Here is a 229,599-nt window from a genome sequence, read left to right as displayed (position 1 = left end):
AAAAAAAATAAAAAATAAAAAATTGAATATAATGAATAATACACACATATGCTATTTAGCATAAAAATATTCATCTGATATTATGTTATCCAGAATTTACTTTTCTACTTAATGCTGTTGTTCAAAGAAAGAGAAGACTTAGTGGCAGTTAATTGTAATTGATAGGACTAATTAATCTTTTTTATGATTCCAGATGTTCAAAGAATGTTCAGACTACTGCACAATTGCACTCATCTCACACACTAGTAAAGTAATGCTCAAAATTCTCCAAGCCAGCCTTCAACAGTACCTGAACCATGAACTTTCAGATGTTCAAGCTGGATTTAGAAAAGGCAGAAGAACCAGAGGTCAAATTGCCAACATCCATTGGATCATAGAAAAGGCAAGAGAATTCCAGAAAAACATCTAGTTCTTATATTGTCAAAGCCTTTGACTGTGTAGATCACAACAACCTGGAAAATTCTTCAAGAGATGGGAATACCAGACCACTTTACCTGCCTCCTGAGAAATCTATATATAGGTCAAGAAGCAACAGTTAGAACCAGATATGGAACAACAGACTGGTTCCAAATTGGACAAGGAATATGTCAAGGCTGTATATTGTCACCCTGCTTATTTAACTTATATGCAGAGTACATCATGCAAAGTGCCGAACTGGATGAAGCATAAGCTGGAATCAAGATTGCTAGTAGAAATATCAATAACCTTGGATACGCAAATGACACCACCCTTACAGCAGAAAGTGAGGAAGAACTAAAGAGCCTCTTGATGAAAGTGAAAGAGAGTGAAAAAGCTGGCTTAAAACTCAACATTCAAAAAAGGAAGACCATGGCATCTGTTCCCATCACTTCATGGCAAATAGATGGGGAAACAATGGAAACAATGACAGACTTTATTTTCTTGGGTTCCAAAATTACTGCGAATGATGTCTGCAGCCATGAGATTAAAAGATACTTGCTCCTTGGAAGAAAAGCTATGACCAACCTAGACAGCATATTAAAATGCAGAGACACTACTTTGCCAACAAAGGTCTGTCTAGTCAAGGCTATGGTTTTTCCAGTAGTCATGTATGGATGTGAGTGAAGAAGGAATTCATAGGGCCTGGACTCCATCTCAGGCCTGTCCATGCTGACCATGCTCGGCCACCTCTCCAATGGACTCTGAACTCTGTGTTTAGTGTCTATGGAAATGACAACAGAAGGATAAGACCCCCTCCGGACAGGGGAATCTTGAAGATCATATCCAGGTTACTCATCGCCTAAGAGAACACATACACTAATCACCCCTTCCTCCGGACAGGCCATCAGTTTTTCTGTGCCTGTTGGAGTGTAACCTTGTGCTTATTGATTATTGGCTAATTGTTTAACTGTCTGAGCACATGGCACATGAGTGATGGGGTTATTGGAATTGTATTTACCCTTCCTTAGTTTATGTAAGTCTCAAGGAATTTGGGGTGGTGGGTTTGGATACATACACACGGGGTATAAAAGATTTTCACAAATGCTGGTCGGGGTCCTTGGCTAAGAGGAGACTCTGCCTTGGGCCTACCGGTATAAGACACTGCACTCCACTATCTGCATTGTCCTTCCGAGTGAGTTTGTTTCCGGAATGCGTGGCTACAACATGAGAGTTGGACTATACAGAAAGCTGAGCACTGAAGAACTGATGCTTTTGAACTGTGGTATCGGAGAAGACTCTTGAGAGTCTCTTGGACTGCAAGGAGATCAAACCATCAATCCTAAAAGAAATCAGTCCTGAATATTCATTGGAAGGACTGATACTGAAGCTGAAACTCCAATACTTTGGCCAACTGATGCGGAAAAACTGACTCCTTTGAAAAGACCCTGATGCTGGGAAAGATTGAAGGCAGGAGGAGAAGGGAATGACAGAGGAGGAGGTGGTTGGATGACATCATCGACTCGATGGACATGAGTTTGAGCAAGCTCTGGGAGTTGATGACAGACAGGGAAGCCTGGTGTGCTGCAGTCCAAAGAGTCCGGACTTTTGGGGTCGCAAGGAATTGGACACGACTGAGCAACAGAACTGATGATTCCATATACCTGATAAAGAAGAAAAATACGGATTGTGTGAAATTTCCCTTTAAGTCTTCCTTTGGGTCATATGTATATGTATAGTTTTAAAATTCCATTTGCATTTTTTAAAGTGAACTCTCTACATTGTATTTGGATGTTTTTCTCCTGGGGTACCAGGTTATGGATTTTGATCTCAACACCTCTGATGCTTGCTCGGTATTTCTCTCCAACTCCAACCCACTGGCTGAAATGTAGAGTGGGAAATGGGAAATGAGAAGACACACTTATATGTCAGTGCCTCAGCTGTCTATCCAACACCATGCTGTTCATCCTGGGGTAAGGGAAAACAATAGATAGCTTTGCTTATGTGGTATTTTATTCACAAGACAAGTCATCTTTAGGTTGTGGATTCCTTCTTTCATCTGGTGTAGTTGCTTATTTATTGGCAAAAACAACTTTTTATTCAGACTGTTTCCAAGATGATAGGCAGAAACACCTTCAGTTCAGTTCAGTTCAATTCAGTCACTCAGTCATGTCCGACTCTTTGCAACCCCATGGACTGCAGCACACCAGGCCTCCCTGCCCATCACCAACTCCCAGAGTTTACTCAAACTCATGTCCATTGAGTCGGTGATGCCATCCAACCATCTCATCCTCTGTCATCCGCTTCTCCTGCCTTCAATCTTTCCCAGCATCAGGGTCTTTTCAAATGAGTCAGCTCTTTGCATCAGGTGGCCAAAATATTGGAGTTTCAGCTTCAGCATCAGACCTTCCAATGAACACCCAGGGCTGATCTCCTTTAGGATGAACTGGTTGGATCTCCTTGCAGTCCAAGGGACTCTCAAGAGTCTTCTCCAACATCCCAGTTCAAAAGCAACAATTCTTTGGCGCTCAGCTTTCTTTATAGTCCAACTCTCACATGCATACATGACCACTGGAAAAACCATAGCCTTGACTAGACAGACCTTTGTTGGCAAAGTAAAACCTTAGTTTTAGACATAAGTGGCCCATAGAATTGTATGCTTTTATCTTAAACCTGTTCAAGCCAGGAGCTTAAAATGAGCATTTTAGATGTACAGGAAAGAACCCTTCCTTGTCCCGGCCCAGAGCTCCCAGTTCAGACCAGGGCTTTCCTCCCCCGCCCCCCTCCCCCCGGAAGAACCCGCTCCAACTCCGCAGGAACGAGCAGTTTCTTTAGGGACCTGAAGCAAAGCGCTCAGAGTTAGGATCACACTCCCTTCTAGTGTAAATCTGTGCTGCACCATCCACCTTCCTCTCTCCACCATTCTGGTGTGGGAATCACTGCGGGCCTAAAATCTCAGCAATTGGTCCCTATCCCAAGTAAATCCAGACACTCCTGTTACAGGTCGGATAGCTTTTCCTTTGAGTTTGAAATTGCTCAGAAACTTCAAAGTTCCCTTGCAATTTTCTGACTTCATTCTGTGTAAACACTGCCTTTCTCATTTTCCTGCTTTAAATTCTTTACTACCTCTGCCTCCCCCTGTAAAGTCCTCTTGCAAAGGGTGGATATGAGGCAGTAGGTAGATGGGCATCCCCCCATCCCAAGGTGAGCAGTTGAAAATTCATTTCCCGTGCACCAGTACTCCAAGATGAGAACAGCAGGACAGTTGAGAGAGAGGAGGCTGGGACCTGCCCAGATAGAAGGTAAGCGACCACATATTTCTCATTCTCGATGTCAAGGAGACTTCCTGACTAGAAAGTTCCTCGGAGGTTAAAAGGGGAATGATGCCAAGCTACCTATAGGCCTCTCTGCTGGAATCCATCTTGGCTGAGAGATGCCTGCGAATGTGAAGGAAGACCTTGAGATACACCAAATAAGGACTCTGAAGCAGGCAAATCAAAATGATTGGCCAAAGGAAAACTGGAAGAAATGCCCCATAATAGTGATTTAAACTACCACAAGGGTGTGACTCTCTCTGAGCCCACTGTGTGTCTATCCACATGTACTGTACTCTTTCCTCCTAGTAAACACTGTTTCACTGCTTTCCCTCTTTGTGGGAATTCTTTCCTGCAAAGCCAAAGGGCCAGGGCCTTGTCACCAGCCACTGGTCTAGTGGCCAGGATTCAGCTCTGTCATTCCATGACCTCAGGAGCTGAAACCCTGCTCCAAGCCTCTGCAGGCTGAGACCACCTGAGATCAGATTCACCCCTCAGCCTTGCTATCTTGGCCCCTGGAGGGCAGTGCCGGCCGCCCAGCTCCCAGGGAGACTGCATCCTCTCCCCGGTCCTGGGATTCTAAAGAGCCCACCCCTCACCCGTGACTCCCCCTCCGTGCCCCGTGTCGTCCTGTCGTCCTCTGGCGGGTCCTTCTGCTCCACAGACCCCTCTTTGTAGTCAGCCCTTCCCCTCACCCCTTGGAGGGTTTACGACCAAGGTAATCTAATCGTGCAGGATTTTTCCTTGTTGAACCATCCCAGAGCTGTGAGTTTTCTGGTATCTCAGGTAAAAGATCTGCCCTCAGACCTCTTCTATGCCTGATGCTGGCGAGTGTCCTCCCCCAGGTAGATTCAGTAATGTAAAAGTAAGCTGGTGCCATACATCCAGGATTTGTAGGGTTTCTTTCCTGTGCAGACAAAGGTTATGCTGAGGTTGGAAGCCGCCTCACACACACTGCACTCTCCGGTCTGTCTCTCCTATGGCTGGTTCCTCTGGTGCTCTTCCAGGCGTGAGCTTTACCTGAAGCTTTTCCCACGTTCTCCACAAGAACCGGGGTTTCTCCTCAGTGTCGTCACCTGGTGGTGATGAGGGTACTGAACTCTGTATGAAGCTTTTCCCACTGTAACTACGTTTTGTGCTTTTTTTTTTTTTTTTTTTTTAAGTGTGGATTCTCTGATGCACCTTCTGGGTGGTGCATGAAAGGTTTTCTGATAGTCAAGGCAGTGATGTGGCATCTCCCTCATGTGGGGCACAGCGAGGCATGCCCAGGACTAAAGCTATTCTTGCCCACTTGGAGTGTCTCCTGGCTGTGGACTCCCAGGTCTGCTCTGGCTAGAGCTTTCCTCACATCCCTTACACTGGTAGGGCTTCTGGCTTGTGTCTTCTGATGGCACAGGGGCTCTGCCAGAACTCTTCCAATTCTCCCCTCTGTCGTTTATGAAGACAACAGAAATATTGTTTCTGGGTTATTTTCCCAGGACTCCCTAAGCATTTCCTCATTGCCTGAATTTTCACAGCCTTGCCCATTATCATTGGCATGCTGTTTGGTTTCTCCTAATAATGTCCTGGGAGTTTCACTTTCCCCCCACCACTTTCTGTCTTGAAGCCTTTTCATTCTTTTTTTCTTTCATCTTAGAATCTAAAGGAAAAACTAAGAAGTAAAGGTGTTAGTTTTGAAATGGGATTTGCCACTGGAGGCGGGGATGGTTGGAACAATTACATTAGGCTAGGCTGAAGCACAGTATGTCTGAATACAGGACTTTAGAGAGGTCAAAGGCAAAGACAGCAGAAGGGATGCTTGAGGGACTCTGTCTAAACAACCCATAAGTGAAGTCTTTTCATAGGCCATGTTCAGATGGCCGGTTCCGAATGTTCACTTTACAGTCTGTCTGTATTCAGCTCTTCTATTAAGCCTTATTTGGTTACTTCTGCCTCCCTCTGCTCTACAATCCCTCACTTAGTTGAAATCACTGACTTATAACCCTTCCTCTCTTTCTTCCTTTCCTACTTCTTTCACAGACACATGTGGAGCACTTCCTAATATGTGAGGCACTCTTCTAGGTGCGTTTCACAGATATGTGTGAAATATATATGAAGGTCTGTTAGACGTTCTGCCGTCACTCACCTGTAACTCCATCTCTCATATCAAAAATCCTCCATTTCAGGACCTCTAAGCCAGGGCCAGGCACCTCACCACCACTTCTGCGTGAGTCCAGGTTGGGTGCATGTGAGGCAGGTCTGGCCGCGCTTGGGCAGCGTTTAGCAGCGATTCCTGCCTCGAGGCCCCGGGGCAGGGCAGCGGGCAGTGGGAGGGAAGAGCGCCGGCACGTGTGTTTACTGGACGCCCTGTCCCCATTTGCATTTACCAGACTTGACTGGGATCTTGAGGTAAAGTCGGCAGACCTCTCTGTTAGGTCCCTGGGGGTGGGTGTCCGTTTTGACAATGGACTTAAGTATGCCCTTTATAGCTTTTTTTCCCCTAGTGAAACATTCAATCCAAACTAATACATTGCATTTTATTGTCATGTCTCTTTCATCTCCTTTAACCATTTACAAAGATCATCTCAAAATGCATCATAGACCTAAATGTAAAATCTAAAACTTCTATAAAACAGCTGGATGAAAACAGAAATTTGTGACTGTGGATTAGGCAAAGATTTCTTAGGCAGAACACACAAAGAATGAACCATATAAAAAAAAAACTTGATAACTGAAGTTGATCAAAATTTTAAAATTTTGCTCTTCAAACACTGTTAAGAAAATGAAGAGAAGCCACAGACTGGGAGAAAACATTTGTAAAACACGGGTGTGATCATTTGTATACAGAATATCTAAAAATAATTCTTATTCATGAATAAGACACTTGAGTTTTGAAAATGTGCAACAGATTTGAACTTCACCAAAGGAAGATATGGACAGCCATAAACATGTGAAAAGATGCTCAAATGATTATCCATTAGGGAAATGGAAATTAATGCCATAATGAGATACTATTAAACTTAATACGATAGCTAAAATAAAAACCTGACAATACAAAATGCTGACTCAGATATAGAGGAACTATAAATTTCACACATAGCTGGAGGAAATGCATAAAATTAAATGTATATTTATATGAGCCAATAATCCCACTGCTAGCTGTTACCAAAGAAATATATGTCCATACAAATTCCTGTATACAAATATTTATAGCAGCTTTGTTCATAATAGTAAAAAAATTAAAAAAACGAAATGTCTATCAACTGAAGAACTGAAAAACTAATTGATACACATCCGTACAATGGAACATTATTCACTATTAAACTACTGATACATATGATAATATGGACAGATTGCAAAAGCATTATGCTAAGAGAAAAAAGCCAAATACATGACATTGTGGAAAAGACAAAACCATCAGTAGTACAAGAGAAGGACTGACAACAAAGCCATGAAAGATCTTTTGGGGATGAAGGATATGTTTTATATCTTGATTGTAGGGGTGATTTCACAGTTGTATACCTCTGTCAAGACTCAACCATACACCAAACCATACACCATAAGGGGTGAATATTACCAGAAGTAAATCAAATCTCAATAAAGCTGAATTTTTTTAAACAGAAAATAATAGCAAAAATGAACAGAAACTGTGACTTCCCTGGTTGTTCAGTGGTTAAGAATCTGCCTTGTAATGCAGGAGACCTGCGTTTGATCCCTGGTTAGGGAACTACAACCCCACAATCTCTATGGCACTGCCAAAAAAACCCCCCCCATGCAGCCAACAAACAAAAAACAGGCAAGGAAGAGCACATAGGCACATAGATGGCGAGAAACTGAACCTGAAAGGGGCTTTGCCTACAAGAAGCAAGGCAGCAGCAGTAGACAAGGTGACAGACTGGAGTATAAAACTAAGAGTGTTAAGAGCACTATTTTAAAAAATTGATGGTAATTCATAGAAATATATTTTACATCATTATCCTGCATATGCATATATTCATGTAACAAACAAATGTCAAAAAGCAATATTTAACTATACAGGAAAATGAAACCTAGTAAATTCTAATCATCATCTTATTAATACTTAAATACAATACACAAAGAATACCTATGAAAGTACAAAAACCTGAGTTCATAAAGATTGTATTTAATGTGATGGGTGTGCTTGCCTGTTCATCAGTTCGTTCCAGTCAGGCACACACGAAGATAAGGCCACACTCATGTCAGGTGCGCTATTAAGCTTGTTTCTTTTTTTTGTTTTTAATCCTGTCAAGATCAAAAATCCTAGTTCACACAAATAGGTAGATGTGAATGGTAATAACAGCAATATACTCTTTCTACTTAGCAGTGGAAATTCCTCTTTAATCTTAATCCAGAATGCTGCTAAACTTAATGTCTTATAATAATTCCTCAGCGTGAATGACGAACTGAGCTGCAATAATTCATTCTCTTCTTCAGGCACCAAGTTTAAGTCAATGATCGATTCTGGGGTTTGAAAAGCAAATGGATCTTTTATCCAGATATTGTCCTTTAATGATGCAAATTTCTCATCTGGAAAGTAATGATGAAAGGTTTGAGACAAAGAAGTGAGATGTATTAATATCTCTGCTTTTATTTCCTTTAAGCATTCTTCATTAATAATGTTCTCTTCAATGTGTTGCAACAATGTAGGGAACATATAGTAGCTAGGATGATTACTTTTAAGTCTAGTTTGCCACAACAATAACATCTTTTGGAATCCTCAAATGTGTTCAAGATATTGAAATATATCATTGTTTTTCCCTTGTAGTTTCAAACTTAATTCATTTAAAATGCCAAAAATATCACTTAAATATGCCAATTTTGTTACCCAAACATCATCTTCAAAAATATGTGCCAAATTAGATTGCTTTTCAATGAGAAAGATGTAAATCTCATGCCTGAGTTCATATACTCTGCTCAATACCTTTCCTTGAGACAACCAACGAACTTCTGTATGAAGCAGTAAGTGGGTGTGGGTCTTGCCGATCTCTCAACAAAATATTTCAAGAAGTCGGCTATTCAATGAGCTTCCTTTACTAAAATTAATAATTTTCACTGCATTTTTCAATACGCCCATTAGGCTTGGCGGAATTTCTTTGGATACCAAAGCTTCTCTGTGAATAAAACAATGATTCCGAAGAGCGTTGTTGCGGGTGGCTTCTAACAATTTTTCAAGAAGTCTGCTATGTTTCCCAGTCATATTTGCTGCTCCATCACTTGAGATTCCTTTACAGTTTCTCCAGTTTAATTTATATTGACCAACAATGCACTTTTCTAATTCAGTGAATACATCTAATCCGGTTACCTGTGAACTTAAATTTAAACAGCACAACAGATCTTCTATAAAATCTTGCCACACATATCTGACATACACCAAGAGTGTGGGACCACTTGCAGTACCAGTGCTCTCATCAAGTTGGATTGCAAAATTGATACCAGACTGTAGCCGTGTCATAAGCATTGTTTCTAAATGTTTTGCAATAGTACAGATTCGACGAGATATTGTATTATCGCTAAGAGGTATAGTTCTTAATTTGTCAGCTGATTTATCATCAAAGATGGTACGTACCATATCCACACATGCTGGGAGAATAATTTTTTCAACAGCTGTGTGAGCCATTTTCTCTTTTGCTACTCGATACGCCACTAAATATGATGATAACAAGGCTCTCTCATTCATAGTTGTGGAACGACTAGGAAATTGGGGTGATAACTCTATGTTACTTCTTTCTGTTGGAAAATGGTCTTCTTCATCGTCTTCCCCTTCCTCCTCCACTTTTACTATCACTATGCCTTCCATGTCTCGGGTAGCCTGAGGAGACAAATCTGCAGCTTTCCTGGATTCAGCAGTCATTGTTCCGGTTCAAAGAACTGGCTCATTAATCCAAACAGGGTCTGTCTGCAGGACTTCCCTTTTTGTCCTATATGTTTTATGAGCTCCGTTTTTGGTATCCTGCAGGGTTGAAAAATTTAGTAGCAGTATTAAAAGGTAATATTGTATTGCTATGGGGCTTACACCTCATCCGTGAAGACAGTTCATGAAATCCAATGGTGTGACATGTCAATGCTGAATAACTGTCATTCATGTCAGCTGTGTACCAGGCAGTTTCGGTACCTTGCATACATAGCTCATTTAATTCTCATGGAAACCTAATGAAGCACACAGTTACTATTCCTATTTTAAAAGCTAAGAAAGATTAAATAATGTGTCTAACAACATAGTGTAGTGGGTCCAGTACTCAAACCCAAGTCTGAAGCTCAGGCTCCTAACTATGCTGCTATACTGCCATCTAGTCAGTCTTACAAAGTGATCGCCGAAGTTTGGTGTTCAAGACCACCACTGGAGCACCGAGGAAAAAAACAAAAATATTTATTTTTAAAGAAGTATCAAAACCCATTTAAGCTTTCCTGATAGTCATCTTATAGCATTTATATTTTCTGTCATCATTCGTGTTGCTGCTCTTCATCTTCCAACTATTATATTTTCTTTGTTCACTTTCTTTCAGTTTTAGTGATCTATCATCTGAAAAATCTTATTTCAGGTATTTTAAGATCAAGGGAAAGAAATCTTGGTTTTTGAGATAGGATCAAAGATTTAAAAGTGGGGTATGTGGAATAACACATTCCTAGAGGCCTTCCCTCCCAGTGAATCAAAATGAAGACTATAAGCAAGGGAAACTCAAAAGATACAGGGCTGAGATCAGGACCTGGTCAGGCCTTCCTGGAGTGTTTTCTTGCTTATATTCTAGGCAAGAAGCAGTAGAAAGACTGGGCTTTATTTTGCATTTCTTCAAGTTGCCCTTAACATAGTTACTTGCAACCAGGAGATATTTTTTAAAATACTTGTTTAAATGAATATAATGTCAACATTTTTTGCCCATTTGTAGAATGTTCAACAAATTCATTATAGGCACGGCATTTCAATACTTGGAAGGGCTTGTCATTTAGAAATTAAGAGATTCCATTATATTGTCAGGTTATTTACGAAATACCTGAGTAAGAACAGGAGGAATGTTAACAGCAGCACAGGTTTAAAATAGAAAAATAAATTATGTGTCCATGGTAAGTTATTTATGTCTCCCACCACAGTGTGTAACCAACTTGTTTCTCCAAAAATATTAAGGTTTCAGTGATTTGCTTACCATGCATTCTCCATAACTTATTTATCGATTGCAAATGATCTGTTTAGCACAGGCCTGTATAAGTGTTTTCTTTGGGCCTCTGCCACTTAACAGTGTCTCTCATTAGTAACAGTGACTTTGTGCATAGTGGCGGTGCTTCAGGAAATGGAGATGGGGCATTAGGTTTGGTCAAGCTGGATTTTTCAGTTAATTTCCCTTTATCAATGAATGTCCAATTGGGTGGGCCCTTGGAGACAGTTTATTTTACTTAGGATCAATTCCAGGCTTTGTGTTTGTCGAAGAGCATCCTGCAAAACAGTGGCAGAGAGAGGCTGGTGGTGACCAGTCTTCAAGTGACCCAACGCATTTTCCACTGCACCACCACAAACTCTCTTCACTGCTCAGCCCTCCAGGTCAAGCACATTTTCCTCCCACAATTGAAAAATTCACCTGGTGTTCTATCAGAAATCACTCCTTTAAAAAACCCTTCAGAAACTGAAAGGAAGAGCGTGAAGTGTATGTAACCTTTTCCTGTTGCACTCGAATCACTTTATTCACTAGGCGTCAAACATTCTTTAATCACCGCCATTCACGGTGGTGGATTTGAGGGTGAGCGTATGATCTGTAAACACAAGGCTTAACAAACTTGTCCGCTAAACAACAAAACAAAATGTGGATCTTGGTAGCCTCTGGGGTCTTCCTCATTTTACATCTGGAGATTACCAGGAAAAAAAAGCCCTCACCAGAAGGAAAGGAAATGGGGTAGGCCCGGGAGCACAGAAATTAGATTAGAGTCATTGGTCCCCGACCCCTTGGGGGTGAAAACCAAGGACGAGGATGGGGCACGCAGGCTGCCGCCTCTCGGACCCAGAGGTATCTCATCCCAATCCAGAAACCAAGGATCCGCGGCTGTCTCTGCAGGGAGACGGCGCTTTCTGCGGCGGAGGCTGGGACCAAGGACAGGGACACGACCCTCCACCCCGTTCGGAGACGGGCGTGGTGAGCGGGATCGCGGAACACGGTTTTACACGTCCACCTGCGTCCCCGCCCCTCCGCCCCGGCCGGACCCGCGTCTCACCGTGAACCCCGGAGAAACCTGGGGTGCTGGGATAGAAAAGGGAGGTGACTCTGGGGATCAAAGGGCAGTGGGCCTGTTCCCCGTTTCTCTGTTCGCCAGAACCCAGAGTGTCACAAAAACCGGACGTGCGTCAACACCCGCCTTCCGGGTCTGCGCTGCGCCTTGCGGGGTGCGGGGGTGGTCCTCGCTAGGAAAGCCGGAGGACTTTGGTTCGTGCTCCCCAATTCATGGTTCGGGCTTCGGGGATGTCTTTTCTTAGCTCAGCTTCTTCCGGTGGGGAAAACGGGGGTTAAATTTCACTCTGTACTTCCTGTTCAGGAACTTACACAATTCTACTTTTTCTTATTGATGGCAGGTATCGTAATAATTCTAGGTATTATCAAACAATAATAGTGATTGTGTGTCTGTGTCTATGGCAGAGGAACTGAGGCAAAAATGTAGATAGAAGATCAAAGTGAAGTTAAGGATGCACTGTGGTTTCACAAAACCAAAGTGGTTGCCTCTCTGGGTACCCTGATTGGGTATTGCTGCTTGAATGGTCGTGTGGCAAAAGGTTGCTTGCCAGAGCAGTAAACAAAAGAAGTTGTGGCCAGCAAACCTGCAGCCACAGCAGCGACCCCAACTTCACCCTGAGGGGATTTGGGATCGGCAAAAAGTTAAGGTGGCCTCGGAAAGTTAAGGTGCATATCAAAGTAGTGATTTCAAGGAGCCCAGACTCCTGCATCTTCTCACATATAGAAGGGCACTAAAATCATTAATGTGAGATGTCTGGTTTTCTTTAATTAACAGTAGTCTTTTGATGTTCTGGCTACCTGATTTTTGTTGCAAAGTCCTACATAATCTGGCTTCTTGCTAACATCTTTAGAGCAGTCCCTCAGTCACCTGAGAGGCTGTTTTCCAGGCTTTAGGTTCCCAGTTTTGTCCATCAAATGAAACATAAATCTCAACTTTTAAGTTGTGCATTTTTTTTCCAGTCAATGGTATTTTCAAATATTTGTTCATTGGGGAGCAATTTTTCTTTCCAATACTAAATAGTTATAAGATTCTGAGCTTGGCTAATGTATCCAGGGAGTTTTCTGAGTGATAATAGTGGAATTACAATTTGAGGCATTTTGGCTGTCAAATGCAATCACAGTAATTACACCTTTTACTATTCACCTTATACTATTTTTATTTGGCTGCTCCAAATTTTAGTTGCAGCTCTTGGGATCTTTAGTTGTGCCATTTGAACTTTTGGCTGTGGTATGTGAGCTCTAGTTCCGTGACCAGGAATCAAACCCAGGCATCCTGCATTGGAAGCGAGGAGTCTTAACCACTGGACCACTAGGGAAGTCCCTAAGTGCTAGTATTTTGTAACACGCATCCCATTATGAACCCTGTAACTGATAGGCCTGTGTAGAACACTGATTACCTCACTTTTCTCCACACCTAAGACCCCTGCTTCTTTATCCCATAAAAATCTCACACCCCTCACCTACAGGGAAGTAGATCTGAGATTTGTTCTCCTATGTCCTCACTCAGCTGTCTTGTGAATAAACTCTCTGCTGCAAATCTCACTTTCTCAGTGTTTGACTTGTTGCCCATTGGGCAAACGACCTAGTTCTTACTAAGCTGTTAATGACAAGCAGGAAGTAATGTGTCATCTATTGTCTCAGGGATCTCAATAGGAACAACAGACATCAACAGGAGGTATAGTTCTGTTCAACACACAAAAAGTTTTCAACTGGAGCTGTCCAACAAGCAATTGACTAAGCAGTGTTTTTTTTTTTTTTAAAAACAGCGAATTTCCTATCTGTGAAGCTGACTTCATTGTGACAAATACTGTAGGCCAGAAAGACTATGTCATAGAAAGAAGTTGTTTTAGATCCCTGAGATACTCAGGTGGAAAGGAAGGGAAGGCATATGAGTTTCCCAGAGGCTCATGTAGTTTGAAAAAGCACGGAGACTGTCACACTTGATTTTTCTTATTTTTAATTGGAAATGTCAAACAGCATTAAATGGTAATATTTGATTTGTGAGTCTAAACAAAGGAAAAGTATCTAAAGTCCCTTTCAAATCACTGTTTATTTTCTTTAGGAAATTTGCCAGTTCCCGGAGGACCTAGCTCAACCACAGGACATCACATTCCCTAAGGATCCAGGAGATCACAATGACCCAAGGGCTTTTGTGCCAGCCCTGGGACTGCCTGTTCACATGCTCCTGCTCTATCCATCCTTGCTTCTGCACAGCCCTTTCCATCAGGAACACAACACTTTTCCAGTCTCTCTCTCCCACTCCAGCTTGCTCAGTGCCCCTACCTTCCCCCAAGAATCGTGTTATGTTTCAATCCTAGGATTTTCTGAGGTCCTCACATTACCGAAGCGCCTTCAACACTGGCTTTAATCAGAGTGGTTTGTACCCTTGAGCTAGTTCCCGACCCGCTGATTCATGGAAGTCGGACCACTAGGTCGGCCATTCGTCCTCATTCCTCCTACCCACCCACCCCCAAACGAAGGGCCACCACCCTGCGATGAGTCTTGAGTGTTGGCTGGAGCCAGGGATGGGCCAGCGGGGGCGCCTTCCCAAATCCGGGTCGGCTGCGATCACTATCGGTGTATTGGCGATAGTGGCCAGTCAGGGTCAGCAGGAGGGTGAGACCGGCGGCAGGACATGGTAAAAGCCTCGGAAACGAGCCTCGGTTTCCTAGGGCCCTCATCCGGGGCCCTCATCCGGGGCCCTCATCCGGGGCCCTCATCCGGGGCCCGCCCTGCCCCCGCCGTCGGGCTCCGCCTCCGGAAGTGCCAGTGAGAAGCGCAGCCTCCGAGCGGTCTAGAGAGACCCCTCAAAACCCTGGGGCGGCTTGGAGAGCACGGGTGTCCGCGACGCGATAGCCGCCCGGCCAGCCCCTCCACCCTGGTGAGTCCCCAGAAGCCGTCCTGAGGTCGCGTTGGGTCGGCGCCTTGTTTAGCCTCCTGGGGAGGAGCAGGAGTCTCCTGGCTCCGGCTGATGGCGGTTCCCGTCCCCAGAAGCGCGCAGGGCCGGGGTGCGACAACCCGTTTCTCTTCAGTCAGGGTTCGCCCCGACGCCCGGCTGACGGAGGGCCCGGCCATCAGGACCCAGTGATCGTGGCCTGCTGTGAGATGGGTTTCCGGGGCCCGTTTCGCCCTTTGGGGACCGTTTCTTGACAGCAGAGAAGTGGGAGGAGGGTAGCGCCGGGCGAGGCCTCCTGAGGGCAGGGCGTGAGGGCCCTTTCTGAGGGTGTGGAAGGGGGACGGGGCCCTACTGCGTCCTTGGGTGTGAAGGACAACCAGTCCGACCTGTTTGAGTCTCAGCCCTTCCCTGGGTTACTGTCAGGGTCGTGGGAAGAGGCCTGCCCACCTAGTCTGAGTTATCAAAGGTTCTGACCCCTAAAGTGGAATTTAGTCTTCAGTCAGGGCTTCTCTTGTGGCTCAGCTGGTAAAGAATCCGCCTGCAATGCGGGAGACTTGGGTTCAGTCCCTGGGTTGGGAAGATCCCCTGGAGAAGGGAAAGGCTACCCACTCCTGTGTTCTGGCCTGGAGAATCCCATTGTAGTCCACGGGGTCGCAAAGAGTCGGACACGACTGAGCGACTTTCACTCACTCACTCACTCAGGGCCACTCAGTAATTCAGAATGGGCTGACAGTGTTTACCAAGTAATTCCTTAGGGTCCTGCTTTAAAAAATAACGAGTAATAATGTATTTCTCTAGAATTAATGTGTTTCTCTAGGTACACACTTGATCCTTGAAAGAAGTTTGTAAATTTCAGGTATTTTGAATTTCCATAGAAATCTCTACGCTATTAAGTTGTCTTGTCTTTATTTTAAAAAATTCCACAAGTTCAGAATTAGTGGAGTTCAAAGAAACCTGCAAACTTGGACGATATGACACGGTTCTTAAATATCTGAAAGTGAATGATGTCAACTTTTTTTCCTGCTCTATATTTAGGTGGTTAATTGTTATTAACTATTTTCACTGTGTCTGCAGTGTCTAAGATACTTTGTTAAGTCCTGAGGGTGTCAAATGATGGGCTATTTTAACTTGTTATAATAAATTTCTCCTCATTTCACTCCACAGTGATGGTCATTGTCCTCCAGAACAGGGATGGAGGAGATATCAGCCCAGGAAGCAGCAGAATCTCCAGTGGTCCAGTTTCAGTCCTTGGAGACCAACTCTGACAGTCTGTCCCCAGAGCCTCGGTTCTTGCAGGACACCGACATGGAACAGGGACTCACTGGGGGTAAGGCAGAGAGAATACTTCCATCCAGGAGAATGGGAGTGTAGAGGGGCTCCTGGGCCTGGGATGAGAGAGGCCAGGGGCTTCAGTGAGAGGATGGCCCCTAGAGGGAGGTCTAGAAGGGAGGGACGGATGTGGCTCAATTCAGTCCTGATCGGGGCCCCTCTGTGGAGGTCAGCCTGTCTTTCTTTAATAGGCAGGGTGGTCTTCACTCACTCTATTTAGGCTTTTTTCTTTCATATAATTTTCACTTTATCCCAGGTACCACATTCAGAATAAGTTAGAAGAAATGCTGCTTTTGCCGCCCCTCACAGTCCTTGCCTCGCTTTCACTTCCTCTTAGGTTTAGGGTCTGTCTCTACCCCTGTTCCTTTAACTTAGTTTCTTCCCTCCTTGACCTTTAGTGCTTTGCCAGCTGCCATTATGTTGCAACTGCAGTGTTTTTGACTGCTCTAATTTTGATCAAGAAAGCAACCATTTAATTCCTTGGTTAAGCCCAGGGCTTGGAGCAATGTATACATATCACATACAGACTGTAAAATAACATTTTTATGTGTTACAGAGATAGATTGATCTGTCTTGTACTCCCTTTGTTTTGTATGAAGTTTGTCTGAGATTCACTTGTGGCCAGCTGCAGTGCCTGAAGTAACCTGTGTGTCAGGAACACCAACGGAATGCCATGGTCTTTTGAGTGCTGTGGGGCATTGTTCGAGTGTAGAAAGGATTATGAGGAAACAGATGACCATTCCTTATTCTTGGGGGCTTTACACACTGATTGCAGAGACGGTGCTCATTCTCAAAAAGTTTACAGAGCAGTGTCTGGGAGAGGGTCAGAAGTCTACTAAATAACCATGGCCTTGGATGAATCACTGCAAACCTTTATGCTTGGCTTTGCTCATCTGCAAAACAGGTAACGATGCTCACTTTTTTGACATGACATTTATGTCATGACATGGAGATATAGTGCAATATGAGATTTCATAATAAAATCCTGAATCATGGGTCTAAACATGTGGAAGGAGGGTGTGCAGGTGTTGAAATGGTGCAGGGCGAACTCAATATCCGATAAACATGCGTTGGTTTTACTGTAATGTCAATGTGAAGAAGGGTCCCACTGACTCTCTTTTGTGAGGGCGCCTGGGAAGGGCTGCCCTCACTCTTGGCTCCTTTCTCCTCCCTCAGCTCCACCTGTTCCCCAGGTGTCTTCTCTTCCCCACGAGGGAAGCCCAGGAGACCAGGCAGCTGCGCTCATGACAGCCAGGTACCAGGTGAGCTGAGGAACCCTCTGCTTTTCCTCAGGGACTGTTGCTGCTGATTGAGTGTGGCCCTGTTCCTCATCCCACCCATAAGCCTTGCCTGGAGATCTTTTTTTAGTAGCAGATCCCAGGTTGGGTGCTTGTCATCCTCAGAGACCTGGACTTGACAGAAGCCACCTTTCCGTCTCCCCAATACCACCAGAAAACACTGTTCCTTTATCCTTGGTGCTATCGTGGGTGCTTATTAGATGTTAAAGGGTTGTGGAACCTATTCCCAAGATGCTCCTCTGTTCTCCCTCCTTTCCAACGTAAATGCACACTGCAGACCCTCTGTGTCATCTTTGTTCTCTGGCCGTGATGCTGTGGTGGCCGCCTTCGCCAGAGCAGCCAGGCTGTGTTATTTCAGGAATTTGTGACATTCGAGGATGTGGCTGTGCACCTTACTCGAGAGGAATGGGGATGCCTGGACCCTGTTCAGAGGGCTCTCTACAGAGAAGTGATGTTAGAGAATTATGGGAACCTGGTTTCACTGGGTAAGGATTGCCTTTCTTATTATTCAGTTTACCTATTAGGGTTTCCTTATTTCCTTGTTTTTGAGTAGGTGTGAGGTCTCTGAGTGTGACTCAATTTCCAGGTCTTAGAACCTCTTGAGTCCTCAATCTTTAAGGTCATCTCCTCTGGGAGTGGGTTTCCTTTGGGTATGTCAAGAGGAGAGATTCTACTCCTTATCCTCAGTTAATGTTTCCTGCTTTTGTGGGGCATCTGTTCCCTGTTACTAAAGGGAAACTTGCTGGTGCTTTGCAAGTTCTCAATTTCCCTATCTTTCCCTTTTTTATGAGAGGGACTCTAGGGCCTCCTAACCCACAACCAGACACTTTTCTTCCTGGTAATTCAGTGCCCCTGTATCTGAGAGTTTCCCATTTTTCTTGAAAGAAGAAATGCCTTTTTTTTTTTAAAGATAGGCTAAAATCTTTGTTGAGTAATCCCTCATCTCTTAAGATCCCTAAATTCATCTGCAAGCAGGCAGAATTTCAGAGACTTGATCTCAAGGCATGACTCACTGCCAGTACATTTCAGTGAGTCACCCCGACAGTAATCCTGCTTCACCCGAGCAGTAGCAGTCTCACACTTAGACCGAGTCTCTCCTTTGTCATTTGGATGGTGCAGTTGGCAGCTGAGATGAGGCAACTTGTAGTGCTCTAGAGAAGCATCAGGGGGAGCTGCCAGCACCCGCCTTGGTGTGAACATTGCTCCTTTTCCTCTTTCTTTTTTGGCCTGTCTCTGCTGCTCTTTGTTACGTATGTACTTAATCACACTTTTTCTTTTCTTTCTCTTTTTTTCTTTTTTGCTTTGCCTGTGCTGGTGGCATCCAGGGTGTTGTTTTGTCTCCTTGATTAATTCTTGTCTGTGGGGAGGCAGCCTGCCCACTGGGAAGGTTTGTAGTGTGTTTTCCATTCCTGGCTCTTTGATCTTTGTAGGCATACTTCTCCGCCTTCCCACCACCCGGATTCATAGTGTGAATTCCTGCCCGGCCCTGAGTCATACCCGGGCAAGTGCTTTCTCTGGAGAAACACTTGCCATCCTTTCAGCAGGAATCTCCAGGAGATGGCCCAGGTGTCGGCTTCCCATCGATAGTGCTCGTCCCCGCTCGGAAACTCCTTTTCCACAATTGTGAGATCTTACACTTGATTGATGGAGTAGATGTTTCCCAGGAGGCTACCACTGTGTAAAATTGCAGCTCCTCAAATGACCTTTGATAAATTTCCAAGGGCCAAGGATGCCCTCCATTGCAACCAGAATTTTGAACCTTGAATTTTGAGTTCATTCAGAAGCCATGGTTGGTGGTCATCGACTTGTGTTCTCAGAAACCACAGAGTTCGACTCCAGCTCTTCAGTTATGACCTTTCCATGTTATACTGTGGAACACATGCTGTGTGCCCCTCCTTTTCCATAGTGAACACAAACTGCCCCATCTGTTGCCTGAATCTCCTGAGACCCCTGGGCCTTCCTCATGTTTAACATTCTAGTCTTTTCCTTCCTTTAAATCCCTGTGACCCGCTCCAGGGTCCTGTTTCGTCTCCTTTATTCTTTACGGTGTTGTATAGATTGATGCATTTATATAATCTTCCTGGATCCAGTGTTCCTTAGCTCTTCCTTGATGGAGGGGAAATGGGAGGGCAAAAGAATTCAGTTTATTTCAGGCTATTAAATCCAATGTATATTTAACAACTTGTAAATTACAAAGTGATATGTAATTGTAAATTACTGTTAATTTTACCTAATAATTACATAATTTCCAACAGTTTACCTGTCTACTTTTTGAAGTAAAGCATCTTCTTAGCACTTTATTCAGCCTAATAACACAGCTTACTATTAGGCTGAATTTGATCCCATTTCCTCTGTCATCTCTGCACATGTACAGGACACGTTTGTACACTCACACACGCTGGGCACAATGACATACAAGAAACCCTACTACTCAACTTGCTTTTTGACCAAGTGCCTCTCCATAGTAATTATTTTTGACAGTCTTTGGGAAGTCATTTTCATATTTGGGGGTTCAGCAAACTACACCTGTAGTTAGTTTAATGTTTGGCATTGTAAAATAAGCACTTTATAACTGAGCCTCTGACTTAGCAGCTGTAGGTTCCAATTCATATCTTTTTCCCATGACAGTACCTCTGAGCTGTATTTGTCACAGGTATCAGAGCCTTGGTCTTTTGGTTAAGTGCTTCCACTACATAGTAATAAATATACAGAGTAGGGACAGAATAATAAAATATTCGTTACTTCACCTTAAAAAGAAGCATATACTATTGACAGTGAGTGAATTACTGGCTTGGGAGTCATGCTTAAAGGGAAATTATCTGTGACTTAGTGCTGGAGATTAAGATCAGGAAAAAGACCTGGATTGTCTTTCACATGGGGCAGTGTGCAGATGCCTTCTTAGATGACAGCATTAGAAACCTGCTTATCAAAACTGCTGGGTGATGAGTGAGTTGGTAAATCAGGAATGTTTGGCACATAGCCCTTCCTTTTTGAAGTCAGTGTCATGAGGAGAGAAATGATTTTGTGTAGAATGTTTCTCACTGCCACAGCTATTAATTGATACTAGGTACTTTATGTATCTCTCACTTAATCCTTACTGTAACTCTTTCAGCAGATGGTATTCTGTTTTATACCTGAGGTGATTGAGGCTAAGAGAAGTTCAAGTGATCCACGCAGGGTCAAAGCTAGGTTAGGGGCTCAGATATGACTCTGAAGCCCATGCTTTTTCACTGTTTTATACCTTAGGACAGTCAGTTCAACCACATGTGGTGTTTTGTATATTTTTATGGCTCAGTATTCTGATGATAATTTAAAGTAGGCACAATAAATTGGACAGATAGGCGTGAGTTTATACATTTTGGGAGCAGAAAGGGCATGCATTCAAGAAAAAGTAAAATTGTTAAAGGATACATTCCATCCTAAATAGATATCTACACAAGAATGGAGAGATTTTGTGTCTTTGTTAAGGATCAGGAAGAGAAGCATGAAACTTTCAGATGGCTAAAATCTTAGCATAACACGGGTACAGGCAACAAACAATGAGGTGAATTTTAAATGTTATTTTTAAAGATCAGGTGAAGTTAAAAACTAGAAAACTGTCAAGGTTGCAGTTTAAAAAATCAAAATGTTTTAATAAAAAATAATTTTAGGAAAAATTTAAAGCAAATGCATATTTTGAAAGCATAGATTTTTGACTTAAATCTAGGAAAAAAGCATTCAGGCCAGTGGTAAGAAAACCTGCTTTAGTGCTCTCTGTGACTCTTATAGATTGGAAAGAATATTAACTGTGAGGTCCGTTTACCTGTGATGGAGCAGATTATTTAAATAGATTATAATGATTTTTTTCATCTATAAAACATGAAAAATAATGTCTGCTTTCTGAGTTGTGCCAAGGATTGAATTAGTTTATGTATGTAAGTCCAGGGCTAGTGGTAGTTACTTAATTTTTTTTTTTTTTTTGGAAAGGACAGTAAGAGAATGAGCTATGGATCAGATTTCTTAATAGAAACAAATTTCAGGAGAGTGTTCAAATTATTTCATTATAATGGAATTTTCTCAAATTGAATATTGCTCAGACTATGCTCAGTGGTTTGGATTTTTATTATACAGAGATTTTCATTTCTTTGACACTAAATGTTCTCTTACATCCCTTTTAGTTAAGAGTCATGGTTCTCAGTCTGCTGGAGCCTGACTCTGCATGTATCGTTCTAACTGCGGGTCCTCTGTCCTCCTCACTGTTTCCACCTTCTGCTCCCTTGTCACTGTGTTGGCCTTCTGTTCTCTCTCTGTGCGTATTTAGAGGAAGGGGTAGATAACTAGCAGATTATTTAAAGGCCAGTTTCTGAAATAAGAGTGTCTGAGCCCTAGCTTCGCTAGTTATCATGACCTTGGGTGAGTTACTTAACCTCTCTGAATCTTAGTTTTCCCATTTGTAAAATTGGCACAGTAATAGTTCCTATCTCTTGAAGGTGTGGTGAGTATTGAGTGAGTGAAAGTTTATAAGGTTCTTGGAATGACACTTTGCACCTACCAAAGCTTAGTGAATCTTAGCTTAATATTTTGATAATACAAGTGACTTTTAACTTTAAGCCTGTATGTTGAATCCTGTTCTCTCTTCTAAATTGCAGTCTTGTATCTCTCACTGCTAGGCATTCTCTCTTATACCTTCCTACATAAAGGTGTTTACTTTAAACATATGTCTAAAATCAAACCCCTAATCCCACATGAAGACGATCTTTTTCATTGTGCGTATGTGATTTAAGTGTAGATACAGAGTAAAGAGGGGCTTCCCTGGTGGCTCTAATGGTAAAGAATCTGCCTGCAATGCAGGAGACCTGGATTTGATCCCTGCATCAGGAAGATCCCGTGGAGAAGGAAATGGCAACCCACTCCAGTACTCTTGCCTGTAGCCCTGGTGGGCTACAGTCCATGGGGTCGCAAAGAGTCAAACACAACTAAGCAACTAAAGCTTTCACATTTCACTTCAAGGAGTAAGTAATGAAAATTAATTTTGATTATCAAATACTTAGAAATATCTTAATAAATATCTATTAAAAGTTGCCAATTGTGTTATCAGAATTTTGAGCAGGGTAGTTGCCTTTTCGTGCCCCCCCCCTTTTTTTAAACTTGAAAAAACTATTAGATTTGACATAAAGGATCTTAACTAAATTAATAAGTGTCCAGAAAGAGAATTGACTCTATTTATGCCTAAGAGAATTCAGAAACACAGTAAATGCCTTTCTTATATCTATTCTGGTGTCCCTGCTCATAGACTCTCACATGGAATCTCATAGGACAGCTATTGGTTTATCATAGTTTTCAGGCCCACCACCCTTTTTAAAACCTTGATTATCTGTTGACACTTAGGCACAAAATTAGCAGTCAGTGAGTAGCTCTTAAGTAAATGAGTCAAAAGAAGTGCACGATACAATGTACATGGTCCCTGCTATCAAAGTTTATAAATCAAATAGGAATGATAATACCAAGAAACAGTTTTTAAAAGTCTATAAAACTCCATTATATAAAGATGTGTCAGGATAGGAGGGGGCTTCCCCGGTAGCTCAACTGGTAAAGAATCTGCCTGTAAGGCAGGAGACCCTGGTTTGATTCCTGGGTCGGGAAGTTCCCCTGGAGAAGGGATAGGCTACCCACTCCAGTATTCTTGCTTGGAGAATCCCCATGGACAGAGGAGCCTGGCGGGCTACAGTCCGTGGGGTCTCAAAGGATCGGACACAACTGAGCGACTAAGCACAGCACAGCACAGGATAGGAACAAATAATACTTTCTGTAGACATTCAGTAAGTGAAGAGAAAGGCTTTTGGAGATGAGGGGCTTGAGTGAGACCTTGCATGTGTGCTACTAGAAGCTTTGTGGGCTGAGTACATGTAAAAACTGCCCCTTTGATACTGTATTAGTTCTCCCCTCAGAAGCAGACTGCCTCTTGCTTTTGCTTTAAAAGAGACTAGATCTTAGCAGTCCATTATGCAAGCCAGAGAAAGACTATTTTATGTGAAAATGCACTTTCATTGCACTTTCCTCACTACATAATATTATAGTAAGTTGTTCTGTCTCTGCAATTAGAGTGTAAGGTCCTTGAGAGGATGGACTGTATCTGCTTGGGCTCTTATTTCCTACAAACTTTGCATATAGGAGGCACCCCATAAACATTTGTTGAACAAGAATTCTCCTAAGGGGTAAGGATGTGTCATATTATTACTTGTTTCCTCATATGCCCTAAAATGAATTATTTCCTGAAATTGATCCTTGCAGTATTTATTCAGTCTTCACTGAGTTTGTTGCTACAATTTAGCTCACCAGACAACAGGTGCCTGAGAATTGACCTTCCTGTAGTCCAGCAGTCATATTTCGACAACCTTCAGTTTGACCAGGTCTAATACTTATAGATCGGGTCTGACACAAAGATTGATCTATAAGCAATAGGTAAAGAGTAAGAATGATAATTTATGTGAAGACAGGTGCACACTCATGCACAAATTCCCTGGTCTGAATATGTTTAAATGAATATTTTTAACTGAGTATGTTTAAATGCTCCTTAGCTTGCCCCTTAGCATACCTCTTTCTAGAGCACAAACATGCATTCTGTGTTGAAGGTCTTTGGCTTTCTCACTTTCCAGGCCTTCCTAATGTCTTCTAAGAATTTACTCTCTCTCCATTAACCACTAATTAAGAGAAAAATGTAGTATCTGGGGATAAATTGCCACATCCCATTTCCTTCTCTGTGAGCAGGATTTCCACTTTTCAAGCCTGATGGGATCTCCCAGCTGGAACAAGATCTACAAGTCTTTGATCTGGAAACTAAGAATAGAGAAGTCTTAAGAGATGACTACTCAGGTGAGTAGGCAGAATCAATCAGATGAACTAGTTGGGAAGTAGAGTCTAGTTGTTGAGCCAAGCTGTAGCTGCTTTGGAAGTCAGTGAAGAGCTCTGTCTATATCCCTGAACAAAGAGCTCTTTCCTTTCCCCTTTTTTATTGATGAACTCTTTACAGTTATTTTGTTCCTTATCCATAAGATGTAGTAGGTCCCTATTCAAGTTACTTATCTATAATTCTGTTGAACTAGTTCCCTGTTGTCTCTGTTGAAACACATTAATTGGTTATCTCCTTACTTTGCTGAACCTGCCCTCTCTTTCTGTCACACCCTGAACCACTTGGATCCTGCCTCACTGCTCCTATTCATGCCCGTACATCTGCTGTTGAGATTTTGTGCCTGTGTTTCAAAGTAAATAAATTTCTCTTACCCTGGTAGACTGTAGATTATTTAGTTTTCTCCTCTAAGTTTTCTTTTTCTAAGCACAGGGTACAGATTATATTTGCATTTTCTATTTATATATTGAATCAGATGGAGAGACCAGAGAAGAGAACAAGCTGTTGATTCCTAAGCAGAAAATTCCAGAAGAAGTACATTCATACAGAGTGAGAGTAGGAAGATTCAAAAAGGATATTGCCCAAGTTCCTGAGACTAGAGAAGTGTATAAGCCTGAGGACAGATTAGAAAGGCTTCAGGAAATTCTAAGAAAATTTCTCTTCCTCGAGAGAGAGTTTAGGCAAATAACAATCAGTAAGAAAACCTTCACCAGTGAGAAGAACAGTGAATGTAATGAACTTGAAAAAAGCTTCAGTCTGGATTCTACTCTTGATACAGATCAGAGAGTTCTTAGAATACAGAATGTTGATGACATTGATAAGTATGATGTGAGCCTCAACCAGCATTCAGCTGGTAAACAGGAACACATAAATCTAACGCAGGATTTTCACAGTAATGATTATAAAGACAGTTTAATGGAACTCTCCCACCTTAGTAACTGTGAGAGCATTCCTACCACTGAGAAATCTTACAAATGTGATGCATGTGAGAAAATCTTCCATCAGAGCTCAGCCCTTTCTAGACATCAGAGAATTCATACTAGAGAGAAACCCTACAAATGTAAAGAATGTGAAAAATCTTTCAGTCAGAGTTCAAGTCTCAGTCGACATAAAAGAATACACACTAGAGAAAAACCCTATAAATGTGAAGCATCTGATAAATCCTGTGAGGCGTCTGACAAATCTTGTAATCAGAGCTCAGACATACTTCAGCATAAGAGGGTTCACACTAGAGCAAAATCTTATAAATGTAGCAATTGTGAAAGGGTCTTCAGTCGTAGTGTACACCTCACTCAACATCAGAGAGTTCATAGAGAGATGCCTTGTAAGTGTACTCTGTGTGGCAGTGATTTCTGTCACACCTCACACCTAGCTGAACATCAGAAGGTCCATGATGAAGAGAAGTGCTATGAATACAATAACTGTGGGTTGACCTTTATTAAACATCAAGGAATTCGTCCCAGAGAAAAGCCCTATACGTGTAATGAATGTGGAAAAGACTTCAGATTGAATTCTCATCTTATTCAGCATCAAAGAATTCACACAGAGAAACCGCATGAATCTAGTGAAAGTGGAAAAGCTTTCAATCAAACCGCATGCCTTATTCAGCATCACAAAGTTCATAGGAAAGAGAAATCCTATGAGTGTAATGATTATGAGGATAATTTCAGCCATAGCTCAGATCTTGTCCTGCAACAGGAAGTCCTCACCAGAGAAAAAGCCTTTGATTGTGATGCATGGGAAAAGAGCCTCAGTCAGAGAGCGCACCTTGTCCACCATCAAGGAATTCATACCAAAGAGAAACCTTATGAATGTAATGAACGTGGGGAGACATTTAATCAAGTTCAGGCCTCATTCAACATATGAGATGTCACACCAGGGAGACATCACGTGTGTCCTGAATGTGGTAAAGCCTTCAATCCCAGCTCAACCTTCATTCAGCATCGAGGAATTCATACCAGAGAGAAACCTGAATGTGACAAACTTTGGAAAGTTATTAGTGTTGCACTCTTGACACCTGCAAACCCATACCAATGAGAAAACCTACAAATACATTGAATGTGATAGATGCTTCACGCTATTTTCGTACCTTAGTATCATTGGAGAATTCATACTGGAATAAAATTCCATTGCTATAATGAATGTGAAAAAGCCTTCAGTCAAAGAAACTACCTTGTTGAGCATCAAATTCATTTCATGCTGAATACCTATGAATGTAATAAATGTGTATGTGTGGGAGGATTCAGCCATATTTCCATCCCTCATTCAGCAGCAAAGAATCCATACCCAAGGGAAGTCCTTTGGGTATAGGAAATGTGACAAGTCTTTCAGTAGGAGTTCAAGTCCTTTTTCATCATCAGAATGTCCACACCAGACTGGAGTCTGATATAATGCAAGTGGAAACATTTAGCACCATATTCAGCTTTATTCAATATCAAAATATTGAAGGGAAAATTATTATTAGTGTATAAAATAGTTAATACATAGTCCCAGTCTTTTTCCCTGCAGAAGACTCTAGTCAGAGGAGTGATTTGGTGAATGCAGTGCTGTTTTCTCATGGCATTCTTTTATTTAATAGGTGTTATACTTTATTTTTGGAACTTTATTTTATAAATATACTTTATTTTATAAATATACTTTATTTATGGAACTCAAGCTATTTTTATTTTAATGTGGCCTATAAACATTTTTATTTTTCCTGAAATTGGTTTTTATTGCCCAATAAATGCTTCCCTGATCCATTAATACACCAACGTTAAAACAATAACTTCTGGAAAGTTTCTCTCATTTAGCTTTTTCTACTGTTCTCAGCCAAAGTTCTCTCCAAAACAGACTCTTAGGCCTGCTCTTTTCCAAGGATCCTATCCCTTTCCAGCCACAGCATTTGGGTTCCTGTTGGTTTCTCCATTCTCTTAAGCACCTTCAATGATGGTTTCCTAGTTCTAAGCTTTAAGCCAGTGCATCCCTACTTACTTTTTGGATGTCTTCTTTCCAAAGCAAAATATCTTTAAAAGAAATGGGTTTTCACACTCTTGTCTGTTCATGAGTATGAAGGATTCTGTTTCCCCTGAGCCTGTGGCAAGAAGCTAAACATTTTCAAGTGACGCCCAAGTTCTTAGCTGTGTTAGCATTTACAGCCTTCTGAGAGAGATGAGAAAGACAGTAGAAGCTGACAATACTGGTGGTAGCCTAGCTATATTCAGTGTCTATTCTGCATGTCTAAGTTCAGGATGATTTATGTCCATTAAAGGCCAGCAGAACACTCAAGTCTGCCTTTGATAGGGCAAAACATAAAGAACGTATGTTAAGAGATCAGAAATCTTCATAAAGGAATACTGCCTTCCTTCAGATATTGCGGTTTTTGTGTAGCATCTCGAGAGTATTTCAAGAATGGCAGAAAAGCCTGTAAACATTTAACTGTGTTACAGTTGCTTCATTATCTGTTTGGAATTGTTTACATATCATATATATATATATATGTATATGTATATATATATATATATATATTGCATTTTACAGGAGTCTACAGGCCATATAAAAACCTTTTTCTTTTGATTGATGAAACTGATCACAGACGTTGGCTCCACAGATCAGGGTCACTGTCATAACAGTTAGCAAGAGTTCATGATTCTTCAGATAATGTCAAAGTATTTGATTGTATTTTCCCATCTTAAGCATCATAACATTTTATGAATAAGGCAAGGGTTATATAAAACTCTAGTTGTTGTTCCAGCGATTGAGTTCACCTGTTAAAATACTTACTAGGGATCCTCAACAAGTAATACAAAAATGCATTGCTTACTTTGTAAGCCTCTTCTGCCTAATAAGCTTTAGGGTAGTTCTACCACCGTATTTTACCTTTTAGCCATCAGCAAGCATAGGATCTCATCTGGACAAGATAGGGACCAAAATGAATTGATCTAAATGTAAAAGTATATGAAAAAAAATGCATGTTTTTTTTCTTTCCTATCTATTAACATGTATACCCTACTAATAGAGACCACCAGTAGTCACCTCTGGTGATGATGAAACAGCAGGTTGAGTAATCTCAAATAGCAGGAAATGTAAAAATCACATGTTATGTGTTTGGTTTAGGAATGTGCTTTTTGTACTTCCACTTGAATAAAGGTGTGTTTGATACTCTGAGAATCTGTTTCAAATAAAATCTGAAGTCCTCAGCCCAAAGTACTTGGGAATCTTAGAATCACCTTCCTGTCTGCAACTCAGTTCTTTCCAGAAAGCTGACTCACAGCAGGAGTAGGTCACTGCTTCCTGCAGGTACAGTGCTTGGTCCTCCACAGAACTCTGGAATAAAGTCTGAATGTTTACAACTTTAAAGGGTTACTTGACTGGGATGCTGTTGGCACATGAAGTAAATGGGTTGAGTAGAGTTAGGCAGAATGTGTTTTTTCAATAAAACATTTCAAAAAATGAGAAACCAGATCAGCACAACATTGTAAATCAACTCAACTTCAATAAAAAATTCTTTTAAAATGAGAAATCAAAATAATCCTTGAGGACAAGTAACTTGTCCATTTAAGCTTGTTGATATTTAATTGGTCCAATATAATATGTGCTCTTAGTCTTTTTAGTCTTGAAGACAGGGAAGGAAGAGAAGAAATCTAATAGTTGGGACACCTAATTTTGTCTCTTCACCTGCTTGTGTACACGTCTATGTATATATGCACATATTTGAATAATCCTCACAACTCTTTAAGGGAAGAAACTGTTTAACAGAGACACTGAAGTATAGAGAGTTTGAGAAAAACTTATAAGATCACACAGCAAGCTCAAAGTCAGGGATGTTTGACTCTAAAGCTTTCCATCATTTTGATGTTGGTGTCTGACATATGAACTCGGAGAAGAGACATTTTCTTTGATAGCTCTTCATTCCCTGTTACATACTTAATTTACCATCAGTTGTCAGCTGATCCTAAATGCTCCCAGAGCTCTCCAGGAAGCTGGGAGAAAATACCCCAGTATCTTCTGGAAGCTAGGTAGAACCATCCCTCTCTCACCCACCCCCAATCTTTGTTTGTTTGTTTGTTTTCACCCCCAATCTTTAAAGCAGGTTTAGACGGTTTTGACAAAGTCAGGCCATGGGTTAGATCTCCCAAATTCCCATCTCCTGCTAAGACATCCCCAGTGCCATCAGTAGGTTTATATTTACACTTCTTTGTGCCCCAAATGCACTCCCTTTTTTCTGCTAACTAGAACTTACTGATGGATACATATCCTTACCAAAGTTTGTTACCACCTCTGGTTATATTCAGGGGTGGAGCAAAGTGAGCAGTGGGAACATCAAATTTGAGTCCTAGGTTTTCGGCTTGAGTAAGAGTAGTTAGAGGTAGACTGGAGAGATGGAGAGCACTGAGTGTTTTAAGAAATCCTGCAGAGGAAGTGTGGCATTTTCAAGGCGGTAATAAATGAGCTGTTTGGAGAATGCCTCACCCTAGGAGATATTACATGGGTAACTGAGAATTTAAGAATGAAGTTCAAAGGAAGCCCCTAGCATGTTATCTCAGAAACTGGAATTTCTCACATTCAAAAATATAACCTGGTATGTCCTTTCATTCATTCAGTCATATAGTTGCCAGACAGTATGTTTAGTGCCAGCCAATGGATACAGTTAACCTAATCAAATGAATTAATCCATTGAGTAAAAAAGAGTAGTCAAAGCAATGAGTTTGGAATTAGGCATACCTATGTTTGAACTTTATTAGCTATGACTTTGGACATTTTCCCTAGCCTTCCTAGTTTTGGCTATACAATGTGGTGAATAATAGCATGAATGTTAAATGAGGTAATGTAAAAGCTACTGGTCGTATAGTAAGTGCCCAAAAGTTAGTGTAAATAATATCAAACCCACCATATTAGAGTAGAGATACTTAGCAGAAAATCTAAAAACAAGGGAATGAATGAGCAAGTATTTACCAGTGCAGGACTAGCATTGTCCAGGGAGGGACACCCTGAGCTTCAGTTCAGTTCAGCTCAGTCGTTGAGTCGTGTCTGATTTTGTGACCCATGGACTGCAGCACGCCAGGCTTCCCTGTCCATCACCAACTCCCGGAGTTTACTCAAACTCATGTCCGTTGAATCAGTGATGCCATCCAACCATATCATCCTTTGTTGTCCCCTTCTCCCACCTTCAATCTTTTCCAGCATCAGGGTCTTTTCTAGTGAGTCACTTCTTCACATCAGGTGGCCAAAGTATTGGAGTTTGAGCTTCAGCATTAGTCCTTCCAATGAATATTCAGGACTAATTTCCGTTAGGATGGACTGGTTGGATCTCCTTGCAGTCCAAGGGACTCTCAAGAGTCTTCAACACCACAGTTCAAAAGCATCAATTCTTCGGCGCTCAGCTTTGGAGAACTTAATATAACTAGAGAAATCATTAGGCACTGTGGGCTGTGTGTGGTAGGAGATGCCTTCTAATGGGCAATTCCTGCTGGAGTCTGCAAACAGTGATGTGTCTCTAATATTTGTATCATATGGCATTATGTCTTACACTCCTTTCAAGATTTGAGTGCATGAAGGAGCCAGTGTTAAATCTGTTGATTAAAAAGATGTACAACATAAGAGTTGTGAGTTAAGTTTTATTTGGGGCAAAATGCTGATTGCAGCCGGGGAGATACGACCTCAGATAGCTCTGAGAGACTGCTCCAAAGAAGTGGGGGTAGGTCAATATATAAGATTTTGGTGAAGGGTGTGCGTGTGAGTGTGTGTGTGTGTGTGTGTGAGTTGCTCAGTTGTGTCTGACTCTTTGCGACCCCACAGATTGGGGTCCCACAGGCTCCTCCGTCCATGGGATTTTCCAGGCAAGAAGACTGGAGTGAGTTGCCATTCCCTTCTCCAGGGGGATTTCAATGCAATGAAGCACTCATTTTATAAAAGGGTTTCTGCTAGTCAGGAGGAGCTGATATCATCATTGAAAGGATTTAGTGCTTTTCTAGCTATGAGGAGATGCAAGGATTGGGATCATGAAATCAGTTCCTAAAAATATCTGTCTAAAGACCTGTTATACCAGTAGAGTGCTTCACTTTGCACCCTGTATTCCCTTCAGGGAACGTTGAAGGTCAGCAACTGCAGCAGCACTGGCAGATGGGAAATCGCCTTGCTGTTCAGTCACTGGCAAATGCTCTTGACAAGTCCCAATTTGTAGTTGACAAATCCAACAATGGTTTCAAATAGATGGTGCTCTGTACAAATCAAAGGGAAAATATTTATTTTAGAATTATTTTGCTGCCTCATCCCATTCACTTCAAGAAAATGGTTACCCTCTTAAGTTTGTCTTTCATCCATGTTTATAAATTTTACAACTCTGGGCGTAATTACAAGTTTTTCGATTCAGCAGTTTCTCATGTTACAATACTCCGCCCACTCTTCCTTCATTTTTCTTTCCTGGGTGTGGTTAGCCTCCAGGCTCTGGTTTGAACAGGCCAGGGTTTGAATCCTGCCTCTAGTTCGCTCACTAACTGCCACTTCTGGCACGTAGGATAGTAAAAATACCACCTTCATGGGATTGTGAAGGTTAATGGGATGTCCGTTTCAGTGCTCCACAATTGGTAGCTGTCGTTTTTTAGTTTACCACGAGAATCCTTGATCATGAACAACTCATTGCCTTAACCTTTTCTCCTGCTTCAGCATATGAGATGTGCCTCTGCAAACCAGTACTCCAGGTGCAGTAGGCGTTTGGATCTTGACCCTGTATCTAAGGCTTTTCTTCCTCTTTCACCCGTTTCCTCCTCTTCATGTGCTCCAGGCAAAACAGGGAGGCTGGGTTGAAGCCACAACGGGCTGGTCGGAGGGAGTACATAACAGGTTCGAGGCCCGCAGGGTCATCGTGGCCTGTGATCTGAAAGAAGGGGTGTGGAGATGGGTGGAGCAGAGCGGAGGAGGGTGCACACGGGAGTGAGAAAGAAGGAACAACTAATTTAGGTCCTAAGTCCACTTGGGCAATGAGCGTCAAAAAGAGATATCTCTTCCATCCTTCTTCAATCTGTCCTCGGGAAGGAGGACAAACGCCTAAGGAAGCCCCCACACGACTCCTCTGAGCCCAACCCCGCAGGGGGCCCTTAGGGAACTCGAGATCGAGATTAGACCTCCGAGCTGCCTAGATGGCCCCGGAAGTGCGCGTCGAGGAACCCGCGTTTCCGGTCTCCCTGGAGGCCGTGGTGGCGGCCGCTGCTGTTCTCGGCCAGCTGAGGGCGTGAGTGTCCGGGCTGGGCCCGGCCGGCTGTCCGCGGGGCGGCGGAAGAGGGTCGGGCGGGGGGGAACCCCAGTGGGACCGGAGTGGGGCGTGCTGCCGGCCGGGCGCTCCCCGCGGCGGGGCCCAGCCTGCCTGCTGGGAGGACAGGGCTCCTCCGACCGACCCCCGGCGGGGAGCCTCTTGGGAAGCGGCACCTACTGTTTCCCCTACATCTGTCCCCTCTCGCTCTCTGTCCTGAAGTGGCTGCCTCCCCCCTGTGTCGGGTTCTGAAGACTTTTTAGAGAAGACCTTGGCCTTGGAGCGGCACCGGGGTGCCGGTGGAGCGGCACTCCAGCCCATGGAGAAGACGCCCGAGCAGATGTCCCTGGATTCCCCGTGTCCATCCCCCGAGCAGGAGCCTCGAAAGACCACGGGTGAGGAGCTGACCTAGCTGCTTTCTTTTTCTAAAGTTTGTCCTTTCCATTGAGGGCCTCAGATCAAATGGACATGCTTAACCGTGCACTTAGAATTATCCTGGTGCGAGACACTGATTTTTTTTTTTTGTTTTAACCTAAAGCTCTGTTACATGTAAATGAAGCCTATCACATGTAAATGAAGTAAATATTTCTTCTCTTACTGTGGAGCAGACCTGCAGCAGCACTGTCCATGGCCCTAAGTCTTTCGGATCTGTCATTCCAGCACCTGTTAACTTGCTTGGCCTTTGAGAGGCTAAGTGAACTGTTGTGTAGATAAGTGAATGAACCCAGCCAAGTGTGTCCTGTATCCCGGGTACCAGGAAAAGACTGGGTTTCTCTTGGCAAACTGTCTTTCATCATTAGGAAAGATACATTTTCCACCCGGGATATAAACTTCAAGAGAGTGCCCTGACTGTGAAGTACGGTAGACAGGCCAGCCACCGGCTGATGGAAAAGGAGATTAAACTGTAGACATCAGCATTTAAATTTCAATCTGCCATCCCCCCCATTATCTGGTGTGTGTGTGTGTGTGTGTGTGTGTGTGTGTGTGTGTGTGTGTGTGTGTGTGTGTGTGTGTGTGTGTGTGTGTGTGTAGCACGTGCATGTGCGTGCTGTCATGTCTGACTCTTTGTGACCTCATGGACTAGCCTGCCAGGCTCCTGTCCATGGAATTTTCCAGGTAAGAGTAATGGAATGGGTTGCCATTTCTTTTTCCAGGGGATCTTCCTGACCCAGGGATCAAACCCAGGTTTCTTGTGTCTCTTACATTGGCAGGCGGGTTCTTTACACCTGGGAAGCTGTATCTGGTATATGCTTGGCCTTTTAAAAAAAAGTGGATTTCGATTATTTAATTGAGGGACAAGGGCTTAGATAATCCACAGCATGGATTTTGAGAAGTTTATGTTTGGGAGACTTTATTTTACATGTTTAGCCTCTGATTCTGTTTTAGGCTAATTTTTAACTCAAGTATTTATTGAATTGTTATTATAAGGTACTGAGACTAAGTTTGAAGAAAACCTAACCCCTGCCACCAGCTTAGAGTTGAGTTGAAATAGTTATCTATGAGAGATTATGGGATAACAAACAGTGTGGAAGTTCACAAGAGGAGAGCTTTGTCAACTGAATATTGGCCCTGGAGGCCTTAGAAAGTCATATGTTTGGCCTTGAAAGAATTTAGAGTAAGAAAAGAATCAGGTTTTAGGTCAGAAGGGATAGGCTTTTACCATAGGCTCCTCACTGGTCATCTTTCTAAGGTCAAGTGCCTTATTTACCTTCCTAAAATACTCACTTATTTATGTTAGTTTACAGTGCCTACTGTATACAGTCTATTCTCTATAACCTGGCATTCGGGTCCTGGCATTCAGGGTCCTCTGCAGCGTGATCTGAACCCAGCTTTAAACGTTGTCTCCGTGTTTCCCCATACAGGCTCAGCCAGACTGGTGTGTCTGCACAAGGAGAAGCCAAAAACACTCTGCTTCACCCGCTATTGTGCCTTTGTGTCCTTTTTCTGCATCACTGTTGCCTACATCCTCTACCTCCCCAAACCACACACATCCCAGCATCCCATGCATGACACCTTAGTGCAGGGCAGACGCCTCCCTCAAGCTCCGGAAACAGACTGGTGGCTGCCAGGAAGGAAACACACACATGCTAGAGATGTTTACATGGAAGCCTTGGTGGCTGATGCAGCAATAGAGGTGTAATCACCTTAGTTCCCTTTGCTCTCATACCTCTTAAACCTGCACCACTTGCTGTTATCTTTGTAACTGCCATTCACTTAGCTCAGGGCATCGCTTTTACTCCATTGAAACCGATTATATCCAGGTTGCCAGTAGCTTAACAAATGAATCCATTGGACACTTTTTTTTCCTTCAGCCCAAATTTTTTTTTGACCCCTTAGTATTTTTATTGACATGATTGCTCTTCTTTGAAACTCTTGTTCTTTGGTTTAGGAAGCACCATTTTCTCCTGATTCTATCTCTTGCCTTCTCAGGGTCTTTCCCACTCCTGTTTGTCCACCTGTTTCTTTTTTTGTTTTTGGTCACACCATGCAGGTTGTGGGCTCTTAGTTCCCCGACCAGGGATTGAACCTGGCCCCTCGGCAGTGACACCACCTGTAGCAGGTAGAGGTAGGAAGTTGAATGGAGAAGGAACTGTGTGGGGAGATAAATGTTCAGGGAACAGTTTGGAATAATTGGAGCACAGAGTAGACTGATGGAGGATGACTGTAAAGGCAGAGTGGTGTAAGATCGTGGAAGATGGACACCAGGCCAAAGAGTTTAGATTTTGTTTGGCAGAAATTGAAGCACATAAACTTTGCTTAACAGGAGGCTAGCAGAGGAGCGTTGCAGATCAAGGAAGAGATTCTGGTCTGTTTAGTGTGAGAGGTGATTAGAATCTGACTTGAGCATATTCGCAGTAATAACAGGAAGGCAGGGGCAAAAACTCAAGCAGTACGTCATAGGTAGAAGCAACAGTATTTGTTTACTGAGTGAGTGTGGAGTAGAGAAGAGAGTCGGTGGTCACTGTCGCCTCCTCCCTTTTTTTTTTTTTTTTATTTTGAAAAATGTTAAAGCTACAGGAGAGTTGAAGAATATTATACCAAGTACTCACACACCAGAAGTGTATGTGCCAGTTTGGGACAATCGATCTCAAGAGACTGGTATGACAGCTGCCACTTGGAAATCTTGTTTTTAATTATTGGAGATGCTGTAGCTGGTTGACGAATACCGCCCATTTCACCGCCCATCTCAGCAGATGGTAACACCATCCCTCCAGCTACTCAATCCAGAGGGAAACCCCTGTTTCTTTCATACCTGTATCCATCAGTCAGGAATCCCATCCGTGTGGCTGTCAGCATTTCTCCCCAGAGTCCAAGTACTTCTTACCACCTCCTCTGCCGCCAACTTGGTTCATGTCACCACCGTCTCTCACCTGGACTGTTGCCACAGCCTGGTTGGTCGTCCTGTCTCTACACTTGCCTCCCCACAGTCTTTCCTCAGCATTGGCAGCCAGCATGATCCTGTTGAAGTGTCAGATCTTGTCTTCTGGTCAGAACCCTTCAGTGGCTTCCCATCTCTCTCAGTGAAAAACCTCTTTACAAACCTGTGGCCACAGTGGCCTGTGTTCTCCGATCCTCTTTTATGTCTCTGACCTCATTTCTCATTCCTCTCTCTCTCGCTCATTCTGTTCCAGTCACACTTGCCTCCATGAATACCCGGTGCCTTTGCAGTTGCTGTTTCTTCTATTTGTAATCCTCTTTCTCAGAAATCCTTATCTCCTTCAAGTCCTTGCTTAAATGTCGTTTTCTTAGTCTTCCTTTGATCATGGTATTTAAAATTGCATCCCCTTTGCCCACTCTCCCAGGCACTCTAATCCTTGTTCCTTGCTTTTTTGCTTTTATAGCATCTTTATAGTCTTCTAATGGTATGTAATTTGCAGTTTGTTGTCCATCTCCCTTAGTAAAATGGAAGAGGATTTTTTTGTTTTGCTTATTGACAGATCTCTGAGTCTGGAACTGTACCTGGCATGTTGTTGGTGTTCAATAAAATGTTCTGAGTGACTGTTATGTGACTTGAGGAATATTTCAAGGATCACCTTCAGCTTCATGGAGGAGGTGATGTTGATCAGGGCCTGAGAGCAGTGAGGTTGACATTCTCAACCATGTTGGGCAGTGGGCCAAGAAAAAGGCACCTTGTCTAGAACGTCACAGCCATCACATGTTGTGATGAGAGTGGTTCAACAGATAGTAAAGAGGCTTCGTGTGGGAGAAGATCAGAATGAGGCTGGAAAAACAGGCAGAGGCCAGATCAGGAAGATGGAGAAGAAATCTAAGTCTCTCTTTGCTCCCTCGGAGCTTGCAGTCTAACAGGTAAGTAAACACATGTGCAAGGGGACGTACAAACAGTAAACCAGCAATCCATTCCCACCTGTTAGAATAACTGTTATCAAAAAGACAAGAAATAACAAATGTTGATGAGGATGTGGCAAAAAGGGAACCCTCCTGTACTGTTGGTGGGAATGTAAATTGGTGTAGCCAATATGGAAAATGTTATGGAGGTTTCTCATAAAATTAAATATGGAACTACCATATGATCCAGTGATTCTACTTCTGGGTATTTATTCGGAGGAAATGAAATCATTACCATGAAAAGATATCTGCACCCCCAAGTTCATTGCAGCATTATTTACAGTAGCCAAGACATGGAACAACCTAAGTGTCCATCAGGGGACAAATGGATGAAAACATATTCTTTCTTTATACACAGTGGGACATTATCCAGCCATAAGAAAGATGAAAATAATGCCCTTGTAACAGAATGGATGGGCCTGGAGGGCATTATGCTAAGTGAAATAAGTCAGAGAAGGACAAACACTGCATTACCTCACTTGTGTATGGAATCTGAAAACTCCAAACTCATGCATACAGAGAACACATTGGTATTGCCGAAAGTGGGGTGTGGGGAGTGGGAGAACTTGATGAAGGGCATCAAAAGTAGAAACTTAACAGCTATGAGGTAAGTCAGTCCCAGGAAGCTAAGTTACAACATGGTGACTACAGTTAGCAATATTATATTGTATATTTTTGAGAGTTGCTTATAGAGTAGATCTTAAAAGTTCCCATCACACACACAAAAAATTAAAACCAATATCCCAATGGAATGTATAGAAGAGGACATATCTGGAGGTGGATAACAAACATAAATATGGTTCTCTGATATCAGATAATTATTAATGACCATTCCCTCCTAAAATCTGGGCTGCATGTGTTTTACTTTCATTGCTGATGGAAATGATACTACATTGGATATTCCTCAGCACCCCCTTCTTCCAGAAAGATTAAGCAGAGGGCCTTCTTTCTGTAACATAACTGCACTACAGTCAGTCATATTTAATAAGTAAAACTTAGGAGGAGAAACATATAGTAAACAGATGTTTTTCCATTGTCTCCCTTAGATAGAATTAGGCTGCAGAGTTGGTTTTTGTTGGTTCTCTTAGAAATAGATATAAAAGAGATACGGAATAGAGCTGAAATAGATATGGAAATATTTCTTGCTACCTCATGCTTTATATTTTAAGCATTTCCTCCTATTCTCCCCCTCTCTTTATCAAATCCTCTCAGTCGGCACCATTTCTTAAAAGGTTCCTCTAAGGTCTGAGTATGTCACATTTGTGAGTGAGCATGTGAACATCTGTATGTGGAGAGAGACAGCAGGAGTGAGGAAGGTGCTGGCGTCTGGTTATGGGAAGTATCTCCTGTTACCATGGTGACAACCCACGTGGCCAGGGTACCATGTGGACAGAACCTTTGTGTGAAGTTCTCTTTGATTTATCTGCTCGGTCCCTGCCTCTCTCCATTCAGAACCCCCAGCATCACCCTTCCTGTGTTCTGAGAAAAATCTCACTTTACTCAAACTCTGTTTTCCTATTCTGCTAATTCCAGTGTACTCGTCTGATGAGGTACTTCATATAAATCCTCACTTTAGTTTACTCACCACTATCTCCAAATCTGCTCAGCCTGTATCAGTTTTTTACCCTGTGTTTCAAGGCCATTTTTCATACTTTTTTGAACCAAATACCCCGGAATACTTTAATCATCCAGTTTCCCACCGGGAGTTTTTACTGTTACATATACCTTTTTTGTATTTTCTGTCAGATGGTGAGACCTGGACTGAGGATCAATTAATTATAAAGCAGAAAAGTCTTGAAGTAGGGACACGACCACATGAAGGAGATGAATGTGAACAAAACAAACATGAGGGACCCTATGAATATGGACGAAACTTCAGTAATATGTCAGACTTCATCCAGCAGTCATATGTTCTTATTGAAGAGAAATCTCAAATGTGCAACGTTTGTGGGAAATTATTCAGGCGGAATGCATACCTTACTCAGCATAAGAAAATCCACATGCAAGAGAAGGCTTACAAGTGTCATGAATGTGGAAAAGCCTTTGGCCATAGTTCAAATCTGTCTCAGCATCAAAGAATTCATACCGAGGAGAAACCCTATGAATGTGATGAGTGTGGGAGGGCCTTCCGGCGCAGCTCACACCTCGTCCAGCATCAGGTCACCCACACGGGAGAGGTGTCTTACGTGTGTAACGAGTGCGGAAAAGCCTTTGGCCGGAGCTCAAGTCTCCTCCGACATCAAAGAATCCACTCTAGGGAGAAACCCTATGACTGTACCGAATGCGGGAAGGCCTTCAGCCAGAGCTCACATCTAACAGCACATCAGCGAGTTCACACCAAAGAGAGACCCTACGAGTGCAGCGACTGTGGGAAGGCTTACAGTCGGAACTCACACCTTGTTGAACATCAGAGGGTCCATACAGGAGAGACTCCTTATGGCTGTAATGAGTGTGGGAAATCTTTCAGTAGGAGTTCACTCTTTTTCAAACATCACAGGATTCACACTGGAGAAAGACCCTATGAGTGCAGTGAATGTGGGAAGGCCTTTAGTTGCAACTCCTACCTCATTCAGCACCAGAAGACTCACAGTGGAGTAAAATCTTCTAAACATAAAGAATGTGGGAAAACCTTCAAGCACAATTCATACCTTATTCATCACCTGGGAACCCATACAAGAGAGAAACTATAAATGAAGTGAATGCGGTAAAGCCTTTTGTCGGAGTTCAGCTCCGACATCAGAGAACATCAGAGAACTTGCACTGGGGAGAAACCTTTGTAGTGAAGGTGGACCGTCTTCAGTCATAGTTCACCTCTTACTAAGACCTGAGAAGCCACACAGTAGACAGATCTCTCATGCATTCAGTGCATGAGAACCTTTGGACAGAGTTCCCGCCTTACTCATCATTGGCCAGTTCACACTGGGGGAATGGTGGGTATGGGAGAGCCTTGCTGTGTGTCAGAAGGGGGTGCGAAAGGGGTAGCGTAACACCATGGAGGGGTGACTGAAATGGAACCTTTAGTTTGCACTACTTTTTATTTGATCTTGAGGATCCACATCAGAGGGAGATTTCATGGTTTGTTTTTAAAATCTCTACAGTCATCCTCTGAAAATGGGATGAGTTAGGTCCACTCCAGGGAAGAACAAATCAGGGGAATTCAGACTCATGGATCAGGAAAGCAGCAGGATGACCCTTGAACCCAATAGTTTCCTTCTATCTCACCTGTCCTGTTGGTTGTCACTGTACATGGAAGTGGCTCTTGGGTTTTCTGGGGCCACCATTTTCGCTCCTCAGTATCCTGCAGACTACTGAATCTCTTTTTGTTTTATAAGTCATAGAAGCTTTAAATAAATGGGCCAGTTTTCTAAGCCAAATAATTTCTCAGTATCACATGTCATGGGCTTTGCTATGTGCAGAATCCAGGAGACAACCGCATGTGTCAGACTTCCCCTTTCTTCTGTTTTTCAGTCTGTCTGGGCTCTAGGGGAGATTCTTGGGACAGTTATAGGGCAGAAGAGAGGCAGCAGTGATTTTGTAGCTCACATGTGATGTTGTTGCTGATCTGTTGACTCACCTCACTGGGGCTGGACCTGAAACTAGTCTGCCTTCCCCTGGATTCTTCTTTGCCTTTATTGGGTCAGGGGTGTGAGTGTGTGTGTGTCTGTGTGTGTCTCATCATGGTTTTCCTTCTCTGATTGAATTCTAGTCGTACACATGCTTTGCTCTCATACCCTTAAATTTTTTTTCCCACCAGTTGCTGTTATCTTTGTAACTGCCATCCACTTAGCACAGGGCACTGCTTCTGCTCCATCGAAACTGATTATATCCAGGTTGCCAGTGGCTTAGCTAATGAATCCATTGGCCACTTTCCTTCAGCCTTGGGTTTTTTGACCCAGGCTCGATGGAAGGAGTGGTAGGAGGGACCTTTGCACTGGGAGTGGAACCAGCTGTTGGGTGGGGGCCCTATGAGCCTGCTTATTGATAGGTTCTGGTCGTGTTATATGCAGTAAAACTTCGGTTTGGGTAACTTGGGTTTTCCCTTTAGAGCCTGGGACCTGGGAAACACAGAACCCAGGGGAGTCAGAGCTCTGAAGTTTCTAGCTCCAGCTCATGGGCTCTCCACCGACTCTTCCAGCCGACAGTTCCCTCCTTCCTTGTCTGTCTCTCTACTCTGGACCTGGGAAAGCACGAAAATGCTTCCTGAGGACACGATACTTACATACACTTCCTAAATTTCTGATACTTATGTACACTTTCTTATGTACACTTATGTACTTATGTACACTTTCTCAATTTCTGATCCTGGGAGGGGCTGGCTTGGCAGCCCCTTGAATACAGCCTTGGGCCCCCCCATAGAGGCATTTCCTATGCTCTGGTTGAAGAGGTAAGAAGAGTCTTTGGGCAAAGGGAGATAGGAGGAGGAGGAAGACAAATTTCCACAGTGGCACCCAGAAGTGACTGCTTTCATCCCCACAAAAGCCCATCACAGCCCTCAGCTTGAAATCAACAAGACCCTTCTCATCCCAGCTCTGCCCACCGACTTCTCCAGCCCTCTGTGGCCACCCCTTCTGCCAGTCATTCTGAAATTCAGGGGCACAGTATTTTTCAAATGTAGGTCAAGAGCCACTCAGGCAGGGGTGGGGCCATAAAATTAATTTATTGTAATGAGTTGCGACCAGCAAAGGGTTAAAAAAAAAAAAAAAGTAGGCAGAATTAGAATTGACTAGAAAACATCCATCATAAAGGTAAGTCAGACTTTTGTCCTGTTTGTGCACAATGGTGCATATGTACAAAGTACAACGTACAGTTGTTCTCGCTGGAGAGCAGGTAAAAATCTCTGCACATTGCAGTCCCTGTTTGGGCATAAGATTCTGTCTAGAAGGGCCTCCTTGGCACGTCTTCCCTTGGACTGAATTGTTCTCACTCTGCATTTCCCACAGCGTGCTCTACTACTTTGTGCACTGGTCACACTTTTAGAAAATGATTTATCAGTTGCCTGTTGGTGCTTAGCTGCAAGCTTGGTGAGGGCAGGGACTGTGTGCGCCTCCCCTGACATCTGTCATTAGAGAAGGCACTTGTGTTGAGTGGCTGAACGATAAACCCAGGTCCAGGTTCTGGCTGTGTGTGTTCTCAGACAAGGTCTCTTTGTTTTATCTGACTTTTTATCTGATTTACATACAGGAAACTTGAAAGAGTAGACTAATGAACACCCTATATATCCTCCACTTAGATAAACAGTATCACCATTTTTCCATATTTGCTTTCTATTTATGTGTTTCCCCACCCCCTGAATCATTTGAAAGTAAGTTTCACCCTGAGTATTGGGTTGGCCAAAAGTTTGTTCAAATTTTCCTGTAACAGTAAAATCTGAACGAACTTTGTGGCCAACCCAATACTATGGCATGCTTTTCCTAAGAGTCAGATCATTCTTGTACGTAATCACAAGACTATTAACATACCTAAGAAAAAGAATTAAATTCCATAATACCATCTAAAATGCAGTCTGTATTTAGATTTTCCTTGGTTGTCCCAAGAATGTGTTTTATAGCTAGATTATTTCAAATCAGAAAAAAAAAATCAGGAGTCACATTACATTTGGCTTTATATCTCTTTAGATTCTTTTAATCTAGAAGAGTCCCACCGTTTTTTTTTTTTTTTTAAATGACTGACTTCTGGAGGAGTCAAGAACAGTTATCTTTTATAACTTTCCATGAAATTGATTTCCTTGTTTTCCTGAGGTGGCGTTAGCTTCCTCCTTACCCCCCTGTATTTTCTCTCAACTGGAACGAGGTCTAGAGGCCTGATGATCCACTTCTGGCAAGAGCACCTCACAGGCGATGCCTCCTTCATATTGCTGTCACCTCAAGAGGCACATGACATGAGATTACTCTACCCCAACTAATACTGTTTGTTTACCGGCTTAAGGGAAGGACTGCCAGATCTCTTCTGTATAAAGATACGTGTTTCTTTTGCAATTTTTTTTGTTTATTGGCTTAAGGGAGTGACTGCCAGATCTCTTCTGTATAAAGATATGTGTTTCTTTTGCAATTAGTAATTTGTAAGGAGAATAAGCTTTAGCACCATGTGAAGAATCTGTTCCTCCACAGCCTAATGTTTTTAGTAATTGTCCATGATTTTTTAGCAACCATTCATGTGATAGTTTGGACATGTTCTTAACCAGGGGCTCAGTTTTTCCATCTGTCGCCTGGGCATAATCATACCAGTGATTTGGATTTGCTGTATGATGACATTTAAAAGTGTGACAGGGTGTGTATGAAGATGCTGTTACAGTCTGCCATAATTTCTCCCTTCTTCTGAGAACACCGTCCCTCTTCCTTTTTAGAACGTTCTTTCGCTACTCCAGATAAGTGGTCTGATATGATCTCTAGTGGCCTTGGCCTGCAACTGCTTGGAGCGAGGCTTGGGTGCCCGGCCAGATTGCAGTAGCACCATATCCTAGCCACTAGACCAGTGGTCAGTGACAAGGGCCCTGACCCTTTGGCTTTGCAGAAAAGAATTCCCACAAAGACAGAAAATAGTGAAACAGTACTAAAGAGGGGAAAAAAATACAGTACATGTTGATAGACTCAGGGAGAGAGAGAGAGTCAATGAGTGGCCCCCTTGTGGCAGTTGGAATTACTTTTATGGGGCATTTCTTCCGGTTTTCCTTTAGCCAATCATTTTGATTTGCGTGGTCCATATTTGGTACATCTCAGGATCCTCCCATGTGTGCACACGCATCTCTTAGCCAAGATGGATTTTACTGAAAAGGCATATGGATAGGGAACATCCCTTGGTATCACTTCCCTTTGGCCTCCAAGGAGCCTTTTCTGTGCATGTGTGGTCAGGGAGGTCTTCTGACTTCAAGAAAAGAAATGTGTCGTCTGGGCAGGGCCCAGCCTCCTCCCTTACATATCCTGCTATTCTTGTCCTGGAGTTTCGGTCCATTAGGAATGAATCTCTAAATCGCTTTACCCTGGGGGTCCCATCTGCCTCCTTCCTCAAAACCTTCAACTTCTTAGATTATCCTACCTGCTTGGCCTCTGTGGGGCACAGCTGACGCATCTTCTTCGGCCAGAGTGGAATGAGCTTGTGACCAGAGCTGAGTCAGTCAGAATCCCTGGGGAACTGGGAACCAAGTAGGGGTGGGAATAGGGTGAAGAAAACATTCTTTTTCCTGAGGGTGACTAAAAGTGAGGCTGTGAGTCTGGAAGTTGACTATTTCCCCTGCCACCTGGAGAAGAACAGCCTCTGGGGTGGAGGGATCAAAAGCCATCTCTGAGAGCAGGGCAGAGAGGTCTCCCTGGCCTGGCTCCAGGCCTTCCCAACTGTACTCTGCCTTGCCCCAGCTAAGCCAAGAAAGACCTGTCTTGCCTGAGGCCTTACAAACTGGGGTCTGAACCTTATGACAGACAGAATACTGATTATACAATGAGTCCCTCACATGATGTATGTTAGACGCTTCAGTCATGCCTGACTGCGACCCCATGGACTGTAGCCCGCCAGGCTCGTCTGTCCATGGGGTTCCCCAGACAAGAATACTGGAGTGCCGTTTCCTTCTCCAGGGGATCTTCCCCACCCAGGGATCAAACCTGGGTCTCCCACTTTGCAGGCGGATTCTTTACCATATGAACCACCAGGGAAGCTCTGTTTCACATGATAGATAATCACCTCTCACATGTTAGGTGATTCAATAAATTAATGGTTCATCAGCTCTCATCCTTTCCTGTTGTCTTTGAATATGTGCCTGCTAGTGGAGAGGTGTGTTGAGGTGCCAGACACGATCCTGGTTCTTAAACATCTTAATGAGTTACAAATGCCTTTCCTTGGTGAGCTTAGTCTCAAAGCACGGGGAGCTGGTGACTTATCCAGCTCCAAGTGTGGCCCCTCTTGCCACACAGACCAGCCCCCCGGCTCAACCACCAGGGCTAGGAGCTAGAATGCCTCTTCTTGGAAGTGCCTGTTTAAAACCAGCCCGCCTGGAGAAGGAAATGGCAACCCACCCCAGTATTCTTGCCTGGAGAATCCCATAGACAGAGGAGCTCAGTGGGCTGCAATCCTTGGGGTTGCAAAGAGTTGGACATGAGTGAGTGACTGAGCATACAATATGAAGCTCAAACAAGGAAACTGACTTGTCCAAGGTCAAAAACAAAACAAAACAAAACAAAAACAAAAACCAGCCCGCCTTGGAAGAGGGGTAGACAGCCTTTTTAGCGGAGGGCAGAGGACTGTGCGGGCCAGGGCGGGGTGGGGGTTTAGGGGGTGTGCCTGAGTGCATGCGCAGGGCAAGGGAGGGGAAAAGACTGGGAATGGGGGGGATGGGGGGGTGAGCGCGAGGTCCGCAGTGCGTCTCCCAGCCTCTCCCAGCCAGCCCGCTGAAGAAGTCACTATGATCATGCCCTTTTCACAGATGAGGAAACTGATGCCCAGGAAGAAGAAGTAACTTCCCCAAGGGCACCCTGCTGGTGATGGCAGAGCTGGCATTCGAATCCGGTGAACTTCAGGGTGCACCCACCCCCACCCCATTCTGCGTATCGGTGAGCAAAGCCTGGACCGCAACCGCCCGGGAGGCCAGGTTCCTGCAGCCGTGGGGCCCTGAGGGCTTCGGCTCGGTGGGCTCTGTGGGGAGACCAAGCATCCTCTCGCTGGCCTGAGGGGCGTGGGCAGCAAAGGAGGGTCTTGCTGGCTGTGCCAGCAGCGGAGGCGGGTGTAGGGACTGGAGACCGGTGGGGAGGGGCGAGTGGAGGTGGAGCCTCGGGTTGGGAGGGGAAGGGCGTGGAGGAGGCCCCCCAAGCCAAATATTACCCTTCTGTTGGGAGCCGTGGGGCTGAATCTGGGGCCCAATGGCCAGGTCAGGACCCATCTATGGGTCTGGATAATGTCACTGGGGCTTGGGGGCCACTAAGGACTGAGGAGGGTCGTCCGTGGGAAGGAACCCCTCACCCAGCCTAAGTCACTTTCAGCCCAAATGACCTCAAATTACTGGCTGGTGGGACAAGTGGGGAGTGAGGCTCTCGGGGGCCCAGACAGTTCCCTTCCCGGTTCCAGCCTGGGATACACTTACCTGGGCTGCGCAGCACCTGGGCCGGTGACAGGGCTGCACTGGGGCTGGGTACCGGGGCTGGGCGCTGGCGCGCAGGGAGACAGTCTCTGCCCACAGGGAGACAGACTCTGCCCGCGGGAACCAGGCCTGGCGGGGCACGCAGCTCTTCCAGTCATTGGCCCTTTTCAAAATAATTGAAACGTCAGTGAGAGTAGAGGATAGTAAGTTCATTTTGTTTTGAGTTCTTGGCAAAGTAAAATGTTGGCAACCCTCTATTCCCGCCCCCCTTCTGTCTCCCTCTCCTGTACTTTTGGGAATCCCAAACCCAATTGCCGGCCAGTGGTGACTGGTGAAGAGCTGAGGAGACGGGGTGGCCGTTCAGGGTTGTGGTCCCTGTGTCCACTCTGACTGACTGTGGCATCCTGGACCAGTCTGTTCTCCTTTCCAGATGTTTCTTCATCAGTACAAAAGGATCTGCAAATCCCCCTTTATAGTAACATGTCCGTGGTCCTTTGAGTCTGGCTTATACCAGTGTGTCCCAGATTGTATATGTCCCTGGTGCCCAGTTGTCCAGAGCCAGCACCGAGGGCAGCTCCATGCAGAGGCTAGCTTAGCCTTGAAGAAAGGCCTGCAGGGTCCTCCTCTCTGGAGAGCAGCTGGGGCGGGCCAGGGGACAGCTTGGAGTCACCGCAGGCAAGGAGGGGAAAGCACTGTACTGCCTGACAAGTTTACGTGTCTCTTCTCCCCAGTAGTTACCCAGAGCCTGCGAGTTCCTGTCTTTTTTTCATCCCCGATTCTCCCCGTTGGCCTAAGCTGGGCATGGGGCGCCCAGTAAGTACACAGTTCACTTTTATGGAGTGAATGGATAATGGCTGGTGGCTGGGAGAGTCCAGGGAGTAGAAAGGACCAAGTTGAGGTTTGCAGAAGATGTGGGATTTAAAAGGCTTAAAGGGGAAGAGACCTGCTTGCCCTCAGGAAAGAAACCCCGGCTGGAGATGCTTGGGGTGACTGTGGTGTTCCAGGCGTGGAGAGAGTCATGGCGGGTGCGGGGGCAGGAGGGTGGGTGCTTTAGAGGCTTTATGGGAGAATCTGACAAGGTGAGGACGGTTGATGAGGTGAAAGTGTGGGGGAAACAGGGGAGCCAGCACGAACTCCAGACTAGAGTGTGGGTGACGGAGCAGGTGATTGAAATGGGGGGGCACTGAGGTCAGTTTAGACAAGTTGAGGTGCAGAGGGGTGGGGGTTGGGGACAGGAAGGGACCCAGAGCATCAGTTGAAAATGTCCAGGGTACTCCATTCCCTGCAGAGCACGGGATCAAGATGCGGCCACGACTCCTACCTGGAGAGCTTTGGAGCCAGGACTCAACTCTCTCTGGTCCACTGACTTCATCCTCTGAGAGTGAAGGAAACCAAGGCCCTGAAGTTCGGGTGGCTTATCAGTACTGCCCAGAGGGTGGAGAGATCTCAAAGGGTAGCTTTGTAGAGACGGCAGGATAAATTTTTCAGGTGGGGAGAAGAAAAACTGGGGAATGACAGAAAGAGGAGAGTGCTTTAGAAATTTCCCAAGCGCTCTGACAGCAGTCAAAGAGGAACAGTTGTTAACTCTTCTATAAGCAGTGGATTTCCTCTGCCCTCCGGCTAGTTCTTTTGTTGTGATCAGGTGATCTCAAAGCCTCAGAGATGCTCCTTGCGCCCGGCTGCAGTGAGGGGTCCCGCATGGGGGCCTCGGAGGGGCCCCAGTGCCTGGGCATATGGGGGCTGAGAGGAAAGGGAAGTCCTTCACTTGCTGTGTGCAGCTGGGAAGCTTGGTGCTGCCAGGCACAGTCTGCTGAGGCAGCGGAAGCAAGGGCTGTTGTCTGGGGGTGTCCCTGTCTCCCTTGTCCTGTCCTTCTGACCTCCGGATGCCACCTTCCTGCACTGCCACATGGCTATGATCATCGGGGGCCATCCGGACAGGGCCCACCCTCGCTGCTGCACCCAGGCTTCCAACGACCCTCCTCTCCTCCCCCTCCTTGGCCCTCTCCACCTCATTCCTCAGGGCTGCCAGGCTCGGTGAAGGCAGAGAGGAGGCTGACTAGGTGAATCTTTAACCAAGCACCTGGGCCCTAAGCACTGTGCTTGACACTTTGTTCGCAGCATGTTACTTGGTCCGCCCAAGAACCTCAATGGGCAAGTGTTATCTCCTCCCTTTTCCAAATGGGGAACCCAAGGTCCTGAGAGTGAGTTCCCCAAGGCTACCCAGCCAGCAAGTGATAAAGCTGGGACACAGTCACGGCTTCTACAACCAAATCCAGCCAGTGCTTACCTTCCATATCACAGATGTTCCTTCTAGGAAGACATCCTTGATGACAGCTGGTGGTGATAGAGAAGTTATGAGGGATCCTTAACTGAGGGGCTCAACCTCCAAGCCTAGAGGGAGCCTAGGGCTTCAGGAGGGTCTATGAAATTCTAAAACTATTTTTAAAAGTTTCTGTGTGCATATTTTCTGCTCATTTTTCAGCAGATGACCAGGTGGACCCCTGTCCATCTAAACCCCAGGTCCTGAGGCAAGAGGGCCAGTCCCTGAGTAAAGGCACTCCAGGCCCTGGTTTTAATACCTGCCCGGTCCTCATCCTGAAATCTCCAAGGGCAGACAGCAGCTAACAGCTGACTGGAGAGGCTCTGTGGCCAGTTGTGGGGGGTGGGGTGTGGGGGGCGGGGGCTGTTAAACAGAACTGAAAGATTAGAACTTTAGAGCTGGGAGAGGTGGAAATTTTACCAAGGTGGAAATCGAGGCTCAAAGAAGGGACCCCACACATTCAAGATCGCCCAGTGAGTTAGTGAGAGAAAATGTTTTCTGTGTTGGTTAGGCCAGCTGAAGGTCTGTAAGGTTAATCAAAGCAAAGCAAACATTTCCTGAGTCCCACGTCTGCTGACATGTCTGCGGGCATCATCTCCATCAGCTGGTGCCGCGTGGGACTCCCTCACTGTTCCTCTCCCAGGTGATGCTGACGATAGAGGACAGAGACGTGAAGGGCTTCACCTGGGCCATAGCCCCTGCCTTGACTTCCCTGGGCTACCTGCTTATCCTGCTGGTCTCCATCTTCCCCTTCTGGGTGCGGCTGGTGAATGAGGAGTCCCAGGAAGTGTTCTTCAGTGGCCTGTTTGAGAACTGCTTCCATATCAAGTGCTGGAAGCCTCGACCCTTATCCAGTATGGAGGGCTGAAGGCGGGGATCGGGGAGAGGGAAGCGGGGCCAGCTTGGGGTTTGGGGGGTGACAGAGGACTGCTGGGGGCAGATAGAACAGAACTGACCACGACTGAAAGGACATTTTCTCTCAGTCTCTTGGGGTTAGACGAAAGTAGGCAGCCAGGAAGGTGTTAATGACGTGTGGCCTACCCGTGGCGGGGTCGGAACTTTGGTCCCAGGCCACGCTTCGGCACCTGAGGCTGGTGGGCCTGCGCCCTCTGGGCCGAGTGCGGGGGGGCCAGCCCGCTCTCCCTCCTGCCCTCCCCTGCAGTTTACGTCATCCTCGGCCGAGTCTCCCTGCTGTCCGCCGTCGTCTTGTCTTTCCTCACCACTTTCATCATGGTGTCCTTTGCATCTCAGCTCTTTCCGAGGACGCGGAAGCACAATTTTGTGTCAGCCTTCATCAGTTTCCTCACAGGTGGGGAGCACCAGGTGGGCCCCAGCCTTGGGGAGGGGTCCAAAGATGGGGGGTGGTCTCCGAGGTCAGGAGAGGGGCTTTCTAGCCCCCTCATCTGTTTTCATCTCTGTGAAGTTGCCCAGGGCACAGCCACCCCCTCCTTGGGGCTCCTCCTACCTGCGCTTGCAGAGGGCACATCCCTCATCACCTTGGCTTGGTGACATCTCTCTGGGGGTCTTTCCCATCATCTCTGTCCTAGCAGCTGTCCTGGAACCTGGTACAGAGTTACAGTATAATTGAAATATAGGCTGTAAACCAAATACAAATGTTTCTTGGATGAACGAATGGAAGAGACCATCTCTGCCCTCTAGAACCTTCTAACTTTAATAGGCTGACCAAGGCCCTGCCCTGGGAAGCTCCCATCAGATGGAGGAGGTGGAACGCTCACAGTGAGAAAACCAGGTTGAGTGTCACCCAAAGCATCACACCCAGGGGCCCATCTGGAGTCAGCCCAGGGCACAGGCACAGAGGGTGCCTGGGAAAGGGGTTTCTGGGAGGCGAGGCACACGGGCTTTGCAAAAAGTTAGGAAGGAGGGTGAGACAGGTGTGTGGGGTGGAGGTTGTTGGTTCTGAAAGGGGAAGGGGCCTGGGCAGGAGAAAGGAGCCTCACGCAGGTGCAGGAAGGCTGGAGCGGGGGCAGGAGGAGACCAAGGGGGCCTGCCTGTGATCCCGCAGGGGCCTGTGCCTTCCTGGCCTTGTTGCTGCACGCCCTGGAGATCCAGAGTCTGCGGATGAAGCCCAGCCCCCCGCAGTTCTCCATACAGTGGCCTTACTACGTCCTGGGCTTCAGCATCCTTCTGTTCATGGTGGCTGGTGAGTGAGCTGGGGCTGGCGCCCTCTCCCCTCCCTCTGTCTGGATTCAGGAGCTGTGGGTGCTCTAGAGCTGTGCTGCGCGAAACCCTAGTCACATGTGGCTGTTGCCGCTGTTGAGTCACTCAGTCGAGTCTGACTCTTTGCGACCCCACGGACCGTAGCCCACCAGGCTCCTCTGTCCATGGGATTTGCCAGACAAGGATACTGGAGCGGGTTGCCATTTCCTTTGCCAGGGGATCTTCCCCACCCAGGGATCAGACCTGGGTCTCCTGCATTGCAGGCAGGTTCTTTACCAGGGAAGCCCCCACCTGTGCCTATGTAACTTTAATTAATTAACACTGAAATAAAGTTAGAAATTGAGTTCCTCGGTCACACTGTCTACACCTCACATACTCAAAAACCACATAGTCATGTGCCTAGTGGTGTCCACATTGGACAGTGCAGATGCAGTGGTTCTGCTGGACGGCACTGCTCTAGGGCCTGCCTCAACTCTGTCCTCCACCCTCACCCTCCCCACTCCCGTCTTCCTTGACTTTAGAGCCAAACTTGCACGTTTCATATGCTCCCTTACACCATCCTGGTTCCTAAGGCTTTCTATCCCTATCTTTCTAGCTTGAAACCTGTGATCTTATTCCTCACCTGAATCCCTTTTTCTTTACCTATCATCATCATCTAAGTTCTTCATCCCATCTAATTTTGTCCCTACTCCTCATCCTCTTCCCACAATATTAACCTGACCCATGATCATAACCTATTTAGACTAGATTTTATTACACCTTGAATATATAACAAAGGATATATCTGTAAGATAAAAGTAATTATAAACTGTACACCTGTATTTACAGCATATATTTAAGAACTAGCCATCTTTTGTCAAGTCCATTGTTTAGAAGTTACACCCTTATTTTATGTACCGCTGAGAAAGAAAAGATTGATGCCAAATATAATTCTAAGGTGCTCATAGCTTGTAAGGCACATCTTTATTTCAAGATGTTAAAATGTGGGGAAAATGGGCTTGTTAAAATTAATGAAACATGTCAGAATATTAAGTATTTTTGAAGCTCTTCCCCCTAACATGTGGCTCTTCCTTCTCTCACCTTCTCTATCCTCAGGAATCAATTATTTTGAAGTTTACGCCACTTATGTTTACTACATGGTTATATATCCTTAAACAATGTATTATTTAGTTTTGCATACTTTAAAACTTAATATGAGTATTATGATACTGTATTTTTTCTTCTGGAATTTGCTATCTTTGATCGATATTATAATCTCGAGATTCCTCCATATTACTATGAGGAACTAAGCTTCATTTATTTTTACTACCTTGAGTATTTAATTGTGTAACTAAGCTTTCCAGTAGAAGGAGCATGGTATTTTTCTATGGGAGAATTTTTAAGATAATTATGCAGTTTCTTTAATGATTCTATGACTATTCAGGTATTTTATTTCTTCTTGAGTCAGTTTTGCCAAGTTATATATTTCTTTATACATTTTATCTAAGTTTTAAATTTTATTGACAAAAATATTTTAAAAATTTGTTCAGCATCTGTAGTTGTGTACTTTTTCATACCTGATTTTTCTGTTTTTTTCATTACTAAGTTTGTCAAGGGTTTATCAGTTGTTTTAGTCTTTTCAAAGAATCAGCTTTTTAGCTTTCTTGAAACAAACCTTCTTGCTTGTTTTCTACCTAATTAGTTTTTGCCTCTTATTTTGAACGTCCCTCCCCACTACTTAATTTTTTTGTGTGTTTATTTTTCTGTTCCTTTTTCAACTTCCTAAATCAGGATCTAAGCTCATGGATTATTTCTTCTTTGCTAAGTAGGCATTTAAAGCTTTAATCCCCATCTAAGAATTGCATCTTTATTTGCAGCTCTCATTTTGATATGTGATATTTTTTGTTGTTCAATTTCAAATGTTTTCTTGTTCCCCTTATTACTTCTTTCATCCGTGCATTATTTTAAAGTATACAATTTGGTGAATGAGTTGAAGCTGAGGAGTGGTATCTTTCAGCATTTCTAGAACATTTTTTATCTCCTCCCTAATATCTTTTTTCCCCCTTTTTGTCCTTTGTGGAACCCCCAGGAAGACTTCTGTTAGACCTTAATACTCTATCCTGCATGTCTGTCAGTTTCTCTTTCATATTTTCTGTCTTTGTCTTTCTGGGCTGCATTCTGAATAATGTATCTAACTACACCTTCAGTTTTATCCATTCACTTTTTAGCTGTGTCTGAGCTATTTAACCTAGCCTTTAAATTTTTATTTCAATTAATCTATGTTATAACTAGACGTTGTATTTTCCTGTAAATCACATTTTATACTTTTTCCTTATGTTTTAAATCTCTTTTCCAAATATATTTTTATTATACATGTTAAACATACTTACTTTATATTCTGTATCTTATAAGTTTTAAAGTTGAATTACTTGCCTCTGTTTCTACAAGCTCTTGCTTGTGGTGCCTTGTTCATTGCTATGTTCTGTGGGTTTTGACTGTGAACTCATTTTCCTTGAAATTTTTTTTTGGAAGATCTTTGAGGCCTGTATTTAAAGTGTTTCCTTAAAAAAGGATTTGCATTTGCTTCTGCCTGGTGCCTGGGTGCACAACAACTACCCTAGGATCCCAATCAAAATACTTAGGTACTATGAGTCTAGTTGCAGACCCACATAATAGCTAGCCTGTGCTTGTGAATTCTGAGTCCATGCAGGCAACTTTGAAGTTCCAATTTCATGTGGTTGACTCTTACTAAATCCCCTCATTGCACACAGGACCTGGGCTTTCCTTTTTATTTTCTATGTCCTGAATGGCCAACTGAATGGAAACTCAGGGTCACCTGGGTTGAATAGATGTCTCCAAGGTGAAGGCTAATTGTGTGTTTGCTTAACTCTCTAGATTCCTGAGATCATTATGGTTTTGGCTTCTGAAAATGTCTTATTACTCTGATGCCAGCTTGATGATGTATTTATAAATAGGTTTTTGAAGAAATGTTTAGAAGTTTTGTTTAGTGGGAGAGTATCTCATTGACTGTAAAGCTGGAAATAGAAGCTGTGTTTTATCTCAGTCTCAGCTGTGATGCAGCATTTCTTATCCAGTCAGGATATCTCCATTTGCTCCTTACTAGTCACTCTCCCTTCCTTCCTTCCAGCAAGATTCAAAACCTACTGAGAATTTTGAATGGGTTGGGCATGAAGAGGCCTGGACTTTGTGTTTGACCTTCCTCTCTGAAACCTGGTTTTCTTACCTATTAATGGTTAGACAATTGCTCAGATGACTTCCAGCACTGGCCACGGTTCCTTGAGTTTATCCATCTATTTATATGCTTTGTCCATCAATGTACTGTTTTGCCTTATATTTATGTAAAACTCTAAATTGGAGGGCAGGTGCAGACCAGAGGAATCAGGTCAGAGGAGGGAATTTCCAACCTCTGGGGCACTGAGCTTGATACACGTTTTCTCTCTCCTGACTCAAACTTTTGCTGTGACCCAGGTGCCATCTGCCTCATCCACGAAATAGCCTGCCCTAGATGCCATTTGTTGCCCATTTCCCAGAGTACTGAGGACACCCAAGAGATCTCATACCTGGAAAACCTGGATAGTCTGGGAGGAGAACTGAGCTCCACACAGAAGGAGACGCTGCTGAAGGAAGAAACCATTATCTAAACCCAGTCTGTGCCCTGCCCTTCGTCAAGCAGTGCAATTGCACACGTGTCAGTGTGTGTGGCTCCTCAGTCTCCACCAGTCTCTGCTGTTTTTGATGAGGCTCTTGAGTGTCAAGTCAACCCCTCCCTTCCCCCTACTCACAGTGATTCTATCCTGTGTGTGTTTGATATTTGTTAAACGTTTTTTGAATTCTTCCTGAGCTTTCTGAGTGATTTTTTTTTGACAAGTGTTTTTAATAAAAAGAGGACTACTGTCTGTTAATCCATACCTCAGAAAACACACAAGGGAATTCCTGGCAGCCCAGTGGTTAAAACTCCACACTTCTACTGCAAGGGACACGGGTTCCATCCCTCGTCGGGGAACTAAGATCCTGAGTGCTGTTCGGTGTGGCCAAAAAACAAACAAAACACCAGCTTGCAGCCTAGAGGGCAGGAGGGGAGGGAAGAGTATCAGGAAATGACCAAGTGATACGAGGTTTTGTAAAATAAAAACTGAACAGAGTATAACCACAGCAGAAGGTGTTTGAGATAGTGATATTACAAAGGGTTCCCAGACAAAAACTGTGACTCAGTACAGGGAAATTTTCTCATGTTTGTGTTGGAGGGAAGGGCTGGGAGTGGTAATAGGTGGAAGCTTCCCTGACACTGAGCTCCCAGGTCTGGGAGTCTGAGCCTAACAAGTCTATGCCTTGGGAAAGAATAGCTAGGTTAGCCAACTCACACATGGGTACTGAGCCTCTCACTAGAGCCAGAGGGCTCCTGTAGGCACCTTTAAAGTTGCCCCTTAACAGTCTTGAGGTGCTTTCATACTGGGGAGCACTCTGCCTCCCAGCTAGGCTGGTTATAGCTCGGGAGTACACATGCCTTGGCCTTCTCAGAGGGTGCTAATGGTAAAGAATCCATCCCTGAGTGGGGACCATCCCTAGGAGGAGGAAACGGCAACCCATTCCAGTATTCTAGACTGGAGAACTCCAGGGACAGAGGAGCCTGGAGGCCTACAGTCCATGGGATCGCAAAAAGTCCGACATGACTGAGCAACTAACACTTTCACTGGCTTCCGGTTGCCTCCAGGTCATCCATCACCCTAAGTAATTAGCTCAGCTCACCTGCTCTAGTGGTCGTGAGGGTGCGGGGAAGCCACAAACCCCCACCACTCGCTGGGTTCCTCATTGTGCTCCTTATGCTGGGGCCACCTGACCTCACTTTTGCGTCCACCCAGCAAATCTGAGAAACCTGTGTGCAGGTCAGGAAGCAACAGTTAGAACTGGACATGGAACAACAGGCTGGTTCCAAATAGGAAAAGGAATATGTCAAGCCTGTATATTGTCACCATGCTTATTTAACTTACACGCAGAGTACATCATGAGAAACGCTGGGTTGGAAGAAGCACAAGCTGGAATCAAGATTGCCGGGAGAAATATCAATAACCTCAGATATGCAGATGACACCACCCTTATGGCAGAAAGTGAAGAAGAACTAAAGAGCCTCTTGATGAAAGTGAAAAAGGAGAGTGAAAAGGTTGGCTTAAAGCTCAACATTCAGAAAACTAAGATCATGGCATCTGGTGCCATCACCTCATGGGAAATAGATGGGGAAACAGTGGCTGACTTTATTTTTTGGGCTCCAAAATCACTGCAGATGGTGACTGCAGCCATGAAATTAAAAGACGCTTGCTCCTTGGAAGGAAAGTTATGACCAACCTAGACAGCATATTAAAAAGCAGAGACATTACTTTGCCAACAAAGGTTTGTCTAGTCAAAGCTATGGTTTTTCCAGTAGTCATGTATGGATGTGAGAGTTGGACTATAAAGAAAGCTGATCGCTGAAGAATTGATGCTTTTGAACTGTGGTGTTGGGGAAGCTCTTGACAGTCCCTTGGACTGCAAGGAGATCCAACTAGGCCATCCCAAAGGAGATCAGTCCTGGGTGTTCATTGTGAGGACTGATGTTGAAGCTAAACTCCAGTACTTTGGCCACCTGATGCGAAGAGCTGACTCATTTGAAAAGACCCTGATGCTGGGAGGGATTGGGGGCAGGAGGAGAAGGGGACGACAGAGGATGAGATGGTTGGATGGCATCACCAACTCAATGGACATGAGTTTGGGTAAACTCCGTGAGTTGGTGATGGACAGGGAGGCCTGGCGCGCTGTGGTTCATGGGGTCGCAGAGTCGGACACGACTGAGGGACTGAACTGAACTGAACTGAACTGAACTGAAGCAAATCTGAGCTCAGGTGCCGGCTCCTCCAGGAACCCTTCCCTGACTAGCCCCTACCCAACGCCCCCACACAGTACCCAGGGTACTCTTATGCGTACTCACAATACCCGGTGCTCCCCTCCGTCACCCTCTGACCCTAAGCCTCGCACAAAGCACCGGAGGATGCAGTAAACATGTGTTGACAGACTGGGCTCTAATCTAAAGTCCCATGAGGGAGGCGCTTTATCTCGCGATGTGTCTGGAGAAGCGTCCTTCCCATAAAGGAGCGCAGATGCAAAGGCACGCAGGCGCTAAGGGCCTGGCGACGGTGGGCCTGAACGGAGGCAGGTGGGTGGAGCCTCTCCGGCGCGCGCTCCCGAAAGGTCCCCGGGGAAGGGGGAATCAACGAGACGCACCGGCCTCCGAGAGTCCTAGAGAGGAAACGGAAGGGGCCCCTCCTTAACGCACCTGTCTGACCACGTCCGTCGCCCATTTCCGGCTTGCGGCGGGCTGGGGCAAGCTTACCTCAGGTGTGGGGCTGTGAGGGGAGGCGCGTTTGAGTGGCGGGGCCGAGGTGGCTGGGACCCGGGTTCCGTGCTGTGGGGCTGCTGCGGGCGTCGGCGGTTGCGGCGAGGCTGACGCTGAGGGCGGCGCGTCTCCCCGGAGCTGCCTCCCGCAGCACCGAGGCCTTGCCGGTCGGGATCCCGGGGGAGCCGCACGGCGCTTGGCTCAGGTAGGAGCGAGGTTGGTCGCGCCCGGCCTGGGTTGGCTTAACGGGGGAGGTCTCCAGAACCCGGATATCGTGAGCCGAAGCAGAACACTCTGAAAAGTGAAAAGTGGTCATTTTAGAAGGAGAAGCTCATTCAAAGAATAACAAAGTGACGCCTTCTATTTGTCAGGTGAAGTAAAAGATGAGTGAGTGAGGGCTTTTTTTCTTTTTTTCCTCCTTCTCGGCCGGTCAGTACGGCATCTTAGTTCCCAGACCAGGGATAGAACCCGTGCCCCCTGCAGTGGAAGCTCAGTCGCTAACCGCTGAACCGCCAGGGAATTCCCCAGAATGAGGCCATTTCTTTCTTTTTTTTTTTTTGACACTTGGTAACAACAATCTTTAAATATAATTTTATCTACACAGTACTTTACTGTTTAAACAGAATACTGAAAATATAGTCCAACATCCCAGTTTTAAGTGCAGTAATCAGAGCTACCATTGTATTTAGGAAATGAGAGTGAAAGTGAAAAGTCGCTCAGTCGTGTCTGACTCTGGGACCCCATGGACTGTAGCCCACCAGGCTCCTCCATCCATGGAATTTTCTAGGCAAGAATACTGGAGTGGGTTGCCAGGACATTTCTTTACTGAAGGGAATCTTGTAGTTGGAGACACACGGATAAGTATTCGCACTATAATGTGGTAAATGCAATCGTGGGGTGAACAAATTCAGTAGCTAGAAAGTCAGGAAACAGAAATCTCAGTTGATGCAGCAGAGAAAACAAATAGAGTGAAAATGTAAATACATTTGAGAAGGATAGATAGATACACACTCAGTAGAATATTAAGCAGACGCCTGGAAAATATTAATGCCTACTGCCATTCGCTTATTCTCTGCTACATTTAAAGCGATTTTTCCTTCTTCCCCCTACCCAAGTTTACAGGTCTCTTCTTTCTCATGAGTACTCGAAGTTGCATAAACCTTTCTCTCTCTCTCTCTTTTTTTTTTTTGACTTCCCATGTTTCTTATCTATACTCTTGTGTTTGGGGAGGCTGACCTCAGTCATCTGTTTAGCCTCTTATGTTTTCAGTTTTTTCAGTACTCAACTCACTAGGATGGTTGTCTGTATTAAATGAGAGTGTGTGCTCACATGGTTTCTAAATGGTAAAGCCTACATAAGTTGGAACTCTTTTGATCAATTATAGTAATGTATGTATGTATATCATTTTGTTGTTTTCTTTAGATTGAGCACACTGTCACATTCTAGCCACCAACAAGGCTATTCATTTTACCTGCAAAATGCCTTGACTGCTGCTTTGCCACCGCCCTGATCTAAGTCTCTGTTTTCTGCTTGGACTAGGGTAAGTGCAGCTTTCCTTCTTGACCCTTCATATCTATACTCTGCTGACACTTCGCAGGCAGAGTGACCTTTGAAGAACATATATCTCCCCACTAAAATAAGGAATAAGAGTGAAGTCCATAATTCTTACTGCATGGCCAGGCCCTGGGTAATCTGTTTTCCTCCTTCCCCTGTGTTCTGTCCCTCTGTTACTCTACTGAAGCCACATTGCACTTTGGTTTGTTTGCAGACTGCCCGTAATGTCTAGCCCCCAAAGCTTTTGCCTGGAAAGTTCTTTGAATGATTGGCTCACTCTCATTCATTTGTTGGGTCTCATCTTAAATGTCATTTCTTTAGAAAAGCCTTTTCCAAGTTGATTGTCCCCATTAACACCCTCCTTATTTCCTTTTTAGAACTAATTCTCATTTATAATTTAAATTTATTTGTTTACATTTTTTTCCCTTCTTCTGCACCAGTTTGTGAGTTTCAAAGGGCAGGCACTTTGTCTGTCTTGTTCTCGCTTGTGTTCCTAGCTTCTGTGGGCCAGTCATAGATATATATTGAATATATATTTTCTTTGATTTTGGAAGAGTGGGCCCTGGTGACTAGTTATAACACATCTTCATTTAATGATTATAGTATTATCCTCTTCATGAAATTCTAAGCTATTTGTGGGTATAAGCTAAGTCCTGTATGCTTTCTCTTTACCCTCCACACATGAGTGGTTAGCAAATACTGAGTTGAATTGACATGACTCAGGATATATGTCTAGTCTTTTGAAAATGTCTCGTTATCCTGTTTTCCAGTGGAATGTTTATTGATGTAGAGGCAGAACTGGGATGTCCAGAGCTTCTTGGTGTCTTATTTATGCTGTCCTGTTGTCTGTCTGGTCTTCCCTACAGACTTACAGTCTTCTGGGAAGGGGTGCGAAGATGCTTATAGAGCGTCCAGGGATGGCAGAAGAGCCTCAGCAGCAAATGGGTGGCCCTGTGGTAAAACTGGAGAAAGAGCTGCCGTGGGGCAGGACGAGGGAGGACCCCAGCCCAGAGACTTTTCGCCTGCGGTTTCGGCAGTTCCGCTACCAGGAGGCGGCCGGGCCCCAGGAAGCCCTCAGGGAGCTCCAGGAGCTCTGTCGCCAGTGGCTGCGGCCCGAGCTGCACACCAAGGAGCAGATCCTGGAGCTGCTAGTGCTGGAGCAGTTCCTGACCATCCTGCCACGGGAGTTCTACGCCTGGATTTGGGAGCATGGCCCTGAGAGCGGCAAGGCCCTGGTGGCCATGGTGGAGGACTTCACACAGAGAGCCCTGGAGGCCAAGGCGGTGGGTGAGAAGGGGGTTCTGGGTCTTGCTTTGTTGATGTGGAAGGGAAGCTGTAAAGAATCGAGGGGTTTGATGAAGCAGTGGGAGTGGGTGATGTGCATGCAGAGTCTCTTTTCTCTGCTCCTGGGCCACTAGAAGTACTTTTTGAGGGTAGAGGAGTTTTCAGCAAGGAAAGCCATTCCCAGGGAAGATGCAGGGCTGGTGTAAGGGCCGGTAGCTTCTTTTCTGGTCATCAGGGCAGGGGTTTGGCCATATTTCCTTTGTGAGCCTTGGGTCCAAGAAGGCAGTGGTGGACCTCCCAGTGGTTAAGACTGGCTTCTAATGCAGAGGGCACCGGATTCAATCCCTGGTTAGGGAACTAAGATCCCACATGCTGTGTGGCATGGCCAAAAATTGGAAAAAAAAAAAGAAGGCAGTTATGATGGATTTCAAAGGTCCAGGGGTCTCCTTCCTCTTTGGGCGGAGACGTATGTGGGCTTGCAGGGAATTCTACTTGGTGGACAGTTTTTCTCAGGAGCACTGTCTGTAGCAGTGCTGTTTCCACGTCTGAGACATTGGCTCAGATGACTCACATAATGAGTGACTTTGCACCTCAGAGGCTTGCCTGGGTCTCTGGTCATGTCTCTGTCCCTCTCTGGTACCGTTTCCTGCTGGCTGTCTAGGAAAGAGAGGGCAGGCCCGAACATTACTTACTGTGTTGCTTGCAGGTAACAACCTTCCTTCAGTTTATTCTCCCTTTTCCCACAGCAGTCACCCTGACTTCCTGTGTTGTCTAAGAGAGTTGTTTTGTCTTTAGTAGAAGCTTAAAAATGGACCAGGAAAGGCCTGTTTTTGTGGGTTTTGGTTTTCCTTGCTATCTGTAGAACAATTTTTTCCCTCACTAATTCACTGCACAGTCTAGACCTTGTATTTTTTGTTTTCAGCATCTTTAACTGAGGAAAGTTATTTTCTAATGCGTGTTTTGGGCTGAAGTTCTCAATGAAATGATACTGTCTCTCTGTGATGTTGTTCATGGTGGAATGTGATCAGTACTGAGGTGAGCTGAAGGAACTCTTGTCAAATGGCATGGATACAGACAAGTATCTGATCTCAGAACCTGATGAAGGCAGTTTAGCTTCCTTTTCACCTTTTCACTGCTGTGCTCGGGAAGAGCTGAGCCAGCTTGTCCGTTCCCCAGCAGCTGGAATGGCTTTCATGACAGACTTAATGCAGGCCTCATTCTAACAGGTGTTGGGGACTCTTCTTAGGTTCCGTGCCACGTGCAGGGACAGCGGGAGGAGACAGCACTTTGCAGAGACCCCTGGGAACCAAGTGTCCACCTGGGGCCCGTGGAGGTCAAGCCTGAGTGGGGGATGCCCCACGGGGAAGGCTTCCAAGGCCTTGACCGAGGCGCTGAGGAGCAGCTCAGCCAGGACCCTGGAGAGGGGACGCAGGCCTTCCAGGAGCAGGGTAAGATGCAAGCAATAAGAAGATAGGGTGCAGAAAACTGCTTTGTACCTTGCGTTCCCCTTTCCTTATCCCTCAGCTGACAAACCAAGGCACCTGCAGGTGCAGTTCTGCGTTTCCCTGACTTCCTCCTTGACTTCAGTAGGAAACAGATGCAGTGAAGCTGTTTTCTATAGCTCGATCTCTCAATATCTGCCAGGGCTATCTGGGATCACGCTATCCTGTCATTTCTTCTCCTTCCCCTCACATCCTTAATATGGAGAGCACCAGGGCGTATGTAGCTGACATGTAGGGATTTTTTTTTTTAAGTGGGTGGATAAACCAAATCCCTGAAAGTAACAGGTGACTTTACTCTGTTGCTGAATCTCAAAGGGGTTATTGTGAGCCTGTGACTTGGGAGCATGAACGGTCCTGAAGGGCCGTGTGTATTGGGTTGGGCCCTTCTTCCCATCTGAGAACAGAGTGGGGTACACCCATGCCCGGCCTGTCTGGAGTCTCCTTATAGTTCCCGGGGTTCTGTGTGTCATGCAGCAGAGCCTGTGGCTGAGCTGCTGCAGGACAGTGCTAATTCTTCTCCTGTTTTCCTTTCCTGCTCAGCTCTGCCAGTCCTTCAGGCTGGTGCTGGCCTCCCTGCAGTGAGCACCAGAGACCAGGAGGTGGCAGCTAGCTTCCTGACGGCTGGATCCCAGGTAAGCTGTGCCTGCCCATCAGGGATCACGAGGTTGCTTTGAATGAGGTGCACCTTCCTCAAGAGTTTTCCGCACAGCAGAGCACTGTGCACAGAGTTGAGTGATTCTTCCTTTCTCGTCCTGATGGACGTTTTCTCCACTTGACTATCATCAGTTATTAATTTGGATAGAGCCTTATGCCTTAGGGTCTAGGCATGAAGCTCAGTCCATTATTTGTATTACTGTTTAATTTCTTTTTTTTTTTCTCAGTCAACTCAGTATTACTCTTGTAACTGTGGTGTTATTCAGTCACTCAGTCATGTCCAACTCTTTTGCAGCCCCATGAACTGTAGCTTACCAGGCTCCTCTGTTGGAATTTTCCAGACAAGAATACTGAATACTGGAGTGGGTTGCCACGCCTTCCTCCAGGGGATCTTCCCAACCCAGGGATCGAACCCATGTCTCCTGCATTGGCAGGCAGATTCTTTACCTCTCGGGACAAGGGAAGCCCAGTTGTGAGGAGGAAGCCATTACTGGTGGAAACCCCACAGGCATGATCTAGGCTATGGTGGGCGGCCAGGAGATCAGTAGCCCTTTGTGGATAGCCTTTATGGATCTGTCTGTGGCTGCTCTTTTCCTGTGGACCCCTTCCTCCCTCCCAAGTCAGCAGGAGTGTTGCTGACTCAGAGGTGGGGGTGCCCAGCAGTGCCAAGTGGCATGGTCTCTGGCCCCTCCAAAGACTGCACCAGTTTTGGCCTTGTTAGCACTTCTCAGCCTGCCACAGATGGGGATCCTTAGAGCACAGGTGGGCAGTCCTGTCATGGTGTGAGTGTCTCCCATGGCATGCCCAGTGTTCTCAGGGAGGTGGGGAGTGTCTAGTCTGACAGCTTTTTGAAAGGGACATCAAGTCTTAAAAGTGAAGAATTCCTAGTAGAAGGAAAGTTATCATTTGGCAGAAAAGAAGTGACTCAAGTTTGATCTCATTAAAGCAGTATTTCGGCAAGGTTTGGTGCCTGTGCTGTTTCCTGCTTCTGTTTTCCAAGGACATTTAGAGGAGAGGAAGAAAGACATCAGCATTTTTTTTTTTTCAATTAAGTTAAACTCTCTTCTCCTGCCACAAGTATTCTTCTTTACCATGTCATGACAGCAGCATATTCATTTTTACATGGCGTTGTTCTTAAGACAGGGCCTGCCCAAGTGTTTGCTTATCTCTGAGGGAAAATTGATTCTACATGAGGGAATAAATAGCAGCCCCCATCTCCCTCCAATATGAGGATGTAGTGGAGGTGATTGAGTAGTGGAAACTGGAGTAGTGGTTATTGGGTACCAGCAAAGCGGCTGCAGCAAAGACTCAATACAGTGCCTCAGACAAGTCCATCACTTCTCTGTCATTAAACTGTCGCGAGGGAGGCACTTCCAGTCCCATTTTGGAGCCATCTGGAACCCTGGTTCCTCCGTCTTCTCGCTCTGTTCTCCCCTGGAGTGTGGCCCCCTGTGTGTCTGCTCTTTAGCTGCTCCTGCCTTGGGATTATTTCTTTATCCTTAGCCATCTCCTGTGCTTTTTCAGGGGTTGGGCCCATTTAAAGACATGGCCCTGGCTTTCCCTGAGGAGGAGTGGAGGCATGTAACCCCAGCCCAGATAGACTGCTTTGGGGAGTATGTGGAACCCCAGGACTGCGGGGTCTCACCTCAAGGTAAGACATCAGAAATGCTCGATGTCTCCTCCGTATTTTGTCAAATCAGGAAGCATTAAGTGTCCTTTTCCCTTTTCTCTTTTAATGGCCTTACCTGAAAGGACTTTCCTGTTTAAGTGTGACTTGTCATTTCCCTCTTTCTTGGCTTCTTTGCTCCCTAGTATCTGTCTCCTCTCTTCTCTTCCCCTTCCTCTTGACCTTATGTAACCAATTATTCTGTTAATTTAGAGTAAAAGAGGGAACAAAGGAAGGACCTGTGGAAGGGCATTCCATTCCTAATAAATGTGCTGATGTCGAGGTGGCCTGGTACAGACAGCTGCCTTCACTGGCCCATCCAGCAGTCATGAAACATCTTCCTTGAGTCAGTCCCGGTGCCAGGCTCCTGGACACCCAGAGTAATAAACCAGGGTGAGGTGGAGGGCACAGTGTGAGCAGGGACAGTGAGCTGAGGGAGGATGTGGAAAAATGCTGGAACAGGTCTGTGATCCTGGGGAAGCTGAACATCTCGACGACTGTAGAGTAGCATGTGCAGCAAGGTCATGTGTAAGTAAGTGTGGAATAAACAGTGCTAATTGAATGCATGTGCTGATGAGACCCACAGCAGGGGAGAAATCAAGGTATGTTCCTTAGAGGATGGCATTGAGTCAGATTTTGAAAAGCACAGGGTGACTTAGCAGGAAATTAAGAGGGAGGGCCTTGTAATTTAGCACATGGTTCCGTAAGAAGGCAGGGAGATGGTCTGACCTTGGGCTGCTGTCACAAAATACCACCAAGTGGGTGGCTTTAACAACAGACACTTAATATCTCCTAGTTCCGGAGGCTGGGAAGTCCCGGATCCAATTGCTGGCACATTTGTTGTCTGGCAAGGGCCTCTCTTCCTGGTTCACGGGCAGTCGCCTTCTTGCCAGCTCCTCATGTGGCAGAGGGAGGGAGAGAGAGATCTCATGTCTCTTCCTCCTTTTTTTATAAGGCCATTAATCCATCACGAGGGCTCCCACTCACATGACCCCTGTGTGTAGAGAGCCAGCCCTGGCTTCTGCTCTTCTGGGACATGGTCCCATCCTGGGGGCTCCACCCCCAGACCCTCACCTAATCAGGGTCCAAAGGCCCTACCGCCTAACAGCGGCCCCAGGGGTCTGAGAATTTCTGCCTGTGAATTTTGGAGGGAACCCAAACATTCAGTCCATAACAGGTGGAAAGAAGTAAAGGAATGTCTGGTTTTAGAGTCAGAGCAAGTGAAATGCACAGAGGTCATTGGTAGTTGTTAATGGGACACGTTAGAAGCCAAGTTCTGACTAGAAGTTTCCCTTCAGATCCTCTTCAGCGTTGGTCTGTATCTCCTTTGTCCTGTAGGCCTGGGGAGCAAGGACAAGGAGGCAAAGACCCAGCTGGCAGACCCCAAGGGGCAGCTCGCTTGTGGGCCGGCAGAGCGGTGTGGGGAGCCCGCTCTCCAGGGCCCGGAGCTGGGAAGACCATGCGAACAGGAGGCCAGGAGCCCGCTGGGAAACGCGCCTGGGCCGCTCCCGCCCCAGCACAGCATCACCCCGCTGCCTGATGACCTCCAGACCCACAGCTCCTTCTGGAAGCCTTTCCAGTGCCCTGAGTGTGGGAAGGGCTTCAGTCGGAGCTCCAACCTGGTCCGACACCAGCGGACGCACGAGGAGGAGAAGTCGTACAGCTGCGGGGAGTGCGGCAAGGGCTTTGCGCTGCGCGAGTACCTGCTGAAGCACCAGCGGACGCACCTGGGCCGGCGGCCGCACGTGTGCGGTGAGTGCTGGAAGACCTTCAGCCAACGCCACCACCTCGCGGTCCACCAGCGCAGCCACACAGGCGAGAAGCCATTCCAGTGCGCGGACTGCTGGAGGAGCTTCAGCCGCCGGCAGCACCTGCAGGTGCACCGCCGGACACACACCGGTGAGAAGCCGTACACCTGCGAGTGTGGCAAGCGCTTCAGCAGGAACGCCAACCTGGCGGTGCACCGGCGGACCCACACCGGCGAGAAGCCCTATGGCTGCCAGGTGTGCGGGAAGCGCTTCAGCAAGGGGGAGCGGCTGGTCCGGCACCAGAGGATCCACACCGGGGAGAAGCCGTACTGCTGTCCGGCCTGTGGCCGCAGCTTTAACCAGCGCTCCATCCTCAACCGGCACCAGAAGACGCAGCACCGCCAGGAGCCCCCGGGGCAATGAGGGCGCCTGGCCCGGATGCCCCTCTTTGGCTCACGGAGAAGTCGGGACCTTCCGGGACCTCGTGGGAGGAAGTACCCACTGTACTCCCTGAAGGGCTGCGGGTGTCAGGAGTGTTGGGTGTGGAGAGCCGCTTTGACCCTTTTTCTTTCCCCTCGTTTCAGACGCTGGGTGAGGGAGAGGCCTGCTTTAGTTGAGATGCCACATCTCTCACCCAACTGGTGCTAGCACTTCTTAACCTTCTTTCCAGGAAGTGATGGCCCAAGTTTCAGTTCAGGTTGAGGTTTTTCTCCGTCCATGGATGTTCACGTCCACCTCCTGAGCAAATCTGATCTTCATGGTGAAATCTTCTCACCTGTCAGCAGCTTGAACCTCATTTTCCAGAAGGCTGTGTCCCTGCAAGATCATTAGCTCAGACTCTGATTCCCTCTCTCCCCCCAGTTCTCTTTCACTTAACAAATATTTATTGAACACCTACCGTGTGTCTGGCACTGGGAGTCCAGTGACCAGACAGCTGAGACCTCAGTGCCCCAGAGTGTGGGATCAGGCTCTGGAAGCAGACTTGTTAATAAAGCAGAGCACCCTGAGTTACATTCCTGGTGAGTACTGAATGAGAGGAAGTTCTCCGCTCCATCTGCCCAGTTCCTGATCTCTCTCTCCCCAGCTGGGTCGCTTAGGCATCCACCTTTATTTTACTGTCTCTGTGGCCCCTTCCTCTCTGTGACCTACTGTCATTAGTAGTTTCTCCCATTCCATTGTTCCTTGAACAAAAACAGCTGTCCACACATCTGTTAGGAAATTAATATTTTGCTTTTGGTCACTGTCTAAACAGTATTTTTTAAAAAAAATCCAGTTCGGAATGAAGTTCTAATTAAATGAGTCCGAAAGATGAACTGGTATTAATACTCTACGTTTGATGGCACTTTACAGCATATAAAATGCACTTCCCTGTTTTCTCAGTTGACTCATTCCACAAATATTTATTGAGGCCTGACAGTGTGCCAGGGACTCTTCTGGGTGCTTGAGGTAGGTTAGTAAATAAAATGGGGGGAGTCCCTGTCCTTGGGGAGCTTACATGTTAGTGAATGTATTTGATCTTCAGAATCACCTGAGGTGGAACCTGTGGATACTCCCAGATACCCTCTGGACCTGGGCATCTGGGCCTGTGCCTCCGTCCTGTCAGCTCTGGCCCTGCAGTGCATTCACCACCACCTACCTCTTGTTTCTGAATCATCTCTGTCCTCGGTGCATCTTGGTCCTTGTCATCTGAGAGGTGCTTGGGATCCTCAGGCCACCTGGAGATGATGAGACGGTAGCTGGCTGTTTTTATATGAATGCTAATTTAGAAAAAACAAAGATGTTTTTAGGAATTAAATACATTTTTTTAAAAATAAGAAGATGCATTACCTGTAACTGTGTTTAAGCTCTCATATTATTTTGCCATCGTTAAAGGGTTTCCTTTTACTTGGACTTTCTGGAAACTGCCTAACTAGCCTGGACCATGCTGCAGTGCCTTCGGACGCCACTGCCGAGTGAGTTAGTCTTCCGATGGGACTGTAAGTTAGTTGTCTTTGGACTGTGTCCTGTGTTTGCAAGATGTGATTTGTCTCATGGTGCCTCTTAATACTATCTTCTTTCACTGGGGTTCCCCCCACCCCATTTTCCATTGTAAATGGGATATTGATAAATGGTAATGACTTTAATACAGAGAGTTGCATTACTCACTCTGATTTGAAACACTTTATTTTATCACTCATTTGGCAGGTAACCGTGGTGTTTACATTTGATTCAGCAGAAGACCTCCTGGCCCTTCAGTTGTCCCCGTGAGGCTGTGAGTACTGTGAGACGTCCACTTTCTGAGATGCTGGACTGCTATTTCCCAGCACCGTTGAGTCCAGATGCAGAGTCAGCTCTCTTCTGCCCCACGCCTCAGACAAGCCAGGCAAGGCGCATAGCCACCTGGAGTCCAAACCCAATGATAGGCTTCCCTCAGCCTCTGGCTTCTAGTCTATAGGACATAGGGGCTGACCTGACCCGAGTTTGGTCTTTTCTAAGAGGTGTGTAGGGGGCCTGGGGCCAGCATGGGGTTGCAGTTGCTCATCAGTGGCCTTCTGTTTACCTGAATTAAATGGTAGATTCTCTGAGCATAAACTGGGTTTTCAGCCAGTTGGGCTCTCAGAAGGGAGCTTCTGTAAGAGTCAGAACTTGCTGTCTTCCCGCATGGGCTCCCTTGTTTGCTTTGAGACCAAAGCTTACTGACAGTTCCTCCAAAGAGTCCCCAAAGGAAAATTTTCCCATAGAGTTGTATTAACCTTATTTTTGATAGCTGTTCAAATGCCAAATACTGTTTTCTGTATTTTTCTTAGGAATTTTTTTAGAATAGAGAAGTTCAAACATATAAATGAATCCTCATGTATTCATCATTTAGCTTTAACCATTTGTTTCTGCATAGCCAATCTTGTTACATTTCTGCCCCATCCTCCTCTTCATCTTCCTCCCCAGCTGAGGTATTTTGAAGCAAATCTCAAATGTTGTTTATAGATATTTCACTGTATACTGCTAAATGTTAAGGCTTCTTTAAGAAGAAAAATAACCACATTGCTATTATCATACCTAAAAAATTAAATAGTTCCTTAATTTCCAATTAATGCACTTAAAAAAGAAACCACATGATTGTTAAAAAGCTCTTTTAAGATCAAAGTAAGATCCATAAATTGTAATTTGTTGCTTGTCTTCTAAGTCTGATATGTCTTTTCCCCCTTGATATATGTTTTTCTTTTTTATTTGGCTATGCTGCATGGCTTGTGCGATCTTAATTCCTCAACCAGAGATTGAACCCATGCCCCCTACAGTGGAAGCACAGAGCCCTCACCACTGGACCACCAGGGAAGTCCCTTCCCCTTAAAATTTATTCGTTAAAACAACTGGATTATTTGTCCTGTGGACTTTCTCACATTCTGAATTTTATTGCTTGCACACTCATGGCATAGTTAAATATAGTTCTCTGCCATCTGATTAACTGAAAACTTCAGGTGTAGAGGGCTAGTCGGGTTCATGTTTCACATTCTGGCAAGAACATACTACAGATGGTGGCTTGTCAGGTTGTTTGTCGTTATATAATGTTAAGAACCTAAATGTGAAGTCGAGTGGGCCTTAGGAAGCATCACTATGAACAAAACTAGTGGAGGTGATAGAATTCCAGTTGATCTATTTCAAATCCTAAAAGGTGATGCTGTGAAAGTGCTGCACTCAATATGCCAACAAATTTAGAAAAAGCAGCAGTGGCCACAGGACTGGAAAAGGTCAGTTTTCATTCCAATCCCAAAGAAAGGCAATGCCAAAGAATGCTCAAACTACCGCACAGTTGCACTCATCTCACATGCTGGTAAAGTAATACTGAAAATTCTCCAAGCCAGGCTTCAGCAATACGTGAACCGTGAACCTCCAGATGTTCAAGCTGGTTTTAGAAAAGGCAGAGGAACCAGAGATCAAATTGCCAACATCCGCTGGATCATCAAAAAAGCTAGAGAGTTTCAGAAAAACATCTATTTATGCTTTATTGACTATGCCAAAGCCTTTGACTGTGTGGATCACCACAAACTGTGGAAAATTCTGAAAGAGATGGGAATACCAGACCACTTGACCCGCCTCTTGAGAAACCTGTGTGCAGGTCAGGAAGCAACAGTTAGAACTGGACATGGAACAACAGACTGGTTCCAAATAGGAAAAGGAGTATGTCAAGGCTGTATATTGTCACCCTGCTTATTTAACTTATATGCAGAGTACATCATGAGAAACACTGGGCTGGAGGAAGCACAAACTGGAATCAAGATTGCCGGGAGAAATATCAATAACCTCAGATAGGCAGATGATACCACTATATGGCAGAAAGTGAAGAACTAAAGAGCCTCTTGATGAAAGAGGAGAGTGAAAAAGTTGGCTTAAAGCTCAACATTCAGAAAACTAAGATCAAGGCATCTGGTTCCATCACTTCATGGCAAATAGATGGAGAAACAGTGGCTGAATTTATTTTTTTTGTCTCCAAAATCATTGCAGATGGTGACTGCAGCCATGAAATTAAAAGATGCTTACTTCTTGGAAGAAAAGTTATGACCAACCTAGACAGCCTATTAAAAAACAAAGACATTACCAACAAAGATCCGTCTAGTCAAGGCTATGGTTTTTCCAGTAGTCATGTATGGATGTGATAGTTGTACTATAAAGAAAGCTGATCACTGAAGAATTGATGTTTTTGAACTGTGGTGTTGGAGAAGATTCTTGAGAGTTCCTTGGAGAGCAAAGAGATCCAACCAGTCAATCCTAAAGGAAATCAGTCCTGAATATTCATTGGAAGGACTGATGTTGAAGCTGAAACTCCAATACTTTGGCCACCTGATGTGAAGAGCTGACTCATTTGCAAAGACCCTGATGCTGGGAAATATTGAAGGTAGGAAGAGAAGGGGACAACGGGATGAGGTGGTTGGATGGCATCACCAACTCAATGGATATGAGTTGGGGTAAACTCTAGGAGTTGGTGATGGACAGGGAGGCCTGGCATGGTGTATTCCATGGGGTCACAAAGAGTTGGATATGACGGAGTGACTGAACTGAACTGAAGAGCCTAATTGCATTTATTTTGCTAATTGTATAAAAGAATCTTCATTTTTTTTAGCTGGGATGCCTCACAGCTATATCTGTGAACTCATACAGTTCACAGAAGGGAAATACTGGATTCTTCTTTCCCTTATTTACCTGTCTTCACAATAATAATCTAGTGGCTTTTCTTCTAAACTGATCACCATGAAAGTGGTCAGTTATTATTTTTTTAATAAAAAATGCATTCTTGAATTTAAACCAGTCCACCACAGTTGTTGATGCTCAAATAATTTCAGTTCTGACAAGTGGGAGCCTCTTCACATTGGCTCCTGATTCTATATAACACTGATCACCTTTGATGGTTTCTTTGCTGTCACATGACAGGGTGGTACAAGCTCATCTTGTTCATTTCAAGCCCCCCTTGAGAGTAAAGGGAAGTGCTTTTAATTATGTCAGGACAGTGGGGTAAACTGGGACTCCAGGGCAAACAGGGACACTTGGTCACTTTATATTTAGCCCTCATTGTGTGTGACAGGGTGTCTGTAGTTCCCTCACGCTGGGCTAAGGCTGTGCGCTTTCAGGGCCTAGCTGTGTGTGCCATGCTGGCTGTGGTGGTGAGAAAGGCCGCTGTTCCAAAGGGGTATGACCTTTGTAAGAGAAACCCCTTTTTATTCCCTGGGCGTTAACAGACCGAATAGCTTTCTGCCTAAGGTCTGTCCTGGAGAGCTAATGCATTAAAAAAAAATGCTTCTCAAAATGTATGCCAGGGTGAATGTTGTCTGCAGGCTGATTAAGTGTGCTAGAGAAAAGTAGGAATACCTTTGTTTCTTAAAAAATAAGCTGGTTTCTCATCCCATCACCTTCACCCTGCAACATAAGTTGTCTGGATCCACTTCTGAGACGGGGAAAGGAGCTGTCAAAACATGTCTCCTTGCTCTTGTAAACTTTGCCTGAGTTTCTCAACCTTGGCACTGTTCTCACTGTGTGCCAGGCACTTCTTTCTCTTGGAGGCTGCCCTGGCTTTCTTGTGGGTCTTAGGCTGTTTAGCAGGATCTTTGTTCTCAGTCTATTAGATGACAGTTGTGACAACTAAAGATGTTTCCAGGCCTTCCCAAATGTCCCCTGGAGGCAAAATTGATCTTGGCTGAGAACCTCTGCCCTTAGGGTTCAGGGTAAGTGCTGGAGCAATTTCGATGGCTTAGCTATTGGAAGAAAAGACTGGGCTTCTAAGGCCTGGACCTTAAAGACCCCTGGCCTAATTTCTAGAAAACAAAGGAGCTACTAGAGATCATGTGGGTTAAGTGCAGTGTTGCCAGGCAGAGCCAAGAGCTGCTGAAGCTGAGTCTCAGGGTGGGTGCTGGGATCTGTCACAGGCAGCTTGGCTGGTGGCTTTGGGTTCCTTTCAGGCAGGTACCTGCTGTGAAGCCTCCACACAGCAGTGAGCTGGGCCTGAACTCACCGTCCCCAGTGAATACAGGTGCATGTTGGGGGCCATGCAAGCACGATGCAGCCAGTGCCAACATTTTTGCCTCCATAATAAGGTCTTTAGGGCCCACAGTAGACAAAAATATTTGAATGGATGAAAGCCCTGGATTTCTACCTTTTTCATGGCTAGAAGTCTCTCGAGTGTGCCTTAGGAGGGAAGAGCACTGAAGCACAGAGCCTCTCAGTGGCTCCCAGCCTGGCAGTCATCTGTAACTGCTGCATGCCATCGCCAGGGACATCCTGTTCAGTTAGCAGTTCTATAGATCAGAGTAGCTCACTTGGGCTTCTTACAATTTCATATCCATTTCTTGCCTTTTCTTTTTCTTTATTGGCTCAGTGAAGGGCATATTTCTAGAGACTGGTCTTGTGCAACCCATTCCCAGGGTTGATACCTTTCAATAAAAAACTGCAGTAAGCATTTGTTCTGAAGTAGGGAGGGTAGGCTGTCATCTTCCTTGTGTTTGTCTCCGGGAACTTAAACTGCTGGGAGTGTGAGGGTGGAAGGGCTGGGTGATGCTGGTGTTGCACCCTGAGAAGCAGAGGGACTGAGGAGATGAAAGAGCACAGAGGGGCCAGTAAAAGGGCTGTCTTCACTGCCGCATGCACTAGTCACAGCTCATGGTCTCCGTGGCCAGAGGTCAGGAAACACGGCAGATGCAAGAGTTGGCTTCATATTTCCCCTTCCTACTTAAAAACTGTGTTTATTGAGAAGGTGGTGTATGAGCTTTTAGACAAAGCCTGGGAAAAGGGATGGTAGAAGTCTGTATTTGCCTTCTGGAGTCCCACCCCTGGGAGCTATTTGAGTCTTACACCATTTCCATGTCTGTGAAAAATTTGAGAAAACCCCATCTCTATCATCTGGATGTTTCATGGACTTCTGTAGAAGGGCTCAGCAGATTCTCTGAACAGGAAGAAGCAGAATGGACGATGAACAGTTTATTGTTGAGAACCAGTCTTCCGTCTAGGTATTCCTAGCCTTCAGTTTTAGGAATTCCTGCCACCTGAACTAAGGTGCTGTGAGAAGAATGGAAAAACCAAGAGTTAAAACAGTGTGGTGGTAGCACAGATATACCAATGGAGTGGAATACAGATTCAGAAACAGACCCATCTCTCTATGGAAACCTAGCATATAATAAAGATGGTGTTGCATGGAAAAATTAACAAATTTGAATTCACAAAAAAGATGAAAGTGACTCTGGAACATATGAAAAGAAGTTCACCTTCACTCATGAAATAAATACCAAGTAAAGCTACACTGAGATATTATTTCTTGTCCTATAGATTCAAAAGCTGACTACATGTGATTGATGAGTTTGTGGGAAAAAAGGAATTCTTACACACCGCTGACAGAATGCAAAATGATACAACTTTATGTGAGGGGAATTTAGCACTGCTATATCTAACAAAGTTACATGAGAATTTATTCTGAAGACACAAGAAGATACATATGCACAAGATAATTCATTGCAGTGTTCTTTGTAGCTCCCTGGTCAATCCCACGTGGTACTGGTCACATCTCTATGTTGAAGTGCTTTATATTTCAGGAAATTCCTGGAGCAGTGGGGCAGGTAACTCGATCATGTGGTATTTGACTCTAGAAGTTCACTTTCTCATAGAATAATGGCATCTGATTAAAAAAATTCAATGTAGGGGATCTAGAGGTGACCAGGTCCACTGTCTGAACATCCCTTGCCTTCCATGGTACCACAGGGGATACTGCTCCTCTGCGTGGCACTCAGCTCTCAATTAGATCAGCTCACTCAGCTTGCTATTTTCAGCTTGGGTAGTGGAAGGGTGGACACGTTCCTGCCACACTCAGTGCTCAAGGTGAAAGCTATCCTTAGGATATTCAGGATAGAGATTTTTATCCTTCATGCTCTTAAACTAGTTAAACAAGGAGGCAGTTAGAGGTAATTCTAATGCCTTGGCAGCCTATATGAGCAAACCCAAACCTAAGCCTGTGAACGCCTCAAGGTTAAAAAAATCAAAAAGGATGGCCAATCACAAACAGCCAACTTGACTTCCTGCATAAAGCAGCCTTAAACTACAGCCTCTCAGTTTACTCACTTCTCTTCCTTGTCTTCACTGTAGACGTCTTGCTCCTGCCTCCTGTGTCTGGAATGATTTTGGCTCAAATAAACTGACATTTTACTATGCCTCCTTTTTTTTATCATTTAACAATGCTTTTCAGCAGAGACTCTCCAAGTGTCCTCTGAAAACCCCTGACATCACAGACGCCTGGGGACATTGTTTGAAATGTACTTGGGGATGGAACAATTTTCCACTGGTACCTTCCTTTTACGCAACTCCTCAGGTGGTAATATGCATGTCTGTTTTGAGAGATCTTGCTCCATCATCATGTGGGACACTGGCTGCACCAGAGCACTTGTTGAAATATTTGAATAAATCCCGAAGTTTCACCAGCCCAAAGCAGATGTAAGATGGTCCTACAAATGAATAGTAAGTCATGATCTTCTTAGTGAAGTGCTGTTATGATTCTCAGCTGGTAGCCATAACGCAGGAACCTCTTAAACAACAAGGATAGTTACCCACTGTGAGCTGAGGGAGTGTTGTATGACTTGGAAAATGTGACATAGGAGATATTTTTTATTCTAATTCTCAGAGATGCTTCCACTTTCCCTCATAACACTATTTTAAAAATGTAGATAATAGAAGATTTTTTGGGGGGAGGAGGGAATCAGAAATTCATTTATTGCTATGTCTCAGTACAATGCCCAGCTTAAGAAAAGTGCTGGGCATTGTACCACAAAACAAAGATTTGTTCAATGCATCCATTTCTCTTGGTGCAGTCACCTAGTATCTGCTTCTCTGCCTGCTGCTACTTCCCTCATTTTCTCAGTTGCTCTCACTCTCCTTCACTTTCACATCCCACGATGGGGGAGGCAGGTGAAGCACTTTGCTTAGGGCATCTAGGGAGCGCAGCTCTACAAAAAATGCTTGAGTTCTGTTATAACAGAAGGAGGTTGTACTCATCTGTAACCACGTGCCAGGTTGGATGTGGAGAGTCCAGCAAAGCCAGTGTGATAGTTCTCGGAGAGTTGAGTGTAGCAGATGATTCCAGAACTCTGACGAAACCCCATCTATACATTATTCTGAGGGCCCAGTCACCACCAGAAATATGAGATAACAAATAAATGATTAAGCCACTGAGTTGACGGTTATGAAACAATAGTAACTGAAGCACAGCCTGCCCACAGGAGCACTCCTGGTCTATGTCTGGTGCCTGATCTGGGTTTATTTTACTTTATAACACTCACAACTCTGACATGTTGAATGTTTCTTTTTTTTTCCCTTAATTTCTTTTTTTTTTTGCTTCCTTAATCCCTGGAGCTGCTGCAAGAAAGAGGAAACTTTGTTTTGTTTGCTAATATCTCTCTGGGATAAGGTATCTGGGACATGATTTCCCTTGAACTCAAATTACCTTTGTTGAACAGATGCAGTACCTGGGGCCCCTGGTGTGGGGAAGGCACCCACTGTGAGCAGAGGGAGTGTTGTATGACTTGGAAAATGTGACATAGGGGATATTTTTTATTCTAATTCTCGGAGATGCTTCTACTTTCCCTCATAACACTATTTTAAAAATGTAGATAACAACTATTTTTTTTCCCCTTAATCATTTTGTTTTAAAAATATAAATGAACCTTCTGGTATTGTCACAGGATTGGGTTTATGCTACCAAATCTGTAAGGGTGGCTGAGCTTCTGAACATCTTGTAGTTGACCTGTGTGCAGGTTCTTCCATCCCATTTACCCCTCAGCAAGCAGCCTCCTGGCCAGGACATGAGCCAGGCTGACAAGGTGTTTGTTGGAGGAGAGGCCTCAGAGCAGGAAGCATCCTCACAGCCCACTGATGAGCAAGGTCAGTTTAAGGTCTTTCAAATGTATTCACTGCCTGCCCCCCTTTAAAATCTTTTTCTTTCTTTTTTTTTAACCTTGAGACCAAACTGTTGTATTATTCACCATTATAGCAAATGCATACGAAGACCTCTTCATGCTGACGTCAGCTTTTCGTGACAGCACGAGGTGATAGAGAGATTTTGTTACTGTTATTGTGGTTCTATGATCAGAGACCCAGGAAAGCTGAAATCCAATCATTCCAACTCCTGAGACTCAGGATCCCACGGAAACAATATGTTCAAGGAACAATAGCAAACTGAGCCAAAGTTCAACTGTTGGTGTGTGAGTTATACCCAGTAACCTCTGTCATGGGCTCACTGGTTAAAGGTGAGCTGGGAAGTAGCCTAGGCCTACATTGCTTTCCCACTAAGCTCCAGATGAATTAAGGACCTGTGTACTCAGTCATGGTGTTGGGGGCAGGGGGAGGGAGGGAGGGAGGAAGAGGTGACTGGACCCCAGTGAGGACTCGGGCCAGACACACGGATAGAAGAGGACTAATCAAGGGGCCAGGCTGGGAGGAAGGGAGCTTCATCCCTGAATGATGACCCTTAAGGGCACACTGCCCCTCATAAAATATGGGCCAGTGAACTCCTTGGGCTCTGGCCAACCAGGTTGCTAACTCTTTTTCCTTGTCTGGGGTTGGGGAAATTTAAAGGTATTGGTTAAGGCAAAATCATGGGGAGAAAGACCATAAGTATTTTTTCTGCATGTCTGCTGTTAATTTAAAAACATTGAGATTTAAGAAAGGAAAAACTTGACTCCAGCAATTCTGTTTGTAGTAGAGTTGAGGGGAGCCCGGCACAAAGTTGAAGTATGTAAAACAGCATGACAGAGGCTGTAGTAGAATTCAAATTCTGTGGAGTTTCAGAGGAGAAAAAATTTCCTTTTGACTGAGGAGACTTGAGGTGGCTTCATGAAGGGCATGGTATTTTATCTGAGCCTTGAGGGACAACTGGAATTTTGATGGATAGAAATGGGCAGATGGGGCAGCTGGAGAAGAATGAGGAGGGACAAAAAGAGCATGGTGTGTTGGCTGGAATGATGAGTGTCAGATGAGCTGGAGTTAAATAGCTGGTAATTGGAGGGGCCAGAACCGGATGCCAGTTGTGATGACTTTCTGTGCAATGCTCTCCCCAGCTCTGCCACACCCATCACAGCCTAGGATATTATCCTGCTGGACAGAAAACCACATACAACTTCTTCAGCCATGAACCCATTACATGAGGCCTTTTCCCTTTGTCTCTTTCTCCAACTCAGCTTGTAGAGAAGCATCTTCAGAAGGATTATCTTGGCCCCTCCCTTTTACATGCTTCACACCCAGAGAACCAACTCTAAGTCCAGCCTCCTCTCTTTCCCAAGAGACGAGGAAGCACGTAAGTGGGGCAGTATAGGGCCTTCATAGGTGTTCAGCTGAGACAGTCACTCTAGGCATTCCCAATACAAGTAGGTAGAGCTGTGGAACTCCAGCCAGCAGGACCCGGGCTGAGAGTGGACAGCTTCAAGAGGACTCTGAAGCCTGTCTCCAAAGCCAGGTTCAGCCCAGAGTGTGGTGGTGGTGGTTGGGAAGTGGGGGTACAGCAGAGGAGTTTGGAAGTTGGGTTGCTTGAGGGTTAAAGATCTGAGCCTCTGTAGGGGTGCGTGGGGGCTCTCAAAGGGCATCTCCTTGGCACAGGCTGTCAGCACAGGTTGTGTGTGTGTGTGAGTCGCTCAGTCGTGTCTGACTCTTTGTGACCCCATGGACTATAGCCCTCCAGGCTCTTCTGTCCATGAGATTCTCCAGGCAAGAAAACTGGAGTGGGTTGCCATTCCCTTCACCAGGGGATCTTCCCAGCCCAGGGATTGAACCTGGGTCTTCCACATCACTGACGGGTTCCTTAACGCCTGAGCCACCAGGGAAGCCCACCAGCACAGGTCACAGATGGCTATGAACTCACTGTTCTCATGTGAACTCTCTCCAGGAGGTCTGCAGATAGAGCTACTTTATACCTGTTTATGTGGTTTTGTCTTTATGGGAGAGTTTATTCCCCTCTTGGTAGTCTAGGCTGACTGCCTAGGGGTCAAGATATTTTGGACCTGCAGATTACTTATGGAGCAATGAAAGGCTTTGCTGGCCACAGTGACAACACAGGACAGTGAGGTCTGCTCCTCCCACCCTCTGTGTGTTGAGCCTGTCCCTGGGGTTCATCCCCCTTCCCAGCACAGAGGCCCCGAAGGGGAGCTCTGCTATCATAGGCCATGGAGTGCAGCCTTTACACTGACCAGTTTCCACAGAGCTCCCTTCATGTCCTTGTTCCTCAGGCAGTAGATAAAGGGATTCAGCGTGGGGGTGACCACCATGTACATTACTGAAGCCAGTGAATCCTTGTCAGCCGAGTGGGAGGGTGAGGGACTCAGGTAGACCCCTGTGATGGTCCCATAGAAGAGGATGACCACAGCAAGGTGGGAGCCACAGGTAGAGAATGCCTTCTGTTTTCCCCGGGCAGATGGGACCCTGAGCACAGCAGACACAATGTGGATGTAGGAGACGAGGATGCTGAGGAAGGGGATGAGGACGATCGGGCCCCCCGCTAGCAGAATCATGAGTTGATTGGGCAGGGTGTTGGAGCAGGAGAGCTGGAGCAGGGGAACAAGGTCACAGAAGAAGTAAGGGATGACGTTGCTGGCACAGAAGTCCAGCCGGGCCATGAGGAGGGTGTGCAGCAGGGAGTGGAGGTTGGCAATGAGCCAGGCGCTCCCGAGCATCAGGGCACAGGCTGGCAGACTCATCGTCGTGGAGTAGTGCAGGGGCTGGCATATCGCCACGTAGCGGTCATAAGCCATGGCCGTCAGGAGGAAGTTGTCCATGTTAGCAAGCAAAATGCAGAAGTAGATCTGGGCTAGGCAGCCACCGTAGGAAATGGACCGGGTTTGTGTCTGGATGTTTGCAAGCATCTTGGGGACTGTGGCGGAGATGAAGCAGACATCCACCAGGGAGAGGCTGCTGAGAAAGAAGTACATGGGCGTGTGGAGGCGGGAGTCCGAGCCAATAGCCAGGACGATGAGCAGGTTCCCGGCCACCCCAACCAGGTACATGAGAAGGAAGAGCCCGAAGATCAGCTCCTGCCTCTCAGGCTGGCTGGAGAGACCAAGGAGGATGAACTGGGAGGCGCTCGTGTGGTTTCCCGTCTCCATGGTTGGCTGGTCCTGCTGGGAGATCCAGACCAGGCACGGGCTTTAGAGGATAGTGGTGTCTCCTTCCTTCCTCCATACACCCCCTCAGCTCACATCTCTGTGTTCATCTGGTAGAAACCCGAAAGAAGGCTCTCTGCCTATCAAAGGAGAAGCTTCAACCAGGAAGTCCTGTGGCCCCAGCAGACTGAAAAGTCAGGGTTTTAACTATTTTGCCACCCAAATGCTACTGACCCTGAGCCCCACAAAGCCACATGTGCCATATCTCCAAGGAGAAGGCTTGTGTGGTAGCAACAACAACGGGGATACTTTAGGTGTGTTAGCCCCCAGATTTCCATCATACTCTCGTTCTTTGTTGTGATGATGTCTCAGTATTAAGTACAGAGCTATAGGAATGTAATTTCCTCTTAATCCCAATAGGATTGCCACCTGAAGGCCCTTTCTGTACAGAATTCTAGAACCACAATGGCACATACATGGAACTGCAGGATAATATTTGTAAACATCTTCCTTCTCCACAAACCTTCTTCCCCACCAGTAGTTTATCACCCCTTGCTCCCCCACCCACGGGGAGCCCAGGACTCAGGTGCCCTGGCTGCCACTCATCACTGGTTCTGGGCCACCTTGGTCCTGGTGATGATGCTGGGGATGGAGTTGGCCAGGGCACACCTGGACGGAAGAGCCTGCTGACTGGGACAGCTCAGCCCGCCCTTCCATCAGGGCTGACCCAGGAAGGGCCTTACCTCTGGAGGGTGAGAGCCGCCCCTGCTGAAAACAAAGAGGAACTGCGAGTGTGATGTTGCCCAAAGTAACAGAATGGGCAGCAGGGCAGCAACTCAGAGTTGGAATTCATTGCAAGCATAGCTGAAGTTTCATTAGTTACAAATGAATTTTCAGTGCTTCACAAGACATAGTTGGGATTTGCGTCCTATAGAAGGTAAGGCATAAAGAGGGAGGGTGAGAAAGAAGCATTTGGAGTTAACTGCGCTGCTTGGGGATGAATAGCTGACAGGGGAAATCAGTCTGGAAAAGCTATGGGAATGGGTATGGCCCACCTGGGACCTGGGCAGGGAGTGAAAAGGGGCTCATGGTCTTGGGAGGCTTTTTCTGTGCCACCATTTTGTTGGAGCAAAGTAGCTTCTCTGCTCCACTGGGCAGTATCCAGTGAGGATGGAGATTTCAGCTCGTGCAGGACCCAGCCCACAGACTCTTGGCCTGTGTTGAGAGTTATGCTTTAGTATAGAAAAGAAATGGCTCCTTTGGAAGTAATATTTTACTGATGCTTTTTTTTTTTTTAATTAAGGATTCAAGTATTTGACAACCCACAGGCAAAAATCTTTGGTAAAGGACAGCCATAAGATAGAAGCCTAAGAGGCTAAGAGAAAAGAAATCTGTTCAGTGAAAAGTAAAAATGAAAGGAAGCATGTATTTAATATGGTTTAGATCCTCATTTGACCAGTGCTGATTAAAACAGCTCTTTACTGGGTGATGTGAGCGATGAGAAAACAGTGGACATTGAGAAAAAAGGACTTTGTTCTTGCTCCCAAGAAGCTTCTAGTCAAACGGAAAGGTGACAGCCCTTAGACTAGGGAGCTGACATTTATCAGCACTTACTGTGTGTCATATACAGGGCTAAGCATGGGTATGTGGGTGCATGTATTTAATCCTCACAATGTGTATAAAGTAGGCATTATTATTCTTATTTTACAGATGAGTAAACCGAGGCTGAGAGGGTTTGAATAATTTCCCCCAAAGACATCAGGATTTGATTCCAGGTCAGTCTGATTTCAAAGCAGTGCTTTGATTTTCTCAAAAAGACTGAAGAAGTGCTACCGGGTAAACTTAAACTTGGGGCATTCTTGTCAGTGGATCAGGGAATCCTGGGGTGACCAGCCCGGGGACAGGAGAAGGGAGTGTGGGGCAGGAGGGATAGAACAGGGACATGGTAAAGAAAGTTGTCTGTACTGGGAAGAGACGGCTTGTTCGTGTAGAGTGTGAATGGGAGCTGTGGCGCAGTGACCAAAGCTCTGTCCTTTCTTGACTAACATTCTTTTCAAACCAAGAAGTCTCCATCCTGTCTTTCCTTCCCATCCTCCCACTTCCCCAGAGATATGGGAGAAGAACATTTTCCTGTTACTATTTCCCACTGGTTAGGAACATAGTCTTTCCAAGTACTCCTATTTTAAGAATTGTTTTTGCTGTTTAGTTGCTAAGTGTGTCCGACTCTTCTGCAACCCTGTGGATTGTAGCCCACTAGACTCCTCAGTCCATGAGATTTTTCCAGGCAAGAGTACTGGAGTGGGTTGCCATTTCCTTCTCCAGGGGATCTTCCCAACCCGGGGACCGAACCCGCATCCCCTGCATTGGCAGGGGGGTTCTTTACCACTGAGCCACCAGGGAAGTCATTTTAAGAATACCAAAACTCAAAAAGTCTAACTCAAAACAGAAAAGATTCCCCCCATCCCCTCACTGCTTCTGAACCATTTCTGCAGACATCCCCCAGTTTGAAAAATCCACCCTTGTCCTCACATTCCCCGCCAGCTGTCAACTCATTTCTCTATCCTTCCTTTTCCACAAAAGTTCTCAGAATGTTCTCCAGTTCCCCCTTCCCATTCTCTCATAAAGCCCCCTTTCCAGGCCTCTCCACCAATCCCTGAGGTGTCCCTTGTCAAGGCTGCCGTTGCTCCATCTGCGGTTAGCGCTCAGGCTCCATCTCCTGAGACCCAACAAGCTGGAGCTGGCACTGTTGGTCACTTCCTCCTTTGGGAAGCACATTTTTCACTTGGCTTTGAAGCAGTTTCATCTGGGCATCTCCTCCCTCACTGGCTACTCACTTGCTCCTCCTCTGACCTCCAGCTGTGTGGATGTCCCTTCAGCAGCTCCAGCCCCACCTCTCCTCTGTTTACACTCGTTTGTAGGTGGCTTCATTCGACCTGGAGTGTCATCAGCCCCAAAGCTTTACATACCAGCCAGACTTCTCTCCAGTTTGGGATTTTCCCCTTGAACTTTGAACTTACTTAGGCTCAACTTCCTGCATTCTGTATACATTTAGGTCTGACAGGTGTCTTAGACTTGACTTGTCTAAAACCATGTTGCTGATCTTTTCCTCAAAACTGCTGCTTCCTCAGTCCCATCTTATTCTTCTAACTGCTCAAGCCAAAACTTTAATACCATCCTTAACACCTCTTATTAAATAATCAATCACTGTCCTCATCCAATATATTGTCATTTCTACCTTTGAACTGTAACCAGGTGGGACCACTTTTTCTCTGTGACCACTGCTGCCTTTGTGGCCCAAGCAAACTTTTTTTTCAATTCAGGTTATTCAGTAGTTTCTTAACCAGGCTCACTGTTTCTGTCCTCATCCGATCCTCAGCTGTCTGTTTCTACATGGCATCCAGGGTGAATGGTAAGAAATATAAGTTAGATGTTACTCCTCTGCTCAAAGTCCTCCAGTGGCTCCTCATCTCATTTAAAACTCAAAGTCCTTGCCATGTCCTTTTCAACTGTGGGCTAATACATCTTGTCAAATAAAACAATAGATGACTACTTACATATGTTTGAAATATCCCCAAAGATGCAAAATGAATTAGAGAACATGAATATGAAGCCAATAGAGATAGAAACATAAAGTTATTAAATAGTTTCTAAGGGGGCATCTGATTCCAATGTCTTCAAATCTTCTAAGAACCAATAATTAATTCAGTAATAAAAAATTTAAAAATAGAGAAAATCATAGCATGTTAATCTGGAATATTTGCTAAAAGAGGGTGTTGTGAGGATTAAATGAGAGAATACCTATAATTTGTAGAGAATAGTGCATTGTACATAGTAAGCAATTAACCTGGCTATTACTATTATTGTTGTTATTCAGTTCACTTTTAGAGGCAAGTATTTTAAATTCAGGCTAAACAATGACAATGAAAGAAATATTTTAGACCAATTTTGTTCATAGATATAAATACCCCAAATAAAATATCTGCGAATTAAGAAAATGACACATTGAGTTAACTGTTAAACTCAAGGAAATCCATTAACCTAATTCATCATTAACCAAATATCAAAATAATGTAATTAGACTTGGATAAAGTATCTAGATAAACTTATCATTGCTTTATAGATTAAAGCTCTGAAAACATTAGGAGTGTTTGTCTTAATATGTAAACTATGTATTCAATATCTTGTTTATGGAAGACTTAAACCTTTTCCCTCAAAAGAACAAGATATGAATGCTCTCTGTTATCATTCCTTATGTAACATTTCACTAGAAATGCTGGTATTGGTTATCCTAGAAGAAAAAAAGGAGAAAAAACATAACTTTTTTGCATAATATCTCATAACTAAAGTCTTAAATCAAGTCATTGCTAAAAATAAGCCACCAAAAAAGCAATGAAAAAGGTGATTTCATTCCCACCAATAATAAAATTGATATTTTGGGTTTTTAATTCAACTTGAAAAATAAAATATTTGCTCAAAGAAAGTTGTAATGGCTAAAGTAAAGATATATATATGATACAAATAGATTTTAATGGAAAGGTTTAGGTATATTTAGGTGATCATGCTTTCCGAGTAAGTATATGGATATGTTATTATTAGTAATAAATTAATAATAAATATATTCTATAGAGCAGGCACTGTAGTAACTACTTAAATTTTAGCTTTTAAATTCTACCCCAAACTATAGATTGGTATTGTTATCTGACTTACAGAGGTTTACAGAAACTAAGTAAATGTAGTAAACATAGGCATTTTACATTTGGAACTATATAGCAGGAAACAAATCCTATGGAAAAATAAGGTAATTTGTTCAGATATTTGTTGAAACATTCTTATATTTAAAAAAAGATTGAGACAATCAAATACTCAATAAGAGAATAGCTTTGCAGCTATGATTTATCAGTGCAGTGGAATATTATACGGATATTAAACGTGAAAGCATGTGTTCATTTCTGGATATTATTTGTCTATGATACAGACTTTGAAAGCAGAACATAAGATAGCATGTACCTACAGATAACGTCTATGTCAGAATATTTGTACATCTGCCAGCAAAAAAAAGATGTTAATTTAGAGGTTTATAGGAACGGTTTGAGGTTTAATTTCTACTAGTTTCTTCCTTGCTAAGTTGCTTACATTCAATGTGATGTGAAATAGGTCATTGTGGGCAGACACCTGCTTTGCTCCTGAGTCTGTCTTAATACCAGCAAATGTTTTCAGATGTCTCTGTCAAGGATAAGCATTAGAAACAGATAGAATTAATAGACAGGACTCCACAATAGGGAATCAGGGCAGGGGCTGAGTGAGGTTGTCTAGAAATTGAATCCTGTGTGGTTTTAGAAATTCTGTACTCTGATTGCTTCTCTGTAAAGTGATGGGGTTGGATTCCTAGATGGTTTCCAAGGCATTCTACAGGTCTCCTGTCCTGCTTATCTTTGAGAAGTGGAGGCGATGTCTTTGGGCTTATACATTTTGGAGCATTGAGAGAGGAATGTCTCCTCTTGTGCCCACATTGGCACTGACCTGTCCAGTTGTTCTGACTTCTGCCAAACCAACTTGAGGAATGTGCCTCTTCCTGACTTGCTGTTCTTCCTTAAGGAGGGACAGACAGCTCAGAAGCAACCGAAAGCCAGAGACACAACCTTGAGCCCCATGGAAAGCAGTGTGAGGAGTACATCTGTGCCTGGAAGGCACGGTGAGCAAGGAGGCTTCATTCCCTGATTCTTGGGCTTCAAAGAGGTGTGTGGGCCTCACACTCAGATTATCTGCTGAGCTACTCTTGGCCTCCAGAGAGTAGTACCCAGTGGGCATTGTTAAAGACAAATGATCAGTAATTACCTTGGGTCTGGCTGGGCCCAGTTCTCCTGGGCTCCACATCATCTCCTTAGGGCTTCTCTACTGGAAAGTTACTGCTTTAAGTGGTTTAATTTGTAACTTTTGTCTACAGAGGATATCTTAATATTTTCTTACGTTTTATCTTCAACCCAGGGAATTGATCTTGTTTATTCAGTCAGATCAGAACTCCACTGTTCATGTAGTCATCATTTTTAAAAAAACTCTGATTTTTAAAAATTGAAATATAGTTGATTTACAATGTTGTGTTAGTTTCAGGTATACAGTGGTGTTAGTTTCAGGTGTATATAAATTTATATATATAAACATAATGCTGTTGCATACTTAATAGATAATAGTATAATTTAAAATAACTTTTATGTGCACTGGAAAATAAAAAAATTTGTGTGACTTGCTTTATTGTGGTGATCTGATACTGAACATGCAACATTTCTGAGGTATACTTGTGTGTGTTTGTATTTAATAATAGCCATCCTAATGAATGTGAGGTGATGCCTCACTATGGTTTTGATTTGCACTTCCTTAATGATTAGTGCTGTTGAGCATTTTTTTTCATATTTGAATAAACAAATGGCATGGCCATTTGTATATCTTTGGAGAAATGCCTATCCAACTTCTTTGCCAATTTTTAAACAAAATAATTTTTTAAAAATTGTTAAGTTGTAGGAGTTCTTTATGTATTCTGGATATTAACCCCTTATAAGATATGATGTGTAAATATTTTCTCCCATTTCATAGGTTGCTTTTTCTCTCTGTTGATTGTGTCTTCTGGTGCTTAGACATTTTTAATTTTGATGATCAGGTTATCTATTTTTTCTTTTGTTTCCTGTGCTTTTGGTGTCATATCCAAGAAATTATTCCCAAATCCAGTGTTTGAGGTTTTACCACTATTTTTTCTTCTAAGTGTTTTATAGCTTTAGGTCTTACATTTGGGTCTTTAATGCATTTTTAGTTAATTTTTGTATGTGGTATAAGATAAGGGTCCCACTTCGTTCTTTTGCATGTGGCTATTCACATTTCCCAGCACAGTCTGTTGAAAAGACTGTTATTTCCCCCATTGAATGGTCTTGGCACTCTTGTCAAAAATCACGTAGCTATTTTTATGAGAGTTTACCTCTGGGCTCTCTATTCTGTTTCATTAGTCTATATGTCTGTCTTTATACCAGTGGCACACTGTTTTGATTACTGTAGCTTTGTGATAAGTTTCAAAATCAGAAAGTGTGAGACCTTCAGCTTTGTTCTTCAAGATTGTCTTGGCTACTCAGAGTCCTCAAGATTCCATATAAATTTAAGGATGGATTTTTCTATTTCTAGAAAAAAAACTTGCTGTTTGGAATTTGACAGAAATTGCATTAAATCTGTAGATTCCTTTGGGTAGTATTGACATCTTAACAATAATAATTCTTCCAATCATGACCATGGGGTACCTTTACATTATTGGTATCTTTAATTTCTTTTATCAAATTTTTATAGCTTTCAGGCCACAAGTCTTTTGCCTCCTTGGTTAAATTTATTTCTAGATATTTTATTATTTTTGATGCTATTGTAAATTGAATTGTTTTAAAGATTTCCTTTCCATACTCTTCATTGTTAATTTATAGAAACACAACCAATTTTTATATCCTGCAACTTTGCTGAATTTTATTAAACATTTTTGTGTTTGGAATCTTTAGGATTTACAACATATAAAATCTTTTTATCTGTGAACAGAGATAATTTTACTTCTTTTCAATTTGAATGCCTTTTTTTTTCCTTGACTAATTGCTCTGGCTTGGATATTCTAGTATTATGTTGAACAGAAGTGGTGAAGGCCCTTGTCTTGTTTCTGATCTTAGAGGTAAAGCATTTAGCTTTTGACCATTAAGTATAATGTTAACTGTGGGCTTTTCATGTGGCCTTTATTACGTTGAATTAGTTTCCTTCTATTTCTACTTTGTTTTTATTTATATCATGAATAGATGTTAATTTTGTAAAAATAATTGTGCATCAATTAAGATGATCAAGTCATTTTTCCCCCTCTTCATCCTGTTTGTGTTTATTGCATTGATGTTTGTATGTTGAACTAGCCTTGCATTCCAGAAATAAATCCTACTTGGTCATGGTATATGATCCTTATAATGTTCTTTTGAATTCTGTTTGTAAATATTTTGTTGAGAATTTTTGCATCATTGTTCATTAGCTACATTGGTTTATAGTTTTCTTTTTTATAGTGTCTTTGTCTGGTTTTGGTATCAGGGTAATGCTGGCATCATAAAAATGAATTTGAAAGTCTTCTTTCTTCTTTGATTTTTTGGATGAGTTTGAAGAAGATTGCCGTTAATTCTTTAAATGTTCACCAGTGAAGCCATCTGGCTCTGGAGTTATCTTTTCTGAGAGATTTTTTGATTACTGATTCACTCTCTTTACTAGTTATAGATATGTTCAGATTTTCAACTTCTTTATGATTCAGTCTTGTTGTATGTTGTACTACTTGTACCTTCAGTAGGTTGTATGTTTCCAGGATATAAGTTGCCATTCTTACTCTCTTTTGTTTATAATTGAATATCTTTTTCTAACCTTTCACTTTCAGCCTGTGCATGTCATCAGATCTAAAACAAATCTCTTATAGATACAATATCATTGGATTCTATTTGTTTTACCCATTCTGACAATATTTGTCTTTTGATTGGGTAGTTTAATCCATTTATATTCATATTTAAAGTAATTACTAATAGGGAAGGACTTGTTATTACCATTTTGTTATTTGTCTTCTGTATGTCTCATATCTGTTTTGCTCCTCATTTCCTCCCTTACTGCCTGCCTTTGTGTTTCATTGATTTTTTTTTTTTTTTTGTAATGACATGTGTTGATTTCCTTCTCATTTCCTATTGTGTGTATACTGTAGATATTTTCTTTGTGGTTACCATGGGGATTACATAAAGCATCCTAAAGTTATAATGACCTATTTTAAACTTAATTTTACTTGCACAGAAACTCTACTTCTTTACAACTCTACACTCTCCCAATTTGTGTTACTGTTGTCATAAATTACATCTTTATGTATTGTGTACCCATTAATATATAGGTATAGTTATTTTTATGCATTTGTCTTTTAAATTATATAGTAGAATAAAAAGTGAAGTTAGAAATTGGTTACAGCAACACAGGTTTTTACATTTGTATATTTACCTTTACTGTAGAACTATTTATTTTCGTATGGTTTTGCATTACTGTATAGGAAAAAAAAGCTGATTCCATTTCTACTAACCTATCAGAGACTCAGAGCTCTAGCCTCTCTGCTTTCTCAGTGTACATGTTTTCTGCTTTATTTTACTAACACTATGGTATGCCTGTGTGTGTGAGTGATTGAAAGCCTATGGGTGAAGCATGTGGACCAAACTTTCCTTCCTCGGTCAGCTTTTCCTGGTCTCTTTGACCATTCCATAACTGCTTGAGGAATTAGAATTACTAACCTAATCTGTCGGATCATAGACTTTTGAGGGACTTGTAATCTACCCACCAGGCTTCCCTGGTGCCTCAGAAGGCAAAGCGTCTGCCTGCAATGCAGGAGACCTGGGTTCGATCCCTGGTTCGGGAAGATCCCTTGGAGGAGGAAATGGCAATCCACTCCAGTGTTCTTGCCTGGAGGGTCCCATGGATGGAGGGTCCTGGCAGGGCTACAGTCCACGGGGTTGCAAAGAGTCGGACACGACTGAGCAACTAACACTATCAGAGACTAAGGGTCTCCTTTTTGAGAGGTATTTGAAAATTTCTGGCTTCTGTTACTGCTAAAGTAACTTCATAAGCCCTAAATTGTTGATTAAAGTCCCCCAAATAAATTAATGAGTATGAGCCTAGTCAATATACAGATTTTTTTTTTTTTTTTGTGAATATACTTTCTGGGCAGGCAGGTAACAAACTTTTAGATTGTCTTTCAATGTGTATATTCTGAGAGAATTGAAATTGTCAAAGAAGTCTTGACTTTTAGTGTCAGGCACCAAAGTTGTCCCATAATGGTGTGTTCCTGGGGTAAGCTGAGTTCATATTCTCAATTTTTCTGAACTGGTCTGATTATAATCTGAACTTTATAAGGTTCATGTGCCACACTGAGTTTGTTGTTTAATATTCAACAAGGATTATGCCATCAAAGTAGTGCTGTAGGGAAATAACAGTTGTGTGTTGTCATTGGTGTGACTTCATTGGTGTTGCAACACATTCTATCTGGCTACTGATCTCAGTCCCCACCCCTGCCTTCTGTCTTGGTCTTCTAGATCTGCAGCCTTGGAAGTTTTGAAATTTAGCTCATGGAACCCTATTACCTGGACACTGAGAATGTATAGTACCACCTCCGTATGTGACAGGAAGTGGATTACAGATTGGAGTGGGACCTTGGGGTCTGGACTCTCGTGATGACTTCCTCCCAGCAACACGTTCTAATCATTCCTTCCTTTCTTCTGTAATCGCATGTCTGGTCAGATTCAGCTGATTCCTGCTTCCCACTTGTTGCCTTCTCCAGTTCTCCCTTCCATAGGTCACTCTGTGGCCCTTGACTACATTCATAGAAGGAATGCTTAGCCTCAGTTTACAAAGTTGTTCTCAGTGAAGCTGATGGAAGGCCTGGGTCTTGTCCACTTGGCATCATCATCTTCTGACATCTGTATTCCATCTTTATAGGTGGTCCTTGCTTGAAAAGAGCTGATCCAGAAGGTCAGATGATCTTGCAGTGCTCACTCAAGCTGCTGGCCTAGTTCTTTTCTGCTCCATTTTTTTTAATCCCTTAAATATGTCCTTGGTCCCAACCCAACAATCCCACATCTTGTCTCCATGCAGAGAATTTGTCTTCCAGGGCTGTGCTGGACTCCATGGTGGAAGCTGCAGGCACTTGAGAGTGGCTCGTGGAAGGCTCAAGCAGTAGGTGAAGCCAGCATCAGTGTTTGGAGGATAGGAGGGAATGGCTGAGCATTAGAAGGCCCTCATTACTGTTCAGTTGGATCAGCATGTCTTCCTAAGGTCTCTTGTCAGGCATGGCACTTGATGATGAAGAAATAAAAACAGACTTACTTCTGTGTATGGAGCAAATCTGTCAGCACCATTTTTCCAACAGCATTTGCTCACTGTGTGTCTCTGTGTGTCACATTTTGGTAATTCTTGCAATATTTCAAACCCTCCAACAGCAAAAAGATTATAACATGCCAAGAGCTCAGATGGTGGTTAGCAATTTTAGTAATAAAATGTTTAAAAATTAAAATATGCACACTGTTTTTTAAAGATATAATGCTATTACACACTTAGCTGATTACAGCAGAGTGTAAGCATAACTTATATGCTCTGGGAAGCCAAACCATTTGTGTGACTTGCTTTATTGCAATACCTACTTATGGCAGTGGTCAGACGCTGAACCTGTAATATCTCTGAAGTATGACTATTTTATACTTGCATTCCTACTTTTCTTGGGTCATTCCTTTATCCTCTCAAAATGCTTCTTGGGATCACCCTTTAAATTAACTATTTGCATCCAAATATTTACCCCAGGTCTGTTTGGGGGGAAATTAAAACTAAGAGCCTTATTATGTCCCTGATGTTTTTACATCTATTTTCTTAAAACCTTTCTTACTTTTCACACAAGCTGTGGAATATGCATCGAATCCTTTTTAGAGAGGAGGATGCTGAGGTTCAGAGAAGTTACAGATTCCCCAAGGTCACATAGCTAATAAGGATAGAACCAGGGTTTGAAACTATGTCTGTGTGACTCCAAAGCCTGTCTCATTTCTACCATTTCTACTGCTTCAGGGGAACACCCCTGCATCAGGGTCAACAGACCTAAAGACCCAACAGACCTAAAGACCCAACAGACCTGGATTCAGTTCTTCCTCCATGTCAGTGTGTGAGCTTGGGCAGACCCCTAGATTCTTGTCTAAATCTTATTTACATATTTAACCAGCTTATCCCCCTGGAACTGGACAGGATCAGACCTCTCTTTGGAATATGCAGGGAGTGGGCAGAGTGGAATGGGGGGCTGGCTGGGAGCTGCCCAGGTATTCAGGTGAAAGATTAAGGAAGTGGAAGTGGTTCAGAGCAGACACAGCAGAAATGCATTTTGTGGGAGGATTAGACAGGCCTTGAGGGTGGACTGGAGTGAGGATGAGTGAGAGAGAAACTTGGGTCCTGGCCTGAGCAGCCTGTTTTCACAGTGGCTTTCCTCCTGGCCTGTGCCGCACATACTTGTACGTTCAGGGACTCGGGTCTGACCTCTTTGGGGCTCCATTTTGAGAGGTAAAAGCCCAGAAAAGCTGAATTAGAGGCCAGCCATGGGAACTGAATTGACTGCTTCATGCCTTAAAGCGCTTAGTCAGTGGCTTCTCAGTCTTGGTCAGGTGTCTCAAGCTCTTTAAGTTCAGTCTTGGTGATTTTGTCACCCTTTCCGGGATCCTCCAAGATGATATCCAGTGTATAGGAAGTGGTTGGGATTAATGAGAATAAGAAAGTGGGCCTCACAGGCCTCTGTGGTCAGGGGTGAGGTTTACTCAAGCTCTGCCCTGTGGCTTCCACCCTGGATGGAGGGTCCTACAGGGAAGGCGGGACATCTCGGTGGGGGAGAAGGCTGTTATGCAGGGTGAGCCCTGGCTGCATTCACACGTCTGGAGTGTGACCCTGCACACAGAACCTAGTCTGCAGAAAGCCCAGGGGACTCCCTCCCCTGCTTGCCACCAGGAACCTTTTGCTCCAAGTGGGTGACAGGACCCCGAAAATCCACCCAAGGAGAAGGGACTGTATTAGCTCCCCAGGGCTGCTACAATGATTCACGGCAGACTGGGTACCTTAAACCACTGAAATGTATCCTGTCACAATTCTGGAGGCTGGAAGTACAAGATTAAGGTGTCAGCAGGGTTGGTTCCTTCAGTCTTCTTGCTGTGTCTTCACATGGTCTCCCCTTTGTGTTTGTCTGTCCTGGTTTTCTCATCTTGTAAAGACACCAGTCATACTGAGTTAGTACTCACCCATATGAGCTGGTTAAGCCTTAATTTCCTCTTTAAAGGCACTACCTCCAGTTCTGAGGTTTTGGGGGTTAAGAGCTCAACCTATACATTTGGAGGAGACAATTCAGCCCATAACAGGATCCCAGGAGAGATCCCATGAGCCTGCACATGGCTGTCTCAGGAGGGTGAAGGGGACCTGTAGCAGTGGACAGGCACTGTCATGAAGGCTGAGTGGGTGGAACATGGAGTTGGGATGCAGGTGCCAGTGGAAAGGGCCCAGAGGTCAGCAGAGGTGACTCCAAGACCTGACAGAACCAGATCTGTGACCTTAATCATTAAGCTGTGCTGGTTCCAAACAGCTTAGTCTCTCTCATTAGTCTCCCTGCTGGGATGGGCCACCCAAAGGTCAGGGGGGCTTGGAGGCTAATGTTTGGCCCCATTGGTGTCCTTTTAGGGCCCAGCTCACTGCTGAGCGTGTTGCAGGCCCTCTGCCAAAACATCTCCTGGTTGTTTATGAAATACCCAGTGGGTGCCCATGGGCACTGCTTTGGGGATTTCCCAATATTTCCTATCAGGAGGTTCATCTGAACCTCAAATATGCCTGGAAGGTCAGCAGGGGGCTCTTGTCTTGGCTTCTGTTTGGATTTACAAAGATTTGCTGGGCCTGCTCTGGGTCAGACATGAAATGCTCCCAGTCTGGTGGGGAAACCTCAGACCTATGAATAGACTGAATCAATATGATGGGAGGTTGGACCTGGTGCTTTGGGGGCAAGAGACAAAGTGCTTAGTCCAAAAGGGATTTGGAAGGAGGTGACACCTGAGCTGAAGCTTTTTAAAATTTATTTATTTATTTTAAAAATTTATCTTTTATTGAAGGATAATTGCTTTACAGAATTTTGCTGTTTTCTGTCAAACCTCGACATGAATCAGCCATAGATATACATATATCCTCTCTCTTTTGAAACTCCCTCCCATCTCCCTCCCCATCCCACCCCTCTAGGTTGATTCAGAGCCCCTGTTTGAATTTCCTGAGCCATACAGCAAATTCCTGTTGGCTATCTGTTTTACAGATGGTAATATAAGTTTCCATGTTACTCCTTCCATACATCTCACCCTCTTCTCCCCTCTCCCCATGTCCATAAGTCTATTCTCTATGTCCGTTTCTCCACTGTTGCCCTGTAAATAAATTCTTCAGTACCATTTTTCTAGATTCCATATGTATATGTTAGAATACAGTATTTCTCTTTCTCTTTCTGACTCACTTCACTCTGTATAATAGGTTCTAGGTTCATTCACCTCATTAGAACTGACTCAAATGTGTTCCTTTATATGACTGAGTAATATTTCACTGTGTATATGTACCACAGCTTCTTTATCCATTCATCTGTCAGTGGACATCTAGGTTGCTTCCGCCTTCTAGCTATTGTTAATAGTGCTTCAGTGAACAATGGGATACATGTTTCTCTTTTAGTTTTGGTTTCCTCAGGGTATATGCCTAGGAGTGGGATTGCTGGGTCATATGGTGGTTTTATTTCTAGTTTTTTAAGGAACCTCCATACCATCTTCCATAGTGGCTGTATCAATTATATTCCCATCAACAGTGCAAGAGCATTCCCTTTTCTCCATACCCTCTCCAGCATTTATTGTTTGTAGACTTTTTGATGAGGGGCATTCTGACTGGTGTGAGGTGATACCTCATTGTAGTTTTGATTTGCATTTCTGTAATAATGAGTGACATTGAGCATCTTTTCATGTGTTTGTTAGCCATCTGTGTCTTCTTTGGAGGAATGTCTGTTTAGGTCTTTCCCCCACTTTTTGATTGGGTTGTTTATTTTTCTGGTATTGAGTTGTATGAGCTGCTTGTATATTTTGGAAATTAATCCTTTGACAGTTGTTTCATTTGCTATTATTTTCTCCCATGCTGAGGGTTGTCTTTTCACCTTGCTTACAGTTACCTTTGTTGTGCAAAAGCTTTTAAGTTTAATCAGGTCTCACTTGTTTACTTTTGTTTTTATTTCCATTACTCTAGGAGGTGAATCATAGAGGATCTTGCTTTGATTTATGTCATCGAGTGTCCTGCCTTTGTTTTCCTCTAAGAATTTTATAGTTTCTGGTCTTACATTTAGGTCTTTAATCCATTTTGAGTTTATCTTTGTGTATGGTGTTAGGAAGTGTTCTAATTTCATTCTTTTACATGTAGCTGTCCAGTTTTCCCAGCACCATTTATTGAAGAGGCTGTCTTTGCCCTATTGTATATTCTTGCCTCCTTTGTCAAAAATAAGGTACCCATAGGTGCATGGTTTATTTCTGTGCTTTCTATCTTGTTCCATTGGTCTGTATTTCTGTTTTTGTGCCAGTACTATACTGTCTTGATGACTGTAGCTTTGTAGTATAATCTGAAGTCAGAAAGGTTGATTCCTCCAGCTCCTTTCTTATCAAGACTGCTTTGGGTATTCGGGGTCTTTTGTGTTTCCATATGAACTGTGAAATTTTTTGTTCTAGTTATGTGAAAAATCCCATTGATAATTTGATAGGGATCATGTTAAATCTGTAGATTGCATTTGGTAGTATAGTCATTTTCACAATATTGATTCTTCCTACCCAGGAACATGGAATATCTCTCCATCTGTTTATGTCATTTTTTGTTTCTTTCATTAGTGTCTTATAATTTTCTGTGTACAGTTCTTTTGTCTCCTTAGGTAAGTTTATTCCTAGATATTTAATTCTTTTTGTTGCAATGGGGAATGAGATTGATCCCTTAATTTCTCTTTCTGATTTTTCATTGTTAGTATATGGAAGTGTAAGTGATTTCTGTGTATTGATTTTGTATCCTGTAACTGCTAAGTTCACTGAGTATATGGAAGTGTAAGTGATTTCTGTGTATTGATTTTGTATCCTGTAACTGCTAAGTTCACTGATTAGCTCTAGTAATTTTCTGATACTATCTTTAGGGTTTTCTATGTACAGTATCATGTCATCTGCAAACAGTGAGAGCTTTACTTATTCTTTTCCAATCTGGATTCCTTTTATTTCTTTTTCTTCTCTGATTGCTGTAGGTAGGACTTCCAGAATAATGTTGAATAATAGTGGTGAAAGTGGACACCCAGCTCAATTCCAGAAAAATAAATGAGCCAATCAAAAAATGGGCCAAAGAGCTAAACACACATTTCTCCAAAGAAGACATACAGATGGCTAACAAACACATGAAAAGATGCTCAACATCACTCATTATCAGAGAAATGCAAATCAAAACCACAATGAGGTACCATTACACACCAGTCAGGATGGCTGCTATCCAAGTCTACAAGCAATAAATGCTAGAGAGGGTGTGGAGAAAAGGGAACCCTCTTACACTGTTGGTGGGAATGCAAACTAGTACAGCCACTATGGAGAACAATGTGGAGATTCCTTAAAAAACTGGAAATAGAACTGCCATATGACCCAGCAATACCATTCCTGGGCATACACACCAAGGAAACTAGATCTGAAAGAGACACGTGCACCCCAATGTTCATCACAGCACTGTTTATAATAGCCAGGACATGGAAGCAACCTAGATGCCCATCAGCAGATGAATGGATGAGGAAGCTGTGGTACATATACACCATGGAATATTACTCAGCCATTAAAAAGAATTCATTTGAATCAGTTTTAATGAGATGGATGAAACTGGAGCCCATTATACAGAGTGAAGTAAGCCAGAAAGATAAAGACCAATACAGTATACTAATGCATATATATGGAATTTAAAAAGATGGTAACGATAACCCAATATGCAAAACAGAAAAAGAGACACAGATGTACAGAACAGACTTTGGGACTCTGTGGGAGAAGGCGAGGGTGGGATGTTCTGAGAGAATAGCATTGAAACAAGTATACTATCAAGGGTGAAACAGACCACCAGCCCAGGTTGGATGCATGAGACAAGTGCTCAGGGCTGGTGCACTGGGAAGACCCAGAGGGGATGGGATGGGGAGGGAGGTGGGAGGGGGGATTGGGATGGGGAACACATGTAAATCCATGACTGATTCATGTCAATGTATGGCAAAAACCACTACAATACTGTAAAGTAATTAACCTCCAACTAATAAAAATAAATGGAAAAAAAAAAACAAAACGCTAGAGAGATATATGAAATAGGAAAAAAAAAAAAAAAAAAGAATCATCTGGCTGGACTTCCTAGGTGGCCCAGTGGTTAAGAAACCTGTCTACCAGTGCAGGGGACACAGGTTTGATCCCTGGTCCAGGAAGATCCTGTATGACATGGGTCAGCTAAGTCCATGCACCACATCTACCGAGTCTGCATGCTCTAGAGCCAAAGCTTTGCAACAAGAAAGCCACTGCAATGAGAAGCCTGAGCACCAAAAATGCTAGAGAGTAGCCCCACTCACTGCAACTGGAGAAAGCCCACGTGCAGCAACAAAGACCCAGTGCAGCCAAAACAAACAAACAAACAAATATTAAAAAAGAAAGAAAGAGAAAGAAAGTGGACACTCTAGTCTTGTTCCTGATCTTAGGGGGAATGCTTTCAGTTTTTCACCATTGAGAATAATGTTTGCTGTAGGCTTGTCATATATGACCTTTACTCTGCTGAGGCAGGTTCCTTCTGTGCTCATTTTTTAAAGAGTTTTAATCATAAATGGGTGCTGAATTTTGTCAAAGGATTTTTCTGCATCTATTGAGATTATCATATGGTTTTTATCTTTCAATTTGTTAATATGGTGAATCACATTGATTATTTTCCATATATTGTAGAATCCTTGCATCCCTGAAATAAACCCAACTTGATCATGGTGTATGAGCTTTTTGATGTGTTGCTGAATTCTGTTTGCTAAAATTTTGTTGAAGATTTTTCCATCTATATTCATCAATGATATTGGCCTGTAGTTTTCTTTTTGTGTGTTGCCTTTGTCTGGTTTTGGTGTCAGGGTGATAGTGGCCTCATAGAAAGAATTTGGAAGTGTTCCTTCCTCTGCAATTTTTTGAAAGAGTTTTAGAAGGATAGGCATTATCCCTTCTCTAAATGTTTGATAGAGTTCTCCTGGTCCTGGAGAGTTCATCTGGTCCTGGGCTTTTGTTTTTTGGGAGATTCTTCGTCACAGCTTCAATTTCAGTGGTTGTAATTGGGTTGTTCATCATTTCTATTTCTTCCTGGTTCTGTCTTGGAAGATTGAACTTTTCTAAGAATCTGTCCATTTCTCCCAGGTTATCTATTTTATTGCCACATAGTTGTTCATAGTAGTCTCTTATAATCCTTTGTATTTCTGCATTGTTTGTTGTAACCTCTCCTTTTTCATTTCTAATTTTCTTGATTTGATTCTTCTATCTTTTATTCTTTTTAAAAAATTTTTAATTTATTTATTTTAATTGGAGGCTATTTACTTTACAATATTGTAGTGGTTTTGTCATACATTGACATGAATCAGCCATGGGTGTACATGTGTTCCCCATCCTGAACCCTCCTACTACCTGCCTCCCCATCCCATCAGTCTGGTTCATCCCAGTGCACCAGCCCTGAGCACTTGTCTCATGCATCCCACCTGGACTGGCGATCTGTTTCACACTTGATAATATACATGTTTTGATGCTGTTCTCTCAGATCATCCCACCGTCACCTTCTCCCGTAGAGTCCAAAAGTTTGTTCTATACATCTGTGTCTCTTTTTCTGTCTTACATATAGGGTTATCGTTAACATCTTTCTAAATTCCGTATATATGCGTTAGTATACTGCTGGGGTTCAGCCCCAGCAGGATCCACGGGAACCCTCAGGATGAATGGCGTCAGCGAGTGAGAGAGAGAGAGAGAGAGAGAGAGAGAGAGAGAGAGGAGAGACCAGACCAGGATGTGCAGCAGAGTCTGGCAGTGTTTTATTTTTCACTGCAGCCTTTATACCCTGAGTTGGTACATTTCAAAGGGGGAGATAAGCACACAGACTTAGTTTAACATTACATCAGCTTGTCCTTCACGAAACCAGGTGTCCTCTGCATACTTTGTTGTTTATGAGAGTCTTTTCCCATAGATTTTTTGTACATTATCTTCTGGCCTTGAGCTTAGCAGAAAACAGAAAAGTGGCAATCTCATGGTACAGCAGCGTAGTAGAAATACAATCCTGTTAACACAAAGGTTAGTCTTTTTGCAGAAGTTCTCAGCTAAATTTATCTAAAAAGTTCAGCACACAAAGACTCTGCAGCTCCGGTGAGGCAGCCCCTGTTTAGCACTTCTGGTTAAAATGAACAATTATCCTATTGTTTTTACACTAGGGCTAAACTCTTATTTTTCTAGATCTTTAACTACATTAACAATAGTTTCCACTGCAGAACCTCAGCACACTAACAGCAATTAAACATTGATCCAATAACCACTTTTAAAAGAATATTTTTTGTGTTCTCTAATAGGGCCTCCTCACCCCCTGAAGGGCTCTGTGCCTATTAGGACCTTTTTTTATGGTTAATCTCTATGTATAATATCTTTTGGCCTTCAGGCCTGTTGACAATTTATGGCTTGCACCTGCTGTAACTTTAAGCAACTTCAATAGCCGACCGTGTCTGTTTTGTGGTTAATCTATTTTCTTTCTATTAGGCTTCATCTCCATGGGAACTAGATAGGATTACATTATTAAGGAACAGAAATGCAGAGGATTGCACAAACAGCAGATATGGCACAAAACAGGCTTTTAATCTAAAAGTTAATTACCTGCAAGAAGTCACCAGCTAATCTCTATCTAAAGTGTTTTTTATTAGGCACATTTGTGGCTATTTTATTTGTGGAGCCTTTTTCACCCTGCGGAGGGACCTATGCTTAATAGTTTCTTTTGTTAGTGTACTGTGCTTAGGATGTCTAGAACAATCATGAGCATATTTTGCAATGAGAGCACACATTTATCAAACAAGCCAGAATGCCAACAAAAGGGTTTGAATTGAAGCATTTCCTTCATCCCTGGCCCCTTCATAGGGTACCAGCGTCCAGGAGATGTATTAATTAGGGTTTTAAGTTGGTCTTTATTCAGTGAAAGAGGAGCAGGAGAACTCTCGGCAGGCAACACAAGAATCTGCATCAGGGCGAACAAGAACAACAGCAGAAAAGGGGTGAGGATACCGGGTGGGGTAGAGGCCGAGGCCAACCTGGAGGGTCCCTTGTATCCTGAACGGCCTTGTATATCAGGTATTTTCTTCATGACCTTGTCATGGGTGGGATCTCCCATAATGGCTCCCGGCAGTATACTGTATTGGTGTTTTTCTTTCTGGCTTACTTCATTCTGTATAATGGGCTCCAGTTTGATCCACCTCATTAGAACTGATTCAAATGAATTCTCTTTAATGGCTGAGTAATAGTCCATTGTGTATATGCACCATAGCTTTCTCATCCATTTGCTGATGGGCATCTAGGTTGCTTCCATGTCCTGGCTATTATAAACAGTGCTGTGATGAACGTTGGGGTCCACGTATCTCTTTCAGATCTGGTTTCCTCGGTGTGTATGCCCAGAAGTGGGATTGCTGGGTCATATGGCAGTTCTAAGTCCAGTGTTTTAAGAAATCTCCACATTGTTCTCCATAGCGGCTGTACTAGTTTGCATTCCCACCAACAGTGTAAGAGGGTTCCCTTTTCTCCACACCCTCTCCAGCATTTATTGCTTGTAGACTTTTGGATAGCAGCCATTCTGACCAGCGTGAGATGGTACCTCACTGTGGTTTTGATTTGCATTTCTCTGATAATGAGTGATGTTGAGCATCTTTTCATTTGTTTGTTAATCATCTGTATGTCTTCTTTGGAGAAATGTGTGTTTAGTTCTTTGACCCATTTTTTGATTGGGTCATTTATTTTTCTGGAATTGAGCTGCAGGAGTTGCTTGTATATTTTTGAGATTAATTCTTTGTCAGTTGCCTCGTTTGCTATTATTTTCTCCCATTCTGAAGGGGCTGTCTTTTCACCTTGCTTATAGTTTCCTTCACTGTGCAAAAGCTTTTAAGTTTAAATACGTCCCATTTGTTTATTTTTGCTTTTATTTCCAATATTCTGGGAGGTGGGTCATAGAGGATCCTGCTATGATTTATATTGGAGAGTGTTTGCCTGTGTTTTCCTCTAGGAATTTTATAGTTTCTGGTCTTATGTTTAGATCTTTAATCCATTTTGAGTTTATTTTTGTGTATGGTTTTAGAAAGTGTTCTAGTTTCATTCTTTTACAAGTGGTTGACCAGTTTTCCCAGCACCACTTGTTAAAGAGATTGTCTTTTCCCCATTGTATATTCTTGCCTCCTTTGTCAAAGATAAGGTGTCCATAGCTGTGTGGATTTATCTCTGGGCTTTCTGTTTTGTTCCATTGATCTATATTTTTGTCTTTGTGCCAGTACCATACTGTTTTGATGACTGCAGCTTTGTAGTATAGTCTGAAGTCAGGCAGGTTGATTCCTCCAGTTCCAGTCTTCTTTCTCAAGATTGTTTTGGCTATTCGAGGTTTTCTGTATCTCCATACAAATTGTGAAATTATTTGTTCTAGTTCTGTGAAAAATACCATTGGTAGCTTGATAGGGATTGCATTGAACCTATAGATTGCCGGGAGTCAACACATATGATTCCACCCATGACAAGGTCACGAGGAGAAAACCTGACAGGCAAGGCAGATCAGGTTTTCAGGGATTCCGAAAAGCTGCCCCCAGCACTCACTTTAAAGATGGTATCTGTCTTTCTGATGTTTGCTTCAATAGACTACTCCCTAATTTCTGTGAGATAGGCAGAAGGCCTTCCCCGATCTCTTCCCAAATAAGAATCAATTTAGAAATTTAATCAGTAAGTTTCCCTGGTGGTGGTATTTTATGAGATTATCCAGGGTGAAAGGAGTGTTTTAACTTAAACTCCTTTGCTGGTATTTTAGCTTGTTTAGCAAATGCATTTATGCCCTTGGTACTAATATCATGATTGCTTATAATACCTTAATCATAAAATAGCATCAAGAACCTGATTATATAAAAGCTCTAATAGACATAGAGCCCTTTGGGGAGTGAGGAAGCGCTATTAGAAAACACAAGAAAAATTATTCTAAAAGTGGTTATTGGGTTAACATTTGCTTGCTGTATTTTTGCTCTTAATGTGCTAAGGTTGTGTTATGGAAACCATTGTTAATATAGTTATAGATCTAGAGAAACAAGAGCTTAACCCTAGTGTGGTAACAATGAGATGGTTGTTAATTGTCAGCCAGGAGTGCTAGGCAGAAGCTGCCTCACCAAAGTCGCAGAGTCAGTGTGGGGTAAACTTCTTAGATAAACGCAACTGACAGCTTCTGCAGAAGGATTAATTTTTGTGTTAACAAGGTTATACTTCTACTCTGTTCTGTTGCCCTATGAGACTGCTACCTTTCAGTTAAGGTCACCATAGAAACAGAAAATAGGTTTACATTCACCTGACTTGCATAAAATGTTAATAGGCCCCAAGGCCAGAAGATAATGTACAAGACCCTCATAAACAAAGAAGTATGCAGAAAACACCCTGGTTTCGTGAAAGACAAGCTGATGTAATGTTAAACTATCTTCCCCTTAGAAATGTACTAACTTAGGGTATAAAAGCGACGGTAAAAAATAAAGCATTGCCAGACCCTGCCAGACCCTGCCAGACTCTGCTGCACCCCCCGTCTGGTCACTCTCTCTCTCCCTCGCAGACTTGGCCCTATCAAGGCTGGTCTCACGTGTCTTCTCTCACCAACGCCGTTCATCCCGAGGGTACCCCCTGGATCCTGCTGGGGCTGGACCCCGGCAATAGATTGCTTTGGGTGGTATACTCATTTTCACTTTATTGATTCTTCTAACCCATGGTATAGAATTCTTCTGTACCATGAACATGGTATATTTCTCCAGTTATTTGAAGAAATTTCTTTGATTTCTTTCATCATTGTTTTATAGTTTTCTATATATACGTGTTTCATTTCTTTAGGTAGATATATTCCTAAGTATTTTATTCTTTTCATTGCAATGGTGAATGGAATTGTTTCCTTAATTTCTCTTTCTGTTCTCTCATTGTTAGTGTATAGGAATGCAAGGGATTTCTGTGTGTTAATTTTGTATCCTCCAACTTTACTATATTCATTGATTAGCTCTAGTAATTTTCTGGTAGAGTCTTTAGGGTTTTCTATGTACAGGATCATGTCATCTGCAAACAGTGTGAGTTTTACTTCTTCTTTTCCAATCTGGATTCCTTTTATTTCATTTTCCTTCTCTGATTGCTGTGGCCAAAACTTCCAAAACTATGTTGAATAGTAGTGGTGAGAGTGGGCACCCTTGTCTTGTTCCTGACTTTAGGGAAATGCTTTCAATTTTTCACCACTGAGGATAATGTTTGCTGTGGGTTTGTCATATATAGCTTTTATTATGTTGAGGTATGTTCCTTCTATTCCTGCTTTCTGGAGAGTTTTTTTTTTATCACAAATGAATGTTAAATTTTGTCAAAGGCTTTCTCTGCATCTATTGAGAAAATCATACGGTTTTTATCTTTCAATTTGTTAATGTGGTGTATCACATTGATTGATTTCCAATTGTTGAAGAATCCTTGCATCCCTGGGATAAAGTCCACTTGGTCATGATGTATGATCTTTTAAATATGTTGTTGGATTCTGTTTGCTAGAATTTTGTTAAGGATTTTTGCATCTATGTTCATCAGTGATATTGACCTGTAGTTTTCTTTTTTTTGTGGCATCTTTGGTTTTGGTATTAGGGTGATGGTGGTCTCATAGAATGAGTTTTGGAAGTTTGCCTTCCTCTGCAATTTTCTGTAAGAGTTTGAGTAGGGTAGATGTTAGCTCTTCTCTAAATTTTTGATAGAATTCAGCTGTGAAGCCGTCTGGTCCTGGGCTTTTGTCTGTTGGAAGATTTCTGATTAGAGTTTTGATTTCTGTGCTTGTGATGGGTCTGTTAAGATTTTCTATTTCTTCCTGGTTCAGTTTTGGAAAGTTATACTTTTCTAAGAATTTGTCCATTGTTTCCAAGTTGCCCATTTTATTGGCATATACTTGCTGATAGTAGTCTCTTATGGTCCTTTGTATTTCTGTGTTGTCTGTTGTGATTTCTCCATTTTCATTTCTAATTTTGTGGATTTGATTCTTCTCCCTTTGTTTCTTGATAAGTCTGGCTAATGGTTTGTCAATTTTATTTATCTTCTCAAGGAACCAACTTTTACCTTTGTTGATTTTTGCTATGGTCTCTTTTGTTTCTTTTGCATTTATTTCTGCCCTAATTTTTAAGATTTCTTTTCTTCTACTAACCCTGGGGTTCTTAATTTCTTCCTTGTCTAGTTGCTTTAGGTGTAGAGTTAGGTTATTTATTTGACTTTTTTTTTTGTTTCTTGAGGTATGCCTGTTTTGCTATGAACCTTCTGCTTAGCACTGCTTTTACAATGTCCCATAGGTTTTGAGTTGTTTTGTTTTCATTTTCATTAGTTTCTATGCATATTTTGATTTCTTTTTTTTCTTTTTTTTTTAACTTTTTTCCTGTGATATGTTGGTTATTCAGAAGCGTGTTGTTCAGCCTCCATATGTTGGAATTTTTAATAGGTTTTCTCCTGTAATTGACATCTAATCTTACTTCATTGTGGTCAGAAAAGATGCTTGGAATGATTTCAGTTTTTTTGAATTTACCAAGGCTAGATTTATGGCCCAGGATGTGATTTATCCTGGAGAAGGTTCCATGTGCACTTGAGAAAAAGTGAAATTCATTGTTTTGGGGGTGAAATGTCCTATAGATATCAATTACGTCTAACTGGTCCATCGTATCATTTAAAGTTTGTGTTTTCTTGTTAATTTTCTGTTTAGTTTTTCTATCCATAGGTGTGAGTGGGGTATTAAAGTCTCCCAGTATTATTGTGTTATTGTTAATTTCCCCTTTCATACTTGTTAGCATTTGCCTTACATATTGTGGTGCTCCTATATTGGGTGCATATATATTTATAATTGTTATATCTTCTTCTTGGATTTATCCTTTGATCATTATATAGTATCTTTCTTTGTCTCTTTTCACAGTTATTATTTTATTTTATTATTTTTTTTCTAAAAATATTTTAATGAAAAAGTTCTTTCTGTAAACATTTCATTATACTACAAATAAAACATTTGAATCCATTACAGACCACCTCTTAAAGTCTTATAAACCAGAGTAAAACATTGAGATTTAAAAGAAATCTTGAATACTTGAAATAGGCTAACAATCCTTATGTTACCCCTGCACATTAGCATGCTTACTCACTACTTTGTGACAATTACTGGAATTCCAAGAGATACTGGCATTAGAAATATTTCAAATTGTGACTTACATAATAAGAACCCTTAAAACCAATTTCATTTCAACTGTTCAGTTCAACAAATGGTCCTTTTTACCAAATTTTCTTCTTTAGGACATCAGTGTAAATTTTTTTTTTTTTTTGAAGAAATGTAGTGTGGGAAGCTGTAACCTAGGAGTTTTGACAAAAGGTTTGCCTTGACCATCTCTTGTGTTACTTGTTTACTGGTGTTACGAGTTAAGAGCATTGTATTTTTCAGAAATGACAGTGGAACTACATTTAAATAAAATCACTTTATTTCATAAAATCGATGGACTGGAAAAGAACAATGCCTTGCCTTTAAAAAGAAAATGTTTCATTATCTTAGGAAATTTGTGTCATTAAAAACCATGTTGTAAAGAAAAATTATTAAAAAGGCTATTTACCTTATTTAACACTTCTATGATGTGTAGAAACTCAGCCCTGATTTAGTCCGAGACCCACCCAGCCATTCTCTGAAAATAAATCTGTGGCAAACTAACTACTCTTGTTTATATATAAGAACTTGACTTATAATTTAGAAGCCAGTTTTATTTTAACCGTCCATCCCCTCCCACTAGTGTTATTTTAAAAAGTGAATTAACACCAAACCTCAAATTTTAACAAGCCCTTTTGGGGCAGCAATAATAGCCCTTATGAACAATCAGCATCTGACTTTGTGTAGCAATGCAGTGATTATTTTTTAACTATTCTTTGGGAAAGGTTGTCTTTTAGAAAGGAGCTTTAGTTTACATAGGGCCCCACTACTTCTGGTTAACGGGTCAACAACAAAACCAAAAGAGAACCAAAAGTTTATCCTGTTAGTCCAAGTAATTCCCTGAAGTCATATGCAAGAGAACTTACTTATGTATGAGGCCACTTGAATGAAGACCATTTTTAGATCTGTATGATCTGACAGTTTTGAAAGTTCATTCCAGATGTTTTTTTTTTTTTTCCCCTAGAATGAGGATTGAAGTGTAATGCTTCTGTTACAAGTCATGCTTGTTACAAAAATTCTTTAAAAAATCTGGTCACTCTTGCCAAAAATTGACTTTATACTAAAGACACCAACAATGAATTGTTCATATCTGACTCAAGATCAACACCCATGGTTTTTGCAGAGAAAATCTTAAAACCGTTTAAAATGTGCTGGATGTGATTCTTCAAGACAAAGCTTTCAGCTGAACAAGTTTGCCAATGTATCTAATAGTTTTAAAATATGTACTGTAAACTTATGGGGAAACAAATGGTGTCATCGGGCTTTACTTCACAGTTGTTATTTTAAAGTCTATTTTATTTGATATGAGTATTGCTACTCCTGCTTTCTTTTGGTCTCCATTTGTGTGGAATATCTTTTTCCAGCCCTTCACTGTCAGTCTGTATGTGTCCCTTGTTTTGAGGTGGGTCTCTTTTAGACAGCATATACAGGGGTCTTGTTTTTGTATCCATTCAGCCAGTCTTTGTTTTTTGGTTGGAGCATTCAACCTATTTACATTTAAGGTAATTATTGATAAGTATGACTCTGTTGCCATTTACTTTGTTGTTTTGGGTTTGAGTTTATACACCTTTTCTGTGTTTCCTGTCTAGAGAAGATCCTTTAGCATTTGTTGGAGAGCTGGTTTGGTGGTGCTGAATTCTCTCAGCTTTTGCTTGTCTGTAAAGCTTTTTGTTTCTCCTTCATATTTGAATGAGATCCTTGCTGGGTACAGTAATTCGGGTTGTAGGTTTTTCTCTTTCATCACTTTAAGTATGTCCTGCCATTCGCTCTGGCCTGAAGAGTTTCTATTGAAAGATCAGCTGTTATCCTTATGGGAATCCCCTTGTGTATTATTTGTTGTTTTTCCCTTACTGCTTTTAATGTTTGTTCTTTGTATTTGATCTTTGTTAATTTGATTAATATGTTTTGGGGTGTTTCACCTTGGGTTTATCCTGTTTGGGACTCTCTGGGTTTCTTGGACTTGGGTGACTATTTCCTTCCACATTTAAGGGAAGTTTTCAGCTATTATCTTCTCAAGTATTTTCTCATGGCCTTTCTTTTTGTCTTCTTCTGGGACTCCTATGATTCGAATGTTGGGGTGTTTAACATTGTCCCAGAGGTCTCTGAGGTTGTCCTGATTTCTTTTTTCTTTCTTTTTTCCTCTCTGCTTCATTTATTTCTACCATTCTATCTTCTACCTCACTTATCCTATCTTCTGCCTCTGTTATTCTACTGTTGGTTCCTTCCAGAGTGTTTTTGATCTCATTGATTGTATTATTCATTATTGATTGACTCTTTTTTATTTCTTCTAGGTCCTTGTTAAACATTTCTTGCATCTTCTCAATCTTTGTCTCCAGTCTGTTTATCTCTAACTCCATTTTGTTTTCAAGATTTTGGGTCATCTTTACTATCATTATTCTGAATTCTTTTGCAGGTAGACTCCGTATCTCTTCCTCTTTTGTTTGGTTTGGTGGGCATTTATCATTTTCCGTTACCTGCTGGGTATTTCCCTGCATTTTCATCTTGTTTAGCTTGCTGTGTTTGGGGTGGCCTTTCTGTATTCTGGCAGTTTGTGGTTCCTCTTTATTGTGGAGGTTCCTCACTGTGGGTGGGGTTGGACGGCTGGCCTGTCAAGGTTTACTGGTTAGGGAAGCTTGCATTGGAGTTCTGGTGGGTGGAGCTGGATTTCTTCTCTCTGAAGTGCAATGCAGTGTCCAGTCGTGAGTTTTGAGATGTCTATGGGTTTGGTGTGACTTTGGACAGCCTATATGTTGAAGCTCAGGGCTATGTTCCTGCATTGCTGGAGAATTTGTGTGGTACGTCTTGCTCTGGAATTTGTTGGCTCTTGGGTGGTGCTTGGTTGGTGTAGGTATGGAGCCTTTTGGAAGAGCTCTTATTGATTAATGTTTCCTGGAGTCAGGAGTTCTCTGGTGTTCTCAGGTTTTGGACTTAAGCCTCCTGCCTCTGGTTTTCAGTCTTATTCTTCCAGTTGCCTCAGAACTTCTCCATCTATATAGCACTGATGATAAAATATCTAGGTTAATGATGACAGGCTTCTCCACAGTGAGGGACACCCAGAGAGGTGCACTGAGTTACACCAAGAAGAGAAGAGAGAGGAAGGAGACAGAGGTGACCAGGAGGAGAAAAGGAATCAAAAGGAGAGAGACAGATCCAGCCAGTAATCAGTTCCATAAGTGTTCTCTACAGCTTGGAACACACGAAGAGACTCACAGAGTTGGGTAGAGAAGAGAAGAGGGAGGGAGGAGATAGAGGTGACCTGGTGGAGAAAAAGGAGAGTCAAAAGGGGGAGAGAGCAATCAAGCCAGTAATCACACTCCCAAGTAAAAATGGGTACTGAAGATTTGGTTCTTAAAGGTACAAAATTGATAACAAATAGCAAAAAGCAAAGATTAAAAATTTAGAGTAGAGGTTAGACTCTCAAAAATACAATATTAAACAAAACAATATGAAGTCACAAAAATTATAAAATATATATATGAAGTTTGCTTTAAAAATAGGGTCTTTTTTTTTCTTGCAAGGTAATAGTAGGTTATAAAAATGAAAAAGGATAATAGAGGACTTAAAAATAAATTTTTTTAATTTAAAAAATGATAATAGTAAAAATATATCTAGGAATTTCTCTGGAGCTGTTACAGACAGTGTGAGGTCAGTTCAGTTTCAGATAATTCCTTGATACGTCTTATACTTCTCAAGATCTATAGGCCCCTTCCAGTGTAGTCAGTGCTAACTACAGGGTTTTAATCTGTTGCACCTGCCACTTCCAAAGCGGTTCCCTCTGTTTCTTTTAGCTTCTTCTGTTTGCTGGTGTCTTCAGTGTCTAATTTCCGTCCTGACACAAGGGGGCAAAGATGGTCACTTAATTAGGGTCTGTTTTTCAGTCGTGCTGTGGGGAGGGAGGAACACTGCAAACAAATGTCACTGGCGTGTGTGGGGAGTGCGTGCAGTGTCTCAGCTGCACTGGGTTTGCCCCTGCTCACGGCGCGTGCGCTTTCCCCCGTCTACACTGCTCAGGCTCTAGTTTCCTCTGCTGGGGAGCTGTCTGAGGCGGGCCCTGGGTCGCGTGCACTTCCCAGGTCTAAGCCACTCGGGTTTAGGTTCTTGGGTACTCAAAAAGGTGCAGACTCTGTTGGGCCTTCGTTTTGTGCCCTTCTCAGGTCCAAGCAGCTCAGGCGACCAGGTGCTTGGTGAGCGCAGTCTCCCCAGGTGGGGAGTGTGTCTTATCACCTCCCTGGTCCCAGCCATTTGGTTTCCTGGGTGGCTGCGGGTGCACCCGTCTCAGGTGTGCCGTGTGTCTCTTCTGGGGAGCTGATCTCAGGCTGTGACCCTCCCGGTGGATGTCGACCGTCCAGAATCCCAAGAAGTCTTGGTTAGCAACTGGAAGCCTGCTCGCAGTTTGGTACAGGATGCCTCTCTGGGGCCAAGATTGCCCCTTTCTGGCTCTGGCTGCACCCCGCCTGCCTCCCTGTCTCTGGCACGGGACGGGCCAGTCCACAGCCAGCTAGCTCTCCTCTGGTATTGGCTCAGTCCTTTGTTCTGTGAGTGGGCCTGGCAGTGCCTAAGTTAGGGCTTTTCGTGGGATAGTTCTCTCTCTCTCTCTTTTTTCTTTTTTTCTCTTTCTCTGGCTATCCCACAGTTTGGGTTGCTATCTCATGTTAGTTCCCTCAGATTGCCCTCAGGGCATTCAGGCCCAGTCCTTACCCTAAGCAATGCAGCCCACGCCTCCCTGTTCAACCTCCCACTTGCTGGTGGCAGATGCGAGCACTGGGAGTTGCTATTAGGCACCTAATCTGTGGGTTTTATTTATTTATTTATTTATCCTCCTGGTTATATTGCCCTCTGAGATTCCAAAACTCCCCACAGACCCACTGGTGAGAGTGTTTCCTGGTGTTTGGAAACTTCTCCTCTTTTAAGACGCCCTTCCCAGGACAGATCTCCGTCCCTACCTCTTTTGTCTCTCTTTTTATCTTTTATCTTTTGTCCTATTTCCTTTTGAAGACAATGGGCTGCCTTTCCGGGTGCCTGATGTCACCTGCCAGCATTCAGAAGTTGTTTTGTGGAATTTGCTCAGTGTTCAAATGTTCTTTCGATGAATTTGTGGGGGAGAAAGTGGTCTCCCTGTCCTATTCCTCTGCCATCTTAGGACCGCCCCCTCTCTCTTTTCTTCTTGATGAGTCTGGCTAAGGGTTTGTCAGTTTTGTTTATGTTCTCAAAGAACCAGCCTTTAGTTTTATTAATATTTACTATTGTTTCTTTCACTTCTTTTTCATTTATTTCTGCTTGGATATTTATGATTTCTTTCCTTCCACTAATTTTGGTCTTTTTTTTTCTTCTTCTTTCTCCAGTTGCTTTAGGTGTAAAGTTAGGTTGTCTATTTGATGTTTTTCTTGTTTCTTGAGGTAGGATTGTATTGCTATAAACTTCCCGCTTAGTACTGCTTTTGTTGCATCCCATAGGTTTTGAGTTGTTGTGTTTTCATTGTCATTTGTTTCTATAAATTTTTTTATTTTCCTTGTGGGGGAGAAAGTGGTCTCCCCTTCCTATTCCTCCACCATCCTATGACTGCCCTCCAATGTCTCTGTTTTTTAATACATTGTCTAGGGTTGTCATAGCTCTTCTTCCAAGGAGCAATCATCTTTTAATTTCATGTCTGCAGTCATCATCTGTAGTGATTTGGAGTCCAAGAAAATAAAGTCTGTCACTGTTGACATTGTTTCCCTATCTATTAATATACAATGTTATGTTAGTTTCAGGCTTACAGAAAATGAACAGGTGGTTGCCACAGGGGAGGAGGATTGAGGGACAAACAAAATAGGTGAAAGGAACTAAGAGGTACAAACTTCGATAAATGTTATATTAGTTTCAGGTATACAATATAGTGATTCCATATTGTAATACATTACAATTTTATCACCTCAGTAAGACCAGCAAGTGTCACCATATACATTTGTGACTGTACTATTGACTATATTCCCTACGTGAACATTACATCCCAGTGATTTATGTATTTTCTATCTGAAAGTTTGTACCTCTTAATTCTCTTTACCTATTTGGTTTGTGAATATTCATTAGAAGGACTGATGCTGAAGCTGAAGCTCCAATACTTTGGCCATCTGATTCACTGAGCCGACTAATTAGAAAAGACCCTAATGTTGGGAAAGACTGAAGACAGGAGGAGAAGGGGATGACAGAGGATGAGATGGTTGGATGGCATCACTAACTCCATGGACATGAGTTTGACAAGCTCTGGGAGATGGTGAAGGACAGGGGAGCATGGCGTGCTGCAGTCTATAGGTTTGCAAAGCATCAGACATGACTGAGTGACTGAACAACAACAAATAAATGAAATTATACCATAATTTTTTTTCTGTTTGACTTATTTCACTTAGTTTAATACCCCAGGTCAATATTTAAAAACCAGACATGTGATTAAAAAGTGGGCTGAAAACCTAACTAGACGTTTTTAAAATGACATACAGATGGCAACAGGCACATGAAAATGTGCTCAGCATCACTCATCATCAGGAAATGCAAGTCAAACCCTAATGAGATACCACCTCACAACCATCCAAATGACAAATTATCAAGAAGACAAGAAACAAATGTGGGCAATGATGTGGAGAAGACGGAATTCTCCTGCACTGTTGCTGGGAATGTAACTTGGTGCAGCTACAGTAGAAGACAGCATGGAGATTCCTCAAAAAGCTGAAAGAGAGCTACCATAAAATCCAGAAGTTCCACCTCTGGTCATTTATCTCAAGAAAGGGCTACTTTGAATATATAAGTGTTTATGTGTGTGTGTGTGTATGTGTGTGTGTGTGTGTGTGTGTGTGTGTATCCCTATGCTCATTGCAGCACTGTTTACAATAACCAAGATATGAAAGTGACCTAAACGTCCAACATGGGTCTTGAATTGCTCCCCACAGTGTTTGGGTTTAATTCTGTGGATGATGGAAGTGTTGGAGAGATTTGAGTAACAGAGGAGTGATGCGTGACTCATGTTTTACCAGGCTCTGTCTGGTGGCAGAGTAGAGACTAGGAAAGGCCAGACCCTCCTCAGAGAGGTTATGGCCCTGATTAGGAGAGATGGCCAACACTTTGCACCTCTTTTGCAGCTAATCTGTGATGCTCATCAATTCCCTCATTTTACACCTCCTGTGTCATTAATTCCCTTCCTCATGGTCTTCTGAAACTTGCCCCCCTCCTCTGATTCCTCTTTCACTCCTTGGCTTCATTCATCTTTTATTTCCCACTTTCTTGTAAACCCAAGTGATTCTGACTGTGACATGTCAGAACTATTTGTAGCATCCTTTATCTGCTGATGGGCTTCCCTGGTGGCTCAGAGGTTAAAGCATTTGCCGGCATCTGCCTGCAATGGGGGAGATCTGGGTTCGATCCCCGGGTTGGGAAGATCCCCTGGAGAAGGAAATGGCACCCCACTCCAGTATTCTTGCCTGGAGAATCCCATGGACGGAGGAGCCTGGTGGGCTACAGTCCACGGGGTCACAAAGAGTCGGACACAACTGAGCGACTTCACTTTCATGTTATCTGCTGACACTATGAGTTCATAAATACATAAAGTTTAGTCACATGCTCTCTTTTTGTGGCCACAAACAGCCTTAGCACTTACAACAAGAGTAGAAGCATGATGGATTGTGTGGAAGGAGATATTTATCCCAGAAGAGGTTGACACAAACAGCCAGGTTATTTCAGGAAGCCTCTTGGAATCCAGCCAAGTATGATACTGGAAAAATGTAGAATTACGAGATCTAGCTCCATGCCCTGCATTCATGTTTGGGCAAGATTCTTCCCCACCCTAAGCTTCTGTTTTTGTTTTTTTTTTTAATTTATTTATTTTTTTCATTTATTTTCATTAGTTGGAGGCCAATCACTTTACAATACTGTAGTGGGTTTTGTCATACATTGACATGAATCAGCCATGGAGTTACATGTATTCCCCATCCCGATCCCCCCTCCCACCTCCCTCTCCACCCGATCCCTCTGGGTCTTCCCAGTGCACCAGGCCCGAGCACTTGTCTCATGCATCCAACCTGGACTGGTGATCTGTTTCACTATAGATAATATACATGTTTCAATGCTGTTCTCTCGAAACATCCCACCCTCGCCTTCTCCCACAGAGTCCCAAAGTCTGTTCTGTACATCTGTGTCTCTTTTTCTGTTTTGCATATAGGGTTATCATTACCATCTTTCTAAATTCCATATATATGTGTTAGTATGCTGTAATGTTCTTTATCTTTCTGGCTTACTTCACTCTGTATAATGGGCTCCAGTTTCATCCATCTCGTTAGAACTGATTCAAATGAATTCTCTTTAATGGCTGAGTAATATTCCATTGTGTATATGTACCACAGCTTCCTTATCCATTCGTCTGCTGATGGGCATCTAGGTTGCTTCCATGTCCTGGCTATTATAAACAGTGCTGCGATGAACACTGGGGTGCCCGTGTCTCTTTCAGATCTGGTTTCCTCGGTGTGTATGCCCAGCAGTGGGATTGCTGGGTCATATGGCAGTTCTAATTCCAGTGTTTTAAGGAATCTCCACACTGTTCTCCATAGCTGCTGTAACTAGTTTGCATTCCCACCAACAGTGTAAGAGGGTTCCCTTTTCTCCACACCCTCTCCAGCATTTATGGCTTGTAGACTTTTGGATAGCAGCCATCCTGACTGGCGTGTAATGGTACCTCATTGTGGTTTTGATTTGCATTTCTCTGATGACGAGTGATGTTGAGCATCTTTTCATGTGTTTGTTAGCCATCTGTATGTCTTCTTTGGAGAAATGTCTGTTTAGTTCTTTGGCCCATTTTCTGATTCGGTCATTTATTTTTCTGGAATTGAGCTGCAGGAGTTGCTTGTATATCTTTGAGATTAATCCTTTGTCTGTTGCTTCATTTGCTATTATTTTCTCCCAATCTGAGGGCTGTCTTTTCACCTTGCTTATAGTTTCCTTTGTTGAGCAAAAGCTTTTAAGTTTCATTAGGTCCCATTTGTTTATTTTTTAAGCTTCTGTTTTTACATCTGTAAGTGAAAGTGAAAGAAAGTGAAGTCGCTCAGTCGTGTCCAACTCTTTTGCGACCCCATGGACTGTAGCCTACCAGGCTCCTCCCATAGGATTTTCCAGGCAAGAGTACTGGAGTGGGTTGCCATTTCCTTCTCCAGAGGATCTTCCCCAGCCAGGGATCGAACCCAGGTCTCCCGCATTGTAGGCAGACGCTTTACCGTCTGAGCCACCAGGGAAGTCTTTACATCTGTAAAGTGGGAATCAAAAATGCCAGCGCTGCGTATCTCACAGAGTTCATAGGGAAACCAGCTAAGAGAGACGTGGAAGAACTTTCTTGGCTTCTCTGGTGGCTCATACCATAAAGAGTGTGCCTGCAGTGCAGGGGACCTGGGCTTGGTCCCTGTGTTGGGAAGAACCCCTGGAGAAGGACATGGCAACCCACTGCAGTGTTCTTGCCTGGGAAATCCCATGAATGGAGGAGCCTGGCAGGTTACAGTCCATGGGGTCTCAAAGAGTCAGACATAACAGAGCGACTTCACTTTCCTTTTCCTGAGAGAACTTTCTAAGGTATACTGTGCAGTAGATATGTTAGTGATTCATTTGTCAAGAAAGAGAAACTCAGGAATGGAGTAGAAAGTGAGCAGCAAAAGGATGAGGTCCTTCTCATCCTTTTGCTATGAAGTCCATGGAAGTGCATCTGCTTAAGGGCATATGTGTGTGTTTCTTCATGGTGGGATGTGTGTGGGTCAGAAAGAACATCCCCGTACCTCGCCCCAGTCCCTACTGACTGGCTTACTAAGGGCCCTCACCTTGTCTCTGTGTTGGGGCAGAGCTCTGGTTACAGACCTGTGATCTGTGAAATTGGAATCTAACGCATAAATCAGTCCAGAGCAACATGGCCTCCCCAATACTCTGAGCAATTCTTTCAGCCAATGGAAGTCAAGACAGGCTTCCCAGAAGAGGAGTTACCTCTAAAAGGACAGGAATAGAAGACTGACGGGGCCTTTTGCATCAACTGAGTCCCTGACACCGTGCTCACCTCTCCTGGTATCTGAGCCTAATGCCTAATTCCATGCATGTTCTCTGATTTCCATCTCTGATTGATTTCTAAGGTCTGAAAAGATAAGCCGTGAATAGTTGATGAGGACACTGTGTTCCTAAAACATGTATAATTAGTTTACCTTGGCAGTACTATAATTGTCTGTTTCTCTCTTTCTTCCACCTGAGTAATACCTGGATCTTAGTCATATCTGTACATGAAACACTTGGAATAGAGCTTTGACTGAGGCCATCAGTACACAAATGACCAGAGGAGAGATGTGAGGTGTGGGGTGCTCTTAAGGCACATGCCTTCATTCACGGTCTTCATATGTGAGACTTTTCAACTCAGGTGTGTCTGCTGTGGAACAAAGGGAACAAAGATCATGCCTTCTGTTATTTCCCTTGTACAGCAAGGCCGTTTGCCTTTGCTAGGACATGGCTTTGGCTACACATTTTCCCCAGGACATGACTAGACTGTTGCCACTGGGATAGATTCCAACCAGCTGGACCAGGCCCTGAGGTGAATTGGGAAGGTGATGACGTGTAAGGCTTAGTGAGAAAACCATCATATTGGCATATGTTTTGGAGGAAGGTGAAAGTATATAGTTTCCACAAGGATTTTGTTTCCAAGAAGAAGAAAGGCTGTGGGTTTAGCTGAGTGAATTAAGTTGTCAGTAGTTATCAGATGATACCATAATCTCTTCATGGGGGATGTATTTTGTGTTCCTTTCAGTGGGGAATATAGACAGGTGGGTCCTCATGACACAACCTGTTCTTGTTCTGTGAGGTAAGATGATGTCCTGGGTTCTTCAGACCCATGGGGGAGCCCCTGGCCAGGGGTATACATGGAGATAGAAGCCAGAATTGTAACCAATGTGCTGCTTCAGCCTTGGGTCTCACTATTTCACACAGTGACCCTCATCATGAAACAGCAAACTTTGAATACTGGTATTTCAGAGCAGAAGACTTGCCGTCTTTCTTCATACTATTTATAATGTATTTTGATCAATAGTTGTTGGGAAGCCACTTGTAGTAACTAAACCTGTTTCTCTATGTGTATGTGGGGGGTTATAGCATGACCCTCCTTAATGCTACCCAGTGTTTGTGTGTGCTTAGTCACTGAAACATGTCCCACTCTTTGCAACACCATGGGCCATCAACCTCTGTCCATGGGATACTCCAGGCAGGAATACTGGAGTGGGTAGACATTCCCTCCGCCAGGGGATCATCCTGACCCAGGGATCAAACCTGGGTCTCCTGCATTACAGGCAGATTGTTTATAGTTGGGCCTTCAGGGAACCCCAAAAGGGATCCAGAAAAGGCACCAAAAGGGGCAGAAATGTATCAAAATTCTTCAGACTTTCTGACTTTCCCTGAGGATCATCTTCCAGCTTCCCAGGTCTGTCCTTTGTTGGTACTCAAGCTTCCATCCATTTCTCTCCTTTGCTGCCTCTCTCTAGGACTCCATTTCCTCAAGGATTCCAGAGGTATGCTCCATACTGAGCTTGGTTGTGTGTACAACTTCCTCCACCGGGAGGCCCCTCCCAAGGGAGGGGACTGTATGGCTTCTAGTCCACAATCCAGCACAATACCATCACCTGAATTAACTCACTTGGACTGAAGCAACGGACCTATAAATGTGTTCAGACAATACAATTCTCATTGGAATGTGCATTTTCACAGGGGCCTCCTGGAAGAAATCTGAGCCCAAAGATGACAAACTGATGGTAGAAATTTCATGCTCCATGAGAAGCTCCCAAGGAAATAAAAAAGTGTAGGAGATATAGTTCGGACTTGCTGCATTTTACTAAAGAGACTTCCACTCACTTGGGCCAGTATGGAACAGCCCTGGGAACTCTCAGGCCAGAGTGAGGGAAAGAGTTACCAAGAGATGAGTATCACTTTCTGCAGAAGGAGTGAAAGTGAGAAAGGATAAAGGGAAAAGGAAGTACACAAACACAGCTTACATGTCTTGTGTTTCTATTAAGTTTTAATAACCTACTAGGTTTTGTTTTTCATGTAATCCATGGTTATTCAGGCCTGGCAGATGCAGGACATGGTTCAAAATACTGATAATGAGCCAGAGTAAATTCTCAATGCTCAGCCCTCATACTGCTCCCTTCAGGAATTCAGCAGGGGTAGGGGGAGGCCTGGGCTTCTCAGGTGGCCCTAGTGGTAAAGAACTCATCTGCCATTGCAGGAGACATAAGAGACACTGATTTAATCCCTAGGTTGGGAAGATCCCCTGGAAGAGGGCATGGCAATCCATTCCAGTATCCTTGCCTGGAGAATCCCATGGACAGAGGAGCCTGGTGGGCTACAGCCTGTGGGTCAGAGAGTCAGATATGACTGAAGTGACTTAAGTGTACAAGGGGAGGCCCACCAGCAGGTGATACCAACTGCTACTCTAGGCCTCCTCTATATCAGCTCCTTGTTACACAATAAAAATTCCCTGTCTGTGCATGCTAAGTTGCCTCAGTTGTGTCCAACTCTTTGTGACCCTGTGGACTGTAGCTCTCCAGGCTCTGCCATGGGATTCTCTAGGCAAGAATACTCTAGTTGGTTGCCATTTCCTCCTCCAGGGGATCTTCCCACCCCAGGGATCTAACCTGTGTGTCTTAGGTCTCCTGTGTTAGCAAGTGGGATTCTTTTCTTTTACCACTAGTGCCACCTGGGAAGCCCCCAAATGCCCTACATATCCACAAGTGGGAACCCATCTGTTCTGACCCACCAACACCCCACATACCCCAGAGATAACATGCCCTCATGTGGTCTTTTTGAAGTCTTGTTGCTGTACGTGCCACATCACTGGTGGCTAAGGATGTTGGGGTCCTCTTGGCCATCGGGCTGCTTTTTTCTCTCTCTTAACACCCTTTGATCTTGGATTGCAACCTTTCCGGAGAGAGGAGATCATTCTTTGAGCTAGAGTCTGACTTGCAGGATACTCTGAGGGTGGGACAGGAATGAGCCTGAATTGATACCATTGGTGCAGCCATCACCCTCTCCTCCATGTCCTGCCTCTCCTTCTGGGGCCCTCTTGTCAACAGGATCCTGGTGGATTCTTCTGAAAATACAGAGACAGTGACCAAGGCCCAGTCAGGCCCTCCTGGTGTGTCAACAATTCAGGAAGACGACATGGTCACCAAAGAGCCACAGGGAGAGGGCACACAGGTGCCCAGTGGTTTTATCTCTACCAACTCAATTCCATCTACCTTTCTGGATGCCCACTCTACAGAAAGCACTCTGCTAGGTACCTGGGACATGACTGTGGCTAGTATCCAGCATGTGCCCAAGCTCTTGATCCACTGAAGGGACTAGACTGGGAAACTGACTGTGGTGTGGGAGATAGTAGAATTGTGTGCAGGGGACAGTTCCCCAGAGGAGGAAATTGTTATATCTGCTGAAGGAGGTTGGTTTGGGAAATCTCTAACACAGATGTTCTGTCAGAACTTCATTTTGAAGCATAATTAAGAGCCTACATGGGACACAGGGGCATTCCTAGGCAGAAAAAAAAATCATATGAGTAACAAGAGCAATCAGTACAGCCATCTTGTTTGACCCCCTAGAAAGAGATGGCACCTGACTCCAGTATTCTTGCCTGGGAAATCCCATGGACAGAGGAGCCTGTCGGGCTGCTGTCCATGCAGTCACAAAGAGTGGGACACGACTTAGCAACTAACCCACCACCACCATCTTGTTTGAAGGATTTCAAACATTTTGGACTGCAGGCAACCATAGAGATGGGGCAGTCTAGAGGAGAATTAAAACCAGTGGCTTTATTTGAGTTTCTGTAACCTTTGGGCTTACTGATAACACTGATTGAGTTCTTTATTGATTTCCTACAGAATATGAACTCAAGGGAGGTCAAATTGTAATGTGTATGATGTTCGGCCAACTACCAAGGCAGAGGGATCTCCTGCAGGTGGGGCCCAGGTGGCCCTTCTATTGGTTGCAGCTCCAGCTCCACCTCCTTTCTCAGCACATAAATAGCCCAACCAGACTGAATCTCTGCCTAATGTGAACAGAAGCTCCACACTCAGAGGCAGGCAGAGAGCAGCACACACAGCTGAGAGGAAACTCAGAGGAGGGAATCGCCAAGAAAGTGGCCATGGAGCTGATCCCAAGCTTTTCCATGGAAACCTGGGTTCTCCTGGCTACCAGCCTAGTGCTTCTCTATGTGTGAGTAACTGTTAGGCTCATCTCCTCTGTAACCTGGGTCTTGGGGTGCTAAGCATAAAAGGGGGTCCCCTTAGTTTTTTAAAGTTCAAAGGAAATAGAGGGGAAGTTGCTGAAGCATCAGGTGCTATGAGCACAAAATGGGTTATTATTTATCTTACCCACATCTGTTGAAGGAGTTAACTTTACTCCTGAGTTGCTGTTAGTATAGTTAGGAGGGTTTGTGACATTATTTGTTCCAGTAAATGACCCTCTGATTGACTACTGGTTTGCATGGACCTAGATTAGTCAACTAGAGTTTAATCAAAGGCAAATTAAAAACAACTGACCCACGTGCAGCATAGTCCTCACTTATTCCCACTGGGGAATTCCAGGCTGGGAATCCCGGGGGCAAGAATCAACATGGGTTTTTGTTTCATTCCCTCTGACTTCTGGATTCTGTACCTGCTGCAAGAGACATGAGGAAGGATTGGCCCCTTTGTCACTCAGGAGATCCTGCTCTGGACCCTCCTTCCAGGTGTCGTTTACACAAGGCACCGGGTACACCCAGATTTTGCTGGGAGGTCCGAGACTGAGCAACTCTTTTTTCACACTCAGCCGTCCCCCCTTTCTGTGCCCCTCCTCAGGGCATCCCTTCCTAAGACTCAATTCCCACACTCTGTACTCTGCAGAGATTGTCTAGTTTCCAAATGAGAAATCCTAAGATCTGAGGAGACTTGGTAAAAATCTTGAAATTATATTCATTTCTTTCACCTTTTCTTTCAATCTCTGGAAGGGTTAGAATCAATGTACATATTTTCTTTCCCCTGTGATACAAAATCTACTAAGCCTACAAGAGGCACAAGCCCCAGAGTCCAATATGGATTTTATTTTCCCTGTATAAGTGTGGCACAGAAGGTTGAATCAAAACCATCTAGCAGAAAAATTCCGTTCAATGTTGAGATTCTGTTATCATGGATTAGGTTGGGAGAGGAGTTACTTCCAAAGAGTGATTAGAGAGATACCCCTACAAATCACATTTAGGTTTGTGTCAATTTCATTTTTATTAAGTGTAGGAAATCATGATGACATGTACGTGGGTAATATTAACCTCATTTTAATTACTTGAAAGAAGTATTAAGGTATTGCAGCAACATATTTTCTGTCTGATATTATAAAATTAATTGGCACAGTTTAATTTCATTCTATTTAGTACTAGATTTTAAAAATTGATATGAGATTTCCAGAATGTGTTTTTTCCCTGAAGGATAAAAGAGGACTGTTGTCCAGTACCTAGAAAAGTATGTATATAAATTCACCCTCAAGAATAATGCCTGGAATATGAATCTATTGTAGTAAAATATTCCTGTGATATATCTTTTTAAATATACATGTCCAGGAGGGAGTCTATTTTAATCTTCAGGGCAGGTGAGTATACATGCCTGGGAGCCAGTGATGATATGAGAGGCATCCAGAAAGAGATCGGGGTGGAAGGGAGAATATTCCTCTCTCCTCAGAGCAGACCTCCCAGAATTACTCCTCAGACCTGGTCCCACAGGAGGTCAACAGGGTTGGCATCTCATTTGCTGGAAGCCTGGGGACAAGACACAATCTCAGTCACACTGTGTGTGGTCCGTCTGACAGTGGGGCTGGTACTAGCCAGTGTCCCCACCAGGCAAACATCCCTGTAACCTGAGAAGGTACTGGTGCAGCCAGGAATCAGCTGCTGCAGGCAGTGCTCTCGTTATGCTGACACAATGTAAAGACTATAAAAATATTGGCTTTATCTTTAGCCCCTTCCTTTTTACCCAAAATAGCATTACTGCACCAAAAAGTGAAAAGCTAGAAAGAAGCCAAATAATTCACTCAGTCCATGTGCTGCCTTGGTGGGACCAAGTGAATTTAGACACTAGACCAGATCTTTCTGTGGGACCTGTATTGCCAACATGTTCACTCAATTGCTTGGCATCACTGTTGAGCTCATGTAGCACACTGAAGGTTCAGAAACAGAAATTGACTTGCCCTGTTTGTGAAGACAGAGGAAGCAACTGGGGTTTGAATAGCCCAGGCCATCCCTTTTGTGGCAATTGGTGCCCACACCTCCACCACTTGTTCTGGAGGAGAGAGATAGCCAACTGGGCTTGGCCAAGGTACCTTTGTGTGCACTTCCAACATAGGTACTTTCCTGAAACTTTTTGGGTTTCTCTTATCACATACTGTAAGATTGCTAGATTTATACAGAGATTTGAACCTGTGCTATCTTAAAGGCTACCTTCCAAAGAAGGAGAGACAGGAGCTTAGTCCAATATTCTGGAGTTTTTTATGGTCACTCGTTTTTGGTCACACACAGTCTTTTGCTCTACACGGGAAGGTAACTGAAGACTAGGAGCCTCCATATCTCTTAGCTGAATGTGCCTGTAGGGCATTTTGAACCGTTTATACATAGCATGCTTTTCAGCTATACCTTATTAATTTGCCTCTACAGAGTTAGCCTTGGAGGTCTAGCAAGTTCACCTTTAAACCATTGATGGCAGCCTCTTCCTTCAGCCTCTCTTTTCCTGAACTCTGTTATCTCTCAGGAACACCAGAGTGAGCAGACTTGCAATGATCCATATCCTGGAGTTGTGGACTTGCACACATAATACATGAAGGATAACCTGTAGGGAGGCCTGCCATAGGGAGCACCAGCCTCGATTGGTTTTTAAGATAGTTGAAGTGCAGAAGCAGGAGTCTAGCTGCTTTGTGACTGAGCATCTTTAGAAAAACAAATGTATTTCAGGCCCTGGGCTTAGCAGGTGATTGGAGGACCAAATGCCATGAATTGGGGAATGGTCTGGAGATGGATCCTTTAGTCATTGATTCATTTATACAGTTTCAGAAAACAAAAGGGTCAATCACCCTTTTTTATAGTTCAAGTCAACCAAATTGCCTGGTGACAGAGTCATGGGTGTAGCTGAAAGGTACTCAATTTCTATGATGGCAATGGAAGCCTTGAACACAGTTTTCATTATACAGACAAGAACACTGTACTTGTTTTAAGGCCTGCTTGTGAAGACAGAGTTAAGAAGAATCAGATCTTAAAATGAGGTCAGATCATGGAGAGAGAACCCATTCCAGTGTTCTTGCCTGGAGATTCGCAGGGACGGGGGAGTATGGTGGGCTGCTGTCTATGGGGTCGCACAGAGTCAGACACGACTGAAGCAACTTAGCAGCAGCAGCAGCAGGGAGGGAGCTCTGATGCATTGGCCACTTGATGGGAAGAGCTTACTCATTGGAAAAGACCCTGATGTTGGGAATGATTGAGGGCAGGAGGAGAAGAGGGAGACAGAGGATGAGATGGTTGGATAGTATCACTGACTCAATGAACATGAGTTTGAGCAAACTCCAGGAGATAGGGAAGGACAGGGAAGCCTGGCATGTTGCAGTCCATAGGGTCACAAAGAATCGGACATGACTGAGTGACTAAACAACAAAACAATATAGAGGAAAGGAAAAGGATAAGAACAATGCCAAGGTAGACTCTAGTAACTCTTGTCATTGGGCAGATGCAGTTAACCAAAATCTCATGTTTGATACAGAAAAAAAGTTTCCCCTTTGTATCTAGAATGAGAATCTCTAAATCATGGAAGAGTTAACTTGCTAAATGCATATGAATGAATTTTTTGGAGGAATTACAGCCTAAACCTCTCAGGAGCTCTCAAATTTAAACATTTATCAAGCATCCACTTTAGGATTGGGACCTTCAAGATTTCACTTGATGGTGAAAGTGATATTGTCTCACTGTGGAAGAGGGAAATAAGATGATGAATGAAAGTAATTATTGCTTTTGGAATTGCTGTTATTATTTATCACCTACATGTTACGTCTCTAGGCTGACAGTTCCAGTTCCAAGTCTGTGACTGGCCAACTCCACACTTATTCCACAATCCCTGATCTGGATTTTCTCTTTTCAATTTATAGATATGGAACTTTTTCACATGGACTGTTTAAGAAGCTGGGGGTTCCTGGGCCAAGACCTCTGCCTTATTTTGGAAACATTCTGTCCTACCGAAAGGTGTGTGTTGTTTGATGTCCCTTTTTCACTTCTTTTGGTTGCAAATCCCAGCTGATTGCATAGTAAAAATTCTCCTCCTCAGGAGGCAGATGAGAGTTTTCTTACTTCCCAGAAATGGCATCGTAGACCCCATCCACACATGCCCTCTTTACCCAAGGCCTCTATTGTCAGCTGTCAGGAGCCTCAGGTTTGCCTCCTCAGACAGCTGAACTCTCTGGCTGAGTCAGCACAAGACTTGAAGTTCCATCTTGTAAGCTTTGCGAAGAGGATCTTCTCTCTGCCAGGTGCAATTCCCAGCAAGGCACAGTCCTGCTAATTGTCAGGAAAGAGCATGAAGGGATGCCTGGCCGTGGGTCTCAAGCAGCGTAGTGTACAGTCAGTTGTATCCTGTTGGTTGCATAAGCTCTGGGTACCCTTTTTTCCCCTTTCTCCTGAATTGCCTGGATGCTTCAGTTCTAATGTATCAGGTAATTTGTACATATTTGGATTCTCTCAAGAACTGCTAATGCCTGCATTTTTTTCTCTTTTTTTCCATTTTCTGCTCTACCTCTTGCTACACATGACATCTTTTGGGATATGAAAAACTGAACAAAAGCTTTCTGCTTTTCTTCTGTGCCTTCAAAGCAGGCACCTCACGGATGAGTTTGAGCAGGGAATGAGTGTAACTGAGACAAGATGGTGGTTGTCTATTTGCTTCAGATACTTAACCACTAAATAAGTTGTAGAGTTTCTAAAAATAAGGCAGAATCACATATACAAAAATCACTAGAAAGGATATGATTTGACAAAATTATTAGACGTTTAATTTAACTGAAAGGAATGTACCAGGTGGCAGATGGACTGTGAATTCTGATGTTCATTCAGCTCTGATGCCTCCCCCAGGGCCCTGCCCCTGAACTGAAGGTCATGAGCTGCGTTCCGATGTTCAGGGGCAGAGCCCCGTGTGCAGGCTGCTGTCCGGCTCAGATTTCCTGTCCTGCAGACATGAGGCTTGTTTCTCAGATCCTGATTCTCCCAACTGAGGTCTTCACTGTCTCATTACTGCCTCAGAACTTCCTGAACTTTTTCCCATCTGAAGAAGCAGTAATTTCCTCTCCACCTTTCCCAGATGAACTCCTTAGTAGATGCACCCCAACCCACATTTCTGAGACCTTCATTTACTTGTTAAAGAATTAAATATCATGATAGAAACTTAGGGACAGGCTTTTTTTAAGTTATAGAAGTAAAAACTCAGGCCAGGTTTTTTTTTTTTTTTTTTCCTGTGTGTATGTGTGTGTAGCAGAGTTTTATTAAAGTATAAAAAGGACAGAGAAAGTTTCTGAGACAGACATCAGAAGGGAGATGGAGACTCACTAGTCTTAGCAAGGGAGCTATACACATTTTTAATTGGTTATTATAATAAATCAAAAGAATGTCTCAAGTTTGTAAAGGTCTTACCAGATCCACTCCCACAATTTACAAGTTTCAAGATAACAAGATTAGTCAGAAGGTTCTTGCTAACGAGAAACGTCCTCGAGCAAGATACATTGTTATATTGACTAAGACAAATCAGTATAGGAAAAAATATTTGTCCTTTTCTCCTTGAGAGCCCCAGACCCCTTTCTCCTCCTTGGGGAATCAGTAATTTTTATCTGCCTAGGAATTGACTCTCTCATTCCCCCCTTTTCTTTTAGGAGAATTATGTTGCCAAGGGAAAGGGGCATCATTTTCATCTCATAACTACTTCCTGCTGTTGAGGGGCATAGTCCCTAAATTGTTGCGGCAACATATTCTCCTAACCCTCATGTTGAGGGTGTCTGATCCAGGGGCCCCAAGTAATAGTTTGAGGAGCCTGTGGCATTCATAGGAGCTTGAACAACCATTTGTAACTTAAGAGGTTTCAGCCAGTTAGAAACAAATCCAGTTACATAGTTATAGATGTAAGGCAAAATGGTCATTAAACCAAGTTAAAACATAATCAAAACTAAAAGTTACATTATGTCCATAGTTACAGCAGTCCATCTTAGGATTGTTAAATGTCATCAGGTCAAGAAGAGGCATCACATACGATTGTTGTTCATGAAGGTATATGCAGAGTTGAAGAAAGTCCTTTCCTTGAAGCAGAGAAACCCACCATGAGAAGCCTTCAATTGATGAGGAGGGGTAGTGCTCAGCAGACCCAGCAATTAGACCGATTGTGGAGTCTGAGTCTGGGGTCACCTCCCAGAGTTCTCGTAATGTCTGTTGAAAAGCTGAAAGCTGAGTCACATAGTTAATTCTAAGGCTTTAGGATCTATGACATTATCTGTGTGCAAAAACAGCTTGTCATAGAGAGAGTCCCTTTTTGGGGCGGGGGCAGTTTGAGCCCTCATTAAAAGCCAGGCAAGTCCCCCACAACCCGGAATCCAAATGTGGCAATAGCCTGTAATGCCTAAGAATCCTCTCAATTGTTTTAAAATCATAGGTAGAGGATGATTTAGTATAGGTTTAATGTTAGAAAGTATCATCCTTCAAATCAATCACTGAAAATTATACGACTTGTTTAGGAATTTCAGGCAATAAAGTATAAGAATTAGGCAGTTATTATTCGTATATCTAGAGCAAGTCTCCACTTATCATTTGACCCTTTTCACACCCAAAATAGGAGTGTTGCGTGGACTATTGCAGGGAATTAATAGCCCTTGTTCCTTTAAATTTTCAATGATAGGCTTTAACCCTTTCTTAACCTCGGGTTTTAATGGATACTGCTTTTTTTTTTTTTTTCTTTTCTTTTTATTAGTTGGAGGCTAACTACTTAACAATATTGTAGTGGTTTTTGTCATACATTGACATGAATCAGCCATGGATTTACATGTATTCCCCATCCCGATCCCCCCTCCCACCTCCCTCTCCACCCGATCCCTCTGGGTCTTCCCAGTGCACCAGGCCCGAGCACTTGTCTCATGCATCCCACCTGGACTGGTGATCTGTTTCACTATAGATAATATACATGTTTCAATGCTGTTCTCTCGAAACATCCTACCCTCGCCTTCTCCCACAGAGTCCAAAATTCTGTTCTGTACATCTGTGTCTCTTTTTCTGTTTTACATATAGGGTTATTGTTACCATCTTTCTAAATTCCATATATATGTGTTAGTATACTGTATTGGTCTTTATCTTTCTGGCTTACTTCACTCTGTATAATGGGCTCCAGTTTCATCCATCTCATTAGAACTGATTCAAATGAATTCTTTTTAATGGCTGAGTAGGATTCCATGATACTGCTTTTGATGTGAAAATAGGTGAGGGTCATTGAGCTTGATAAGGACAGGAACAATATTTTGTGCTCGACTCACAGTTTTTCTATCAGTCCACACTTTAGGATTTACATTTTTTTTTTTTTTTTCAGTTAAAAGAGCGGGTTCCATATTCATGAAAACAGAGGCCTGGACTTTGTTCAGTATATCCCTCCCCAGAAGGGGTGAGGGAAACTCTGGCATGATTAGAGACTCGTGAGAAAAATAGCTCAGAGTCCCAGTTGCAGCTTAAAGGATGACTGAAATAATAGCATTTGGCTTGTTCTGACAGAAGCAGACCAGGGGCTTCAGTGAGCAAAGAGAAAGCTGCCCTAGGGTCCCAAGTAAAATCGACTGGTTGGCCCACCACAGTTATTAATACCCGGGGTTCCTCAGGTGTAATTAGGATGGGAGCTTGTGTGGTGACCCCCGGGCACCTTTGGTCCTGATTGTCCAGAGAGTCTGACCCCTGGGGCCTACACCTCAGAGGGCAGTCTCTTCTCCAGTGTGGTTCTTTGCAGACTGGACATGGAGCCTGGGGCAGCATAGATGCCTGAGGGCAATCCCACTTGAGATGCCCCTCCTCTCCACAGTAATAACAAGCCCATCCTTTTTCACCTGGGTCCCTCTGGGCATTTTTCTCAGGCTGTTTCAGAGCAGGTCTAACAGCTATTGTTGGGGCTTCAGTCTTTTGCCTGGTTCTTTTTTCCCTCTTATTTTCCTTCTCATATTCTCTATCATAATATACTGTTTGAGCCAGCTGTGACAGTTTTTCTAAAGACTGATTTGGTCCAAATGCCAGTTTTCATAACTTATGGCAGATATCTGGAGCCAACTGAGTGAGAAATCTATCTTTTAAGATCATTTCTCCCTCTGTAATTTCAGGATCAATGTCAGTAAACATGCGGAGAGCCTCCTGTAATCTTTATTAGGAGTTTACCAGGAGTTTCCTTCTCTCCCTGTTCTATGTCAGTCAACTTAGCATAGTTTAAAGTCTTTGCATATGCTCTCTTGAGTTCTTCAAGAATACACCCGGCAAAGTGGCTCTTTTATGGGAACTGCTTGGCTCCCAGTAGGAGGAGGGCTATTTTGTCATCCCTCTTTCCCCTTGCTTCCAAGCCATTAATCTCCAAAAGTAATGGCTTCCCCCAAAACTCGAGCTCTCAAGTCAGGAGTCAGCATCTGTCCCAAGACATATCCTCTAAATAGTCTACCGAGACTGAGTCAAGCCCTCTTGGAAGGGTGCCCTGATTCTCAGCCTGTTCAGTTAGCAGGCCCAGATACAGGGGCAAAGTAAGAGAACAGGAGGGAGCTGAAGGTTTCACACCCAAATCTGTACCCTTAGGACACAAGTCTGGCATGTCTCACAGAGAGATAAAGAGCAACATATATGGCACTTCCATCCATTTCTTTGTTTTCTGCAGAACTGATCTAATTGTAAACAATATTGTAATTAAGAGACTCTTCAACAGGCCAGTGTTCCCTGTCTTCCAAAGGATACCATGGCCATTCAGTATCACAGAAGAAGATCAGGCATGTCTTTTTAAACTCTGGGGATCAAACTTGTCCCAGTTTTGTTTGTTTGTTTTGTTTGTTTGTTTTTAAATACATTTTAAAAGAGTGGTTCTGGAACTGTTGGCTCCCATCTGTAAGAGAGAAAAAAGCGGCATCCACAGCCATGGTTTCTTTTCACTGAAGGTGTCCCTCCCTGCTCTAGATGGGGGTGTAGACAGACTTTCCACCGAAGTTTTCCTTCCCTGGTTGGACTTAGTCTGTCCCTTACCAATGCAGGCGCCTGACTCATCCCTCCTGGTTCTACCACCGAGATGGGGTGGAGATGCACCAGGGGTAGATTTGATGGCATCCCAAATTGATTTCTAGTCCCATACCACCACAGCCTTTGTTTAATTTGTCAGAGTAGTTTCCCAAGCTAGGACTACTAGGGGAAGGATCTGTCTTCCCTGTGCCTATGCACATTCCCGAGTACAGTCCTGACTGCAGTAGAAATGGTGAGTCATGAAGGGATAAACAACAACCAAGATGTCCCTTCTGAGTGTCACCACGCCAGTATATGTGATAGCAAAAGGGTCGGCCAGCGAGGAAAAAGTGATTTTTGTCCTCAAGCTACTAGGACCAATCCTTCCAGTTCATTTCCTCAGATTCCACAGAAAGAATATCTAAGGAGTTGAGACAAGCCACCCGAAAGCCGCTTATGGTCCACTAAGAGCTAGTGCTACCAAAGGAAGAAGCCCTTTGCATTTCCAATCTGACCAGATCCTGCAATTGCCACTCTGTGTCCTCAAAAACCTCATGGTCAGCAGCAGTGCTTCTCTCCACATAGATCAGACGCACAGCCGTGACAAAGACTCACTCTCAGATCGCTGGTCCCTGAGGCAGGCAGCCAAGAGAGTGACCTCTAGCCTGAGAGACATTCCTGGAGTTAGAGTTCTGTCTTGCTCCCAAATGTGCGGCATGAATAGTAACGGCATGAATCACAAGTCCATTGAAAGTCTGTGATCCAGCAGATTAGGTTAGTAGTTCTAATCCTCCACGCAATTACGAAATGGTCAAAGGGACCAGGGAAAGGTGACTGGGAAAGGAAAGTTCAGTCCACACGCTTTGCCCTCTTCTGGCCACTCACCTCACAGGGACATTGGGTGTCTCTTGGCATTGACAGGTTGGTATGAACCCCCGACAAGGCTCCCCTTGCTCTGGGTCTGCCTTCAGTCATTACGAGGCGCTGTGAAACTGCAGAGCAGGGCTCTTCACTTGCTTTGTGCAGGGCATGTCATTCATTCACACAAGCACATCGTACAGTTAGTAAAGTAAAGCAGAAAACATGTATACTGAGAGAGCAGAGAGGCTAGAGCTCTTGAGTGTTCTTACCCTGTCCTGAAGATCCTGGACAAGCCCCAAGATGATAGCTCAATGTGAACAGTGAGGATTCATGATCTCTGAAGATTTAGCTTTGGGACCAGGGAGCAGGCTTGATCACTCAAGAGCTTTTGTGTAGCAGAGATTTACTAAAGTATAAAAAGGGACAGAGGAAGCTTCTGACATAGACATCAGAAGGGGGACGGAGAGTCTCCCCCTCGCTAGTCTTAGCAAGGGAGCTGTAACTTTTTAAATTGGTTATGACTATCAAGCCAAGTGTTTAAAATGCACTATTCCTTGTATAGTTGTGGCACCTCTCCATTTTTTTCTGTGTTGAGCTGGAAAACTAGAAGGCATGTCCACTTTGTCATTAATTCAGTCACTCACTCGCTTTCTCATTGAACACACACCCCTTAGACTTCTTTAAATCTGCGAGATTAAAAGATGTCACTAGTGCTTTAACTTGCTTATTCTGCTAGAATTCTAGAAAGAGCTCATGAGATAAATGAAAAGGCTGCTAAACTAAGAGATGAAAGTGTGTGTGGGAATCTGTTACTTCCCTCAGCTTCAGTTTTCTCACATGTCCATGGTGATTAGAGATTAAGAGATTTTAGACAACACATGCACAAGCAAAAAAGCCTTCAGAAGACAAGGAGTAATTAGTATTCATTGACAGAGGTAAGTGTTTAATATCTATAATATTCAAAGAAAATTCAAGAGTGATTTTAAATTGTCAGTTTCAAATATCTCCTCTATTTTCTCTTCTTTCCCTAAGACATTTGTGCATAAGAACTTCCCTCCAACTGCCAGTGAAAAATAGTTTTGTGAATTAGAGGCAGGATTCAATACAGTATATTAATAATGTAATATTGTTTTTCCTTGTAGGGTGTTTGTGAGTTTGATGAAGAATGTTTTAAAAAGTATGGGAAAATGTGGGGGTGAGTATTCTGAAAATTTCCATCAGACACACTTGTTATAATAATCTTGCCCTCCGCCTGGTGGTGTGGAGGACAGTCTCAGTCCAGAGCTTCTTGGAATGAAGTCACATATTGTAAAGCTTGCAGGTTTGTTCTACTAGAGATCCTGGAGGCCACAGGTATCCAGGTCCGCAGTCTGAATCAGGCCTGGAGAGTCACAGGTTGTCACTTCTCTCCAGACTTTGAGACCCAGGGACTCCTAGCATCCCTTTCTCTCCAGGATCTCACTCTTCTCCCCTTTTCTATTTTTCTCTCCTTAGGTTACCATTAATTGCATAAAATGCATTATCCCAGAACATTCTAATATGTGCTCATAAATGTATCTTATGACCCTTTCCCACATGATTCTCTTTTTTTTTTTCTGTGAACTTGTTTAATTTATAGACACATGGGAAGCCGTAGCTGAGAACGAATGGAGACCAAACACCACATGGGCCTCAGTTCTTCACTCAGCCTTGCCAGAAGCCTGGGGGCTTGGACGACAGCTAGTCTTTTCGATGGTCAACAAACGAGAGCCTGAGGGCACCAGGGTCCCAGGCTTGCTGTGGCAGGCAGCCTCTGTGCCACAGCCCTGGGCAGCAAATCTGATGCCAGGCTGTGTGAGGCCAGTCAAGGCGACACAGCGGGTTTCCTCGCCAATACAGGGCACTTCCTGAGTCGGGGTGCATGTTTCCGTGGAGACGCTGAAGCAGGAAGGACACCAAAGGCCATTCTCTGTCAGATTTCTCCTGAACGCCGGCAGGGGTTTGTGGTTGCAGCCATCGTTCTGGCAGCAGCGCGTGTCGGACCCCATGTAGTTCTCCAGAGCCACGGTGATGGAGAGGAATGCCGGGTCACACTCACTGGATTTCGAGCACCCTTTGTAGCTGGTCACGTCCACAGAGCCCTTGTTGTTAGTCTCAGTCATGATGGAGATGCAGGAGTCCTCGTCCTGGGCGCAAGTCTTCATTACTCCAGTGCATATGGCTCCATTCCTGATACACACCTCACAGCTCAGTGGGTACCCTGGCTAAATGCTCTCCTATAGTCTTCGTTTCAGGATTCCAGAAGTCCAGACTCCTAGTCACTTACCCAGACCCAGGAGGGTGCAGAGCAGCATGGAGGTTAGCAGGAAAGTCTCAGGTTTTGTGGAAGGCGTCATGATAGTTGGATGAGTGAAGATCGATTCTCTTTTAATTTAAACCCAATATCCTTTATTTAAATTCTGGATTTAGTATGTCTTTTTGGAAAAAGAGATGAGGGTTATAGGTTAACATAATGGGAAATCATATCTGCTCAGCTTTTTACTTTTTCTGCATGTATGGAGTTTGTTTGTTTTTTAATTTTCAGATAAGATGTTCCAATAGAATTGTATTCAATGATTGTCTTATCTACTGTTTTTCTCTGACGTTGAGATGTAGGGTATACATATCTAACCCAGAGTGTGTCCGGTGGGCTCTAGGAGCTGTTGGAGGTTTGGTGAGAGCAGAGGGAGGGGTGTCTTTTGGTGCTTCTTTGCCAAAAGCAAGTGGCAGAGGCTCTACCCATCCGGACCTCTTCATCTTCTCTCATCAGGCCCTCAGAAACCATAGGAACCTGTGAGTTGCCATGGCCCCAGACGTCAACCTGGTTGAGTGGAAAGAATCCATAGCACTGGGACACTCCTGGCCCAGCTCCAACTGCCCCTCCAACATTTAGTACTTGTGAGCTCTGGATGGAGTCCCTCTTTCATGGTGGATCCCAGTTCTTTTTTAAGAAAATGGTTCTCATGCTTGGATGTATGAGGAGCACCTGGGAGAGCTTGTTATAAATACAGACTTTGACCCCACTCATCAGTGCACAGAATCACTATGATCTGAAGTGGGTTAAAAAATCTGATTGAACTGTTAGTGAGAGAAATTATTAAGGCTGGAGTGACATCATTAATATAAAGCAAACCACTATCTCTTCTCCACCTAAGTGTTGTTGCAAAACTGCGATGGGAAGAAGGGAATCATCAAAATAATGTCAGTCAGGTGAAAGAGCAGATTAAGTGCCTCCTCAATCCCTTCTGTCACTACTTCAGCACTAAATGCCCTTGAAACCCACTTAAACCCTCTGAGTTTTAGAACAGCTTTTGGAAATGGGCAGAAGTAAGTGCAGTGGTTCTCTGCAATTTTTATGTGTGATCATGAAACCATTTGAAATTCCTCTGTGAAGTTAAAGGAGGAAGAGGGAACATGTGGAAAATCTTCCAATTTGTTCTAGCTATTGCAAGTGATTAATAGTGGAACCAAAATGTCAGAAGACAGTGTAAATAACTCAGAGTACACCTCATGTCAGTGGCCAATTCCCATGAATGGACATCCTGACAGTCAGGAGATCAGGTCACAGAGTGACGTGTCACATCTGAGGAGTCAGCTTTGTGTGATAGGTGGGTCAAATGTGGGCCTGTCGAGCTGCTGACGGATGTCACTGACATGGAGCCCAAGGCCCACGGGACCCATGTAATGAAAAGAAAATATTTAAAAGATGAGTTTAGCTTCTTTCCTGGCTGGAACCATGGAGGGTGCAGAAGAGAAGAAAAAGAAGATTCTTGCTGTGCCAGAAACCCTTAAGAAAAAGCGAAAGAATTTCGCAGAGCTTAAGATCAAGCGCCTGAGAAAGAAGTTTGCCCAAAAGATGCTTCAAAAGGCAAGGAGGAAGCTTATCTATGAAAAAGCTAAGCATCACCACAAGGAACACAGGCAGATGTACAGAACTGAACTTCGAATGGCTAGGATGGCACGAAAAGCCGGCAACTTCTATGTACCCGCGGAACCCAAACTGGCGTTTGTCATCAGGATCAGAGGTATCAATGGTGTGAGCCTGAAGGTTTGAAAGGTGCTGCAGCTCCTTCGACTCCGGCAGATCTTCAATGGCACCTTTGTGAAGCTCAACAAGGCATCAATTAACATGCTGAGAATTGTGGAGCCATACATTCATTGCATGGGTGTACCCAAATCTGAAGTCTGTAAATGAATTGATCTATGAGCGTGGTTATGGCAAAATCAACAAAAAGCAAATTGCCCTGACAGACAGCGCATTGATTGCTCGATCTCTTGGGAAATACAGAATCATCTGCAGGGAGGATCTGATTCATGAGATCTATACCATTGGAAAACATTTCAAAGACGCAAACAACTTCCTGTGGCCCTTTAAGTTGTCGTCTCCATGAGGTGGAATGAAGAAAAAGACCACGCATTTTGTAGAAGGTGGAGATGCTGGCAACAGGGAAGACCAGATCAACAGGCTTATTAGAAGGATGAACTAAGGTATCTACCAGGATTATTTTTGTAATCTGGTCCATTAATAAACAATTGAAACAAACAAACAAACAAAAATGAGTTTATACATGTTTCTCTGATTTCTTTCATTCTCTTTTTCCTGTAGTTCAAATTATCCTAAACTTGATGCTATCAAGGATATCTCACTATTTAAAATATTTCCTTAAAAAAGTATTAACTAATAAGCAAATTTTAGAAAATAGGACAAAAGAGAAAATCTTTCATAATCCCACTGTCACTTGGGGAGCATTCCAAATCTTCTTCCATTTGCAGATATATTGTTATATAGATGTGTCTACAGTTTTCATCTAATATATGCATTTTCATGCTTTGGGTATATCTTCAAAAATGACTGAGTAGGTAGACTCTCCTTAATTATTTTTTAATTTTCAGATAATTTGCTTTCTAAATAAATAATTATTTACTAACCTAACTTCCTTCTTGATAATGAAATATATTAAACCTATAAAAATTATGGAAAATGATACTGGAAATACCTATATACTTACCACCTAGAATTAGCAGTGTTTTCATGGTATTTTTAATGATGACTTTAGAAGGATGGATTATGTAATCTTAAGATAAACATCTGGACTTCCAGGTATGGCTCCAGCTGCAGAAAATGGCTCCTTAAGTTTAATCAGCTCTGTTTTCCCTACACAGGATTTTTGAAGGTAAACATCCTCTGTTGGTTATCACAGATCCAGACGTGATCAAAACAGTACTGGTGAAAGAATGTTATTCTGTCTTCACAAACCGGAGGGTAGGCATCCATTTTTTAAAATTTAAAATTTGTTTATTAGATATGCATTTTGAAATATATTATAAATTCACAGGATGTTGTCAAAAGAGAAAATTACAGAGAGGCTGCATGTCATGTAACTTTCGTCCTGATTCCTCCATTGGCAATACGTTGATTAATTAGAATACAATTTCAAAGCAGAAAACTGGCATTCATACTATCCACAGAGCTTACTGTGATTTCTTCAGTTTCATGCTCACTCGTTTTGTATGTTTTGCTCTGCGAAATGTTTTCTAGATGTAGATTTGTGTAGCTACCACGACAATCAATGTACAGAACTGTTCCATCCCTACAAGTCTCCTTACTAGTCTTACATAGTTGCAGCATGTAGCTTGTTTTTTCCTCTTATCAGGATCTTTAGCAGAGCAAACAGTGCTCTTTAAATTTTGATGAGTGATTTATCAGTTTTCCCTTTTATGGATTTTGCCTTTGTTGTCAAGTCCAAATTATCTTGACCTAGCCCTAGGCCTTGAAGATTTTCTCCTATTTTGTCCCTAAGTATTAAATCATTTTATGTTTTACATTTAAGTCTATAACCCGTTTTGTGTTAGTTTCTATATAAGTTTTTTTTTTTTTTTTTAAGTTGGCTTCTTAATATCTGAATTGCTCCAGCACCATTTATGGAAAAACTATCCATTTAAAATTATTTATTTGTTTCGTATTTATTTATTTATTCACTTTACTTTTTGCTGCCCTGGGTCTTCACTGCTGTGCTCAGGCCTGAGCCTGGCAGTGTGCAGGTGTGCAGCTGCAGAGGTTAGCTGTGGACAGGTGGGTCAGTGCAGTCGAGTGACAGTAGTCAGGACTGGCTTTAGGCATCTGAGCATCTGCAGAGCCTTGTGATAGTGTTTTGCACATGCGCACCCAAAAAGATTGACTGCTGGTGTGGATCCTGGGTCTTATAGCATCAGCAGTGGCACTAACTGGGCAGCTTTAGTGGGGTTGGAGGCAGTGGGGGGAGTAGGATTCATGAAACTTCCTTAACACCATGAACATGGAATAAAAGGTGGTTGATTGTTCAGTTGATTGGGGAGAAAGGCTACATGCACTGGTCAGTTTCAGATCGTATCAGAAGCTTCACATGGCTCTTCCTTTCCCTTTCCTGCCCTTTCCCTCCCCTCTCCTTCCCTCGCCTGCCATCTCTTCCTGGACAATCCAGCCCTAAACCCAAAGGTGGGCCACAGAAGGTGGGCAACCTCACACGTCAGGGTGGGGCCAGAGAAGGAGGACAGTGGTTCCAAGTCAGAGACCGAGTAGGGAGGGGAGGGTATCCACAGGGATGGCTGGAGAAACAGGTAACTGATTGTGTTCTCTCTTTTAGTCATTTTTTATTTTTCCAGCAAGGGAAAATGTCTCAGGCTGGGGAATTCCCTCTTGATGCTGAGCAGTGCAGGCCTAGGGGAAGGGATGATACAAACAAAATGTATCTATTCTCCTCCTGTTTTTGTGAGTTATTTTCAAGTGTGCTCTGTTGTATTGCTGACGCTTCTTAGACCTAATTTCATTTACTGTGAGCTGTCTAATTGTGAGACAACAAAGGCTGGAGTCTCCACTCTGGTGATGAGTCTCCTATCTTGAAGATGTCACTTTAGTATTTCATCATTAAAGTGATATTAGCTGTAGGTCTTTTTGTAGATGCTCTTAATCAAGTTGAGGAATTTTTTTTTGTCTTCCTATTTTGTGAGTTTTATCATAAATGAGTGTTGGAGCAATCTATTTTAAAACAAAATATAAATTTGAAAGATTGAGGAGATTCTCAAACAGGTTTGCTTCACATGCCTGTCCCAAGCTGAGAAATACAGTTGTCTTCTTTCCCCTTCTATTCCTGGGGGAAAATGTAGGGGGAATGTTTTCCATATCATTGCATAATTTTTTTCAGGATATCAGGTAGATTCATAATCTTTTGCGTAGTTAGTACTACTTAAAAAGCCCCCACCATGTCAGCACATTCGTATTTCCAGATGGTCAGGCTGTAAATATATATAAAGACCGAAGTAACCTGAGGCAAAATGCAGTCTGCCAAGGCTATCTGGCTGGCTGTCACCAGTCCCTGCATAGCCCGGGAAGATGAACTTGATCTTATTCCCTTCTATCCCCTGGAAGAACCCTTTCTGTATTACATGGCCATTTGCGTTTAAAAGGAGATTGGAATATGATGGCTGGAAACACATCAAGAGGCTGGATGTCTCTTCCACATTCACAGGAACCTAGACATTCAGGATAAATATTTATTGTGCACCTAGCATAGGGCCTGGTGCTAAATAGATAGTCATTAAAGATTCAAGAAAATTAGAGATACCAAGGGAACATTTCATGCAAAGAGGGTTCGATAAAGGACAGAAATGGTATGGACCTAACAGAAGCAGAAGATATTAAGAAGAGGTGGCAAGAATACACATAAGGACTGTACAAAAAAGATCTTCACAACCCAGATAATCATGATGGTGTGATCACTCATCTAGAGCCAGACATCCTGGAATGTGAAGTCAGGTGGGCCTTAGAAAGCATCACCACGAACAAAGCTAGTGGAGGTGATGGAATTCCAGTGGAGCTATTTCAAATCCTGAAAGATGGTGCTGTGAAAGTGCTGCACTCAATATGCCAGCAAATTTGGAAAACTCAGCAATAGCCACAGGACTGGAAAAGGTCAGTTTTCATTCCAATCTGAAAGAAAGGCAATGCCAAAGAATGCTTAAACTATCGCACAATTGCACTCATCTCACACGCTGGTAAAGTAATGCTCAAAATTCTCCAAGCCAGGCTTCAGCAATATGTGAACTGTGAACTTCCAGCTGTTCAAGCTGGTTTTAGAAAAGGCAGAGGAACCAGAGTTCAAATTGCCAACATCTGCTGGATCATCGAAAAAGCAAGAGAGTTCCAGAAAAACATCTATTTCTGCTTTATTGACTATGCCAAAGCCTTTGACTGTGTGGATCACAATAAACTGTGGAAAATTCTGAAAGAGATGGGCATACCAGACCACCTGACCCACCTCTTGAGAAACGTATATGCAGCTCAGGAAGCAACAGTTAGAACTGGACATGGACCAACAGACTGGTTCCAAATAGGAAAAGGAGTATGTCAAGGCTGTATATTGTCACCCTGCTTATTTAACTTATATGCAGAGTACATCATGAGAAACGCTGGGCTGGAAGATGCACAAGCTGGAATCAAGATTGCCGGGAGAAATATCAATAACCTCAGATATGCAGATGACACCACCCTTATGGCAGAGAGTGAGGAAGAACTGAAGAGCCTCTTGATGAAAGTGAAAGAGGAGAGTGAAAAAGTTGGCTTAAAGCTCAACATTCAGAAAACTAAGATCATGGCATCCATTCCCATCACTTCATGGCAAATAGATGGGGAAACAGTGGAAGCAGTGTCAGACTTTATTTTTGGGGGCTCCAAAATCACTGCAGATGGTGACTGCAGCCATGAAATTAAAAGACACTTACTCCTTGGAAGGAAAGTTATGACCAACCTAGACAGCATATTAAAAAGCAGAGACATTACTTTGCCAACAAAGGTCCATCTAATCAAGGCTATGGCTTTTCCAGTGGTCATGTATGGATGTGAGAGTTGGACTGTGAAGAAAGCTGAGCACCGAAAAATTGATGCTTTTGAACTGTGGTGTTGGAGAAGACTCTTGAGAGTCCCTTGGGCTGCAAGGAGATCCAACCAGTCCATCCTAAAGGAGATCAGTCCTGGGTCTTCATTGGAAGGACTGATGCTGAAGCTGAAACTCCAGTACTTTGGCCACCTCATGCGAAGAGTTGATTCATTGGAAAAGACCCTGATGCTTGGAGGGATTGGGGGCAGGAGGAGAAGGGGACGACAGAGGATGAGATGGTTGGATGGCATCACTGACTCAATGGACATGAGTTTGAGTAAACTCCGGGAGTTTGTGATGGACAGGGAGGCCTGGAGTGCTGCAATTCATGGGGTCGCAAAGAGTCGGACACGACTGAGGGACTGAACTGAAATGAAAGATTTGTTGAAGCCATTGTTCCCAAATTATTAACATATTTTCCACAACTGTTGAGACTTCTAAAACTTAGGTAGGGTAAAATATGTTTTGCTTTCAACTCTAGGTTTTTGGTCCATTGGGAATTATGAAAAATGCTGTTTCTATGGCTGAGGATGAACAATGGAAGAGAATACGGACATTGCTGTCTCCAACCTTCACCAGTGGGAAGCTCAAGGAGGTAAGAAAAGAAGAGGGTTTTCCATGAGCAACTTAAAGAATAAGGTAGAAAATAAATTCATATCCTTGTCCAAGGAGTGGTGTGCCAAATTTGAGTTTCCTAAAATGGTTTTTATCTTCACATCCTAGAAGAGACATCATCAGATTCAGAGTAAAATGTCACTGATGGCTCCATGCCCCTGAAAACCAGGTCCTTCTAAAACTTGAGTCTCCACATTTAACTTCCCATGCTGTTGTGTTTTGTGTCTAGATGTTCCCTATCATTAGGCAGTATGGAGATGTGTTGGTGAGGAACCTGAGGAAGGAAGCAGAGAAAGGCACGTCCGTCGACATAAAAGAGTAAGTAGGGGTGAAGCTACTGGTCCTCTGAGCTCCACTGAGCCCCTCTGTTGCCTGTCTTGGAGCCAAATTCCCACTGCTGAGTTACTCTAGTGACTGAATAGAAGTAGGTGTATGGTTTACAACTCCGACTGGCCACCCAAGAATGAGTGGTGGCTCATGAAAATATCAGAAGGTATCTTCTGGGTACATGAGCCAGGGTTAACTTATCTACTTAACTGTCACCTTGGATATTCTGGGAAATAAAAATACACAGTTTGGTCTTGTCAGGGAGCATGATGACTCCATCTCTGTTCTGTTTTTCAAGATTGCTGTGGCTATTTATGGTCTTGTATGGTTCCATATAAACTTGGGGATTATTTGTTGTAGTTCTGTGAAAAGTAACGCAGGTATTTTGATAGGGATTGTGTTAAATCTATAGAGTGCTTTGGGTTGTATGAACATTTAGGCAATATTAATTGTTCCTATCCATGTACATGTAGCATCTTTCTGTTTGTTTGGATTTCCTTCATCATTTTATTGTTTTCATAGTATAGGTCTTTCACTTCCCTGATTAAGTTTATTCCTAGGTGTTTTATTCCTTTAATGTGACTTTAAACAGGATTGTTTTTATCATTCTGTCTTTCTTATAGTTCTTTATTACTGTACAGAAAAGCACCAGATTTCTGCATATTAATCCTGTACCTGCCACTTTACTGAATTCATTTATTCTAGATTTTTGGTGGAACTTCAGGGTTGCCTATATAAAGTATTATTTCATCTGCAAATACTGATAGTTTTACATGTACCCTTCCAATTTGGATGTCTTTTGCTTCTTTTTCTTGCCTGATTACTATGGCTAGGACTTCCAATTCTGTATTGAGTAGAAAGGGCAATAATGGGCATCCTTGTCTTGTTACTGATTATAGAGAGTACTGGTACAAAACAGACACATACCAACTGAGTAAATTTGAGAGCTCCAAAATAAACCCTTATACTTAGAGTCAATTAATCTATGATAAAGGAGGCAGGAATATATAGTGGAGAAAAGACAGTCTCTTCAATAACTGTGCTGGGAAAACTGGACAGCTATATGTAAAAGAATGAAATTAGAACATTTTTTCATACCCTATAGAAAAACAAACTCAAAATGGATTAAAGATCTAAATGTAAGACTGGAAACCATTAAAACATACAAGAAACAATAGGCAGAATGGTCTTTTGCCATAATTCATAATAATATGTTTTTGAATTTAACTCTTAAGGCAAAGAATACAAGAGCAAAAATAAGCAAATTATCTAATTTTTTATTTTTGCCTAATTGAACTTAAAAATCTTTTGCACAGTAAAGTAAAATATTGATAAGATGAAAAGACCAGTTAATGGATGGGAGAATAATTTGCAAATGATATGATGATAAGAGGTTAGTATCCAAAAATATATAAATGTCTCATACAACTCAAAATCTAAATAACAAACAACCTAGTGAAAAATGGGCAGAAGATCTTAATAGACATTTTTCAAGTGAAGATATACAGTTGAAAAGATGTTCAACATTGCTAATCATCAGAGAAATGCAAATCAAAATCACAAAATCAGCCAACACCTGTAAGTTGGGGTGAGGATGTGGAGAAAAGGAAACCCAGGTACAAGGTTGGTGGACTGTGAATTGATGCAGCCATTGTGGGAAACCATATGGAGGTTTCTCCACAATCTTAAAGGGAACTATTGTCTGTGTTCCGTCATGTCCCACTCTCTGTGACCCCACAGACTATAGCCTGCCAGGCTCCTCTGTCCATGGGATTTCCCAGGCAAGAATACTGGAGTGGGTAGCCATTCCATTCTGCAGGGGATCTTCCTGACCCAGGGATTAAACCCAAATCTCCTGCCTTGCAGGCAGTTGCTTTACCACTGATTCACCCAGGAAGCCTGAGGACTGTGATATGATTCAGCAGTTCCACCCTGGGTATACGTACAGTGAAAATGAAAACACTAATTTGAAAAGGTACAGGCACCCCATTTCTTTTATCAGCTTTATTTACAGTAGCCAAGATATGGAAGAATGCAAGTATCTGTCAGTAGATGAATATTAAAAGAAGATGTGTCACACGTGTGTACACACACACACACACACACACACACTCACCCCACTGTAGAAAACAAACTGGTGGTTACCAGTGGGAAGTAGGAAGTGGAGTGCAGATAGACTAGAGGATTAAAAGGTACAAATTACAATGTATAACATAATTGTGCTACAAGGATAGATGGTACATAACAAGGAATGTATTTAATATTTAATAATAACAACTTTAATTGGAGTATTTAAAGTCGCTCTTCTACACCTGAAACTAATGTGTTATTGTATATCAACTCTGCTTTTGCGCTAAAGGGGAATCAGCTCTGAGCACAATTCTGTGGTGAGGTGAGACCCACATCAATGTCCCCTTTCTTGACTCCCCAGGAAGAGTGAATTTGCTCCCTTTGTTCTGCTCAGACACAGTCCTTATACACCTATTATTGCCCATAGTCAAAGCACACTACTGTCCTTTGTCTGATTATGGACTCTATCCTTCTATGACTGAGCTCCTTGAGTTTGGGAGTGGGGGAGGGGTCTAAGTTGCACCTCATACACACCTCAGGAGTGAGTGAGAGCAGCAGACAGTCTTTCATGATCCAGCAGGTGGTTCTGAGAGAGTGTGGCTCTTGACCTGTCTTGCCTGGGCGTCTGATTTTATATAATTTTCTTGATGACTGTGTTGGATATGGATAGTCAGCTGGTCCCAATTTTAACTGTCTGTGTTTATCTTTCTCTGCTCAGCGTCTTTGGGGCCTACAGCATGGATGTGATTACTAGCACATCATTTGGAGTGAATATTGATTCCCTTGGCAACCCACAAGATCCCTTTGTGGACAATGCCAAGAAGCTCTTAAGGTTTGATATCTTGGATCCATTTCTTCTCTCAGTAGGTAAGTGTCCTACTACATGTCTTTTTCTGTGTTCCTCCTTCCATTCCTCCTTCCCTCTTGTTCTTTCTTCCTCCCTTCCTCCTTCCCTCCCTTCCTTCCTTCCTCTTGATAGGTTTATTGAGATATAATTCACCAATTTAAAATATACAATTCAATGGTTTTTATAACCTAAGTGTCCATTGATGGATAAATGGATAGGAAAAATGTGGTGCATATACACACATACACAAACACAACAGAATACTATTCAGCCATGAAAAGGAAGGAAATTCTTCCATTTGCAGCAATGTAGCTGGACCTCATGCTAAGTGAGATAAGTCAGACAGAAAGACAAATACTATATGTTGAATCAAAGTAAGAAATCCAAACTCATAGAAAAACGATGTCAGATTTTTGGTTACCAGAGACAGGTTTTGGGAGATAGAATTGGATGATGGTGGTCAAAAAGTACAAATTTCAGTTATTACTTAAATCAATAGTCCTGGTGCAATTTGCTTATAGGTATCCAGTTGTCTCAGCATCACTTATTGAAAAGCCTGTTTTGTCTCCATTGAATGGTCTTGGAAACATTTTCATTGTTCAATTGGCCATAGAGTAGTGGGTTTATTTCTGGACTCAAAACTTTATTCCATGAATATATGTGCCTCCTTAGGCCAGTGCCACATTGCCTTGATTAATGTAGCTTTATGGTAAGTCTTAAAATCAGGAAATGTGAGTCTTATAACTTTATTATTTTTTTCAGTAATGTTTTGTCTTCTCTGAGCCTCTTTCAATTTCATATGAATTTAAGCTAAGTTAGTCAGTTTCTTCAAAGAGGTCAGCTAGAGTTCTGATAGGGAATGTCTTATATCCGTCAATTTGCCATCTTGACAATGTAAATGTTCTGATTCATGATCATGGCATGTTTTTCACTTACTTACATCTTCTTTAATTTAGTTCAACAAGGTTTTGTGGTTTTCAGTGAGTAAATTTTACATGTCTTTTATTTTATTCCTACTTATTCTATTTTTTTTTATGTTATCATAAGTGGAGTTATTTTCTTTTTTTGTGCCTGAGTTATTTTCTTAATGTCACTTTATATTATTGCAATATAGAAATTCAGTTTATTTTGTATTTTGATCTTGTGTCTTTTTTTCTTTTTATTTTAGTTGGAGGCTAATTACTTTACAATATCGTAGTGGTTTTTGTCTTGATCTTGTATCTTGAAACCCTGCTGAACTTATTTATTTTTTAATAATAGGTTTTTAGTGGTTTTCTTAGGATTCCCTGTATAAAATATCATGTTATCTGATAGTAGAGGTTTAGTCTTCGTTTCCTATATGGATATATTTTATTTAATTTTCTTGACTAATTCTTCTGGTTAGAATGTCAGGTACAATTTTGGGTAGAAGTGGTGAAAAAGGCTTCCTTGTCTTATTCTTAATTTTAGAGAAAATCATCCAGTTTTTCACTATTAGGTATTAGTGTTAACTATGGGTTTACGTAAGTTGTTAAATATGTGTTTTTCTTTCTTTCTTTTTTTTTTTTAATATGTGTTTTTCATAGATTCCTTTTATCAGGTTGATGAAAGTCCCTTCTGTCCCTGTTTGCTGAGAGTTTTTTTTTTTTTTTAATCACAAGCACGTATTGGATTTTTGTTACATGCTTCTTCTGCATCTATTAAATAATTGTGTGGTCAATTTTTATTACTCTATTGAAATGGCATATTATACAACCTTGCATTCCTGGGATAAAGTGCGCTTATATATGATCTATACATCTTTGTATATGTTAGTAGATTCAGTTTGCTAGTAGTTTTTTTTGAGGATTTGTGTATCCATGGTCATAAGATACATTGGTCTGTTGTTTTCTTTTCCTCTACTATCTTACTCTGTTTCTCACACCAGGTTAATACTGATCCTGAAGAATGACTTTCAAATTATTCTGTCATCTTCTATTTGTCAGATGAGTTAGTGCAAAATTGGCATTAATTCTTTAATTATTTGAGTGGTGTTCAGCATTGAAACCATCTGAACCTGAGCTTTTCATTGTCAAGTTGTGCATAGTTTCTTGATTATCAAATCAAACTGTATTTCTTATAGGTGTATTCACATTGTTTCTTTCTTTTTGAGTAGTTTCTGTTTAATAATTTTTTCCAGTATATTAATTTATTTTAATTGGGAGATAATTACATTACAATATTATGAGGTTTTTTGTCATCCATCAGCATGAATCAGTCACAAGTATACATGTGTCTCCGCATCCTGAAATCCCCTTCCCACCCCTCTCTGCACCCTATCTCTCTGGGTTATCCCAGAGGACCAGCTTTGGTGCCCTGCTTCATGTATCAAACTTGCACTGGTCATCTATTTTACATATGGTAATATACATGTTGGAGTGCTATTCTCTCAAATCACCCCACCCTTGCCTTCTCCCACTGAGTCCAAAAGTCTGTTCTTTACATCTGTTTCTCTTTTGCTGCCCTGCATGTAGGATTGTTGGTACCTTCTTTCTAAATTCCATATATATGCATTAATATACAGTATTTTTTTCTCTTCTGACTTATTTCACTCTGTATAATAGGCCCCAGGTTCATCCACTTCATTAGAACTGACTCATAAGTGTTCCTTTTTTATAGTAATATTCCATTGTATATATGTACCACAATTTTCATATCTATTCATGTGCTGAGTGACATCTAGGTTGCTTCCATGTCCTAGCTATTGTAAATAGTGCTGCCATAAACACTGGGGTACATGTGTCTCTTTCAGTTCTGGTTTTCTTGGGTTATATGCCTAGCAGTGGGCTTGCTGGGTCATATGGCAGTTCTATTCCCAGTTTTTTAAGGAATCTACACACTCTTCTTCATGTGGCTGGACAGATTTGCATTCCCACCAACAGTGTAAGAGAGTTTCCTTTTTTCCACACCCTCTCCAGCATTTATTGTTTGTAGACTTTTGATAATGTCCATTCTGACTCGTGTGAGATGATACCTCATTGTGGTTTTGATTTGCAGTTCTCTAATAATGAGTGATGTTGAACATCTTTTCATATGTTTATTAGCCATATTTATGTCTTTGGAGAAATGTCTGTTTAGGTCTTTTGCCCAGTTTTTGATTGGATTGTTCATTTTTCTGGTATTGAACTGCATGAGCTGCTTGTATATTTTGGAGATTAATTCTTTGTCAATTTCTTCATTTGCTACTATATGCTCCCAGTCTGAGGGCTATCTTTTCACCTTGCTTATAGTTTCCTTCATTGTGTGAAAGCTTTTAAGTCCCATTTTTTAATTTTTGTTTTTATTTCCATTACTCTGGGAGGTCAGTCATAGAGCACCTTGCTGTGATTTATGTCAGAGAGTGTTCTGCCTTTGTTTTCCTCTGTTTATAGTTTTTGGCCTTTCATCCATTTTGAGTTTATTTTTGTGTATGGCGTTAGAAGGTGTTCTAGTTTCATTCTTTTACACATAGTTGACCAGTTTTCCCAGCACAACTTTTTGAAGGGACTGTCTTTTCTCCATTGTATATTTTTGCCTCCTTTATCAAAGATAAGGTGTCCTTGGTGCATGGATTTACCTCTGGACTATTTTGTTCCATTGATCTACACTGATTTCTGTCTTTGTGTCAGTACCATATTGTCTTGATGACTGTAGCTTTGTAGTATAGTCTTCTCTGGTGGCTTAGACAGGAAAGAATCTGCATACAATGCAGGAGACCTGGGTTCAGTTCCTGGGTCGGGAAGATCCCGTGGAGAAAAAAATGGCAACCTCATCCAGTATTCTTGCCTGGAGAATCCCATGGACAGAGATGCCTGGAGGACTGTAGACCATGGGGTCACAAAAAGTCAGACAGGACTGAGTGACTAACACTTTCACTTTCTTTCAGTATAGTCTGAAGTCAGGAAGATTGATTCCTCCAGTTCCATTCTTTCTCAATATTGCTTTGAAAGCATTCCCTCTAAAATCAGGAACAAGACAAGGGTTCCCACTCTCACCACTACTATTCAACATAGCTTTGGAAGTTCTAGCCACAGCAATCAGAGATGAAAAAGAAATAAAAGGAATCCAGACTGGAAAAGAAGAAGTTAAATTCGCATTGTTAACAGATAACATCATCCTCTACATAGAAAACCCTAAAGATGCCATGAGAAAATTACTAGAGCTAATCAATGAATATAGTAAAGTTGCAGGATATAAAATTAATACACAGAAATCCCTTGCATTTCTATATAATAACAATGAAAAATCAGAAGGAGAAATTAAGGAAATAATCCCATTCATCATTGCACCAAAAAGAATAAAATATTTAGGAACAAATTTACCTAAAGAAACAAAAGACCTCTATACAGGAAACTATAAAACACTGATGAAAGAAATCAGAGATGACACAAATAGATGGAGAACTATACCGTGTTCTTGGTTTGAAAGAATCAATATAGTGAAAATGAGTATACTACCCAAAGCAATCTATAGATTCAATGCAACCCCTATCAAACTACCAACGATATTTTTCACAGAACTAAAACAAATAATTTCACAATTTGTATGGAAACACAAAAGACCCTGAATAGCCAAAGCAATCTTGAGAAAGAAGAAAGAAGCTGGAGGAATCAACCTTCCTGTTTAATCATTTTTAGTGGAAAAATTCAGATTGTCTCTTTCTTTTCGAGTTAGCTTCTGTACTTCATGTCTTTTAAGGAATTTGTCCACTTCCCCTAAGTTATCTAATTTATTGGTGAACCTTGTTCCTGGTATTCTTTTAATGTCAACAGTAATCTCTCCTCTTTCATTAGGTTGCTACATATTTGAGTTCTCTCTCTCTCTTTTTATTTTTTTGGTCTATCTAGCTTCAAAGGGCTTCCCTGATAGCTCAGTTGGTAAAGAATCCACCTACAATGCAGGAGACCCTGGTTCAATTCCTGGGTTGGGAAGATCCACTGGAGAAGGGATAGGCTACCCACTCCTGTATTCTTGGGCTTCCCTTGTGGCTCAACTGGTAAATAATCCACCTGAAGTGCAGGAGACCTGGGATCGATCCCTGGGTTGGGAAGATCCCCTGGAGAAGGGAAAGATACCCACTCCAGTATTCTGGCCTGGAGAATTCCGTGAACTGTGTAGTCCATGGGGTCATAAAGAGTTAGACAAAACTGAGTAACTTTCACTTCACTAGCTTAAAAGTTCTTTTCAAAGAATTAGCTTTTGGTTTCATTGATTTTCTCGATTGTTTTTATTCTCTCTGTTTCATTAGTTTCTGCTCTTGTCTTTATTAATTTCTTCTTCTAGATTTAGGTTGAGGTTGCTCTTCCTTTTTCGGTGAGTTAGGGTGGAAATTTAGGCTCATGACTTAAGATCTTTGTTCTTTTTAAAAGTAGATATTTACAGCCTTAAACTTTTCAATGAGCACTGTTTTTTCTACATACCATTCATTTTGGTAAGTAATAGTTTCATTTTTATTTATTTCAAAGTAATTCCTGGTTGTATTTTTGATATAGTATACAGCTCATTGTTTATTTAGGAGTGTATTGTTTAATTTCCATGTATTTGTGAGTTTCCCAATTTTGGTTATTGATTTTTAATTTAATTCCATTGTGGTTAAAAGATATATACTGTTTTATTTCTATCTTGAATGGTTTTTGCATCAAATGGTTAATTAGAGTAGCACACTATAGTGTGATTTATCCAAAGAAATTCTAATCCAATAGATAAAAAACTATGAAGGTAAGGAATATAATCCGGTTGTTTCTGATCATTCCAAAAGGCTGAAAGGACCACTGATTTCACTACTATAGTGATGGCCCCCATAAGTGGACTTGGCCTTGCTCAGTCATTGGCTTGTATGTCTGAGCAAAAGTCACACAGGAAGTGATTCTGGTTGAGAACTCTGGTATCTTTCTCTGATTGATAGAGCAAATTATACTTGCTGTGTAAATTTTGAATTTTCACTGTGCTTTTCTGTTATCTCTTCTCTATAGTACTCTTTCCATTCCTTGTCCCAATCTTTGAAGTATTAAATATCACCATATTTCCAAAAAGCGCTGTGAATTTTTTGACAAAATCTGTAAAAAGGATAAAAGAAAGTCGCCTCAAAGATAATCAAAAGGTAAAATCTGGTGGTGTTTACATGAGGGTAGTCACTTTTTGAAAATTTGTTCATCTGTACACATAAGATTTGTGAACTTCTCTGCATTTTTAAAAAGATACGTAGAGAAGTATAGATTTTAGAACTGGGGGGTTATTAATATATCATTGTGGAGGGATGAGAAAGGTTGAGATTGGGGAAGAAATAAGAAAATGGACCAGAGAGTGACATTTAAATTTAATAGTAGGCATGCACATTAGTATGTCATTGCATAAGTATTGTTGAGGTGAAAGCTTTACCACTTCCATTCAATAAACTGTTAAAGGATAAGAATTACTGTTTAAAAATGATTTTACTGATATTATAGATGCCCCAGATGTTATACTGGTAAAGAATCACTTTCAATCCAAGACTCCTATATTATAGATTGTGTAATGGAAAGCCCCATCAGGCAGCTGGTGGAGTGAATTCTGTGTTAAATTGGAGCCCTCTCCTAGTCTGGCATGGGCATGGGGTCTTCTCTGGGCCATGAGGCTGCAAGCTGGTTAACCCATCTTTGCCTCCATGAAGCCTGGAGGCCAGCACAAGCATGTCTGCAGGTCAGGGGGAGAGAGGGTTTTGTACCCAATATGTCACTGAAGACTGTATAGAGTTCTGAAAGGGTCAAGGCCTTGAAGATGCTTCTATACAAGCTGCCAAAGTACTTTGTAAATGTGAGGGGATTAATTTGTGTGGTAACTCATTAGGAATTAAAATTGGAACGAAAAAAAGGATTAAAGTCATTGATTTTCTCCTGAGCAAACAGGTGTGACAGAAGAGACAGCAGGCAACTCTTTGGCAAGGAAGCTGTTTCAAAAGCCAGAGAAACCAAAATCAGAGAGAGTGAGGACCAAAAAGCAGTTGACATGGTGGCTGGGTTTCTCTTTGGGAAACGTCGTGTTCTCTGAGATCTGTAGGTGAATGTTAGTTCACTGAGGACTCAGGGAATACCAGTCAGACTTCTGCTCTTTAAGGGGCCATAATCTCACAAAGGAAGTTAAATACTGCACTCCTGATTTATCTATGACTTCACAAGTAACTTTCTATCATAGAAATTTTTTTCTGCTTACAGCCACGTGTGGACTTGCTTCAGTTGATGATTAACTCTCAGAATTCCAAAGAAACAGACAATCATAAAGGTAACCAAGGAGAGCTTCAGAGGGGCCACAATGGGGAGACACAGAGGTAGGGGGAAGTTCTGAAAATGTGCAGGAAGTTTTCTAGGCAGAGGGGAATTTCTGCCAAATTGAAGAAAGACACTCATGCAGAAAGAAAGAGTAGACAGTGGTACTTCCTAGAAGTTTGCAGGCACAACTTTGTTCAGAGCTGGAAGAACAAGTATAACAAGGATGTCATGCCTAGAAGTCAGTTATGATGTAGATTACTTACAGGTGAACCTCTGGGAAGCTTGGTTCCAATATCAGTTCTCAGGCTCCTCCAGACCCACCAAGTCAGAAACTCTGCCTGGAAATTTGCATCAAGGCTTCATCTCTTCATTCATCAGGGGGCACATTGCCCCAGTGTTGGTGACCTTAAGTTGGAACACTTTTAAACTTGTGTTCACCAGCTTACTCTACTGTAAAGTGTATTTTCCCCCCTTTGTCATTAACATGTTACTTCTGGGAGAAGCCTTTGAGACTGTAAATATTCTGTTCCTCTTCAAATCGTCACCCACTGATTTTATCATTCATGGATGTTTTTTTACTGAAACCATTGTAACTATGATGATTACAACATGATGCCTTTCAAAACCCATCATTCTTCTGTGTTTGTGAGCTGATGTTCTTTCATGGGGAGAGCTTTCCATTCTCCCCCAGTCATTTATTTATTTATATCAGTATAATCTTATATATAACTAACTTACTCACTCACATCACTCTTCAATTTAATTTTCAAATTGTCAGGTTTGTCCACTGGAGCCCTTTCAAGTGGGCTCCTATATATATTTTACTTTTTTTCTCCTTAGACATTTTTTTCAATAGGCTATTTTTTAGCAGAAATTTAAAAAGCATAACTGAGTGAAGAATAGATAGTTTACCAAAATACATTCTGCCCCCACCTACATAAAGCCTTCCTCAATATCTGAAGTCCATACTGGAGTGATACACTTGTTATAATCAATGAACCTACACTGATACATTATTATCACCTAAAGACAATAGTTCCCACCTGGGTCCAACATTGGCATTGTACATTCTGTGGGTTTTGATAAATGTATAATGATATGTGTCCATGACTGTAGTGGTGTTCAGAGTATCCTGTATCTTTTTCATTTATCATTTTCCAAGAACTTCCTCACTTCCTAATGTAAGGCATTCCAGCTTTCTCTTCTATTTCCCCTGGAATAAGCCATTTCTCTAAGAAGTTCTGGTTCCATTTAGTGAGAAATGGTATTTAGAAGCCAACATTTGGGTTCTAGGAATGCTCATTGCTTCTAGGGTTTCTTTGCTTCAAGATCATCTCAGTGGACAACTGTCAGAACACCAAATATTTTTACACTTATGTAAAAATAAAAAAAGATTTCTGTATCTACCACAAATCACTGATATAAACATGCTCCCTCTCTCTCAGACAAAAAGACCCTGGTGTGTTTTAATTCTATGACATGAATACTCCTATATGATTAATCTGAAGCTACCAATGGATTGATAACCATATCACAAAATTATGAATTTTGTAAAATTTGTTCTTGAAAGCAGGGATAAACTGGCTGCATCCCATTCTCAATATATCTATACCTGTTTATATACCTACTTATATCTATCTATTATTATATCTAATATTTTTCTAAGTACATGATTCAATACAACTTTCTGTGATGAAGGAAATATTCTGTATCTGCTCTGTTCAATATAGTAATCACTAGACATAAGTGTCTGTTGAGGACTTGACATGTGACTAGTGCCACTGAAACCTGAATACTAAATTGTAATTAATCAATTAAAATTTGAAGAATCATATATTAGCACAACTCTAAACTTTGAGTATTATGCAGTTTATGCTAACTGGATAAAGAATTTATGGTTTGGATGGTTGAATTTGTTGACAGTAGCATCACAGATATCATCACTGGGGAATTAGAACTTTGTAGATCTTTATTGCACTCATTTTGCATTGCTTTTATTGCTAATCACTTGTTTGGGGCAGGTACTACATTGAGTTGAGTGCTCTCAGTAACAAAGATCCTACTTCAGTCCCATCAAATAGCTGAGAGCCTGAGCATGCTTGGTCTCTCGGGAGAAAATAAAAATGGAGACCAGTGTATAATCACAGGGCTGTTTGGTAAGAATAAAGAAAAGCAGAAAGAGGGGTTGTATACTGAGAGGATGACGTTCAGGCCAGAGTTAAATCAGCATTGCTCATTCTATTCCCTGGACCTAATTTTTCTATATTTCACACTGGCCTATGTCCTTATATGCACACATTCTTTCTTCTGCTATTTTAATGCCAATGATTAGACTAGGATCATCACAACTCTTCAAGTTTTTTATTGATTTATGTAGCTTCTATACATATCTTGAACATCCCCTTGAAGACTTGTGTCCCAGGTCTTCTATCACCTGATGACTCTCAAGGGCACAATCCATGCTTCTCAGGCTACATTGTGCACATACGTCACCACATCTCATGAAAGTTCATGTGTTGTTTCCATAGTTCTAGGTTTTTGGGATTTGAGACTCTGAATTTGTATTAGGCTTCTAGATCCTGCTCATGCTGCTGGTCCATGGACCACTCTTTGAGTAACAAGAGTTTAACTGTAGCCCAATATTATACTCTTATGTTCCTGTAAACAAGTTTTGATAAAATATAATTTAATTTCCCCTACCATATAGCCTTAGTATTATAAATCTCTCAAAAAACAAAACAAAACAAAATCAAACTGTACCTTAAGTGGAATAATTTAAAATATTCTAGAAGGGAACGGTACTCCATTTTACTTGGAGCTAAAGTTCGTTTACAGTTTTCTAAGGGACATACTGATAACACTGTAGATTTTAGACAGAAGAGCTATCTCTTGAAATTACCCAGCTGTGTTGGTGGGGCTGTGGTATTGCCAGGAACAGAGGGCCAAGAATAGTAGAGACTTGGGGAAAACTGGATTAAGACAGCTCTTGGCTTTTTCTTGGCTTTGTGAGGCAGACACAGTGGAAATCGCTCTCAGTTTGATTCTGAATTGTTTTTACATTGTTCCCCTAAGGGTTTGGGAATTACACTGAAATGTCTCATCATCTTAACTGTGATTTTTACATTGCCATGCTTTACCTAAAATGTCTTGACTTTCTTTTTAGCTCTCTCTGACCAAGAACTCATGGCCCAAAGTATTATCTTTATTTTTGCTGGCTATGAGACCACTAGCAATACTCTTTCCTTCCTTTTGTATATTTTGGCCACTCACCCTGATGTTCAGCAGAAGTTGCAGGAGGAAATCGACATGACTTTCCCCAATAAGGTGAGTGATGATACCCGGAGAGAGAGGGGGCAGGTGAGGCCTTAGCATGATTGTCTTCTCCCTTCTTATTAGGAGGTTTTTGCCCAAAGCATAAGCATCAAATCATTTACCTCCATTCCCAGGTAGTACACTGGAAAGGAATCCAATCCTCCTGCCAATGCAGCAGATGTGGGTTCAATACCTGGGTTGGGAAGATCCCCTGGAATAGGAAATGGCAACACACTCCAGTATTCTTGCCTGGGAAATCCATGTACAGAGGAGCCTGGTAGGCTACAGTTCATGGGATCACAAAGAGTTGGGGAAAACTAAGCAATTGGGCACCACACATTTAGGAAGGATGGATAGCATACAAAACAAAGGGAGAAAACATAAGTACTTCATGCTACTCACAGCAATATAAGTACTTTGAAAAAAGTGCTGGTCCAGAGTTATCAGAATAATCCCAACTAAAATTCACAGAACTTCAGTGGCATCACTTACTACTCTGGTGTCTGAATTTGTTGTTGTTCAGTTGCTAAGTTGTTTTGGACTCTGTGACTCCATGGACTGCAGCATTCCAGGCCTCCCTGTCCCTCACTACCTCTCAGAGTTTGCCCAAGTTCATGGTGTCTGCACATTTATTGATGTTGGCTGGACTTACTGTGGTCTGTGTGTTGGCTGATCTTGGCTGCCCTTAGCTAAGTTGGACTGACTCAACTCCACACATGCTCCTCACTTGTCTCAATCTCCACATGTCTGCTTCTCAGGGCAGTGTTAGATGTTATGAACAAGAGGCCTAATCCCATGGGTGACTTTCAAAACTCTGCTAGCATTACACTTAGCGAGTATTCCACAGGTTCAAAGTGAGCCACCTGACCAACCTGAGTCAGAATGGGAGGGCACCACAGAGTTAATGGCAAAGGGAATGGACAGAGGAAATGGTGGAGAATTGAGACCATTAATTCAGTCTACTGCCCTGAGTAAACTATAGCCTAGGTGGAGCCTGGTGTACAAGAAAGGATATACAGTAGGAAACAGAGGACATGAGTATGAGACCTGACTGGTTTTGGACAAGTCTTATGACCTTTCAAATCCTAGGTCCTTCAAATACTTTGTAGGGCCTGCATAAATTAGAGATGATATTTCTTCTCTGATAAATCCCATATTGGGATTCTCTTGATTACAAGAAGATCGAAAGGCTGTTACAGACCAAGACTAGCTAAGGCATTGCATTCTCTCCTTTTTATGAGAATACTTAACAATAATACTACTACTGGCTAATATGTACTTCTTACTATATATGTCTGTTCTAAATACTTTGTATTTATGCATGTGTTTAATTTTTGAGAAATTATTAGTCAGGAGAGGTAGGTTATTCCTCAGTAATGGACAAGCCCTGGAATCTCAGGGGCTTTCATAGCAAAGGTTTACTTCAGTCTATGTCTACGGACTCAACATGGATTGTTAGTGGAGGATGGAATGGATAGCTCTGCTTCACAGAGTCACTCAGGAAAACCGACTCAGAGCTTCCACCATCTTGTAGCTGCCTTATCCGGAACATGAGACCTTCTTGTCATCTGTGGAATAAGGAGCGCGAGAGTTGCTTTCCAGGGTTCAAATGATTTGTCTCTGAACTGACATAATCACCTCACAGCCTGTTGGCTGATTTGGCCTTGACTTCAAGTGGAATGGGGAAAATGGGGCCGACTTGGGTGCTGGGTGTGCAGTGAGTGTCTCTGCCACACAACCCTCTGGAGGGTCAGCTCCCTCTGTCTCCATGTGTCATGTGAGAAACCTGAGCCACAGGGGGATGGAGCACTTCCAGACACTAGTCGTGGGCCTGCTGGTGATCTATGATCCATGCTGTGATCCAGGGTGTTGGCTCCTGAGGCATTCTTACCTTCTACAATGTTGCTCCTTAAATATAACCCCACTTGACAGCCATGTATCACCCCCAGTGGTCTCAAATCTCAGCCAAAACTGGAGTTCTTTGTGGTGTGTGGAGAGCTGGTCCCTGGGGCTGGAGTGGCTTGTTTAGACCTTCAGACCTTAGGGTCACACCCACAGGGACAATAGGAGACTCTTCTAGCAGCAGAGGGTGGGGTTCTGATCCTCCTGTAACTTCCTTGCATCTGAAATTGTGTTCTCATTCATTTGCAGATTTGGTTTAGAAAGTTTCTCCCCAAGTTATTTATAGAGTTTTCATATATTGTTTCTGGACTGTACATGTATAATGAAGAGAATAAGCAATCAACAGTATTTATCTAAGAACCTTCATGTTGAATAGGGTATTTGCTCTGTTACACATTCTTTCCTTTGTACAGATGTATGGCCTCATTTTAAAAAGAAATTGTGATTTGGCCTTTTTCACTTAAGAGTAAGGGTCCTAGTCTGTTGGTCATGTTTGTTCTCATGAGAGAGAAAATACACTTCCTGATAACCTGTGGTATTTCACACTGTTTAGATGATTGTCCCAATTTTCTTCTATTGTCATAACTACTGTACCATCAATGGGCATTGAGAGGTCAAAGGACATGATAGTAATGTCTATAAATACTAAGGTCCTTTACCAGTTTAAATTAGTCCCTGGAGCTCCTAACATTTCAATAGGACTATATAGATAGGATTCAAGGGTGATCCAAATTCTTTTTAATTTATCAAAATCTGTTTTTCCCTTCCCAGGCACCCCCAACCTACGATGTCCTGGCACAGATGGAGTATCTTGACATGGTGGTGAATGAGACTCTCAGAATGTTCCCAATTGCTGTTAGACTGGAGAGGTTCTGTAAGAAGGATGTGGAAATCCATGGGGTGTCCATTCCCAAAGGGACAACAGCGACAGTGCCAATCTTCGTGCTTCACAGAGACCCACAGCTCTGGCCAGAGCCTGAGGAGTTCCGTCCTGAAAGGTACAAGACTCCAGGGAAGGGGACCCCCTCTGATACAGTTGCTCAGAGCATATTCTGACAACCCTTATTATGGGTGACGAATATGTGACTGTACAATCATTTTTATTTTACAACTTTTTATTGTTAAATGTATTTTCTTATTCCAAGAATGATATTATTTGATTAAAAACTTTACCAACCATAAACTAAAAAAAAAAAAAAATTTAGTTGTGTGCATTCCTAAAACCTTAAGCTTCTTTGTTGTTTAGTCACTTAAGTCATTTCCGACTCTTTGTGACCTCATGAACTGTAGCCCACCAGTCTCCTCTGTCCATGGGATTTTCCAGGCAAGAAGACTGGAGTGGGTTGCTATTTTCTTCTCCAAGAGATATTCCCCACTGGGGATCGAACCCACATCTCCCGCATTGGCAGGTGGATACTTTATCACTGAGCCACCAGGGAAGCCCAATATCTTAAGATAAGCCTCATTAATAGTGCAATGTAAGTCCTGTGGACATTTTTCTATGCATATACAGATTGTTAAAACTTAGAATGGCATTACATATAGTGTGATTTTTTTCAATTACTTACTATATTTAACAGTAAACTATAAATGGCATTCTATGTTTTTAAAATATATATATAATTGTTGCATCTGCTATAATTCACTTAACAGCTATATTATTTTAGGTGATTTGGTTTTTTTTTCCTTAAGTTTTTCTGTCCTCCTTAGCTCTTTGAATTCATCACTAATGTTCCCACATTTCCATTTCTTTAAACATTGGCTGCTGTTTCCTCTATTATTATTTTAGGACTGTAGGCTGAAGACCTAGAGGTCTCATCCCAGGTGGTTCCAGCAGCCTCAATGAGGGTGAGGAGACATAGGTGTCCTGGCTCTGTCTGTGACTGTAGACCTGGGCCAGCTCCCTTTTTCCTCCATGTTTTTTGACCTTCCAAAAAGAAGTCCCTTGCTCTCTAGACATCTAGACACCCCCGTTGGATAGGTTAAGCATTGTCTTCTGGGAATTCAGAGTCATGTTCTGGTGTGGACACAGATTGGATCTGAAAAGAGTTGATGCTCTTCCATTTATTTTGTGGTGAGCAAAAGTTGTATTGAACATTTTAGGGCACTATCTGGGCACTTTTATGAGCCCCTGACTATAAGCTCCGTGATGGGAGGGACTGTGTCTCGTTCAACCTTTAGTCCCTAGTGCTAGCATAATCTGTACCCATAGCATTGTTGAAAGCAGAGTCGGAGTCCACCAAGTCCTCTGTTCTGGACCAGGGAACCTCTGTGTCTCCCTCAACCTCAGCAACTTCAACTTCCCCTTCTGCAGTATCAGGAACCTAAAACAAGAGCCCACTCACTGTATTACCCTTTGATTCACTCAGCCCTCAAGCAGAGAGTTAGTGCTCACCTGTGTGCATCAGGGTCTGGGCCAGGGAGTGAGAAATCCAAATGTTAAAGCAGATTATAAAGAGTTTTTTACATATACACAGTATAGTTTATAGTTACAGGTTCTATGAATCATGTTTAGTGTATCAGTATGTGTCCATTCCCTGCTCAACAGCCTTCAACCCAGGTCTGCAGCACTAAGATGCTGCCCTTTGACTAATTTCCCATGTAGCTGCAGTCACATTATCTGTATTCTTCCAGAATATTTTCCATAATAGGACTGTTTAAAATATACAAAACCAAATGTCATTATCACTTCTCCAAATCCAAATTTGAGGAGTCAAATTTGAATAAAGCAGAGGTCTAGCCATCATGGACTTTATCAGTTTGTGGAACAGATAGACAAAAAAATCAATGATTCTACCAGAGTAGAGTAGACTCATATGCCCTCATAAATCTACTGATCTCAGCAACCTCTGTGTGTGGGAGAAAGAGACATACCCACACAAGAGGAAGCAAAGGGAAAACAACAGAAAACTAACAATTTAAATACTCAAAGATGTTTCTGCTGCTTCCTTTGTCTCTGAGCACATAACCAATGTCAGTGCTTATGGAGGCAGGAACCCACTCTTCCTTCAATCAGTCTCATTTCCTAACTGCCTTTCAAAGTGTGAGCATCTCACCAACCTGAGTGTAAATTTCATATTTAAAGATACATTTTCTTTAAACAGCCTTCATCTTATTTTTTCACCCAGACTGAAAGCTCCTGTAGGATCTGGGGAATGGGAAGGCTTTGGGGCTTACCTTTCTCACAGCAAAATCACTACAGCAGGATTCAGTCACCCACCCACAGGAGTCTCCCTTATGCTACTGGTTGAGGGTTTAAGTTAAAACTTCAGACCTGAAGCTCCTGTGATTTTTCTGTTTCATTCACTTGTTTCGTCTACTGTTGTGGATTCAGGTTCAGTAAGAAGAACAAGGACAGCATAAATCCTTATGTATACCTGCCTTTTGGAACTGGACCCCGAAATTGCATTGGAATGAGGTTTGCCATCATGAATATGAAACTTGCTGTTGTCAGAGTCCTGCAGAACTTCTCCTTCAAACCTTGTAAAGAAACACAGGTCAGCAGTTAACTATCTGCATAAATAATGTTTTTTTGGGAACTTTTTAACCGAGATGTATTTCTCTGTGTCTATAAGATTGTATCTATAAGACTTATCCCTGGAGGGCTAGGTCTGTGGCTTCATAAAGACCCAACTGTAAAGGTCATCTACAGTCAAGGCAGTTAGCACAACATGACTGTACAAAGTCAATGAACTTGAACAAATTTTAAAATTTGGTTTCATGTCCACTGGAAGGAAGGAAAATGTCATACAAAGTCATGAGAGCAGTGATGACCATGTTATGACTTTTCAGTGATGCCCTTCTCCATGGGAACTTACAGAAGCTCTCCTGACAGTGATTCTCAGTCACTGTGTGTATAAAGAAATTACTGGGGAGCAATCCCGATGCTGAGGTCATCTCAGCATCTCTAAGATAATTCCCCCAGAGTGTGGCGTTGAGGGCACCCCCACTGATCCTCCTGTGCAGCCACAGTGATCCCTGAGTGAAAGCATTTCTGCCAGATGGGAAGGCTTCCCACAGCCCCTCACCTGCCAGGGATCCTGCTGCCATCCAGCTGGGCCCCCTTTACATTCTAACAATGACTGTGTGTGTCCTTCCTGTCCACCCTCCAGTCCGTTCTCCCCCTTCGAGTTCCAGTTCAGTCCCGAGCCCCTCCAAGCAGCCTGCCCGTCCAGGCCAGAGCCCACTCTCCCCTCTGCTGTGTTTACAGGCACCGCAGGCTGGCATCATGTGTCATACCACCTAACAATACTTTGTCCCTGAACCATCCAGTTTGGTTCCTTTGTTTCCTTTGCACCTAACAAGGTCTTTAACTCTGTCCCCTCATTTTATTCCTTCCATAAATGCCCAGTGGTGCCTTGATGTCATCAGGCAAATGTTTAAGGAGTGACTTGCAGTTGATTAGAGCTCTTGGACACAAATATGGAACAGTTTGAACTTTAAAAATTTAACAGATGTCATTTGTGTGCTTGCTTGTTTTACGTGTGTCTGTGTGTCTATCTGCAGGGAAAATGCATACTATTTGAAAGTTTTTTTTTTTTTTAGTTTTATTTATTTATTTATTATTATTATTATTTTTTTTTTGGTCATACATTGATATGAATCAGCCATAGATTTACACGTATTCCCCATCCCGATCCCCCCTCCCACCTCCCTCTCCACCCGATCCCTCTGGGTCTTCCCAGTGCACCAGGTCCGAGCACTTGTCTCATGCATCCCACCTGGGCTGGTGATCTGTTTCACCATAGATAGTATACATGCTGTTCTTTTGAAATATCCCACCCTCAGATTCTCCCACAGAGTTCAAAAGTCTGTTCTGTATTTCTGTGCCTCTTTTTCTGTTTTGCATATAGGGTTATCGTTACCATCTTTCTAAATTCCATATATATGTGTTAGTATGCTGTAATGTTCTTTATCTTTCTGGCTTACTTCACTCTGTATAAGGGGCTCCAGTTTCATCCATCTCATTAGGACTGGTTCAAATGAATTCTTTTTAACGGCTGAGTAATATTCCATGGTGTATATGTGCCAGAGCTTCCTTATCCATTCATCTGCTGATGGGCATCTAGGTTGCTTCCATGTCCTGGCTATTATAAACAGTGCTGCGATGAACATTGGGGTGCACGTGTCTCTTTCAGATCTGGTTTCCTCAGTGTGTATTATTTATTTATTTTTTTACTTTACAATATTGTATTGGTTTTGCCATATATTGACATGAATCCGCCGTGGGTGTACAATTTGTTGCAGTTATAGCAAGACCTGGAATCACTCTCTGAGGCACACACAGAACAGTTGGCATTGATTCATCTCAAGCATAACCCTAAAATAAGGCTTATTTCTAGGAGTCATACGTTTAATAAGCCACTGCTCCCTTTGAGTAGCTTTCTCAGGGAAGAGGAGGATAAAGGAGTTTCCATTTTAATTGCAGGCATCTGTGTCGGCGTTCTGTAAGTGTGTACATACAGGGGACTCAGCCCTGAGAGAAAGGGGGCCTTGGGAACACCTGGGAAGGGCAGATGCCCCTGGCAAGCTCCACCCAGTACCCCATGGGCTGGGGCTTCTCCCTCCACAGCTCTTTGCTTGTCCTTCAGTCAGCTGAGGTTAGAAGGTCACTCTCTTGGTTCCCCCAACACAGAAACAGTGACTGGGTGAGAAAGGGGCTAAAAATCTCAGACAAACCGCTGTAGGTCATCAGAACTTCACCATTTGCCCTGCACTTGGAACCAGGGGATGTTTAAAAAAACAGGCATAATGCTTCATAGACATAGTGCTCAACTGATATTTTGTGCAATGAATGCTTTCACTATCTAGTCTTGACATAACTTTTAGAGTAAATATAGAGAATCAAAGATAAAGAAGGGAAACTGGATGAAAGTGATCAAAAGGTACAAACTTCTGGTTATAGATAAATAAGTATTAGAACTATTGTGTAAAACATGATGATTATAGTTGACATTTTTATATAGTACAAGACAGTAGATCCTAAAAGTTCTCATGAGAGGAAAACAGTATTTTTTATTTTTCTATCTCCTATGAGTTGATGGATGTTAACTAAACTTACTGTGGTAGTAATTTCACATCTATGTAAGTCAAATGTTTATACTGTTGATCATTTATATCTCAGTAAAAGAGGAATTAAAACAGTTTTTTTAAGGTGAATAGTAAGGGAGTAATAGACATGACTTTATGCCCATGTATTTTATAACACAAGTTAAATAGACCAATTTTCTGAAAGTCATAAAGTGTTAAAGTTTAATCAAGGAAACATTGACAGCCTGTCTTCCCTATAGCTATTAAACACATTGAATTTTAGTTAAAAAAATCAAATATACATGATGTATAGCTTGTATATTTTTGTAAAGCTTTATTGTCTGTAATGTGTCTTGCCTATTTTGCTTCTGTTGTTGGCAGCACTTCATTCATTGGTTCTCTTAACTGTTGCAGATCCCCTTGAAAATAAACAGTCAAGGAATTATAAGACCGGAAAAACCCATTGTTCTGAAGGTTGTGCTCAGAGATGAGACCATAAGTGGAGCTTGACTTCCCCTAAGAACCTGGGCTTTGTTCTTCAAGGAGCTGTGTCCCAGAATTTCAGGGAACTTGATTTACTTTGTGATAAAACTCAGAAATAAAGATGGGCTTCATCTACTGTACTTGCTGGATGACTAGAGTATCTGCACATTCGTTTAGCTTTCTCAGTGTCTGTGTGGTGTTATATGTTGTGTAACATGAAAGAGGCAACTAATGAGGGCAAGATACATACACTCAGCTTATCTGATTCTCAAAGGACCATCTCCACCCATCCCCAGTTGGTAACATCTACTCCTTCAGAGCACTGATCAAGAAAGAAAAGTGTCTCATCAGTTTTATCAGCAAATTAACGAAGACAAGAATTATTGTGGTGACTAAAGTTCTGACATTTTTTAAATAAATCAGAGGTTTTATTTTATATATTTCAAACCAAATATTTCATTGAGGAACTCTGTAAACATCTCTTTACAAAAGTGTTATCTGATGCCATCCTGTGCTTTAGGGTAATATGTACAACTAAATCAAGGATAACCAGTGACTAAACACTTGGGCATCACAATTCCTGTGGGTGGGGCCTTTTTCAAAACTGCTGTTTGTTATATTACATAGGCAAGAATTAATCCATAGTGTTTTGCTCATTTCTTAGAAAGTATGAAAGTGAAAGTTGCTCAGTTGTGTCCGACTCTTTGTGACCCCATGGACTATATAGTTCATGGAATTCTCCAGGCCAGAATAATGGAATGTGTAGCCTTTCCCTTCTCCAGGGGATTTTCCCAACCCAGGGATTGTTCCCAGGTCTCCTGCATTTCAGGCGGATTCTTTACCAGCTAAACCACAAGGGAAGCCTATAATACTAGAGTGGGTAGCCTGTCCCTTCTGAAGTGGATCTTCCTGACCCAGTAATTGAACCAGGGTCTCCTGAATTGCAGGTGGATTCTATACCAACTGAGCTATCTTTCATGGTTTAAATCTACTTTTTGGGGGCACATATTTTCTGAAACAACAGCCACACATATGTTATTAGTTTTGATTAAAAGTTTTCATTTCATCTCCCCTGATATTTTTTGGAGGCAGGAAATAGGTTTTTTTGAACTGTCTTTGTTTTCCACCCTCAGTTGCCAACTGTCTTAACATAATGAATGTGGAATAAAAGATGGTTGATTGATCAGTTGATTGGGGAGAAAGGCTAAAATCACTGGTAAGTTTCAGTTGATATCAGAAGCTACATACAGCCTTTCCTTTCCCTTTTCTGCCCCTTCCATCCACAATCCCTTCCTTGCTAGGTTTTCCTAGATAGTCCAGTCCTAAAGCCATTGGGGGAGCACAGAAGGCAGATAGCCTTACCCTTCAGGGTGTGGGCAGAGAAGGGGGACTCAGTGGCTTCATGTTGGAGATTGAGGGGGGACAGTGTCCACAGGAGCCAGCATGGGTGTGGGTGTCCAGGCAGGGAGCAAAGAGTGTCTGCTCAGAAGAGTGGTCTGGCCAGGGCCGTTCAGTTCAGTTCAGTCACTCAGTCATGCCCGATTCTTTGTGACCCCATGAGCTGCAGCACGCCAGGCCCCCCTGTCCAACACCAACTCCTGGAGCCCACCCAAACTCATGTCCATTGAGTCAGTGATGCCATCCAACCATCTCACCCTCTGTCTTCCCCTTCTCCTCCTGCCCTCAACCTTTCCCAACATCAGGGTCTTTTCAAACGAGTCAGCTCTTCGCACCAGGTGGCCAAAGTATTGGAGTTTCAGCTTTAACATCATACCTTCCAATGAACACCCAGGACTGATCTCCTTTAGGATGGACTGGTTGGATCTCCTTGCAGTCCAAGGGACTCTCAAGATTCTTCTCCAACACCACAGTTCAAAAGCATCCAGAGCCTAAATAGGGTGTGGAGAACCATGGAGGGAGAGGAGGATATTAGGGGTGGAAAGAGACTAAGTGGCAATAGCTACACAAAGGGAGGTTGATTAAGCAAGTTAAACATATTATGGATAATGGAAGACAGGTTTTTCCCTGTTAAGAGAAGGCAGTCCCTGGTCCAGGAAAGGGGAAACCAGAAGAAACCCCGTGGAGTCAGAGATTGAAACTGCATGTATCAGTGTACATCCTTGCTTTCCTTTGTAGACAGATGATAGCTAGTTAGTTGGATGATATACTACAGATAGACAGGTGATATAGATAGATGACAATATAGATAATGTGTGTCTGTGTGGTAGGTGGGGGAAGGTAGGGTTGGAGGTCCTGCTCAGGGCTCTGAGGTCATACAGCTGGGCAGACCCCCCTAGCCCCAGTTAGATTCCAGGAAATAATGTCCTGAACATTTATGACTCAGTGGCTCCTCACACAGCAGGTGGAAAAGAAGGCATTTAAACATAATTAGAAGGAAAAAGGTGAAGATTCAGAGTCAGCAAACTCCCAGCCTTTGATTTATTTTTCAACTACAACTTGAACTCATGTCTCCTTTTGCTAAGAAACAACACAGTTCATAACTTGTGCTTACTCTTTTTATTTTTTAATTATTTGTTTTAATTGGAAGCTAATTACTGTACAATATTGTAGTGTTTTTTTCCCCCATACATCGACATGAATCAGCCATGGGTGTACATGTGTTCCCTATCGTGAACCCCCCTCCCACCTCCCTCCCCATCCCATCCCTCAGGGTCATCCCAGTGCACCAGCCCTGAGCACCCTGTCTCGTGCATCGAACCTGCACTGGTGAGCTGTTTCACATATGATAATATACATGTTTCAATGCTATTCTCTCAAATCATTCCACCCTCACCTCCTGCAGAGTCCAAAAGGCTGTTCTTTACATCTGTGTCTCTTTTGCTTTCTTGCATATAGGGTCATCATTACCATCTTTCTAAATTCCATATATATGTGTTAATATACTGTGTTGGTGTTTTTTCACTCTGTGTAATAGGCTCCAGTTTCATCCACCTCATTAGAACTGATTCAAATACATCCTTTTTAATAGCTGAGTAATATTTCATTGTGTATATGTATGACAGATTTCTTATCCATTCATCTGCAAATTGACATTTAGGTTGCTTCCATGTCCTGGCTATTGTAAACAGTGATGCGATGAACATTGGGGTACGTGTGTCTCTTTCAATTCTGGTTTTGTTCATGTGTATGCCCAGCAGTGGGATTGCTGGGTCATATGGCAGTTCTTTTTTTTTTTTTCCCATTTATTTTTATTAGTTGGAGGCTAATTAATTTACAATATTGTAGTGGTTTTTGTCACACATTGACATGAATCAGCCATGGATTTACATGTGTTCCCCATCCTGAACCCCCCTCCCACCTCCCTCCCCATCCCATCCCTCTGGGTCATCCCAGTGCACCATCCCTGAGCACTTGTCTCATGCATCCAATCTGGACTGGTGATCTGTTTCACACTTGATAATATTTATGTTTTGATGCTGTTCTCTCAGATCCTCCCACCCTTACCTTCTCCCATAGAGTCCAAAAGTCTGTTCTATACATCTGTGTCTCTTGTTCTGTCTTGCATATGGGGTTATCGTTACCATCTTTCTAAATTCCATATATATGTGTTAGTATACTGTATTGGTCTTTATCTTTCTGGCTGACTTCGCTCTGTATAATGGGCTCCCGTTTCATCCATCTTATTAGAACTGATTCAAATGTATTTTTTTAATGGCTGAGTAATATTCCATTGTGTATATGTACCACAGCTTTCTTATCCATTTGTCTGCTGATGGGCATCTAGGGTGCTTCCATGTCCTGGCTATTATAAACAGTGCTGCGATGAACATTGGGGTACATGTGTCTCTTTCAGACCTGGTTTCCTTGGTGTGTATGCCCAGGAGTGGGATTGCTGGGTCATATGAAAGTCCTATTTTCAGTTTTTTAAGGAATCTCCACACTGTTCTCCATAGCGGCTGTACTAGTTTGCATTCCCACCAACAGTGTAAGAGGGTTCCCTTTTCTCCACACCCTCTCCAGCATTTATTGCTTGTAGACTTTTGGATAACAGGATATGGCAGTTCTATTTCCAGTTTTTTAAGGAATCTCCACACTGTTCTCTGTAGTGGCTGTACTAGTTTGCATTCCCACCAACAGTGTAAGAGGGTTCCCTTTTCTCTGTACACTCTCCAGCGATTATTGCTTGTAGACTTTTTGATTGCAGCCATTCTGACCTGTGTGAGATGGTACATCATTGTGGTTTTGATTTGTATTTCTCTGATAATGAGTGATTTTGAGCATCTTTTCATGTGTTTGTTAGCCATCTGTATGTCTTCTTTGGAGAAATGTCTGTTTAGTTCTTTGGCCCATTTTTTTTTTTGATTGGGTCGTTTATTTTTCTAGAATGGAGCTGCAGGAGCTGCTTGTATATTTTGGGGATTAATTCTTTGTCAGTTGCTTCATTTGCTATTATTTTCTCCCACTCTGAAGGGGCTGTCTTTTCACCTTGCTTATAGTTTCCTTCACTGTGCAAAAGCTTTTAAGTTTAATTAGGTCTTATTTGTTTATTTTTGCTTTCATTTCTGTTACTCTGGGAGGTGGGTCATAGAGGATCCTGCTGTGATTTATGTCAGAGAGTATTTGCCTTTGTTTTCCTCTAGGAGTTTTATAGTTTCTGGTCTTACATTTAGATCTTTAATGCATTTTGAGTTTATTTTTGTGTATGGTGTTAAAAGTGTTCTAATTTCATTCTTTTACAAATGGTTGACCAGTTTTCCCAGCACCACTTGTTAAAGAGATTGTCTTTTCCCCATTGTATATTCTTGCCTCCTTTGTCAAAGATAAGGTGTCCATAGGTGTGTTAATATTTCTCTGGGCTTTCTATTTTGTTCCATTGATCTGTATTTTTTTCTTTGTGCTAGTACCATACTGTCTTGATGACTGTAGCTTTGTAGTATAGTCTGAAGTCAGACAGGTTGATTCCTCCAGTTCCGTTCTTCTTTCTCAAGATTGCTTTGGCTTTTCGAGGTTTTTTATATTTCCAGACAAATTGTGAAATTATTTGTTGTAGGTCTCTGAAAAATACCATTGGTAGCTTGATAGGGATTGCATTGAACCTATAGATTGGCTTGGGTGGTATACTCATTTTCACTATATTGATTATTCCTATCCACAAACATGGTATATTTCTCTATGTATTTGTGTCCTCTTTGATTTCTTTCATCAGTGTTTTATACTTTTCTATATATAGGTCTTTTGTTTCTTTAGGTAGATTTATTCCTAAGTATTTTATTCTTTTCATTGCAATGGTGAATGAAATTGTTTCCTCAATTTCTCTTTCTGTTCTCTCATTGTTAGTGTATAGGAATGCAAGGGATTTCTGTGTGTTAATTTTATATCCTGCAACTTTACTATATTCATTGATTAGGTCTAGTAATTTTTCAGTGGCATCTTTAGGGTTTTCTATGTAGAGGATCATGTAATCTGCAATCAGTGAGAGTTTTACTTCTTCTTTTCCAATCTGGATTCCTTTTATTTCTTTTTCTTCTCTGATTGCTGTGGCTGAAACTTCCAAAACTATGTTGAATAGTAGTGGTGAGAGTGGGCACCCTTGTCTTGTTCCTGATTTTAGGGGAAATGCTTTCAATTTTTCACCATTGAGGATAATGTTTGCTGAGGGTTTGTCATATATAGCTTTTATTATGTTGAGGTATGTTCCTTCTATGCCTGCTTTCTGGAGGTTTTTTATCATAAATGGATGTTGAATTTTGTAAAAGGCTTTCTCTGCATCTATTGAGAAAATCATATGGTTTTTATCTTTCAATTTGTTAAAGTGGTGTATCACATTGATTGATTTGTGATTGTTGAAGAATCCTTGCATCCCTGGGATAAAGCCCACTTGGTCATGATGTATGGTCCTTTTAATATGTTGTTGGATTCTGTTTGCTAGAATTTTGTTAAGGATTTTTGCATCTATGTTCATCAGTGATATTGGCCTGTTCAGTTCAGTTCAGTTGCTCAGTCGCGTCTGACTCCTTGCGACCCCATGAAACGCAGGACGCCAGGCCTCCCTGTCCATCACCAACTCTCGGAGTCCACCCAAACCCATGTCCATCGAGTCGGTGATGCCATACAACCATCTCATCCTCTGTCATCCCCTTCTCCTCCTGCCCTGAATCTTTCCCAGCATCAGGGTCTTTTCCAATCAGTCAGCTCTTCTCATCAGGTGGCCAAAGTATTGGAGTTTCAGCATCAGCATCAGTCCTTCCAGTGAACACCCAGAACTGATCTCCTTTAGGATGGACTGGTTGGATCTCCTTGCAGCCCAAGGGACTCTCAAGAGTCTTTTCCAACACCATAGTTCAAAAGCATCAATTCTTCGGTGCTCAGCTTTCTTTATAGTCCAACTCTCACATCCATACATGGCTACTGGAAAAACCATAGCCTTGACTAGATGGACCTTTGTTGGCAAAGTAATGTCTCTGCTTTTTAATATGCTGTCTAGGTTGGTCAAAACTTTCCTTCCAAGGAGTAAGCGTCTTTTAATTTCATGGCTGCAGTCACCATCTGCAGTGATTTTGGAGCCCCCCAAAATAAAGTCAGCCACTGTTTCCCCATCTATCTACCATGAAGTGATGGGACTTGATGCCATGATCTTAGTTTTCTGAATGTTGAGCTTTAAGCCAACTTTTTCACTCTCCTCTTTCACTTTCATCAAGAGGCTCTTCAGTTCTTCCTACTCTCTGCCTTAACGGTGGTGTCATCTGCATATCTGAGGTTATTGATATTTCTCCCAGCAATCTTGATTCCAGCTTGTGCTTCCTCCAGCACAGCATTTCTCATGATGTACTCTGCATATAAGTTAAATAAGCAGGGTGACAATATACAGCCTTGACGTACGCCTTTTCCTATTTGGAACCAGTCTGTTGGTCCATGTCCAGTTCTAACTATTGCTTCCTGACCTGCATACAGGTTTCTCAAGAGGTGGGTCAGGTGGTCTGGTATGCCCATCTCTTTCAGAATTTTCCACAGTTTATTGTGATCCACACAGTCGAAGGCTTTGCCGTAGTCAATAAAGCAGAAATAGATGTTTTTCTGGAACTCTCTTGCTTTTTCAATGATCCAGCGGATGTTGGCAATTTGATCTCTGGTTTCTCTGCCTTTTCTTCCTTTTTTTTTTTTTTCTTCTTCTCTGCCTTTTCTAAAACCAGCTTGAACATCTAGAAGTTCACAGTTCACGTATTGCTGAAGCCTGGCTTGGAGAATTTTGAGCATTACCTTACTAGTGTGTGAGATGAGTGCAATTGTGCAGTAGTTTGAGCATTCTTTGGCATTGCCTTTCTTAGGGATTGGAATGAAAACGGACCTTTTCCAGTCCTGTGGCCACTGCTGAGTTTTCCAAATTTGCTGGCATATTGAGAGCAGTACTTTCACAGCATCATCTTTCAGGATTTGAAATAGCTCCACTGGAATTCCATCACCTCCACTAGCTTTGTTCATAGTGATGCTTCCTAAGACCCACTTGACTTCACATTCCAGGATGTCTGGCTCTAGATGAGTGAAGACACCATTGTGATTTTTTTGTGGCATCTTTGTCTGGTGTTGGTATTAGGGTGATGGTGGCCTCATAGAATGAGTTTGGAAGTTTACCTTCCTCTGCAATTTCCTGGAATAGTTTGAGTAGGGTAGGTGTTTTGCTCTTCTCTAAATTTTTGGTAGAATTCAGCTGTGAAGCCATCTGGTCCTGGGCTTTTGTTTCCTGGAAGATTTATGATTGCAGTTTCAATTTCTGTGCTTTTGATGAGTCTGTTAAGATTCTCTATTTCTTCCTGATTCAGTTTTGGAAGGTTATACTTTTCTAAGAATTTGTCCATTTCTTCCAAGTTGTCCATTTTATTGGCACATCATTGCTGATAGTATTCTCTTTTGATCCTTTGTATTTCTGTGTTGTCTGTTGTGATTTCTCCATTTTCACTTATAATTTTGTTGATTTGATTCTTCTCCCTTTTTTTCTTGGTGAGTCTGGCTAATGGTTTGTCTATTTTATTTATCTTCTCAAAGAACCAGCTTTTACCTTTGTTGATTTTTGCTATGGTCTCCTTTGTTCCTTTTTCATTTATTTCTGCCCTAATATTTATGATTTCTGTCCTTCTACTAACCCTGGGGTTCTTAATTTCTGTTTCTAGTTGCTTTAGGTGTAGAGTTAAGTTATTTATTTGATTTTCCTCTTGTTTCCTGAGGTAAGCTTGTATTGCTATGAACCTTCCCCTTAGCACTGATTTTACTGAATCCCATAGGTTTTGGGTTGTCATGTTTTCCTTTTCATTCGTTTCTATGCATATTTTGATTTTTTTTTATTATTTTCTGTGATTTGTTGGTTATTCAGAAGCGTGTTGTTTAGCCACCATATGTTTGTATTTTTAATAGTTTTTTTTCCCCCTGTAGTTGACATCTAATCTTACCGCATTGTGATCAGAAAGGATGCTTGGAATGATTTCAGTTTTTTTGAATTTACCAAGGCTATATTTATGGCCCAGGATGTGATCTATCCTGGAGAAAGTTCTGTGTGCACTTGAGAAAAAGGTGAAATTCATTGTTTTAGGGTGAAATGTCCTATAGATATCAATTAGGTCTAGCTGGTCCATTGTATCATTTAAAGTTTGTGTTTCCTTGTTAATTTTCTGTTTAGTTGATCTATCCATAGGTGTGAGTGGGGTAGTAACATCTCCCACTATTATTGTGTTACTGTTAATTTCCCCTTTCAATGTATGGCAAAAACCACTACAATATAGTAAAGTAATTAGCCCCCAACTAATAAAAATAAATGAAAAAAAAATTTCCCCTTTCATACTTGTTAGCATTTGCCTTACATATATTGTGGTGCTCCTCTGTTGGGTGCATATATGTTTATAATTGTTTTATCTTCTTCTTGGATTGATCCTTTGATTATTATGTAGTTTCCTTCGTTGTCTCTTTTCACAGCCTTTATTTCAGTGTCTATTTTATCTGCTATGTGTATTGCTACTCCTGCTTTCTTTTGGTCTCCATTTGCATGAAATATCTTTTCCCAGCCCTTCACTTTCAGTTTGTATGTGTCCCTTGTTTTGAGGTGGGTCTCTTGTAGGCAGCATATATAGGGGTCTTGTTTTTGTATCCATTCAACCAGTCTTTGTCTTCTGATCATAAGAGACTACTATCAGCAACTATATGCCAATAAAATGGACAACTTGGAAGAAATGGACAAATTCTTAGAAAACTACAACTTTCCAAAACTGAACCAGGAAGAAATAGAAAATCTTAACAGACCCATCACAAGCACGGAAGTTGAAACTGTAATTTGTGCCCTTCCCAGGCCTGAGCAGCTCAGGCGACCAGGTGCTTGGGGAGTGCACTCTCCCCAGGTGGGCAGTACATCTTATTATGTCCCTGGTCCCATCTGTTCCCTAGGTGCTCAGCACAAGTGCCGTCTCGGGTGTGCCATGTGTTTCCTCTTGGGAGCTGATCTCTGGCTGCGGCCCTCCTGCTGGATGTCAACCGTCCAGGATCCCAGGAAGACTTGGTTAGAAACTGGGAGCCTGCTCTCAGTTTGGTAGAGGATGTTGTCTCTGGACTCGAGATTGCCTCTTACCTTCCGGCTCTGGCTATCGCACGCCTGCCTCTCTGCCTTCGGTGGGGGATGGGCGGGTCTGCAGCCAGCTAGCTCTCCTCTGTTAATTCGCTCAGTCCTTTGTTCTGTGAGCGGGCCAGCAGTGCCTTAGGTTAGAGCTTTTCATGGGAAAGTTCTCTCTCTTTCTCTCTCTTTTTTTTCTCTATCTCTGGCTATCCCACAGTTTCTGTTGCTATCTCATGCTAGCTCCCTCAGATTGTCCTCAGGGCATTCAGTCCCAGTCCTTACCCTAAGCAATGGAGCCCGCGCCTCCCTGTTTAGCCCCTGCTTGCTGGTGGCAGATGCAAGCATCTGGGCTACTTCTCCACTGGGAATTGTGGTTAGGCATGTAATCTGTGGGTTTTGTTTGTTTGTTTGTTTTTCTCTCTCCTGGTTATGTTGCCCTCTGAGATTCCAAAACTCCCCACAGATCTGCTGGTGAGCGGGTTTCCTGGTGTTTGGAAACTTCTCCTCCTTCACTATTCCCTCCCTTGGACGGGTCTCCATCCCTAACTCTTTTGTCTCTCTTTTTATCTTTTATATTCGAAGAGAATGGGCTGCCTTTTGGGGTGCCTGGTGTCCTCTGCCAGCATTCAGAAGTCGTTTTGTGGAATTTGCTCATCGTTCAAATATTCTTTTGATGAATTTGTGGGGAAGAAAGTGGTCTCCCCTTCCTATTCCTCTGCCATCTTAGGACCGCCCTCTTGTGCTTACTCTATAATGTTTGCCCTTTTTGGCTACTACTTAAACTCATATGAGCTCATGTGAGTGAACATTTCTAGAGGGTTTGCTAAGGATCAGGTGTGTGATGGACAAGGTCACATGTTCTCTTCCTCCAGTGACACCAGGACTCTGACCTGCAGGTTCAGGCCCCAAGCCCCTCAGGTCACAGATCAGGGTCTGGTCTGATCTGCGTTCCTGTAGGAAGGGAAAGACATAATTATTAACCCTCATTCGACAGATCAGGCAACTGAGGCTGAGCAGGTTTAAATAACCCACCTAGGGCCTGCACATCAGTCACATTCTATGGATGCCTTCTAGGCAGCTGTGTACACAGTAGAGAGAATAGGTGTCCCAGGAGCCCAGAGAAGCCCCAGGGACCTGGTGGACAAGGTTCCCAACCATACCCTTTGCTTGCCCTCTCTGCCTCTGGCAAATTCTCACAGACTATTAACTAACATTGGGAGCACAAAGTCAAATCCCAGAAATTTTACTATGTCACAACCACTGGGATGGCTATTTTTTTTAAAAGGGAAAACGAAAGTGTTGGTGAGGATGTAGAGGAAATGTGGAAACCTCAGCTGGTGCTGGTGAGGATGTATAAGTACAGCCACTATGTGAAACAGCTTGGCAGCTCCTCAGTCGTTGAGCATAGAATTACCAGCAATTGCACTCCTGGGTAGATGCCTAAGCGAACTGAACACAAATTCTCAAACAAAGACATACACCTGCTTGTTTATAACACCACTCTCCACAATAGCTGAAGGGCAGAAATAAGGCAAACCAGTGGATGAATGGATAAACAGACCATGATGTATCCATATAGTAGTTGTTTCTTCAGTCATCAAAGATGTGAAATATTAATAATGGTACAAGAGAGATTAACTTTTAAAATGCATAAATGTGTGCTCGCTTCAGCAGCACATATACTAAAATTAGAATGATACAGAGAACATTAGCATGGCCCCTGCGCAAGGATGACACGCAAATTCGTGAAGCGTTCCATATTTTTAAACAGACATTTCTCCAAAGGAGACATACAGATGGCTAACAAACACATGAAAAGATGCTCAACATCACTCATTATCAGAGAAATGCAAATCAAAACCACAATGAGGTACCATAACACACCAGTCAGGATGGCTGCTATCCAAAAGTCTACAAGCAATAAATGCTGGAGAGGGTGTGGAGAAAAGGGAACCCTCTTACACTGTTGGTGGGAATGCAAACTAGTACAGCCACTATGGAGAGCAGTATGGAGATTTCTTAAAAAACTGGAAATAGAACTGCCATATGACCCAGCAATCCCACTGCTGGGCATACACACTGAGGAAACCAGATCTGAAAGAAACACGTACACCCCAATGTTCATCGCAGCACTGTTTATAATAGCCAGGACATGGAAGCAACCTAGATGCCCATCAGCAGATGAATGGATAAGGAAGCTATGGTACATATACACCATGGAATATTACTCAGCCATTAAAAAGAATTCATTTGAATCAGTTCTAATGAGATGGATGAAACTGGAGCCCATTATACAGAATGAAGTAAGCCAGAAAGATAAAGACCAATACAGTATACTAACACATATATATGGAATTTAGAAAGATGGTAATGATAACCCTATATGCAAAACAGAAAAAGAGACACAGAAGTACAGAACAGAATTTTGGACTCTGTGGGAGAAGGCAAGGGTGGGATGTTTCGAGAGAACAGCATCGAAACATGTATATTATCTAGGGTGAAACAGATCACCAGTCCAGGTTGGATGCATGAGACAAGTGCTCGGGCCTGGTACACTGGGAAGACCCAGAGGGATCGGGTGGAGAGGGAGGTGGGAGGGGGGATCGGGATGGGGAATACATGTAAATCCATGGCTGATTCATGTCAATGTATGACAAAAACCACTACAATATTGTAAATTAATTAGCCTCCAACTAATAAAAATAAATGGAAAAAATAAAATAAAATGCATAAATGTAAGAATTCACACACAAGAGATAAGAAAGCCTTCCTCAGCAATCAGTGCAGAGAAATAGAGGAAAACAACAGAATGGGAAAGACTAGAGATCTCTTCAAGAAAATTAGAGATACCAAGGGAACATTTCATGCAAAGAGGGTTCGATAAAGGACAGAAATGGTATGGACCTAACAGAAGCAGAAGATATTAAGAAGAGGTGGCAAGAATACACAGAAGAACTCTACAAAAAAGATCTTCATGACCCAGGGAATCATGATGGTGTGATCACTCACCTAGAGCCGGACATCCTGGAATGTGAAGTCAGGTGGGCCTTAGAAAGCATCACTATGAAAAAAAAAAAAAAAAAAGAAAGCATCACTGTGAACAAAGCTAGTGGAGTTGATGAAATTCCAGTTGAGCTATTTCAAATCATAAAAGATGGTGCTGTGAAAGTGCTGCTGTCAATATGCCAGCAAATTTGGAAAACTCAGCAGTGGCCACAGGACTGGAAAAGGTCCGTTTTCATTCCAATCCCTAAGAAAGGCAATGCCAAAGAATGCTCAAACTACCGCACAATTGCACTCATCTCACATGCTGGTAAAGTAATGCTCAAAATTCTCCAAGCCAGGCTTCAGCAATATGTGAACTGTGAACTTCCAGACGTTCAAGCTGGTTTTAGAAAAGGCAGAGAAACCAGAGATCAAATTGCCAACATCCGCTGGATCATCGAAAAAGCAAGAGAGTTCCAGAAAAACATCTATTTCTGCTTTATTGACTATGCCAAAGCCTTTGATTGTGTGGATCACAATAAACTGTGGAAAATTCTGAAAGAGATGGGAATACCAGACCACCTAACCCATCTCTTGGGAAACCTGTATGCAGGTCAGGAAGCAATAGTTAGAACTGGACATGGAACAACAGACTGGTTTCAAGTAGGAAAAGGAGTACATCAAGGCTGTGTATTGTCACCCTGCTTATTTAACTTATAGGCAGAGTACATCATGAGAAATGCTGTGCTGGAGGAAGCACAAGCTGGAATCAAGATTGCTGGGAGAAATATCAATAACCTCAGATATGCAGATGACACCACCCTTATGGCAGAAAGTAGGAAGAACTGAAGAGCCTCTTGATGAAAGTGAAAGAGGAGAGTGAAAAAGTTGGCTTAAAGCTCAACATTCAGAAAACTAAGATCATGGCATCTGGTCCCATCACTTCATAGCAGATAGATGGGGAAACAGTGGAAACAGTGGCTGACTTTATTTTGGGGGGCTCCAAAATCACTGCAGATGGTGACTGCAGCCATGAAATTAAAAGACACTTACTCCTTGGAAGGAAAGTTATGACCAACCTAGACAGCATATTAAAAAGCAGAGACATTATTATGCCAACAAAGGTCCATCTAATCAAGGCTATGGTTTTTCCAGTGGTCATGTATGGATGTGAGAGTTGGACTGTGAAGAAAGCTGAGTGCCAAAGAATTGATGCTTTTGAACTATGGTGTTGGAGAAGACTCTTGAGAGTCCCTTGGGCTGCAAGGAGATCCAACCAGTCCATCCTAAAGGAGATCAGTTCTGGGTGTTCATTGGAAGGACTGATGCTGATGCTGAAACTCCAATACTTTGGCCACCTGATGAGAAGAGCTGACTTACTGGAAAAGACCCTGCTGCTGGGAAAGATTGAGGGCAGGAGGAGAAGGGGATGACAGAGGATGATATGGTTGGATGGCATCACTGACTCAATGGACATGGGTTTGGGTGGACTGCAGGAGTTGGTGATGGGCAGGGAGGCCTGGTGTGTTGCGATTCATGGAGTTGCAAAGAGTTGGACACGACTGAGCGACTGAACAGAACTGAACACACAAGAGACCACACATTATGTGATTCCATTTATATGAAACATTTGGAAGAGGCAAAGCTATGAAGTCAGAATGTCCATGAGTGGTGGCCAGGGGCTGGGAGAGGAGAGAGTGGGGAGGAGCTGCTCATGGGCTCAGGAGTGCCCTCTGGTGGAAGGGGAGTGTGCTGGAACTAGAGGAGGTGGTGGCACCACACAGTGAATGTGCTAAATGGCCCCGAATGGTTGATGTCATGCCGTGTCAGTGTGACCTCAGTAAATGTTTTTAACCTCAGGACTGTACCCTAACGAATTCAAGACAGGTCACTGTAATACCAGAAAGCCGTGTGGCTTTTCCCAGACATCCCCCACATCCTTCATGTCCCTACTGAGCTGTCCAGGGTGGAACCTTGGTCCTAGAATTACAAGATCCGTAGCTTGGCCTGTGATCCAATCACTTCATTATTAGTAATAAAAATTGGTTGATTTAGACACTGTGCTTTGCAACCAAGAAATAAACATGCTCAGCGATGATAATGATAAGATAGACCATTCTCACAGCCTCAAATGCCCTCTCTCCTTCTCTCCTTGGGCAAATTTTGCTCTGTTCCTGGTACAGCAAGCAGTATCATCTCTTCTGGGAAGCCCACCCATCCCTACAGAGGCTCTGGATCCCACTCATCTCTGCCTTTCCCATCTTCCCGATGCCTTTGGAGGTGTCTGCCTGCATGGAGCACCCCACTTAGGTAAGTGCCGTTTGTGACAGTCCTGTTCACACTTTGTCCCCATGGTGCATCATAGCTCTGGACACAGCGAAGACCAGCTCAGACTGATACACAGGGCATATGACCATGCAGATAACTGTGTGTCCAATCAGAATAGGGCATCTTGTGTTGGAGTCCAGGTGTGGGCTGGAATTGGCTGGGCAGGGCCCCTGGAATAAGTCACTTGACTTGGCAGGCACATGATGACATGTCTACTTAGAAATCTCTTGGAACTGTATGCACTAATGAGGAGTATTTGTTTATTTTCTGGGGATTTGGTTTATTTTTTCCATCTGATTATCACAGGAACTGATGTTGTAACTAAAGGTGAAGAACTCAGCTTTTGAACCTAGTTGATCTCAGTTGAATGAACCCACTGAATGAACCCATGTTGGTCAGTTCAAACAACCTCAAATAGTCAAAAATATTCAATTTATTCAGTGATTTTTTGAATTGTTCACCTGGTATCCACAAGCTGTGTTTCTGCCAGAAACAAGTAATGACATTCTTTTTGTTTCCAACATAAAATTAATTGATGGGATTTTATGTACTTAAAGAGTGTTACAAATTTTGAAAAGGCTCTATGTACATGTGGTAAAGTGGCTTAAGCAGATAATGCTTTTATAGCATGAATGATGTTCTGTAAGGTGATTTTGGTAGATACTTTTATTACATTAAGGAAATTCCTTGCTATTAGTAGTTTGCATTCTTCTTCTATCATAAATGATATATTGAATATTAACAAATGCATTTTCTGAAGCTATTGGGATGATAAGACTTTCCTCTTTTAATCAATTAACCTGATAACTAATTTTATATTAATTCTGTGTTAACCACCCCTGAGTTCCAGGGTAAAATCCAACTTGGTCATGGTGTATCATTGTTGCTGGATTTGACTGGCTTTATTTTGTGTTGAAGCTCATGAGTGAGACTGAAATGCAGTCTTTCCTTCTTGTCCCATTTTTATCCTATTTGAGTCAAGTTCATACTGTCCTCATAGAGCGAGCTGGCCATGATTGGGTTGATTATATGTGACAACTCAGAATCTTAGCTTCACCTCTGCGATGGCATCCTCTCAGTTGGCCGCCAATGGCTCTGCCTCCTAGTACTTATGCCCCATTTAACCCCCTCCCGCTGGTGAGGCTGGGATAGGCGACTCGCTTCTAATGAGTAGAATATTAATTGGGTGCCCCTCTCACTCCCTCACTCTGGGGGAAGTGACTGCCATGTTGTGAGCTGCTCTGTGGAGAGACCCTGGTGGCAGAGATCTGAGGGGCTTCTGGGCCACAGCCAGTGAAGAACTGAGTCCTCAAGCTTGTGAGGATCTGAACCCTGGCAGACCACCTGGAGGACCTGAAAGTGGGTCCTTCCCCAGGTGAGACTTTGGATGAGAGGCAGCCCAGCCTGACAGCAGGACTGTCACCTCCTGAGAAAGCTTGAGCCAGAGGCTCCCAGGTAAGCCACACCTGGACTCCCAGCCCAAGGAGCTGTGACACAGTAAATGCTTGTTGTTTCAAGGGGTTGTATTTGGGGGTAATCTGCTAGATGGCATAGAGAACTAGTGTACCTGCCCTGGTCTCTGTTCCTGCCACAACTACACGGACCATCTTTGCTCAGATTCCAACTGAATTTGTGCAGTGAAGCCGGACTGTACCTCTCAACCTAGCAGTTCTTCTGTAATACAGAAGTTTTAGAGAATTACTTCCCTGTGGGAGGAACATTTTCACAAAGGGAGAGGGAAACCAATGAATACCCTCTTCCCCCTTCCTTCCCTTGGATGGGCTGCATCTTCTGAGTGGTCATATGGCCTCTCAGAAAATGGTCAGGTGGTCAAAGAGCTGGTTGCTTTTGATACCAAGTGTTGACCAGGTTGGTTAATGAATCTGGTATAGATTCTCCTCCCACGCTTTGTTCCTATTTTCCTTCACTCTTCCTCCCCTGAATCAAATTCCCCAGAAGATAGTAGCATGAAAGTCTGTATTTCAGGCTCTCCTTTCTTGGGAAAGCAGGTGAAGACCTATGTGTTTCTTTTTTCTTTTTTTTATAAAGCACAAAGATTTTATTTTATTTTATTTTAATTAATTAATTAATTTATTTATTTTTTCAGTGGGTTTTGTCATACATTGACATGAATCAGCCATAGATTTACACGTATTCCCCATCCCGATCCCCCCTCCCACCTCCCTCTCCACCCAATTCCTCTGGGTCTTCCCAGTGCACCAGGCCCGAGCACTTGTCTCATGCATCCCACCTGGGCTGGTGACCTGTTTCACCCTAGATAATATACATGCTGTTCTTTCACAACATCCCACCCTCACCTTCTCCCACAGAGTTCAAAAGTCTGTTCTGTACTTCTGTGTCTCTTTTTCTGTTTTGCATATAGGGTTGTCGTTACCATCTTTCTAAATTCCATATATATGTGTTAGTATGCTGTAATGTTCTTTGTCTTTCTGGCTTACTTCACTCTGTATAATGGGCTCCAGTTTCATCCATCTCATAACTGGAGCCCATTATAAAGACCTATGTGTTTCTTGAAGGTTACTGTAAAACTCGTCTTATGTGATTTTTCTTTGTGGGAAGATTTTAACTTCCACTTATTTTTAAAGGAGTTTTTGTACTATTTATATTTCTTGTTTGGCTGGTGTTGGTCAATTTTGTTTTCCTAGGAGTCAGCCTATTGCTTTGAATATATCAGCAAATGTTTTTCACAATTCTTAGCAACAATTGAATTAATAGATAAGATTTTTCTTGAGTTTTACTTTATCCTATCAATTTCAGATATTCAGGTCGGCCTGGGCATATGTAGTTTTTAATGTCCCCCTTGCACTTCAGTGATAATGAATATCATGTTCTGAGTGTTACTATGTTTCTACCTGAGAACTGGGATCATGTGGAAGTGGGACCCTCCCCCCCACCTACATGTTGAGAACAAGGGTCAGTAGGTAAGATGGTGACCTGGCTGACTCCCAGAGGAAGTCTAGGAATTCACCAGATGGAAGATGAATTGAACCCATTTCAGATGGAAGAACGGTTGTCCAGACACATGAAGACCCAGTTGTCTGTGGAGCTTGGGGACAGTACATCATATTATTTTCTTAAAACATCATGTTTACACTGGAAGTGGACTGACCCAAGGCTGAAGAAGTCAGCTGTGGCCAGATGTACATGGGTCTTTTTTCACTATTTATTTATTAATTTATTTTTAAATATTTTAAGAAATTGAGTTGTTATAAACATTGTTTCTGTTCAGTCACTCAGTCATGTCCAACTCTTTGCAACCTCATGGACTGCCAAATGCCAGACTTCCCTGTCTTTCACCAACTCCTGGAGCTTGCTCAAACTCATGTCCATTTAGTTGGTGATGCCATCCAGCCATCTCATCCTCTGTCGTCCCCTTCTCCTCCTGCTTTCAATCTTTCCCAGCATCAGGGTCTTTTCTAATGAGTCAACTCTTCTCATCAGGTGGCCAAAGTATTGGAGCTTCAATTTCAGCTTCAGTCCTTCCAATGAATATTGAGGGTTGATTTCCTTTATTATTGACTGGTTTGATCTCCTTGCAGTCCAAGGGACTCTCAGGAGTCTTCTCTAGAACCACAGTTCCAAAGGATCATTTCTTTGGCACTCATTGTTCTTTGTAGTCCAAGTCTCACATCCATACATGACTACTGGGAAAACCATAGCTTAGAGTATATGGACCTTTGTTGGCAGAGTAATGTCTATGCTTTTTAGTACACTCTAGGTTTGTCATAGCTCTTCTTCCAAGGAGCACGCATATTTTAATTTCATGTCTGCAGTCACCATCTGCAGTGATTTTGGAGCCAAAGAAAATAAAGTCTCTCACTGTTTCCATTTTTTCCCTATATATTTACACAAAATTTTATGTTAGTTTCAGGCATACAGAAAACAAACAGGTGGTTGGCACAGGGGAGGAGGCTTGAGGGACAAAGAAAATAGGTGAAGGGAATTAAGAGGTACAAACTTCCATACATGTTGTATTAATTTCAGGTATACAACATAGTGATTCCATATTATAATACATTACTATTTGATCACCTCAATAAGACCAGCATGAATCTGTCACCATATACATTTGTGACTGTATTATTGACTTTATTCCCTATGTGAACATTATATCCCAGTAACTTGTGTATTTTCTATCTGGAAGTTTGTACCTCTTAATTCTCTTTATCTATTTGATTTGTGAATATTCATTAGAAGGACTGATGGTGAAGCTGAAGCTCCAATAGTTTGTCCACCTGATTCAATGAGCTGACTCATTTGAAAAGACTCTGATGCTGGGAAAGACATAGACAGGAGAAGGGGACGAGAGAGGACGAGATGGTTGTATGGCATCACTGACTCAATGGACATGAGTTTGACAAACCCTGGGAGATTGTGAAGGACAGGGAAGCCTGGCGTGCTGAAGCACATGGGGTTGCAAAGCGTCAGACATGACTGAACAATTTAATTAATTAATTCCCTTCCTCGTGGTCTTCTAAAACAACAAATAAATGAAATTATACTGCAATTGTTTTTTATGTCTGACTTATTTCACTTAGCATAATACCCCAGGTCAATGTTTAAAAACCAAACACTTGATTAAAAAGTGGGCAGAAAACCTGAATAGACATTTTAAAGATGGCATACAGATTGCAACAGGCACATGAAAATGTGTTCAGAGTCACTCATCATCAAGAAATGGAAGTCAAACCCTTAATGAGATACCACCTCACACCCATCCAAGTGACAAATTATCAAGGAGACAAGAAACAACAAATGTGGGCAATGATGTGGAGAAAAGAGAACTTTCCTGCACTATTGCTGGGAATGTAACTTGGTGCAGCCACAGCAGAAGACAGCATGGAGATTCCTCAAAAAGCCAGAAAGAGAGCTACTGTAAAATCCAGCAGTTCTACCCCTGGCCATTTATCTCAAGCAAGGGCTACTTTGAATATGTGCCCCTATGCTCAATGCAGCACTGTTTATAATAGTCAAGATATGAAAGTGACCTAAACGTCCAACATGGGTCTTGATTGCTGCCCCAGTGGAAGTGGTTGGAGAGATTTGAACAACAGAGGAATGATGCCTGACCCATGTTTTACCAGGCTCTGTCTGGTGGCAGAGTAGGGAATTTCCTGCATGAGGGCAGTCTAGGGTCAGATAAAACTCCTTAGCAGGTTACTGCACTGACTAGGAGAGACAGCCAACACTTTGCTCCTCTTTTGCAGCTAATCTGTGATGCTCATCCATCCCCTCATTTTACACCTCCTGTGTCATTAATTCCCTTCCTTGTGGTCTTCTGAAACTTGCCTCCCTCCGCTGATTCCTCTTTCACTCCTTGGTTTCATTCATCTTTTACTTCCCGCTTTCTTGGAAACCCAAATGACTCTGATTGTGACAGGTTAGAACTATTTGCAACATCCTTTATCTGCTGACACCATGAGTTCATGAATACATAAAATTTAGTCTCGTGCTCTCTTTTTCGTGGCCGCTAACAGCTTCAGCACTTACGACAAGAGTGGAAGCATGACAGATGGTGTGGAAGGAGATATTTATCGCATAAGAGGTTGACACAACCTGCCAGGTTATTTCAGGAGGCCTCTTGGAATCCAGGCAAGCATGTCTCTGGCACAATTTAGAATTATGAAATCTAGCTCCATGCCTTGCATTTGCGGTTTAATGTTTGGCCAAGATTCTTCCCCACCGTGAGCTTCTGTTTTTACATCTGTAAAGTGGGAATCAAACAACCCCAGCACTGCTTATCTCAGAGTTTCCAGGAAATCAGTTAAGAGAGATGTGAAAAAACTTTCTTGGCTTCCCTGGTGGCTCAGACCATAAAGAGTCTGCCTGCAGTGTGGGAGACCCGGGTTCAATCCCTGGGTTGGGAGGATCCCCTGGAGAAGAACATGGCACCCACTCCAGTATTATTGCCTGGAAAATCACATGGATGGAGGAGCCTGGCAGGCTACAGTCCTTGGGGTCTCAAAGAGTTTGACACAACAGAGCAACTTCACTTTCCTATTCCTGAAAGAACTTTCTAAAGTGTACTGTGCAGTAGATATGTTAGTGATTCATTTATCAAGAAAGAGAAACTCAGGAATGGAGTAGAAAGTGAGCAGCCATGAGGTCCTTCCCATCCCTTTGCTGTGAAGTCCATGGAAGTGCTTTTGCTTAAGGGCATATGTGTGTGTTTCTTCATGGTGGGATGTGTGTGGGTCAGAAAGAACATCCCTGTACCTCACCCCAGCCCCTATTGACTGGCTTGCTAGGGTCCCTCACCTTGTCTCTGTGTTGGGGCAGAGCTCTGGTCACAGAACCGTGATCTGTGAAATTGGAATCTAACCCATAAATCAGTCCAGAGCAACACGGCCTCCCCATACTGTGAGCAATCCTCTCAGCCAGTAGACAGGCTTCCCAGAAGAGGAGTCACCTCTAAAAAGACAGGAATAGCAGACTGATGGGGCCTCTTGCATCACTGAGTCCCTGACACCATGCTCACCTCTCCTGATATCTGAGCCTAATGCCCAATTCCATGAGTGTTCTTTGATTTCCAACTCTGACTGATTGCTAAGGTCTGAAAAGATAAGCCGTGTAAGGTTGATAAGGCCAGTATGTTTTCAAAACATGTATAATTAGTTTACTTTGGCTGTACTATAACTATTTCTCTCTACCTTCCACCTGGGTAATATCTGGATCTTGGTCAAATCTGCACATGAAACACTTGGAATAGAGCTTTGACCATGCCAAGGCCATTGGTACACAAATGACCAGAGGAGAGATGTGAGGTGCGGGGTGCTCTTCAGGCATACATCTTCCTTCGTGGTCTTTATATGTGAGACTTTTCAAGTCAGGTGTGTCTGCTGTGGAACGAAGGGAACAAAGATCATGCCTTCTGTTATTTCCCCTTGTAGAGCAAGGCTGTTTGCCTTTGCTAGGACGTGGCTCTGGCTACACATTTTTCTCAGGACTTGACTAGACAGTTGACACTAGGATAGATTCCAAACAGCTGGACCAGGCCCTGAGGTGAATTGGGAAGGTGATGGTGTGTAATACTTAGTGAGAAAACCATCATTTTGGCATATGTTTTGGAGAAAGGTGAAAGTACATAGTTTCCACAAGGATTGTTTCCAAGAAGAATATGAAGGCTGTGGGTTTTAAGTTGTCAGTAGTTATCAGATGACACCGTAATCTCTTCCTGGGGGATGTATTTTGTGTTCCTTTCAGTGGGGAATGTAGACAGTTGGGTCCTTGTGACAAGCACCTGTCCTTGTGCCTGCTGAGGTGACATGAAGTCCTGGGTTCTTCAGACCCATGGGGGAGCCCCTGGGCAGGGGTAGATATGGGGATAGAAGCCAGAATTGTAACCAATGTGCTGCTTCAGGCTTGGGTTTCACTATTTCACACAGAGACTCTCATCATGAAAAGGCAAACGTTGAGTATTGGCATTTCAGAGCGGAAGACTTGCCGTCTTTCTTCATATTATTTATAACATGTTTTGACCAATAGCTGTTGGGAAGCTACTTGCAGTCACTGAGCCTCACTTTATATATCTGTAAATGGGGGATTGTAGCATGACTCTCTTCAAAGCTACGTAGTGTGTGTACTTGGAGAAGGCAATGGCAACCCACTCCAGTGTTCTTGCCTCGAGAATCCCAGGGACGGGGGAGCCTCGTGGGCTGCCGTCTATGGGGTCGCACAGAGTCGGACACTACTGAAGTGACTTAGCAGCAGCAGCAGCAGCAGCAGCAGCAGCAGCAAGAGTGTGTGCTTAGTCACTCAATCATGTCCCACTCTTTGCAACACCATGGACAGTAGTCCATCAGGCTCCTCTGGCCATGGGATTCTCCAGGCAGGAATACTGGCGTGGGTAGCCATTCCCTTCTCCAGGGGATCTTCCTGACCCAGGGTTGGAACCTGGGTCTCCTGCATTGCAGGCAGGTTGTTTACAGTCGAGCCACCAGGGAAGGTACCAAAAGGGGGCAGAGATGTATCAAAATCCCTTGGACTTTCTGACTTTCCTTGAAGATCATCTTCCAGCTTCCCAGGTCTGTCCTTTGTTGGTACTCAAGCTTGCATCCATTTCTCTCCTTTGCTGCCTCTCTCTAGGGCTTCATTTCCCCAAGGATTCCAGAGGTATGCCCTGTACTGAGCTTGACTGTGCGTCTCACTCCCTCCACCCAAAGGCTGCTCCCAAGGGAGGGGACTTTATGGCTTCTAGCCCATAGTCCAGCACAATACTGGCACCTGAATTAACTCACTTGGATTGAAGCAATGGACAGATAAATGTGTTCAGACATTTCAATTCTCATTGGAATGTGGATTTTAACAAAGGCCTGCTGGACGAAGTGAACCCCAAGTAGACAAACTTTGATGGTAAAAATTTCATGCTCCATGAGAAGCTCCCAAAGAAATAAAAGTGCAGGAGAGATAGTTCGCACTTACTGCATTTTACAAATGAGAATTCCACCCACTCTGGCCAGTGTGGGACAGACTGGGAACTCTCAGGCCGGAGTGAGGGACACATATGAGTGTTTCTTCATGGTGAGATGTGTGTGGGTCAGAAAGAACATCCCCCTACCTCACCCTAGAGGTTGCAAGAGGTGAGTATCACTTTCTGCAAAGGAGTGAAAATGAGAAAGGATAAAGGGAGGAGGAACAAACACAACTTACATGTCTTATGTTTCTATTAAGTTTTAAGAACCTTTGAGGTTTTGTTTTTCACATAATCCATGGTTATTCAGGTCTGGCAGATGCAGGACATGATTCAAAGTACTGATAATGAGCAAGTGTAATTTCTTGATGCTCAGCCCTCATCCCGTTCCTATCAGGAATTCAGCAAGTGTAGAGGGAGGCCTGGGCTTCTCAGGTGGCCCTAGTAGTTAAGAACTCGTCTGCCATTGCAGGAGACATAAGAGATGCTGGTTCGATCCCTGCATTGCGAAAATCCCCGGGAGGAGGGCATGGCAACGCACTCCAGTATCCTTGCCTGGAGAATCCCATGGGCAGAGAAGCCTGGTGGGCTACAGCCCATGGGTCACAGAGTCAGACATGACTGAAGCGACTTACGTGCACAAGGGGAGGCCCACCAGTAGGTGATACCAACTGCTACTCTAGGCCTCCTCTGTATCAGCTCCTTGTTACCCAATAAAAATTCCCTGTCTGTGCATGCTAAGTTGCCTCAGTTGTGTCCAACTCTTTGCGATGCTGTGGACTGTAGCCCTCCAGGCTCCTCTGCCATGGGATTTTCCAGGGAAGAATACTGGATTTGGTTGCCATTCCCTCCTCCAGGAGATTTTCCCATTACAGGGATTGAACCTGTGTTTCTTAGGTCTTCTACATTGACAAGTGGGTTGTTTTTCTTTTACCACTAGTGCTGCCTGGGAAGCCCCTAAGTTCCCTACCTGTCCAAAAGTGGGAGCCCATCTGTTCTGACCCACCAACACCCCACATACCCCAGAGATAACATGCCCTCATGTGGTCTTTTTGAAGTCCTGTTGCTGTACGTGCCACATCACTGGTGGCTAAGGATGTTGGGGTCCTCTTGGCCATCGGGCTGCTTTTTTCTCTCTCTTAACACCCTTTGATCTTGGATTGCAACCTTTCTGGAGAGAGGAGATCATTCTTTGAGCTAGAGTCTGACTTGCAGGATACTCTGAGGGTGGGACAGGAATGAGCCTGAATTGACACCATTGGTGCAGCCATCACCCTCTCCTCCATGTCCTGCCTCTCCTTCTGGGGCCCTCTTGTCAACAGGATCCTGGTGGATTCTTCTGAAAATACAGAGACAGTGACCAAGGCCCAGTCAGGCCCTCCTGGTGTGTCAACAATTCAGGAAGACGACATGATCACCAAAGAGCCACAGGGAGAGGGCACACAGGTGCCCAGTGGTTTTATCTCTACCAACTCAATTCCATCTACCTTTCTGGATGCCCACTCTACAGAAAGCACTCTGCTAGGTACCTGGGACATGACTGTGGCTAGTATCCAGCATGTGCCCAAGCTCTTGATCCACTGAAGGGACTAGACTGGGAAACTGACTGTGGTGTGGGAGATAGTAGAATTGTGTGCAGGGGACAGTTCCCCAGAGGAGGAAATTGTTATATCTGCTGAAGGAGGTTGGTTTGGGAAATCTCTAACACAGATGTTCTGTCAGAACTTCATTTTGAAGCATAATTAAGAGCCTACAAGGGACACAGGGGCATTTCCAGGCAGAAAAAAGAATGGTATGAGTAACAATCAGTACAGCCATCTTGTTTGACCCCGTGGAGGAGGAGATGGCACCTGACTCCAATATTCTTGCCTGGGAAATCCCATGGACAGAGGAGCCTGTCGGGCTGCTGTCCATGCGGTCACAAAGAGTGGGACACGACTTAGCAACTAACCCACCACCACCACCATCTTGTTTGAAGGATTTCAAACATTTTGGACTGCAGGCAACCACAGAGATGGGGCAGTTTTGAGGAAAATTAAAGCCGGTGGCTTTATTTGAGTTTCTGTAACCTTTGGGCTTACTGATAACACTGATTGAGTTCTTTATTGATTTCCTACAGAATATGAACTCAAGGGAGGTCAAATTGTAATGTGTATGATGTTCGGCCAACTACCAAGGCAGAGGGGGCTCCTGCAGGTGGAGCCCAGGTGGCCCTTCTATTGGTTGCAGCTCTAGCTCCACCTCCTTTCTCAGCACATAAATCTCCCAACCAGACTGAATCTCTGCCTAATGTGAACAGAAGCTCCACACTCAGAGGCAGGCAGAGAGCAGCACACACAGCTGAGAGGAAACTCAGAGGAGGGAATCGCCAAGAAAGTGGCCATGGAGCTGATCCCAAGCTTTTCCATGGAAACCTGGGTTCTCCTGGCTACCAGCCTGGTGCTTCTCTATGTGTGAGTAACCAGTAGGCTCATCTCCTCTGTAACCTGGGTCTTGGGGTGCTAAGCATAAAAGGGGGTCCCCTTAGTTTTTTAAGTTCAATGTAAATGGAGAAGTTGCTGAAGCATCAGGTGCTAGGGCACCAAATGGGTTATTATTGATCTTACCCACATCTGTTGAAGGAGTTAACTTTACTCCTGAGTTGCTGTTAGCATAGTTAGGAGGGTTTGTGACATTATTTGCTCCTGTGAATGACCCTCTGATTGACTACCAGTTTGCATGGACCTAGAGTAGTCAACCAGGCAAAGGAGGCAAAGTCAAGTAGGCCAATTAAAAACAACTGGCCCATGTGCAGTGTAGTCCTCACTGATTCCCATGGCTGGGAATCCTGGAGGCAAGAAATAACCTGGGTTTTTGCTTCATTCTCTCCAGCTTCTGGATTCTGTACCTGCTGCAAGAGACATGAGGAAGGATTGGCCCCTTTGTCACTCAGGAGTTCCTGCTCCGGACCCTCCTTCCAGGTGTCATTTACACAAGGCACCGGGTACACCCAGACTTTGTTGGGAGGCCTGAGACTGAGCAACTCTTTTTTTCACACTCAGCCGTCCCCCTTCTCTGTGCCCCTCCTCAGGGCATCACTTCCTAAGACTCAGTTCCTGCACTCTGTACTCTGCAGAAATTATCTAGTTTCCAAATGAGAAATCTTAAGGTTTGAGGAGACTTTGTAGAAATTTTGAAATTATATTCATTTTTTTTCACCTTTTATTTCAATCTCTGGATGGGTTAGAATCAGTGTACAAATTTATTTTCCTGGGATTTGAAATCTGCTAAGCCTACAAGAGGCACAAGCCCAGAGTCCAATTTGGGTTTTAAGTGTTTTTTCTCTGTATGAGTGTGGCACAGGATGTTGAATCAAAACCAACTCCTGTCAATGTTGAGATTCTGTTATCATGCATTAGGTTGGGACAGGAGTTACTTCCAGTGAGGGATTAGAGATACCCCTACAAATCACATTTGGGTTCTGTCCATTTCATTTTCACTAAGTGTAGGAAATCATGATGACATGTACATGGGTAATATTAACCTCATTTAAATTACTTGAACAAAATACTAGGAATTTAAGGTATTGCAGCAACATATTTTCTGTCTGATATTATAAAATTAATTGGTACAGTTTAATTTCATTCTATTTAGGACTAGATTTAAAAAACTGATACAAGTATTTCCAGCATGTGTTTTTTCCCTGAAGGATAAAAGAGGACTGTTGTCCAGTACCTAGAAAGGTATGTAAATAAATTCACCCTCTAGAATAATGCCTGGAATATGAATCTAGTGTAGTAAAATATTCCTGTGATATATGTTTTTAAATATACATGTCCAGCAAGATGTTTTAATCTTCAGGGCAGATGAGTATACATGCCTTGGAGCCAGTGATGATATGAGAGGCATCCAGAAAGAGATCAGGATGGAGGGGAGAATATTCCTCATTCCTCAGAGCAGAACCTCCCCCCCACCCCGAGATTCTCCTTAGACCTGGTCCCACAGGAGGTCAACAGGGTTGGCATCTCATCTGCTTGAAGCCTGGGGACAAGACACAATCTCAGTCACACTGTGTGTGGTCCGTCTGACAGTGGGGCTGGTACTAGCCAGTGTCCCCACCAGGCAAACATCCCTGTAGCCTGAGAAGGTACTGGTGCAGCCTGGAATCAGCCGCTGCAGGCATGCTCTCACTATGCTGACATGATGTAAAGACTTTAAAAATGATTGGCTTTATCTTTAGCCCCTTCCTTTTTACCGAAAAGAGCATTACTGCACCAACCAAAGTGAAGAGCTAGAAAGAAGTCAAATAATTCACTCAGTCCACCTGCTGCCTTGGTGGAACCATGTGATTTTAGACACTAGACCAGATCTTTCTGTGGGACCTGTGTTGCCAACATGGTCACTCAATTGCTTGGCCTCACTGTTGAGTTCATGTAACATACTGAAGTTTCAGAAGCAGAAATTGACTTGCCCTGTTTGTGAAGAGAAAAAGGAAAGCAAGACAAACAAAAGGGGAAGCAACTGGGTGGGAATTGCCCTGGCCACCCCTTTTGTGGCAGTTGGTGCCCACACCTCCACCACTTGCTCTGGACGAAAGAGAGGTATCGCCAACTGCGCTTGGACAGTGTACCTCTGTGTGTGCTTCCAGCATAGGTCCTTCCGTGACATTTTTTGGGTTTCTCTTATCACATATTGTGAGATTGCTGGATTTATACAGAAATTTGAACCTGTGCTACCTTAAAGGCTACCTTCCAAAGAAGGAGAGGCAAGATCTTCATTTAATATTACGAAGTTTTTTATGGTCACTCATTTTTTGTCACACAAAGTGTCCTTTGTTCTACATGGGAAGTTAACTGAAGACTGGGAACCCCAATATCTCTTTGTTGAAAGTGCCTGTAGGGCATTTTGAACCATTTACACACAGCATGCTTTTCAACCATACCTTACTAATTTGACTCTACAGAGTTAGCCTTGGAGGCTTAGCAAGTTCACGTTTAAATCATTGATGGCAGTCTCTTCCTTCAGCCTCTCTTTTCCTGCACTTTGTCATCTCTCAGCAACACCAGAGTGAGCGGGCTTGCAAAGATCTAGAACCTGGAGTTGTGGGCTTGCACACATAATACATAAAGGATAACCTGCAGGCAGGCCTGCCATAGGGAGCACCAGGTTAATTGGTTTTTAAGATAGTTGAAGTGCAGAGGCTTTGTGATTGCGCATCTTTAGAAAAATTAGTGGATTTCAGGCACTGGGCTTAGCAGGTGGTTGGAGGACCAGATACCATGAGGTGGGGAATGGTCTTGAGATGGATCCTTTAGTCATTGATTCATTTATACAGTTTCAGGGAACAAAAGGTTCAATCACTACAACTTATTTGTAGTTCAAGTCAACCAGATTGCCTGACAACAGAGCCATGGGTGTAGTTGATAGGTGCTCAATTTCTACGATGGCAGTGGAAGCCTTGAACACAGTTTTCATTCTACAGATAAGAACACTGTGCTTGCTTTAAGGCCTGCTCTTGAAGACAGAGTTAAGAAGAATCAGATCTTAAAATGAGGTCAGATCACGGAGGGATCTCTGATGCATTGGCCACTTGATGGGAAAAACTTACACATTGGAAAAGAACCTGATGCTGGAAAAGATTGAGGGCAGGAGAAGAGGGCACAGAGGATGATATGGTTGGATAACATCACTGACTCAATGGATATGAGTTTGAGCAAACTCTAGGAGATAGTGAAGGACAGGGAAGCCTGGCATGTTGCAGTCCATAGGATCATAATGAGTCGGAAATGACTGGGTGACTAAACAACAAAACATCAGAGGAAAGGAAAAGGATGAGAACAATGCCAAGGTAGAGTCTAGTAACTCTGTCATTGGGTGGATGCAGATAACCAAAATCTCATATTTGATACAGAAAAAGAAAGTTTCCCCTTTGTATCTAGAATGAGAATCTCTAAACCATGGAAGAGTCAACTTACTAATGAATGAATTTGTATATGAATGAATTTTTTGGAGGAATTTTAGCCTAAACCTCTCAGGAGCTCTGAAATAGTAAACATTTATCAAGCATTCACTCTAGGATTGGGACCATCAGGATTTTAGCTGCTATTTATGGTCTCACTGTGGAGGAGGGAAAGAAGAAGATGAATGAAAATAATTATTGCTTTTGGAATTGCTGGTATTATTTATCACTTACATGTTACTTCTCTAGGCTGATGGTTCCAGTTCTGAGTCAGTGAGTAGCCAGCTCCAGCACTTACTCCACAATCCCTGACCTGGATTTTCTCTTTCACTTTATAGATATGGAACTTATTCACATGGACTGTTTAAGAAGTTGGGGGTTCCTGGCCCAAGACCTCTGCCTCTTTTTGGAAACATTCTGTCCTACCGAAAGGTGCATATTGCTTGATGTCCCTTTTTTGCTTTTTATGGTTGCAAATCCCAGCTGAGTTCCATAGTAAAAATTCTCCTCCTCAGTAGGCAGTTGTCAGTTTTCGTATTTCCCAGAAATGGCATCGTAGGCCCCACCTACATATGCCCTCTTTATCCCAGGCCTCTATTGTCAGCTGTTAAGAGCCTCAGGTTTGCCTCCTCAGACAGTCGAGCTTTCTTGGCTGAGTCAGCACAGGACTTGAAGTTCCATCTTGTAAGCTTTGTGAAGAGGATCTCTATGCCAGGTGCAGATTCCCAGCAAGGCACAGCCCTGCTAATTGTCAGGAGAAAAGCATGAAGGGATGCCTTGTCGTGGCTCATTAAGCAGCACATAGTAGAGTCAGATGTGTCCTGTTGGTTGCATAAGCTCTGGGTACCCTTTTTTCTCCTTTCTCCTGAATTGCTTGGATGCTTCAGTTCTAATGTATCAGATAATTTGCACATACTTGGATTCTCTCAAGAACTGCTAATGCCTACAGTTTTTTTCCATGTTCTACCTCACCTCTTGCTACGCATGACATCTTTTGGGATATTAAAAAATAGGCCAAAAGTTTTCTGTTTTTCTTCTGTGCCTTCAAAGCAGGCAACTCATGGGTGAGTTTGAGCAGGGAATGACTGTAACTGAGGCAAGTTTGTCTATTTACTTCGGATATTTAACCAGAAAATAAGTTGTGGGTTTTTTTTTTTTTTTTAAATAAGGCAGAATCACATATACAAAAATCACTAGAAAGGATATGATTTGACAAAATTATTAGACGTTTAATTTAACTGAAAGGAATGTACCAGGTGGCAGATGGACTGTGAATTCTGATGTTCATTCAGCTCTGATGCCTCCCCCAGGGCCCTGCCCCTGAACTGAAGGTCATGAGCTGCGTTCCGATGTTCAGGGGCAGAGCCCTGTGTGCAGGCTGCTGTCCGGCTCAGATTTCCTGTCCTGCAGACATGAGGCTTGTTTCTCAGATCCTGATTCTCCCAACTGAGGTCTTCACTGTCTCATTACTGCCTCAGAACTTCCTGAACTTTTTCCCATCTGAAGAAGCAGTAATTTCCTCTCCACCTTTCCCAGATGAACTCCTTAGTAGATGCACCCCAACCCACATTTCTGAGACCTTCATTTACTTGTTAAAGAATTAAATATCATGATAGAAACTTAGGGACAGGCTTTTTTTAAGTTATAGAAGTAAAAACTCAGGCCAGGTGTTTAAAACACTGTTCTTTGTATATTTGTAACATTGCCCCATCTTTTCTGTGTTGAGCTGGAAAGCTAGAAGGCATGTTCACTTTGTCATTCATTCAATCACTCATTCACTTTCTCATGGAACATACACCCCTTAGACTTCTTTAAATCTGTGAGATTAGAAGACATTACTGGTGCTTTAACTTCCTTATTCTGTTGAAATTCTAGAAAGAGCTCATGAGATAAATGAAAAGGCTTTTAAACTAGGAGATGAAAGTGTGTGTAGGAAACCCTTATTTCCCTCATCTCCAGTTTTCTCACATGTCCACGGTGGATTAGAGATTAAGAGATTTTAGACAACACATGCACAAGCGAAAAACCTTCAGGATGACAAGGAGCAATTAGTATTCACTGATGGGGTAAGTGTTTAGTATCTATAATATTCAAAGAAAATTCAAGAGTGATTTTAAATTTTCTGTTACAAATATCTCCTCTATTTTCTCTCCTTTCCCTTAAGACATTTGTGAATAAGAGCTTCCCTCCAACTGCCAGTGAAAAATAGTAGTTTTATGAATTAGAGCTAAGGTTCATACAGTATATTAATAATGTAATATTGTTTTTCCTTATAGGGTATTTGTGAATTTGATGAAGAATGTTTTAAAAAGTACGGGAAAATGTGGGGGTGAGTATTCTGAAAACTTCCATCGGACACACTTGTTACAATAGTCCTCCCTTCCCCCTGGTGGCATGGAGGGCAGTCTCAGTCCAGGGCTTCTTGGAATGAAGTCACGTGTTGTAAAGCTTGCAGGCTTGCTCTACCAGAGATCCTGGAGGCCACAGGTATCCAGGTCTGCAGTCTGAATCAGGCCTGGAGAGTCACAAGTCGTCACTTTTCTCCAGACTTTGAGGCCTAGGGACTCCTAGCATTACTTTCTGTCCAGGATCTCACTTTTCCTTCCCTTTTCCATTTTTCTCTCCTTAGGTTACCTTTAATTGCATAAAATGCATTATCCCAGAACATTCTAATATGTGCTCATAAATGTATTATATGACCCTTTCCCACATGACTCTCTTTTAATTTAAACCCAATATCCTTTATTTAAATTCTGGATTTAATATGTCCTTTTGGAAAAAGAGATGAGGGTTATAGGTTAACATAATGGGAAATCATATCTGTTCAGCTTTTTACTTTCTCTGCATGTATGGAGTTTGTTTGTTTTTTAATTTTCAGATAAGATGTTCCAATAGAATTGTATTCAATGATTGTCTTATCTACTGTTTTTCTCTGACGTTGAGATGTAAGGTATACATATCTAACCCAGAGTGTGTCCGGTGGGCTCTAGGAGCTGTTGGAGGTTTAGTGAGCAGAGGGAGGGGTGTCTTGTGGTGCTTCTTTGCCAAAAGCAAGTGGCAGAGGCTCTACCCATCCAGACCTCTTCATCTTCTCTCATCAGACTCTCAGAAACCGTAGGAACCTGTGAGTTGCCATGGCCCCAGACGTCAACCTGGTTGAGTGGAAAGAATCCATAGCACTGGGACACTCCTGGCCCAGCTCCAACTGCCCCTCCAACATTTAGTACTTGTGAGCTCTGGATGGAGTCCCTTTTTCATGGTGGATCCCAGTTCTCTTTTTAGAAAGTGGTTCTCATGCTTGCATGTATGAGGAGCACCTGGGAGAGCTTGTTATAAATACAGACTTTGACCCCACTCATCAGTGCACAGAATCACTCTGATCTGAAGTGGGTTCAAAAATCTGATTGTAACTGTTAGTGAGAGAAATTATTAAGGCTGGAGTGACATCATGAATATAAAGGGTCACCCCAAACCACTATCTCTTCTCCACCCAAGTGTTGTTGCAAAACCATGATGAGAAGAAGGGAATCGTCTGAGTAATAAGGTGGAAGAGCAGATTAAGTGCCTCCTCAATCTCTCCTGTCACTGCTTCAGCTCTTGACACCCTCTTACACCATCTGAGTTTTAGAACAGCTTTTGGATATGGGCAAAAGTAAGTGCAGTGTTTCTCTGTGATTTTTATATGCAATCACAAAATGATTTGAGATTCTTCTGTGGAGTTAAAGGAAGAATAGGGAACATGTAGAAAATCTTTCATTCTAGCCATTACAAGTGATTGACAGGGAAACCAAAATGTCAGAAGACAGTAAATAACTCAGAGTAAATCTCATGTCAGTGGCTGATTCCCATGAAGGGACATCCTGACAGTCAGGAGATCAGGTCAAACAGTGATGTCTCACATCTGAGGAGTCAGCTTTGTGTGATAGGTGGGTCAAACGTGGGCCTGCCATGCTGCTGACAGATGTTACCTACATGGAGCCTGAGGCCCACGGGACCCATGAAATGAAAAGAAAATATTTAAAAGCTGAATTATACATGCTTCTCTGATTTTTTCATTCTCTTTTTTCTTTTGTTCAAATTATCCTGAACTTGATGCTACCAAGGATATCTCACTATTTAAAATTTTTCCTTAAAAAAATATAAACTAATAAGCAAATTTTAGAAAATAGGAAAAAAGAAAAAATCTTTCATAATCCCACTGTCACTCGTGGAGCATTCTAAATCTTCTTCCATTTGCAGATATATTGTTACATATTTATGATAGATGTGTCTACAGTTTTCATCTAATATTATATGCATTTTCATGCTTTGGGTGTATTTTCAAAAATGACTGAGTAGATGGTCTCCCCTTAATTATTTTTAAATTTTCAGATAATTTGCTTTCTTCATTTATTTTCTAACCTAACTTCCTTCTTGATAATTAAATATATTAACCCTATAAAAATTATGGAAAATGATATAAGAAATACCCATATACCTACCACTTAGAATTAGTAGTGTTTTCATGGTATTTTTAATGATGACCTTAGAAGGATGGATTATGTAATGTTAAGATAAACATCTGGACTTCCAGGTATGGCTCTAGCTGCAGAAAATGGCTCCTTAAGTTTAATCAGCTCTGTTTTCCCTACACAGGATTTTTGAAGGTAAACATCCTCTGTTGGTTATCACAGATCCAGACGTGATCAAAACAGTACTAGTGAAAGAATGTTATTCTGTCTTCACAAACCGGAGGGTAGGCATCCATTTTTTAAATTTGCAATTTGCTTATTAGATATGCATTTTGAAATATGTTATAAATTCACAGGATGTTGTCAACAGAGAAAAACACAAAGAGGCTGCATGTCATGTGCCTTTTGTCCTGATTCCTCCAACGGCAATAGTTTGATTAATTAGAATACAATTTCAAAGCAGAAAACGGACATTCATACTACCCACAGAGCTTATTGTGATTTCTTCAGTTTCATGCTCACTCATTTTGTACGTTTTGCTCTATGAAAATGAGTCCTAGATGTAGATTTGTGTAGCTACCATGACAAGCAATGGATAGAACTATTCCATCCCTACAAGGCTCCTTCTTACTGTTCTTTTATATTTGCAGCAAGTAGCTTGTTTTTTCCTCTTATCAGGATCTTCAGCATAGCAAATACTGCTCTTTAAACTTTGATGAGTGACTTATCAGTTTTCCCTTTTATGGATTTTGCCTTTGTTGTCAAGTCCAAAATATCTTGACCTAGCCTTAGGCCTTGCAGATTTTCTCCTATTTTGTCCCTAAGCATTAAATCACTTTATATTTTACCTTTAAGTCTATAACCCCTTTTGTGTTAGTTTCTGTGTAACATGTGAGGTTAAGTTTTTTTTTTTTTTTTTTTAACATCTAAATGTCTGAATTGCTCCAGCACCTTTATGGAAAGACTATCCATCTAAAATAATTTATTTATTTAGTATTTATTCACTTTACTTTTTGCTGCCCTGGGTCTTCTTCGCTGTGCTCAGGCTTGAGCCTGGCAGTGTGCAGGTGTGTGGCTGCAGAGGTTAGCTGTGGACAGGTGGGTCAGTGCAGTCGAGTGACAGTAGTCAGGACTGGCATTCGGGTCTTATAGCATCAGCAGTGGCACTAGCTGGGCAGCTCTAGTGGAGTTGGAGGCAGTAGGGTAGGACTCACACAACTGCCTTAACACCATGAATGTTGAATTAAAGGTGGCTGATTGATCAGTTGATTGGGAGAAAGGCTCCATGCACTGGTCAGTTTCAGTGGGGTCAGAAGCTGCACATGGCTCTTCCTTTCCCTTTCCTGCCCCTTCCCTCCCCTCTCCTTCCCCTGCCTGCCATCTCTTCCTGGATATTCCAGTCCTAAACCCGGAGGTGGGCCACAGAAATTGGGCAGCCTCACACGTCAGGGTAGGGCCAGAGAAGGAGGACAGTGGCTTCAAATCAGAGACCAAGTAGGGAAGGGAGGGTGTCCACAGGGATGGCAGCTAGTCACTGGTAAAGTGAAAGTGAAAGTCGATCAGTCGTGTCTGACTCTGCGAACCCATGGGCTATAGAATCCACAGAATTCTTCAGGCCAGAGTACTAGAGTGGGTAGCTTTTCCCTTCTACAGGAAATCTTCCCAACCCAGGGATTGAACCCAGGTCTCCTGCATTGCAGGCAGATTATTTACCAGCTGAGCCACAAGGGAAGCCCAAGAATCCTGGAGTGGGTAGCCTTTCCCTTCTCCAGGGGATCTTCCTGACCCAGAAATCAAACCAAGGTCTACTGCATTGCAGGCAGATTCTTTACCAACTGAGCCATCAGGGAAACCCTTTCACTTTCACTGGTAAGAGAACCCAAAATACTCACTTGTAGCGGTAGCTCATAGGGTGAGAGGGCATCATGAGTGGAAGGGGATGGATTGTAGATTTGCTCCATAAAGGAGGATTGATCAAGTAATAATATAGAAAGGATGATGGAAGCCAGCATTGTCACCATTGGAGAAGAAGTCACAGGTTCAGAGACTGAGAAACTAGACTAAACCCTGTGGAGTCTTTGACTGAATTATCAGTCTAAATCCACGCTTTTGTATGTAGATAGATGATAACATGCCAGATGACATAGACAGATGACAGATAAATAGATGCAGATATAGACAGATAGGTGTGTGTGTGTGTGTGTGTGTGTGTGTGTGTGTGTGTCTGTGTAGCTACAAAAGCACATAATACCTACTGCTTTCTACTGATGTAGTATAGACACCTGAGCAGCTGCAGGGGTCTGGGATGGGGTTTTGCACACGCCCAGCCAAGAAGATCAGGGCTGGCAGCCGGTGTAGATCCTGGGTCTCAGGGCATCACTGGCTGGAGCAGCTCTATTGAGGGTGGAGGGGAAAGACAGGGCTCAGGCGATTGGAGTCTGCTAATGTAGAACCCTGGGGAGTGATCAGCACCAAAATTTTCAGAGGTTTTTCAATGACTATGCTGGCAGTTGGTTTCATCATAGTAAAGTTTCTGGGGTTTTCTGCAGAGCAGGATACAGAGAACCATAGTCACTCCTACTGCGTGGTTGACACTGGCAGTCCCTGCCCTTCTTCTTTGCTCCTAGTTGTCTCTAGATGTCTCAGCTCTGCTCGTCTCTGGGTGGGGTGAAAGCAAAGCAGGTCATTTGTGCAATGTTCTGAAAGGCTGGAGAAACTGGTCACTGATCCTGTTGTCTCTTTTAGTCTTTTTTTTTTTCCAACAAGGGAAAATGTCTCAGGCTGGGGAATTTCCTCTTGATGCTGAGCAGTGCTGGCCTAGGGGAAGGGATGATGCAAACAAAATGTAGCTATTCTCCTCACTCTTTCTGCAAGTTACTTTCAAGTGTGCTCTGTTATATTGCTGACGCTTTTTTGACCTACTTTCATTTACTGTGAGCTGTCTAATTGTGAGACAACAAAGTCTGGAGTCTCCTACTCTGATGATGAGTCTATCTTGGAGATGTCACTTTGGTATTTCATCATTAAAGTGATATTAGCTATAGGTCTTTTTGTAGATGTTCTTTATCAAGTTGAGGAAATTTTTTTTGTCTTCCTGTTTTGTGAGTTTTATCATGAATGAGTGTTGGAGCAATCTATTTTAAAATGAAATATAAATTTTAAAGATTGAGGAAAATTTCAAACCGGCTGGCTTCATACACATGTCCCAAGCTGAAAAATAGAGTTGTCTTCTTACCTCTTCTATTCCTGGGGGAAAATGTAGGGGAAAATGTTTTCCATGTCATTGCACATTTTTTTTCAGAATATAAAGTAGATCCATAAACTTTTGCGTAGTTACTACTACTTAAAAAGCCCCCACCATGTCAGCACATTCCTTTTTCCAGTTGATCAGGCTGTAAATATATGTAAAGACCAAAGTAATCTGAGGCAAAATGCAGTCTGCCAAGGCTATCTGGCTGGCTGTCACCAATCCCTTCTCTGCATAGCCTGGGAAGATGAACTCGATCTTATTCCCTTCTATCCCCTGGAAGAACCCTTTCTGTACTACATGGTCATTTGCGTTTAAAAGGAGATTGGAATATGAAGGCTGGAAACACATCAAGTGGCTGGATGTCTCTTCCACATTCACAGGAACCTAGGCATTCAGGATAAATGTTTATTGTGCATCTAACATAGGGCCTGGTACTAAGTAGACAGTCACTAAATATTTGTTGAATACATTGTTCCCAAATTATTAACAAATTTTCCACAACTGTTGAGACTTCAAACACTTAGGTAGGGTAAAATTTGCTTTCAACTCTAGATTTTTGGCCCACTGGGAATTATGAAAAATGCTGTTTCTGTGGCTGAGGATGAACAATGGAAGAGAATACGGACATTGCTGTCTCCAACCTTCACCAGTGGGAAGCTCAAGGAGGTAAGAAAAGAAGAGGGTTTTCCATGAGCAACTTAAAGAATAAGGTAGAAAATAAATTCATATCCCTGTCCAAGGAGTGGTGTGCCAAATTTGAGTTTCCTAAAATGGTTTTTATCTTCACATCCTAGAAGAGACATCGTCAGATTCAGAGTAAAATGTCACTGATGGCTCCATGCCCCTGAAAACCAGGTCCTTCTAAAACTTGAGTCTCCACATTTAACTTCCCACGCTGTTGTGTTTTGTGTCTAGATGTTCCCTATCATTAGGCAGTATGGAGATGTGTTGGTGAGGAACCTGAGGAAGGAAGCAGAGAAAGGCATGGCCGTCGACATAAAAGAGTAAGTAGGGGTGAAGCTACTGGTCCTCTGAGCTCCACTGAGCCCCTCTGTTGCCTGCCTTGGAGCCAAATTCCCACTGCTGAGTTACTCTAGTGACCGAATAGAAGTAGGTGTGTGGTTTACAACTCCGACTGGCCACCCAAGAATGAGTGGTGGCTCATGAAAATATCAGAAGGTATCTTCTGGGTACATGAGCCAGGGTTAACTTATCTGCTTAACTGTCACCTTGGATATTCTAGGAAATAAAAATACACAGGGTGGCCTTAAATCAGGGAGCATGACTCCATCTCCAGAAAAACATCTGTCCTGTTTTTCAATATTGCTTTGGCTATTTATGGTCTTGTATGTTTCCATATAAATTTGAGGACTGTTTGTTCTAGTTCTGTGTAAAGTACCACAATCTTTTGATAGGAATCATGCTAGATCTATAGATTGCTTTGGGTAATATGGGCATTTAAGCAATATTAATTGTTCCTATCCATGTACATGGAATATCTTTCCATTTGTTTTTATCACCTTCAATTTCCTTCGTTGTTTTATAGTTTTCATAGTATAGGTCTTTCACCTCCCTGATTAAGTTTATTCCTCAGTGTCTTATTCTTTTTGATGTGATTTTAAACAGGATTGTTTTATTATTTTCTCTTTCTGATAGTTCTTTATTACTGTATAGAAAAGCAACAGATTTTTGCATATTAATCATGTACCTGCCACTTTACTGAATTCATTTATTCTAGATTTTCGGTCAAACTTCAGGGTTGCCTATATAAAGTATTATTTCATCTGCAAATAGTGATAGTTTTACATGTTTCCTTCCAATTAGGATGACCTTTATTTCTTTTTCTTGTCTGATTCCTGTGGCTAGGACGTCCCATAGTTTATTGAATAGAAGGAGCAAGAGTGGGCGTCCTTGTCTTATTCCTGATTTTAGAGAGCACTGGCACAAAAGAGACACATATCAATTGAATAAAACTGATAGCCCGAAAATAAACTCATATACTTAGAATCAATTAATCTATGATAAAGAAAGCAAGAATATGCGATGTAGAAAAGACAGTCTCTTCAATAAGTGTACTGGGAAAACTGAATAACTACATGTAAAAGAATGAAAATAGAATATTTTCTCATACCCTATAGAAAAACAAACTCAAAATGGATTAAAGATCTAAATGTAAGTCTGGAGACCATAAAAACATACAAGAAACAATAGGCAGAATGCTCTTTGACATAAATCATAACAATATGTTTTTGGATTTAACTCAAGGCAAAGAAAACAAGAGCAAAAATAAGCAAATGACCTAATTTTTTACTTTTATCTAATTGAACTTAAAAGTCTTTTATGCAGTAAAGTAAAATATTGATATGATGAAAAGACAGCCTACTAAATGGATGGGAGAAATAAGTTTCAAATGATGTGATGATAAGAGGTTAGTGTCCAAAATATATAAATGTCTCATACAACTCAAAATCTAAATAACAAGCAACCCAACGAAAAGCGGGCAGAGGATCTTAATAGACATTTTTTCAAGGGAAGATATACAGTTTAAAAGATGTTCAACATTGCTAATCATCAGAGAAATGCAAATCAAAATCCCAAAATCAGCCAACACCTGTTAAGTTTGGGTGAGGATATGGAGAAAAGGAAACCCTGGTACAAGGTTGGTTGTAGCCACTGTGGGAAACCGTATGGAGGTTTCTCCACAATCTTAAAGAGAACTATTGTCTGTGTTCCGTCATGTCCCACTCTCTGTGACCCCACAGACTATAGCCTGCCAGGCTCCTCTGTCCATGGGATTTCCCAGGCAAGAATACTGGAGTGGGTAGCCATTCCATTCTGCAGGGGATCTTCCTGACCCAGGGATTAAACCCAAATCTCCTGCATTGCAGGCAGTTTCTTTACCACTGAGCCACCCAGGAAGCTAAGAACTGTCATATGATCTAGCAATTCCACCCTGGGTATACATCTCGTGAAAATGAATACACTAATTTGAAAAGGTACATGCACCCCAATGTTTATATCAGCTTTATTTACAATAGCCAAGATACAGAAGCAACGTAAGTATCTGTCAGTAGCTGAATGCTTAAAGAAGATGTGGCACATGTGTGTATACACACCACCACCCCCCAAGAAATATTACTGAGCCATAAAAAAGAATGAAACTGTGCCATTTACAACATTTATGGACCTAGAGGGTATTATGCTTAATGAAATAAGTTAGACAAAGAATGACAAATGTTGCATGTTATCATTTATATGTGGAATTTAAAAATAAAATGAATACATATCAATATAACAAAACAGAAACAGAGTCACAGATATAGAAAACAAACTGGTGGTTACCAGTGGAAAGTAGGAAGGGGAGTGCAAGATAGGGTAGACGATTAAAAGGTCCAAATTATAATGTATAACATAATTGTGCTTCAGGGATAGATTGTACATGACAAGGAATGTATTCAGTATTTAATAATAACTTTAAATGAAGTATTTAAAATCACTCTTGTACACCTGAAACTAATGTGATATTGTATATCAACTCTGCTTTTGCACTAAAAGGGAATCAGCTCTGAGCACAGGTTCTGTGGTGAGGTAAGACCCACATCAATGTCCCCATTCTTGACTCCCCAGGAAGAGTGAATTTGCTCCCTTTGCTGTGCTCAGACACAGTCCTTATATACCTTTTATTGCCCATACTCAAGCACACTACTGTGCTTTGTCAGATTATGGGTTCTATCCTCCTGTGACTGAGCTCCTTGAGTTTGACTGGGGGGGGGGGGTCCTAACTTGCCTTAGTGTCCCCATCCCCCCAGCGCAGGGGCAGTTACGTCATCCACACCTCATACACACCTCAGGAGTGAGTGAGAGCAGCAGACAGTCTTTCATGATCCAGCAGGTGGTTCTGAGAGAGTGTGGCTCTTGACCTGTCTTGCCTGGGCATCTGATTTTCTTTTTGACTGTGTTGGATATGGGTAGTCAACTGGTCCCGATTGTAATTGTCTGTGTTTATCTTTCTCTACTCAGGGTCTTTGGGGCCTACAGCATGGATGTGATTACTAGCACATCATTTGGAGTGAATATTGATTCCCTAGGCAACCCACAAGATCCCTTTGTGGACAATGCCAAGAAGCTCTTAAGATTTGATATCCTTGATCCACTTCTTTTCTCAGTAGGTAAGTGTCCTACTACATTCCTTTTTCTGTATTTCTCCCTCCGTCCCTTCTTCCCTCTTGTTCTTTCTTCCTCCCTTCCTCCTTCCCTCCCTTCCTTCCTTCTTTTTCATAGGTTTATTGAGATATAATTCAATACCATCAATTCACCAATTTAAAATATACAATACAATGGTTTTTACAACCTAAGTGTCCATGGATGGATAAAGATAGAGGGAAAATATATATACACACACAACAGAGTACTATTCAGCCATGAAAAGAAAGGAAATCCTGCCATTTGCAGCAATGTGTCTGGACCTCAGTGGAGGGTATTATGCTTAGTGAGATAAGTCAGACAGAGAAAGACAAACACTTACATGCTGAATCAAAGGAAGAAATCCAAACTCATAGAAAAATGATGTCAGATTTTTGGTTACCAAAGATAGGGTTTGGGAGATGGAATTGGATGATGGTGGTCAAAAGGTACAAATTTCAGTTATTACTTAAATCAATAGTCCTGGTATAATTTGCTTGAGATGGTTGGATGGCATCACCGACTCAATGGACATGAGTTTCAGTAAACTCCAGGAGTTGGTGATGGACAGGGAGGCCTGGCGTGCTGCAGTTCATGGGGTCGCAAAGAGTCTGACACGACTGAGCAACTGAACTGAATTGAACTGATCCTGTTGTCTCAGCACCACTTACTGAAAAGACTGTTTTGTCTCTGTTGAATGGTCTTAGAAAGATTTTCAGTGTTCAGTTTACCATAGGCATGTGGCCTTATTTCTGTATTCAAAACTCTATTCCATGAATCTGTATGTCCATCCTTAGGCCAGAACCACTTTGCCTTGATTAATGTAGCTTTATGGTAAATCTTAAAATCAGGAAATGTGAGTCTTTATAGCTTTATTATTTTTTTCAGGAATGTTTTGTCTCCTATGAGCCCCTTGCAATTTCATATGAGTTTAATCTAAGATAGTTTCTTCAAAGAGGTTAGCTAGAGTTCTGAAAGGAAATGCCTTATGTCAGTCAATTTGCCATCTTGACAATGTAAATGTTCTGATTCATGAACATGGCATGTTTTTCATTTACTTACATCTTCTTTAATTTAGTTCAACAAGGTTTTGTGGTTTTCAGGGTGTAAATTTTACATATTTTACTTCTACTTATTCTATTCTTTTTGATGTTATTATAAATGGAGTTGTTTTTTCAATGTGACTTTCAGATTATTTTTTGCAATGTACAGAAATACAATTGATTTTGTACTTTGATCTTGTATCTTGAAACCTGGCTGAACTTGTTTATTAATTCTAATAGGTTTTTAGTGACTTCCTTAGGATTCCCTGTGTACAAGATCATGTTATCTGAGAGAGTTTTATTCTTCATTTCCTATATGGATATACTTTCTTTAATTTTCTTGACTAATTCTTCTGGTTAGAATGTCAGGTACAGTTTTGAGTAGAAGTGATGAAGAAGGCTTGCTTGTCTTATTCTTTTTTTTTTTTTTTTCATTTATTTTTATTAGTTGGAGGCTAATTACTTTACAATATTGTAGTTGTTTTTGTCTTATTCTTAATGTTAGAGAAAACCATCCAGTTTTTCACTATTAAGTATTAGTGTTAACTGTGGGTTTTTCATAGATTCCTTTTATGAGGTTGATGAAAGACCCTTCTTTTCCTGTTTGCTGAGAGTTTTTTTAATCACAAGTGTGTATTGGATTTTTGTCACATGCTTCTTATGTACATATTAGATAATTGTGTGGTCATTGTTTTTTACTCTGTTGAAATGGCATATTATACAACCTTGCATTCCTGGGATAAAGTGCACTTATATATGGTGTATACATCTTTGTATATATTAGTAGGTTCTGTTTGCTAGTATTTTCTTGAGGATTTGTGTATCCATGGTCATAAGATACATTGGTCTGTAGTTTTCTTTTCCTCTACTATCTTAACTCTCTTTCTCACACCAGGTTAATACTGATCCTGAAGAATGACTTTCAAATTATTCTGTCATCTTCTATTTGTTGGATGAGTTAGTGAAAAGTTGATATTAATTTTTTAATTATTTGAGTAGTATTCAGCATTGAAACCATCTGCACCTGAGCTTTTCATTGTCAAATTGTGGGTAGTTTCTTGATTATCAGATCAAACTTTGTATTTCTTATAGGTCTATTCACATTGTCTCTTTCTTTTTGAGTAGTTTCTGTTTAATATTTTTTCCAATTATTTAAATAATGTTAATTGGAGGATAATTACTTTACAATATTGTGAGGTTTTTGTCATCCATCAACATGAATCGGCCACAGGTATACATGTTTCCACCCCATACTGACTCCCCCTCCCACACCTCTCTGCATCCTATCTTTTTGGGTTATCCCAGAGCACCAGCTTTGGGTGCCCTGCTTCATGCATCGACTTGCACTGGTCATCTATTTTACATATGATAATGTACATGTTTCAGTGCTATTCTCTCAAATCATCCCACCCCCATTTTCTCCCACTTAGTTTGAAACTCTCTCCTTTACATCTGTCTCCTTTGCAGCCCTGCATGTAGAATTGTCGGTACCTTCTTTCTAAATTCCATATATATGCATTAATATACAGTACTTTTCTTTATCTTTCTGACTTATTTCACTTTGTGTAATAGGCTCCAGGATCATCCACCTCATTATAACTGACTCAAATGCATTTCTTTTTATAGTAAGTAATATTCCATTGTGTATATGTACCATAATTTCCTTATCCATTCATCTGCTGACGGACATCTAGGTTGCTTCCATGTCCTAGCTATTGTAAATAGTGCTGCCATGAACATTGGGATACATGTGTCTCTTTCAGTTCTGGTTTGCTTGGGGTGTATGCCCAGCAGTGGGATTGCTGGGTGGTATGGCACTTCTATTTTCAGTTTTTTTTTTTAATTTATTTTTATTAGTTGAAGGCTAATTACTTTACAATATTGTAGTGGTTTTTGCCATACATTGACATGAATCAGCCATGGATTTACATGTGTTCCCCATCCCCATCCCCCCTTCCACCTCCCTCCCCATCCCATCTTGTATGGAAATACAAAATCTTCATTACTTTCTTCTTTTGTCTAGATTTAGGTTGAGTTTGCTCTTCTTTTTTCAGTGAGTTAGGGTAGAAAGTTAGGTCCATGACTTGAGATCTTTGTTCTTTTTAAAAGTAGACATTTATAGCCTTAAAGTTTTCCATGAGCAATGTTTTTCCTATGTTCCATTCATTTTAGTAAGTAATAGTTTCATTTTTCTTTATTTCAAAGTAATTCCTGGTTTCATTTTTGATATAGTATACAGCTCCTTGGTTATTTAGGAGTGTATTGTTTAATTTCCTTTATTTGTGAATTTCCCAATTTCTGTTATTGATTTTTCATTTAATTCCATTATGGCTGAGAGGCACATACTGTTTTATTTCTATCTTGAATTGTTGTTTGAATGAAAAGGTTAATTAGAGTAGCAGACTATAGTGTGGTGTATCCAAAGAGACTCTAATCAAATAGATAAAAAGCCACCAAGTTAAGGAATATAATCCTGTTTCCTTGATCATTCCAAAAGGCAGAGGGACCACTGGTTTCACGACTGTAGTGAAGGCCCCATAAGTGGACTTGGCCTTGCTCAGTCACTGGCTTGGAAGTCTGAGCAAAGGTCACAGTGGGAGTGATTCTGATCTCTTTCTCTGATAGATAGTGCAAATTATACTTACTGCGTAAATTTTGATTTTTTACCCTGCTTTTCTTTTATGTTTTCTCTTCAGCACTCTTTCCATTCCTTATCCCAATCTTTGAAGTATTAAATATCAGCATGTTTCCAAAAAGCGCTGTGAGTTTTTTCACAACATCCGTAAAAAAGATAAAAGAAAGTCGCCTCAAAGATATTCAAAAGGTAAAATCTGGTGATGGTTACACGAGGGGGTTCACTTTTTGAAAATTTATTTACCTCCACACATATGATTTGTGCACTTCTCTGCAGTTTTTAAAGATAGGCAGAGAAGTATAGATTTTTGAACTGGGGAGTTATTAATATACCATTGTGGAGTGATGAGGAAGGTGGAGGTTGGGGAAGAAATAAGAAAATGAGCCAGAGAGTGCTGTTTAAATTTAATAGTAGGAATACATATTAGTATGTCATTGCATACGTATTGTTGAGATAAAAGCTTTACCACTTCCATTCAATAAACTGTTAAAGGATAAAAATTAGTTTAAAAATGATTTTACTGATATTATGATTTCCCCACATGTTATACTGGTAAAGAATCACTTTGTTTCCAAGACTCCTATTTTATAGATTGTGCAATGGAAAGCCCCATCTGTCAGTTGGTGGAGTGTATTCTGTGTTAAATTTGAGCCCTCTGCTAGTCTGGTATGGACAGGGATCTTCTCTGGGCCATGAGGCTGCAAGCTAGTTAACCCACCTTCATCTCCATGAGGCCTGAGACACAAGCTTGTCTGCAGGTCAGGGGAACAGAGGGTTTTGTACCCAGGATGTCACTGAAAAGGGTCAAGGCCTTGAAGATGCTTCTATAACACTGCCAATGTACTTTGCACATGTGAGGAGATTAATTTGTGTGGTAATTCATTAGTAATTAAAATTGGTACCTCACTGTGGTTTTGATTTGCATTTCTCTGATAATGAGTGATGTTGAGCATCTTTTCATGTGTTCGTTAGCCATCTGTATGTCTTCTTTGGAGAAATGTCTGTTTAGTTCTTTGGCCCATTTTTTGATTGGGTCATTTATTTTTCTGGAATTGAGCTTCAGGAGTTGCTTGCATATTTTTGAGATTAATTCTTTGTCTGTTACTTCGTTTGCTATTATTTTCTCCCATTCTGAGGGCAGTCTTTTCACCTTGCTTATAGTTTCCTTTGTTGTGCAAAAGCTTTTGAGTTTAATTAGGTCCCATTGGTTTATTTTGCTTTTATTTCCAATATCTTGGAGGTGGGTCATAGAGGATCCTGCTGTGGTTTATGTCAGAGAGTGTTTTGCCTATGTTCTTCTCTAGGAGTTTCATAGTTTCTGGTCTTACATTTAGATCTTTAATCCATTTTGAGTTTATTTTTGCGTATGGTGTTAGAAAGTGTTCTAGTTTCATTCTTTTACAAGTGGTTGACCAGTTTTCCCAGCACAACTTGTTAAAGAGTTTGTCTTTTTTCCATTGTATATCCTTGCCTCCTTTGTTGAAGATATGGTGTCCATAGGTACGTGGATTTATCTCTGGGCTTTCTATTCTGTTCCATTGATCTATATTTGTGCCAGTGATCTATATCTGTCTTTGTGCCAGTACCACACTGTCTTGATGACTGTGGCTTTGTAGTAGAGCCTGAAGTCAGGCAGGTTGATCCCTCCAGTTCCATTCTTCTTTCTCAAGACTACTTTGGCTATTCGAGGTATTTTGCATTTCCATACAAATTATGAAATTATTTGTTCTAGTTCTGTGAAAAATACCATTGGTAGCTTGATAGGGATTGCATTGAATCTATAGATTGCTTTGGGTAGTATAGTCATTTTCACAATATTGATTCTTCCAATCCATGAACACGGTATATTTCTCCATCTGTTTGTGTCCTCTTTGATTTCTTTCATCAGTGTTTTATAGTTTTCTATATATAGGCCTTTCGTTTCTTTAGGTAGATATACTCCTAAGTATTTTATTCTTTTTGTTGCAATGGTGAATGGTATTGTTTCCTTAATTTCTCTTTCTGTTTTCTCATTGTTAGTGTATAGGAATGCAAGGGATTTCTGTGTGTTAATTTTATATCCTGTAACATTACTGTATTCATTGATTAGCTCTAATAATTTTCTGGTAGAGTCTTTAGGGTTTTCTGTGTAGAGGATCATGTTGTCTGCAAACAGTGAGAGTTTTACTTGTTCTTTTCCTATCTGGATTCCTTTTCTTTCTTTTTCTTCTCTGATTGCTGTGGGCAACACTTCCAAAACTATGTTGAATAGTAGTGGTGAGAGTGGGCACCCTTGTCTTGTTCCTGACTTTAAGGGAAATGCTTTCAATTTTTCACCATTGAGGATAATGCTTGCTATGGATTTGTCATATATAGCTTTTATTATGTTGAGGTATGTTCCTTCTATTCCTGCTTTCTGGAGAGTTTTTATCATAAATGGATGTTGAATTTTGTCAAAGGCTTTTTCTGCATCTACTGAAATAGTCATAGCATTGACTATCAAGGGTGAAACAGATCACCAGCCCAGGTTGGATGCATGAGACAGGTGCTCAGGGCTGGTGCACTGGGAAGACCCAGAGGGATGGGGTGGGGAGGGGGGATCGGGATGGGGAACACGTGTGGATCCATGGCTGATTCATGTCAATGTATGGCAAAAACCACAACAATATTGTAAAGTGATTAGCCTCCAACTAATAAAAATAAATAGGAAAAAAAAGGGAATTAAAATTGGAAGGAAAAGAAGGATCCAAGTCATGGACTTTCTCTGGAACAAAAAGGTGTGACAGAAGAGACAGCTGGCAACTCTTGGGCAAGGAAGCTGTTTCAAAAGCCAGAGAAACCAAAAATCAGAAAGAGTGAGGACCAAAAACGTGTTGACATGATGGTGGTTTTCTCTCTGAGAAACATCATGTTCTCCAAGGTCTGTAGGTGAATATTAGTTCACTGAGGACTCAGGCAATACTAGTCAGGCTTCTGCTCTTTAAGGGGCCATAGTCTCAGAAAAGAGGTTAAATACTGCACTCCTGATTTGTCTGTGACTTCACAAGTAACTTTCTTTCATAGAAATTTCTTTCTGCTTACAGCCGCGAGTGGATTTTCTTCAGCTGATGATTAACTCCCAGAATTCCAAGGAAACAGACAATCATAAAGGTAACCAAAGAGAGCTGGGGAGACACAGAGGTAGGGGGAAGTTCTGAAAATGTGCAGGAAGATTTCCAGGCAGATCGGAATTTAGGCCAAATTGAAGAAAGACACTTGTGCAGAAAGAAAGAGTAGACTGTGGTACTTTCTAGAAGTTTGCAGACATAACTTTGTTCAGAGCTCGAAGGGCAAGTATAACAAGGATGTCATGCCCAGAAGTCAGTTATGATGTGGATCACTACAGCTGAACCTCTGGGGAGCTTGGTTCCAATATCAGTTCTCAGGCTCCTCCAGACCCACCAAGTCAGAAACTCTGCCTGGAAATTTGCATCAAGGCTTCATCCTTTCATTCATCAGGGGGCACATTGCCCCAGTGTTGGTGACCTTAAGTTGGAACACTTTTAAACTTGTGTTCACCGGCTTATTCTACTGTAAAGTGTAATTGTTTTTCCCTTTGTTATCAACAGGTAATTTCTGGGAGAAGACTTTGAGACTGTAAATATTCTGTTCCTGTTCAAATTGTCACCCACTGGCTTTATCATTCATGGATGGTTTTTGACTGAAACCATTGTTACTATGATGGTTAAAACATGCCTTTCGAAACCCATCATTCTTCTATACTTATGAGCTGATGTTCTTTCATAGGGAGAGCTCTCCATTCTCCCCCTATCATTTATTTATTTATGTCAGTATATCTCATGTACAGCTAACTTACTCTCTCATATCACTCTTCATTTTGATTTTCAAATTCTCTCAGGTTTCTCCCCTGGAACCCTTTCAAGTAGGCTCCTATATACATATTACTTTTTCTCCTGAAAAATTTTCAATAGGCCAATTTTTAGCATAAATTAAAAAATCTTAATTGAGTGAAGAATACAGAGTTTCCCAATATGCATTCTGCCCCCACCTACATATAGCCTTCCTCAATATCTGAAGTCCATACTGGAGTGATACACTTGTTATAATCAATGAACCTACACTGATACATTATTATCACCCAAAGACAATAGCTCACACCTGGGTCCAATCTTGGTATTGTATATTCTATGGATTTTGATAAATGTATAATGATGTGTGTCTACCACTGTCATATACAGAGTATCCTGTATCCTCTTCATTTATCATTTTCTAAGAACTTCCTCACTTTCTAATGCAAGGCATTCCAGCTTTCTCTCTTATTTCCCCTGGAATAAGCCATTTCTCTAAGAAGTTCAGGTTCCATTTAGTGAGAAATGATATTTAGAATCCAAAATTTGGGTTCTAGGAATATTCATTGCTACTAGGGTTTCTTTGCGTCTAGATCCTCAGTGGACAACTTTCAGAAGATCAACTACTTTTACCCAGTTGTAAAAATAAAAAAGATTTCTATATCTACCTCAAATCACTGATATAAATATGCTCTCTCTCTCTCAAACAAAAAGATCCTGATTTGTTTTAATTCCATGACATGAACACTCCTAGATGATTAATCTGAAGCTACCAATGGATTGTTAACCTCTCAATATTTGTGATAATTTGTGATAACCTCACAAAATTATTAATTTTATAAAACTGGTTCTTGAAAGCAGGGATAAATTGACTCCAGCCCATTCTCATTATGTCTATTCCTGTGTGTACACCTACTTATGTCTATCTATCTATTATTATCATTTATCATTTTTCCAAGTACATTATTCAATGCAATGTTCTGTGATGAAGGAAATATTCTATATCTGCTCTGTTCAATATAGTAATCACTAGACATAAGTTTCTGTTGAGGACTTGACATGAGAGTGAGTCAGTGAGTATGAAGTTGCTCAGTTGTGTCTGACTCTTTGTGACCCGTGGACTGTAGCCTACCAGGCTCTTCCGTCCATTGGATTTTCCAGGCCAGAATACTAGATTGGGTTGCCATTTCCTTCTCCAGGAGATCCTCCTGACCCAGGGATTGAACCTGGGTCTCCTGTATTATAGGCAGACGCTTTACCATCTGAGCCACCAGGGATGTCCTGTGATGTATGACTAGTGCTACTGAAACCTGAATGATAAGTTGTATTTAATTTTAATCAATTAAAATTTGAAGAGTCATATATTAGACAGCACAACTCTAAACTTTGAGTATTTTGTGGTTTGTGCTAACTGGGAATGAATTTGATGGTTGAATTTATCCACAATAACATCACACATATCATCATTGGGGAACTAGAACTTTCTAGATCTTTATTACACTCATTTTATATTGCTTTTATTTTCAGTCAGTTGGTTGGGTCAGGTACCACGTTGAGTTGAGTGCTCTAAGTAACAAAGATCCTGCTTCAGTCCCATCAAATAGCAGAGAGCCTGAGCATGCTTGGTCTCTCGGGAGAAAATAAAAATGGAGACCAGTGTATAATCACAGGGCTGTTTGGTAAGAATAAAGAAGAGCAGAAAGTGGGGGGTGTAAACTGAGAGGATGACCTTCAGGCTGGAGTTGAATTAGCATTGCTAATTCTACTCCCTGGACCTAATTTTTCTGTATTTCACACTGGTCTATGTCCTTATATGCACACATTCTTTCTTCTGCTATTTTAATGCCAATGATTAGACTAGGATCATCACAACTCTTCAAGTTTTTTATTGATTTCTGTAGCTTCTATACATATCTCGATCATCCCCTTGAAGGCTTGTGCCCCAGGTCTTGTATCACCTGATGCCTCTCAAGGGCATAATCCATGCTTCTCAGGCTATATTGTGCACACACATCTCCACATCTCATGAAACTTCATATGTTGTTTCCATAGTTCTGAATTTGTATTAGGCTTCTAGATCCTGCTCATGCTGCTGGTCCATGGACCATTCTTTGAGTAACAAGAGTTTAGCTGTAGCCCAGTATTGTACTCTTGTGTTCCTGGAAATGTTTTGATAAAATATAATTCAATTTCCCCTATCATATAGCCTTAGTATCGTAAATCTCTTAAATCAAGCTACACCTTAACTAGAATAATTTAAAATATTCTAGAAGAGAATGCTACTCCATTTTACTTGGAGCTAAAGTTCTTTTACAGTTCTCTAAGGGACATGCTGATAACACTGGAAATGTTAGAAGTGCTATCACTTGAAATACCCAGCTGTGTTGGTGGGGGCATGGAATTGCCAGGAACAGAGAGCCAAGAATAGTATAGACCTGGGAAAAACTCAATTAAGACAGTTCTTGGCTTTTTCTGGGCTCTGTGAGGCAGACACAGAGTAGAAATCACTCTCAGTTTGAGTCTAAATTACTTTTACCTGATTTCCCCTAGGGGTTTGGGAGTTTCACTGGAATGTCTCATCATCTAAACTATGATTTTTACATTGCTATGCTTTACCTAAAATGTCATGACTTTCTTTTTAGCTCTCTCTGACCAAGAACTCGTGGCCCAAAGTATTATCTTTATTTTTGGTGGCTATGAGACCACTAGCAGTACTCTTTCCTTCATTATATATGAATTGGCCACTCACCCTGATGTCCAGCAGAAGCTGCAGGAGGAAATTGATGCAACTTTCCCCAATAAGGTGAGTGATGATACCCGGAGAGAGAGGGGCAAGGTGAAAGCTTAGCATGATTGTCTTCTCTCCACTACTTAGGAGGCTTTTGCCCAAAGCATAAGCATCAAATCATTTACGTCCATTCCCAGGTGGTGCAGTAGAAAAGAATCCAAACTAACAGTAAGCACTTATTTCTCTGGTGTCTGCATTTGTTGTTGTTCTGTCACTAAGTCATTTTGGACTCTTTGTGACTCCATGGACTATAGCACGCCAGGCCTCCCTATTCCCCACTATCTCCCAGAGTTTGCCCAAGTTCATGGTGTCTGCATATTAATCTATTGATATTGTTTGGACTTGCTGTGGTCTGGGTGTTGGCTGATCTAGGCTGGCCTTAGATAAGCGGTTGGACTGACTCAACTCCACATGTTTTGCTTCTCATGTGTCTCACTCTCCACATGTCTGCTTCTCAGGGCAGTGGTAGATGTCATGAGCAAGAGGCCTAATCCAGTGGGTGACTTTCAAAACTCTGCTAGCATTACACTTAGCGAGTATTCCACAGGTTCAAAGTGAGCCACCTGACCAACCTGAGTCAGAATGGGAGGGCACCGCAGAGTTAATGGCAAAGGGAATGGACAGAGGAAATGGTGGAGAATTGAGACCATTAATTCAGTCTACTGCCCTGAGTAAACTATAGCCTAGGTGGAGCCTGGTGTACAAGAAAGGATATACGGTAGGAAACAGAGGACATGAGTATGAGACCTGACTGGTTTTGGACAAGTCTTATGACCTTTCAAATCCTAGGTCCTTCAAATACTTTGTAGGGCCTGCATAAATTAGAGATGATGTTTCTTCTCTGGTAAACCCCATATTGGGATTCTTTTGATTACAAGAAAATTGAAAGATCACTTACAGACTGAGGCTAGCTAAGGCATTGCATTCTCTCCTTTTCGTAAGAATACTTATAATACTAGTACTATTGGCTGATATGTGCTTCTTACTTTGTATGTCTGGTCTAAATACTTTCTATTTATAAATGCATTTAATTTTGAAGAAATTCTTTATTAGTCAGGAGAGGCTAGCTTATACCTCAGTAACAGACAAGCCCTGGGATCTCAGGGGCTTTCATAGCAAAGTTTACCATCACCCACATGTACACACTGAACATGGATTGTTAGTGGAGGATGGAGTGGACAGCTCCGCTTCACAGAGTCACTCAGGAAAACTGGCTCAGAGCCTTCACCATCTTATAATTGCCTTATCTGGAACATGAGGCCTTCTTGTCATCTGTGGAATAAGGACCTCAAGAGCTGCTTACTGGGTTTTCAACTGATTTGTCTTTGAACTGACATAATCACCTCAGTTCACAGCCTGTTGGCAAGGGTGATTTGGCCATAACCTCAAGTGGGCTGGGATAATGGGGCCTACATGGATGCTGGGTGAGCAGTGAGTGTCTCTGCCACACAACCCTCTGGAGGGTCAGCTCCCTCTGTCTCCATGTGACACATGAGAAACCTGAGCTACAGGGAGACGAAATACTTCCAGACACTAGTTGTGTACGTGGTGGTGATCAAGTCAAGCTGTGATCCAGGGTGTTGGCTCCTGAGCCACTCTTACCCTCTACAATGTTGCTCCTTAACTACAACCCCATGTGACAGCCATGTATCACTCCCGCAGTGGTCTCAGATCTCAGCCAAAACTGGAGTTCTTTGTGGTGTGCAGAGACCTGGCCCCTGGGGCTGCAATGGCTTGTTTAGACCTTCAGACCTTAGGGTCACACCTATAGGGAGAATAAGAGACTCTTCTAGCAGCAGAGATTGGGGTTCTGATCCTCTTGTAACTTCCCTGCATCTAAAATTGTGTTCCCAATCTTACTCTTCATTTGCAGATTTGGTTTAGAAAGGAACTTGTTTCTCCCTAAATTATTTATAAAGTTTTCATATATTGTTTCCAGACTATACATGTATAATGAAGAGAATGAGCAGTCAGGAGTCTTCAACTAAGAATAGGGGATTTGCTCTTTTACACGTTCTTGCATTGGTACAGATGTGTAGCCTCACTTTTAAAAGGAAACATTGACTTTGGACTTTCACTTAAGAGTAAGGGTCCTAGTCTGTTGGTCATGTTTGTTCTCATGAGAGAGAAAATACACTCCCTGATAACCTGTGGTGTTTCACACTGTTTAGACAATTGTCCCAATTTTCTTCTATTATCATGACTACTTGATCACCACCAGGTACATCTCAATGGGCATTGAGAGGTCAAAGGACATGATAGTAATGTCTATAAATGCTAAGGTCCTTTACCAATTTAAATTATTCCCTGGAGCTCCTAACATTCCAATAGGTCTACATAGATGGAGTTGAAGGTTGATCTGATATCTTAATTTATCAAAATCTCTTTCTTTCTTCCCAGGCGCCTCCGACCTACGATGTCCTGGCACAGATGGAGTATCTTGACATGGTGGTGAATGAGACTCTCAGAATGTTCCCAATTGCTGTTAGAATTGATAGGTTCTGTAAGAAGGATGTGGAAATCCATGGGGTGTCCATTCCCAAAGGGACAGCAGTGACAGTGCCAATCTCCGTGCTTCACAGAGACCCAGAGTTCTGGCCAGAGCCTGAGGAGTTCCGTCCTGAAAGGTACAAGACCCCAGGGAAGGGGACCCTCTCTGATCCAGTTGCTCAGAGGGTATTCTGACAACCCTTATTATGGGTGACAAATATGTGACTGTACAATCATTTTATTTTACATCTTTTATTGTTAAATGTCTTTACTTTTTCCAAGAATGATATTATTTGATTAAAAATTTTACCAACCATAAACTAAAAAAAAAAAAAAAAAACAGAAAATTTTAGTTGTGTGCATTCCTAAAAACTTAAGCTTATTTGTTGTTTAGTCACTAAGTCGTTTCCAACTCTTTGTGACCTCATGAACTGTAGCCCACCAGTCTCCTCTGTCCATGGGATTTTCCAGGCAAGAAGACTGGAGTGGGTTGCTATTAGCTTCTCCAGGGGATGTTCCTGACCCAGGGATCGAACCCATGTCTTCTGCATTGGCAGGTGGATACTTTACCACTGAGCCATCAGGGAAGTCCAATACCTTAAGATAGGCCTCATTAATAGTGCAATGTAAGTCTTGTGGACATTTCTCTATGCATATACAGATTGTTAAAACTTAGAATGGCATTATATATAGTTTATTTTTCAATTGCTTACTATATTTAACAGTAAAGTATAAATGGAATTCTGTGTTATATATATATTATATATATAATTTATATATATATAATATATATATAATTGTTGCACCTGCTATAATTTACTTAACAGCTACATTATTTTAGGTGTATTGGTTTCTATTTCCTTTAAATCTTCCTGTCTGTTCTTTAGCTCTTTGAATTCATCACTAATGTTCCCACATTTCCATTTCTTTAAACATTGGCTGCTGTTTCCTCTATTATTATTGTGGGGCTGTAGTCATCCCAAGTGGTTCCAGCAGCCTCGGTGAGGATGGAGGAGACATAGGTGGCCTGCTTCCGTCTGTGGCTGTAGACCTAGGCCAGCTCCCTTTTGCCTCCATGTTTTTTGACCTTCCAAAGAGAAGTCCTCTGCCATCTAGTCATCTAGACACCTGCCTTGGAGAGGTTAAGCATTGTCTTCTGGGAATTCAGAGTCAGGGTCTGGTTTGGGCACATTGGACTCAAGAGAGTTGATGCTCTCCCATTTATTTTATGGTGAGAAAAAGTTGGATTGAACATTTTAGGCACTATCTGGGATCTAGCATTTTATGAGCCCCTGATTATAAGCTCTGTGATGGCAGGGACTGTGTCTTGCTCACCCTGGTGTCTCTAGCGCTAGCATAACCTGTACCCATACCATTGCTGAAAGAAGAGTCAGAGTCCACCAAGTCCTCTGTTCTGGACCAGGGAACCTCACTGTCTGCCTCAAGCTCAGCAACTTCCCCTCCTGCAGTGTCAGAAACCTAAAACCAGAGACCACTTACTGTACTTCCCTTTGATTCACTCAGCCATCAAGCAGAGAACTAGTGCTCACCTGTGTGTGTCAGGGTCTGGTCGAGGGAGTGAGAAATCCAAATGTTAAAGCAGATTATAAAGAGTTTTTGACACATACACAGTATAGTTTATAGGCACAGGTTTTATGAATCATGTTTAATGTATTCTTCCAGAATATTCTTCCAGAATATTTTTTATAATATGGACTCTTTAAAATATATACAAATAGCTGTGAAAAGAAAGGAAGCTAAAATCAAAGGAGAAAAGATATACCCATTTGAATGCAGAGTTCCAAAGAATAGCAAGGAGCAAAGAAAGCCTTCCTCAGCGATTGATGCAAGGAAATAGAGGAAAACAATAGAATGGGAAAGACTAAAGATTTCTTCAAAAAAATTAGAGATACCAAGGGAATATTTCATGCAAAGATGGGCTCAATAAAGGACAGAAATGGTAGGGACCTAACAGAAACAGAAGATATTAAGAAGAGGTGGCAAGAATGTGTATTCTGTGTAGAAGAACTGTACAAAAAAGATCTTCCTGACCCAGATAATCACAATGGTGTGATCACTCACCTAGAGCCAGACATCCTGGAATGTGAAGTCAAGTGGGCCTTAGGAAGCATCACTACAAACAAAGCTAGTGAAGGTGATGGAATTCCATTTGAGCTATTTCAAATCCTGAAAGATGATGCTGTGAAACTGCTGCACTAAATATGCTAGCAGATATGGAAAAATCAGCAGTGACCACAGAACTGGAAAAGGTCAGTTTTCATTCCAATCCGAAAGAAAGGCAAATGCCAAAGAATGCTCAAAGTACCGCACAATTGCACTCATCTCACACGCTAGTAATGCTTAAAATTCTCAAAGCCAGGCTTCAGCAATACATGAACTGTGAGATTCCAGATGTTCAAGCTGGTTTTAGAAAAGGCAGAGGAACCAGAGATCAAATTGCCAATATCTGCTGGATCATCGAAAAAGCAAGAGAGTTCCAGAAAAACATCTATTTCTGCTTTATTGACTATGCCAAAGCCTTTGACTGTGTGGATCACCACAAACTGTGGAAAATTCTGAAAGAGATGGGAATACCAGACCATCTGACCTGCCTCTTGAGAAACCTGTATGCGGGTCAGGAAGCAACAGTTAGAACTGGACATGGAACAACAGACTGGTTCCAAATAGGAAAAGGAGTACGTCAAGGCTGTATATTGTCACCCTGCTTATTTAACTTATGTGCAGACGACATCATGAGTAATGCTGGGCTGGAGGAAGCACAAGCTGGAATCAAGATTGCCAGGAGAAATATCAATAGCCTCAGATATGCAGATGACACCACCCTTATGGCAGAAAGTGAAGAAGAACTAAAGAGCCTCTTGATGAAAGTGAAAGAGGAGAGTGAAAAAGTTGGCTTAAAGCTCAACATTCAGAAAACTAAGATCATGGCTTAAAGCTCAACATTCAGAAAACTAACTTCATGGGAAATAGATGGGGAAACAGTGGAAACAGTGGCTGACTTTATATTTCTGGGCTCCAAAATCACTGTAGATGGTGATTGCAGCCATGAAATTAAAAGATGCTTACTCCTTAGAAGGGAAGTTATGACCAACCTAGACAGCATATTAAAAAGTAGAGACATTACTTTGTCAACAAAGGTCCGTCTAGTCAAGGCTATGGTTTTTCCAGTGGTCATGTATGGATGTGAGAGCTGGAGTATAAAGAAAGCTGAGCGCTGAAGAATTGACGCTTTTGATCTGTGGTGTTGGAGAAGACTCTTGAGACTCCCTTGGACTGCAAGGAGATCCATCCAGTCCATCCTAAAGGAGATCAGTCCTGGGTGTTCATTGGAAGGACTGATACTGAAGCTGAAACTCCAAAACTTTGGCCACCTGATGCAAAGAGCTGACTCATTGGAAAAGACCCTGATGCTGGGAAAGATTGAGGGCAGGAGGAGAAGGGGATGACAGACGATGAGATGGTTAGATGGCATCACTGACTCGATGGACATGGGTTTGGGTGGACTGCAGGAGTTGGTGATGGACAGGGAGGCCTGGTGTGCTGCGGTTCATGGGATCGCAAAGAGTCGGACACGAATGAGTGACTGAACTGAACTGAACTGAAAATATATACAACTACAATGCCATTATCACTTCTCCAAATCCAAATTTGAGGAGTCAAATTTGAATAAAGCAGAGGTCTAGCCATCAAGGACTTTATCAGTTTGTGGGACAGACAGGGAAATCAGTGATTAAACCAGAGTCGAGTTGAGTCATATGCCCTCATAAATCTACTGACCTCAGCAGCCTCTGTGTGAGGGAAAGAGAGACATACACACACAAGAGCAAGGAAGGTGAAAACAATAGAAAACTAACAATTTAAATATTCAGAGACGTTCCCTGCTTCCTCGTCTCTGAGCACATGACCAATATAAGCCTTAGTGGAGGCAGGAACTCACTCTTCCTGCAATGTCTCATTTCCTAACATCTCACCATCCTGAATGTTAATTTCATATTTAAAGATACATTTTCTTTAAACAGTCTTCATCTCATCAGCTCACCAGAACTGAAAGCTCCTGTGGTGTCCGGGGAATGGGAAGGCCCTGGGGCTTACCTTTCACACAGCAAAATCAACACAGCAGGATTCAGTCACCTGACCACAGGAGTCTCCCTTATGCTACTGGTTGAAGGTTTAAGCTAAAATCTCACACCTGGAGCTCCTGTGATTTTTCTGTTTCATTCACTTGTTTCATCTACTGTTGTGGATCCAGGTTCAGTAAGAAGAACAAGGACAGCATAAATCCTTATGTATACCTGCCTTTTGGATCTGGACCCCGAAATTGCATTGGCATGAGGTTTGCCATCATGAACATGAAACTTGCTGTTGTCAGAATCCTGCAGAACTTCTCCTTCAAACCTTGTAAAGAAACACAGGTTAGCAGTTCATTATTTGCATAAATAATGTTTTATTGAGAATTTTTTAACTGAGGTGTATCTCTCTGTGTCTATAAGGTTGTGATCTATTCAAATAACAATTTAATTTACTAGAAAGAGAATCTGTCTGAATCCATCTGTGAGCTTTAACTGTCTTTCATCCCTGGAGGGCTAAGTCTGTGGCTTCATAAAGACCCAACTGTAAAGGTCATCTAGAGTCAAGGCAGTTAGCACAACATGACTATACAAAGTCAGTGAATTTGAGCAACTTTTATTTATCTATTTATTTTAAAAATATTTATTTGTTAGGCTGCATCAGGTTTTAGTTGTGGCATGTGGGATTTTCATTGAGTCATGGAGGATCTTTCTTTGCAGCATGTAAAAAGATATGGCTCACAGGTTTAGTTGCGTCCCAGAATGTGGGATCTTAGTTCCCCAACTGGGGATTGAACCCTCGTCCCTTGCATTGCAAGACATTCTTAACCACTGGACCACCATGGAAGTCCCAGACTTTTTGATATGTTAACTTCAAGTCTTTTAAAAATATATACAGTAAAAAAACTACTACACATACAAAAGGTATCCCTTTTACATCCCCCTCAGTTCTTGTCCCCCTCTTCCTAGAGACAATATCACCTTGAATGTGATGGTATCTCCCATGCATTGCTTTATATTGCATATGTGTTCATAAACATGGAAAATAAAAGCTGAATTTGAGCAACTTTTAAAATTTGGTTTCATGTCCACTGGAAGGAAGGAAAATGTCGTACAAAGTCGTGAGAGCAGTGATGACCATGTCATGACTTTTCAGTGATGCCCTTCTCCATGGGAACTTACAGAAGCTCTCCTGACAGTGATTCTCAGCCACTGTTTGTGCAAAGAAATTACTGGGGAGCAATATCCCGATGCTGAGGTCATCTCAGCGTCTCTAAAATAATTCCCCCAGAGTGTGGCATTGAGGGCACCCCCACTGATCCTCCTGTGCAGCCACAGTGATCCCTGAGTGAAAGCATTTCTGCCAGAGGGGAAGGCTTCCCACAGCCCCTCACCTGCCAGGGATCCTGCTGCCATCCAGCTGGGCCCCCTTTACATTCTAACAATGACTGTGTCCTTCCTGTCCACCCTCCAGTCCGTTCTCCCCCTTCGAGTTCCAGTTCAGTCCCGAGCCCCTCCATGCAGCCTGCCTGTCCAGGCCAGAGCCCACTCTCCCCTCTGCTGTATTTACAGGCGCCACAGGCTGGCGTCGTGGGGCCTACCACCTAACAATACTTTGTCCCTGAACCATCCAGTTTGGTTCCTTTGTTTCCTTTGCACCTAACAAGGTCTTTAACTCTGTCCCCTCATTTTATTCCTTCCATAAATGCCCAGTGGTGCCTTGATGTCATCAGGCAAATGTTTAAGGAGTGACTTGCAGTTGATTAGAACTCTTGGACACAAATACAGGAGAGTTTGAATTTTATAAATTTATCAAATGTCATTTATGTGTTTCCTTGTTTTATGTGTGTCTGTGTGTCTACCTGCAGGGAAAATGCATACCATTTGAAAGTTTAAAATAACAATTTGTTACAGTTATAGAAAGACCTGAAATCTCTCTCTGAGGAGCACACAGAACAGTTGGCATTGATTCATCTCAAGCATGGCCCTAAAATAAGGCTTATTTCTAGGAGCCACACATTTAATAAGCAGCTGCTCCCTTTGAGTAGCTTTCTCGGGGAAGAGGAGGACAAAGATGTTTCCATTTTACTTGTGGGTGTCCTGTAAGTGTGTACACGCAGGGGACTCAGCCCTGAGAGAAAGGGGCCTCGGGCACCCCTGGGTAGGGCAGATGCCCCTGCAAGCTCCACCCAGTACCCCATGGGCTGGGGTTTCTCCCTCCACAACTCCTTGCTTGTCCTTCAGTCAACTGAGGTCAGGTCACTCTGTTGGTTCCCCCAACACAGAAGGAGTGACTGGGTGAGAAATGGGCTAAAAATCTCAGACAAAACACTGTAGGTCATCAAAAGTTCACCATTTTCACTGCACTTGGGAACCAGGGCATGTTTAAAAAACAGGCATAATGCTTCATAGGCATAGTGCTCAATCGATATTTTGTGCAATGAATGATGAATGAATGCTTTCTCTATCCAGTCTTGACATAACTTACAAAGTACAGAGAATCAAAGATAAAGAGGGGAATTGGATGAAAATGATCAAAAGGTATAAATGTCTGGTTATAGATAATAAATACTAGGACTATCATGTAAAACGTGATTATTACAGTTGACATTTTTATATAGTAGAAGACAGTAGATCCTAAAAGTGTTCATAAGAGGGAAACAATATTTTTTTCTTTTCTATCTCTTATGAGTTGATGGATGTTAACTAAACTTATTGTGGTAGTAATTTCACATATATGTAAGTCAAATGTTTTTGCCATTAATCATTTATATCTCAGTAAAAGAGGAATTAAAACAATTTTAAAAAGTGAATAGTGAGTACTAGAAATGACTTTATGCCCATATATTTTATAGTGTAAGTTAAATAGACCAATTTTCTGAAAGTCATAAATTGTTAAAGTTTAATCAAGGAAACATTGACAGCCTGTCCGTACCTATAGCTGTTACACACATTGAATTGGTAGTTTAAAAAAAATCAAAGATACACGATGCTAAAAGTAGTTTGTATATTGTTGCAAAGCATTATTGTCTGTAATGTATCTTGCCTATTTTGCTTCTGTTGTTGGCGGTGCTTCATTCATTGGTTCTCTTAACGGTTGCAGATCCCCTTGAAAATAAACAGTCAAGGACTTTTAAGACCGGAAAAACCCATTGTTCTGAAGGTTGTGCTCAGAGATGAGACCATAAGTGGAGCTTGACTTCCCCTAAGGACCTGGGGGCTTTGTTCTTCAAGGAGCTGTGTCCCAGAATTTCAGAGGATGTGATTTACTTTGTGATAAAACTCAGAAATAAAGATGGGCTTCACCGATTGCACTTGCTGGATGACTAGGGTATCTGCACATTGGTTTAGCTTTCTCAGTGTCTGTGTGGTGTTATATGTTGTGTAACATGAAAAAGGCAACTAATGAGGGCCAGATACGTACACTCAGCTTATCTGATTCTCAAAGGACCATCTCCACCCACCCCTAGTTAGTACCATCTACTCCTCCAGAGCACTGATCAAGAAAGAAAATGTCTCAACAGTTTTATCAGCAAATTATCAGAAACAAGAATTATCGTGGTGACTAAAGTTCTGACATTTTTAATATATCACAGGTTTTATTTTATGTATTTCAAATCTAATATTCTATTGAGGAATTCTGTAAGCATCTCTTTACAAAAGTGTTAGGATACCATCCTGCACTTTAGGGGGAATGTGTACAACTGAGTCAGGGAGAACCAGTGACTAAACACTTGGCTGCCACAATCCCTGGTGGGTGGGGCCTTTTTCAAAACTGCTGTTTGTTATGTTACATAGGTAAGAATCATTCCACAGTGTTTTGTCCATTTCTTAGAACGTATGAAAGTGAAAGTTGCTTCGTCATGTCCAACTCTTTGTGACCCCATGGATTGTACAGTTCGTGGAATTCTCCAGGCCAGAATATTGGAGTGTGTAGCCTTTCCCTTCTCTAGGGGATCTTCCCAACGCAGGGATCAAATCCAGGTCTTCTGCATTGCAGGCAGATTCTTTACCAGCTGAGCCACAAGGGAAGCCCAAGAATACTGGAATGGGTAGTCTGTCCCTTCTTGAGAGGATCTTCCCAACCCAGTTATTGAACCAGGGTCTCCTTCATTGCAGGTGAATTCTTTACCAACTGAGCTATCTTTCATGGTTTAAATCTATTTTTTTTGAGCACATATTTTATATAACAACAGATGCACATAATTATGTTATTAGTTTTGATGAAAAGTTTTCATCTCATCTCCCCTGATATTTCTTGAAGGCAGGAAACAGGTTTTCTTGAAGTGTCTTTGTTTTCCACCCTCAATTGCCAACTGTCTTAACATAATGAATGTGGAATAAAAGATGGTTGATTGATCAGTTGACTGGGGAGAAAGGCTACAGTCACTGGCCAGTTTCAGTTGATATCAGAAGCTGCACACAGCCTTTCCTTTCCCTTTTCTGCTCCTTCCATCCGTAGCCCCTTCCTTGCTAGTGTTTTCCTGGATAGTCCATTTCTAAAGCCGATGGGGGAGCACAGAAGGTGGACAGCCTTACCCTTCAGGGTGTGGGCAGAGAAGGGGGGATTAGTGGCTCCAAGTTGGAGATTGAGGGGGGACGGTGTCCACAGGAACAGCAGTAGGCATGGGTGTGGGTGTCCAGGCAAGGAGCAAAGAGTGTCTTCCCAGAAGAATGGCCTGGCCAGGGCATCCAGAGCCTAAAAAGGGTGTGGAGAACCACGGAGGGTGAGGAGGATATCAGGGGTGGAAAGAGGCTGAGTGGCAATAGCTACACAAATGGAGATTGATTAAATAAACATATTATGGATAATGGAAGACAGGTTTACCCTGTTTGAGATGGCAGTCCCTGGTCCAGGAGAGGGGAAACCAGAAGAAACCCTGTGGAGTCAGAGATTGGAACTGCATGGATCAGTGAATATCCTTGCTTTCCTTTGTAGACAGATGATAGATAGTTAGTTGGATGATGCACTACAGATAGACAGCTGATATAGATAGGTAGATGACAGATATAGATAGGTACCATGCATCTCTGTGGTGGGTGGGGAAGGTAGGGTTGGAGGTCCTGCTCAGGGCCCTGAGCTCGGACAGCTGGGCAGACCCACCCCCCAGCCCCAATTAGAATCCAGGATGTAATGTCCTGAACATTTACAACTCAGTGGCTCCTCACACGGCAGGTGGAAAAGGAGGCATCTAAACATAGTTAGAAGGAAAAGGTAAAGATTCAGAGTCAGCAAACTCCCAGCTTTTTATTTATTTTTTAACTACGACTTGAACTCATGTCTCCTTTTGCTAAGAAACAACACAGTTCATAACTTGTGCTTACTCTATAATGTTTGCCCTTTTTGGCTACTACTTAAACTCATATGAGCTCTTGTGAGTGAACATTTCTAGAGGGTTTGCTAAGGATCAGGTGTGTGATGGACAAGGTTACATGTTCTCTTCCCCCAGTGACACCGGGACTCTGACCTGCAGGTTCAGGCCCCAAGCCCCTCAGGTCACGGATCAGGGTCTGGTCTGACCTGGGCTCCTATAGGAAGGGAAAGACATAATTATTAACCCTCATTCTACAGATCAGGCAACTGAGGCTGAGCAGGTTTAAATAACCCACCTAGGGCCCGCACATCAGTCACATTCTATGGATGCCTTCTAGGCAGCTGTGTACACAGTAGAGAGAACAGGTGTCTCGGGAGCCCAGAGAAGCCTCCGGGACCTGGTGGACCAAGTTCCCACCCACACCCTTCGCTTGCCCTCTCTGCCTCTGGTTGAATTCTTACAGATTATTAACTAACATTGGTAGCACAAAGTCAAAATCCCAGAAATTTTACTACATTACAACCACTGGGATGGCTATTTTTTAAAAGGGAAAACGAAAGTGTTGGTGAGGATGTAGAGGAAATGTGGAAACCTCAGCTGGTGCTGGTGAGGATGTAACAAAGCAGCCACTGTGTGGAACAGTTTGGCAGTTCCTCAGTCGTTGAGCATAGAATTACCAGCAATTGCACTCCTGGGTAGATGCCTAAGCGAACTGAACACAAATTCTCAAAGACATACGCCTGCGTGTTCATAACACCACTCTCCACAATAGCTGAAGGGCAGACACAAGGCAGACCAGTGGATGAATGGATAAACAGATCGTGATGTAGCCATACAATAGTTGCTTCTTCAGTTATCACAGATGTGAAATACTAATACATGGCATAAGAGAGATTAACTTTAAAATGCATAAATGAAAGAATTCGGACACAAGAGACCGCACATTACTTGATTCCATTTACATGAAACATTTGGAAGAGGCAAAGCTGTGAAGACAGAATGTCCATGAGTGGTGGCCAGGGGCTGGGAGAGGAGAGAGTCGGGGAGGAGCTGCCCATGGGCTCAGGAGTGCCCTCTGGTGGAAGGGGAGTGTGCTGGAACTAGAGGAGGTGGAGGCACCGCACTGTGAATGTGCTAAATGGCCCCGAATGGTTGATGTCATGCCGTGTCAGTGTGACCTCAGTAAATGTTTTTAATCTCAGGACTGTACCCTAACGAATTCAAGACAGGTCACTGTAATACCAGAAAGCCCTGTGGCTTTTCCCAGACACCCTGCACATCCTTCAGGTCCCTGCTGAGCTATCAGGGGTGGAACCTTGGTCCTAGAATTACAGGATCCCTAACTTGGCCTGTGACCTGATCACTTCCTTATTAGCAGTAATAAAAATTGGTTGATTTAGACACTGTGCCTGCAACTGAGAAATGACAAACAGACTCAGCAATGATAATTTTGATAAGATGAACCATTCTCACAGCCTGCATGCCCTCTCTCCTTAGGCAAATTCTGCTCTGTCCGTGGTACTGCATCCATGTCACCTCCTCTAGGAAGCCCACCCCTCCCTACAGAGGCTCTGAATCCCACCTAACTCTGCCTTTCCCAGCCTCCCGATGCCTTTGGAGGTGTGCACCTTTGGAGGTGCATTGAGCACACTACCTAGGTGAGCGCCCTTTGTGACAGTCTTGTTCATACTTTGTCCCCATGTTGTGTCGTAGTACCAGGCACAGCAAAGACCGGCTCAGACTGATACACAGGGCATATGACCATGGAGGTAACTGTGTGACCAATCAGAACAGGGCATCTTGTGTTGAATTCAAGGTGTGGGCTGGAATTGGCTGGGCAGGGCCCCTGGAAAAAATCACTGGGCTTGGCAGGCATGTGCTGACATGTCTACTTAGAAAACTCTTGGAACTGCATGCACTAATGAGGAGCATTTGTTTATTTTCTGGGGAGGTGGTTTGTTTTTTCTATCTGATTTTCATAGGAGCCTATGTTCTAACTAAAGGTGAAGAACTCAGCTTTTGAACCTAGTTGATCTCAGTTGAATGAACCCACTGAATGAACCCATATTGGTCAGTTCTCAAAGGGTAAAAAAATATTTAATTTATTCAGTGATTTTTTTCAGTTGTTCACCTGGGATCTACAAACTGGGTTTCTGAAAAAAACAAGTAATGACATTCTTTTTGTTTCCAGCATAAAATTAATTGATGGGATTTTAGATACTTAAAGAGTGTTACAAATTTTGAAAAGGCTGTATGTGCATGTGGTAAAATGGCATAGCCAGATAATGCTTTTATACTATGAAGAATGATGTTTTATTAGGTGGTTTTAGTAGATACTTTTATCACATTAAGGAAATTCCTTGCTATTAGGAGTGCATTCTTGTATCATAAATGATATATTGAATATTAATAAATGTGTTTTCTGAAGCTATTGGGATGATCAGACCTTTCTCTTTTAATCAATTAACCTGATAGCTAATACTAATATTTATTCTTTGTTAATCACCCAGGAGTTTCAGGGTAAAACCCAACTCAGTTCAGTTTCTCAGTCATTTCCAACTCTTTGCAACCCCATGGACTGCAGCACACCAGGCTTCCCTGTCCATTACCAACTCCTGGAGCCTACTCAGCCTCATGTCCATCGCGTCAGTGATGCCATCCAACCATCTCGTCCTCTGTTGTCCTCTTTTCCTCCAGCCTTCAGTCTTTCCCAGCATCAGGGTCTTTTTTTTCCAATGAGTTGGTTCTTCACATCAGGTGGTCAAAGTATTAGAGTTTCAGCTTCAGCATCAGTCCTTCCAATGAATATTCAGGACTGATTCCCTTTAGGATTGACTGGTTGGATCTCCTTGCTGTCCAAGGGACTCTCAAGAGTCTTTTCCAACACCACAGTTCAAAAGTATCAATTCTTCAGTGCTCAGCTTTCTTTATAGTCCAGCTCTCACATCCATACATGACTACTGGAAAAAAAACATAGCTTTGAATTAATGGACCTTTTTTGGTAAAGTAATATCTCTGCTTTTTAATATGCTGTCTAGGTTGGTCATAGCTTTTTTTTCCAAGGAGCAAATGTTTTTTAATTTCATGGCTGCAGTCACCATATGCAGTGATTTTGGAGCCCAAGAAAATAAAGTCTCTCACTGTTTCCATTGTTTCCCTATCTATTTGCCATGAAGTGATGGGACTGGATGTCATGATCTTAGTTTCTGAATGTTGAGTTTTAATCCAGCTTTTTCACTCTCCTCTTTCACTTTCATCAAGAGGCTCTTTAGTTCTTCACTTTCTGCCATAAGGGTGGTGTCATCTGCGTATCGGAGGTTATTGATATTTCTCCCAGCAATCTTGATGCCAGTTGGTGCTTCATCCAGCCCGGCATTTTGCATGATTACTCTGCAATATGTTAAATAAGCAGGGTGACAATATACAGCCTCGATGTACTCCTTTCCCAATTTGGAACCAGTCTGTAGTTCAATGTCCAGTTCTAACTGTTGCTTCTTGACTTGCATACACATTTCTCAGAAGGCAGGTCAGGTGGTCTGGTATTCCCATCCCTTGAAGATCCAACTTGGTCATGGTGTATCATTGTTGCTGGATTTGACTGGCTTTATTTTGTGTTGAAGCTCATGAGTGAGACTGAAATGCAGTCTTTCCTTCTTGTCCCATTTTTATCCTATTTGAGTCAAGTTCATACTGTCCTCATAGAGCGAGCTGGCCATGATTGGGTTGATTATATGTGACAACTCAGAATCTTAGCTTCACCTCTGCGATGGCATCCTCTCAGTTGGCCGCCAATGGCTCTGCCTCCTAGTACTTATGCCCCATTTAACCCCCTCCCGCTGGTGAGGCTGGGATAGGCGACTCGCTTCTAATGAGTAGAATATTAATTGGGTGCCCCTCTCACTCCCTCACTCTGGGGGAAGTGACTGCCATGTTGTGAGCTGCTCTGTGGAGAGACCCTGGTGGCAGAGATCTGAGGGGCTTCTGGGCCACAGCCAGTGAAGAACTGAGTCCTCAAGCTTGTGAGGATCTGAACCCTGGCAGACCACCTGGAGGACCTGAAAGTGGGTCCTTCCCCAGGTGAGACTTTGGATGAGAGGCAGCCCAGCCTGACAGCAGGACTGTCACCTCCTGAGAAAGCTTGAGCCAGAGGCTCCCAGGTAAGCCACACCTGGACTCCCAGCCCAAGGAGCTGTGACACAGTAAATGCTTGTTGTTTCAAGGGGTTGTATTTGGGGGTAATCTGCTAGACAGCATAGAGAACTAGTGTACCTGCCCTGGTCTCTGTTCCTGCCACAACTACACGGACCATCTTTGCTCAGATTCCAACTGAATTTGTGCAGTGAAGCCGGACTGTACCTCTCAACCTAACAATTCTTCTGTAATACAGAAGTTTTAGAGAATTACTTCCCTGTGTGAAGAACATTTTCACAAAGGGAAAGGGAAACCAGTGAATACCCTCTTCCCTCTTCAATCCCTTGGATGGGCTACATCTTCTGAGTGGTCATATGACCTCTCAGAAGATGGTCAGTTGATCAAAGAGTTGGTTGCTTTTGATACCAAATGTTGGCCAGATTGGTAATGAATCTGGTATAGATGCTTCTTCCATGCTATATTCCTATTTTCCTTCACTCTTTTTCCCCTGGATCAAATTCCCCAGAAGATAGTGGCACCAAAGCCTGTATTTCAAGCTCTCCTTTCTTGGGAAAGCAGGCTAAGACATATGTGTTTCTTGAAGATTACCATAAAACTCTCTGGATGTGATGTTTCCTTGCAAGAAGATTTGACTTCCACTTACTTTTTAAAGGAATTTTGAGACTATTTAGCTTTCTATTTCTTTTTTGGCTAGTTTTGGTCAATTATGTTCCCTAGGATCTAGGCTATTGCTTTTAATATTTCAACTAATGTTTTTCACAATTCTTAGCAATAATTAAAGTAATAGATGCAATTTTCTTGTATTTGAATTTATCCCATGAATTTCAGATATTCGGGTGCACCCAGGCTTGTGTAGTTTTTAACATTCCCCCTGCACATGAATTACAATGGATATCATGGTCTGAGAGTTAGTATGTTTCCACGTGAGAACTGTGATCATGCAGAAGTGGGACCCTCCCCGCTACCTATATGTTCAGGACAAGGGTCACTGGGGAAGATGGTGCCCTGGATGACTCCCAGAGGAAGTCTAGGAATTCATGATGGGAAATGGATTGAACCCATTTCAGATGGAAGAACAGTTGTATAGACATAAGAAGACCAGTTGGGGGAGGGGGGCTTGGGAACAGCACATCATGCCATTTTCTTAAAGCATCATGTTTGCACTGGAAGTGGACTAAGACAAGCCTGAAGAAGTCAGCAGTGGCCAGATGCACACAGGCCTTTTTTTCACCATTTATTTATTAATTTATTTTTAAATTATTTTAAGAAATTGAGTTCTTATTAACATACAATGTTACATTAGTTTCAGGCACACGATATAATGATTCTATATTTTAATACATTGCAATTTGATTATCTTAATAAGGCCAGCAAGCATCTGTCACTGTATAAATTCGTGACAATATTATTGACTATATTCTCTGTGTGAACATTATATCCCAGTGACTTGTATATTTTCTATCTGGAAGTTTGTACCTCTTCATTCCCTTCATCCATTTTGTTTGTCCCTCAACCCACCTCCCCTGTGGTAACCACCTGTTTGTTCTCTGTATCTGTGAGTCTTTTTCTGTATTTTTTTTTTGTATTTTTGTAATACAGTCTTTTTCTGTATTCTACTTTGTTTTTTAGATTCCATATATAAGTGAAATCATACAGTATTTGTTTCTTTTTTTTTTTTTTCCTTCTGACTTATTTCACTTAGTGTAATACCCCAGGTCAATACTAAAAAACCAAACAGCTTGATTAAAAAGTGGGCAGAAAACCTGAATAGACATTTTAAAGACAACATACAGATGGCAACAGGCACATGAAAATAAGCTCAGCATTACTCATCCTCAGGAAATGCAAGTCAAACCCATAATGAGATACCACCTCACACCTGTCCAAATGACAAATTATAAAGAAGACAAGAAGCAACAAATGTGGGCAGTGATGTGGAGAAAAGGGAACTTTCCTACACTGTTGCTGGGAATGTAACTTGGTGCAGTCACAGTAGAAGACAGCATGGAGATTCCTCAAAAAGCTGAAAGAGAGCTACCATAAAATCCAGCAGTTCTACCTCTGGCCATTTATCTCAAGAAAGGGCTACTTTGAGGCCCTTTGCTCATTGCAGCACTGTTTGAAATAGTCAAGATATGAAAGTGACCTAAACATCCAACATGGGTCTTCAATAGCTGCCCCATGGCATTTGGGTTTAATTCAGTGGATGATGGAAGTGGTTGGAGAGATTTGAGTAATAGAGGAATGATGCATGACTCATGTTTTACCAGGCTCTGTCTGGTGGCAGACTAGGGACTTTCCTGGGTGAGGCCAGTCTAGGGTCACATAAAACTCCTTAGGAGGTTACTGTGCT

General features: G+C 42.4%; 7 protein-coding genes, 2 non-coding genes and 1 pseudogene across 41 annotated transcripts; 7 read left to right on the top strand and 3 right to left on the bottom strand.

Moving 5' to 3' along the window:
• The first annotated feature begins 12,001 nt into the window (after nt 1–12,001).
• On the top strand, nt 12,002–30,908 carry ZNF655 (zinc finger protein 655). Of its 10 annotated transcripts, none has more exons than XM_061153616.1 (8): nt 12,002–12,115; nt 13,983–14,801; nt 15,981–16,143; nt 17,322–17,407; nt 17,783–17,928; nt 22,274–22,434; nt 24,191–24,295; nt 24,805–30,908. In XM_061153616.1, the coding sequence occupies exons 3-8, from the start codon at nt 16,008–16,010 to the stop codon at nt 26,193–26,195; spliced, it is 2,025 nt and encodes a 674-aa protein (XP_061009599.1). In that variant the 5' UTR covers nt 12,002–12,115; nt 13,983–14,801; nt 15,981–16,007; the 3' UTR covers nt 26,196–30,908. The 10 variants fall into 10 exon arrangements, with proteins under 10 accessions (XP_061009599.1, XP_061009604.1, XP_061009603.1 ...); XM_061153618.1 differs by lacking the exons at nt 12,002–12,115; nt 13,983–14,801 and adding exons at nt 14,847–15,020; nt 15,634–15,672; XM_061153621.1 differs by lacking the exon at nt 22,274–22,434 and having other exon boundaries at nt 17,802–17,928.
• Nucleotides 30,909–31,744: 836 nt separating this feature from the next.
• On the top strand, nt 31,745–54,297 carry TMEM225B (transmembrane protein 225B). Of its 7 annotated transcripts, none has more exons than XM_061153656.1 (7): nt 45,309–45,440; nt 46,699–46,777; nt 47,253–47,417; nt 48,928–49,138; nt 49,447–49,593; nt 50,308–50,445; nt 53,931–54,297. In XM_061153656.1, the coding sequence occupies exons 4-7, from the start codon at nt 48,931–48,933 to the stop codon at nt 54,101–54,103; spliced, it is 666 nt and encodes a 221-aa protein (XP_061009639.1). In that variant the 5' UTR covers nt 45,309–45,440; nt 46,699–46,777; nt 47,253–47,417; nt 48,928–48,930; the 3' UTR covers nt 54,104–54,297. The 7 variants fall into 7 exon arrangements, with proteins under 7 accessions (XP_061009633.1, XP_061009634.1, XP_061009636.1 ...); XM_061153657.1 differs by having other exon boundaries at nt 45,314–45,440; nt 46,696–46,777; XM_061153651.1 differs by lacking the exons at nt 46,699–46,777; nt 47,253–47,417 and adding an exon at nt 32,583–32,951 and having other exon boundaries at nt 45,314–45,440.
• A 2,404-nt stretch (nt 54,298–56,701) lies between these two features.
• On the top strand, nt 56,702–73,891 carry ZSCAN25 (zinc finger and SCAN domain containing 25). Of its 16 annotated transcripts, none has more exons than XR_009694503.1 (9): nt 56,835–57,031; nt 58,249–58,366; nt 59,247–59,663; nt 60,911–61,112; nt 61,707–61,798; nt 63,345–63,471; nt 64,825–66,253; nt 67,419–67,485; nt 69,071–73,891. XR_009694503.1 is itself a non-coding variant. In XM_061153626.1 (7 exons), exons 3-7 carry the CDS (start codon nt 59,277–59,279, stop codon nt 65,655–65,657), a joined length of 1,641 nt encoding a protein of 546 aa, XP_061009609.1. In that variant the 5' UTR covers nt 56,835–57,031; nt 58,249–58,366; nt 59,247–59,276; the 3' UTR covers nt 65,658–67,381. The 16 variants fall into 16 exon arrangements, 2 of the variants coding, with proteins under 2 accessions (XP_061009609.1, XP_061009610.1); XR_009694501.1 differs by adding an exon at nt 67,107–67,186 and having other exon boundaries at nt 67,419–73,891; XR_009694499.1 differs by adding an exon at nt 66,757–67,186 and having other exon boundaries at nt 67,419–73,891.
• Nucleotides 73,892–75,864: 1,973 nt separating this feature from the next.
• LOC133063810 (cytochrome P450 3A24) lies at nt 75,865–159,909 on the top strand. Of its 3 annotated transcripts, none has more exons than XM_061153639.1 (13): nt 75,865–75,934; nt 122,069–122,162; nt 129,176–129,228; nt 133,215–133,314; nt 137,445–137,558; nt 137,808–137,896; nt 140,694–140,842; nt 146,792–146,919; nt 148,010–148,076; nt 151,227–151,387; nt 154,049–154,275; nt 156,612–156,774; nt 159,722–159,909. In XM_061153639.1, exons 3-13 carry the CDS (start codon nt 129,221–129,223, stop codon nt 159,815–159,817), a joined length of 1,302 nt encoding a protein of 433 aa, XP_061009622.1. In that variant the 5' UTR covers nt 75,865–75,934; nt 122,069–122,162; nt 129,176–129,220; the 3' UTR covers nt 159,818–159,909. The 3 variants fall into 3 exon arrangements, with proteins under 3 accessions (XP_061009622.1, XP_061009619.1, XP_061009621.1); XM_061153636.1 differs by lacking the exon at nt 75,865–75,934 and adding an exon at nt 78,575–78,718; XM_061153638.1 differs by lacking the exon at nt 75,865–75,934 and adding an exon at nt 117,806–118,132.
• LOC133063249 (putative olfactory receptor 1F12P) lies at nt 77,879–78,496 on the bottom strand. The gene has a single exon (XM_061152368.1). It carries the CDS (start codon nt 78,494–78,496, stop codon nt 77,879–77,881), a length of 618 nt encoding a protein of 205 aa, XP_061008351.1.
• On the bottom strand, nt 113,077–113,148 carry TRNAC-ACA (transfer RNA cysteine (anticodon ACA)). Its single transcript has one exon. It is a non-coding gene; the product is annotated as a tRNA-Cys (tRNA).
• LOC133063815 (phospholipase A2 inhibitor and Ly6/PLAUR domain-containing protein-like) lies at nt 129,676–130,425 on the bottom strand. Its single transcript, XM_061153658.1, has one exon. The coding sequence runs from the start codon at nt 130,214–130,216 to the stop codon at nt 129,713–129,715; it is 504 nt and encodes a 167-aa protein (XP_061009641.1). The 5' UTR covers nt 130,217–130,425; the 3' UTR covers nt 129,676–129,712.
• On the top strand, nt 130,892–132,582 carry LOC133063195 (large ribosomal subunit protein uL30-like; annotated as a pseudogene).
• Nucleotides 159,910–171,001: 11,092 nt separating the features above from the next.
• Nucleotides 171,002–171,108, top strand: LOC133064104 (U6 spliceosomal RNA). Its single transcript, XR_009694578.1, has one exon. It is a non-coding gene; the product is annotated as a U6 spliceosomal RNA (small nuclear RNA).
• A 14,361-nt stretch (nt 171,109–185,469) lies between these two features.
• LOC133063194 (cytochrome P450 3A24-like) lies at nt 185,470–221,029 on the top strand. The gene is made up of 13 exons (XM_061152323.1): nt 185,470–185,540; nt 189,364–189,457; nt 191,302–191,354; nt 193,661–193,760; nt 197,279–197,392; nt 197,642–197,730; nt 200,747–200,895; nt 204,648–204,775; nt 207,649–207,715; nt 211,056–211,216; nt 213,602–213,828; nt 217,962–218,124; nt 220,883–221,029. The coding sequence occupies exons 1-13, from the start codon at nt 185,470–185,472 to the stop codon at nt 220,976–220,978; spliced, it is 1,512 nt and encodes a 503-aa protein (XP_061008306.1). The 3' UTR covers nt 220,979–221,029.
• Nucleotides 221,030–229,599: the final 8,570 nt, after the last annotated feature.

The sequence above is a fragment of the Dama dama genome, chromosome 10 (assembly GCF_033118175.1).
Source record: "Dama dama isolate Ldn47 chromosome 10, ASM3311817v1, whole genome shotgun sequence".
Classification (NCBI taxonomy): Eukaryota; Metazoa; Chordata; class Mammalia; order Artiodactyla; family Cervidae; genus Dama; species Dama dama.
This window is presented reverse-complemented; position numbering and strand designations above follow the sequence as displayed.

Coding starts and splice junctions, on each gene's coding strand:
- LOC133063810 (XM_061153636.1), top strand. CDS start 78,603: ATGAAGCAGACATCCACCAGGGAGAGGCTGCTGAGAAAGAAGTACATG. Junction 78,719..122,068: donor TTCCCGGCCACCCCAACCAG/GTACATGAGAAG, acceptor TTCAATTTATAG/ATATGGAACTTTTTCACATG. Junction 133,315..137,444: donor CTGTCTTCACAAACCGGAGG/GTAGGCATCCAT, acceptor TTTCAACTCTAG/GTTTTTGGTCCATTGGGAAT.
- ZNF655 (XM_061153616.1), top strand. CDS start 16,008: ATGGAGGAGATATCAGCCCAGGAAGCAGCAGAATCTCCAGTGGTCCAG. Junction 22,435..24,190: donor TTCACATTTCACTTCAAGGA/GTAAGTAATGAA, acceptor CTCTGTGAGCAG/GATTTCCACTTTTCAAGCCT. Junction 24,296..24,804: donor CTTAAGAGATGACTACTCAG/GTGAGTAGGCAG, acceptor ATATTGAATCAG/ATGGAGAGACCAGAGAAGAG.
- ZSCAN25 (XM_061153626.1), top strand. CDS start 59,277: ATGCTTATAGAGCGTCCAGGGATGGCAGAAGAGCCTCAGCAGCAAATG. Junction 59,664..60,910: donor GAGCCCTGGAGGCCAAGGCG/GTGGGTGAGAAG, acceptor GACTCTTCTTAG/GTTCCGTGCCACGTGCAGGG. Junction 63,472..64,824: donor CTGCGGGGTCTCACCTCAAG/GTAAGACATCAG, acceptor TTTGTCCTGTAG/GCCTGGGGAGCAAGGACAAG.
- LOC133063815 (XM_061153658.1), bottom strand. CDS start 130,216: ATGAAGACTTGCGCCCAGGACGAGGACTCCTGCATCTCCATCATGACT.
- LOC133063249 (XM_061152368.1), bottom strand. CDS start 78,496: ATGGACAACTTCCTCCTGACGGCCATGGCTTATGACCGCTACGTGGCG.
- LOC133063194 (XM_061152323.1), top strand. CDS start 185,470: ATGGAGCTGATCCCAAGCTTTTCCATGGAAACCTGGGTTCTCCTGGCT. Junction 189,458..191,301: donor ACATTCTGTCCTACCGAAAG/GTGCATATTGCT, acceptor TTTTCCTTATAG/GGTATTTGTGAATTTGATGA. Junction 211,217..213,601: donor ATGCAACTTTCCCCAATAAG/GTGAGTGATGAT, acceptor CTTTCTTCCCAG/GCGCCTCCGACCTACGATGT.
- TMEM225B (XM_061153650.1), top strand. CDS start 32,447: ATGGCCCCGGAAGTGCGCGTCGAGGAACCCGCGTTTCCGGTCTCCCTG. Junction 32,539..32,778: donor GTTCTCGGCCAGCTGAGGGC/GTGAGTGTCCGG, acceptor TCTGTCCTGAAG/TGGCTGCCTCCCCCCTGTGT. Junction 32,952..38,649: donor GGAGCCTCGAAAGACCACGG/GTGAGGAGCTGA, acceptor ATTTTCTGTCAG/ATGGTGAGACCTGGACTGAG.